General features: G+C 42.2%; 4 protein-coding genes and 1 long non-coding RNA gene across 8 annotated transcripts in view; 4 read left to right on the top strand and 1 right to left on the bottom strand.

Moving 5' to 3' along the window:
• The window catches only part of gpc5a (glypican 5a), a 118,573-nt gene extending 87,631 nt beyond the window's left edge, over positions 1 to 30,942 (top strand). For all 3 annotated transcript variants that reach the window (XM_048978398.1, XM_048978397.1, XM_048978396.1), the window contains one exon: positions 29,561 to 30,942. In XM_048978398.1, coding sequence (XP_048834355.1) covers positions 29,561 to 29,712 — 152 coding nt within the window. In that variant the 3' untranslated portion in view covers positions 29,713 to 30,942. The remainder of the gene's footprint in view (positions 1 to 29,560) is intronic.
• A 9,416-nt stretch (positions 30,943 to 40,358) lies between these two features.
• LOC125709708 (uncharacterized) lies at positions 40,359 to 52,400 on the top strand. Its single transcript, XR_007382814.1, has 4 exons — positions 40,359 to 40,402; positions 41,575 to 41,685; positions 51,144 to 51,188; positions 52,134 to 52,400. It is a non-coding gene; the product is annotated as an uncharacterized LOC125709708 (long non-coding RNA).
• Positions 52,401 to 77,234: 24,834 nt separating this feature from the next.
• LOC125709706 (glypican-6-like) lies at positions 77,235 to 262,163 on the top strand. Its single transcript, XM_048978401.1, is given in 11 exon segments — positions 77,235 to 77,764; positions 117,580 to 117,738; positions 165,171 to 165,562; positions 191,438 to 191,603; positions 220,658 to 220,788; positions 222,990 to 223,133; positions 250,654 to 250,790; positions 253,154 to 253,329; positions 259,420 to 259,454; positions 259,456 to 259,563; positions 259,565 to 262,163. Coding segments are annotated over 11 exon segments (1,677 nt in total). The 5' UTR covers positions 77,235 to 77,613; the 3' UTR covers positions 259,643 to 262,163.
• Positions 262,164 to 262,708: 545 nt separating this feature from the next.
• Positions 262,709 to 267,124, bottom strand: dct (dopachrome tautomerase). Its single transcript, XM_048978402.1, is given in 9 exon segments — positions 262,709 to 263,395; positions 263,685 to 263,886; positions 264,069 to 264,204; positions 264,445 to 264,621; positions 264,749 to 264,915; positions 265,519 to 265,619; positions 265,924 to 266,223; positions 266,521 to 266,602; positions 266,605 to 267,124. Coding segments are annotated over 9 exon segments (1,548 nt in total). The 5' UTR covers positions 266,812 to 267,124; the 3' UTR covers positions 262,709 to 263,219.
• Positions 267,125 to 271,522: 4,398 nt separating this feature from the next.
• On the top strand, positions 271,523 to 277,843 carry LOC125710081 (integral membrane protein GPR180-like). Of its 2 annotated transcripts, XM_048979287.1 has the most exons (9): positions 271,523 to 271,748; positions 272,804 to 272,944; positions 274,317 to 274,517; positions 274,610 to 274,790; positions 275,273 to 275,322; positions 275,465 to 275,619; positions 275,805 to 275,996; positions 276,581 to 276,658; positions 276,750 to 277,843. In XM_048979287.1, the coding sequence occupies exons 1-9, from the start codon at positions 271,607 to 271,609 to the stop codon at positions 276,900 to 276,902; spliced, it is 1,293 nt and encodes a 430-aa protein (XP_048835244.1). In that variant the 5' UTR covers positions 271,523 to 271,606; the 3' UTR covers positions 276,903 to 277,843. The 2 variants fall into 2 exon arrangements, with proteins under 2 accessions (XP_048835244.1, XP_048835245.1); XM_048979288.1 differs by lacking the exons at positions 276,581 to 276,658; positions 276,750 to 277,843 and adding an exon at positions 276,309 to 276,566.
• Positions 277,844 to 288,358: the final 10,515 nt, after the last annotated feature.

Below are 288,358 nucleotides of genomic sequence, written 5' to 3'. Positions count from 1 at the left end.
AACTTCAAAAGCTTCAAACTTTAAATTCGAGAAAATTTTGTACACACAATCACATGTATTTACATGTATGTAACAGTTTTTTACCTTGTAAATAAGCTGTACGGTTAAGTCTTTAATGCTTTTCATGTAGCTTATTTTAGGTTTATAATGGAATAGTACAAATTTACCATAAGATTTCTTGCATGAGCATCTGAAAGTGAGCATCACACCAGATGCGTGAGAGCTGGCAGCCCTGCGTGTGTTTAGCGTGTATCCCTGAGCATCACGCCAGATGCGTGAGAGCTGGCAGCCCTGCGTGTGTTTAGCGTGTATCCCTGAGCATCACGCCAGATGCGTGAGAGCTGGCTGCCCTGCGTGTGTTTAGCGTGTATCCCTGAGCGTCACGCCAGATGCGTGAGAGCTGGCAGCCCTGCGTGTGTTTAGCGTGTATCCCTGAGCGTCACGCCAGATGCGTGAGAGCTGGCAGCCCTGCGTGTGTTTAGCGTGTATCTCTGAGCGTCACGCCAGATGCGTGAGAGCTGGCAGCCCTGCGTGTGTTTAGCGTGTATCTCTGAGCGTCACGCCAGATGCGTGAGAGCTGGCAGCCCTGCGTGTGTTTAGAGTGTATCCCTGAGCGTCACGCCAGATGCGTGAGAGCTGGCAGCCCTGCGTGTGTTTAGCGTGTATCTCTGAGCGTCACGCCAGATGCGTGAGAGCTGGCAGCCCTGTGTGTGTTTAGCGTGTATCTCTGAGCGTCACACCAGATGCGTGAGAGCTGGCAGCCCTGCGTGTGTTTAGCGTGTATCCCTGAGCGTCACGCCAGATGCATGAGAGCTGACAGCCCTGCGTGTGTTTAGCGTGTATCCTTGAGCGTCACGCCAGATGTGTGAGAGCTGGCAGCGCTGCTTAAACTTCACACATGTGTATCCATACCGATCTGTATTATGATTTTTTTTTGACCGACATAATGGGAATGAAGACATGGAGCGGCCGGGGGCTTGGAATTCATCCGGCCCTCAGGCATGACTAATAAGACACACGGCGGGTCTGCACCCACCTATATGCAGCAGTGTAAATGAAAAAATACAGTCAGGCCTGTGATGTGTTAAAAGCCTTTTTCAATGAAAGGAAGCAGTGGAATTGATTTACGAATGGATACTTCCTTATAAGTAGCATCATGGTGGCACCAAAGCTACCTAAATAAAATATTGTTTTCGTAATATTTGTCCATCCTTATGTAGTTATGAATGTGAAGCTCTTTGTTCAGGAAAGATCTCATACAGTGCCTTTTAGTACATTTTAAGGAATTAATTTTTATTACTCAAAACAGACAAGAATAGTCTTTCTATAGAAATTATGTTTTATCCACGTACAAAATGGCATCTAGAAAATACTACCGTGGTTTTATAAATAAACATTTTATTGCAGTAAGGTGTTTTTTCTGCATGCATACTAAAAGTTTTCTTAAACTCTAAACTGGTGTACATAACTTGGAATAAAGGACTGTGCCAAGAAATAAAATCATTAAACAAAAAATGCACATGGAGCATCTGCTCTAGGTCACAAAGCTGTAATCCAAACTCTCTGTAGCAGAGGCAGAAATGAAGGCCTTGTAGACCAGCAAAGCGCTAAGCCTCTGAAAATGTAAAAAATATAAAATATGTAAAAAAACGTATCGGAAAATTCGAAGAAAGAGTCCAAGCATGTAAAACAATGTATCCTGTTTGTTTTAGTTTAGTATTTGTTACAATTTATACCTTTATTAACATTCATTACGAAGTTGTATGATGCAATAGGCAGCTCATTGCTGAGTGAAGCTTAATAGCCAGAAGAGATTTTTGGTTTGTCTCTGAAGAATGTGTTATCGGTGCCAGATGTTTGTTTGTTTATTTATTTGCTGTAATTGCAATGAGGAGGCAGAGCTGCACCCGGCTTCAGCCACACAGAAGCCTGTGTTTCATTCTCACTAGAACAATTGCATTGTCACGTCAAAATGAATGATAGCTGGAGCTAGTGAGCTACTGGCACAATAGCTGAAATTTTGATATTTTTCATTATTTCACATGCCCAGGTGGTATTAAATATGGGTTTGTTTGGAGGTGGTTTGGGAGAACGTGGAAGATGTTTGATTTGGTTGTCAGTTGAACTGCAGTCTACTTCTGAGTATATAAAACTGCTTTAACAATTTCAGTGTTGCCAGGATTATAAACAGAATTTGAATTTAATAGATGCTTACTGCAGATGGATAGATATAATTAAGCGTCAAATGACTATGATTGGGACCAAATAAGAATGAAGTGGAAATATGGTCAATAAATAGATTTTTTTTGTTGTTGTTTTTTTTAAAGGAGAGGGCGATGAAGGATCTTGTTGGTGCAGTGTCAGGGGACATGCGATAGCACTGAGCCAGAATTGCATTTAATTAGGAAAAATGAATGCATGCAAGAATTTCTTGTCGACCATCTGATATGCAGCTTTTGCCAGGCTTGTTACTGTAGATTCTGTGAGCGAAGTTGAGATGTATCAGTGCTTCATTGGTTCCTTTTAGAAGATTCGTGGAACCCCGATGACACATTGAATTGTACCACAAATATAACACATTCAGTCAGTAATGGATGCGACTGCGGCCTTTTAAATTACGTCGAGAGGCTACAGAACCGTCTGAATGCCCTGCCTGGGGTTATTCTGGGGCCGGACCTTTCAGTGGGAAACATGATAAGTTGCAGGAATGTAAACCAGAATTCTCGAAAAAAATCTGACAGAACAATATAAGACCTTATAATCTTCGGCGAGTTTTCCTCATAAACCCTCTGCATATTAAATATGTATGGTTCTTTTTTGTCGTGCTAAAAGGACAAATAAACAGACATCAAAATGAATAACATGATCATCCGTTTTTACCTTTTATGCAGTAAATAATGTATCCAAGCAATTTAGGTGAAATTCAAGGTGTGTTTAATATGTTTCCATCAAAACCTGAGACTTTGAGGTTGCCATCCACAAGTTTAATCATCCATCCATCCATTTTCCAAACCGCTTATCCTACTGGGTCGCGGGGGGTCCGGAGACTATCCCGGAAGCAATGGGCACGAGGCAGGGAACAACCCAGGATAGGGGGCCAGCCCATCGCAGGGCACATTCACACACCAGTCACTCACGCATGCACACCTACGGGCAATTTAGTAACTCCAATTAGCCTCAGCATGTTTTTGGACTGTGGGGGGAAACCGGAGTACCCGGAGGAAACCCCACGACGACATGGGGAGAACATGCAAACTCCACACACATGTGACCCAGGCGGAGACTCGAACCCGGGTCCCTGAGGTGTGAGTGCTAACCACTGCACCACCATGCCGCCCCAGTTTAATCATTCCACATGCAAATTAGTTGTTAATTCTTTGCACGGTAAACCTTAGATCACAATTGTGGGTTCACTCTGCTTTGTTGTTGGTGTAATGTTATCTGAAATTTATTTTTTCCTTCCTCAAAGTAGGTCAGGCATTGCAGACTGTTAAAAGATGCCGATGACCAAATGCAGTTTTCAGAACTTGCTTTGATAATTCAGAATTATCAGTTGTCACTTGGAGTCTGAGATTTGCTGACATATGTGATGAAATCTGGGAAGTCACCAGTGTGACTAACAGATCTACCAGCGTCCTCCTGCTGATGATAAATGTCAGGCTGTTAGCACAGAACGCTCTTAGAGTCGGCTTTCTCTAAAGATGGCTCATTTTCCTGGGAATATAATCCATGTCTAATAGGATGCATGTAAGACTCTGAAGCATTTCTCAAGAATCGCTTTGAAAACGACCTGAGAACTGGGGTTCATCTTCTCGTGGCAGACGTTACTCTTTACATGGCTGAGGTTGAGTAATGTGTTTTTTGCATGAATGACTTTTTAATATTTCATCTTTTTTTCCTGTAAGTGTTGTGGGTAGCTTGCTGCTTAAAGACACGGCCCAAAAGCCGAAAGCCACTGGTTTGCATCCCTGGTGGATTCCTGTTGTAACCTTGACGTATCCTGAATTGCTCCAGTAAAATAAATGGGTAACATTGTAAATCGCTTTGAGGGGGAAAAAGTGTCACCGGTCTGGTATATTAATGCTGAAATTCATCAGAGAAAAACGTTTATTCTGTGTCTTAAACACCTCTTACGAGAATTAATGATTTACATTGTTAATCTATATTCTAACTTTGTTCCCCCGTTTCGGAGGAACTGCTGTTTGACTTTAATTACTTTTAATTTAACATATCTTTTGATATATTTTTTGTGTAAAACAGCATATGCCATTGAGTAGGAAATTCTTTTTTCAGTCAGTTTAAAAATTAATTTTCAGTTTGATGAGGCCGGTGTCAGTTAATGAACGCAGCGGTAGGGCGAGCCTGCAAAGAGAAGCGTTCCTGTCAGCTTCCCGGTCTCTCCTCTCTCTATACACTCTGATTTTTCATTTTTCTACAAATGCATTTTACTTCCAATATTAAATACATAATGCATACCTTTATTTAAGAGGTTACTAGACCAGCTCAGCAGGTACTGTAACTGTCTTCACATGATCACGTGTTTAGCTGTTATGTAGTAAATAGTCCAGGCTTCGGGTGTGGAGATTCTCTCCATGCCGCATGGCTTTCCACCTGGTACTCCAGTGAACCTGCAGCGGCTCTGATTGCCATCTACGCTGCTCCTGTCCTTGTTCCCAGAGCTACCTGGCATCAGCTCTCCATCCCATGACCCAGTACTGTAGAAGTGGTCAGAAGGTGGATGAATATGGTCTAGTACAATTGCACCAAAAGATCATCCATCCATCCATCCATCCATAACATCCATTTTCCAAACCGCTTATCCTTCTGGGTTGCGGGGGGGTCCGGAGCCTATCCCGGAAGCAATGGGCACGAGGCAGGGAATAACCCAGGACAGGGGGCCACCCCACCAAAATATTATTATAAATATATTTGATAATATTTTATGTTCTAATTAAACTTAGAAGTACATTTCTGCTCTACTTCATACTGGATATCTATGTTAAAATGTAGGTGCTACAAAAATAATCCCGTCATATATTGTTAAATTTACAATTAAAGATCAGATTTTGGTTTCTAGTCCTCGTTTTTTCGTCCTTCACACTGCAGCCCACCGCTTATTTTCACACCCTCCTGCTTATTCGCCATCTTCGTAGACCATTTCTTCCATCATTACCCTGTAGAGACATTATTGCCTTCTCGGGCATTTCCCCATAGCTGTTTACTGAAGAAAACAAATGGGCCTCTACTGAGCAGAGTTCAGTGAAACATTGGGTCAAATCAACAGGTATTATTTTAACGCCACTTGTTTCCTGAGTCTTTCTGATGTTGCCGGGGCAACTGTCTCGCTCCCTCTCCCTGCTGCTACCTGTCTCTTCTTACCTCTCCCTGTCTCTCCCTGCCACTCTCTGCCTCTCCAAGTCTCTCTCTGCCTCTCGCTGTCTCTTGTTGCCTCTCCCTGCCTCTCCCTGCCTCTCTCTGCCTCTCTCTGCCTCTCCCTGCCTCTCTCTGCCTCTCCCTGCCTCTCTCTGCCTCTCCCTGCCTCTCTCTGCCTCTCCCTGCCTCTCCCTGCCGTTCCCTGTCTCTCCCTGCCTCTCCCTGCCTCTCTCTGCCTCTCTCTGCCTCTCCCTGCCTCTCTCTGCCTCTTGCTGTCTCTTGTTGTCTCTCCCTGCCGCTCCCAGCCAACCCTTAAATGCTCATTTGACAGTCAGTCACGGAGAGATTGGACTCAAGCCAATGTTTTTTTTCCCCTTTGATTTGTGTTTGAATGTCGAAAGGTAATTTTCAAGCTGTTGCTAACTTCCATGTTTATTTATATAACTGATTATTTTTTAAGGTATGGGATAATTTAAAGTTGTTTTATATAGTACAGGCATAGAAAATATATCTGAAGCCTACAGGAAATTGAAAAAGGTATGTCTTAAATGTTGGAGAAAATAAAGCATTATTATTATTATTATTATTATTTTATTTTTATTATTATTATTATTATTATTGCAATGAGGTTGTTTGCAGCTTTCCTACACAATACTATAAAATAATAAGTTAAATATTACAACAAATAGGATAAAACAGAACTTAAAGAAAGATTGTATAACTGGTCTCTCATCATCTTAATCCAGTGGTTCAAAATGAGCTGAGTAAGGCAAAGCTGCGCAGGCTTTTGATTGGTAATTAGCTTTGGATGTTAAGCACAATGTGCTTTTGTGCTTCCAAAACGCATCCAGAGCATTTCAGTATCTGTGTGATCATCAGTGTTCTTGTGGGTTTGCTGTTTTGCATCTGTTACTTATCAGGAATTTCTGATCCTATTTAATCTGGATTAAGGGGTCATTTAAGGTCATCTTTTATCAAAGCAGTTCTTATTGACTCAAGACTGACAATGTTTTAGAGAGAGACCAGATGAATTATGTTGTTACTGTTGTTAGAAGTATGTGATAATGCATTATGAAGTATATTATGTACATTATAAACCTGTTCTTCTGGTGAACTTTGGCCTTACCCATATATTCTTACCAAATTTTTTAAGTAAAACTTGAGAGAGACACAGTGATGCAGTGGAGTTTGCATGTTCTCCCCGTGACATTGCGAAGTTTTTTGGAGATACCAAATTGCCCGTAGATGTGCATGTGTGTGTGAATGGTTTGTGTGTGTGTGTGTGTGTGGTCCAGGTATACCTTACCTTGTGGGGGCCAGCTTCCTGGTCCCCATATGGTAAAACTCTATTTTATAAAAATCCGTGACTGCAATGAAAAACTAAAAATGCAAACTCTTGTATTTTGTTTGGTTACTTATGGTTATGGTTAGGGCAGGGTGGGGGTTAAGGTTGTCATAGTTAGCGTTAGCATTTTTCCCATAGAGATGAATGAACGGTGCTCAAAAAGATAGGATTACATGACTGTGTGTGTGTGTGTGTGTGTGTGTGTGTGTGTGTGTGTGTGTGTGTGTGTGTGTGTGTGTGTGTGTGTGCACATGCATGCACTCCCCCTGCGATGGGTTGGTGCCCCATCCTGGGTTGTTCCCTCAGTTGCTTCCATAGCTCTGCCCCCCCACAACTCTCAATAGGACAAATGGATACAGAGGATGGATGGATGGATGGATGGATATATTGACTGTTTTCCCATTGCAGGATTAAAAAATAAAGCTTCTGAAAAGTCATTTGTAAGTTCCGAGCTCACCAAAAGTTTAATTGAAACTGAGCAAAATTGACAGTAACTACTAATTTATTCATTGACTTAAGTGCTGAAGTTGAAGGGTAAATTCATTTTTTATGACATTCACTGTAATTATTCAGACCTCTGTTCAACACGAGAACAGCAATCAGGAGGAACAATGTGATGCTATTAAAATAGAAGAATTTTATTTGTTTTTATTATTGATTTTAATAGAATAGCAAAAGCACACTAACAACAAAATATCTGTAGGCAGTGGTGGCTTAATGGTTGGGGCAGCGCACTTGTAATCAAAAGATTGCTGGTTGAAATCCCCAACCAGCAAAAGTACCACTGAGGTACTCTGAGCAAAGTACTGCCCCCAAGCACTGCTCCCCGGGTGCTGAATTAGCTGCCCCCTGCTATGTCACATTGTCACACATGGGTTAAATGCAGAGGACACATTTCGTAGTTCTGCACTGTGTGCTGTGGTGTGTCAACAATGACAATTAATCACTAAAAAGCATTTATACTTCTGTGTCCATTATTGCTTGTTGATTATATTTCCACACACAGAAGTATGCAGTTTAAATTCTGTAAAAACAAATCATGCTGCATTAGAATTCGATGGAAGCTTCTAGAGCCGTACCTCTGTCGGTTTCTGTTTCCCTGGGGTGTGAAAGCACACAGCACCCAAGAGGGACTCAGGAGGTGGCGTCTTCAGAAATGCAGCATCTCAGTCTTCACTGACTACCAGAGTGGGCCGGATGGGTCGGTGTATGTGAAAAAATTATCCATTCATTCATTTTCATAAGCAGGTGGTTTTGATGAGCATGTATCCCTGAAAGAGCAGAGCAGGAGGCAGAAGGACATGGGATCTCAGCCCAAAACAGTCTATTAATACAGTGTCAGCCTTAGTGAAAAGAATCCGAACTACACCTTATCGCCACAGGCTCTGAAACAGGGGGCTTAGGAAACGGATATAATAGTGTATGTTTGAAGGCAACCGTTAGATAACTAACACAAAGTGTCACTTTCAATACATTCTTCAGACATACTATTAAAAAACTGCCACTGTGCATGGCCTGATGAATGCTTCAGCCGCACAGCAAACAGAAAGTATTAAATACTTAAACTTGTGTCAATTGTCTATTTTGTCTTAGTTTTCACTTTCACCTAAAGGGTTTCAGATGGCATGTTAAGAGAGAAAGAATTATGAACATTTTGGCATAAAAACCTACTTGTGTTTGCCAGGAATGCAAATCTTGGCTGAAATGGTTAACAGCACACAAATAAATCTTCTTCATTCTTCTCAAATGGTCACCTCACGCCTCAAGCTGGGTTGTGATCCAGACTCCGAAGAGGGATTCTCAGAAAGAGACCCATAAATGGAGGAAGGCAGGGCTCTCCTAGGAGAGATTAGCACATGTTTCCTCTAAGAAGGTGGAATTCTGAGAGGGAGGTGTCCTGTCAGTATGATACATCACAAGCAAGATTTCCAAAACACTGCACTGGATAAATTCAACACTCATTTTTTCATGTGGTGTTAAGGAATTATGACTTTTCAATGCGACCTGCAATTAAAATTATATATTTAACTGTGTGTGCGCAGTTGTGGGTATACAGTGCTCACAGAAAGTCTTCGAGTCCTTGCTCATTTCAGTAAAAATATTCCAAATTTATTGGTTTCATGATAGAAATCATTAGTTTACTCGGTAATGCTTTATATTAATTGCACCTTCATAATGATTTATAATGCATTCATAGAACATTCAGTGCACCTTCATAATGCATTCATAGAACATTCAGTGCACCTTCATAATGCATTCATAGAACATTCAGTGCACCTTCATAATGCATTCTTAGAACATTCAGTGCACCTTCATAATGCATTCATAGAACATTCAGTGCACCTTCATAATGCATTCATAGAACATTCAGTGCACCTTCATAATGCATTCATAGAACATTCAGTGCACCTTCATAATACATTCATAGAACATTCATAGAACATTCAGTGCACCGTCATAATGATTTATAATGCATTCATAGAACATTCATAGGCAGCATGTAAGTATACCGCATCCTGACATGCCTCAACAACTTCAATATACATTAATGACAAACTTTATATGGTTATAAAGTTTGTAATCATATGATGTTCGTTAAAAATATATATTAAAACTGTTAAGATATGTTAGGATGTTGTGGTATATTTATATGCTGCTTATGAGTATTCTATGAATCCATTATGACAGTGCAATGAATGTTCTACGAATGCATTATAAAGGCTTTATGAAGGTGTAATGTAAAGCTTTACTCTATTCATTTTAAATTCAGTGACAGGCAGTCAAATTAGGGACTTCTTAATTAGTAACACCTTTGCAACAATATAAAACACCAAACTTTTGTGTTTGGTTTCCCTTTGAGAACCAGTGTCTACAACTGCATTTAGCAGCAAAATGGCAAGAACAGAACTGAATGAAAATTATGACACTTAATAAAAAGAAAATGTCTGTGTGGAAGATGTGTGCAGATATGTTAAACATTCTTGTCAATTTATTTTTGTTATGAAACAAATTTGCCACATTTTTACTAAATTAAACAAATGTCCTAATACTCTCTGTGACTACTATATATTATTGTAATACAAATTTTAATGTATTAATAGTTTAAAGTAAACTGAAATCCATTTAGCATACTATTTACATATTTGTGTACAACTGAGCAAACGTTATGTAAATACATAAAATTAATTATTTAAAATAACTTAGCACTAGTTTTAGTGATTATATGGATATATCCATTCATCCCTCATCTATCCACTTATCCTGGTCTGACGTAAGTCCAGGCAGCACAAGGCAAAGGCTGTGTTCACACACACACACACACACACACACACATGCCGCATTATTAGGTTCCCTTGCATAGTTTGAGCTGGAGTCTGTTTTGCCTTCAGAATCATTTCTTCATGCCATGTATTCTGCTGGAATGTTACCTTGTACAGTTTGGATCCAGTATTTTTTGCTCTTATAGTCTGACTTTTAGCTTTGATGAGTCTAGCCTTTCCTTTCTGACTGCTCTCAGTAATAAGGTGCCTTCACCTTCAGAACCTCTACTGACCGGATCTTTTTCATTTATTGCACCATCCTTTCTATTCTAACGCTGTAGTGCATAAAAATCCCCGGATAGATGCTGGATAGATGCTGGAGCCTCCCTGTCTGGCCCTGATAATCACAGCTCGCCTGGGTTGCTTAGATCACGTATATTGCCACTTAAAACCTTGTCGAACAGTAACTGAACCTGTTGACTCTGTGTGCGTGCTTTATGTATCGGATCACAGGATTCTCTGTAGGAGCAGGCTGTCAGCGTTTACGTGCGCCTAATAAAGTGGTTGCTTTGTGTGTGTGTGAGAGAGAGCAGGTATACCTATCCTTATGGGGACACAATGTCCCCATAACGTGATAAATATCCGTTTTTTTTCCCTTATGTGGACCGGTTTCCTGGTCCCCATAAGGGAAAACTGTAGTGTATAAAAATCAGTGACTGCTATGAAAAAACTAAAAATGCACAAACTCTTGTATTTTGCTTGGTTACTTATGGTTATGGTTAGGGCAGGGTGGGGGTTAAGGTTGTCATAGTTACCGTTAGCATTTTTCCCATAGAAGTGAATGAGCGGGCCCCATAAGGATAGGTATGCCCTACATGTGCGTGCGTCTGTGTGCGTGCACGTGTGTGTGTGAGTGTGAGTGTGCGCGTCTGTGTGCGTGCACATGTGTGTGTGTGTGTGTGCGCGTGTGTGTGTGAGTGTGCGCGTCTGTGTGCGTGCACATGTGTGTGTGTGTGTGAGTGTGCACGCACGCGCATTCATGCCATTGTATATATATATTTGCATCTCAAAGTGAAAATGGATGAGCCTGCTATATCCACACTTTTTTAAGAGCGCAAAAGAGTAGGCAGTTTATAAAACTGTCATATACCTCACTGTGATATTTATTAAACCTCTCTATACTGGAATTTCCATATACTTTTTTTCTCCTTTGTTTCTCCAAAGGGGAACAATCTTATATTTATTTTTATTATTGTTCCAGTTTGACGTCAAAGATAAAATATGTAGTAAATTGGTTTATTGTTTGAGCATTTAGGGCTACATCCTCAGATATTAAACCATCGCTGAAATATTTGTTGTAGCACCTCAGCTTTGAATCACTAACCAATGACAGATACTTTATTCTTTCCCAGAAGACAGTCCTTAATGTTTTATAATCTTTAAAAAATTAAAGTTGCATAAATCGTCAGTGTGTTTTCTTGCCCCACCCTTGGACAGGTGCTGACTTCAGCTTGGCCTATTGATCCCTCCCCCAGCATCCACTGGGAGATTAGGGCACTGACATGGGCTGTTATTAACTCGCAGTCCTTTATAGAACTCTATTTGGTTCATTCACCAAAGACGGGCTCCCTGCAGCCTGCTGGTAGCTGGCAGCCGACATGCCAGCGACCACAGCGAGAGATTCTGCAGAGGAGGGACCAGGGTCATTAGTCTATGCAAATGAAAAGGAAGCAAACTGCCCTTCGGATTTGCTGGTATAATGCATATGTACCACATTCTAATTTAACACCAAATTAACAAATTTAATGTCTGTTTTCTAAGAAGTTCAAGATCAAGTTAAGCATCATATTCAAGTTAATTATCAAATTCGAACCATTTAGACCCGTATCTACTTTTTTCAAATGAATCCATAGAGTTCTCTGATACTGACTGAAATCGTTCACCTTTGAACACCCTTGTGCCGTCCTTGTAAAAGAAAAAAAGAGAAACAACAGCTCCTCACTTGGTTGTGATTATGTGATGGTGTCTTGGTTGGCCTGCAGCTCTGACAGAAATGTATGTGTAGAAGACGGTCTGGTGTTCTTGCTCTAAGGAACTGTTGTTCATGGGAGCAGTGAGAGACAGAGTCCGGAGTTAAAGCGCTGTGTGAAAACCTTGTCTGCGTTTTTGTATTTTGGTCTGGATTGCAGAACTGTGTCAAGATATTCATCTTAAATTGAACACTGAACAGGATGTGACACTAGTATTATATTTGCACGATTTATTTATTAGTGTTTAAAGTTTACTTGGTCAGACAAATTGAACTTGAAGAATACCATAAAAATAACTAATTCTGTGGTGATAAAAATTGGAATTATTTTGTAACAAGAAGCATAGTCAGAATCATCTTTGGATCCATGTTATCAGTACCAGTGCTGAAAGAGTCAAAGAGAGAGTTTGACCGATACACCTAATCCGCCTGCTGTTAACCAGCCTGTTTATTAATTACCGCGGTAAGGACCGTGTCCTGCAGGGCTGACATTGGAATTTAAATGCAACCAAATCGTATAACCAATGGCAAAGGCGACTTATTTAAGTCACATTATATATGAAATATAAGATTAATAACTGCTGTGTCTATTCCAGTTCATGAACGTATGTGAACTTGTGGGCCGGCTTCTAAATGAACATCGATACAGGAATTCCTCACTCACTGGCCTTGCGTGCTGGAACAGAAATGTCATAAGTCTGTCAGAGGAGGTCTGTGATAAGCCAGCAATCACTGTAACAGGGCAAAATAACTTGGTTGTGTCTGTTGTCTCTGTTGCAGGTCTGTTTTAGGTTGGAGCCTCTAGGTGACAGGGCCACGAATGCGATTTGAACTCCATTCCAAACATGCTTTTTGTAGCACTTATCTGATGTTTTTTTCTCTCTGCACTTTCCTTCAATCCACTGAATTCATTGATATTCCCGGGCAAGGTGCAGGCCTTCCGCTGAATGTTTCCTGTAACCTGCGTGGGGCCGCTCACTGAATATGCTCTTTAATTCCTCTGAGGCCCTGCAATGGTGCAAACCACCATGTCACCACTCCGTCACCTCGGGAGCTAATGCAGTCTGTGTGCCCAGTGACGTCTCCTAATCTCACACTTAGGATCTGGCCCTACGGCCATCGGACGCGGACGAGGGGGTTAAGCTGTGACAGACAGCATAGCGTTTTTTTTTCCCTCATTTATTTGAAAAATACAAATTCTCTCCTGTCCCACAATCATCTGTGTCTAATTATAATAACCATGCCTTTGATGATAAGAAGCAGATATTTTAATAAATATAGCAAATGCTTGGAATTTTTCATATTTTATATTTGAATTACTACACTGCAGTTCTGTTTTTTTTCCGCTTGTCTTTTTGCTATGAAAATGCATTTCGCAAGGTCAAAATGATCTGAAGAATATTTAATTGCTATGTGCCCAGTATTCTAGCTCATCATTGGAATCCCTGTAAAATGCTGCCAAAACATAATCATAGAATCAGATGTGTTGTCAGTATGAAAAATACAGTTTTGTGAATTGCTGAAATATTTTCTTCATTTAATTGTGTGTCTGTACGTATCTGTGGTGAGTTCTTCCAAGAACTGCTTTGATGCTTTATAGATCATCATTCTCGTGCTCGTTGCACAGTACATAACGACAGGAGGATCTCGGCTACCTCGTTAAAGCTAGTCAATGGATTACAGACTTAATCAACCGGAGCAAGTTGGCTGGGTGGATTAAGGGACCCATTGGAAGAGACTATTTAAGCATAACTAAGAACACACTGAGGCCAAATTTTTTGTATAATTAGGAAAGGACTAACTACTCTGGGGGCCCTTTGCTGACATGGGCAGGGGGCCCTAAATGGGCCATTTCAGTTAATTTTTAGATCTGAAAGAGAAACAACAGTGAACTAAAACAAAGGAAGATCAATAATATGCTAATCAAAGTATGGGGAGCCAGAGGTAAAACGTACCAATCAGCATGGCCACCGACGGCGATGGGGCAGGGAGACTGGGCCCTGGATCAAAGGGGCCAAAGAGGCCGTCTAACCTTTAAATAATCTGCTGGCATGAAAACTTTGCATAATATATGGGAATCACATAAAAGCTTGTTATCTTTTATCTTCCTAATTTTCCTTGACATCGTGGTCGCAACCAATAATGCAAAAAAAAATGGTTTGGTCTGAGCTTTTAGTGCTAATCAAACAAACTCGCGGTCTTTCCAAGAACAGCAACCACATATTTAAATTTTGAACATATTTTTGTTAAATGTACCTGAGATGCTGCAGAGGTGACAAACATGGAATAAGATCTCAAAGATTTTCAGCAGACCCAGACGGATGCAATAAGCCGCTTGCGGTGGTCAGGCAGGAGAATCAACAGCCCACTGAATACAAGTGTCCATGTATTATTTATATGTATGATTTATGTATGGTTTTTGTATGATTTATTAAAGCTAGATTTGTTTGCAGTTGTCACATTTTTTCATGTTCTGAATCAGTTTAAGGGAATTTTAAGTAAAAATGGAGCACCGAAGTAAAATTATGACTTATCATGATAATTATTGATTTCATTTGATATGAAAGGAATCATCAGAAAATATTTTACCCTATTGTCCTGCCCTAGACGGATACCAAAAATTCTAAATTGATCTACACATAATTGTTTTACCTCTTTACTATATGTCATTAGACATTGCAGCATAATGGTGTGGGGGCTTGGAAATCATTTTGTCCCTGGGCACTAGCAAGGTACATTGTGGGCCTGCTGATCAGTGTGGGTGTGGGAGTGCTGTTGGTAAAATTTGCCAAACACGGCAGGGGAGGGGGTATCGACCCGTCAGATCGATCTGCCAAATTTAAGAAACTTAACCCTTTCCTTTTTAGCTGGGGCCCTGGGCTGTAGCCTAGAATAGCCTATGCTTTACTCCGCCTCGGGGCTGAGGTTACTCTTAAATATTTGCATACGTTCATTGAATTGTGTTCCCTCCACGTCTGATCTCGGTTTGTCTACCACGCTAGCGGGAGAGTTTCAAAGATGCAGGAGATGATGTCATGTTAGTCCTGTATCTTTGTGCTGTTTTCCTCTCCTGTTAGGCTGCTTTGTGGCAGTTTGCTTGGCAGTGAAACAACTGACAGACTCCCACTGGATGGGAGGCAACTCTGTCTATCCGGAAAACTGTCTTTAAAGATGTAAATAACAGACATTTCTATAATTTAAATTATAATATTATGTTAAATCCTTAAATGTAACTTCTGGAATTCTGTTGTCATGGGGCTGCTAGTTTCTGGGGGCCCCAGACGGCTGCCTACACTGGTCTTATGGTAAATCCACCCTTGCTTATAATTGTGGGTACCAGCTCCTAGGGGTTAGTGTAGATGGAACTTATTTCAGTGCTGTTAATGGTTTGCAAAAAATACCAAAGGTTTTATTTAACCTAGGTACTCATCGTGGGTTTTATTTGATTTATTATTTCATTCAAATTTGACAGGATGTTTAGTTGAAGGCATTTTTTTAATGAATTGGGTTTATAATGTCAGGTATGGATGATAATTGCCCTTCAGGTTAAGCAGCCCTTGAGAGTATCTGACCTGTCAGGCTGCACTGACAGTGCTAATGAATCAAAATCCCTGACCTTTGACAGTCACGTTCATTCTGCATGGCTGTGGGGTTTTGTGGGCATTACAAAGTTGTCCTAGAAAGACTTGCGTGTGAAAAAGCAAGGATGGCCGCCCTGATATGTGCAAGGCTCATTTGTGCACCATTAAAAACAGACCCCTTAATGTGGTCATAATTGTTGACGAATTGAAAATGGCTTCACACATCCCTGCTGCATTACTGACATTTGACATTTAGAGCATCAAGCCATTTGAAGCCATGTGCCGATATGAGTCGGCTCTGGTCAAGCAATTTATGGGGAACCTTGAATCATGGCAATGAAGGACGCTGTTGCTTTGCCTTCTTCAACAAGTGGAGCTGCAAGGTTAATTGACTTTGCTCTAGAAAAGGTCGTTGTTGTTAAAGCCAGCCCATTTACGGCGGGCAATCTTCCTTTTGTCCCGAAACAAATGTGATTTTCAGCTTGAATTAGCATCTGAAGCGCATTTTCCCCACAAATCTCAATTTCGCATTTGGGCATCGTTAATTTCTGAAGACAGCAAGCAGTCAGTGTGGAGACGGATGCACCCTTTTGTCCATGTGCAGCTTTGGCTTGAAAATACAAATATTACAAATAATATATATGATATATATGTCCACCGCATTTTCTCCAAACTGCTGGAAGGCGCTAATACTTGTATACTTATAAAAGGGTTATTTTATTCCTTTTATAAATTGAATTGAGAAATATTATATATACCTTTTACATTTAAAAAGTCTTAATATAGTCACAAATCTTTATACATCAAGGGTGCATCAAGATCAGACCGTTCTGCATTCATTCTTTAACTGTACGCTTTATATGGCATTGAGTCGAGTACAACAACTGGTGTCTGCAGTATCCTGTACTGAACATTACGAGTCACAATCAGAGATCATCTGCAGCTCATTTAGAGCTGCCTGTTCTTTAGGTTCACCTACGGTTCTGTTCTGGAGGCCCAGGCCTACCTTGGATTCATATCTGCATCCTGATATAAGTAACTGGTCCTGTTCTCCAGTCTCTGTAATCAACAATGTTACCAAATGAAAATAATATCACTTCTGAGCTTAAAATGTGTTTTGCTTTTGAAGCTAAAATATTAATAGCCACCAAAGTGAAGTGGCATTAAGCCATTTGGTGCACAGTTATTTTTTATCAAGAACACTTTTAAATTATTATTCACATTTTATTTTTTGCAAAAGAATTTTGTAACCAGTAGTTCTGTAGTACCAGTCAAAATTTGCCGGATGCTGAATTTTTTTTTTACAGTTTTAGTGTTATTTACGCAGTTCACGTCCAGTGAATCCAGTGAAATGGTGCAAAGTTCATTCCTAGAGGTTAAAAACTCCTAGAGTTTTTTAACCTAAACGAGTTTAGGTTACCCAAAAAGTGAAAAATTATTCAAATGTTGGAGTTATAAAAAAGGCATTTTCTGGGAACAAATAATGGGTATTAGGTTAGTGTGGAGATGGAAGTAAATTAGCCTTGATGCAAAAACACCTACAGGTGTCGCAGCTTTTGTTGATTACATACAAACCCTCTGTCCACATTTGTTATGCTCTGTTACTACACCCTCTGAAACATTATTTGCATAGTATTGCACTGCAAGAAGCAGTCCATTGCTGTAATAATGATGGGGAAAGGCAATTAATAGAGGATGACAGACAAACCATTATAACCCGACTACATTTTTAAAAAGTGTATATTTAAAAGAAACAAGTATTGGGTTAACAATATGCAGGTTATGAAAAATTAAGTTAAAAAGCAGATTGTCTTTCCAATAGAACAATGGGAGCCAAGGTATCAGTGAGGTACCGTGTCCTACATCACCAAAAGGCACTTTGAAACCAAGGAAGCTCTGACAGGATGAGGAGACTGGCAACTGGCACAGAGTGACTGGCACCCTGAACTAAAAGTGGTACCAGAACGTAATTGCAGAGCCAGCCAATAGCCACTGATCTACGCCTGTTTGGTCAGGGGTTCATCCTACAGCATGATAATGACCTAACCACCTCCAGACTGTCAGAGCACAAATAACAAGGTTTCACATCATGGAATACAGAGTCTCCAGACATGAAGCCCCTCAAGCTGAATTGGGATGAACTGGACCGAAGAATGACAGCAAAGCAACATAGACGTGCAACATTGTGGGAACTTCTACTGCAGCTGTGGACCAATGTTTGACTTCTATTGTAGGAAGAATGTCAAAGGTATGTTTAGCTGTTATATCTGCAAAAGGTGCAGACTGTGAGTAAAAAAATTACATTAAATAGTGTTAAATGATTTATCTTCTTAAAAAAAAATCTACAGTTATTTGTTCTAGGCTTTAAATTCAAAGTAAACTGAGACATTGAGCTCCGTACTTTTCAATAAAACTAGACAAATTGAGGTGTTTAAAAAGTAGTGCACATATTTCATCATTCAGAATCGGGGTTGTAAGATCAAAAGCAGGGAAAATACTGTGAAAACTAAACAGGTTTGATACCTTGTGAGGGTTTTTTATGTAAAAATCACTCCTGACTACATCCAGTGATGATGTTTTTTTACAGTGTATTATTCAGGTTTGAAGGATAAAATGTGTCGAAACTGACACTGGTGAATTAAAAATGCTTATTTGTTTGTATAAACTGCTAACTGGTGTTACATACATGGCATATTGAGCAAATATATATTTATAAGCAGAAATTGAGCAGCTTTTAGTTGACAAGTACATAAGAACTTTTAAGTATGAAAGATACATGCAAATGTGCGTAATTTGATTCTGTTAAGATGGATAGAGCTGTTTCCGAAAATGCCTGGGGGTAGACAGTCCAAATGCTGTGTGACGCATCTACCACACACACTGCAAGTTAGGGCCTTGCAGTGAGGAAGGATCACTAACATTTTCCATAATCACTCATCCAGTGCTGCAGCACAGCTAGTCTGCAGTCTGTCACGTTTACTTAAACTGCATGCATATTGATGGCCAGAAAGCAGTGATCACACACAAGCGCACACACACACACCCACAGACCCACAGCTCAGGCCCAGACAATCACTAACCCACAGCCCTGAGCATCAGAACCTTTATACCATCTACAGTATAATTATGAAAAAAAGAATCTTCAGGACATACATTTAACTCTTTAAATCATATAATAATTTCTGGCATCAATAAATTTCACTTAATTTGACTTTGGTTGCTTTAGTTTTGATTACCCCAACCACGATGAGTCTGCGAAGTCTACAGCGTCCTGTTAAGATGGCAGGTTTTAGTGATGTGAAATAAAGGTAAACCGTATCAGAAATCTGTCCACCTTTAATGTGAAAATGCAACCTATACAAATAACAGAACAGAACAAAAATAAAAAACAGAAATCATTTAATGGGGAAAAAATAATTTAAAAACTTAGATCTTGCATATTCTTATAACTAAGGATGTGTTCAGAATCAACCAGTCGCAAACTATATCATATTAAACAGTAGTCGGTGTACAGCCGCCATCAATTATAGTGACTCTGATTGACTCCATGTAATGCTTAGCTGGTCCTGTAGGTGTTTTCTGACATCTTTTTGTATGTGTCCTACTGTACTGCAAAGAGTTTTCAGAGCATGAACGGGATCTCATTGCTGAAAGGTATCGATAAGAAGAGAGGTACAAAGCACATGCCTGGCTTTGGAAACACCACGAAGCGCAGCGAGGACAGTCGGGGACAAGCATAGGAAATACAGCACAACAGTGACACTACAAAGATCAGGGGATCCACCCAAGACTGAAGCAAAGGCCTGGAGAAAACTGGTCATGGAAGCTGCCAAGAGGCCAGCAGCAACACTGAAGGAACTGCAGGAATTTCTGGCGAGTGCTGGTTGCTCCCTGTATGTGACAAAAATGTCTCGCATTCTTCTTCCACATGGTGTAAACAAGCATCCAGGCCGAGCTAAATTTTGTGTCCATGTGGTAAAATATGTTGTAGTCTGAGGAGACCAAGATTGAACTTTTTGGCCATAATTCCAAAAGGAATGTTTCGCATAAAAACAACACAACACATCAGCGAAAGAATACCACACCCACAGTGAAGCATGAGGGTGGGCTGCTTTTATCCAGCCAGAACTGGGACTTTGGTTAAGGTTGAGGGACTCATGAATATCTCCAAATACCAGCTGATTTTTCATGCAAAACCTTCAGCCGTACGCTAGAAAGTCGAAGAGGAGTTTCACCCTTCAGCACGATAATACCCCGATGCACATGTTCATATTCAGCAAAGGAATGGCTTCACCAGACGAGGACCCCTGTTTTGTAATGTTCCAGCCAGAGCACAGACCTGAATGCAGCTGAAAATCTAAGGATGACCTAAAGAAGACCATGCAGAAGGTGCCCTTGCAGCTTGATGGATCTAGAAATTTTTTGCATAGAAGATCTACTTTAACAAACAGTCAAGTCAAGATGTGCCACGCTGATAGACCCTTATTCAAAAAGACTGAGTGCTTCAACAAAGTATTAGTCTAGAGGTGTACTCTTATGCAACCAACATTGTAAGTTTTTAAAATGTTTTTTTTTCCCCTAAGAGGTGTCTGATGTGTATATATAAGTTGCAGTTTCACATTAAAAGTTACAAAAGTTCTGATATAATTTGTCATTTTTTTTGTACCCTGCCATTCTAACTGGTGTATAGACCTTTTGTGTCCCCTGCATATGTGTCTGTCGACTTGTACCTTTGCATATATGTGTGAGGCTTCAAAACTCAAAATTGGTGCGGTTACTCTGTGCTGTCAATCACTGCTTGATTTAGTCCAATGGGAGCAGAAAGGTGCATCCAAAACAGATCACATCAGTGAGTGACTGAGAGCACCCAGTAATCTAACCCAATGTGGGTGTACAAAGGCTGATTTCCTACCACTGTGTGTGCCGAAATACCCCACACTAGCTAAAATTTAACTCATGCACCCTTACTGTTTTGAACAGAGGTCAAAATATGAATAATTATCTCCTTTGTTTTGTACATGTTCCAAGTTTGCCGCAGTCCACAATGTCCAACTGTGTGAGGCAGTATTCAGGTGAATAAGACACCACATCCTGTTCTGTTCCCTGACTGATTTTTGCTCATTCTGCTTAATGAATCATTTTTTCCCACTGTTTAAACAACATTATTTTACAAAAGCAGGGATGTAATTGACTTGCCTGGAGTTTAATGATCTTTTTCATCATGTCTGGAAAATTAATTGAAGTGGGAGGCTGATACAGGCTCCTGGGTGTAGGCCGCTGTTGTATCTTTGAGTCAGAGATGCGCGTCTCTCCTTAATAATGTCTCAGGTGACTCATTTCTGCACAGCCCCCCCCTCAGCTCGGTACCACAGCCGCTCTGCCAGGAAAACAGGCCTGACAAATGGCTCGGTCAGAATTCCTTTGATTAATACTTCCTGCCCATCGTTCATCTGTTTATTGCATCGTTCACATTAGACCCCGTTAACAAGACCGTTCCAGGGAGACTGAGGTTGTTTCGGGTTACATGAGGGACAGACTTTATAATCAACAGGTTGCAAGGTGCTGTTAATGTTACACTACGATTAATGTATCGCTTGCTTTATGCAAAAATACTTCAGATGACCTCTGTTTCACTTACCGTGTTTGTGCTTGACTGATGAAGGCCTGATGTGCACCTATTAGTCCTATTATGATTATTGCATTATTGTTACACTTAGTGACATTTGCAGAATGAGAATGCAGGTCCTTGTATGAGTGAAAATGAATTCTGAAGATCTTCCCCTTTTCTATTGTCTTTTCAATTTATTTCTCCATAAAACACAGTAATTTGGAGTGCTGACAAGATGATTTCATTTTCCATAAAGGTAGTTTCTCCACTCCAGGGTGAAAACAACACATCCTTAAATCTCTGCGATAACAGGCTGGTGGCTTCTCCAGGTTCTGTTTGATTGATTGATTGATTTTGTTATTACCGTAGCCGGTAGGTGTCTGAGCTTGGCTTAGGATACATGATGTGAATCAGAGACGTCCAGGTCTCTCTTCTGAGACCTAAATTGTTATCTGGGGAAACTGAGGAGAGTGTAAAGTAGAAATGGACGGGACCTGGGAACCATGCAGGGATTTTAGTGCTATATTAAAACAGATTATGGTTGCAATAACCATTAATGTAATACTTTTGATTATTAATGGATCTGCTGTATATCTATACTGATTTATATAGAAAGAATTTCAGCACTTTGTCTCTGTTAGATTTAATTACATCATTAAGTTAGTTGTTGCTGTTATATATTCGTGTTATATGATTGTAGTGTACATTTCTGTCAAATATCTATATATATCCAACATGCAGTATTAGACAGTAGCTGTTTAGTTTTCTGGCTGTTTGTTAAAGTAGTTCAGGCACCATAGACGTCTGCTGGAACTCTGGCTGTCAAGCCTTTAATTCAGTGAACTTTAATTCAGTGCTTTAATCTCGTCCCCTTCTGCACTTTTCTGAGAGGAGGAAAATGAAAGATGGATTTTCTGTACGACAGCCTGCACCCTTTTTCTTACGTGTCAATTTGTATATGATAGGGTTGCATAGCTTTGACACTTGACACTTTTCTGAAAAGCCGATTTACAGTGATGTGTTCCACAATGCAACATGCTATTTTGAATCCAAACAGAAAGCTCGTCCTTTAAGTCTCATCTTGTCAATCTCAAACTTTTCTCTTTTGACAAGCACTTCAACTAGCATCCATGGTCTTGGAATATGGATGGATGGATGGATGGATGGATGGATGTATGGATGGATTCTCTTATTTTCAGAAATACCAGTATTTTGGACATTTTTTAAAAGCTTGCAATAAGCCTTAAGACATTTATTATTCATAATTCATTCAGCTGAGCATTTCACTGTGCTTGAAAAAACATATTTCTTAAGGATTTATTGTAATTAGTCATAATGTAAGTCATTGATTATTTTATTTTTTTTTGCTTTTGGCAGTGGACCAGGGTGAGCACTGGCACTCTGACCGGTGTGCAGCTACATCGCCCCGTAGTCAGCAAGCCGCGATGCACTGTGCAATCTAGCGCCTTTCTATCGTAGCCAAGAGTAACTTTTCAGCAGTATCTGCTGCAGTGGCTCTCCTGTGGGATCGAACCAGACGGGTTAGCCTTCGCTCCCCACGCACATCAGTGAGCCTTGGGCACCCATGACCCCATCAATAGTTCACTGGTTGGCCTTTCATTTTTGTTAGGGACTGACCACTGCATACCGGATACACCCCACAAGACCTGCCGTTTTGGAGATGATCTGACAACACGTCCTGCCATCACAGTTTGGCCGTTGTCACTCAGATCCTTATTCTTGCCCATTTTTCCTGCTTCCAACACATCAACTTCAAGGACTGTTCACTTGCCTAATATACAATGGCACCCTTGACAGGTTCCATTGTAATGAGATAATCAATGTTATTCTCTTCACCTGTCAGTGGTTTTAATGTTGTGGCTGATCGGTGTATATTTTGTGAGAGCTGTTTGATTGCAAACTATTTAGGCTGCTAATTTAATCCAGTCTCAAACGAAAGTATAGTTGGAATGGAAATCAATCCCTAGATTAAGGTTCTTGCTCAGCTCGATCCCCTTGTTTTTGTGTATCAAAGCTTGTGCAATTGGGTGTGGTTTTTGTTGACCTTAAATCATTACAATGAACCTTTAATGGAGCGGCTACAAAAGGCAAAAGCGCTTCTGTGAAAACACATCACGTTAAAATGGCTGCCTGCTGGAATGGTACATGTCTTCAGAGCATCTTTTTGCTTATTTACGTTTACATTTGGTTCCATAGCAGCGCCATGCAGTTATATACTCGGTCATTACTTTGCTGCATGGCTGTAGGCCTGCCTGTAAATTAATATGCGAAATCCATGTTCCTTCTTTGATTTCTCTTTGCTAGCTGTTTTGTCCAAGACAGACAAATGTCTGTAATTGTAGTTTCATATTGCCTTAATTAGATGTTGCTTCAGCATTTTTGATAATACACTGCTCTCACATTTGCAAAATGTTTGTTCCAGTTTTGTTAAATATACAATGCGTGTATATTTGATTTGTATTTTGTGGCATGAAGGCCTGAACTGATAGCAGGTTTTCCCTGGCAGACAGTCATGTGGCTAATATAATTTTATTGTAGTAGATGCTGGTCTCGCTGCTGCTCCTGCTGATGCTGTTGTAACTGACAGGCCTGGCTGTGGCAATATAAAGAATAGCCCATGTAACTATTATGTTAACTGCTTGCTGGCAGTATCGAAAGGGAAAAATTGCAGATAAGCACCAAATGATTAGGATGGTGTGGTTAGTATCAAATTCATTGTGCATATTGCGACAGTTAGACAGAGTATTGTGAGGGTGAATAAAACTGACCGTTAGAATAAATGGTGGATCTCTTATCTCCAGTGATGAATAGATACCCTTGGCTTCTTTTGATTTTCTTCTCTTTTAATTGCAAATATAATTATGTAGAACATTCTGCGAACAAATTCGATTTTTGTTCCCTGTTTAAAGACCTTTCCTCCAATGAAATGAAAAACATCTGCTCCGATGGAATCAAGGACTAAGCACGAGAAAAGAAACTGGGGAATTAACGCAATCTACATCACTGCGAACGTCCTTAGTAGCTCGTCACTTTCCGTTACGTTTCTGCAAGCTTCCAATCAGTCATCGCTCAACAAAAGACAGAAATTGAGCAAAGTTTAAGGAGATGAGTTCATGATGACGGCAGATGATTAACAGCACCACATGTTTCGTAATGAAACTTAGAAATAAAAAAACATTTTAACCTTGCCAGGATATAAAAAAAGCCATTTAACTGTAGAGCTCTATTTTTTTCCTTAATTTGGGTCAGGCTAGATTTTGCTTTGAACATGCAATACAGCCATTTTACATTGATGGCTTCAACTGCTAGACTAGACTTTCGACTTGCAAATTTAATGGGTCAATGATCCACTTAAGCTTACAATTGATTCATTTGTATTTCGTCAATCAGATTCTTACTTAAAAGGAATCATGGTTTTGGTTGTTTGAGGACAGATTTACAGCTATTGGAAAAATGCATTGTAACTTTTTAACATAAAAAGCATAAACATATAATACTTATTTTCAAACACTAAACACATACAAACAGTACCTACAATCGCAATTGCTTGTTGTAGTAGGTTGTAAAAAATACTTTACCTATCTGTCCATCATCTAAATGCTTAACATGGTCATAAGCAGGTGAACAATGAGGAACAGAAATGATCAGTCAAATAACAGGATACATGTGTCAAGATACAAGATACAACCTTTGTCATTTTATCTATCTATCTGTCTGTCTGTCTATCTATCTATCTATCTATCTATCTATTCACTTGACCTACTTTGGAAAATGAATGTCATGGCAAATTCAATTCAGGCGCAGAAGTGGCATGAAACGCACAAGTGATTTGGTTTGGAGCATTCTGACAGGTGAAAGCTGGATATATTGATTGTGAGGTACACAGAGAGGATAGATAAAATGATCCAGAAGTGACAGAACTGTGAAATGTGCCATGGCGTAGATTCATGGAAATTATCCAGAATTTGCATGATGACTTTCTATATGAAGTGGAATAAGTGTTAGCACTTAATTTTAGTTTTCATGCTATATATGTTTTGTTAAGCAAAACAAAATCACATTTTGATTTATGATGCCCAAATACTGTGTATTTATGTTACTGTTGTCTACTTCCATAGTATTTATTATTGATGATGTCACACACAGACTCAAATTCAAACCCCCTTCTCTTACACTGTGCAGTCTTTTTGCACTTCTTAAAAAGGCTTTTCAGCCCCCATTCTTTTTATTGCTCCCTGTTTGTATGTTGTACTGCAGTCCTGGGGGAACGTTAACTTGTGTCACTGTATACCAGTATATGGGCAGTGGAACAATAAATCCAACTTCATTTAGCTTTTTTGATTAACTTCAAAGGTAATGTTACAAATATCCTTTCTGTCACCTGTTTGTGTTGGAGGACACAACAATGAAATTTGAAATTCAGGCAGTCAGGGTGAATTATCTAGTTCAGCACATTATCAAAAATCAGTGAAACTTTACTTCAAAAAAGTCAGTACTCTGCTTGGGATACCATGTATGATGTGTCAGAATACTGACATCGTGAAAACAGGGGCTCGCGTAAGAAACATTAATTTCTTTGGGGATGCTGCTCAGCTCAAATAGGATATACAGCATTGCATTCGGATTTATTTATTTGCCTGTTCGTTTATTTATTTATTTCAGAGGCTGTCGATAAGGGTCCAGCAAGGAAACTTACTCTCAAGTAGAGATTTTCGGAGAGTTGGCGAGTGAAGGGATACAGAAGCAGGTGATTAGACAATCGAAAGAATTTAACGCAAACGCAGACTTTGGCTCACAGCTTAGCTATTGAGTTTCAGTTCGACTATGAATCATTCAGAATCTCTTTAATAAATAGTGTAAAGAGTTGTGGTGCCAAAACGGGAATGGCATACCACAGGGGCAGAAAAGAAAACGCATTATGAAAGGATACATTTTATATATATAAAATCAACTTTGTCTTGGGGAACATTGTAGCTCATGAAAATTATGAAGCTGCAGATCAGTAACGGAAGTGTGATAGGAAACCTTGAACATTTTTAAAGGAATGTAAGAAACAATTATTTCATTCATGATTCATAACCCAAATGAAAGGTCTTTCTGGTCAAAGAGCTCTATATTTTAGATCTGCTTCAGTCACTTTGCCTTATAGAATTACATATGTTACAGTTTTTTTTTGTTCCGTTTCATTGATCGCATTCACATTTTATTCTTTCCCATTTTTTAATACATATTTGTTTTTGCTGCTGGATTTAGTGATCGTCACTATATAAGAGATTGTTTCACAACATTTTGTATGTGAGCTTCATGAAGTTCAGAAGTTTCCAGTGGAAAAGTCTTCAGTCCTTGTGTCCTTGGGTGCTCTGACATCTCTCATTGTTCTTGTAGCTCTGTTGTGAATTGTGTTCAATTTAACAGTAATTTTAGCAGAATAAATCTGAATTTTGTGCATCGTGCCCCAGTGCAGTAGTAACCTGGGTCTGGATATTATTACAATGTTCTAATATTACTGCCGTTTTTGTCTTGCACTAAGGAAGACTGGTGCAGTATTTGTCCTCTGAAAGCAATAATAATATATGAAGTAACGGGGAATTCATTCATATTATGTTTTTACCTAACAGACAGTTTTTTTGTGTGTAAAGAATGGACCTTTGGAATGGAGGTCGTATATTTCATTTTCAGCTTAATAAACTGAGGTTATAACATGAATAATTTCTCCTACACTGGCCCATTGAAACTGTAAAATGTTAAAATATTTACAATAAATCTATGCCAGCACGTAAGCAACATTTATCTGATTTATGGAGGTTAGCAGGAAAAGGTTAGGATCACATTTTAATTTCCAGATGAGTCTTACTGAATTGTTTGAGCTGATACTCAAAGTAATAAGTCTAATCGATGTTATAACGTTCTTTTTATCTAGGAGAAATAAACCGAGATCTCACTATAGTTTTTCTTTCCCTCTGGGATATTATGTAAATTCAAGACAAAACAACTGTAGCACAAATTACCAGTTATGCAAGTTATCATAAAAATTGACTCACTAATTATGTATGCTTTGGTCAAAAATCTTTTCAACATGCAATTATCCTTTTGATTATACTAAGGAATACGTAGGGAATCGGGGAACCGGGGATTCGTCAGGGAATCTGGGATTCGTCAGGGAATCGGGGAACCGGGGATTCGTCAGGGAATCGGGGATTCGTCAGGGAATCGGATTTAGGGGCTGCATTTAATAGATTAATCCTCACAAACAGCAGCGACGGTGTGTGTGTGTGTGTGCCTGCGTGCATGTGTGCGTGCGTGTGTGTGTGTGCCTGCGTGCGTGTGTGTGTGTGTGCCTGCGTGTGTGTGTGTGTGCCTGCGTGTGTGTGTGTGTGCCTGCATGCGTGTGTGTGTGGGTGTGTGTGCATGCCTGCATGCGTGTGTGTGTGTGTGCCTGCATGCGTGTATGTGTGCCTGCATACGTGTGTGTGTATGCGTGCATGCGTGTGTGTGTGTGTGTGTGCCTGCATGCGTGTGTGTGTGCCTACATGCGTGTGTGTGTGTGTGCCTGCATGCGTGTGTGTGTATGCGTGTGTGCGTGCGTGTGTATATGTGTGCCTGCATGCGTGTGTGTGTGCCTGCATGCGTGTGTGTGTGTGCATGTGTGCGTGCGTGTGTGTGTATGTGTGCATGCGTGTGTGCGTGTGTGCGTGCGTGTGCACACACGCATCCGCAGTACATCATTGCTTCTTACATATACAGTATATAAACACTTTTTTTTTTCAAAGACTGAAATGAATGGGAACCTCTGTGACCCACGCCTCCTGAATGCACCCTTTTTGGGGGCATGTGGACAAACAGGGGCTGATTGAGTGGACGGCGGTGCCATGCTGTCTGCTTGTAATGCACTTGGAGCCCGTAGAGAAGCAATCACTGCGGGCTCACAGATTTATATGCGCCAATCGCTCGTGTTAGCCGTCTGTTCTGCAGTGAAACAAGGGGGGAAAGAGGGAAAATAGTCGGTGAGGCCTAATGTGCTTTTAAGCTTCTTTTAAATGCACTCTGACACTTTTCTCCAAGGACCTAATTGTTATGATTGCTGTAGAAAATATTAAAGCGTTTACACTTTCAAGAAGAAAGTCTCTGATTCTGATGGGGCATAATATCATCTGAATGCATGAAGTACTGCACACACACATTGTGCATTTTTGTATGATGAATTGCAAATACTTTTCTTCTTTTTGCCATTTTCATCATTTTGCACTGATGATGGAAGCTCTGTCTAGCTGTGCAGATACAAAAACCAATAACTAATCTGGCTTGAATTAATATTAACACCATGTTTATTTTTCTTTAAATAAATATGGAATGATGTTGTTCTCAGTTTATAGATGACTTCAGTGGTAAACGGCAGCAAAACATTTTATGCTGTAAACTTTAAGTTTTTTTCCCCATTTATCAAATTATTTTGCAACATATCTTGCAACATATATAGATATATTACTAAATCCCTCCATGGCTCATTGCTTAAGTTCACAGGGGAAAAAGTTACCGAATAAAGTCTTCTGACTTTAGTGACAGTGTAATGAAGGGAAAGATTGCAAAAATAATCATTCATGTCTCCTGGAACAGGAACTCTGTGACTGAGGTTGGCAGAGGCCTTCGTATTACACTGTTTCTCTCAAGCATTTTTCAGAAAGCAGTATCACATGACACCCCAGAGAAATGAAATTCTGAAGGAATTGTTCCAACGCATGTGTACAATGAATATTTTCCTCATTGCTGAGATATAAATTTAATTAACATGGGTATTCCAACATTGTATTTATGAGATCATCTGTAATACATTTGTATGCATCTATCGTACCTGTATAGGAATTTAAAAAATTATCCACAGATGGTTGTTGGGCTGTTATCCCAAATATATTTTTCATTGCACTTAATTTATTTTTGATTAGAGTTTGTCATTGTGTGTGGTTTGGAGCTGTTCCTTTGTAAATTGTTTTGTGTTTTTAAGCCACTGGCAGTTTGTTGTTTTACAATGGTCCAGTATAAACTCATTTTTGATGGTATCAAAAAGCCAAAACAATGTTGGATGTGATCTGCAAGGAACATCTGGTAAATATTAAATCTAAGCAAATGCAACACAAACAAAACTTGGGAAAAAATCCTTAGAAAGAATTACTGAGCATATCTGGCACCAAGTGGAGGAATCTCCCGGAGATCACGTTGTGTGGTTTGGAGAGGGGAGCTTGACATCACCATGTGATGGTCCATGTGTTCCATCAGATAGCAGGGAGCCTATTCCCCTTGGTTCTGAAAGCAAACATCAGCTTTATTTCTCCTTGTTCTCCACTCCAGCACAGACTCCAGACAAGGTGAACGACCACAGAAGGAGCAGCACGCAGATGAAGACCGTCAGAGCAGATTTGGAATCGGCCAGTGGACACGAGACTAGAGCTGGTCTGCTGACCCTCAGTCTGATATTCATCATCGCCCATCTGTGTGGCTAAAGCCAGCAGGCTTTCGGTCCACCAGTGCAAAGTCCCATTTTTTCTGTTGTTAAAAGTGATACAGACGCATGACATTTTATGGGGATATAGGTGATATACAACATTGTGTAAAGCTCCCCTTTGATGACAGATTCCAGGGGATGGGTTAGTAAAAGGTCATAACAGGCATTTGTGATCATTTACAGGACAAAACACATGAGTGTTTAAATGTAGCCATGGTGAGGCTGTGGGTTTCTCTTTGTCTCATCTAGCCATAATCAGCCTTGTCTTTCCTCTACATATAAATCTGCAGAATGTTAAATGTACGTATTTTAATTAAATATTTTATAATATACTGTAAAGTACAGAGGACAGATATAAGTAATCATGGTAACACAGTGCTGCATTTATTAAACAGGTATAATTATAACCTTCACATTTTTAATACATGTAATACGATGCACTAAAAAGTTAAGATAATATCACTGCTTTTTCCCTAAAACAAGAGTAAAATGTAATTTATATCTTCATCTACCACTGTATTTATTTTCAGTGGAGTAAAAAGAATTTGGTATCTTATGCATTCAAGAGAAATACTCCAGAAATTGTCTCTCAGGGCAGGAATAATTTCATTTCTTAATTGTGTATATTTGGTTTTCCCTGGAATTTCATCCTATTCTGCTGCTTCCAGTTCTGCATCAGACTTGGCGAAGGCGACCAGCCCCCGCACCATCTCACTGAAAAGCAGCCTCTCTGGGCGTCTGTGAAGTGTCCCTTCCAAGCTGATCGCATACTTAATTACTGTAGGTTGCAAAGCACTTTTCGCTGCCAGTGTGACCCTGTATTCATGGGACAGTGGTTATGATGTCATGAGCCGTGCAATGAAATTCCGCAATTCAGTGCATCACCTACAGGGGTATCACTAGGTGGCTTGGCCCTGTTGCTCTGTGTGTAACTTTCCTTATCAGGTAGAAGAGGGTAAATTAATATGCATGTTCTTCAGTGAGGACTCATCTCATCTGTCATTCCAGGAAAGGAAAATGCATATATTTATGTTACCACTTACTGTATTTTTAAACCTAATTCCCTTTTCCTTTCTTTTTTTTAAAAGAAGTTTATTTATTTATTTATATTGATTGCTTAATTATTATTCATGTAAAATTACTGTAAACAATGCAAGTTGTTACAGATGTTTGGCCAAGAGTGTAAAAATATTGTTTTGACGGGGGAAAAATATAACCTTTAATATCAGTTGTTTTGTGTGTTTTGTTTATGTGTTTTAGGTCTCGTAGTGAAAACTCCAAAATGATGCTCAAATATAAGATCGTTAAAAACCTTCTGTGAGACGTCAATACAATTGGGATGTTGTGAAATGTACAGAATGTCATTGGACTGCTGAGTAAAGGGATTCATTTATTTATAAGTGAAGAGTCTAAGCACCAGGGCGTAGTCTAATACAATATCAACAATACAGAAAACAGATCTTAGTGAAGAAGCCAAAAGAATTGTCATTTAAATGCACACACAGAGAGTTTAGCTATGTATAAGCGATGACCGCAAACACAAAACATAATCAGATCAAAGCTGTACGAAAGATATGAATGGTAAGTGCTTCAGCGTTACCTGTAATAACTTTCAGTTATTGCATACATGCAATTATTTTTTAATACTTTTCTTATTTTAATACTTGTTTGTTATTTTTTGTAGGTTGAAATTATATATGGGGAGCATGTATGGAAAAGGTCAGTAGGGTGTGATGTTTGTCAATCATTTTGTTGTTCTGGAAAGAATTTACCCTCTGCTTGTTTAGCAGGGTTGAGAAGATCTCTATATCCACAGAAGGCATTCTGTAACTGTAGCTTTGCACTCGGCCTCTAGGCTAAATATGGGTGGAAAAAATGCACTGGGTGAAAGTTGATTGGGAGGGAGTGCAGTGAGTTTCCTGGGTGATTCAGCAATAAGAGCAGTGAGCGAGAGAGAGAGTCTTCAGTCGTACCGTTTAGCGTGGAAGGCGACTGACCGCAAACATGGCAGAAGATGTAGCTGTGACTTGATGAGTCGTATTTCAGCTGGCAGGAATATTTACACACACTGCTTGATAGCTATTCTGCAATTTATTAATAACACACAACAAAATTTTTTCACATTTAAAAATATTTTTGTGAAATAAAAACTTCTATTTGGTTTGAATATGCAGCTCTGTAGGTAATTTATACGCATTGCTTGTACGCGTTGATATTGATTATTTTGAAAATGCTAACTCTAAAATGAATGTGTACAATAAATGTCATTTTTTTGCTGTTCTGGAGAGCCTATCCTAGAAGCAATGGGCACGAGGCAGGGAACAACCCAGAATGGGGGGCAGCCCATCGCAGGGCACACTCACACACCATTCACTCACACATGCACACCTATGGGCAATTTAGGAACTCCAATTAGCCTCAGCTTGTTTTTGGACTGTGGGGGAGAACCGGAGTACCTGGAGGAAACCCCACAACGACATGGGGAGAACATGCAAACTCCACACACATGTGACCCAGGCGGAGACTCGAACCCGGGTCCCAGAGGTGTGAGGCAACAGTGCTAACCACTGCACCACCATGCCACCCCTCCTCTTATGTCATTGCAGTTTTATTTTAATATGTTTATTTGTTGGACCAATGCACCATAGAAAAACTATGCAAAATTTTTAAATATGTCATACTTGAAACTGTAGCATCTTTATGTATTTCCTGTATAAAGGTTTTGATTATATTGTGACATTTTCATTTTGACAACTAATTTTTCTTGAGTAATACTCTTTCCATCATTGTTTGACACGGACGTTATTGCGCACTGTTACCGTCTATGTATTCCCTCATATTTCAGCCTGAACCCTGTATTGCTTGGGAAGAAATCAATTAAAATAGAAGCAACGTCTCTCTATAAAAAGGGTACCTCAGTGGATTTCTTGACTATTACAATTATTAACGTTTCCCGGTAGTATTCTTTTAATCTCTAAGGATTTAGAGACACTACACTTTATATTACTGTTGAGATTAAAATGTGCTTATTTTCATTCAAATTCAATTTTGTGTGTGTGTGTGTGTGTGTGTGTATATATATATATATATATATATATATATATATATATATATATATATATATATATATCTCCACCCATCCATCCATTTTCCAAATTTTCCATTTTCCATCCTACTGGGTTGCGGGGGGTCCGGAGCCTATCCCGGAAGCAATGGGCACGAGGCAGGGAACAGCCCAGGATGGGGGTCCAGCCCATCGCAGGGCACACTCACATACCATTCACTCACACATGCACACCTACGGGGAATTTAGCAAGTCCAATTAGCCTCAGCATGTTTTTGGACTGTGGGGGGAAACCGGAGTACCCGGAGGAAACCCCACGATGACATGGGGAGAACATGCAAACTCCACACACATGTGACACAGGCGGAGAGTCGAACCTGGGACCCAGAGTGCTAACCACTGCACCACCATGCCACCCCTTATATATGTATTACATTCAGCATTTAATTTGATTGTCTATTTCCTGCTGCGACCTTCTGGCAATATTTTCGAATAATATCTTGCGTTGGGCACAGATTGCCCGTGCCGTATGTCGTCACCATGAGTGGGATTCATTTGCTTGTGATGGGGAATAAGCTGCTACCATGTAATATATAGTGCTTATTCTGACACCTATCCACGCTGCAGTCATGGCTGATGCATTGCCGTCGTCTATCTTTGCACCTAGAAAAATAACCTTTATGTCACTAGAAGAGAGGGTCAACTGTGCATGCTGACCTATAATATATTAATGCGGGCTGGAGGGTGTGAAAAATTACCCTGGAAATATTTCTCTGGATAGAAAGTGACAAATCACATGAAACGATTTGCTAAATGGAGAGGCCTGGTAGCTGGTGTTGAACACTCCTTTGTGGCATCCAGGAGGACGAAGTTAAATCTCTTCCTCGTGCAGAGCAGTATGAGGCCTCATTTGGCTCTTCTGTAGGACAGAACCTTCTCAGACCGGTTACCTACCCGTTCAGGAATCCACTAATGGATCTTCATTTAATTAATCCCGTTTGATATCTCCATGAGATTCATATATGGCAGAATTATCTGACTTGTTGGGTTATGGATTAGACAAGATGGAACCTCACTCTTTGCTTACTGCGACATTTATAAAGTAACATTATCAAGAGACAGACAGCCGATCTCTGTGGGCAAATGTTTTGCTCATTCTTTCGCAAGACATCACAGCTTTCTTAAGTTAATGAAAATAAAGGCCATTGTAATGAGAGAATGTTGATTTGTCATTAATGGAGCAGCTGGGATGTCATTTCAATGAAGATCTTGCCCCCTGTTGTGTTAAACTGCATGTGTTGAACATTTTGTTTTAATACGTTATTTATTTATATAATACATTATTATTTTCTTTCTTGGATTATGGAAATGGACACACTTTCATTCCCATCTTCTTAATCTAATCTATTCATTAAATATGCTGCAATTATATGGATTAGAATAACCACTGAAAATGTCATCTCCGTAGGAATCATCTGTTTGAGATGCTAAAATCTTTGACTCATACATCACTTACTGTACAACATTTTGATTTATTAGGCTGAAATAGAGGAATTAAATTCATATATTTGTTTTTAAATTTTCCCCACACTAATGAGAATGTCTGTTTGCTTATAATTTGATTTCCAAATATCTGGCTACAGTGATACATGAGATAACCTCTATGGAAAAGTCAGGTCGCTGTTCTCTCAAGGAGTGTAATAAGCTTAGTCATGTTCAATTTACATTTATGTTTACTTTTGTTTCGGAGTTATATTCTGTCCAAAGCGATGTATGAGTGAGGAAGATAAGCACAATACAAAGATAGACGATGTCTAGGAGTCGACCAGGCATGAGGGCAGCTAGGCTGAGCTTCCTGTGAATGCTGAGCTACAAGAGTAAACAGCATTAGAGCAGGAGCCTCACAGCATCTGCCGAACAAAGCAGGAACCTTTTAAGGCTACGATTCAATCAGCACGACGTGCAACATTAACATTCAGGGAACTTCAAGAGGCCCTGGTAAAGTGAAGGAATTCTTGGAGCATTTAGTGGAGAAGCAAATTCACTACTTATAATCAAATAGTTTCTGTTTATTTTAGAGAATCAGTATCACAAAACAATAGCATCAAGTTCATATTGCTTACATTGAAGAAATTGGTTTTGTGAATTTTATATCTTTAAAGTAAGTCAAATATTTAATCCCGAAGTGTCTGTTGGGCTGGCCCCCCATCCTGGGTTATTCCCTGCCTCGTGCCCATTGCTTCCGGGATAGGCTCCGGACCCCCCGCGACCCAGTAGGATAAGCAGTTTGGAAAATGGATGGATGGATGGATGGAAGTCTCTGTTGTCCAGAACTCCAATATTATCAAGGTGAATGAATAATTAAAGTCACTTAGATTCACAGAAATAAAAGTTTCCATGTGAGCCTTGCAGGTTGATACTCTGTCTCCCCTTAAGTGCCCTGATGAGTTGAAGGGCCTATAGGGTGATTGTGAGTCTTTACGAATCAGTCTGCCTTTAGTTGCCCTGATGATTTGAAGGGCCTATAGGGTCATTGTGAGTCTTTACCAATCAGTCTCCCATTAGTCGCCCTGATGAGTTGAAGGGCCTATAGGGTGATTGTGAGTCCTTACGAATCAGTCTCCCTTTAGTTGCCCTGATGATTTGAAGGGCCTATAGGGTCATTGTGAGTCTTTACCAATCAGTCTCCCATTAGTCGCCCTGATGAGTTGAAGGGCCTATAGGGTCATTGTGAGTCTTTACGAATCAGTCTGCCTTTAGTTGCCCTGATGAGTTGAAGGGCCTATAGGGTCATTGTGAGTCTTTACCAATCAGTCTCCCATTAGTCGCCCTGATGAGTTGAAGGGCCTATAGGGTCATTGTGAGTCTTTACGAATCAGTCTGCCTTTAGTTGCCCTGATGAGTTGAAGGGCCTATAGGGTCATTGTGAGTCTTTACAAATGAATGCTGAACTCTGCTTGACCTTATCGACTAGATGCATGTTGTCTAATTTATTCATTGATGATCTGATTTGTTTGTCCGCATATATTTTCACAGTCTGTTTACAATGATCATAATTAAAATTATCATAATTATGCATAATTTTTAGTTCTATGTTTAGATTTTGAAGGGGAAAATGATAAACTGTAGGTTCTGGCTAAAATTATGCATTCTCTTGTGTACAATTAGTTTTCAAAACAAAGAATAGAGGCTGCATCCTTTCAATTGTAATCATGACAGTAACTGCTCAGGTTGTCTCAGCACATATAAAATTGAAACTCAATCTGGGTTTATTGCTTTCATTATACAATCTGGCATCCAGCCTGAGTTGTTAAAATGCACGGGCACATCTGGGATTATACAAAAAGTGTGTCAACTTAACTTTTGCTCTCATTTCGTGTCACCCTATAATCAGAAATCTATTCAGTTTGAGTTCCTCTCTTCAGGCTATTCCCAGATCATGTGGTCATAGGAGGCTAACGGCTTTTCTGCGTACCGTAGGTTAGCTGCTGCTGTGAGTCGTCAGAAAGGATGTGGAGCTTCTGCCTGAGCCAACCTACCACACATGTGGACTCGAGGCGTTCAGTCTGCACGCTTTGTAGTTATCAAATCAGATCATCCCACCCACAATTCCAGGGTTTCAACCCAGTTGTCCACGAGTCCATTGGGCAGAACACCGCTGGAAACTGGGAATAGCTGGGATGTGGGAACTGCTGACAGGACAGAAGAGGACTCGCGTGCGGAGGATCGCTGGAGCTGAGAGACGGGGCCGATGGCAAGGAGGCCGGGAGAATGAGACCAGGAGACAAGAATCAAACAAGCAGATTATGGGACCAAAAACAAAAAGCACAAAATGAGGCTCCAACAGACAGGAATAAGAAGCCTAAACCCCAAGCTAAGCTGACTGCTCAGCGTACATATACCATGGAAACATTGGTTCCAATTAAGCATCTGAAGAGCACCCCAATCATCCACGGGTGATGCAAGACGATGACACAGTCCCTGAAAAGCACAATTAAACCCACACAATTTCTACAAAGCATGAAAATAATAAATCTGCATGAATGTCTTGTGCTTACTTTAGTTTTGCTTTCATTATGCTAAATGACAAGATTTTATGACTATATGCAACAAAGGGCCGAGAAGGAGACGTTATCACTACTGAAATCATGGGTGAGATACCTGGGGGGGGGGCAGTGTTCTAATGCACTGTTTATTTTATTTTAACCAAAACACTGAGCAGCAGTGACCTCGGTTTAGGCGGCTGCACAGATGCTCCGACGAAGCTATGCTGAGAAAATAAACATTTACAGGCCACAGAACTAGGATCCGCCCTGCAGCAAGAATCTCCAGGGAGTAAAGCTGTATATCACCATAAGACCATACGCTGCCATCTGTACGGTCAAACAGAGGAATGCTAAGTTATATCTTACGCTGCCGTAATGTTATTCATTTACATTTATCAGGAAGTAATTTTAAGAATAATTGACTCTTGATAAAACCAGCAGATTCTGTCATAAATAAAGGCTTTATTCTAACATTTAAAGTTTAAGGGCATGTAATTTTTTGCTGTGAGAAGTGAGTCGTTGAAAAGACAAATGTTGATAGTATAACAGTAGTCATTTTAGTCGATTCATGCATAGGCCTATATTAACTACAATGCTGCATGAGCATTAGTTTAAAAGATGAAGGATATAAAAGAAGACAGTTTTTACAATGGAAGACTAAGAGCTTACTTTTCTAGTGTAATTTTTTTATGTATATGTATGCCACAGATCTATTGCATTGCATGTAAATGACTTTTTTACAGTTTTCTCAGTGATATTCTGAGATCTATGGGAAACCCACTTAAAAAGCCATGAATTAGCCCTGCTAACCTCAGTCCATGTAAAGAGAACAAATGACACAGCGGTATTAAGAGGGAACCTTGCATTGTCCACCGTCACTCATGCTGCAATCGCTTTCGAGAGTACTATGAAGGATTATGGAGGAGGGCGTGGTGAAATGTCGCTGCTTTTATGTGGGCTACACATCAGTGTAGTTAAAATAATATCGAAAATGCAGCAACGCAGCCCCTGTGCTTCATGTTTTGAGGATGAATTGATCCACATTGTGGCATGATGGAGTGTCCAGAGAGCGTCTGCACTGACAGCACCTTCACTGACAGCACCTGCCCTGACAGCGTCTGCCCTGACAGCACCTGCCCTGACAGCACCTGTACTGACAGCACCTGCCCTGACAGCGTCTGCCCTGACAGCACCTGCCCTGACAGCACCTGTACTGACAGCACCTGCCCTGACAGCGTCTGCACTGACAGCACCTTCACTGACAGCACCTGCCCTGACAGCGTCTGCACTGACAGCACCTTCACTGACAGCACCTGCCCTAACAGCGTCTGCAGTGACAACGTCTGCACTGACAGCACCTGCACTGACAGTGTCTGCAGTGACACCGACTTCACTGACAGCGTCTTCACTGACAGCACCTGCCCTGACAGCATGTGCACTGACAGCATGTGCACTGACAGCGTGCGCACTGACACCGCTTTCGCTGACAGCGTCTGTACTGACCCACTTTCACCTTACTGATGGCCACTCTTTCTCCCCTGCTGTCTTCCATCACAGGTATATTTTTAATACACTCTGTACCATTGCATTTGTTATTTGCACATACATACTGTTGACCATATTCACACTTGATTTATGCTTTATATAATGCCATTTGTTATTTGTAAGTTTATAGATTCTGTTTTCTGAGTTCTAACCAGCTTTGAAGTGCTCTGGGAATCATTTCTGGTTTTCATACTAATGGTGTTTTATATTCCTTCTGGAAAATTACCGTAAATCACCCTAATGCCCTTTGTGACGAACTTGCTTGTAAAAATATATTGCCATGTGACAGCTGATTGATGGCGTGAGTGACTGAGTGATATATGAGCATACCTAGCTTCATGGATTTATTTTTTGAGGTTGCTAACTATTTTTTCCATCTGTAAACTGTTTGTGCTGCTCATGATGGCGGATGCTTCACTCCATGGGATTGCCTGTGGAATGCTAAACCTCTAATCATACCCATCTTTCTTGCCAAAAGAATTATTTCTTTTTTGGGATGGGGGGAGGGGGGGGTAGTTGTCTTTGGTGGCCATTTTTCCTTGCAATTGCAGCAACAGTTCATGCGACTCCAAATACTTGAAATCGCAAGCTGTGGCACCGTGGTTATCACCTTCCTGCAGGTGCAGTGCCGCACGTCTTTATGTGAGAAACGAATATCTGAGGCTATTTTTCCCTTTTATGCTTTTGCTTTTAAAAAAGCTAATGAAGTGTAGCTGCACAGAAATCCTGTCCTGTGCTCTTCATGCGACCAAGGCAGGTAACATTGTGCTGTTTGGTGTTTGTTTATTTTTTTTGTTGTTTTTCCTTTGCTGTGAAGCCCAGAGAAAAGCAGAATGTGGAGCTGCATTGCATCGGCTCCCGGAGCAGCTGTGCTGTCCTGGGCGGCGTTTCCATTTCCAGCCTCTTAAACCTCTCCTTTAATGAGCAGTAATACACTTTAATTATGCATGTATAATATCCATTGGACCACTCCGTCTGTAAACTCCCATAGACGATCAGCATTACCCAGAAGTGGAACGTGGACGCTGCAGAACCTGCACCCACACAGGCGACCACGTGGTAAGGGGCTTGGGTGAACAGCCTGCCTCTGAAGTGGGGGGGGGGGGGGGGGGGGGGCACGTCTGAGTAGCTGGAAGAAACCTGCTGAGAGCAGAGTACTGAGTTTGTGCAAAGACGCTGAACATGAACATCTATGAAGACCACTGGAAGTCAAGCATGTTCAAATGTGCTGCCAATGTGAGAATTGTTTGTAATAATGAAGCGCAAGGTCTTTGAATATTTTCAGGCTAAATGTGAAATTTTGGTTGTCTTCCTGAAAATTTTCCGTGCAGATTTTCAGGTTGGGAAAGGAGGCAGAAACACTGGAATGGACTTTGGATTCCAAGGTGGAAATAAATTTCTCTTAATAAACATTTACATTAAGATATTTGCTATAATGGGAGAGCTCCACAGCTGAGCGTTTAAGTGGAAATTCCACTGTCAAACAGCAAGTCCTCTTCTAGAAAATCCTCCCAGGAAATAACAGAGCGTTTCACCAGAGTTTACGGTTCTTGCCTGTAAGTCCTTAATTCTTTGATAATAAACTTTCAGCTTTTTTATGGAAATTAATAAATCCCCCACTCCCTATTTTCCTAGGCAGGGTAAAATATTGGTTTTATGGAAGGGAGAGCAGATGCCAAAGCAATTCCCGTAAACAGCAGATCCGAATCGCTCACACATGGATCCCAGCGGGCTCCGGACCTCAGGAAACTCACTGATAAAGCTACTCGACTCACTGGCATGCTAACTATTCCCGATTTTTTTATACATCTTCCTGGAAACAGTACTGCAGTGTTAGGATTTGCATTGCTCACATATTTAGGCCATTCATGAGACCTCCACAAAAGGTGCAGACTAACTGTAAGACTGACTGTAGATTTCTGCCTTTGTATGTCTGGAGACAGCAGTTCAGTGAATTAAAAAAAAAATGTATTTTTTTTTTTAAATGCAGCCTTGACCAAGAGAAGTAGTTTGAAGATGGCTGGATCAATAAGGTTTGTTTTATTGTTTTAAAATATCCAATTCATATTTCATAAGTAAATAAGTAGCTATATAATATGGTACATTATTCTGCACCATCAGTTCTGGAAGTTAGGTTTTCCATATATTTCTTATGTAAATAGTTGAATCCCCCTTTGAATATTCTTTTGAATGTGCTTTAATGCAGTAGAAGGGGGGGGGGCCTCTCAGCTTGCACACATGAACATTTCAGCAGGTTCTGGAATCAGCCTTTGTTGTGACAGACATCATTTAAATGAGGTCATTGTTTCAGAGAACGCAGTGTCCTCTGGGAAGACCCGATCGCTTTTGAAGCCCCCTCCCCCACTCAAAACTTCTCTATTTCTTTCATAAGCTGATATGTGGGACTGTCACCCTAATAAAGTTAGTAAACTCCAATGGGACTGGAAATTGAAAATGGGATTTAGATTTAATTTTATTTCAGGTCCTTATAATTTCAAGGGAATTGCTTCGTCTCCTATGCAATTATTCTATTAGTTGTAAGTCATTACAATTACAATTAGCCTGAATATTGTGCCACTTGAGATAGACCTCATGTTCTCGTCTGCGAATATCTTGGGATATTATTTGTTTTATTATTAGTCTTTTTTTATTTTTCGTCTTTCGTAATTTTCACACTTTTGCAGTATTAGTATTTTATTAATTTCTGAATGAAGAGCAAAGGAAAATATGGAGGGAGATGTTATACTATAAATGTTCATTTAAAGGTCTCATTTTGATCAGTTTTCTTTCTCGCTCCAGGCATTCCTGGAATATATGTTACAAAGACATAAATGTTGTACGTGTCACTGTTTAATTCAGTTATGTATCGGAAAGACAAGTTAACGACGATGTCACCAAAGCCTAATGGGAAGGCTGGCATTATGCTTAGCGACTGGTTTTATAACAGGCACTGGCTTTGTTGATAGATAGCATGTAAATCTACAAAGATGAGAAATCAATGAAATGTTTCACAACAATAACTGGCTAAAGCGTTTTCCTTCAAAACATTAGGCCATTCTTAACTAATTGGCTTTAGTTTCGCCGCGCTGTGTAACTGATCAATTAGATATTAAATAATATGCAGCACCTTCAGGCCATTGGGAAACCTGATGATCTAGACAGAAGGTAGAACGTTCTGGAGAAGTTTTGTCTGTATCTTTTGCAGGAGGCAACAACCTTATAAGATGCCTTTGGTCCGACAGACCAAAATATCAAGTTCTTCTTCATAGGGGAATACTCTTACTGAAGAATATTTCAAGAAATTACACTGAAAAAGGTGAGAGACACATTTGCTGTTTCATTTCAGAGTGCTAGATATTGCCTGATGTTTCAAGATGCTACATTTGTTGAGAGGTCGGTCTGCTCGCCAATATATGCTTCAGATATCACGATGGGTCAGTCACTAAGCATGTGGGGGGGGCAAATCTCACTGGCCCTTTGTACCCACGCTTTGGAACATGACAGATGCATTCCACACCTACAATAATGACAGAGATGGCAAAGTTTCAAGTAAATTGATCAGTTAATTTAGGAGTTATTGAACTCCAAATTGCACAAGATCCAAGCTGGCAAAACTCAGTGAATCTGGAAGCAGTTCTGCCTAAATTTTGGGGCCGATTACATCAAACATTCAGCACTAATATTGGTGATACACATTGTGCTGCATTATGCTTCATTCTACTGATTGAAAACTACTGCTTAATATCACCAGGTACAAGATCACAAGTAAGAAAAAAGTAACAAATTCTGCCCAAACATAATGAGAAAACATACTGCATGTACAACTGTGTGCCTCTTAAATGAAAAAAATCCACTGCTTGCATCCCAAGACCAGTGCATTCTATTTTATTTAACCTTAATTTATCATCTTATTTATTTATTACTAATAGGGTTAATTATGCTATAATTAAGGTTGGCAAACATCTGTGTTGCACTGAGGCAGGAGGGAATTTGGAGAATTTGTGTTTCCTGTCAACAGTATTCAGTGGGGATTAAACTGGGACACACGCTACCATGCAGTGCTGAGGGAATGATGCAATTGCAGTGTTATGAAAGAGCTTCCCAGCAAACCGTTTTCAACGTTGTGTATTTTTCCATTAATTAATTAAAATAAATCTATGAAAGTTTTACTATAATGACTTGCTTAGTCATACCTGCACAAACATTAGGAACATGTGACCCCTTACCTGTGTAACCCCCCTGCCGGACAACCTGGCCCTCATACGCCTGTAGCCATTGTGTAAATGACCCTCCATGCATGTAAGCTTAAACGTCCGGCCTCTGACCTTCCTGTGTTTCCCCAATATTTGTGTCTTATGCAGCAAATCAATTAACCACTTACCAATATAAATGTTTCAATGGTAAAAACTGAGGGAAACATTTTTATCCAAACACACGTGCTAGTCTGGTCATTGACGTCAGTCCTGCTTGTTGCTCTGTGCTCCCCAGCATCTTCTCCCCATATAAATCCCTCGTATCTCTGGGCTCCTGTACCTTCTTCCCCACTCCATTCCCGCACTTTGTGACAGAAGGCTACCTCCATGCTCTCATTTTCAGAATAGAAAGGTTTCTGCAGGTTTCAATTAGGTTCAAAATATAAACGAATATAAACGAGTCCATGTTTCACGTTTTGTTTTTTGTCAAAATCATTGACAAACCCCCTTTTCCTTGTTGGTAAATTAATTACACTTATTTTTGGCCACACCTTCTTTTCTGGGTTAGGTGTGGTGGGTGTGTTCACACTGATGAGGGGACAATGTGCCTTTTGGTTTTTTTTTACTCAAAAGCGTTTAACTCTTTAAGGCAGAGGTACCCAGCCATGCCGAGCTTAGGTGCAGCCCTAATTTAACACACCTGATACACATAATCAGGCACTTCAGTATCACCTCAGTATTACAGTCAGCTATGTTGAAGTTAAGCTGGTTCTCATACTGAGATATTACTGAAGGACCTGATTATCTGTATCAGGTGTGTTAAGTTAGGGCTGGACCTAAGCTCTGCAGGGTGGTAGCTCTCCAGGGGCAGGGCTGGGCAGCCCTGCTTTAAGGTCTCTTTTGACTTGAGTGCTTGATGGGGTAATTGGCTCCATAGTTTTTAATTAGCATTCATTCATGAGAAGCAAACTTACACAAGTCTATTTTGTGAATGCAACATTCAGAGTGGAGGTGTTGGTGCCTTGAAATTCAGGATTTCGTTTGCTGCAAACTTCCGTCTGAACGTGACCTCCAGACTTATTTTAGTTCTTTTGTTTGTCCTTTCCCTGGTGGTCACCTCACCCTGCATAGTCAACATCAGCATTGGAATTAGATTTTAAATCATCTGATATTTATCATGAAGTTCAAAGTCTTTTGCTGTCTTCATGGTGGGGATTGGTTTGGCACAAAGGTTATTTGGTGCTGGGACCATGCTGTATTGCAGTGCTGGAATGTAACAGTGTCATTTATTTTTTTTGTCATTTTCTGTTTTGAAGTCTAAATAATAAATACTAGTTCACAGCTGGTTCGTAAAAGAGTATATTTCTCTAAATAAGTATCGTAAGTGGAGACTCATTCACGGGGAATAAGGAAGGTCGGCGAGAAATGGTAGCTGAAGATGCAGGTTTTGCACATTCTTGTCCACTGCAGTAACTATCACTGCATTCAGCAGGCCGCCCAATTAGAAGGAATCCCTTCATACTGTAAGCCAACATAAGGCAGAGCAGATTCACTGCTCTGCTCCTTTGGCTTTTCTCGTACTGACGTCTGTCTTGCCCTTGCTGAACTGGGAGGACTTCAGCTATCATAAAAAGCCGGCAAAGAGCCACTGAAGGATGAGCTACCTTACATAAGGTGCTTAGCTAACTCCAAGAAACAGATTTTTTTTCTTGGTTGCAATGTGAATTTCATTTCCTATTTTAATATATTTAATATCCATATTGTTAAATATTTGTGCCATGTTAATAATATCAGTTTTCTTAGCCTGTCTGCTAACACACACAGTAATACAACTGTACAGTCTTGAGTTGTTAGGTAGATTTTTCAAAGCTGGAATCAATGCAGCGTATTAAGAAAATATTCCTGTTTACAACTTTTCATAATATGGATAAAACATGAAGTGGTTTAAAGTGCTGGACTGAATGTGTCTCTGAGGCATTCATCATAAACGTAGGCTGAGTCATACAACCCAAACTATATCCAGATCTGGACAATATCATCATTCATCCATTTCCTCGTTCCAGAAAGGGGAGAATATAAGTCTGCAGGCTTACTTTTATTTATTGCATAAGTGCTTTTTAAAGATTTGTTCGGGTCTTGAAAGTTAACTGTTTGTCTTTGTTGGGATAAGTGATATGAAGAAGCTCGCCTGTTCAGCGCTGTGCCCCTAGAGGTGTGGAGAAATGGCTCATTTTCAGTAAAAAGACAAATAATTGCATTTTCCCCACACGATACCCACCACCAAGCAGCGACCCAGATCACGGCGCTGGTTTAATTTGGAAAATTACTGAGTTATTGTGGTGCTGAACTATTATGCTGTTCAGCACCTCCTCATTTCATGTTAATGACAGAGGTTATATACATTTTAATGTATTGGTTTATTTTTACTCTTGTAGATTGACTTCAATTAAATGTTTTTTACTTTCTGTGCAGCATTAAAAATGTAAAAGGATTAGATCTCAGTCGATAAAATCAGCTTTTGTTTTGCACGTTATAATTAGAAAAATATATATCTAGTAAAATATTCTTAGCTGCATGACATTGCATGAGACAGAAGCGATGATTATTTTATGTAGGATGCCTGTTGCAAAGTACAATGAAGACATTCATACGGACAGCCGAGGGACAAAGGGCGTGAGTCTGTAAAATTGCAAATGGCAAGAATTGTCTTCACACCTGAGGGACCTTTTCTGGTATCCCGCTGCAGATTGCCGCTTTGTTTATTTAAGCAGATAAATAATCGTACTGACAGGCTAGCAGATGTACAATAAATAATTCTAGTTTAACGAGGGTGGGGTGGGGGTGGTATTTTATAATACTCATGTTGTGAAAGAATTCATCATGAGTCTCGCCAGTGAAGTTTTCATCTTGGAGTGAATAAATTAATCTTAAATGTCCACGTTCCTGCCGAAGCTTCACCTATTTAGTGTCCTTGCCAAAACTCATCATTAACTAATAAAATTTCAGAATACTTAAAATGATCTTTCAACAGTTTTCAGACAGCATTCCTTCTGTGTTACAAATTAGTTGAATTTTCATGTGACGGTTTGTGTGTCCTGTGTTCTTTTATCAGCTGTCACACTACATTTGAGTTTCTTAAAGACGCTAATTTGTTTTGATTGACCTATACGTAAGGAGCTGCACTTAATGAATGATTGAGGTGCTGCAGTAAAGCCCTTCAGTACATTCTTATACATTTCACTGAGTGGTGTGAATATTGAATGACTGGCTTTACATGAGAGAGGGCTCTTCTATGCAGACAAACTAATTAAACACATACAGATTCAAATTCCTTTCACTCCAAACCTTTAGCATTGAAAAATCTTCAAAAGATTTCCCTTTCAGACCAAACACAGAGAATAATTGACTTGGGCAGCTAGCCGTGATTTTTGATTTAAAAGAGAGTTTAAAAAGCAAACAGCATATATCTTTAATTTCCACTTTGTCAGTTGTGCGGCCCCCGTCAGATTAATTTCAGCTATTGAGCCACTGCTCAACCGATGCAACAACAGAAAAAATTTCACACTTAAAGACTTGTCCTTTTCCAAAGCCAGTCAGACATCCACCTGTATTTCTGACAAATCACTGTGCTTTTATAAAACACTAAAATGCACCTGCCTAGCTTTGCACAATGCTTATCACATCCTGCAGTGCAAAACGCATTTCTTCTTGAGCTGTAACATTTTAGCAAAGTAGCTATAACTGTTGCTTACTTTTAAAAGATAAAATGCTATAGAACACACACAGCGCCATTTTAAAGTGTATGTCGTGCTTGGATGGACAGGGACACAGTTATTAATTATCAATTGTTTGTCGTCTTTATGATGTTCAGTGCTGAACACATTATGCAAAGTGACAATATCATGCAAAGAACACTTCATCCAATGAACTGATTTTAGTTAAACCCAGCTGTATTTTGTACCATTTTTTATGAATGCATTATAATGCGTTATGAATGTGTTTAAAAAGTGAGCTGTATTTTGTACCATGCTTTATGAATGCATTATAATGCGTTATGAATGTGTTTAAAAATGACTAAAAAGCCCGTAAGCAAACATGAACTTTATTAATCGGTGTATATAAGCAATGTACTGTATGCAGATAGCGAAATAGAAGCCAGATTCTAAGATCATGCTGATGACCTGCTCACGCATTTCTGAACAATATATCGTTTTCTGATCCATTGTTGCTTCAGATTCAGCTTTATGTGTTTTCTGGAAAAACTTGAATTAATGTGAAAGTTCTTTAGTTTGACAGCCTTTCTTTCGTTTGCTATGTGTCTGATTTTCATCCAAGGCCTGTTAGTTTGAACAATGAGCCTTAGCCAGTGTAGGAGTGACCTGCAGGTCCCTTGAAGTGCCTTTTGACTTGTGATGATTGTATAGCTAGCTGCCAAGTAGATGCTAACAGGAGGCCACTTAGGGGAATGCTCACTTCTGACAGAGCATCAGAGACGGGTCTGCATCCCTTTGGAGGCACACAGGCATCATGATTAGCTGCTAGAACCAGCAGCTCCACTCTGACGGTGAAGGTCAAAGCTTCAGATGTATGTTGGACTGAGTTGGACCAAAGCAGACTGGACTTTTTTTGAAAAAAAAGCCGTAACTAGGATTAACTGTTATGTTTAGTTACTAGTGCGGAAAATGCTTATATTTCACAAAATGCACAAACTTTAAAGCCTTTTTTTGTCAAATTCCCTTCATACCACATACACTCACGATTCGTCATATTCAATAAGCAAAAAGTCCAAAATTTCAAATGTAATTAATAAGTATGATTAATGTTTCTTCCAGCTCCAGCGCCATCATTAGCCAGGAAAACACTGATGATAATCTATAATGAATATTGTTTATGCAGGAGGTGTTTATATAATGACACGTTTCACACATGCAATGTGTTGTCACTAATAAATCTATAAAATGAACGGCTGGTGCAGGCGAGGACTTCCCCGGTCAGCCCGTCTTCCTTCCCCAAAAGGCGAAAGAGGTGCTGGAATCATATAACACACGTGATCACTATCAACCAAATATACCAATGAGGACCCCTCAATTTGGGGCTATTTCAGCAAATTCCCGGCCTGCTCTTTGTTGCTAGATACCCCCCCCCCCCCCCCCCCCCCGAGTTGCTGTGATGGGCAGTGCTGTTTCCTCACACCTTAAAGGCTGCGGGTTTGAATCCCGCCTCTGTGCTGTGTGTGGGTTGGGGTCTGTGGGTGGGGGTGTGTGGGTGGCTGGTTCCTTTGCTTTCCTATGTTTCCTCCCACAGTCCAGAGATGTGCAGTTCAGTGAACTGGTGTCTCTAAACTCCCCACAGTGTGTGTGTGTGTGTGTGTGTGTCTGTGGCAGCTATGATAGCTTGCTGTTCTGTCCAAGGTTGTGCCCTGAGCTGTTTGGGAAGAGCTTCAGGCCCCATGACATTGTTCTGTAAAAGCGGGTGAAACACATGGAGAAAAAACAATATGACCATGAAACTTAGTAAAAAAAGGTAAATTAATCACATGGAAATCAGACACATAGCAAACGAAAGAAAGGCTGTCAAACTAAAGAACTTTCACATTAATTCAAGTTTTTCCAGAAAACACATAAAGCTGAATCTGAAGCAACAATGGATCAGAAAACGATACATTGTTCAGAAATGCGTGAGCAGGTCATCAGCATGATCTTAGACTCTGGCTTCTATTTCGCTGTCTGCATACAGTACATTGCTTATATACACCAATTAATAAAGTTCATGTTTGCTTACGGGCTTTTTAGTCATTTTTAAACACATTATAATGCATTCATAAAGCATGGTACAAAATACAGCTCACTTTTTAAACACATTCATAACGCATTATAATGCATTCATAAAGCATTATAAACATGGCTATAAATATTTATAAAAGGCATAGCATATTATAGCAATGTTTACTATGCATTATGACTGCCTTATGAAGCTCTCACCTATAATGAACTATAGATTAACCTTTATTTAACCTATTACCTAATATAGGGTCTGAATGGAATACTGAATGCAATGGCCTGTCGTGATTGATTAATGATGAACAAGCGTGGGATCAGTATGTAATTAATACTAGTTACTAGTTAATTAATGTATTAAGTAAGCGTTTAGTATTACATTATTCATGTTCCCTCAAGTAAAGTGATCTTATTCGTTATGAATGTGTTTATAAATTATTAAATACATGGCCTTAAGCAAAGTTTTACCATTCATCTCATCTCATCCTTATCTCATCCTGTCTTATCTAATCTTACCTTATCTCGTCTCATCTATCTTCTATTGCCTTGTCTTGTCGTGTCTTAAAGAATTAGTAGAACAAGGTCAGACTGCAGAACTACTGATGTTGTGGTGAGTCCCGAAACAAGCAGCTCATGCTTATGCCATAAATATTGGGTTGAAGGTTTGCACTGTGAATAGGGCTAGAGTTATACAGCGAGTGTCTGATCAATAACTGCAGGAAGCTTTTGGTCACAGGTATTCTTGCTAAAGGCAGTACATTGTGTTATTCAATATATAGGTGAGATTTCTTGGGAGCCGTGGATGTGTTTAAATATATCTACTAAAGAAGCAACAAATGTCAACACTCACAATTCAGGTAATCTGATGTGCAGAAATATAAAAAAAAAAATTGTGAGGAAAATTACTGGGGGGCTACGTTTTTGTAACAAAACTGTATTACGTCAAGTTTTCATTATTGATCCATATTCATTATCAGTATGTATTTAACAGGGATGTTACCTTTACGGCTTTTGAGTATCAGTGAAGATTATCTTGGATCCATTATTCTTCATGCCAAATGCTGGTCAGTTAGCTGAACAAACAAGCAAACAAACAAACAAACAAACACATTGAATTAATCCCAAGCCCAAAGTAAACCTGCGGAAATAACTCCAGTAGCTCCTTTTGTTCAATGGGCCATAAAATAACATTATTGTGACATTTTTTCTGGCACTTCAACAGCTCTAGAGACCAGCAAACGAAATTCCAAAGACTTAATGCAATATGCAGTAGCCTGATAAGATTCACTTTACACTATCATACACCAGTCACTTAAATTCAGGTACTTAATGAGACTTAGTCACCCACATTGATCTTTTAACTTCCTGTAAACTGGGCAATTAATAACTGGGAGCAGAGCAGTGACACGATATGAAATGTGCCCCCCCCCCGCACAACAAAACTCAACATCATTCCTCTAAGAAGCAGCCATGCAGCGCCACACCGGTGCAGTGCCAAAGGCCGGCCCAGTGATGCAGATCTTCTCCAAGGCCTGAAAGACAAATGCCAGACTGGCCTCATCTGTTCCAAGAAGCTTTTGGCTAAACGCTTTAAGCGCTTTATTCCCAGAGGGGCCCTTGCGGCAATGTTCATCTGGAAAAAGTAAGTGAAGGTCAAAAGTAGCTGCCAAAACAAAAATCCAGGGGGTCCATTAGAAACAAATTACACAAAAAGTTGCCAGGACATACCGTGGCAACAGTGAAGGCCTTGTAGCTGCTCACAGTCCAGAGGACATATCAGGAGAGCCCAGCGGACCAGCCCAGAGTCTGCTGTACAGCTAAAAGACTGCAGGCAAGTACAGCAGTGAAAGACACGGACCTGAATGTTGTTGCTTCCCGATCCAGTTGAAGTTCTGCTGAAATGTCTCAGACAAGCGAAGAGGCCATGTTCCTTGACGGATCTATAAATAGGATCAATTGTAAAGCATTTTGGAAAGAAGCAATTAAAATAATGACTTAAATCTTAAATAACAGCAACTCAGTTTATACTGTGAATTCAACAGGTGAGGTTCCCCCTCATTCTCTGATTCTCCCAATGTGAAGGAAATGGTATTTATACTGTACTTCTGGGAAATGCCTAAGCTGGAAGGCAGCAGAACATCAGTGTAATCACACTAATCTCCAAGATTAGGCATCACTATGACACTATGGGGGTATCCTGATATTAGACGTGCATGTTTTTCCTTAATAGGTATCTGAGACTGAAATGTTACGTACAGCATCAGCGAAAGTCACGCATAAGTGTAGAAGCACGATGACAGTGAGGACATGAGGTGTGGTGGCACGCCGCGCAGTGGATGGCATGCCGTGCAGCGGGTGGCATGCCGTGCAGTGGCACCTGAGAAAGCATGGCTCCACAGAGGAGAGCTGGGCTGCCTCTGTGCTGCTGGATGTTGTAGTTTATTACTAAAATCTCATTCATCTCTGTAATAAAGATCATTTCCAGTGTGATGTATCATGGGAGAAAATGGCTGCAGAAAGAGTTTGCATCATTGTATCATTTGCAGCATTAATGTGGTGCCGGTCTGTGTATTGCGCTCATGCAATATAAACCAGTGATGCTACCTGGCAAATCCAAGGGCATAAGGAATGGGCCACTAATGATTACAAGGCGTTGTGCCTTGTTCTTTAGTCACACTATCTGCCAATGGCCAAGCAGCAGCAATCCATGAAATTCAAACCTGAGTGCCTCTATATGCATATTACAGTGTAGCACCTTTAATGAATTGCCGTCTGAAATATAAACATTGGATCTCTGTTTTCAGTTTGGCAGGTATTTCAGGAGGGACGGTCACTGCCCAAACACACAGGTAATCTAATTTATACTCTCCTGTAGTTTGATGAGCTGTGAGACATGGCTCAGGAAAAACTGTAATTGCTTTCTGAAGTCAGATAGTTCGGGGCAGTGGTGGCCTGATGGTTAGGGAAGCGTACTTGTAATCAAAAGATTGCTGGTTGAAATCCCCAAGCAGCAAAAGTACCACTGAGGTACCCTGAGCAAGGTACTGCCCCCAAGCTCTGCTCCCCGGGTGCTGAATTAGCTGCTCCTTGCTATGTCACATATGGGTTAAATGCAGAGGATGCATTTCGTCGTTGTGCATTGTGTGCCGTGGTGTATCAATGATGGCAACTAATCCCTTTCACAGATACAGTTAGGTAGCATGAACTACCTGTGGTAATATAATTACACTAACATTTTGCAGATGTTCTGCATTTTGATGAATAAACAATATATGCATTTTTTTCTACAGGTATAAATTAGGATGCATGTTTTTTGTGACCAGGTATTTTAAATGAAAATTACTTTTTTAATTTGTAAAATATATATATATATATATATATATATATATATATATATATATAGTTTTCTCCGTGTAAATGACACAGAGTCTTGTACCTCAAGGCTTCAGAAACTTCAAAATGAAGATTGAGATGGGAAGCATTTCTCCGCAAGCCTGAATCTGCCAATGAGAATGTTTAACGCGCAATAAGTCATGTAATAATCCAGAATTAGGGCTTGAAGAGCAGTTTCAATACAAAACAATAAATGTAATTTCATATTGAAGCTAAGTAGTCTAAAGCTATTTATTATTTTATTGCAATTTTTTTTTTTAAATCTGACGCTGAATGGAATGAATGCCACTTGGAAAAGGGGTATAATTAGTTTTGTAGGATAACCATCTTGCCTGTTTCTGTCGCTCCGAGCCATAATCGCTTTCAGATGCTGGTATTTAACAGGATGCTCTGCTTTACAGATGCTGCAAAACACTTATGAAGCAACCAGGAAGTATTGATAAATATCCATCATCTTGATTGTCAAAACCATTTCTTTTTATTTAAAAAAATGGCAAGAAACATGAAGAAACGAACGCTGTGGTACTGAATGTTTTACTGCCTTGTTTAGTAATTTCATTGTGAAAAAATGTCATTTTTCCCCCATTGGACCAGAGTTTTATTAGTTGTAATTGAGTTCTGACTTTTAGACATGCCATGATTCACTCATCACTAACACTCGTTTGTAATTTGGCAGTCATAGTTAATTAATATGAATGGTATGTAAAAGTGACGGATGAAACAACATGTGAAAGATCAAGGCACATGGGATTAGTGTTCTGTCATCGCTGCGTGGTCCAAGCAAACGGCTTTCAATAAAAAGCTGTGTGAAAATGCTTTGGCTGCATTCAGAAATTGGCGTTAATTGCAAACCATTAAATTGTCAAAGAAAATGCATGTATGTAGATTTCGGTATTCTGCTTTCTTATATTCACTTAAACTGACTGGCATTGATTTCTAGTTGGATGAATCGACACAACACTAAACTGTAGCACATGCAATAAAGATGTATTTAGCTCTGTGCATCCTGACCCAAAATAAACTTGAACAAATTAACATTACTGTTTGGTTTTTCCAAAATTTTAATAGAATAATTAGGTACAGTACGCCTTACTATAATCTCATTTGCCTGCAGTGACATATTATGTTTAATGCATGACTCGGAACTAATGCAAATCCCCTGCTGAAGAATGTGCATTGCGCTTGTGTGAAGCTAAGATCGCCAATAGCTTTGTAAAATAAATAGCTTTGGCTCAAATCCTCTGCCATTGTTACTGAGTTATATGTATTCACATGCAGAGGAGTTCATTTTGCAAAGACATCTCTTGAAACAGGAGGGCCATTCAGACTACTAAAAATGAATCCCCCATACTGTATATATCAACAAGCACAAATGTCACAAAATGAGACCGGGAAACAGAATGTCATCTTAATAAGCAAAATTGGACTGAATCAATGTTATGCTTTAGTTCTCCTTTAATATACAGTGTGTGTGCATATAATATATATATATATATATATATATATATATATATATATATATATATATATATATAAAACTCACCAGATTTTCTTGTGTTACCTGTGTGTTACCTGTGATTAATTAGTGAACACTTGTGTAAAAATGTGATAACAAGAAATTAGTCAAATATCCTGTAAATAATGACACAAAGTTAGGGGCTTTTCCCACTGGCCGTCTCCAAACCCCTGGCTTAGATATCCAAAAATAATTGCTGAATCTCTGAGGTTACCCCACCTTCCACAAAACCTAGTGATCATATTAATCTCTCCGTCATGCTAATCTGTCCGTCATGCTAATCTGTCCAGTGATTGTACCTCCTGCATCATTTATAATATTTTCTTCCTGTAATACATCTTCTCTGGCATTTGAAAAACAGTCCCAACAAACTCTGAAATTATTTGCTATTCTGTGTATCTGCTATATACTGAGCATAGTCCTCCAATAGGAAATTGAGTTGAATCTAAAGTAAATATTGAATCATGTAATATTAACAGTAAAAACAGAGAATTTCCGCACACCACACCATGCTCTCGTCAACATCAATCCGCTGTTTGATATTTACAGATTTGGGTTTATTTCTTGTTATGCTAATATGATAAGTTGCATCCCTGTACCTTTTCCAAAGCACACACAGCACCCTTAGTTTCTGTTAGGCATTCATCACCACGTTACTGTATGTCAGACACTCAGAGACGTTCTGAGATTTTCCTGTTGATACTGTATGCTGTTAAATCACAATCAGAAGTCTGAAGTGTCTAAATCTTACTTCTGAACAAAAATTAAAGCATTTGAGTCATTTGAGCCTGTTTTTTACAAACCATAATCACCAATTTAGAAAGGATGACAGTTGTAGATTATTATAATTTAATTGTATCATATTTATGTTCTGTGTCCATCTGTCTGCATGTGTCTGTGTCTGTGTGTGTGTCACTGTCTGTGTGTGTGTGTGTGTGTGTGTGTGTGTGTGTGTGTGTGTGTGTGTGTGTGTGTGTGTGTGTGTGTGTGTGTGTGTGGCCTGCCAGGTGTAGAGATAAAGCAGGGTGGAGCTTCAGAGGATCAGCTTTTAGAGAGGCTCTCCTTAAATCGTAGCATAATATAATCTAGATGATTCTACTCACTATTTGTAGGGAATTTCGTCCGGCCAGGTACCTATTGCCTAAATATGTGGTTGTAAAAGCAGTAGACTCTGATCCCCTTTCTAGGATAAGTAGCTAGAAAACAGTTGGATGGAATATACTGCATTAATATTATGTTGATATTATGACATAAAGTGGAGCCAAAGACCGTGGCTCGTTCTTCTACAGTATAAAGACCGTGGCTCATTCTTCTATAAAGACCGTAGCTCATTCTTCTATAAAGACCGTGCCTTGTTCTTCTACAGTATAAAGACCGTGGCTCGTTCTTCTTTAAAGACCGTGGCTCATTCTTCTACAGTATAAAGACCGTGGCTCGTTCTTCTATAAAGACCGTGGCTCGTTCTTCTACAGTATAAAGACCATGGCTTGTTCTTCTACAGTATAAAGACCGTGGCTCGTTCTTCTATAAAGACCGTGGCTCGTTCTTCTACAGTATAAAGACCGTGGCTCGTTCTTCTATAAAGACCGAGGCTCGTTCTTCTACAGTATAAAGACCGTGGCTCATTCTTCTATGAAGACCGTGGCTCGTTCTTCTACAGTATAAAGACCGTGGCTCATTCTTCTATGAAGACCGTGGCTCGTTCATCTACAGTATAAAGACCGTGGCTCGTTCATCTACAGTATAAAGACCGTGGCTCATTCTTCTTTAAAGACCGTGGCTTGTTCTTCTACAGTATAAAGACCGAAGCTCATTCTTCTATAAAGACCGTGGCTCGTTCTATAAAGACCATTCTTCTATAAAGACCGTGGCTCGTTCTTCTACTGTATAAAGACCGTAGCTCATTCTTCTATAAAGACCGTGGCTCGTTCTATAAAGACCGTTCTTCTATAAAGACCATGGCTCGTACTTCTATGAAAACCGTGGCTCGTACTTCTATGAAAACCGTGGCTCGTTCTTCCATAAAGATCGTGGCTCTTCTATAAAGACAGTGGGTGATTCTTCTATAAAGATCGTTCTTCTATAAAGACCGTGGCTCGTTCTATAAAGACCATTTTTCTATAAAGACCGTGGCTCGTACTTCTATGAAGACCGTGGCTCGTTCTATAAAGACCATTTTTCTATAAAGACCGTGGCTCGTACTTCTATGAAGACCGTGGCTCGTTCTTCCATAAAGATCGTGGCTCTTCTACAAAGACCGTGGGTGATTCTTCTATAAAGACCGTTCTTCTATAAAGACCGTGGCTCGTTCTATAAAGACCGTTCTTCTATGAAGACCGTGGCTCGTACTTCTATGAAGACCGTGGCTCGTTCTTCCATAAAGATCGTGGCTCTTCTACAAAGACAGTGGGTGATTCTTCTATAAAGACCGTTCTTCTATAAAAACCATGGCTCGTTCTTCTATAGTGGAATAATGCTTCATTTTAAACTCTTTCATTTTAGCTTTAGAACTTCATGCAAAATTCATGTTTCTAATTATTAAGCCCCAAGACATCATTAATTCTCTCAAATGAGTTATTTTCATCCCAGCAAAACAAACACCTTAAACCATTTTAAATTTTTAATAAGAAAACTTAAAATAGTTCTTTCTGTAGCAGTTTGCATAAATTAACAAGTTAGAAAAAGTTCTGAAAGCCTTGTTCTACGACTTCCCAGCTGTTGGATTCCGCTTCCCACATCTGTTCTGCTCTGATGAAAAAACATATGCAACGTTATTTATGAAAGTATGTTAGCACATTTCGCAACATTAAGTATTATCATGTGTTGGAGAGTTTGCATTACAGAATCATAATGCATTGGAGACTCATACTCATTGTGGAATACTTAGCGTACAGGAAGACTAACTAACTGAGGAATCTGTGATTGATGGTGCTCTTTAAATTTGGGTTAAAAGACATCCATACAGCTCTGAACTCATCTGAACTTCGCTGAAATATTTGCTTTATAAATATGTATGGTTTGTAGTGCAATATTCCAGAATTATAAAAACTATGTAGTAATAAATAATAAAGTTAACAATTCAGTATGGAAATAACTTTGAAGATGGATGAATGCTTGGATATATGAGAGACCATTTTGGGTATTTACAAACATTTATCTTCAATATTTCATTTATTTATTTATTTATTAAAAGTAGCTTAAATTAGACTAAAAATACAGTAACAAACCAAGGCATATTGAACGTGCTAAAGTTTGAGAAGTAGGACAGGTGCAGTATAAAGACATGAGATGTGTCACAAGCCTGAGACATTCCCCAAATACATGTGAGCAAGCCCCACATGAGGTGGGCTGTGTAAACCTTCGTAGTGGAACAATCATCATAACTTTAGAGAAAAAGAATTCACATGAAGTCTCACGTAGCATGGTATCCCTCATCATGTACAGATATCTATCATGTTGGTCTTTTGGGGGGGGGGGCTCAGACTGATGGGGGGGCTAAGCCCCTGATGTCATAAGATCCCTGCAGTGGTCATGGAAGACGTTACGCTGGAAATGCTTGTGTGTTGCTGTGTTTAGTGCGAATTGGTTTTGGGGAAACATGTAATTGCTTCTGGCATTTGGAAACTTCTTACAGTACAGTCTCCCAGACACACATCTAAGGCGTTAAGATGTATTCTCATGAATGCATGATGACACACCTGGCAAGGCAAGAATTATTACAAAAAAGTTTATTAGCATTAATGTGTTACCTTCTTTTAAAACAACGCCGACATTTGGCTTCTTAATATTGGTTATTTGTGTTCTTTTTTTTTTATCTGCGACAAAGGTTAACAATAATAATTATGTTTCCGTTTGACTTTACTCATATTTTATGATAAATGACTGTCTTCCAACCATAATTACATTAAGTACCTAGGAATGCCTTCTAGCGTGCTTTGCTTAATGCATGTATTAATAAAGAAACAGATGCACGACAAAGCAGGAACGAATAGATTAAATTGTGATATCTATCACAAAGCGCCGCTATTGGCTACATTTTCCGTGGAGAATAGTCAAATCAATATGATGCACATTGACTAAACGTTGAACCATAGCAAGTCTTCCTTCAAATCAATTTCATATTACCTGGAAAGGGCACCTGTCTGCTTCGGGTCGATGCAGAAATTCAAGGTTTATTTGCAAAAATTAGTGCAGAAGCAAAATGCTGAACAAAGAACTTGAGGCAAATGCAGATTCACACTCATTAGTCTTTTATTTACTTTCTGGAACAAGAGGAAACATCTGAAGGTGTATCTGAGAGTATTATACCTCGTATTGTGTAACATCTTGGTAGGTATAGAAAATTAAAGTCTTTTAACTACATTATGGTCGGAGGTGGAGATTTCAGGTCCAGAAAGTACAAATCCAGACCAGGATTTTGTTTCAAACAACCAGTTGAGCATAAAGAGTCACAGTCACATAGTACTCAACTGGTTGGTTGAAACAAAATCCTGGTCTGGATTTGTACTTTCTGGACTTGAAATCTCCACCTCTGGTTATAGACAGGAAGTGGTTAACATCACCCCAATTTCCATTTCAGATGTAATATATTACAAGGGTGTTATTGAATGTTTATATTGAAGTTTCCATGCATATTCCCACTGCTTCTCCAGTACAGGCTAATGGGTCTGGACCCTATCCTGGGCCGCGCAGCATGCAAGGCGTTTGATTCATACTGAAACTTACCGAATGTAAGTGCGCTGCTGATCGGTGACATCAGAGCCCCGTGGCCCTAACTGAGTCACACTGCTGTTGATTGTGCATTGAATGAAAATAGAGACTCTTGTGGTTACAAAAGGTCTGAGCTTAATGTGCTTGACTTGGAATTCAAATTTTTCAAAGCACATTTCAAGGTTGGAAGATCTGCTTGCATAATTGATTCATGTATCATTGATGTTTTAACTCAAATGTCTTCAAATGCCAAGAAAAAAAAAACTCTTTCAAGATATGATTTTACTTTCTACCTGCAACGTTATGCAAGGTTATTAATAATATCATACAGTCATGGTATCAGGAAGAGGCTGTAGTTTTATTGTAGTGTCTTCTTGGTGTTGCTGTTCATGGGTGTTACCCTAGAGGGCAGAATGATTGACGGTATGAGAAATGATTGGAGGGACTGTAACACCCCCAACCAGGGCGTTTCCACCACCAAAGGAAGATATATGAGTGTGTTTCATGGGCTTTCAGTCCCTCGGTACCCAGCTTGCCGCTATGGCCAACAACAGCCGTTTGGAAAGTGATAAAAGAAAACATCTGATATGTTATGTAGGGAACGCGACAATGTTAATCAACATCCGAGGAGCTGCTAGACATTCTGGGCTCCCTGTCACATCATCACCTTGGGGCCACTGCTGCCTTTTCATTATGTCATTTTATGCATTTTAGGGCCCCTGAAAAGTGCTGGGCCCCCTGAATTTGTCAGGGTACCCCCACACCCCTCCGACGCCCACAGTCAACATACTCAGTGTTTTTCTTTTGGTGAACAGAGGCTTTATTTTTATTACGTGTGCAGTCCTGTTTCTGTGATCTTGGATCAATGAGAATTCATCTGTTTCCATGAAAAAAGAAGCAAAAGGTCTTGTCATCTTCTAAACCTACATTACACATCATTTTGATCTCATCAATGAGCATGTCCAGGCATAATAGCACACAGTATGTTCCTGCTCATTAGTACAGTATCTGTTCTAAGTTTGTTCTAACTGCAACTCTGCTGTCAGGATAAAAAAAAAAAAAGCTTCTATTAGGTAGCTTGAAAAGGTCATGAGGGTTCGCAGAGGAAACAAACACAGACGTCAAGATCAACTGAGGGTATCTAGAGCTAAATTTTTCATAGAATTTTAGTGGTGGGTATTTCTGTTAGCTGTGCTAGTTAGTGAGGCTCCCTGTGCCGCTGATCAGAAACATCCTAAGGTGAAATGTGGCTGGAAGATAAAAAAACGTCGGGCATTTGGGCACAGTGAATGTAGCCCAGGAGAACATCACGCAAAGCTGCAGGCAACACACTGCTATTAATGAATAGTAGTGGGTGGAAGCTAAGTGCTAATAACCGACTCTTGTCCTGAATAGAGCAACATGCATAGTTACCATCCTGTGACTGCGTCATACTTACACAATGACCGTAGGACCCCATGTCTCAGCTCTGAGGCTGATATTCACTCCATCCCAGTCATGACTACATATGTAATGGAAGTACTGTGCAAAAAAATCAAAGGAAGAGTTTAAAGCTATTTCCTGCGTGGAAAGGCTGTATTTCCTATTCGTCACTAGAATGCATGCAAATGGAACAGTAAAGCATAACCTGAATTTCTCCTGTTCTCTAAAAAAGAGCAAAAGAGCAGCACACTTAATTAATTAACGTAATTAGTTTAAAAAAAATGCATAATAGGGTATTAAATAGCCAAAAATGGTGTGCTAGTGAAGAAATACATGGGGATACTGAAACATGTTACTCCAGATATTGGGATTGACTTCCGGGGATGTTCAGAATTTGTTAAGCTGACACACTTTATCTGATATAATATGATACAATTTACACAAATATGAAAACCACCCATCCATCCTGTATACCCACTTGCCCTAGGCAGGCTTGCGACGGTCTGGAGCCTATCCCAGAAGCCACGGGTGCAAGGTAGGGAATAACTCAGGATGGGATGCCAACCCACCGTAGGGTACATAGTCATAGTATGTAACATTTGTCATAATGGACAACTTCACAAATCCAATACAACTTGGCATGCTTTTGGGCTGTAGTGGGGTTACCAGAGGACCTGGAGGAAACCCCAGGAGGACCCAGGGAGAACATGCAAACCGGAGCCAGGGCAGAGACTCGAATGCCAAAAGTAGCAGGCAAGGGTGGTAACCACCGAGCCACTGTGCATGTAAATACAATGTGTATTTTTGGTAAATATTCTTAGATGCATTTTTTTTACATTCTCTGTAAATATGGTGTATATGTTTCTAGCACTTTTTCACAGTTTTGTACTTTAAAATGTCAAACTACGTTTCGCTGCGTACTTGTACTTTGCGCTATGACAGTAAAGGTGAATCTAATGTAATCTGCACTTAACACCCATCACTATCACTAGCAAAAACAGCGAACCTGCTCACTGTGAGCACTGGCACGAAGCTGAGGGCATCTTAGCCGTGATGCCACCTCGCTGGATTCCTGTCCCTTGTGTTCGGTTTTGCTGGCCATCCTGTTCTCTCCGTCATTGTACTAGTCCCTAAAGTTTTTTCCCATGTTTCCTTGGGCTGTTGCATAGCTCAGTGGGTTGAGTGTGTAGTAGCAGTTGTATAACCCTGTAGTCATGGGTTCAAAGCCAACATCCCTTGCTTTGTTTTTTGGGTTTCTACTGCTTTAGTTTTGTTTATCCTATTTGTGTCCAGTTTAAATCTGTTCTGCTTGTGTTTCTGTTCCTGGTCCCTCCTAATGTCAACCTTCAGTTGTGTCTCAAAAATCCCAGTATGTACTGTTTTCTAGTTTTGGTATTTGTTAAGGTTCCATAGATTCTATGCTTGTTAATTGTTAGTTAAATTTCTTCACCTGTGGCCTGTTTCCCTGCACTGTGCTTTCTGGTTAATTGTCTTGATGAGTCACATCTGCCTTTTGTCAGTCCTCCTGATTTGTATATTTAAGTGTCTGCCTTTGCTGTACCGCTCAGGCTGCTGTTGTGAATGATATTGAGCTGTGGAAAATTACCACGAGTTCTTTGTAGTTCTGCTCCTAGTGTCGCTCTTTTCCCCTCGCTGTTACCTTTCTGATATTTCTGTAGTTTTTGTTTCCCCCGTTTGCTTTCGGCCCCGCATGGTCCTTTTGTTTTGTCGTGTACCCAGTGTGCTCAGTTTCTCCAGTAAACCCCAGTGCTGTCTTGGAGACATAAGGTGGGTCGTCACCTTTTCCCGCTGCAACACAGTCACGCACATACTACTGTATGGGTCGCTTAGCGACACCGGCTCGCTGCGGATACACAGTCACGCGCGTACTATGTGCGCCTTAGCGACACCGGCTCGCTGCGGGTACACAGTCACGCACGTACTATGTGCGCCATAGCGACACCGGCTCGATGCGGGTACACAGTCACGCGCGTGCTATGTGCGCCTTAGCGACACCGGCTCGCTGCGGGTACACAGTCACGCGCGTGCTATGTGCGCCTTAGCGACACCGGCTCGCTGCGGGTACACAGTCACGCGCGTGCTATGTGCGCCTTAGCGACACCGGCTCACTTAAGCATTTCTAAGCTATGAACATACAAAGCAACTGAACCCGGCAGGCTGAAGAAATAGCGTTTTTTTTCTTTTCCCCCTAAACCACCTGCTACTGAGTATCATTTAGATATATAATCTTTTACATTAATGCAGTTAATACATCTTTAATATACAGCATGTATAATTTTTGTCAATATTTTTCAAATAATTACCTGCGCATGAGGAGTCTGCTTCGTTTATTCTGCTATTTTGTGTCTAATAGCTTCTCATTTATCTACTTCTGTCATGAGAAAATATTGATCATAGCAATTATATGTTGAAATATCATCCTAATATATTCATCACTGGGTAGCAAATGAGTCAATTCCTTATATTACCAGCTGTTCTGCATACTCCGCTTTCTTCTGTGCATCAGTCTAATCTGAAAAAACACTATTGAATCTGTTGATGAGATATTTTGCCCGTTACACTATAAAGTGAAATGAATCAAATATGGAGACATGTTCTGAGATTCTGGCGTCTCTCCCAATGGAATTTCAGAGTGAATATAACCCACCTGCACATAACCTTAATTCCCTGCTCCCCGTAAGATACAGAGCAGTAATTCGAATTAGGAACTGAAAACATAAATTACGTTCAAATGAAATCTGTCCAGAGGGCAATGCTTGCTTGACAATATTGATTGAGGAAGAGTGGATAAATTCAACCTCTTTCAAATGATCCTATTCATTTTTAATTAATATCCTCCAGCAAATGTACCACAGCTGGGTTTAGACTAAGATGTCACTTTGTCAAAGTGGATATGGTGAACGAATGTTTTATATATTACATTATTAAGGCAAATCACTTGCATACATTTATGGACACACATGCTCAGTTTGCATGGTTATGATTTCACTCCCATTTAATGAATTGTGTTGTGTATTACAAATATATTTATCCCATATCCCAGTTCAGTGTTTTCCCCAATGCAAACATGCCATGACATTGATGATTCAGCAGTGATGCCTTTTTATTGGATTATAATGTCAGAGTGGGGGGGGGGGGGTCAACATCGTTGCCTGCAATGTAACTGTTACGATCTATTCTGTGTTCAGTGTTGTAATGAACTTCAGATAATTGGAAATCCACAGAAGCATCCTGTCTACTAAATTACTATTTGTGCTGGAGTCAATCATCTGGATTTCATTTTCTCTGAGGGTAGGGATAATTGGATTAAGGTTGAGATGTGTGATAATTTGAGCATGCATGATTTTATGAAAGCACTTGTCTCAGACCACCGGCAAACTGCTGTTCGAGAAGACATGTTACCAATAAAGGGCTGATATTTATTCCACAATGGCAGCAGACACCCCCAGCTCTGTCAGCCTCCTATCCCCTTGCTCCTTCAAAGCTCTGATTAGATTAATTTATAAAAGGCCATATAATCATAATTCTATTCTTTAGGTGGTATCCAGCTCTGTGTATCTGAGTGTATAATAATATAAACACATTTGTTATTTAGTGATTAGGAATCTCTGTGCTGTTTCTAAGGTAAATACCAGCTCGTGATGTAAGATGCTCTACCCAATGTATTGGTAATAAGCATCGCTAATAAAAACCATCAGAAGTCCTCAGCTTTTGAACTGCATAAAGGCACGTGTGATAATTCCAGTCTCTGGTTGTTATGAACCTCCTTTTGCAGTTTTGATTGTGAAGGCAGGAGATATACAGAGGACTGCGGGCAATATTATTAATATCATCCCCATTGTTGCCGAAAGGTGAACAAAACAAGTAGTGCAATAAAACGTCTGAAAAAGGAGATTATAAAGCTAAGCTATCATGATCTGCATGAGAACGGACCCATGACACACGAGAAGGGCCACTTTTTTTTGTTCCGAGATATGAGGTTGCCAAAATAGACAGGGCTGGGGTCAACACAACAAAGCAGCTGGAAGCAGATGAGGAAAAAATATAAGCATTGTTGCGGCAGAATGGAAAAAAGACAGAAATGAATGCTGGCAGGCTTTGGGAAAGTGAATGAGGAAGATATGGGTGGCAGTTTAGTAGGGGGGCAACAGAAAAGCAGAGGGAAGCATTTGAGTGATGTGTTTGCATCTTATTGAGTCAGGACCGAGTCCAACAAGGGCCTAGTCCACCTTATTGAGTTTGAGTCCGGACCGAGTCCAATAAGTACCTAGTCCATCGAGGGGCATGACCACCTTATTGCGTTTGAGTCAGGACCGAGTCCAACAAGGGGCATGACCACCTTATTGAGTTTGAGTCAGGACCGAGTCCAACGAGGGGCATGACCACCTTATTGAGTTTGAGTCAGGACTGAGTCCAAAGAGGGGCATGACCACCTTATTGAGTTTGAGTCAGGACCGAGTCCAACGAGGGGCATGACCACCTTATTGAGTTTGAGTCAGGACTGAGTCCAAAGAGGGGCATGACCACCTTATTGAGTTTGAGTCAGGACCGAATCCAACTAGGGTCAAGTCCACCTTATCAAATTCGAGTCAGTAGTGAGTCTATGAAGGGGCATCTCCACCTTATCCAGATAGTCAGGACCGATTACAATAAGAAGCGAGTCTACCTTATTGTCGAGGAAAACACAATTCTATGCTATTAATCTGAATTTGAAAATATAAATTGCAAACTAAATGTATAAATATTTATAAAAGAAAAGGTCGAGCTATTTTTCAGCTAAAATACAAATTATTTATCAAACACAATGGTAACAGAAACCCACCTCCACTGCATCATGCAGTAATTATTAAATTCGTTGTAACATAATTGTATCTTGCTGAACAAATTTGAAATTGGTTCTGGAACCAAGGAATACACATAAAGCCATGCAACGCTCCTTTAAACTTTGGCTTTTTTTATCTAATAAACATTTTTAAAACAGACACGCAACGTATGTAAAGATGCACAAAACAAGTAGTGCAATAAAACGTCTGAAAAAGGAGATACACACTATGTATCACTGACTAATGTATCTCATGTTTGGGCCTCCCCACGCTACAACACCAAGATAGTGCTTTTCAGAAAAGGACTGAGAGCATTTTATGCTTCGAATAAGGATGATGGGGTCTCATTATAATGGGGTCATATCATTTTTGCAGCTACCTAACTAGGAACTACCATCAGCACGCATAACATAATTGATTTTAAATTAGGCTCCAGTTACTTAATTTAAGCATATACTGTAGATAATTTTTAATGTATTTAGTCAGAGCACGGTATGTGACTCAGCGGGTTAAAAATTGCTGGTTTGATTTCGTTCCCAGCAAATCAATCTCAAAACCATTAGATCCTTGAGTGAGAGATCGAAGACAATTGTTCAGTAGTTTTAGGGACTTTTAACAACGTGATACTTTGGATATCCATCCATCCATCTATCCATTTTCCAAACCCCCTATCGTTCTGGGTCGCGGGGAGTCCGGAACCTATCCTGCAAGCTATGGGCACGAGGCAGGGAACAACCCAGGATGGGGGGCAGCCCATCGCAGACTTTGGATATATATTCTTCAAAATTCATTGTGGGGGACCCCCAGCTGCTAAACTTTATCACCAGGATTTAAAGAAAAAGCCTAAATACAGTATAGCACGGTATAATGTCTGGGCGTTATAAGGGTGTAAAATGTTAGGTACCACCCCAGGCTAAACTGACCCTCTGCATCAATTGTAGCAGGTCTCCCCTAAATCCTTTAACTGCAACTACTCCGGGGATGCTGACTGATTATTAAGGTTTGAGATGTGAAAAAGAAATTTTTGGAGATGGATAAAGTACAGCAATAATTATTATTATAAAACATTCAGCTAGCTAGCTGAATAGCTATCACTAGATTACTAAGTATTTTTCAGAACATTTACCCAGACATTGTTTCTTGACAAACTGAATTCACTAGCATTAGCCTATGTCATGCCATCCTCCACAATTATTGATACTTTGCAATATATGCATTTCACAGTGTGCTTGTTCTTACCTGATATATTGCACAGAAACTCCTTTTGGTTTATGTACGCAAACCGGATAACTCATGACTTGACAGACATGGGGAGGGACATTAGTGGGTGCAGGCACAATGGTCAAAAAAAATTGACGCTAACATCATAAATCGGGAGGGGGCTAAAGCCGCATACAAGTTCCAGAAATGTGCTATGGACTCAGATGGACGTGAGAAGGTTTTCCCAATCTTGAGTGTTTGAATCTGAGTCAGGACTGAGTAAAAATGTACCCAAGTGCATGATAAGTCCATTTATATGTGGACTGAAGACTGGACTTGACTGTTAGCCTGGACTCGAGTACCACAACTCTGGCATTTATATTTAATAACAAAGTTCATAGACACAATGAAACACCCCCTCTATTATCCTATAGAAAAATGTTTCCTTTGATTCAAAGAAGTTCAATCCTTTCTTTGTTTCAGTAGTTTGTGGGATACACCATCCTTCAAGGAACAAGCAACAGGAGTCTAGTTATTGAAGTGCTTCATCTAGATGCCTATCGAGGACAGTGTTTAAGTTCAAGGATCTGCTCTTCGTTAATGTTAGTTTTCACAACTAGTCTGCATGTGTTTTGTGGATTTGGAATAGGCATACAGTACAATCGTGTCCCTCGGGGGGATCTTGTGGGGGGTGTTTCAGAACATAAGAACATAAGAAGTTTACAAACGAGAGGAGGCCACTCGGCCCATCAAGCTCGTTTGGGGAGAACTTAACTAATAGCTCAGAGTCGTTAAAATCTTATATAGCTCTGATTTAAAGGAACCCAGGGTTTTAGCTTGTGCTACACTAGCAGGAAGACTATTCCATACTCGAACTACACGCTGTATATAAGACCCTTACTATCCTGCAGATAAAGAAGTATGTGGTCTGTTGCTGCAGGGCATCAGATCCCTGTATAAACGAAGAAAGAGTTTGGTTCGCATTGCCAGCAGTAACTCGGACTCGTTCCCCGTGGGTATTGGACCCTTTGTCACTGATTCTGTTCATACCTTTTATGGACAGAATTTCTAGGAGCAGTGAAAGGGTGAGGGGTGCCTTTGTTGGGTGCCTTTGCTTTTTGCAGATGATGTGTTCATTGAGCATCAGGGTGGTTTACAGCCAGGAGGGTAGTGGCCAGGATGAAGATTTACACTCTACATTGGAGGTCATGGTTCTTAACCGGAAAAGGGTGGACTGCCCCCTTCTGGATGGGAATGAGTTACTGCCTGAAGCGCAAGCGTTTAAGTCTCTTGGGGTCTTGTTTACGAGTGATGGAAGATGAGAGCGGGGGATTAACTGGTGGGTTGGTGCAACGTCAGCAGTAATGTGGATGTTGTACTATTCTGTCATGGTGCAGAGAGAACTGAGCCAGTAAGCGAAGCCTCCAATCTACTGGCCACTTTACATTCCTATCCTCACCAACGGTCATGATCTCTGGATAGCAACTGAAAGAATGTAATTGTGGATACAAGCATCTGAAATTAGTTTCCTTTGCAGGGTGTCGGGGCTCAACCTTAGAAGTAGGATGGGGAGCTCGGACATTTGGAGGCTGCTGCTCCATCACATGGAAAGGAACCAGCTGAGGTGGTCTGGGCATCTGCCTAAGGTGTCTCTTGGATGCCTTCCTGGGGAGGTGCTTTGGGTGTGTCCAAACAAGAGGAGACCTCGGGGCAGAGGCAGGATGTATTGGATGGATGGTCCACTCTTCTTACCAAAGAGTAGAACTTCTTGTACCCTATGTTTTGCATTATCCTACTGTGTTCCAGATTCTTAATATTTTTTAAAAAGTCTCGAGATATAATTCAAGGATCTGTTAAACAACTTCTCTGTATATGCATATTCATGACACCTTCATGAATTATGCAGAAGGTATACGGATCGAGACATGTAAATGAATAATGCAGAACACAGACCTGCAGGACAGGTAAGTTGGAAATTGAAAAAAAACGCTTAAATCTTTAAAACAATAATTTTGTTATTCTGGAGACATTTTAAAATCTTTTTTTGAGACTAACCACAAAGCATATTGAGTACTTTATGTTCTCGATGATACCCTAACTAGCACAGTTTAACATGGAAATAGTCTGGTCTACACTCATTTGCGATGCACTCTAGAACATATAGTTGCCTACATTGATTGGGTAGGGGTGCCAGATTAAAATGACAGAATCTTTGGGGCATCCTACAGTAGATCAGTGGACAAATGCTCTCTGAGATATATCTCATGTGGAATTTGAGCTGCAGAAAAAAGTCTGGGTCATTATGGGATTTATCACTTATAATTCAGTGTGCTATGGACAGCAGTGACTCAGAAAATGTGGTGTAATTCAGTGCAGGCAGGGGCCTAAACACAGAGACCAGTATTAGACACACTATTGATTTTTTCCCCATGTCATTTAGCATTTTAATCTGTGTTTAGCTGTTTCTTTTTAGATGAGTTTCTGACCATGGAAGTCGCTCTCTGTTGTTGTTTAAAAGCAAACGGAAAGAAATTATTTTAAAGTTTGTGTCCACCAGATAATTTAAGGTTTCAGAATACCATCTTGCAAATATATTTCGCCTTTCCCTCCCATAAGCGCCGGGTGATCCTAAGACTAGAACATTCTGGAATGTGTCCTCATGAAAAGGGATTATGGTGCATGTCAAAGGGGACATTCCATCTGAAGATAATAGTCATTGTTTTGTGCATAACTGGGCCCTTTTATGAGCATCCAATAGAAATTGTTTTGTTCAAAGTACCATAAACAGAGAACTGGTCCAGCCCATTTTCAGTATCAATGACAATATTTCTGCTCAGCTTGTGTCAATCAGTCGAACTATCTGTGTTTTTTTATTAAGAGAGAGCTGCTCACAGCACCTGCAGATTTCTGTATTTCTAGGGGGCTTCTCCTTTAAGAATATTCTCTCCCATCAGCCTAATGTATGTCTGTAATAACTGCTTAAATCTGGTAAAAGGTTTCGCCTGAGTGGGGATATAAAACAGATGGGAAATTTGCTTTGTATTATTCTTTATGTTGTATGTGAAGGAACTGCAGCATTGCTCTGCAGGCATGGTGTAATATTTACTGTGGTAATATAATGCATAATAAGCTATTAATCAGGCTTCTTACTTCATTGTAATACAAAGATCTTTAATCTACTGATACCAAATAAATTCCTATAGTGCAAAATTGCATGAACTCCACTGAACAGAAGTGACTCCCCCATTCTCTCCGAATGTGTCAGTTGCTGTATCATAGTTGCTGCCTGTTTTAACACATCCTGTTCCGCCTTATGGCATGATGCTGAACTGTAATTTGCCTCTTATTTCCCAGCAGAGTAAGGTGCATCTGAGTAAACTTAATGAATGATGTGCCTTTCGTGATCTGCGTGCAGTCAGTCCGATCATAGACGCTTCGCTAACACATTACATAGAGGCTCTGGTTCCCTGCATTGGAAGTGGAGATTTGCGGCCTGCTTTTGTTTGTCCAGCCTGTTTGGTGCACGTTCACAACCTACAGTGCAGAAACAATACGAATATCAGGGCTTTATATGTTTCCGTACCTCTGAACCAATTCAAAAGGAATCAAAAGTAGCAATTTTTAAATAAACCAAACCATTTTCTGAATTGTGAGAGAGAATAAAAAGGATGTTTGAAATGTAGTATTTATGCTGTGCACTATTAGGGTAAGTAAATTCAACACTGTAATCGATAACATTTATGGAACTGAAGATAAATGCATCGATAATGGATGGATTATAGAGGTTGATGATATTTATATTATGAACTCGTAATCACTTATTGAAACAGAGGTATAAGTTACTGTGAATTTGTTAATTATGGATATAATGAAATATTCGTCAGCGTGCTGCTTGATGATTATTTTTTTATATCCTTTCAAATTCCCATTAACATATAACTTTTGTTATACCAAGAGGTGCTAACGCAGAGTACAGCCATCCATATCTGTTATTCCCTTTGACACGTGTAAGTAATGGAAATCTCAGGGACTCAGAGATGTTGCATCTTTCAATATGTCGTCCCGAAAAGGTGATGCATAATCTGTATTTTTGATTCCCTTGAATTTGTTTGTAATCATCTTAGTATGATGTGGAGTTTTCCTGCCTGTCTAACTCGAACTGAGGTGTGGTAGCTGAAATGGAGAGTCACAGACCATTCCATCTGTTTCAGCAAAGCTACAGTCTCTCTCTGAAATGGAGAGTCACAGACCATTCCATCTGCTTCAGCAAAGCTACAGTCTCTGAAATGGAGAGTCACAGACCATTCCATCTGTTTCAGCAAAGCTACAGTCTCTCTCTTAAATAGAGAGTCACAGACCATTCCATCTGTTTCAGCAAAGCTACAGTCTCTCTCTGAAATGGAGAGTCACAGACCATTCCATCTGCTTCAGCAAAGCTACAGTCTCTCTCTGAAATGGAGAGTCACAGACCATTCCATCTGTTTCAGCAAAGCTACAGTCTCTCTCTGAAATGGAGAGTCACAGACCATTCCCTCTGCTTCAGCAAAGCTACAGTCTCTCTCTGAAATGGAGAGTCACTGACCATTCCATCTCCTTCAGCAAAGCTACAGTCTCTCTCTGAAATGAAGTCACAGACCATTCCATCTCCTTCAGCAAAGCTAGTCTCTCTCTGAAATGGAGAGTCACAGACCATTCCCTCTGCTTCAGCAAAGCTACAGTCTCTCTCTGAAATGGAGAGTCACAGACCATTCCATCTCCTTCAGCAAAGCTACAGTCTCTCTCTGAAATGGAGAGTCACAGACCATTCCATCTGCTTCAGCAAAGCTACAGTCTCTCTCTGAAATGGAGAGTCACAGACCATTCCCTCTGCTTCAGCAAAGCTACAGTCTCTCTCTGAAATGGAGAGTCACAGACCATTCCATCTGCTTCAGCAAAGCTACAGTCTCTCTCTGAAATGGAGAGTCACAGACCATTCCATCTGCTTCAGCAAAGCTACAGTCTCTCTCTGAAATGGAGAGTCACAGACCATTCCCTCTGCTTGAACAAAGCTACAGTCTTTCTCTGAAATGGAGAGTCACAGACCATTCCATCTGTTTCAGCAAAGCTACAGTCTCTCTCTGAAATGGAGAGTCACAGACCATTCCATCTCCTTCAGCAAAGCTACAGTCTCTCTCTGAAATGAAGAGTCACAGACCATTCCATCTCCTTCAGCAAAGCTAGTCTCTCTCTGAAATGGAGAGTCACAGACCATTCCATCTCCTTCAGCAAAGCTACAGTCTCTCTCTGAAATGGAGAGTCACTGACCATTCCATCTCCTTCAGCAAAGCTACAGTCTCTTTCTGAAATGAAGAGTCACAGACCATTCCATCTCCTTCAGCAAAGCTAGTCTCTCTCTGAAATGGAGAGTCACAGACCATTCCATCTCCTTCAGCAAAGCTACAGTCTCTCTCTGAAATGGAGAGTCACTGACCATTCCATCTCCTTCAGCAAAGCTAGTCTCTCTCTGAAATGGAGAGTCACAGACCATTCCATCTCCTTCAGCAAAGCTACAGTCTCTCTCTGAAATGGAGAGTCACTGACCATTCCATCTCCTTCAGCAAAGCTACAGTCTCTCTCTGAAATGAAGAGTCACAGACCATTCCATCTCCTTCAGCAAAGCTAGTCTCTCTCTGAAATGGAGAGTCACAGACCATTCCATCTCCTTCAGCAAAGCTACAGTCTCTCTCTGAAATGAAGAGTCACAGACCATTCCATCTCCTTCAGCAAAGCTAGTCTCTCTCTGAAATGGAGAGTCACAGACCATTCCATCTCCTTCAGCAAAGCTACAGTCTCTCTCTGAAATGGAGAGTCACTGACCATTCCATCTCCTTCAGCAAAGCTACAGTCTCTCTCTGAAATGAAGAGTCACAGACCATTCCATCTCCTTCAGCAAAGCTAGTCTCTCTCTGAAATGGAGAGTCACAGACCATTCCATCTGCTTCAGCAAAGCTACAGTCTCTCTCTGAAATGGAGAGTCACTGACCATTCCCTCTGCTTCAGCAAAGCTACAGTCTCTCTCTGAAATGGAGAGTCACAGACCATTCCATCTCCTTCAGCAAAGCTACAGTCTCTCTCTGAAATGGAGAGTCACAGACCATTCCCTCTGCTTCAGCAAAGCTACAGTCTCTCTCTGAAATGGAGAGTCACAGACCATTCCATCTGCTTCAGCAAAGCTACAGTCTCTCTCTGAAATGGAGAGTCACAGACCATTCCCTCTGCTTGAACAAAGCTACAGTCTTTCTCTGAAATGGAGAGTCACAGACCATTCCATCTGTTTCAGCAAAGCTACAGTCTCTCTCTGAAATGGAGAGTCACAGACCATTCCCTCTGCTTGAACAAAGCTACAGTCTTTCTCTGAAATGGAGAGTCACAGACCATTCCATCTGCTTCAGCAAAGCTACAGTCTCTCTCTGAAATGGAGAGTCACAGACCATTCCCTCTGCTTCAGCAAAGCTACAGTCTCTCTCTGAAATGGAGAGTCACAGACCATTCCATCTCCTTCAGCAAAGCTACAGTCTCTCTCTGAAATGGAGAGTCACAGACCATTCCCTCTGCTTCAGCAAAGCTACAGTCTCTCTCTGAAATGGAGAGTCACAGACCATTCCATCTGCTTCAGCAAAGCTACAGTCTCTCTCTGAAATGGAGAGTCACAGACCATTCCATCTGCTTCAGCAAAGCTACAGTCTCTCTCTGAAATGGAGAGTCACAGACCATTCCCTCTGCTTGAACAAAGCTACAGTCTTTCTCTGAAATGGAGAGTCACAAACCATTCCCTCTGCTTCAGCTAAGCTACAGTCTCTCTCTGAAATGGAGAGTCACAGACCATTCCATCTGCTTCAGCAAAGCTACAGTCTCTCTCTGAAATGGAGAGTCACAGACCATTCCCTCTGCTTCAGCAAAGCTACAGTCTTTCTCTGAAATGGAGAGTCACAGACCATTCCCTCTGCTTCAGCAAAGCCACAGCCTCTCTCTCAGTGGGTATCATTGGCAAGTTGCAATCTCCTGTTTGCACTCACAAGACCCTGAAAGTTTCTATGAAGTGATTCTACATTATGTGCAGCTTTTTATGGGGCTACGGTTCTGCATTTGTGTTGTAAGTGAAGCATACTGTGAGTAATAAGCTGAAAGCTTATAACTGCAGGACACTTCTGGTTTTCATTTTTCTTTACCTGTAAAATATCCAGAAACATGAATTTACCTGTTTTTAACCCCCCCCCCCCCCCCCCCCCCCCTCCGTCCAGTGGAGTTGGCTGGCATTCGTTGAATTAGCGGCCACGTACCAGATCAAGAGTATATGCTAATTAAAAATGCAATATTTGTATGGGAAAATCAACCACAAATTGTTGGTTTGTTTTGCCTCTCATAGCTAGAAGGGTGTAAATTAATTGGTGATTTGGCCTGTCTGTTAATGCATGTACTTGCAGAATCATGGATCCAATTGAGTGTTTAATGGTAATAAACCATTGCTGTGTGAAGTGTGTAAGATGCGAACATGCTTGCATTCTGCCTATTTTCCTTTGTTCCCAAAATATTTTAAAGGCAGAATTAGTGTAGTGGACCATATTCTAAGCTATTTTTACACGGTCCCAGAAAGACTCCCACAAATATATGTGCATATATCAGCTATACACATACTGTATATATAGAATCTGAATTAAAAATTGAAATATCTGTGAACAAGGCTGCATGCGAGTGACTGATGTGTAAATTATGATAAACACATATAAGCATTCTTTTTATGTGTGCATAAGCAGAACCTTCAGTGAAGACAGTCTCTGGAAATTGCTAGCCAGTCATGAGGAACTGTCTCCAAGGTGTTTTTTGCCAGTGGAAAGAGAAGTAAGGACATCATCACTGAGGTGGGTCAGCTCGCTGAGTGGCTTAGAAAGGCAAGAACAGAGCTTCTCCACTCCGAAAATCACCTGTGAATCCTCTGCAGAAGAATAGTCAGAAATGCCTCATAAAAACAAGCCCTATGAGTGCATATTCAGGGAGCAAAGGCATTATACATCTCAGCAGTGTAGACGGTGCAAAGTGCAAATCACCATGCTCTAAGCTAAAGCATAATTGGGCCCTGTGGTGAAACCCCGATAAATGGAACGCCCTTCCTGATTGGCTCCTGTCGGATCCATCCTTGACTGTTGTTCCCCTGCTTGACCAGCTGTTGTCGCTGGCCATCCCGTTCTGTGTTCCCCTACTGCCCCTTGTTTTAGCTCCTAATGTGTTCTCGCCAGAGCCCGGAGACCACGGTCCACTTAGCCCATTTTGCCGAGCAGCGGTCCAGGGAACAGGAAAACACATTAGGAGCTAAAACTAAGCAGCTAAGAACGGGGTAGCCAGCAACACCAAATGGCGACACAGCAGACAAGGCCAAGACAGATCCTGACAGGTTCCAATAGTGGCATATTAATGGTGTGTGATGCTCATTTGCTTTGCGTGACCTGGATCCACTTCTATTAAAGGACAGATGTAACGCACTCAGTCCCATGGTGGGAAAGGAGTATTCTAGCATAAAAATATCACGGACCACAATGCACCTCAGTCGACCACTACCCAAGGCTTTGTGGGATGCCCCTGGGTGGAGCTGACAACAGTGGTGACCTCCTCCACCGAACTGGCATAAATTACAGGCATTCATAGTGGAGGATCGGGCTCAGAATCCCAGCAGAGTCTCTTTGGACTGTGCGCTTCTGAAACACTCTCATCTGTAAACTCCTATATTCAGAAATTACATCACATTTCGCAATTTTTTCCCTCCCTTTTGTAGCAACGGCTCACCCCTTATTTCATACTGAATAATCTTTTTCATGATGGTTTATAGTTGTATATTCTTTCATTTTGGAAGTGAAACATAGATACGTATCCACAAATATTGCTGAAGTAATTCTGTATAAGGTCCCTTTCTGGGATTTGAACCGACACGCACTAGGTTACACGTATAGGTTCTTAATTACCTGCCACTGCACGCTGTTCTGCTAGCATTTCTTGTAGAGTCCTGGCAGATCAGAGGTTCTACAGACAGCAAACCCAGACCTATTTTCTCCCTTCAAAGCTAGTGTTATATGCCATAAACTGCAGTTATGCTTGGCACTGCGAGAGTGTGCCGCCTTATTGATTCTGCTGAAGGTCTTTTTTTTTTCCTCCAGTCCTTTGTTAAGGGAGCACTGACTAGCCTCTGTTCTGTATATCCAAACCACCTCAGGGGGTGCTTAGTATTTCCACGCTCGGTGTTCAATGTCTCACACTCCTCATGTGTGAGGCAGTCACACCACAGCCAGGAGTGGTGACATTCACTATAGGTTTGGCCAACCGATGCATCCACCGGGTCACACACAGCTGAGGGCCTCATCGCTAGAGTTTTGGATGGGAGTAATATGTGTGTTTGGGAACTGGGGGGGTGGGGGGGGGTGAAGTCCAATGTTATCAATAGAACACAAAGGGAAAAAAACGTAGTTTCATCTTTGCAGTAAAAGCCTGAGACCTCCTGCAAGAAAAACATCACACAGGAGTGTAATCTGTCTTGGGGAGGGACGGCTGTCTCCTGTCAGTGCCCTACAAATGAGTTCTGCTGGTGACGGGAATCCCGCCCTTCCTTTCACTCTCACACATGGCTCTTCTGCGTTTTTTTGTATTTCTCTATACTATAGCATCAGATAATACTTTACACACAATAATTCCCGTAGCCCTATAACGATACTGAACGCTACATGTAGTGATTCAGCATTTGACTGGCATGGAGATGACAAAATACTGAGTAAGAATGGAAAACAAACGGCAGTTTCCGCTGGACCTGACTTCCCAGTATGTCATGATGCTAACACTGTACCAGAACTTAAAAGCAAAACTGTAAAAATTTCTAAGTGTCAGCTCAGCTACTCTAGTAACAATTTATCTACGTGGCCCCTTCAAAGAAAAGCACGACACATGTAACAGATATTTCTTATTGAAAAACAGACGATGAAGGCTTTACTACATAATACTATTTACTAGATACTGTGGCTTGGTGTTCTGTACATTAATATGAGGAAGTCTGAATATCTTAGACAGATATTCTTTTTTTTATATGTTTATTGTAGACATATTTGACATACTTCAAGTGATCTCTGGAGGCTCGTAAGACTGACGTGAGGAGTTCAAAGGAGAATATACAGCTAAAAACATGAAATGCCATGAAATATGTGTCCCACATGAGTACATATCTTCCTGTTTTGAACATGTGATCATTACATCTTCCAACCCAGTTCCCAGGAATCAGGGCGACGTGAAATGAAAACTCCACCCAGAGAGAAAGTCCCACATGAGCATAACATTGAGGACAGAAGTGTCAAATCACGTCCCGGACGAGCACAGTGAATCTCCACTGATATATGCACACAGTGGGCAATTTATTAGGCACACCTGCTTGTTAATGCATATGGCTGCAACTGAATACACACAGCACAGATAAGCAGGGTCAAGAGATTTGCTTTGTTTGCCTAAGCATCGTATGCGTGGATGTGCATGACTGAAGCGGTTCTGAACCTGGTGTGCATTCATATGCGTGCTTGTGTGTGACCTAAGCGGTTCCGAACCTGATGCATTATCATATGCATGCATCTGTATGACCTAAGCGGTGCTGAACCTGGTCTGCTTTCATATGCATAGATGTGCGTGACCTAAGCGGTGCTGAACCTGATGCGCTTTCATATGCATGGATGTGCTTGACCGAACCGGTGCTGAACGTGATGTGCTTCTTGGTGCCAGATGTGGTCGGTTCAGCCTTCAGAAGCAGCCGCCCTCCTGAGATTTTCTCCTGCCATAATTTCTACAGTTCAATGTAATGGTGCAATAAACAAAACAATAAAAAAACAACATGCAGTCAGCAGCAGCCCTGTATGTGAAACATCTTGTTAATGAGAGAGGTCAGAGGAGAATGGCCAGGCTCGTTAATGCCAACAGGAAGGCCAAAAGTGCAAGAGTAACAGCTAGACACAGCAGCGGTGTGCAGAAAGGTTTCTGTGATTCACTTCTGGAGCAAAAAGTGGCTTCTGACTGATACTAACTCGGTGTACCTATTAAACTGGCCACTGAGTGTGTATTTCTCTATATTTCCATTGTGCAATTTGATTGGCCATGATATCAGGACACTGTTGATTTTCTCCAAAAATGACAAACCTTACAAGGTTTTGGAATCTGTTATGCCCCTGAGACAGATACAGTACATTTTTCATACTGGGTATACCAAACTCTCAATGAGACTTCTGAGTGCAGTGTTGACAGTGAACTTATTTCTGTGCAGCATCCAGTGTTTTTTTTTACCACTGATATGTCGCACTGGATGACAGCTTTAAAAGTAGTGCAATTCAGCCTCAAACGTTGTAAGCTGGTGTCCAGCTTCATGTTAGTATTTAACCTGGCGCAATAAATCTGCCGGAATAGCACAAGTAAAACAAATGATAGACAATACACTTATACATGCCCCGTGGCCATGACCAGAAAAGGCGTCTGAAAGATGGATGAATGGATGGGAATGTTTGTGTGGAGCTGAGCTGCAAATAATAATAATAATATTTAAAAAAAAAAAAAAAAACGCAGCCATCTTCTTATGATTTATGAACGTTTAGATTGCTAGAATTAAAATAGGTTCCTTGCTTCAAGATGGCCAGTTTATTTGATTATTTGAGAATAACAACGCAGTCGGTAGATTGGTGAATATTTTATGACAACACGCTGAATGATGAAGTCCGCTCCGTTTCTCCGTCAGCGAGCGGCGCTGATATCCGGACTCCGGTCCGCGTCTTGCCGAGCGCCCGGACTCGGTGCCCTGGCAATGCGCGCTGAATGTATCTGGCTCCGCTGGATCCCCGGTTTCCTCTCATAGATGTAATACAGGATCTCCGTATGTGAGAGAAGTTAACAGGACACTGCATGTAGCGGTGCCTCTCGAGTCGGATTTATATAGGTCTGTGTCGCGAAATTCCAAATTAAAGACAGGAGCCCGCTTCACTGGGGGCAAAGTAAAAAGTGTGCTTTCTGACTGACAGATATTTTCCCAGTCTGCAGAGCAAGAAAAAAGTGGAAAGGCACTGAGCTACACGGGGCTGCTCTCCTGCCCGGATTTGCTTGAACCTGGAATCGTTCGAGGACCGAAAACGGATTAATAAGTGCACAATGTGGAGAATGCGAGCCGTTTTTTACACTTTCTCGCTGCTCTGCCTGTCTGCGGGAGCAGATGTGAAAGCAGGGAGCTGCAGTGAGGTTAGACAAGCCTACGCCGCTAAAGGCTTCAGTCTCGTCAATGTTCCACACCAGGAAATATCAGGTAAGCGTAAAACGTGTACATTTACAAGGCAGCCCTCGGAATATATCCGCTACAGTCCACAGCGGCATATCTATATACATCTTTTATTTATTTTTTATTTATGTATATACATTTTTTCTGTCTCACTTCCATTATATTGATTTGTACCATTAATGTGGTTACTGGTAATGTTGAAATAAATATACCCGTTGTCATCATATACGGCTAAAGAGAATTCGTAGGGAAATTAAATACTAGCAATAATTCAAGGGCCGTTAAACTTGTCAAAACTTGACCGTAGTAGTTAAAGGGTTTTCGACACTTATATTATCCGCAAATTCCTAAGCGCAGAAATATATCTCACATCCCAACAAACGAGACTGATTTTAGCATTATATGTATATAAGCTACTCGTATTTTCATAAATGTTATTTATATGAATAGAAGGTATGGACTGTCTTCGCACTGTAGGTGTCCACCATAAAACTTGCCCACATATTGTTTTCTGAACTATTTAATATACACTTCTCCCCTAATCTAAGATAATGATTAAGGACCAGGATGAAATTATTGCAACCAACGGTAACATTTATATACTATAATCATCTGGATGTAAAGGCGAAGGACGAGACTTTGGCACGAGCGGCTCTTCCGTGGCGTGACTGCTGTTCGAAGGAGATCCGCTCCTGCTTAATTGCTTATGGATTGGGGCCATCAATGAAACTCTTGATCTGTGATAAGCTGAAAAGGTTAATTAATTTACTGTGCGGTAAAAGTATAAGATAAGACAATAAGGTTGGCCTACCGCAGAAACAAACATTGATCTTAGACTGAGCACCAAAAATCAGGAAGTCACATGTTGCTTGTGTTGCTTTTTCGATAACATTGATTGAAACATTTTTGCTGCCCACAAAGCCAACAAAGTAATATATACAGTCAGTTTACTAGAAATGATTTGTGGACATCAACAGAAATTAAAATCTTAACCATTGACTAACAGGCAAACTGTACAACTTCAACAGGTTAAAAATAAGTTTGCACAACAAATTTAAATAGTTTAAAGCTAAAATTTGAAACTATCCTCAATAACCATCTTTTTTGTCTACTAAGAAAATCTGGCAGCCTTTTCCTTTATATGCCTTTTTAAAGATTTGGGGGGGAATTAATAATATTAATAACAGTACTACTAATAATATCGTGTATAGGATTTACCCAATAACTACACAATTTAATTCCACAAGTCAGCTTCATGGTGATGAGATACAGAACAATGATCTGCTTCTGGTCTGTTATTTTATTAAAGATTTAAAAAACCAAAACGTAGTTTGCTTGTATGAAAATACAATAGCGTGAAATTGTTTAGTTTAAACGTTCAAGTATGAGTATTATTCATGAATATAAAAGGGAAATGTATATTATAATATAATACAGAGTTCGTAGTAGAATCACCTTTTCGGGAACATTTTTTTTTTTAAATCTGTCCGCCCTTCTACAAGTATGTAAGTCACTCCACGGATATCCGTCATTGTTTTAAAGCCCGAATAATCTCAATTGACCTATAGATTTATACTGATTGTAAATGATTAACATTCATACGATTAATATAAGTTCTGCCACGTTTAGGAGTCCGTTAACCGGCCGGAGTCCCGTTTTCCATGAGTCACCCGGAACGATGCTACGTGTCCGTTAGAGGGCTCTGTATCCGCGGCGAAGGGGCCGCCGTCTGCGCTCGCATGCGGAATCTGTACAAACTTACCCGTGTTAGTTTAAAAAGTTTTATTACCATTTGTGAACAAATAACAATTCTCAGACATGCATGCGCGTGCTCCATTGTGGAACTGCATGTGCGTTTAAGAGATTAATAATGAGAAACCTGGAGACCGAAACTGGTTTCTAATGCAAACTGCGCTTAATGCCGTTTTTATGTTCTAGTCCAAACGCATCACTTACAATTAAAGGAAATTGATAAACGAATAAATAAGGCAGAAATATTTCAAGTGAAAGGGGTAGCAACTGATATTTAAATTTTTATGATATATGTCTTTATATGAAGCCTCTACCTTCAAAGCAATTAGATGCATAGGTCTGCTTAGGAAAGAGGGACCAGATGCTGATTGTATTTTATCTGACATATAGCATCTTTTAGCAGCCAGTTAACAGCAGGTGCTTCCCTGCAGGTGTGATTCCTGGGTTAATTAAATAATTAGCATCCCATCATGCTTAGGGCCATCTATAAACATTCTGGAAAGAGCTATGTGCCAGTGAATGTGGGCGCAGTGGCTAAGGGATGAGATGGCAGTGTCTGTAGTGGAGTCTGAGTTTAGCTTCACATATGGCAGGGCCTCAGTGATAGACAGCTCTGGGTAATTAAGCGGTATTAATAGTCATAAGGTTTGCCTGTCAATCTGTGGGAAAGATATCAGTCGAGGCCCAAAGTGTGTACTTATAAACTGTATAACGTATGTAATGGTTCAGGATGCAAATGCTCTGAATTTGACTCCTGCAGGTATTTTGTTAGCTACAGTCTGCCACGTGTGGCCTCAGTATTGTGACTTAAGAAGTTTTGAGAGTGAACCTGTACCCAGTACTTACTGCTGGCTGATGTCTGGCAGATATTGTGCAGTTTGAGTCTAATGCCGATTTTCACTTTTACCACCACATTTAATGTAAACCATTAAGGTGAAGTCAGTAAACATACCTAAACCTGAAATGCTATATATTTATTTTTTTTTGTAAATTAATGACTTTTTTTGCCTTTGGCTGTGTAAGAGTAACACAGAGGTAATTACAGCTTCACAGCCCAGAATGCCTAAATTAGTGTCCTCCTTCTGTCATCATAATTAGTTTTCACACACCCAAAATAGATGTTAACATTTCACGCTGTGAGTTTAGTTTTTCTTTTGTATTTTAAACTCTTTACTCATGTTTCAACATGATAATGTTAGATTTATCAGCAGCATTATTTGAAAGATACATACATTTTGGCTTAATGCCTTTCAGGAAAACAAAGGTGTTTTTTTTTCTCTTGTGAAAGTAACTAACTCTACTTTCTAGTTCACTAATGGAGGTTAGGGTGGGAATCGATAGTGTCCCATGCTGAGAAAGTCAACAGACTGATGGGATCTCTGCGCTCAATATGTACCGGTGTGGTTCATTCTGCTTTAGTAGCACAGGGGAGAAGGTAGTTACACCATCAATGAAAGAGAGTCAGCCTGCTACTGATGGTATAAAGGGTACAGCACTCTACAGAGGGAAATTGCTGGAAGGTTCCGAAGCTGTTCCCATTGTGGGAAAATTACAATGACAGATATGCTGATATACAAAATAGATGTATTCAGAACATTTGGGCATTTCTGCTTAAACACTTGGTTCGCAAATAATATTTTTCTTATTAACAGAAAAATCTGTTTAATGTCATATAGCAGTATGTCATTTTTGCATGCAGTAGTCTGCTATGGAAACATGCAACGAAGGTCGGAAGGCAATCAATGCATCAGTAATAAGAATCCAGGGCACCGTTTATAAGATCTTACCTAGCTGCTGTTCATAATTCGCAGTCTGATATTCAGGAGAAGGGACTTCAAAGTATTTCCCATTTTAAATGTTCTTTAGCGCATTATGTAAAGAAAAAAATGTTAAATTATAGTGGTAGAATGAAACGGCAAATAATAAAATCTATTTATATGGCATTTGCTGTAATTGGAAAAAGCATGATAGCTGTACTGTAACTAGAAATTAAGAGCATGTAGATGTGTGCTTGATATATAAAGCATGCAAATTTACCGTGGTTGGTAGTATAAATTGGCCAAATACTGTTACTATGAAGAAAATTTCAATTGCATGGTGAGTGTACAGAGATGAGCTGTTTGCTGACCTGTGCCGAGGCCAGAGACGCCAAACCGCACGGTTACCTGGGCTGTAGAAAGGGGTGCAGCACAGCTCAGGACTGGAATACCTGAGATTAATAAGACAGAGATGAGAATCCCACTTTATGATGATCTATGCAGAGCTCAGTTGCTGTATTTTGTAGAAATGCTGGTTTTGTCTGATTTTGTACGGAATTAAAGAAACTTAAATCTCACTGTTTAACAATTTATATATTAACTTATTATAATTGTAGTGCCAGTATTACATTTTCTAAATGGTTTCTTACCCATTTTTGCTTTAATGTTTCAATGCCATTGTATATTTGCTTTTTAAATTGTTAACTTTAATTTTAAATTAAACATATAATGTGCAGGATTCTCTTGACTAGAGTTTCAATGAGCAATTGAGGAATGGATCCACTTGTATAATTCCCTATAAACCTTCGGTAATGATATCGTCGTTATATTTACAGCACTTTTTTCCTGCTGGCGTAGCTGTGAGGGAAAAGTCCTCTGTCTGCAACTGATGAAAGTGACACTGATGTGATGGTCTGTTAATATTAAGTGTAAACTCTTTCAGGGGTGATCTCAGCTTTTATTATTGTATGTGCAACTAAGTGGAAAATTGACCTTTAAAATGGCATCTGTTAAAAGTGTCCTTTAATAAATGGAAAGTCGCATTTTTAGGAGTTTATTTGACACATCCGTGTTCCTAGAGGCTGTGCAAATCTCTCACTGGTTCATTCAGTGTCCGTCTTCGATCCATCAGATGAGAAAATACGTACTCTGATAGGAGTATTGTCTTAGTACTGCAGATTTGTCTGTATTCCTACTTGTTGTGGTCTGCAATGCATCAAAAACTGCTCTGCATGAAAAAAAACTAGTCATACTTCTCAACTCTAGTTGTTCACTTTTGAGACGCTCCCTAATTTATTTTTATGTATGCGTCTATAAATGTTAGGGCCCAATCTGTTTTAATGGCAGATTTACTTTTCGGGCAATAGTTCACTCATCATTATTAGTCTAAATTTTATGTAAAGGTTATGCTAATCATAATTACCCAATATCCTGCATTCTCCCCTTGGTGCCCATAATTGCTTGATACCCTGGCAGAAACCTTGATTCTAGTCTGTCACTAGGTAGAGGACAAGGGGAGAGATGTGCTTTCAGAGTTAATGCCGATCTTTTGGTGTCAGGCATGTGGTCAACACACTGCTGTTATGTAGACCAAAGAATAGCGTAATTGTCCCTTGATGACCTTTCCCACCTCCCCTCTGTCTGTCTTGTCATTCCGCAGGTGCGCCTGGAAATTTGGCCCTCATATAAAGGCCAATTGTTTAATAGCAAGTCCACCTGTTTGCAGATTCTGCAGTTAAATGACTGAATAACCCAGATCTGTGTTTCTTTCTTTGTCTTTAATCACCCAACATAATGAAAAACTCAACCTCCTATAGTTCTAAATGTCACGGCTGAATGAAAGGCGCTTGATCATAGTTAGCAGTAGGCTGTTCTGGTTCTCCTGTACGCGAGGTAATGAATGACATCTGCCTGTATTCATTATGCAGCACAAACACATTCTGTTACATGATATCTCTTCCTGTTTATAGTATTGCATTGAACTGGTACACAAAAGCAGGTGTGTTGGTGATTATCGTTCCCTTCATCATTTTCACTTGCATTTTAATTAATTTGAAATGCAGGTAAATTGAACATGTTATTCAATGAGAAGAAGGGATGCAAAACATTACAACCACAGAAAAGGAAAAATATTATAATTAACGTGAGAGGACACATTTTTCATGCATAGGATCTGTGTGTGTGTGTGTGTGTGTGTGTATTTTTATTTTATATATTTCATACATGAAATTAACTTTCATGACTCGTTCTCATAGAGTGGCAGATGCCGGATGCCTTTAGCGTTGATTCTCAGTCATGTGATGTGTCGGCTAAGCGGCTGGGCTGTAGTTTTAGGCCACCGTCTATTTTGATGCAGCATTTTAGTAAATATAATCTCCCCATGACTCTGTGAATCACATTCCTGAGAGAAAAGGTGACCTCTTTTGTAAAAGGTTTGTTTTGTCTGTGCAAAGTATGCAATTCAAATGTGGTGAAACTAACTGACCGTTTTGATTATCCCGGCAGCTGGGCTGCCTTCCTGGGCAAACAGAGTTTCGGTGCCTCGTATTCTGTGGAACAGGTTGACCACACACCAGATTGCATAGATTTAGGAGCACCAAGTATCTTTAACCACTTGGAACTGGTCGGCTATTGCTGCTGATATTTCACCTTAGTCAACTTATTAGAAAGTCCTAGTTGTGATTTTGAAAATTATAAATGAAGATAAAAAGAACTAAATGCCCGAATTTGCTTTCGCGAGGTATTGTCTAATGCAGTCGGGCTAATGTGCTGCATTCTGTTGATGATGCAGAAAGTGAAGTTAATCACATTAGAAATGCAATTCCTCCTTCATTCAGAGCGACCCCAACACAACATCCGACATAATCCTGTCTCTCTTCTTTCCTCTGCCTTCCCGCTAAAAGGGAGGATACTGATAATGGTCAGGCAACTTATTTGAATGAGGCTGCCCTGAGAAATATATTTAAATGTTATTAGCTGTAATTCAGAGGGTATTTCCATTAAAGGAGCAGAGTAGCTAGCAGGGGCAGGCTTACCGACAGGCGGGTTTAGCTGTGTGCCGCGCATTCAAATCTTAAGCCGCTTGTGTATCTTCACTCTCTTTGGTGTGAGACATAATTGATGCAGATATGAATGAAATACGCCCAATCTTCCTAATTTACATAATATACACCACATCTTCCTGATTTACATAATATAGACCACATCTTCCTGATTTACACAATATACACCCCATCTTCCTGATTTATATAACATACATCACATCTTCCTGATTTTCATAGTATACACCACATCTTCCTGATTTACACAATATACACAACATTTCCCTGATTAACATAATGTACACCACATCTTCCTGATTTATATAACATACATCACATCTTCCTGATTTTCATAGTATACACCACATCTTCCTGATTTACACAATATACACAACATTTCCCTGATTAACATAATGTACACCACATCTTCCTGATTTATATAACATACATCACATCTTCCTGATTTTCATAGTATACACCACATCTTCCTGATTTACACAATATACACAACATTTCCCTGATTAACATAATATACACCACATCTTCCTGATTTCAGATTTACAAAGCCGAAAGTGCTTTCAGTTGGCAATAGGGTATGCAAAGCACTGAGATACAGCTCGCAGTAAGGTGCAATGCGTGGTTACTGCTATGCAGAGGTAAGGAAGGTTCGTTACACCATTTACCTTCAGTTTATTAGCCAGAGGTGAGAGTTTGGACTTTAGTGTGCTGCTCAGTCATCCTTTACCCAGAAGTTACCCTAGTTATTAAGGACATGGCTGGGCCTGATCCAGGGAAGGCCCTATTTTCAGGAGCCTTGCCCAAAGTGCGTAACAGCATAATTCCTAGCTTGGAATTCAATTAGAATTCAAGTGCCACTGGAATGCCAGACGACTATAATGTCAAGTATTGTATCATTTAAAATTCAGTGGAAAAACATTTTTGCATATCATTTAAAATATTATATATAATATAGTACCACATTATTTTATATATATATAATTCACTGTTGTATCACTTTTCAAAACTTGCAGCTGAGGATTTTACTGCTGAAGGAAATGACATGGAACGTGTCGGGGGTGCTGGGTGTACTGGGGATGACTAGGGGTATGGGGGTACTATATGGCCTGATTGTGGAAGCCATAGATTGAAAGGTAACTTACATCGAGAGGCCCTTTGCGGGACAACATGTACATACTGAGAGTTGCTAGACAAACCGAAAATGAAAGGTGGCATACATCGAGAGGCCCTTTACGGGACAGCATGTACATACTGAGAGTTGCTAGACAAACAGAAAATTAAAGGTAGCATACATCGAGCGGCCCTTTGCAAAACAGCATGTACATACGGAGAGTCGCTAGACAAACCGAAAATGAAAGGTGGCATACACTGAGTGGCCCTTTGCGGGACAGCATGTACATACGGAGAGTCGCTAGACAAACAGAAAATTAAAAGTAGCATACATCGAGAGGCCCTTTGCGGGACAGCATATACATACGGAGAGTCGCTAGACAAACCGAAAATGAAAGGTAGCATACATCGAGAGGCCCTTTGCGGGACAGCATATACATACGGAGAGTCGCTAGACAAACCGAAAATGAAAGGTAGCATACATCGAGAGGCCCTTTGCGGGACAGCATATACATACGGAGAGTCGCTAGACAAACCGAAAATGAAAGGTGGCATACCCCGAGAGACCCTTTGCGGGACAGCATGTACATACTGAGAGTCGCTAGACAAACCGAAAATGAAAGGTAGCATACATCGAGAGGCCCTTTACGGGACAGCATGTACATACTGAGAGTCGCTAGACAAACCGAAAATGAAAGGTAGCATACATAGAGAGGCCCTTTACGGGACAGCATGTACATACTGAGAGTCGCTAGACAAATTGAAAATGAAAGGTAGCATACATCGAGAGGCCCTTTACGGGACAGCATGTACATACTGAGAGTCGCTAGACAAACCGAAAATGAAAGGTAGCATACATCGAGAGGCCCTTTACGGGACAGCATGTACATACTGAGAGTCGCTAGACAAACCGAAAATGAAAGGTAGCATACATCGAGAGGCCCTTTACGGGACAGCATGTACATACTGAGAGTCGCTAGACAAATTGAAAATGAAAGGTAGCATACATCGAGAGGCCCTTTACGGGACAGCATGTACATACTGAGAGTCGCTAGACAAACAGAAAATGAAAGGTGGCATACCCTGAGAGACCCTTTGCGGGACAGCATGTACATACTCAGAGTCGCTAGACAAACCGAAAATGTAAGGTAGCATACATCGAGAGGCCCTTTACGGGACAGCATGTACATACTGAGAGTCGCTAGACAAACCGAAAATGAAAGGTAGCATACATCGAGAGGCCCTTTACAGGACAGCATGCACATACTGAGTCGCTAGACAAACAGAAAATGAAAAGAAACACAAAATGAAAGCCAAGTGTACATGTTGTTTTGCCTATTGAACAATTCTGGGTGTAGGCCTTTTTAAAATTCAGTCTCTATAATACATAATTGGGGTTTTAATGCCTTCAAATAACCTTTACATAAATACTTCAGAAAGTAGTTGTTGCCTCGGGAGGACTGTTGCGGAATGCACTCCGCTTTTACCTAATTAGCACTGGCATCTCAGAAAGTGAGGCATCGTACAGGCTCCAGACTCGACAGTTACATGAATATTTATCTTTCAATCCAATCCCACCTCTGCCCTCCTGATCATATCATGCTCAAAATTAATAAAACAAAGTGGTATTAATTACAGCCAGAATACTTTGATTTGCATAAGTTGATTATTTTGACAGCTTTGGGAGAATCCAATTTGCCCAGGTTATTAGTGGGAAGGATAGACATTTTGGACTGGGTCGGAACTGGAAGCAGGAAGGCAAATGGGTATAAAGACAGTTTTGCTCTATTTAAACTGCCCACCTTTTCTCTGCTGCTCCTTGGGTGTAGATGTTAATAAGTCCTGTTCAGACCATTCAGTTTCACTCTAGAGGTAAGGATGGTTTATTGTCTCTTTCGATCCTTTAGGAGATTCCATGACTCGCGTCTGGTCCCTGCTGGAAGTGCGGACTCGCAGTGTTGTTTTCATACTGTCTTAAGGTTCAATTTCAAATACTCCTTTTCTCAACTAATTTCATTACGGTTGTGGGTGTTTTTCATGTTTCATTGGATGCTTTTTTGATACGTTGGCATGCATTCTGACTTTCTCTAGCTTTAGCATTCATCAAATGTGTTTAACTGGTCTTTATCTGAGGATCAGACAGGTTCATATCTAAGGACTGGGTCTGCACCGTAAGTCGGCTTTCGGGGTTGTGGTATCGACAGAAATGCTGTATTAAACCCGGGCAAAGAAGTACTTTTGGCCAAGCGGGGCCTCTGCGTCCAGCCCGCAGGGGCGGGTAGACCTGCTAAGAGGCTGTCAGCGGCCTGCTGGAACATGCCGGTGAGAGCGCTAGCAGAGCAGGCCTGTCAGGCTGCAGACCTACTGGGCTTCTGGCCGAGCAGAATAGCTCCGGCTCCTGTGGCTGAGAACTGGGACCAACTGTCAAGGAGGTTATTGCATGCAGACCCACCTGCAATCATGCAGAACCCTGAGCCGGGGAACCGCACCTGTGCCGGCAGGCGCCCGGATCCCAGCCTGCCTTTCAGTAAGTGCGGGGGCCGAGGGCGCTCGATTAAGGCGGATTCGCAGGGGAACGTGCGCCGTAAGGCAGAAACGCGCCTCACCCTCTGTGCTGCCTCCTCGCTGTTAGTTTCTGGAGCCATTAAACAGTGTCAGGAGAGCGGAGGGTTTGGGTGTGAGGGGGTTTTACAGAAAGGCATCTAGCGCTCTCATGTTTTAGCAGCTATAGCTAATAGGACTTTACATGGTTAGCAAAATGTATTTATACAAGTGACATGCAATTGAAAGCAGGTTCAGACGGCCCCTGGAACAATTGGGGTTAAGGGCCTTTGTTAAGAGGCCAATGGTGACGTTTCTCTGCCAGCCCTGGGATTTGAACATACAACCTGCTGATCATGGGCATCATGTGGTGAACTGCTGATCCACGCACACCCACACAGGAGGGCCTGATGTTTCTGTGGCCAGACATAAGATGAGTCAAAGCACAAACCTTGCGTGTCTCATTTTCCAGCACTGTAGTGTCCAAAAAGGGTGGGGAGCAGAGCTGTGCTTTATCAAAGAGGGGAGATTAACTGTAATGACAGGCCAGAGTGGTAAATATTGGTTCCTGGAGCAGAGGCGCGCGGGAGGCATCTGTAGTGGACTGGGGCTGGATCTTCTGGTCCGTCTCTCTGCCAAAATGGATCCATTCGAATGCTACCTACATCTTCTCCCCATTAAGCATGGCCACGAAAGCCGAATTACTGCATGACGAGCTTTTTCAACAGACCCTTCCCTCCCTACTTTGGGCAGAAACACTACACCTCCCCCCCCCCTCCCTCGACCCGCAGAACAACACTCCGGCATCTCGCTGAGTCCAGTGAAGCAGTGCTTCATGGCAAATTAACAAACTGCGACAGATCGGGGAGCCAGGAAACCCGCGAGTCCACAGCTGTTATCAGAAAGCCGAATCCGACGAGGACTCTGCCGGTGTTTTGTCTTCCATCCCTCCAATAAAAACGCTGCTTTGGGAGATGGATCTTCATGCGTAAAGAAGTAGGCTGAACTTCACACATATCCCACTGGTCGCAGGGACCTTTCCGTTTGCTCCAAGCGTACCTCTCGATATGCTGCAAGCAGCTTCGGCAACAAGGGAACAAAGACCACATCATTATCATATTAGGTCATTGTCAGTCATTGCTTAAGCGTACACTTGGATATGGATATGTTTTAAATGTATTCTGGCAAGCATGAGGAAATGTCTGCTCTGAAGAGTCAGTGTGATACTGCTCTGCTGGTCCAAGATCACTTTCCCCGGCCCTGCATTAATAATCCTAATTTTAACTGTATGCAGAGCTAATCTTAGATCAACAGTAAATTCATGTAGATTTGTGCAGTATAATCGCTGAGGTCCACCTACTCTTCTTTGGCACCTCCATGCCAGTTTACAGGTCTCTTAATTCACTGCAATCCACCAGATTGACCATCTTCATTAAGGTATAGTTTTATATAGGAGCGTGTGAACCTTGTTTGCTTCTGGTGTGATGAATATGCAGATGTTTTGAAGTGCACATCTGGGCCATCATGGTTAAAAAACAAGAACTCGCTGAGTTTGTACAGATGGGTGTCTAGTGGACGTTTCAGTGACAAAAACCAAACAATAGCCAGTGTAACGGTGTGAAACTCTGAGTCCAGGCTGGAGCTGAAGTGCAGTGAATAATGGGCAAATCAAGGTCGATCAAAGGGAGCAGAAAGGAATTTCATAAGCTCAAAAAGTGTAGGTGTGCAGCTGTAGATATACAAAATGTCCATCCATCCATCCATCCATCCATCCATCCATCCATCCATCCATCCACTCTCGAGCTGTTTATCCATCCTAAGAATGATGACTCTAGGGCCTGTCCTGTGAATGAATGACATTCCATTACAGAGAGTTCACCTTGAGTGTTGGCGGGGTTTGAGTGTCGATTGTATAAAAAAAAACTACACAAACTCAGGTGTCCACTTCCAGGAGATTGCAGCTGTTCTCTGCCCTTCCCATCCACATGCCCGGAACATATAACACACCCTGGAGAGAAAAGACACACTCATGGATTCATGAGTACAGCTGTGACAGAATGTTAAGGTGCAATGTGCGGTTTAATCAGGTTGCACTGAAAGTCCGAGGGATTTCTAGCAAATACATTCTGCAGGTCAGAATCATTCAGAAAGCCTAAGTCGGGATGTCAGTATTCCATGGCGTATAGCTGTGCAATGTGCCTCATTTAACTATGGAAATGCACACAAGGAAGAAAGTCAGATGAATGTTGCTCGGAGACCTGAGACTAAAGAAACATCTGCAGGCTTTGGAAAGCTGAAATCTGGGGTGACAAATTCTAAATTATTCGTGCGTCTTTTTAAAATTTAAACCAAAATACTTTTAAATGCTAATATAGCAGTATTTATGCTGGTTTTGTGAATTCCAGGATGTCTAAATCAAGGAATTCATCATTCATTCCCCATTCTTATACAGTACCTTCTCCTTTGTACGTTTTTTTTTTTTTTTGCTACAGCCCAGGGGAGAGAGAGAGAGAAGAGAGAAGAAAAATGGGCAACTGTTTTATAAACCTCAAAACCTCGTCTGTGGTCAAGGGCATTAGTAGATCAGCACCTGCCTGATGCTTTTATGAGGAACCGCACCTGGCAGTTTGCTGTAATGGCGTTTAAATTGGAAGTACAGAGTACTCTATAAAAAATAACTCGCATTTCCAATGCTGTTACTATTTCATATCCTATGTGGCTATATATTAAATAAATATGTCAAAGCATTTTCAAAGTTATGCATCATTTTTTCACCCCTGAAACGATGCTGCATAATCTGATTCTCTCATCATGTGAGCTGTCCGCGCCCCCATATTCCGCTTCCCGGCCTCTTCCACCTTTTGTGAAGTGGGAGTCGTTTCAGGATTACTTTCTGCTCCAGTTGGGCTTAAAGCCAATATCATTGTTTAAATATTATTCTCCTTTCATATGCATGGTGGTGGAAAGCGGACGGATATTCTTTCTACATTCATTTACGTTTGTCCTCATACTCCCGTTGGCTTTAAAAATTTAATGGCGTGTGAATTTTCCATCTGATGTGCTGCCTTTTTTTATTTCTGGGATGGTGTTTTTTTTTTTCCTCCTACTCCTTCTCCTCTGGGGGTCTGGGAAAATGTCAGTTTGCATATGCAGATGTGTCTCCCTCCCAACCTGCTTATGCGATATGCTGTACTGTTGATGGGAGAGCATGTACGATGATTTGCTGACAAATGCCGGCACTCGGCAAACAGGTAGAGCAGCTCACCTTCCGTGCGTTTGTAGGCTCTAGACGGGAGACGGGCGCCTGGTATTATTCTCTCGCAGCTGCCTCCCTTTACACAGACACAGCTCTCATTCATCCATCTGCCATCAGGGACCTGGCGTCTGTCCCAGATAGCATAGGGCATAGGGCAGGGTACACCCTGGGTCAGATATGCCAGCCCATCGCTGGGCATAGGGCAGGGTACACCCTGGGTCAGATGCCAGCCCATCGCTGGGCACAGGGCAGGGGTACACCCTGGGTCAAATGCCAGCCCATCGCTGGGCACAGGGCAGGGGTACACCCAGGACAGGATGCCAGTCCATCGCTGGGCACAGGGCAGGGGTACACCCTGGGTCAAATGCCAGCCCATCGCTGGGCACAGGGCAGGGGTACACCCAGGACAGGATGCCAGTCCATCGCTGGGCACAGGGTAGGGGTACACCCTGGGTCAGATTCCAGTCCATCGCTGGGCACAGGGCAGGGTACACCCAGGACAGGATGCCAGTCCATCGCTGGGCACAGGGCAGGGGTACACCCTGGGTCAGATGCCAGCCCATCGCTGGGCACAGGGCAGGGGTACACCCAGGACAGGATGCCAGTCCACTGCAGGCCCACTATCATACTCTACAATCAACTCACATACCAGTTAGCCGAACTTTGGACTGCAGGCAGACACCAGAATCCCATCACGACATAGACTGTATGTCACATAGACTGTATACACAGGTTGTGGAGATGGGATTTAAACCAACAACCATGGAGACCTGAGCCGACATGTCTGCCTAAATCTCATCTAAGTGTGTAACATTAAACTATAAAAGTAATCTGTGGTGATGGCAGGCATTCATATTTATAAGCAAAATAGCAACTTAGAAATTATATTTATGAAATCAGAATGTCAGTAGTTCAAGTTGTGTCTTTAATGCTAGAACTCACTCAAGATATTTTCTATAGAATTTTTTTTCTGACAACAGTTTTGACATGAAAATGTACTTATCAGTCAACATTTTCTTAAGCCCAAGTAAATCATTCCAAGTAAGAGAACGTCAAATGAACGACAGCGGGTTTAGCTTAGCTTGCTGTGGGTCATGTCAGATGCATGAGTCTCTGGCCAGAAAACCACTGAGAAAAAAATATTATTGCTGACCTCTCAAACTGTAGAGCAAATAAAAGCAGTGGCGACCGTCAACCTGTTAATGGGCCATTACTGGCTTCCATTGCTTCTCCAGTTCTAGGAAACCCCTGTACAGTGTAAGGGGAGACCCTGCGTCCAATTTGGGAGCCTTATATAAAATGGAAATAATCTACAGTGCCCAAATTTAAATGTGGAGAAATACCTAGTCTGAAAACTATTTATAAATAAAGAATTTGTTGTGGGGGCCACATGGTGACTCAGTGGAAGGCAGTGTTACCTCGTGCCGCTGGGGGAGGGGGTGGAGGTTCAGATCTTGCCTTGGCAGGTTCTCCCTGTCTTTGGTGGGTTTCCTCCTACAGTCAGAAGACATGCAGTTAGGCTAATTGGTACCTCTAAATAGCCCACGGTGTGTGTGTGCCCAGTGATGGATGGGCATCCCAGCCAGGGTTCGTCTCTGCTGCCTGGGACAGACTCCAGGCCCCTACCCGGGACCATGACTGCAATCAGCTTTTGTGTGTGTGTGTGTGTGTGTGTGAGCAGGTATACCATACCTTATGGGGACACAATGTCCCCACAACGTGATGAATACCTGTTTTCAAACTCAATTTTTAATAAAAATCCGTGACTGCAGTGAAAAAGCTAAAAATTCTTGTATTTCGTTTAGTTACTTAAGGTGCTGGGTGGGGTTAAGGTTGTCATAGTTAGCGTTAGCATTTTTTCCATAGAAATGAATGAGCGGCACCCATAAAGATATGTTTACCCAACATGTGCGTGTGTGTGTGTGTGTGTGTGTGTGTGTGTGTGAATTGAATTTGCTCAGAATGTGAATAAAGGAAACCGTGTCTTTATTTCCGCTCATGATTATTTAAATTAAGTGTATAATCACCTCATGGCACATTACGAAATATCCAACACAAACAGCTGACATTTCTGCTTACATTCTCAGATCCATCGCTAATTTTCTCTTCCCTGTTATGTTAAATTATATTGATTTATCAAAGTTGAATCCGAACACAGTCTTTGTTTCGAGGGCCGGGAATGAAAAACACACAGATTTTAAAATGAAATTAACACCTTTACTTTGTGCCATTGGTGAGAACATCACTGCCTCTTGACTAGAGTCTGAATCTCCCTCCTTCGCATCTTTGTCATTTTAAACTCGGGTGAAATTATAGTGGAAAAACGTAACATCTACTGGCTGTTAGCTCTGCAAAACGTCACTAGGTCATGCATTATTAACATTACCACCTTTGCGGTCAAGCCCACCATGAGATTAACGTCTACTGTCGCATGCATATTCGCTCCCGTATTTAAGCTGCAGTCTCTCTGTCTCTGAGACACGTTTTAATTGGGTTACTCCTGACACATTCTAAGGCACCTAGGTGACCTGAATCGTGTCAAGCTTTCACAATTTGAAGCCTCTTATGCCATCACAATATGCCAAGCAAAAGCTACAACTTTTACACCTGGGCAACTTAAAACGTTTCCATGGTAATTGCGCGTTTGTTTTGTACTGTTTACCTATTTCTGGAAACTGGTGCCTAATTTCATCAAGCACGTTATTTTCCTGTTGCGTACAGATGTTTATGGTTCCGCAGTCACAGTTAACGAGCAGCACAATTGCGCTTCTCTGGACTCCTGTACATGTACAATGCATTTATATGCACATTCTCTAATTGCATATTAATTATCTGTTACAAAAAACGATATCTAGAAGAGTACCAACATATATTTTGTCATTACTAGACCTGAGGGGAACCTGCACCTTTACCTAAACCATTAGTGGAGTGACGATGCAGCAGGTCTTTATTGTCTTTTGGTTTAGTGGTGTTACAGAGATAGCTTAGCTCTGCAGTGAACGGAATAAGCCACAGCGTTCCATCCATCCACCTGTTTATTCTGTCTAGGTCATGGTGGGCCTGTTGCTGTAAGATGTAATAAATGTGAATTTTCCTTTTCAAGCCACCCAAAAGGAGATTGCTTCCCCTTTTAATTTCTACATTATTTTTCAGTGTTTCTTTTCATTTCCGTTCAAAAGAAAATGAAAGAAATTAACTTCCACATCGCCACTTACATTTCGCTGTTCAATTGTAAAACATCCAACAAATGTTACAGTGTTGAAGGTTCCTGGAAGCGATGGGTGCCGGGTGCTGGAAGTGTGCGTTTGCTCTCACATGGTCAAACAAGCTCGTTAATTGCATTTCGTTCGAAATGCTGCACAAAATATTTTTCAGGCTGGGCATGCACACATCTTTGGGCAGATGCTGGCTACAGAGTTTATTAAAACTTATTAGTTAAGTTGGAAAATTACTGAAAGTTTGGAATTGGATTCAACAGAAGCAGAATGGTAGCAGAAGCCATCGTATTATGAAATTTTGTTAAATTTGAATAATATTATTATATGCATACAATAATATATTCCCCAGTTCATTTAGAGATACTATTCATTGGCTGCTGTCTCAGTTTTATTTTCATATAATGGAATATATAGTTAATTAAGACTGACTTTTCTGTGACGTTAACTAACGCAAGTTTTATGGTTTTCATTCTGCCTTGGTAATACTTTTTTTTAAGAACACAATTTTAAGAATTTTATTAGCTATTCTGGACCAAATGTATTTAACCTGAGATTGACATTAGCAAGTACATTAACCCGGGAACCGCAGAAGTTAATATGGGAACCACAAAAATGGTCAGACTCCGCTTTTTCCGGAAGTCAGTCCAACTCAGCCATTAGTCTCCAGTTTCCCTGGAGAAATGAATGATTTCTGAAACTGAAGAAGAAAATAGAGTGGAATCAAATGAGTGACTGAATGGGGGGCTGGGGGTGTGGTGGGGGGTGGATAATCTGATAGTAGATCAGCGATTGTCCTGGATGTGGCTGTCCTGCTCTATTCTCTGCGAGACTTTTAGAAACTCCTGACGGATGAAGCGCGCCATATGTACACGCACAGGATTACTGCATCCTTTCTTGTAAATTATTGCATGTGTTTTCAGTAGAATTGGGTAGAAAATATGTATCTTAAAGAGAATATCACATGGGTCACCAAGAAAATGCAGGAGAACAGGCTGCTGTCTTGTGGCACTTTGCAAAACTGCATTGGCCATAATGAGGCACTGAAATCCAGCACTTATCTTCTATTATAATTCCAACAGCTGGGTCACTTAGTTGAGTTCTGTTATTATGGACATTTTTCACTCATCCTGAGACCCAGACCAGGACAAACGCTTTGAAGACGGATCGATGCTTTCACTCATTTGCTAAACAATCTATTTTTCTGCTCTGTCTCTAACCTTCTATAAAATGCCACAGATTTTGCTGTAAAAACCATAATAAGTAATGATAACACTCGTATACCCAAGATTTTATTCTCAATGCGGGACGTTTGCTGGAACAGAAGCATTAAGTGTCTCCCTGCTTATTGCTGCTTCAATTGCACGTCTCTGGTTTTACTGTTATTGACAGAGCAGGACTGACAGCACGCCTCTCACGTCTCCTTTTGTAAGCGCCTGCAGAAGTCGTCCGCAGAGAGGCTGCTCTTTATTACCGCGGAGCACACGGGCACTGTCACTGTGGCTGTCTCTCCCAAGCCGGCGGCGCCGAGTTTGGGGGGGGGGGGGGGGGGGCACCAGAGGTTCCGTTATCGCTATACTCTCCTGCTAATGAAAGCAAGCACCCCCCTCGCCCCCCCCCCCCCCCGAAAGTAGGCCATAAATGACGAGCGAAAGATAATGATTAGTGAAGGCCTTGGGGGGTCTTTCTGGCTCAGACTCTCCACCAGCTGCTACCTGCCTTCCTCTGCCAGCGCTCCTGTTAGTGGGGCGGGAGTGGCGCGGTTCTCCAGGCGCGCAGGGCCCTAGCCTTTATCAAACGCTGACGACAGCTGCTCTGCTCTTCCCGCGGTCATCTTTTTCCCTCTCTCCTTTGCCTGGAGTTGAAGCCAGGCGAGATCAGGCTCCATTAGGAAGGAGTTGGGGACGGGTGCAGCCGGTGGCAGCTCGCGCGGTGCAGCCCCATCACCCGGGGCTAATGACGGATCTCAGGTGTGACGCTTAAAGGTCTTCTAGAGGCCCGGAGGCCTGGACTGTGTCCCGTTTTGACTGCCTTTGCAGGGACACGGTTTAAATAAAAAAAAATAGAGACAAAACACAGACATCGTACGGACATCCCGATGAAAGAAAAATGCCTTTTCACAGCTTCATTAAAAAATGATTAGAAATGTCACGGTTGATCTATTTTTGAATTTTGTTGGAATGAGGTTTGAAATCATTAATTGCCTCAAAATTCCCCACAAAAATGCCAGAATTGTGCATGTGTGTGTGTGTGTGTGTGTGTGAATAAGCATATGAAAGACTGCATGATTTTCTGGGTAAGACTGTGTTAGGTGACAAGGATTGATTATAAATATACCAATTATCTTTCTGGGCTTGTTTTTTTTGACACGCTTCTGTTTTCCCTTTGTTTTCGTTCTCTCTGCTGTCTGGCAGAGTTTTATCTTCTATTATTCCATGACTGTACATTGGCCCTTTTAATACAGCAGTTGCATGTATTCTGTGTGCATGAAAGCTCCCAAAGCCTCACAGGTATTAGGACTGTAACATTTTAATGGCCCTCATGACCAGCTGCTGAATGCATCCGGCAGGTTAGCTAACGTCTGAAGCCTTGGTCGACGGCTCCTTACGATACGCTCGTGCCGAGTCTGCCGGCGGAGTCTAACTTCTAATTAACGCTCAACGAGGTTTCACTGGGTATCTGAAATGACTCGCGAGGCCACCGGTTTACAATAACGAGCCTTGAATTACAGGACGGCGGAGAGCTGCGGTATAATGCGCGATGCACCTTGGGCCTGCGGTGCGATGCCTCGCAGGATGATGAGCAGAAATGCCATTTCAATTCTCACTGGCCGTAGCTCTCGTGCCTAAGATGCAGTGGACCATCATTTAAATTAGTCCAAAGTTATCTCTCTCCTCTTTTCTCTCTAAAGGTGAATTGAGGAAGCTTATGAAGCGCAAGGCCTCAGCACTGTTATCTTAATAGTCCTCTGCCATTGCTTCTGTCTAAATTCTATTTTATGTTTTGTCAATCTTAAAGTCATTACACTAGTTAGCCTAGAAACATTTTAAGTGGATTCGGTTGTTTCAGCTCCTCTTCTGAGTATCTTTTCACGCTTCAGGTGCTGACTGTTACAGCAAAGTTGTATCAAAGGAACAATTATTGAGGAAAAAAGACTGGAGTTAAAATGCATGCTATCTTGAATGTTATTATATTCTTCGTAATTACTCCCGAAAACTCATTCCGTTGTGACATAATTAATTTTCACTTGGGGTAATGCAGTATATTTGGCTTTTACGATCCTTAGATGTTGAAACGAGATGGATGTTAAAATAAGCAAAACAGTAGCTTATAATATGCCGTTGACAGCATCATTTGCAGCGGCTGTAAGGTACTTAGAGTTTGCCTTTGGCTGTGAGTGTGAGGCTCGCCCCTGGTCTGACGATAGAGGGATCCTGTATGAGCCAGTGAGGGCAGGAAGGGACGAGACACGGGCTGGGGGGATGGCAGCGGATCCGGGTGGAACACAGCAGTGGGGAGGAATGAAAACAGGACGGCGTTTTGGCATCAGCACAAGGGAAACACACCAGAAAACTAAACTGCCTGACTGAGTCCTGGCATGAGGTCTGATTGTCTGCTTTGTGGCTGAGAGGGGAAAAATAATTATTGTTATCAGATTGGTAATTAAGGTGAAGTGAATGTCTGCTCTCATCACCTGACTCACCCCAGGATGTGTAGACCCCCCCCCCCCGCCTAGCAGTGTTCTATGTACCTACTGTATGTTACAGTGTACAACGCATGATGCCGTTTAAAGGTAGTATTAATTAATAGTTGGCATGTTGCTATATTCTTTGTTTACCGGCATGTACTGTTATGGTTGCAGATGTTTTGATTCCTGTTTTCTTTGTTTCTCGTAAAAAATGGCCCCTATGGGTGAGCACATCCTGGCAATCGCTTTGAAGATCAGAGGACAGGCTCAGAATCCATCGTCCTTCAGCTAGCAGCTGATGGGCTCCGGTTGGATTGTAAGACCTTGCTGTACAAACACTCACATAAATATATATATATATATATATATAAACACACACTCACACACACGTTGGCGTACCTATCTAAATGGGGAAAACCCTAATCCCAATCACAGCACCCCTAACCCTAACCCTAACCCTTATCCCCTAACCCTACCTAGTAGGTATGTATCTTGATTGAAGTCACAGTTCGGTTCGTTTTCAGTACAGTGGAGGTAAAAGATCCAAAACATAAATTGCTTCTTTTTTCCTTCAGTGGTTTACTGAACAAAGTATGACTGTCTTTCTTAAATAAAAAAATACTGCTGCAACCTACTAATAAAAAAGTAATATTACTTATCTCAACTCAACTTCTCTCAAGTAAATAAAAATAAAATAAATACCCATTAAGGCACACATCTAGAAAATGAACAGTACCTGTACTGTTAATGCTGGTTATCTGTGTCAGACGTAAATATGCAGGCGTGTGTATTAGTGCATCTTCGTCCACCCACTGAATGTCGCTCAAGGGAAACACACAAACACACAAAGGTTCCTCTTTTCTGCATTTGTCCGGTACATTTGCGTACCGAACAGAAAGACCAGTACTGAAAATATTCAGTACAAATACATGTACCATTACACTTCTACTACCCTGATTTAACCTTAACTATAAGTAACCAAAGAAAATACAAGACTTTTGGCATTTTTAGTTCCTTTATTGCATTTTGGTCCCCAAATGCACACACACACACACAAAAGCTCACACACACACACACACACGCGCATACACATGCACACCCACACAGACACATGCTCACACACACATGCGCGCACACACAGAGAGACCCACATAGACACACACACACACACACACACTTATTAATGTCAAAGCCAATGATGGTTTTTGGGGTCATTCCAAAGTTATCCAAGTCTTAGGCTTGGGGGCGTGTGACATATGGTTGAGCAGGGCTTGGGAATTAGGCATCTAGTTTGGATTGATTTAAGTTGGTTGTTTAAGTAGGATGTTCATCATTCCAGATAGATCCCACAGGACACTGTTACGCAAGATGTTCTGGAGGTGAAATGGAAGGTGGGGAACTGATGCTGCGATATGCTGCCGTTCGTTCTTCCACTCCTGTCTGTAAATGCTGATAATGTGGAACCCAACGATAAATGAATGCCGCCGTTCTTCTGCTACTGGGAAATCATTCCAAACAGTACCTTGGGTTTTATTTGCCTAATCGTGTAAGCGGGCATATGGTGCTGCTCACAGTGTATTTATCTGCACGGTGATTGCCTTTGCCATGGCGATCACTGAACACTATGATACAAATTATATGATGGTAGTAATTATTTTGTCTTTTTCATTACTGTTAGCAGGGCTGCAATTTAATTCTGCTCATAGCACACTAGTAACACATTCTGGGGCCGAGAGATGCTCTGTGTACCTGGGATTCTTATAGAAGGTCTGGACACAAAGCCTATTAGCTTGAAGGTGTCAGATGAGCTGAAGAGAAATCATGACGTGGACACAGTGACACGCAGTGACACGCAGTGAGATCCATAACCAGGTCCATAAGCTGCTCTTGTATGTTGGAGAAGCCTTTTCGTTCTTTGGGGCTCCACTCTACTGTGCTGTGGGTCACATCAGTCTGACTGAGGTCTTCATTTGAGTGCCAGACCACAGAGTGAGAGTTGTGGCTTGTTCTACATGCTGCACGGAGAAGAGTTCTTTTCTGCTGAGGACGGGTACTGCTGTCACCTGCCTCCTCACTCTGCTGTCCGTGGTACTGAATTCGGGCTTCTTCGCAGATCAGCCTATATCCAGAGGCAGACTGCAGCAACATCCTTTTTCCTCGACCGACATCTCAGAGCAACCATAACTGCAAGGTTCCAAAACGTACTAAAGTGAGTCAATAACATTACATTTTGCTGCAATCAACCAGGGAAGATGAAAATGCAGGGAAAGTATTCCCAGGTGCCTCGCGACTCGGTCCCGGCCTGCATTTATTTGCTTAGCCCATAGATTTTTCTGAAGGATCTTCACACTTTTACCCTTTAACATGGCTGGATATCTTTACGCAGCCTGAGGAGCTGCTGCAGAGACTGAGGCCGAGGCACTGATTACATTGCAGTGGGTTTCCAAATAACCTTTTTCAGGTTACGTCCTTAACCGCCAAGCGGAGGGCGGCTCCACGAGCAGCGGCACTGCGCTGGTTGTCACGGTGTTGCTTTCATTTATCTTCCAGCACAAAGGCCTGATTATTAGTCATACGAAAAAGGTGTTGCTTTGCGACACTCTCAGCTTTCCTAACGAGCTGTGAGGTTAATTCCGCGGTAGGCGAAAGACAGAGTGAACTTTCTTTGTGGGGGAAACATCTGCCAGCTCCAGATCCGTTCCACCCATTTGGCCTGCAGTGTGAATTTTAATAAGTTAATGGAACGCATGAGCAACTGAAATCAATGGAGAGAGACAGCGCATTAGAAGCACAGGAGAACATGTTTGGGTGGTGCGTGAGTAATGCTACTCCGCATAATGAGGCTGTCGCGTCACTCTCCTGGGCTGCGTGGGGATGTGGCCCCAGCAAGGGCGTATCTGATGCCAGATCGATGTTATCAAGGGTAATTTATTCAGCCAGAGTGTCTGCTACAGCACTAACATCGAGCATGGAGGTTTGGCGTGGTGTGAAAACCTGAGTCGCGAGGTGGCACTTCTGTAATGATGGCCTCAGTTCCACTTGTATCCACTTATTTTTAGTCACAGCAGAGTGACTCTTCTGCCGGGGGTGTTTGCAGGTAGGGGGTGACCCTTCAGGAGCGGGAGGTCCACAAACGACGTCACCCACAGGACGTCCCTTCTCTGCGTGAACACTTTCCACCCTAAGCCAAAGCAGTAAAATTAATAAATAAATAGTCAACTACAACAACACTCATACACACCTGTATATATCTCAGCCATTTCTCTTGTGTTTGTTTGTTGGCATATATAGAATTAAATTTCAGAATAGCAGATTAAAATATTCGCCTTTATAAGTTTGGCCCAGGCACCAGGGCGATCTTCAGCTATCATTATAAATGTGTTGCAGACCCCAGCTGCTAGGTACACTAATGCTACAGAGAAGTAGCCCAACTTTCCTGTCCTGGATTCCTGCAGTGGTTTCCTGATATTCCCCACCTCCTCTCAATGCCTCTGGACCGTCCCGTTAAAGGTACACAGAGAAAATAAGCCATTTCACATACCAACATAGAGAACCAACAACTTATGTGACGCAGAGCGTTTGGCATCGATTCAGCTCGGTGGTGATTACAGCCCCCGTGGAGATTTTGCTGGGGCAATGGGTTTATTGTATCTACTCTTTCAGATAAGCCTTTGGATATTTAATGACCAATATGAGTCAGGACCCTGGATAAGGTCTTCAACTGAAATATGAGAATCTACTTTATCACAGTTCGTTGTCTGGAAAAAAAAACTGCCTTTTCTGAGAGCCTGTGATCCTTCAGTCATCCATTGCTCCGAGGATAATTTCCAGTTCCGAGTCTGGAATTGCCATAAAAATGTTATTTTGGAAGAAATTGATTTTTTTGAACATTAATATGCATATAAAATGCATTCGAATATAAGGATTTTGGTCTGTCAGGAACACATTAACATTTAACTGATTTTTTTTTTTTAAAGAAAGGCTACTTGGATGGTATAAATATGTTGTCTTGTTTACGCCCTGCGAATCCCATTTTATACGAAGTTACATAAACGTGAAGAATGTGTCCCATGATTTCGGCCATGATGATAATTTATAACGGAGCCCTATTCTGTGGGAGGGACAGGTCATCTGCTGAGTGCCTGCGGTATGAGTTAAGCCCCGATTTTCTGCTGGTGTTTTCCTCTACTTTGACAGAGGGATGCCGCGTATATCATGAGAACGACGGGTCTCTTTGGGCGCAAATCCGCCATAAACAAGCCAGCGCTCGCTGTCTGGCGGAGCCATCAGCCCCGCGCGCGGTGCTTAGCGCCGCACGTGCCTCCGCCGACGCGCGCCGTCCCTTCCGATCGCTACCCTGTCAGTCTTTACTGGAGGACGTCTGGGGTCCTGCGCGATGAGGTAAAATAAGATATCCGCTATTGATCCGTGGACGAAATTCGTGTGTAAAGCAGCAAGGTGCATAAAATGCACATAATACAAACGTCTAGTGCAAGACAAAGACAAAGCGCAAAGACAGTGCACACAGTGCAAGCAAGCACCCAGTGACCAAAAGGAATATACTGAAAACAGAATACCCCGCGACCCAGTAGGATAAGCGGTTTGGAAAATGGATGGATGGATGAAAACAGAATATTGTTTGCCAAATAAATAGAGATTTTTTTTAATTACGGTTGGTATATATGCACCTAAATCAGATGGTTCTGCATTAAAGATGCAACGCTTTTGTGACGTTCTTTGGTTGGGGGTGCCTCTGAGAACAGTGCACAATGTCTGGGGGAGATTCTGTTTTCCCAGCTCGTCTTTGCCCTAAACTATAGATTATCAGTCAATAAGGAGGAAAGAAGGAAATAGAAATAGTACAAATTGCCGTAAGTGAGTAGAAACGCAGGTTTCCCGTATGCGGCATACGGGAGGGTGTGGTGAGTATAAACCCCCTCCGTTATTGGGCCTGTTTGGCAGTGGTAATGCGGGAGATGTGATCCGGAGGTTCTGCCTCATGCCTAACTTAATTACAGCAATGGGACAGGCAGGAAGTAATTGCAACTCAAGAAGGCAGGTCAGGTACCTGCAGATGTAACGCTTAATAAATGCATTCTCCTCATTACTGGGCTCGGTCTCTGTATATTTTCAAGGCTTCAGCGACAAATTTGTATGCCTGGGCACGGCTGCCTGTTAACAGGCAGAGTCTTAATGCCACGTGTCCTAACCATAGCATGAACCAGCCGCAGCTTAATACCATCCACTAGTTTATTCGGATAAATTTTCAAAAAGGCCCCTGATGTCTTTAGCCTTCAGAAGACCCAGATAAAACAAGAGCGGGTTAATTTCATGAGCACCATCCGTGCATCTTCCATCGAGGATTATCTAGCACAGTGTAACAGTAAGCCCAGTAAGTCCGACTTTCCATTTTCCAACAAGATCACAAATGTCAGAGTTTGGTTATTGACCTCAATTAACTTTCCTTTTCACTGTTATATGTTCTTGTATTTTACAGCTAAGCAAACTAAACATAATTATTGTGATATACAGTGGTGTTGTATGTATTAATTCAAGTTCATAAACTTAATTAAGTGTTAAGGTTAGGGCTGCGTAGGGGTTAGAGTTGTCATTGTTAGGATTAGGGTTATACCCATATAAATGAATGGATGGTCCCCTCAAAGATATAGATAGCTGTGTGTGTGTGTGTGTGTGTGTGTGTGTGTGTGTGTGTGTGTGGGGGGGGGGGGGGGCTAAAATGAAATGAGCTTGAGTGTGTAAAATGCCAAAAACTCTGGCAGGCAACACCCTGGACGATTCATTAGTCTGTCTTGGGCCTTATTAACAGCAGACTGAATCCTCCTCCACAGAGCGTGATTCGGAACCAGCCCTATAAACACAGCCCTTAAACTTTTTTTGTTTCCCTATTATCAATTATTGTGTACCGTAAAATATAGAAAGTGATCTGTATTTTTATCAGTTATTCTTTTCCCATTTCAGTAATAAGAGCTGAAATTGCACAAATACGGCGCATGCTGAATGATGGAAGCGGTCTGATGTTTAGTTACTTGATCACCATCGGTCATGCGGAGTATGGGATTACAGCAATTTCCCTTAGCCAACTGTTATTTTTCTGCCTGTAATGGGTGTCTGCGACCCACAAGTACCACAGCAAACAACAACAGGGATGTAGGCAGCACAATCACGCTCATATTACAATTAATGAGCCTTAAGATTTAGGCACCGGAGGCTTGCATGTCTCCCTAAATGACAAGCACAGAAAAATGTATTGTTTATCTGTAAGGCGAAACCTTTTGCAGTGCACTTACAATCTCTTTTCCTTTCCTTTTCTGTTTCCTCAAATTTTGCCTAATTGAATGTCTAGATAGTACAACATTAACCTCCTAGTCTGCCCTGAATATTGAGCGACTGAGACAGATTAGGTTTGTAAAACAGCCCTTAGTAGCATTTTAAAAAGAATTTTTTTTAGTGTGGATGCCTGGAGGTGTGGAAATGTTTTGTTTTTTTACAAATAAGTTTCAAAGTCCTTCAGGAAAGGCATCCATTTTCTTCCAGATACAAGGTTCATTCAGCATGATATCCAGGCAGCACTGAATCTTTTTCTTTTGCTTTGTGTTTTGGACCATAACTACGTCAGCCGACGGGTGGATCGTCTGTCCTCCTGTAGAGTTTAAGGCTCCTTCAGTGCCGTAGCATCCATCCTCATGCAGCCAAGCGCCCTCAAACAGTGACACTATCACCAAGGTGCCTGGCAGGTGACCTGGGAACCTTACTGTGCAGTGTAGTGTGTGATTTTTCACCAAGCATAATGGCTTTTTGTCAACCACTCTCAAAGTTCCACTTGCGGGCTATAAGTGCGACTGTGTTTGAAGCGTTGGTGTTCTTCTTGGTGAGCAGTTACCTCTGCATTATAAACACGTCTGCCTTGAATCAGTGATCATTTTTTTACTTCTATAGCCTTTTTAATCACAAGGTACCCCCACACTCTATAGGGTGTGAAGAAATGTTGTTTTTTCAGTGGGAAACACAGTGACTACAGTATCAGATGGCTTACTTTTTTGTAATTATTTATTGTTTACAGCTTAATATAAAGTTTACCAAAAGATGGTGTTGCCCTGTCTTTTATCTGAAAACTTAACTTCTTACCTTTACTTTAATAGTTCATTTTATTTGCAGTATTAGCTACTTATATGCCTGAGATGATCTCTTTGCTCTTCAAAAAAAATCTCATGTATTGAAACGTAGACTTTTGTTTCAATTAAACATGAACATGAAATTTTTATTATAGATTTAAGTGAAGATTTTTATTGCTCCATCACCTTGATTTAATTTTGCTTTTCCAGTTGTTTTGTATTTGATTATATTTGTTTTTGTTTGGTAAATATGTGTTTGTTTCTGAGCCGACTGAGAATCCTAATCCTGAGAAGAGGATTATCTTCTGTCAGGTCTTTAACTGTTTAAAAAAAAATGTGTACTGATTCCCAACAGTTCCATTAAATCCAAACAAATGAATGCAAGTGCCAGATTAATCCTGTGTGGAAAACAGAGGTGCCCTGAAACCAGGATGGAATGGAAAGCGAAGAGTGACAGGCGGCCATGGATGAATGAAGGATTAGAAAACACATCAAATCTCTAGCATTGGTTGAGAATTGTGATCGATTTTAAGATTATAGTTGCAAATGTGCCTTTGCGAACAGTGAATCATTGTTATCTTTGATCAAGACTAAACGATCAACTGGCAAATCAGATCATGCTACGATGCTCTAGCATGCCTTTTGCGTGCTATAATGGCCAGGTTAGGTTCAGCTTATAAACGTGGGAATTTTGAGATTTGTTGGCATTGCAGCCATGATGGTCTTCTGAGCAGTTCCTGTATTAAAGAGCACATTAATATTACCTGCAAGCTGTGCTCTTCATAGTTTAAGTGAGAAGCGTGTTTCTTGACGGTGAGATGGCCTCACAAGCCTTTTCCGTAACGTTCACCTGCTTGCTGTGTGACACGATGTCCTGTGGAAGCCGCTAGCATCTCTCTTATTTGACTGTCCCTGCCGGCCCTTGGAGGATGGGCTCCCCCTTTGAGTCTGGTCCCTCCCAAGGTTTCTTCCCTCTTGGGAGTTTTTCCTTGCCACTGTCGCCTTTGGCTTGCTCACTGGGGGCTTTGGGTGCGGATGCTGTAAAGCGCTTTGAGACGATGTAATGTTTTGATAATGCGCTATACAAAAATAAATTTGTTGTGGTTGTTGTTGTCTGCGGGCAGAGTGCCGTCGAGGAGGGATGGGTTGACATGCGTAATGGAGAGCTGAGCTCTGCTGATCACTTGGAGGGACCGTCACGTTCCTGCCACCGTCTCCCCCGCCCCCTGTAAGGGCCAGTCCGGGGCCCTGCCCCCCAAGGCAGTGGCTTGACAGAGATGAATGGCGTGTAGCAGCACCTGGGCAGATGGAGCTCCTAGCTTTTGCTCACTGCCGCAGTGCCGTTGCCACCATTTGCCCGACACTGTGAGCAACAGGTTCCGGTTTACAGGTGTTTCTCCTCTCCCGGTTCCAAGGAGCTGGATCTTTCCGGAAATCTCCCATGTGTCCGAAAGCCAGAAGCACCGAGTAGAATGCCGAGCTCGGTCATTAGCATGAAATTTTTCATTTATCCTCTGCCGTACGGATTTTTTGTTGTTCCTGTTGTGGTTGTTGAAAATACCAGCAGTATGATGACCTTGCATGACTTTGCACCTAAAAGCAGAGAATACTTGGGGGGGGGCATCTTCCCCTGTCACCTCCAAGAAAAACCTCATTTATTTCCTCACACTTGCTTACTGTTACCAAATGCAATAAACGGCTTAATGAGAATGACTTTCAGCAGGCAGTGCTTCCAAAGCAAATCCGTTTTTAACTGATCTTACATGATAATTGAGAGAACAGGTCTGCCTGTGCTGACCTGTTTATAAAAGTGTTTTGACTGTTAAATCTGGAGAACTCTGGTATTTTGCCCTATTTCACATCGACTTCTGGCTTTCTGTATATATATCACACAGGTTGTTGTGTTGCTTTTCCTCCAAACTGAAAGTAGCATTACGAAGAGAGTTTCTTTCTGTGCTTCAAGGCTCAATGCAGGAATACAAATACCTTTTGCCTGCATGTGCATTAATTGAGTGCATTTTGTGAAGATTATGTACTTGACAGCATATAGCAAACATACTACGATTCAATTTAAATATTTAAGTAATGAGAACATTGTAATTATAAACTGAGCTGAAAAGAGGAAAATGATGGATTTATCTAATGTTAAGGAAAATTCTTGTCTAATTATAGCTGCTACTAATGACTTAAAATATACTTAGTAATGATGTTAATGTAAGTAATTTTGGTATTAACTAAGTGGACTTTGAAATATAGCAACATATGTACTTGTATTGCTTATTATGGTAATACACTCCTGGATTACATTTTTTTTTATGCAATGTTTTCCTCTGTGTCCCTGTTTTCACAGAGGATAAAAGTCATCAAATTTCGCATTTAGAGAAATGCCATTTGCTGTGCCTTGGAGATATAGCTGTTTATTTCCAGAGCAGAATGACCTCATGGGTCATTCAGATAACCTTCTGTAATGTGCCTTCCCCTCCCCAACAAGGCCTTCCTTCATCAGGCGTCTGACAATGCTGAACCTTCTATTTCCAATTGTCGCTCACGGCGTATGTAAATAAACGGATGACACTTTAAAGGCTGGAATCGTACCTCACATAGGTTTCTAGATTACAATTAGAGTTTCAGTAAGTCTGTTTAATAATATACCTCTACATACGACACAGGAAATTTATGAAATATAAAAAATTCAGATGTGTAAAAAGTTACAATGTTTTTAGTGATTTTTATATGACATTTCAAATATTCATGTATGCAAAAAATGATATTTTTAAAAAGAAATGCACTCTGAGGCATAATGGGTAAGACTGTTCACAGAAATAGTTTCACAAGACTGGTCTCTTGCAGGCATTTTGTTTGTCATTTAAAAGCAACCTGATTGAATGTGTATGTCCAGTGTGATGCACGCGTGGCCCACACACGGGGAGTATGTCCAGTGTGATGCACGCGTGGCCCACACACGGGGAGTATGTCCATTCTGATGCACGCGTGGCCCACACACGGGGAGTATGTCCAGTGTGATGCACGCGTGGCCCACACACGGGGAGTATGTCCAGTGTGATGCACGCGTGGCCCACACACGGGGAGTATGTCCAGTGTGATGCACGCGTGGCCCACACACGGGGAGTATGTCCAGTGTGATGCACGCGTGGCCCACACACGGGGAGTATGTCCAGTGTGATGCACGCGTGGCCCACACACGGGGAGTATGTCCAGTGCGATGCACGCGTGGCCCACACACGGGGAGTATGTCCAGTGTGATGCACGCGTGGCCCACACACGGGGAGTATGTCCAGTGTGATGCACGCGTGGCCCACACACGGGGAGTATGTCCAGTGTGATGCACGCGTGGCCCACACACGGGGAGTATGTCCAGTCTGATGCACGCGTGGCCCACACACGGGGAGTATGTCCAGTCTGATGCACGCGTGGCCCACACACGGGGAGTATGTCCAGTGTGATGCACGCGTGGCCCACACACGGGGAGTATGTCCATTCTGATGCACGCGTGGCCCACACACGGGGAGTATGTCCAGTCTGATGCACGCGTGGCCCACACACGGGGAGTATGTCCATTCTGATGCACGCGTGGCCCACACACGGGGAGTATGTCCAGTGTGATGCACGCGTGGCCCACACACGGGGAGTATGTCCAGTGTGATGCACGCGTGGCCCACACACGGGGAGTATGTCCAGTGTGATGCACGCGTGGCCCACACACGAGGAGTATGTCCAGTGTGATGCACGCGTGGCCCACACACGGGGAGTATGTCCAGTGTGATGCACGCGTGGCCCACACACGGGGAGTATGCCCGTGTTTTTTCACCATGAACAACTCACTCCCATGTTCATCAACCCTGTCCTCTCTGGGAGATCAGTGTTGACATGAAGGCCTTTCCCTCCAGTGAGGGAGGAGGCATGGGGTGGGGGGTTGGTGGGGGGGGTCCGTAGAGTCGTACACACAGCCAAGCCGAATATCAGAGGGAACCACTTAGCTAAGATACTCAGGCTTTGTGGTGGTGAGCAATGGTTTGTTCTGAGGAACCCACACTGGAATCGGGATTCCTGATGCCTTAATCAAAATGACTGACAGACCCGTGCCCCCCCCCCGCCCCCCGCTCTTTGTTAGAGTCCCTCCAATAACGGGGCCTCGTCCCTGTTCAGAATGATGTGCATCAAAATTATGAGCTGACAGGCAGAGCTCAGAGCCCCGAACGCAGCGGAACATTGTGCAGCTGGAAATAGCTTTGAGTCAAACATTAAGGGAGGTGGCGCCTGAAATCGCTCAAAAGGCTTCAATTTGTCGAAATCTAAAAATATAAATAATTGAGAAAAAGGATTCAGCTTTTTTGCCAGCACCAAAGGTATTTCAACTTCAAAAAGAAGGAAAAAAACATTCTGAGCTGCATTTTTCACCTGTTCATTCAGGTTGCGGGGCTTAATGCACGCGTCTCCGCAGGACGTAGATTTCATGTCATCATTGCTGCTGTTTTATGGCGCGATGGCTGTACAGCGGAACGCATCCTTTGTTTCTCTGCCACCTGATTGGTTTGTTTGATCAATCTACAGTGACTCCAATGTTCCCGTTAAGATAGTATGTGTGTCACTGAAGCTGTTCAGGGGTAGAAGCGTGTGACCCCCCTCCAGGCAAAGCAAATAGTAACTTTAAGTTGCATGGCTATGTGAAATGCATACCATGTGCTACTTTACCTCCTGTTAATTTACAGACTATTTAGACAGACACCAAGCATTTATATATTACTTAATTGTAACAATTATTCCTGAAAATTATTTGCTTCTGAATAAGTAAATCAGTTAAAAAATAAGTCTCTTTATATTACCATCCCATACTGGGGAAGTGGTGATGGATGATGGTTGGATGGATGGATGATGGTTCAATGGATGGATGGATGGATGGATGATGGTTGGATGGATAGATGGATGATGGTTAGATGGATGGATGATGGTTGGATGGATGGATGGATGATGGTTAGATGGCTGGATGACGGTTGGATGGATGGTTGGATGGATGGATGATGGTTGGATGGATGGATGATGGTTGGATGGATGATGGTTAGATGGATGGATGATGGTTGGATGGATGGATGATGGTTAGATGGATGGATGATGGTTGGATGGATGGATGATGGTTGGATGGATGGATGCCTGTGATGCAGTCTATTTACAGTGTCACAGAAAAAATATGGTGACTCTATTGTGTGGGAACAGCTGATGAAGAAAGATGTGCTGTGATCCCTCAGGAGATGAAAAGGGCAAACTTAGAAGGATAAGTGGCCTTGTGTGTTTAAATAAAATTTCTGCTTTTGATCCATATTGCACGGTGTGTGGTGTTACTTTTAATAATATATCAGGAAAGACTGAATCGAAAAACGTTCATCATAGTGATCTTTATAAATTCGGTGACTCCTAACTGTATTTTTTATATTATGCTGTGTCCGTGGACTTGTTCACACCGTATTAAATTAATTTACATACAATTTATAAAAGGAGACCTTGAAATTTATCTCTATGCTGATGCAGAGTGTTTTGTTAAAACCGGAACACGCGGGAACATTTGAAACGAGAATCAAACATGCCGTGGAGATAAATACGGGACTAAAAGGTATCATTTCATGAATGTTGGAAACATGCATAAAAATTGCGCACTGGTCTAAATTGGTCTAATGGGTTTAATGATTCGGTGCTCTCTGAAGAGGTATGATTTTCTTTATTAAAAAAAATTCACATGGCTCACTGAACTTCACTGCACTGTTGTTGAATGATGCGTGCATCCATTAAATAACCTTCTAATATAAAAACTCCATATTGGGCTTCTGCTTGTCTTCAGTAATTGTTCAGCTGTCCTTTAGCAATTCCCTGTTTCCCAGCCGTTCCGCTTCCAGAATACAAAAATGAATACAAGACTAGAGGAAAGAATCATATAATCGACCGACTAACTGAGAGTTGTCAAGCTGTATTTGAAAGTTACAGAATAGTAGTAAACTGCATTAATATTATCCTCATAACCATCTATTTATTTATGTATTGACTATTTTGTGTTTGTTAGTCTGGTGGATTGCCAAAGGATAATCATTAAACGGGTGGGTAATGATGTCTGACATTGCACCAACATTTTCTTTGATATCGCATTATCGTAATCAAAGGCCACCGCTCACCTAAGCGCCAACTCATATGTCATGTCAACGTGATCATTAGCAGAAGCACAATCTTAATGTCGAAATAAATGCGTGCAATTTGTTTGAGTGTCACTTTTTTAAAGATTACTGGCCAAAACTGGTTGCTGTTGGGGAAAACTGAGCTTGCTTGGAAGTAGCCTTTCTGAAATAGATTTTGGTTTCCTATTACAGTCGTTTACAGGAGAGCAGGTTTTCCTTTACAAGAGCATTAAAATCTCCATAGAACTATATGATCATAAATCTATGGATAAAAAGCCATGGTGTTGTCACTAAAGTAAAATGGCAAGCAGGACTACAGGGAGGAGAAAACGCAAACACCGTCAGGAAGCGGAGCCGGCGGTGCGTTCACTCTGAGAAGCCCCACCAGAGACCCCGCGTGCTTCCTGCAGGGGGAGGGATGGAGTTTGCTTGTTTATCTGTCCCACCAGTTAATTATGCACGACTTCTGAAAGGCAGTAGGGTCACTGTACCCCTCCCACACGGAACAGCAATTTTACTGAGTTAATGAAGTGGCATCATTTCTGTTTAAATTACTGTGTAGGTTTGTCCAAGTCCACGTAAATACTATAAACCGTAGATGTGAAGTGGCCATAGAGAAGAATGTTCCCTCTGATAATTAATCCGCCAGCCTTAATTCAGGGTATTCATTTATAGATTATCGTGTGATGAAATCCACAGGATTACCCTAATTACCTCATTCCCTGTATGTATTTATTTTTTTTAATTGCTTATGCAGTGTGAGATGTGTTTGCTAGATATATTGCCAACTGCTGCATGTGGATTCTTACTGGATGGATGTGTTGTTTACAGTTCTGTACACATCACTCTGCCAGATTCATCAGCTGTCAAGAATGTTTTTTTTTTTTCAGAAAGTATACGTAACGCTTAGGTTCCTAGATCTTTTTTCATAATAATTCAGTTATTCTAATAACTTATTCTGGTCAGGGAAACCCTGGGTGGGATGCCAGTCCATCACATGGCACAGGCTGGGGTACACCCTGGGCGGGATGCCAGTCCATCACAGGGCACAGACTGGGGTACACCCTGGGCGGGGTGCCAGTCCATCACAGGGCACAGGCTGGGGTACACCCTGGGCGGGGTGCCAGTCCATCACAGGGCACAGGCTGGGGTACACCCTGGGCGGGGTGCCAGTCCATCACAGGGCACAGGCTGGGGTACACCCTGGGCGGGATGCCAGTCCATCACAGGGCACAGGCTGGGGTACACCCTGGGCGGGGTGCCAGTCCATCACATGGCACAGGCTGGGGTACACCCTGGGTGGGATGCCAGTCCATCACAGGGCACAGGCTGGGGTACACCCTGGGCGGGGTGCCAGTCCATCACAGGGCACAGGCTGGGGTACACCCTGGGCGGGATGCCAGTCCATCACAGGGCACAGGCTGGGGTACACCCTGGGCGGGGTGCCAGTACATCACAGGGCACAGGCTGGGGTACACCCTGGGCGGGATGCCAGTCCATCACATGGCACAGGCTGGGGTACACCCTGGGCGGGGTGCCAGTCCATCACATGGCACAGGCTGGGGTACACCCTGGGCGGGATGCCAGTCCATCACAGGGCACAGGCTGGGGTACACCCTGGGCGAGGTGCCAGTCCATCACATGGCACAGGCTGGGGTACACCCTGGGCGGGGTGCCAGTCCATTGCAGGGTATGGGTCTGGCGTACACCCTGGGTGGGATGCCAGTCCATCACAGGGCACAGGCTGGGGTACACCCTGGGCGGGATGCCAGTCCATCACAGGGCACAGGCTGGGGTACACCCTGGGCGGGGTGCCAGTCCATCACATGGCACAGGCTGGGGTACACCCTGGGCGGGGTGCCAGTCCATTGCAGGGTATGGGTCTGGCGTACACCCTGGGTGGGATGCCAGTCCATCACAGGGCACAGGCTGGGGTACACCCTGGGCGGGATGCCAGTCCATCACAGGGCACAGGCTGGGGTACACCCTGGGCGGGGTGCCAGTCCATCACATGGCACAGGCTGGGGTACACCCTGGGCGGGGTGCCAGTCCATTGCAGGGTATGGGTCTGGCGTACACCCTGGGCGGGGTGCCAGTCTATCACAGGGCACTCACACCATTTGACCTGTATGAAGAAGCCCTTTTAATTCCGGGAAAATATGCAAACTCCATACATACTCACATTGTGGATCCAAGATTTTTTGGCCCAACTCAGGAGGTGCGAGACGAGAATGCTACCCACTGAGCCACCTCTGTTTTGCTAATAATACCTTTTCCTGCATCAGAAGCTTAGCTCTAAATGACCTGCTTTAAGCCTGAAATTTTATTCAGACAAATAAAGCATGTACAACAATCCACATCATCTGACATTTGCTGAAAAATATACAGGTGTCAATTCCTTTTTTATCAAAATGCACTTACAATATGACTGAATAAACCATTCAAAATGCATTTCGTTCAGTTAAATTGCCTGATTCTAATAATCAGTAAATAAGTCAATTCGCCGTTTCAGGTAACAAGAAATAATCCCCTGTGCAGCGAATCACGGGGAGTCGAAGGGGCATGGATACCCTGACAGATTCGGGAGGGGGGCAGCACTTTACAGGGGCCGTTGAATACATAAAACTATATAATGGGCGGGTCAAGGTGACATTTCGTCGGGGGTGGGGCATAGGTACTCCCCCGTTCATGCTCGGTTTCTTTCTTTGTGAAGGGCCGATACGGTTAATATAATTTAATCAGGAGCATCTCTGGAGATTAATGAGAAGGCGGGGGCTAAACTTTAAATAGGATCAGCCTTAGCGATGCCTTTTAATTTAAAATAAAATATATAATTACATAAAAATAGGTAAACATATAATCAATGCAAGTTGCACAATATGATACGAAGTAAAAATACAGTTTTATTAAACACAGACACCCCACCATTGATGGTAAAATGTCCACCTCCGGAAGAATCGATTGACTGTAAGGAATCATCATTTCCCTCAATACGGAAAAGATGTGGCCATCGCATTACAGCATCTCCTGCAGCAATGGCGTGCAGCTGCAGCAAAGGGACCGACCCATCATCTGGTGTGATAAGCCATGAAGGCACCGGCTCCAAGCCTAGATCCTCAAACGTTTCCTTTTAAACTGTTGCATTTGTATGCATTATGGAATTTATTGAACTGCAAAATATACAACCTATAAGTCGATGACTACTTAGGATATTTGTTTATTGGACTTCTGCAAGATGGTTTGGGAAGCTCTGGAGGGTTGGCAGATCCTGGCAAATTTTTAGAAGGATACCCGCAGAAAACTAACATTTTTGCCCGCGTCTCACCTGCCCCTGCCTACTTCTGCGTTCTGGTTTAAACCGAAGTATGATTTTGAGTTCGATCTGAACATCTTCCAAGCGAGGACACGCAAGTTGCCATGAAACGTGCTTGGTGTTTCTCGCGCCGGCGGCTGGCGCGCGCCTGACGTCACAGCAGGCGGAGTCACTGCGCTCACACTGGTCACATATGACCGATACCCGATCCGTCAAATACGTGTCTTTCGGCGCCGATACCGATCCGAATATCGGATCATCCACACTTTTTTCAGTCATCATCCAAATTCGTCTAAATTTTACCAAAAGAAAAGCGAACCTGGCAAACCTGTCCCTCAACCGACTTATATATGACACGAATGCGAGACGCAGGATTTCAGACACAGCAGCATAAGTAGTTTTTGATTTGCTCTCGTTTCATTATTAAGCGCTGGCCGGCAGTGCCGCCTAGGGCGCCGTTTCCTGGGGGAGGGCGCGGGGAAGCTTGCGCCGCTACGGAAAGCGTGTGAAGCAGCTTGGTTCTGTCTTAATAACACGTACGATCGCTGACTGCTTTTAAAATAAAAGGTGAATATTATTGACCTCTAATAACAAAGTGTGTCAGTTAGAAACCATGACTGGCAGGAACGGTACAAATTATGAAGGGGGAGTAAATAAGGCCGAACCAAACACGCTAAACAGCTGGCGGGAGTCGTTTTTTTTTTAAAAAAATCAAATTTTCTTTAGCTAATTATTCAGTATTTTCATTAGCTAAAAAATAAATTTCCTGAGGGGTCCGGTAGCCCTACCGATAGCTGACCCCCCAATCCATAGATTTTTTGCGTTATGAAGCTATTTATTTCTTATACTCTGTCGATCATCTCGTTAATACAGAAAAGTTACCATCCCTTGCCAAGTTGAAGGTAATATTAACTTTTGCCAAAATTACCCGAGAATGATGTGTTGTTTGTGTGTGTTTTCATGATTAAGGTTTGTTACCTCTGCCAGTGATCGAGCTAAAACCACGCACTGGAAAATGGCCCTGATGAGGCTCCTAACAAGGCAGTTAATCGTGGCACAAGGAAATATTTTGGTTATTTACCTAGAAACATACCGAAATCTTGAGACGAACAATTCTGACCAAAAAGCTAAACCTATGTTCTGGCTCTCTGACGAGATTTTGAGCTTTATCTTGTTTATCAATACCTGCTTTGGAATGACCTTGTTTTCTGTTGTAAAATGAGAATCCAATATCCTTTATTGGGTCTTTAGATTGCTAATTTATGAGTACTGCGTAGCACCATTAAAACCATTAAAAATACCCACCTATCAAACTCAGTCATGCACATTTTATGCCCGGACTACTACAGGGTTAGACACGGCTGTCTCACGTGTTTACCGTGATATTCAAAGGCCTCTCACCATTAAATATTGTTCTCTCCATGTATAACTGGTTGAATGCATTTAATAAGAAGACACCAATCATTTTAAAAATATCCATAGTATTCCTAATAGATACATGAGAATATTGGCTAGATCCTGTCTCCACAGATTATTCTGCAGTGATATCCATTGCCAGTACAAGCAGGATCATACATTTGTGTCACCTGAACTTTCAGGAAATAGTTGCAGATCATCTTAAAAATATTAAAGATTAGCACTGGAGATGTGATTCTCAAAGAGAGGATCGTCAGAGCTGGTTAACACATCGGTATATTGAGGAATACACTAGTTTGGCTGCCATTAAAATATCATGATGCCTTATTTTGCAGTTGAGAGACACTGACGCTGTGGGGTTCCAATCAGACCAGACTCGCTTTCGGATTCAGTTCTTTTACAAGGATTATTTTATAATGGGCTGTTAGTGGGATTTCGTGACAGTAGCTCTGCAGTGAGCAGGTAATGGTGAAGTTCTGCGCCCTGGGCTTGATTAGGTGGGTCACATGTATGAATGCGTAGGAGGGGGGCAGCAGGTCTCCATGATCCAAGTCTGCTGAATATGTGCTGAAAATTAATGAAGCAGACCTGAGTTCCTCATCCCTCTCTCTTACTGACACCCGTATCATTTTTCATGCCTTAAAGTAGTGAAGTTTATTGATTTGTCAAATATATATTCACGATTTCTTAAAAGCATGTGTCGTAAGCAGTTACTGTAAATTCTGTTGAAGAGCGAATGACAGATTTATTTAAATATCAGTTTCCTGCTATGTCTGTATATATTTTTGTGGCAGAGTCTTGCCGGTTTCCTTACCGGAGGGGACTGGGGATGGGTGTAACATCTAGCATAGGAAGTGAAAATTTATCAGGCGTGAGTGTATCTCCATGGGGACCTTATAACCGACCCGTGTGATGTTTTCACAAGCTAACGGATTCAGAGATCTAGTTTTTCTTTTTAGGTTTAGGTGGTAAATGAGGTGCAGTTCGGCAAAATGGTGAAAAAAAGTGCCCGTGTTCATGAAAGGCATGAACGGTATTAGTAAGTGCAGGACTGAGGCCATGGGAGCCGATCGCAGCGCCTGGGAATTACATGATTGTTTTTGAGGTTGCTGGGGCGAAACCAAAACATAATATAATTTATATATATTAGGGAGAACTAGTGACAGTTGGGATTAATCAAGATGCTGAAGGAATCCTTGACTTTCCCCCTTGAGAAGATTATAGCTTGGTCATCCCGCCCACATCAGGAATGCAGAATGCTTAGCGTGTCCCAGAACATCTCATTCCTGCGAACTGCAGGCTGCAGCAGCCAGAGAACAGCCTAAGAGAACAGCCTAACCTTTGTCCCACAGTTACGTTGTTTGTTTCTGGGACTCGTATTCTTTCCCTGCGTGCCATTAACGTTGGTTCCGGTGTTTTCCAGGTGAGCACCTGCGCATCTGTCCGCAGGGATATACCTGCTGCACGTCGGAGATGGAGGACAGTCTGAGTCAGCAGAGCAAGCTGGAGTTCGAGAACTTGGTGGATGAGACAAGTCACGACCTGAGGAGCACCTTTGTGTCCAGGCATAAAAAATTTGATGGTAAGGAATCGGTTTTGGTCACACATGGCCTCCCCTGTCAGCCCATAAGCAATTCAGGATAAAAAAGAGCATCTTACCAAAAGTCTGAACCCGAAACATTTCAAAGAAAGTTCTGTTGTCATTTCAAAAACGGACATCAAATTCATGGTTTAAAGCTGTTGCTTTAATTTGTAATTGTTATAAAACATTGTAACACTGATTCCTTCATTTAGCCCATTTCCTCTTTATATCATTTATGCATCCTCTGGAAGCCTTATATGTATACAATAGCAATAAACCATGCAGAGGTTGAGTGTTTAAACTTTTAGGTCATCCCCATTCCTGCTGCTTCCTGCCATGATCATGATGCTGTCGTGTGAGGCAGCATTTGATGAGGAGCAGTTATCATTAGACCTACTTTGTGTCAGACTTATTGTAGAAAGAAAAGCCTACAGAATGCAAGGCAGCTTCTCATTTTGGGTGGGGTCTCGGAGGTCACATTCCTGATTCAGATGAAACCACTATGGCGATCAGTAAGAATGCACCGATTCTGATAAATCATGCTGTACTCGTACCCATTTGCCCGCACAGGCTGTCATTGTGATGTGTTCTCATACAATATATGCTAAGTTACAAATTAGCCATCAGATGGTTTATTTGTAGAATTGTAATTATTTTTGCATTTTGTTATCAAAAGAAATGGGTTGAATTTTGACTGAAGGTTTTTACATACCAAAGAGAACCAATTCTTCTCCAAGTAAAACAGAAGTAAGGGATCTGTTTTCTTAATGATGCAGTATAATTTAGTATATTTAATAAAGCTGTTGTGGCAGGTTGTGGGGTTTATGTCTGCCAGATGGGCAAGGTAACAACTCAGGTGCTGAATTGTTAAAGAAAAAAACAACTTTATTAATAAAAAAACCTGTAAACATTGAACAGGAAAGACAGAAGATCCCGAAAACTGACAATTCTAAACAGAAAGCAACTCAGAAAGTTTTTCCAAGTATTCCCTCTCAGTATTCCACCAAGTATTCCCCCTCAGTGTTCTCCCAAGTATTCCCCCTCAGTGTTCTCCCAAGTATTCCCCCTCAGTGTTCTCCCAAGTATTCCCCCTCAGTGTTCTCCAAAGTGCTCCCCCAAATATTCCCCCTCAGTGTTCTCCAAAGTTCTCCCCCAAATTTTCCCCCTCAGTGTTCCCCCAAGTATTCCCAGTCAGCATTCCACCCAGTATTCTTCCAAGTATTCCTCCTCAGTATTGTCCCAAGTATTCCCACAAATATTCCCCCTCAGTGTTCCCCCAAGTATTCCCAGCCAGCATTCCACCCAGTATTCTTCCAAGTATTCCTCCTCAGTATTCTCCCAAGTATTCCCACAAATATTCCCCCTCAGTGTTCCCCCAAGTATTCCCCCTCAGTGTTCTCCAAAGTGCTCCCCCAAATTTTCCCCCTCAGTGTTCCCCCAAGTATTCCCAGGCAGCATTCCACCCAGTATTCTTCCAAGTATTCCTCCTCAGTATTCTCCCAAGTATTCCCATAAATATTCCCCCTCAGTGTTCCCCCTAGTATTCCCAGTCAGCAGTCCACCCAGTATTCTCCCAAGTATTTCCCCTTCAGTATTCCACCTAGTATTCTCCCAAGTATTCCCCCTCAGTATTTCCCCTAATATTCCCCCCCAAAAAATCACTGAGACACTGAGCTTCATGCTGCAGGCTTCTCCCTTTCCCCGCCAAGTTAGCTCTGCCTTTACCTGATGGGCGTCACTGTCTGTGGGCACAAGACTGGCGATCACTCTGCCCCCTGCCGGCCCACACCTATCCAAAATAAGCCCTGAAGAGTATAGAGCAGTTTGGCTCATGGTCCGGCAGAGTACTGTGAGTAATTACCCACGACAGTTTGCTGTTCATGACGATACTGGATCTTTTATATGTGCTACTTGTTCTTTGAAGCCAGATAGGCGTATGGTCTCTAATCTGTGGGTACAATTCAGTAACCTTGCTCTGTCATGGCACCCAGTGAAAGCAGCTCTCCCCATTCACACACTGACAAAACTGTATTAATAATCAAGTCATGTCTTTGTTTCAGTACAGAACTTAACTATGAGATGTATCCTATTCACACGAGGCCTTCGTTGAATTAATATATGTGGCCCATCCACTGTGCAGTGACAAAAAGGGCATCAGTCTTCTCAGGGATCTCATTTCATAATGTGGTTGTCAAAATGTCTTGATCTGTGATCACTTCTCCCCTTATATGTTTAATGTAATATCATGGTAAGGTTAATTGCCCATTTTGGCACCAGTGTACTTGCAAAATCTCTCTCTTTTTTATGAAATCTCTTTTATTTAAGCATCACTTGGCGGTGCGCTGTTATCTGAATTGACATTGTTGATTATTCCTGAAAAACATCTATCGATAAAATCTAAATATATGTTCATGAGTGAGAATACATTTATACAGCTTATCTTGCATTTCCGTTTCCCAGCAATACGTAGGTTTGTTTGTTATAAACAGTACTGTATATAATCTCCAAAATTTGGATCACATGTTTTTGTATATCGTCAGTTTCTATGTTGCAGGGCAGAGATTCCAGGCAGAACGCACGTGTAGTTACATGAAAGCCCTTTATATTGTGTGTTTTCAACTCATTACACAAATGCAAGAACTACTCAAGTCACCATTAAAGTGCTTTTCAACTTTGCTTCAGTTGAAACAGGAGCAGGAAATATTGCCCAAAGAAACAGCACAGTGGCAGTGGTCATTAATTTATAACAAATCACACAAAAACAATAAGATAGGAAGCAATGTTTCACTATGCTCTCGTTGCTTAAAGGCACGTTCACTTTGGTAAGGTTTAGACGTGTGTGCAGTGAATATGCAATGTGACCCTTCTTTTTGGGGGAGTTGGCTTCCCACAGAACTGCAGATTCCATAGCACAATTTTGATCTGGTGAAAATAGAATTAGTTGTAACTAATAATGAAAACTCTTTCCACACATTTTTCTATTATATCAATATATCTGGGGGAAAAAAATCTAAGGAAAAGGCATTATTTGAAATTATTGATTATCTTCCCAGCCTTATTAAAGATCCTCTTTGTGGATGAAACAATATGTGAAGATTTTGGTCTAGATGGCCTGGATGTGGATCCTGCTTCTGAAAAGGATTGATTGGCCCACGGGGTCTCTCAGCTTATCAGAATTTCTCAGGACTTCCCTAGGGTAAAATTTGATCGTCACAATTTTATTAACACTTGTTACAGTACTGCAAGTTTAAGACAATAAAATATATATTCCTAAGGAACTAAAGTAAACTTTTTTTTCTTGTTTCTGTTCCTGAGCTAGCAGTTTATAATTGTTTTTTTTTTATTTAAGACAGATGGTTGAAGCTATTTAAATATCATGTATATAGCATCACAGATTTATTTTATTTGACCATTTGAATCAAGTTTTTATTAACTTATTGATTTTGTATTATTTATATTTGAGACAGTCATTTCTCCTGAATGAATATGCTATGTTAGTGTCTTGACATGTACAGTAATGGATCCATTGTAAACAAGTACTTTTCTCTAAGTAACACATGCTGTGCGGCAATTAGGGTGGAAGTCAGCGCAGGATTTAAGCCCAGATTTTGGCAGCTCAGATTGCTGCATTACAGAATGCCATTTTACGTGTGGTTCTACAGAGAAAATGCTTGCCTTTGTGAGTGAGTGAGTTGTAAAACTAAGCCAAACTGACTTTCTGCTAATCAGCTTAGAAATGATTGTTTACAAAGAAGTGAAAGTGATATGACACCGTGGAGGGCATTTTGTGTTGATGCTCATTTCTCGGGTGTCGTAAATATTCCCTGTGCTGTGAGTTAGTGAAATGCTCGCTAAGTCCACAGGACACCCGAAAAGCACTAGAACATTGTCTCCTTCAGACGCTGTTGGTTTACCGTAACCCCCCTACCCTCTCCAGCACCTAATTTCCCCATAGGCTGTTTGGTGTGTTTTTAAACCAACGATCTTGTGTCCCCATTTTCCCCCAATGAAATGTAACCTTGGGTAGATTGGGTTCTTTCACACACCATCACCCAGCTGTGATGTGTTACCAGTGGCAGTTTCCTGGAACTCGTCAGAAGTCCAGCTTTGACCTGATTTAAATCGCCCTGAAATAGCTTTGCATCACCTGCATTAGATAAATATGAGAAATATGAGTGTTTGAAGTATCAGAACAAAGGCACCACAATAACTGTTAACCCTGGGCTTGACTACATCAGGCCACATTGCGAGATCAAATCAAACCAATCAAATTAAAGTTTTAATTGTGACATACACAGTCATGCATGTATAATGTAGTGAAATGCTGGTATGATTTACTCCAAGACTGGCAGCATAGGAACATAAATAATAAACATCAAGATTATAGATAACTACAGACAACTAGCAGTATGTGTAGATGAGGCAGTAAAGTGGTGTTAGTATTGAAGAGTAATGAATAGAAAAGTTCAATATTTGCATTCCAGCTGTGCAAGGAGGGAACAACGGGTTGTACGTAATTAGTGGTGTAATGTTGGCTCATGAGAGTTTTACGTAAACAAAAAATGCTCTATGGGCAAAATGAAAAATGATTGGTTGAGAGAGCGAACCATCTGCCACATGGCACATATATAGGATATGGGTCTAACCAGCTAGAGGAGGCAAGGCCTAGACATCTGATTGGTTGGTCCTGTCTTCCATAGTTGCTTGGATCCACCTTCTCTACAATATAAATGGTTATCTCTCCGAGGGGGAACCATTTTTCATTTTGCCCTCGGAACATTTTTATGTAAGTAAAACTACCACGAGTGTACTGTTAGGGGGAAGTGAACAGTCCTAGACGTTGTCTTCATTTAGGATCCGTATCGCCTGGGAGAGGAAGCTCTTCCTAACCCGTCCACTTGCTGTTGTTATCCAAAGTTAACAGGACCAATCCTTCCTCCTGGATTAAGGACGGTTACATCAAGCTGTTTCTTTACACCTGTATGCATGTTTCCTTACCAGCAAGCACCATTAAATGCACAGCAGCATAAAGAAGAGTCACAAACTCTTTCTAAACTTCTTTTCACACTGTCCAACACTGCTGCTGTAAACCAGTTCCAGTTGACTGTAAAAGTTATTCTGGTTCTTCATTCTACTTGAGCATTATGATCCCAGTTTATGCAGTACGGCAGTGAACCCGAAACTGTGGAGGGCCCTTAGTCAGTCGCTGGAAGCCTGTTCTGCTGTAATGGACTGTGGATCCACTACTGCCTACACACCTCTATGCTCCTCAGAGGCAAGAGCTTCTCAGCATAGTGGATGACCACCCCCCATAAAAGCCCACAGATATGGGTCTGCAGAGTTGACTCAGAGGAAACACTGAAAGAAGACGTTCTGAGACTTGAGAGATTTAAATAATTGAATTCTACTAATGTACTTTTCGCACTAAAAACCTCTTTTTATCTTTCTGTCTGACGTTTGAAATGTGGGCTGTGGAAAATGAATTAAATCTGGTGAATAGCCCACTTCCATCGACCGGCTGAACTGTAAAAGCATCTCTTGAACTTCTCTTTCACAGGCACATAATGCCATCTGTGTAGGCTTGTTCAGATAGTAAACAGTGCGGAAATGTAAGGTTGCGGTTTTTAAATCTTTTTTTTTTTTTTTATTGGACTCCCGTTTGGCAAGAATGACCAAAAGCATGGGCATGGATCTCAAGTCACCATATCTGCTATTTAGCCTGGTAAGGATGACAGGGTGGCATGAGCTAACGGCTCTGAGCTACTCTGCCACCCAAGACATCAGTCACTAAACAATGATTTGTGTAGTCATGGAAGATTTTCTTGTACATTAGAGGTGGTAAGGAGTGGATTGTATGTACACGGTGATATGATTCCCAGTGAATACATTTGTTTAAATTTCAGGAGTATTACTGCCGTATCCGGAAAGGGTCATAGCTCTGAAAAGTTGTAAGAATCCATCCTTCACCCATCTTCCATAACCACTTATCCAGTGCAGTGAGGCTGGATCTCATCTCAGAGAGCGCAGGGCAGCGGGCACCCAAGATGTCACGTTGTCCTTCATAAGGCATGCGTTACGGGCAAGTTTTAAAGAAACCAGACCACTTAAACCGCTTGTCCTTGGACTGCTCGGAAAATTCTTACGAACAAGGGATGAACCTGCAAACTCCCCGGACTCAGTCCTGCCAGTGCGAGGCTGTGAGTGCTAGTCACTGCTCCTCTGTGTCACTAACTACAGGAATACGCTTTGCAACTAAAGAACATTTCATAAAATGAAAGGTAAAGGTGAAATGGTTGCACAATTGTTTCCAGCATTTCATTTGTCGAATCACTGACAATGAGGCATCATAAGTGATGCTTGCTGCACAATCTGAGTGATACAAAATAGCTATTGACTTAAGAACGTAGTGATTCTCCAAGATAAAACTGGGACCATAAAAATGAAAGACTTTGACAGGGAAAAATATTAAAGTCTCCTGTCTAAGAAGCCTTCCAACTGCAGCCCCACCATAATGTTAATGATACGAAACGAAAAGGGTAGAAGAGACATAAACCAAATATCTGTTTTATCACTTCCATGCAAAGACCTTTAACCACAGTGTAAAGAATAGCAGGAGCTGCACTTGGAAGACATGCTCCCATATATTTTGTACAGTTCCTCTTGTCTGCAAAAACACAAAGATACGCTTCTTCATTCTAAAATAAAATGGCAGAGTTGCCCCCCCCCCCCCCCCAACATACTGTACAGTGCTGTAAGAACTCTGCACAATGTCCATCCCATTTGTGTCTGCTTGCATCCATTACAGTAGTAGACACCTTCCTGACAGAAAGTTCCGAATACTCCCTGTAACAATATTAAAATGTTGATTAGTGCAACTCTATGATAATGTCAAGTTTATAATTATTGACATGATTGACACTAAATGGTTAGGATTATTAAAAGAAACACCAGGAAATTATTTGATTTCCTGTGAAGGCTGTAATGCCTGTGGCGGCTCTTAAAGATATCTGGCTCTCTTCTTAGGAATCCTCTTGTGGTGTGTGTCTGGGAGTACTGGCCAGCGCGGGCCAAAGGGGAAGGCTCCCCTGAATTTGCACTGTGTGGAAAAGTCGACATTTGCCACGTGTTTCCAGTACTGCTAGTGTGTTAAAGCTTCGAAGACAATAGCCACGGGTGAAGCAGCAAAGTAACTGTCATCGGGGGTCGATTTACGTGCCCCAGAGTCATAACGCCTTGACATTAAATTGGATTCTGATGGTTCCATGATGGACCTGGGTGGTTTTGCTGGTGTGCCATCATTCCACACTTCCATCAGAAACTGATGAATGGTGAAAAGTTACCTCTCTGGTCAATGAACTACATCCCATTGATTCCAAACTCTCACGGAAAGTTGATACATGGTGAATAGTCACCATCCTGGTCAATGATCTACATCCCATTAATTCTACACTTTCATCAGAGGTTGATGCATGGTGAATAGTTACCATCCTGGTCAATGATCTACATCCCATTAATTCTGCACTTTCATCTGAAGTTGATGCACAATGAAAAGTTCGTCGTCTGGTCAATGAACTACATCCCAGGATGCATCACTTCTTTGCTGTTTTGGATAGAGGTCTTCCCGGAGAATTCTGCACTACTCCACTTTAATTTATTTATTGTCAATTGATGATTGAACGCACAGATTTGCACTTGATCCTTCGTCATCAATCCGCAAGAGCACATCGTGAGGGGCGGACTGGACACATTTAGGTGACACATTCTTTTCACCTTCATCTGTGCCTTATTAACTCTCATTTTATAAGAATGAGTTCTGTTTCCTGTCAGCCGAGAAAATGTCCAGACCTTGACTCTTGAGCCCACTCTTCACTGTAGCAGTATTAAGAAACACACATAATCTTAGACAGTAGGCCTTTGCCTGACACAGGTGTATCCACAGATTTATGTTGTGCAGATTCAATGAAGTTTTTCCTAAATACCGTAGTGGCAACTTGAACTGTTCATTGTGTTTTTACAATTTTCAATTTCTAATTTTTTTAATTAGTGCTTAACTTTTAAATGACCTTAAATATATTTCAGTGTGATGCAATGATGTCATCCTTGTGTTGCATAAATGCAAGTCTAAGCTGCTTGAATGAACTGATTTTGATATATGACTGATGCTTCAGGTGTTGATATGTGTTGATATTTCTGTACGTAATAAATAACATAGAATTACGCATGATTGTGGGCGACTTTCTGAAGCCCTCAGCAAAAAAAGCAAATGGAGCGAGTTGTCGCTATCATTGTGTGACATTCCTCTCATTCATCATTTACGCTTGATGTGACATTTCCCCCAATATCACACCTGATAATAAGCAGTACTTTAGGGAATATAGTCGGGAGCATTTTATTTATGGATACCAAACATAAACTTGCACAAAATCGTCATGTATCTTATGTATGTGCAGTTGTATCGCTTTCAAAATGAAAATTAATCAGTCAAATTCGCACATGTTGATTAAAATGTATTTTATTTCACTGCAATTAAACAGGTGGTGCCTGTTAATGCAAAGACACCCGAGAAATTTGTCTTGAAAGAGAACTTATTTGAGGAATTTCCTTTCTGTAGTTAAGTATTCAGGTATGTGGTCCGGGAATCCAGGTTTATCATTCATGAGAGTCCAGTTGTTTTATTTCTGCCTTTCAAGAGAAACATCATTTGTTGTTAACATTTCTGAGAGCAACTCATCTAAAATTCACTATGGAATCACTGGAAGTTTCTGCATTCTTCCTCTACTTGCAGATGCATTGGCATATTCCAATTGATTACATAACAAATGAAAGCAGGCTGCTGCATATCGATGAACTTGTGTGCTTTGAAACCCAACTCTCATGTCAAAATTTCAAGCTCTTTTTTCACCTGGCAAAAAAAAAAAACAAAGTAATTCCTGGAAATGTACCTAAATAAGTAAGTGTTGTTTTGATAGGCTTGTGCCGGGTGAGTGGATGGCATAAAGCAGCCTACTGCTGCAGGAAATGGGGTCTCTCCAGCACTTTAGCTCATGGCTTGCGGCAGACTGGACCTCAAGGGAAGAGCTGCCACTCTGTAATTCCATCAACGTCAGGATGGATGCTCGGCACAGGGCCTGACGCTGCAAGTTAGCGCCACCTTGGAGATTTCGGGAAATGATAAAGCCGGCCGAGGGTCTCCACAGACCTCCAGCAAAGGCCAGACAAGACTGGTTGAAGTACGATTTCATTTTTGACTGTTGGTTATCTATTTATTCGCGCACTTTTTTGACGTGAGTTAAAACCTGCAATTCCCTGAGTCCTGGCTCTAAAACAGTGAATTCCACAGATGACTGTTAAAAACTGATCCTATTTCTGCTGAAGTAGAATGCATTCCAGTAAGAACTGACTTATCACCATAATAATGGCATTTCATAGTGGTCTTTCTTCTCCGTTTAATTGTCATATTAATGCAATGCTCACTCTGTTACTATTATTAGCTGCAAATTGCCGTCTTCGAATGAGTCGTCTTCAGAAAACTTAATTGGCTTAGTAGCAGTCGTGCTCAATAGTAACTACTCAGAAGATACTAAAGTAGCTTTAATTTGTGAATCTGATCGCGCCAACCTAATTATATATATAAACTGCAATGATATATATATGTGTGTGTGTGTGTGTGTGTGTGTGTGTGTGTGTGTACACACGCATACATGCATATATATGCATGTCATCTTTATTAGTAGATGACAGAAAACCTTAAAACTATTCTTGGGCTATCAAGCATAGCATCATCACAAACAGATGAAATATATCTGAAACTGGCAACCTTTAAAAGCCTTTCAGATAAACAATAGGAATTCAATACTCTTGAGCCATCACAAATTATGCAGGCTGCCTTTAGTAGATTTTCAAAGAACTATTAGATTTGCCTTCGCAGAGATACTTAGGCTGTTGTGGAACTGATATCGGTTGCTGATATACCATAAAATATAATTACATTCCATATTGCACTGTTAGCAGTTTTTCCTTACTACGCAGGGAAACTAGATGTGTTCTTTGAAAGCTGAACGTTATTGAGATGCGATGTTGGGAAGCGAAACCCTGCAGCAACAGTGCAGCTCCAGGGACCGCAGCAATATGTCACAGTCCTGGGGAAGTCACCGTTCTCACCTTGCCAATGAGGAAATATTTAGCATCATAAATTTGTGCCATTTTAGGTTTTCAGTGCAACAACACTACCAATGTTCGGAGAAAAATATCATTAATAGTTTAATCGCATGTTGGGTTAAGAAATAAGTAAAATTGCTGTACAGTTATGAGAAAATCTTGTGAACCATTTAAAATTACCTGAATTTCTACATGCTCATAAATGTGATCCATTGTTATGCAGACCGTGGTATTTTAATTAAAGTAATGATTTTAGTGGTCAAGGAAATTGATGGAAATGTGATCCCATGTAGATATTAACCGCTGTAACTTCCTTTATTGGCCATATCCTGAACCAAAATCCTTTTGCTTGCCGGACATGTATAGCTGCTAGGAGTATGTTGGCCTATCCCTTTAGGCGTCATTTAATTATAAACCAGGGAGAAATCCACATATTTCAAGTTGTTCTTGTAATTCCATAGTTCCAGAATTTTTTTTTCTTTACTGTATATATTATGTTTATATATACTGTTTATATATACTGTATATTACTGTATATCCATTACACATGAAGGATTGTGCACGCAAGATTTAGAAACTGTATGTTTGGTTTTCATACTTTATGTACCAAAAAAAGAATTATCTCACAATAATAATACAGTCGAACCTCGTTACTACGTACCCCGGATACAACGTTTTCACCTTTTCAACGTACAGGTTTCTAATTCCCGTTTTTAGCCTATGTATTATTTAAATAACAGCCATTGTTTACAGCGTACACCCTTACAGCGTAAACTTCGATACAACATCCAAATTTCTAGAGAAAATACGAAAACTAACCATCGTTACAACGTACAGCGCTCTCCCCGCCCACCACAACTTGCGTCGCTACATCTACCTGTATCTACCTGATCTTCGCCTGAAAATGCACATTTGTCTATTGCTTTGCTTGGCGTTAAATGAGTTGCCTTGACCGATCGTTACTGGACTGCGTAGTAATGGCTTGTTAAGTGTTGTTTGCGTATTCTTTGTTTATTAAACCTTGTGAAATACCGGTCATGCCGGTAATTGTGAATTCATAATAATAATGGAAGTAAAGGATTTTATGATTTAATTTGACCAATATTTCATTAATATTTTCAGGCCAAATGCCAATTTGGATGCGAATGTTTATTTTAAAAATCCATTTTGACCAGCCGTTGTGTATTTTCGTTGCCGTTTATCGCTGGCCGGCACTAAGTAATCATGAGTAATTTAAGGAAAATTTCAAGGGTCCAAATGAGCTTTGTCGAATTATTTAACAAGTAATAATGTGTTCGTTTGTTTTGTAGTCAATTTAAGTGTCTGTTCTATTAAAGTTTTATCATTTACATGGATATTTCGTGAGTTCTTTCATCCATCTTGCACTAAGTGGTTACAACGTTCTATGCTTATAACGTGCATGTTTTTGATATCCCGTCTTGTACGTAGTAACGAGGTTCGACTGTAATAATACTAATTTGGTGATTGACAACATTATTATGATCATTTTCTTTATTATTATTTATTGTTATTAATATTATTTAGTCACATTAATTAATTAAACATTACCAGTCGAACATGAACAGAAATCTTGGGCATGTTTTGCATTTGTAAAGGAAAGCACAGTCTGTGGGATATCATGGGGCGTAATGGGTGTTTTGCAGAAAGCACCGTAAGATTTACTGCTGATATCATCTCCTAGATTTTGCAAGGTGCAGCTCCCAGGTTCCTAGGGTAAGGAATGGATCTTAACAGCCGTGCTTGTCTGCTGATATGTGTGATGTGTGTCTGGCGTCGGAGAAAAGGAACTGAGTTATATTTTTATTTCATCTCCAGCTGGGTTGCTCATCATATGGGCGTGGCTGACTTACAAGGGCCCCCTTTGAGATTCTGAAACTGTGTTCCCACTCCCTAATATTTGGGGATTCATTGTGGTTTGTCTTGAGACTTAAAGGCCAATTATTACATTTTCAGCATATAAACCATCGTACCATTTTATGTCTTTGGCGGTTGCCATTTGTGTTATGGGAATGAGTGTGTTCTGTGTCCAGTGATGAATCATCTTATGCCAACAGAGGTCATTAAGTTGCACTCTGGATGCAGTTTAAGGTCCATTTCCAGCAGTGGTTAGTCATTATGGATCTACAGACCAACATGATTTAGAGGCCATGTTTTTTTTTCCATAAATATCAGTAACCGATATCACTTCAGCTTCTTTTTAAATTCTCGCCGCTTTAAAGTAACAGTCTCTGAAGAACTGTTTGCTTCATGAGTAGCTGAAGCATGTTGCCCAAGCCCAGGAAATGCTCAGCTTGATGAATTAACCCGCATGACCCTGTGTGTAAGCTGTCATGGGGATTTCAGAGAGATCCACAGGCAAGGTCAGGATGAAGCCGGAAATGCGATGTAATGTGCCGCAAAATAACTGCATGGAGGGAGCTGAGACTCTAGTCCGAAATGGAGCTGAGCCCTGACAGGTTGTTTATTCTTGGGAAAAAATTTTCCATGTGTGTTTTCTGGCAAGGAATTCCATTCTGTGTCTAAAATACAGTTGTTTTATACTTTTAACTTTATACATTTATCTTTACTCTGTATGAAAGTTTTCATATTATTTCTCTAGCTGGCTGCAGTGCATATACCTCTTGACAACTGATGCAGGGCAGATAATACAACAAACTATTCGAGGCCAGTTCCAACAGACGAAATTTGGATGTCATGGAAAACATTTTCCCGGAGTTCAGTGGTGGAGTAAAAGGGGTCATAATGAAGGTTTTCTTGATGGGTGGAGGCTTGCACAAAGATTATTGTAACACAGGAATCTCTCGGGGCTTCCACGATCTGCAGAGTCAGTGGCTTGATACTCTGTCGATGGATGATTTGCTATGAGTTGGCGGACATCCTTTTGGCGCCCAGGAATGCTTATTGACAAAGAATAGTATTGTTCTGGTAATAGTGTAATAGAGTTGTTCTTCAACTTGCACCTTTCAATTCAAGACAGTTAATTTGATATATCTATTTTTTTAATAATGCTTTTTCAGTTTGTTATACCATTGTCTTTTTAAGTATGAGGAGATTAATAACTTCAGTAATTGCTGTAAAGCAGAGAATAGGTTGCTTTAACAGTACTCCGATGTCTTATGTGGTATTAAAACAAAGCAAAACAAACAAGTAATGGGCGACCACTCAGTTGTGAAGGTTATGTCTTTATGTTTACTGCCCTACCACCAAAGTAATATATGAAATATACGGTGACATAAATCTATAGTGTTTAGTCTTAACACGCGATCGGTGTTACTGCCATCGATTTCACCCCCCATGTCTATACATCCTTAAATAAAGTACAATGTGTTTTAAATCTTGAATATTTCATCCCCTCTTTCGCAGTTTATCTTCAATTGATTTCTCAACCAAGCTTTCTCCATTAAAAACAGACATTTATTAGTTTTCCATTATCGTCATCACTCTTCATCAGGCAGCACTTCTGGAATGCATTCAATTAAGACCGTAATTCAGTGAAAGTCTCGGCAAGAAGCACAGACTGCTGCAGTCAGGGCTGCGAGATTAGAGAGACGAGGGCCGGTGTGGTGGTTTGAGTACAGAGCGCCCTGGCAACGAGGTCAGCAGCATCCCTGAACGGTTTGATTGGGATGCGGAGTCAGACGTGAGCGAGCCGCGGGGAGGCCAAGTCTGCTCAGCGCAGGGGGGTGGGGGGGATGGGATCTGCTGTGTGGACAGGCTGCTGGGCGGCTCTGGGTTATGGGGGACAGCTGGCAGGGCTTACACTGTAGTCGATGGGAAAGTTTGAGGGCTGGGTTTTATGATAAGGGGGCCCGAGGTGTCTGGGAGGCCCTCCCTCCCTGAACCTTTTTGACCTTTCCTTCCTCACTCATTCTCAGACTTTCACCCACTTGTACGCATTGCTCTCGATTTGCACTGGATGTCGCAGTGGCTGAGGCTGAAGCTGAGACACCTGGAGGTTTTCGTACGCATTGCTCTCGATTTGCACTGGATGTCGCAGTGGCTGAGGCTGAAGCTGAGACACCTGGAGGTTTTCGTACGCATTGCTCTTGATTTGCACTGGATGTCGCAGTGGCTGAGGCTGAAGCTGAGACACCTGGAGGTTTTCGTACGCATTGCTCTCGATTTGCACTGGATGTCGCAGTGGCTGAGGCTGATGCTGAGACACCTGGAGGTTTTCGTTGGTATGATGAGACCCTGCGAGTGTGGGCAGCGATGCTCAGTGCCATTGGTATAAGCAGCGTGACTGTGTATCAGCTTCACAGGACAGCAGCAGCTGTTTCACTTCATTCTGTGGGAGTCAGGAGGCCTGTCCAGGGGGCAGTGGGGCACCATGTGACCCCATGCTACTTTTATGCAAGCTGCATGGATGGATGCATTGTGGGTCTATATTGACATATAGGCCCACATATATATATGTGTATGAATTTCTACAGTTTTAAGCAGTAATTTGCTTGAATAAGCGATGCCTCAGCTATTCCGTAAATACATAAAACCAGCCAATTCCCTGCCAGCTCTTTACCATTGGACATTAGTCAAAAGCTGTTTGTCTGAGACTGTGATACATTACAATGTTCTTCCCGAGGTTCAGAGTGAAATGAATTGTTTAAAGAATTTGAAGTTTAAGAAAGTGGCACAGTGCTGCAGCGGTTAGCACTGTTGCCTCCCACCACTGGGACCTGGGTTCGAGCCTCTGACATGTGTGTGGAGTTTGTGTGTTCTCCTATGTGGTACTGGGGTTTCCTCTGGGTACTGTAGTTTTACCTAACAGCACAAAAACAAGCTGAGGTTAATTGGAGTTACTAAAGTGTCCCTAGGTGTGAGTGTGGGTGCGCCCTGCAATGGGTTGGCGTCCTGTCCTGGGTTGTTTCCTACCTGAAGCCTCTAGGATTGGCCTTGTTCACTCTGCGACCCTGAACAGAATAAGCAGTTACAGGAAATGGGTGGAAATTTAAAAAGGTCCTTTAAGCAGTACATCTGTGTACAGCAGGCATCCGATGCACACACGTGCTGTTTGACTTCTATCGCTTAGCTATACTTAATTCACATTTTTGTCTAATTAAACTAATTAATTAAGTGAGCTGGTGGTGAGATTCCAGAAGTTTTACACCCAAAGTGGCGTTTGTCTAGCCATAGAACAAAATATCAGTTACGTTTTGGAGAACAAGAAAAATTCTTTCTCATTTTTAAATTATGTTACTGTTAATTTACATATCTTACAATGTTAAATCGTGCATATAAGGTTGGGTGTCAATATGTTGTATTTAACACTGAGATAAGCCTGTATTTTTCTTACTTCTAATATCTCCAGGTCCTCAATCAGTCGGGATGACAGTATCTAAATATGAAATATGAAACCATTTCGGTTATGGGTGACGGATCGCAGGCTGTATTTCTAGCGTGCAGCATCACGCCCGTCGTACAGAAAGACGTTCCTCACTGGGCTGTCTTACACTGGGGCTTTCGCTAGGAAGCACCTGTCTCAATCTTGCTGCGTGGCTGCCCCCATACATATTAAACACTGTGTCTCTCGCTGTGCGGGGTCCCCTGAGTCTCACAGGTAATTTGGGTTTAGAAAATTTGTACAAGATCATTAGTTATAATTTCTAAGGTGCAGCAAAGCGCAGCAATGAGATATTGTGAGGGATTAGATGGAGTCAGGAAGCATCTCTGCCTCTGTGATGCATAGATAACATGGGTAGGCGCTGATGTTAATTGCTGTTGCAATGATAAAATTAATAAGTCCAATGCAATATGTGCAAAAGAAATTATGTAATTTTGTAAAATGGAAAAATACCATATAATTATAACAAAGTATAAACATTATGTTTTATACAACAACATTAATTAACCAATATTTTTTAGGTAATTATTGTGTTGTAACGTGTTACATTAGGCAAAATGTCTATTATCAATTTTGTAAGCATACTGTAATATAGTCAAGGTAATGTTTTTGAATGGCATGTAGATGTACAATGAATTATTTATAAATTTATTTAATTTTGATACTGTTAGATGTAATCCGTGTATCGTGAAATAATCCTTGCAGGTCACATTTCCATGTACAACAGAGACAAGGCCAGAGACCATAGGTGTAGGAATTGCCTAATGATGGATTTAATTACTTCTGCTCAACTTGAAATATATCTGTAGACCACAGGCAGGAGATAATAATGCAGCACAGTCTCAGATCAGCAGACAGAGGCAAATGGGCATCAGTCAAAAGGTCTGAAGGGTAAAGAGATGACCGAGGGGCGGGACGATATCGTTTATGGAGTTGGTGAATCATCGCTCAGGAACAGACCAGCTTAAAAAGTAATGCATTGATAATAATCTTGTTTAAGCAAGCACATTGTGGATGGCAATGGCATTCAAGAAACATGCCATTTTTAGGGGTGACCTCTGTCAAAATAAAATGATGTGGCATATGAACACATCTGACTTATAACTAACAAATCTACAGACACAACAGGGATTTGTGCAGATTTACAAAAAAATGTTTTGAGAGTCAATCATACAAATGTTAGACATCTGGCCTGCATTTATATGAAAATCACCTGGGTGAAACATAGCATTGTGACGAAATTTAAAATGCATTATATTTTAATGGTATTGATTGCATTGTCTCTGACAGAGCTAGCCATGTGACCAAGGCTCAGAATGACATTCTCAGTAGCGCATTTCGGGGGTTCAGTGCATTTAAGTTGCGATATTCACGTCATGCACTTGCCATATAACACACCAACCAATAATTTATCTGAAGTTTACAAACATTTTCTCAGATTCTAATGAGGGAGGCTTCTTGCACATGGCCTGTTCCCTGTGTCTTAAAAAACTGAAAAGAGGACATGGTGCCCTTGCTATAGCATTAAACATCGGTTTTTATCTCTGTGGATACGAAGACTGACGTGACACCAACCTCTACTGCATTACTGAAGATGAAGGTACTACAGTGGATTCCAAACAGTGTGTGTGCGATTGGCCTTATTCAGTGGGGTGACCAGCTCAGGAAATCCACCTTCAAGGCCCCCTGGAGGAACTTTGAATATTTTTCCAGTGGTGGTCCAAGTAAATCATCAACTTATTAAAACATTTCGGAAGGTACAAAAAAACAGGAACATATAGTGTATGTTCTTTGCTGATACATATATTTAATTCCAAACAGATTTGTGATTTTTATGCGAATAACCTTCATTCTGACCTGTTGTACAGTTTTGCGAATTACTGTGACCTTGGACATTAGATGTACATTAAGAAGCAATTTGGATCGATTCTACAGAGTGGAGAATTTTTAAAAATCGCGTTTTAACATAAAAATCCCGGGACTGGTTGCTGTTTGTTACACATTGGATATATATGCATGTAGGTGTGTTTTCACAGATCGATGCTGATCAGTGAGAGAAACTGTGCTTTTTTTCTGTTCTCATTCCAGTGCAGTCCAGTGTTTCCCCGCTAACAGCAGTAATTTCACTGCTTTGTATTTTTTCCAAAACTAATTCAAATAAAAGTTATATATCTGTGTGTGTGGTTGTGTGTGACCAATTTATATGATATATAACTATTGATTCAAACTATCGGCTCTTAGAGTTGAACGTGGCGTCCTGAGCTATCATAATTCTTCATAATCCGTGCCCAAGTACTGATCATAAAAAATTATAGTGTTAATAGCCATATTGGCTGTTTGTCAGTGATGTTATGCACCTCACTGATTAACTGGGCATTACTGGTAAATCTTTTATTAATTGAGATGACTGAAAGAATTCAATGACATAAATGACTGTGAAACAGAGACTTAATCAGGCTTGTGGTGATGAGGTGAAATTAATTCCATCTTGCACAATATCCAGACTCTTGTGCGAGAATAATACAGTAAATTGCAGTAGAATGCTTTTTTGTGAACGTCTTGTAGAAAAGATCAAATTTACAGATTGCCATGCAACGTGTGTAACGGCTTCTTATGAAGCTATTAGTTGTATTTGGTTATCAGATAAATCCTCATTCGCCAGGGTGTTATTAAGGGTGAGCTATGTGCGGCCGCTAAGACTACAGACTGGGTCTTTGATGGAGATAGCTTTGTGTTAGCAGAAGGCTAATCTGCAGAGATGATTGGAACTCTTATTTGCGTGCAGCATTGGCCTGCATTGGTGTGGACGCTCCCTGCTCCCACCTCCGAAAGGGAGTCTTCCCGCCAGAGCCGGCCGCCGCCCACAGCACCCGCTCCCGTGGGCCACACATGCAAAGCAGCCTTTGGCGGTTTTCGAACTGGGAATTTGATTACCACGGTAACTGGTGATGGAATCGATATGTGGCGAGGGTGACTCTTTGTCAGGTCAGAGATGAAGGCGTTAAGTTTGGAGGTTATTAACAGCAAACAATGTTTAATTGCAGTCCCTAAGCCTCAGTCGATCGAGCAGCAGAATTAATCTTAACGGACAAGCTCTCCTTTTTCCCTCATATGTTTTTTTCCATGTTAATGCTTTTTGCTATTCAGCGCACACACACCTTTGGAGAATCGCACGCCCACACAGCAGTGGCGGCCATCGCTGGGCTAATCGCCGAGCCAGCTCTGCATGTGGCGTAGGCTGGCATCTTCACGGCAGTGACCAGAGCTGCCCACGCGCCAGCGAGCACAAGTCCGCAGTGTCAGGCAGGTCGGCTGTCCGTAAGCCAGGCTAAAGTTCATCCTGCTCTCATCTACACACGAATCAAACAAAATATGAATAAACAATTGTGTGTGTGTCCATGCATGTGTGTGTGGGTTGTGTATATATTATACTGTGGGGACCAAATTACTCCACAGTGTAGTAAGAACCTGTTACTTCGACATTGTACCATTTTTTTCAGTCCCCACTAGGAGAAACTGAATTTAATAAAAGTCTGTGACTGCAATCAAAAAATTAGAAATACCACAAGTCTTGTATTTTGTTTGGTTACCTACGGTCAAGGTCATCATTGTTGAGATTGGGGTTATGCCCATAGAAATGAATCGAGTCCCCACAAAGATATTAATACAAATATGTTGTTCTGAGATAGTGGTCCAGAGAAAATAACCCTTAAGTTGGACAGATGTGACCAAAACATTGAGATTGTCTGCAAAATTACCTGTACATCCATCCATCCATCTTCCGTAATGGCTTATTCCATGCAGGCCTGTAGTGATTATTCTAGTATGTCAGGTAACATTCATTGTCATTCATAATGACAAACATGAATATGAAAAAAAATGTATGGGGAATTTTCTCTTTAATATCTGTCACTGATTATTTACTGGTGTTTAACTCATTTCTGATGACATTTCGTAATAATTACATCGCTAATAGTTCAGTTTGTCTGTATTTATGTCTATATTTTACTGCATGCAGCCTGTTGCTTGTTCTAACCTGGCTACTCAAGGGGCCATGCATGTAATTTATAGCAGACATGCAGTAATAAGAGGCCACACACAGGCATGTCACAGAAGGCATGAGATCCACCTGCTTCCTGTCACGATCAGGCAGCAGGAAAAGGCCTCTGATGCAGATCGGCATCTGCTTTGAGCTTAATAAAGCTAACCCTGCATTACGTGCATTAAATGCAGTCGACTTCTTTGGCTCCTCCCCCTGATGGGCATGGCAGCAGATTAAGCTGGAGGTCGACAAATCTTCCTCCCTAATATATGACTGGGACTCTTCCTTCATGGCCCCAGAGCACTCCCAGCTGCCACTTTCTGATAGACCAGGGGTCTCTGCGCTGCGTTATCAGCCCGCAAAGGAGATAATTGGGAAATGGGCCGTCATCATGCTCTTTAGTATATTTAACACAAAAGGGTAGAGGGAGCAGAGTGGGAGACGTTTGACAGTAGTGGTTGGACCCCTGAAATTGAACTTTGATGCACGGTGTGTAACCCTAACTCGTTCCCAGTAAAATATCGTCTTTAATATAAATGGATAAAGTTTGAAATTTTGAGCCCTTACTTTGCGAAAAGTAAGTTAAAGCTAGAATTAATAACCGTTATTCGTTTAAAGCATATTTCAAAGTGTAAAAACTTCATAATATGTGTTTTTTTTTGCATGTAGCTTTTCAGATGAAGGGTTTCATGGAAGCAGAGGCATAAGAAAATGCGATCAGGGGAGCAAAAATGAAACTCAAACAAAGGTTGAGTGTGTAGCAGAAATACCATCGGAGTGGCATTTAAACGGCACCTGCCCTTTTGTTTTCTTTCATCACCTAAAGCCCTGGAATGAAAGAGGCGCTGTAAGTCAGCAGAAGTAGCCAGCGTCTTCTAGCTCTTGAAAGGTCAGTGATGATCAGTCCTTGATAGCAGACGGGGGGGTTGTTAACTGTAATAGCGATAAACGTGGTGGATGCACCCAGAGCAACTTGAAGCACGAATGGCGGCACATATATAATCTTCTAAGTGCCTGTCCTGCTCAGGACCATCTGGGGCCTAATCCAGGCAGGAAACGGGGAGAACATGCAAACTCCACAGAGTGAAGGTGGGGGTGAAACCCTCAGCCATACACACAGCATCACCCATATACACCGGCGAGCCAAATCTTTATGACCGTCCCCATGTGACAAGAATGCATGCCAAGGTCTGGGATGTAGTAGACGGTGAGGTAACATTCGGTGCTCATAGTTCACAGTGACGTTAAATGTAGAAGAAATGGGCAGCGATAAAGATCTGAGGGACTTTGGTAAGAACCAAATCATTATAGTCTGATGACTGAGTCACAGCAGCTCCGAAACGGCACGGCTTGCGGGGGACTCACTTTGTGTCACGACCCACAGTGCATGGAGCCTTGCTGCATGTATATCTATACATATTGGTCAAAAGTTTGGACACACCTATCCATAGAAAGGTTTATTTGTACTATTCTCTATATTTTACAATAATTATAAAGACATTCATCTTTATAATTGATAACTGTGGGGGGAAACTGGAGTACCCGGAGGAAACCTCATGATGACATGGAGAGAACATACAAACTCCGCACACATGTGACCCAGGCGAAGACTCGAACCTGGGACCCAAAGGTGTGAAGCAACAGTGCTAACCACTGCACCACCATGCTGCCCTTATAAAGACATCAAAATATATATGAAGTATATGCATTAAACACTAACCAAAGAAAAGCGGAAAACATGAGGCGGCCTCCCGGGCTGCTCTTCCAGCTGTCCTGATCGAGGTCCCACGTAAATGTTGAGCACTGATTGGCCGCTTTCCTATCACTCTCTGATCAAGCTCCAACAAAACCAATACTACTGTGTTTAGGTCAGGTGACCAGGTCATGTGATGCGACATCGTCGCTCGCCTTCATAGGCAGCTTGGCGTGTCCAAAATTAATGTAACCGTAACAGAAATGTTTAGCTTGACTGCAACGCTCGTGCAAAGCTGCATGAGAATGTCGCACTGTCGATTCGTGTTTTGTCATATTGTTTTTCTGCTATCAGTAATGACAAATGAGAAACATCTCCTTCCGCTGACATTACATTTACAATGAACGGTTGCTGTTTCAATTTAATTTCCAAATCCGACATGCTCAGGGGGCAGTTGGTGCATATGGAACTGTTAATTTCAGTGTTTATTTACTCATCAATGGCCCAGAAATGTAAATTCTGCTTCACCAATTTCCTTGCAATATGCAAATGTAGTTATTCTCTTTTTTGCAGCTTATAAGTAATATTGTCAGCATGTACTGTAAAAATGTCATTCAGTTTTGAATGGCATTTTTGTAAATACCAGGGAGAATGTGAAAATTGCATGTTGTTGGTTGGGGGGGGGGGGGCGTGGTGGCCACCCAGAAACAGCTGGGAGATGGATACTTTGTATCTGTAACCTTATGTTGCATTCTGAGTTGCATGATGCGTAAATGTCCACTGGATTCAGAAGCCATGGCTGGCTTGTTGCTGTGACATGGAGAGTACCTCCTTTGTTCCTCCACGACTCAAATCCTCCCACTTGGAGTGACTCACTCACCTCTGTAGCGAAGGCCTGTCCCCGTGGATTTGTTGAGATGACACCCCTGAAGTTAATTCAAACACAGCAGGATTCTCCATTTTCATAAAGTACTTTCAAGTTTGTACAACCATATACATCAGATTGTCATGGTATTTTTATGGAATGTTGTGATCTCTCTTCACTCACTGCACATATTATGATTTATGTTTTTCAGTAAAAGTTTTAAAAATGTTTGAAAAGCACTTGATGGTAAGCTGTCTTGGCACGGTGCTCTACATAACATCATAGCAGTATTGCTTTATGGAGTTAGACTTATGTCAGGAAGAGATATTGATGGGATGATAAAATCCAGTGTAGATAAGAAAAAATATCTCTAAAAGTAATGAAGCCATTTTTTTCACCTGAGAAATTGGAGCAGATCTGGGCTTGAATTCAGCTGAAACTTCCAGCGTCGCAGTCAGCATCTCATATGCGCCTTTTTCTAAAACTGAATTAAAGGCAGTTCCTGTGCAGATGTTTTCTACACTTTACATAGACCTATTTTATTTTTCTTTGGAATGACTTCCAATCATGAAGAAGTCCCACTGTCAGTATTCTTATTTGTAATTAGCGCAGTTAAATGCAGTATTTTCCTTGTCATTTTTAGGTCAATGGACCTTTATAAAAATGTACCTCTTTAAAATGTAAGGAGACTAAGCATGTGGTGTTTTTCTGTACACAATACCCTGATTTCAGGCATTCATATTTATAGGAGGAATAGCAGTATTCAAGCCACAAAAGCCAAATATAGCAAATTTATGCACTGATTAATAAGTACCCTAATTAGCCAAGATTCATGATACTGTCTGAGAGACAGGTTGTCAGATTTTTATTATGGGATAGCGATGTCAGAGCGCAGCAGATAGAAGCTTAATTGCGGTGTTGGTGGGGGGAAATAACATTATAAAATTTTTACTGACAAGCACCGTCCTTCGGAATCAGTCACTGTAGGCGTGACCAAATCAGCAAACACTGGGCAGATTCACTGCAGAGCTGGGGGCGTGGCCGTATACCTTGGGGCGCTGCCGTATACCTTGGGGCGTGGCAGTAGACCTGGGGGCGTGGCCACATAGATGGCAGTATGATGGAAAGCTGCATCAAGACATGATTTCTGTGTCTGTTCCTCTCATTTCACGACCAGAAGAACAAGGCCTTTCATGTGTTTCTGAGGAGTGCGCCAAAGCATTTGAGTCTGCAGACAGGGTATGGAAATAAATGTTCTCTTTCCGCCTCCTTTACATGTGCCCTAATTGAAGGATGACATTTTGCGTCTGCAGTACCGCATAGCAGAGGAAGCCAGTTCTCTGAGCTTCCAGGCCGTAGGCTTGAGTGCATCTCAGGAGCAGGTGAATAGACAGCATGTGACAGAACTGCCGTGTTGACAAGCATTATCTAATATCTGTAAGCCCTTCACAAAACAACATCATTCTCTGTGCGGTGGTCACCTTAGCTTTATTGTTTACATCGAGGAAAATATGTCACAATTTTGGGCTTGCATTCTTTTCTTGATCGTAATTTTATAAAATCATGCTTTTTCTATCGCCTGTGTTAAAATTCTACAGCAGACGGTCTGCAGTGGAGTGAAAACTGGAATAAATAATTACATAAGTTCCATAATATCTTCCCCTAACCTCGCTGCCTTCCAGCAGTCAACAACAAATGACCTCATCTTCAAGCAGCAACACATTTACCTGAAAAATGAAAGCTGATAAAGGGATGAAATATGTCCCCGCTACCTTTAATTCGCTCCCATCCTGGCCCAAGAAGCTGCCTTGTCCACGTATAATTAATTTTTCAAGGTCAATTATTCCAAAGCTTTAAAAAAAAAAACACAAGAGGAGAAATAAATTATTTTAGAAAGAAAACACTTTAACATTTTCTTGAAAATGTCTCTACTAATGGTCCCCATTCGAGGATGATATTAGTTCATAAATTCGACATTTCATTCTTCTATGTTTGAGCAAAGATCTATTTGACTTTAACAGTGCATTACTAACAACACAATGAGTACCAGTACTCATCTTCTTGAGAAAGACCTGACAGTAAAGGAACTGTTTTGCCTGAACTAAAGAGGATTTGTCTCGTCAAAGATGTATGTTTTTTTTTTTCTTGGAAGTTTTTCTGTGTTCGTCCTCAGATAAGGTGTTCTTCCTCACGTCAAGAAGCATTAAGTGCTCCCACAATAACGTCTCTCCTCCAGGGGGGGCAGAAAAACAAACTGACCCACTGACAGATGCAATGCACTGTGGGTACTTGCACAGAGAGAGCTGCAGGGGCGGAATCTGTCTGCATGCACTCTAGCATCAGCCATTTGGGCATGTGAATCTCATCTGTTTACTTAGTTAGGACACACAGTGAGTATCGAGGAAGAAGGTGGTCTGACCGGTTCTGAATACTGGGAAATCCAGGCAGATTTGGTTGGTCGGTGAGGCTTATTGTGCTGCTGCTGCTCTGAGGTTATGTTATTACCCGTGATTTTGCTATGAGCCTTTATAATTTCTGCTGAAAAGGAGAGTTTTTGAGGTATAATCATTCAAACATTTTATTCAAACATTCCTACAGTAAGCATCCATTTTTAAAAGTTATTTGGATTTTTATTTCACTTATTTTACTTGATATATTCAAATGTGAGATTTTGATTTGCACATATTTAAAGTTCAATCAGAAATGTATTGTGTTCTTTTTTATAAACTTTTAAATATGCCGTTAATGGCCAATGATGAAAATTTGGTTTATTCTGTGAGTTAAATTAACACATAGAGATTAGCGATTGGAGGCAAAGTGTGAAGGGGAGATCCCACCTAATGACTGCCTTGTCATTAGGGCTCTGTGCCCTGTCCTGCCATTGTCCTCTGTATAGTCACGGCTGCACATCCAGAGATCCGTCTGATAAAACGTCAAAGGATTACAGGTCCCATCATCCTGGTGTGGTCCTGCCGGCTGGTGCTAGTCAGGTTGGCCATCTCACACATTGGTATTCCAGCGCTATCCTGGAGCACCCTGCTGTCAATACCACGGGGTGTTCTAGTATAAATCTCTAAAAGCCTTACTGAAAGCATCGTCCTACATCACCGCCTGGCTCGGGTTCCCCATTTGCCCACTCTGAGGTCGCACTCATCACCGAACGTGCCGAGTAGGTGGTCAGCAGCCTCCCTCTCACTGAAAAGCTGCACATCTCCAAAGTGAGAGGCTTTACTGTAACTATTGTGGCTGGTTCCTCCCACCCAAGGAACAGTCTGCTCCAAAGGCTCACCTTACAAAACCACTGCTGGTCCATCAAGACCGAAACAAATCAGCTTTTGAACCGGCAGCGGCATCTTCCTGGTCGGGTCGGGTGCCTCCTGAATGATTACGCTCCACTCTACTCCCTGAATCCTCACATCCACTAGTTAGACTTTGCTGTCTGGATGGAATTCACTGTAGACAGATTTCATACCCATATAATATATGCGTAGTGTATACACACAGACAGACACTGGACGATATTTTGAAAAGCATACTTGATTTGTGTACGTAATACATGTTGTGTTTGGTTACTTATGGTTAAGGTTACGGCTGGGTAGGGGTTACGGTCGTCATGTTGGGATTCCTGGTTTCCTTGAACACCTAATCCCCTTTGGATTTTAGGCTGCAGGAATGGCTGTGAGGCTGAGCTCCACCCTGGGTCTGGGCGCCAAACCATCGCAGGATGCATACTGCGTCTGCATGAAACAGGCAGACCATGCAAACGCCACACACACAGAGCAAAGGTGTCGGCATCGACCACTGTGCCTGGACACTTTGTTTTGTTCGTTTTTGTTTGTTTTTGTTTCTTTATTCACTGTGGAATTGTAAACAGTTAATGTTTGTAAGATTGGGCTGCATGTCTAGTACAGGAGATTGCATTTCTTGAAAGTCCGGTTTTTATAGTACTTTATATTGGCATTTTATCAGTGCTTGAACTGGGGAAAAACAGATGCCAGCACTCCCCTTGTTATTCAGTACTGACAGATTAGAGGTGCTGGTTCTCTGAAGAGAAAAACAAAGAGGTTCTGGTATTGCATGCCAGTGAGTACCGGCTCACTTCAAGCACTGCATTTTATAGATTCACTCCCTTTCAAAGGAAAAGAGATGATATTCCTTTAACAACACTTCTGTTGAATATATGCAAATGTGGGATCTTAAATTGCCATTAAGCTTCCTCTTAAAATGTGAAAAAATTGCTCAGTCTTAGCACACGTAAACATCCTGTTGACGGGTTTGTAAGCTGCGCAGAAGTTCCCGCAGTGCAATTACAGGAATCAGACAGAGGATATTAAAATGAAACAGCGCAGATGACACCTTGAGGATCTGCATTTATTTCTTCTGTGACAAGAAAGGAAGGCCTTCGAGTACATTTATGCCGGCTATCTCCGACTAAACCTCTTATTTGAAGTCGCTATTCATTTCTGCTCGATCGACTCGCGGCCCACCCCCACGGAATAACAAATCGGCTGCTCTGTATCCGTCAAGCTGGCCGTGTCTTTGCGCCAGGCGGCCGCCACCGCCGAGGAGGCGTAAGATAAGCCCCCGTGAATATCGCGCCGTGCTCTCCGCTCGCCAGCCTTGCCCGCTAGCAGCTTAAGTGCCATGTCTGCACCTGGAAACAATTCATTCTGCGCATTGCGATGATCGGGGTGAAACGGTTCCATGTATTTCTCAGTTGTGCACGTTGATTTACAGTCGCTCAGAGCTTACACATATGACACTGTTGTACATGAGACCAAACATACAGCACATGCTTATCTTATCAGACCTGAGACAATCCATCCATACATCCCTCCATCTATTCAGCCCGTATCCTGGTCAGTATTGTGCTTTTGTTGTCCGTGCTGCATGATTTTTATACATCTAAGTTGTTAATATGTTGCCTTCTACCTGCAAGATTATGGGTTCAGATCCCACTGTGAATTGGCATGTTCCCCCTGTATTATGTGATTCTCCTCCTGTAATCCAAAGCCACACAGTGTGGTGAACTAGTGCCTCTAATCTGCTTGTACTGTTTGCTGTTGCGGTGCTGGCATCCTGTCCCGACTGTTCCATGTCCCCCATCCTGCACTAGATAATTTGTTAGATCGATATATTTCATAGATTAGGACAATTACAGTGTCCGGTCTCATGCGCTTAATGTTGATATGTGATATTTTAACAAAAAACCTCAGTGGAAAAAAAACTGTGAAATAGTTGATAGCGTTCTATAATTTAATCAGTGCAACACAGATGCTGTCTAATGGCTTATAATATTACGATGATAGGGCAGATAAGATATTTCCTCTAAAACATTTTCACCTCATTCCTATGACACCGTAACTAAACGTTGTTTTGAATGTCCTGACATTGCTAGGCAATCGACTTTCTAGTGAGTAAACAAAATGTAAAAAGTATGCGTCATAATTAATAGCCCCTTGCCAGAACACCTGTGTTTTTATGTGGTTATTCCATTTCACTTAAATAGATGCTACTTTATGAAGATAAGAGCTCCCCTCTCACCCACAAACAGCCACTTTTCCCTGTACCAAAGCAATCCAGTCAAACCCTGTCCTCCAGCTCTGCAGTACAGGATCATTTTTGTGATGAAGGGATTGGGAATTGATCAGCTAGCCGTGCCTCTCTTCCCGGGACATATTTCCCTCACACGCGTCTCGCTCCCTCTGAGATGCGTCTTCCAGCCTGATAATTTGCTGCTCTTGATAAGCGTCACCTGGATTAATGGGGGGGTCGGGTGGGAGGGGGCAGTTTGTTTTCCGACAGGCCAAAAAAAATTAAGGTTTCATCTAGAAGCATTAAAGAGAGAGCATCCATTGGTGCATGTCGAACTCGTCAAAGCCCCCCTCCCCCCACGTCTACCATGCTGAGAAACCCACTGTTAAGTGGCCCCCTCAAAGCTTCCAGAGCCAACCCCCCCGATGCACACACAGCCCTCACACACACTAGCATAGCCTGGTATGAAGCCTTATCTGAGACAAATTACTATTGTGACCTGGCTCCTTATGTTGAGAAAAATGATTTGCTCCCACGGAAAAAACGTGTCCCCTCCAGAGGAGGCAGAAGAGCAAACTGACCCGTGGACAGACTCCACCAGTGCATCATGGGTATTCAGATCGAGCTGCAGGCTCTGTCCAGCATCCATCATGAGGCACAGGGCTGTCTGAACGTCCCTCTCCTGTTTACTTAGCTAGGACTCACATGACGGCTGGTGAGGGAGATGTTTCTGGCCCTGCCTGAATTTCCAGGAGTATTTGTTTCATACATTATTGGCTAAGTTGTAGGTTGCTTAATGGATCTTAGCTGGATAGATGTCGGCTTTCACTGGTTGACCTACTGCCTCCTTTTGCATAGTGAGGCATTTGGTGGGCTGGGATCTTTTTCAAATTTTGTCCTACATTTTCACCACAAAAGGTATCTGTGCAGATTTTGAGTGATAAAATTTCAGTTCTAGTAATTGGTTTTCTAGTTTTTGTGTAACAGCTGGTAGTTCAGAGTAAATCCCAGTGATTTGTCATCACATGCTTTGCTTTTTTATACAGGACCGAGTCATCACGGGAATAATCCTGAAAAGGCCAATGTGAACGTTTTTAATAACTATCATGACATAAGCACACCAGCTGACAAGATAATCGGGAATAAAACCAGTGCCAGACTGATGCTGACGTAACATGAGCATTTATCTTTTTGAAAAACAAGACACCCACTTGTTTGAGTTGCATGTAATACAATTTGCTTTGGGCATCACACAGTGATGAATAAAACAAGCTTAAGAACATTTTCCTTGTAATTCTCCTTTAACCTACATTTGCTAAGTATGTATCTGCGTATTGTTGTAATTAAATATGCAGCATTGGCTGAGAAGTGATTTCAGGAGAAACTATATGACATGCAAAATAGACGGAGGGGGATTCGGAATTGGAATGAAAAACAGGAAGGGAAAGAGTTAAAAAGACACCATTCTTTCTCGGCTGTGTGTGTGTGTGTGTGTGTGTGTGTGTGCATATGCGTGTGTGTGTTTGCATGTGTGTGTGTGTATGTGTATATGTTAATGTGTGTGTGTATATGTGTATATGTTAATGTGTCTGTGTGTGTGTGTGTGTATGTGTATATGTTAATGTGTGTGTGTGTGTGTGTGTATGTGTCTGTGTGTGTGTGTTTGTATGTGTGTGTATGTGTCTGTGTGTATACTGTATGTGTGTGTCTTTGTATGTGTGTATGTTTGTGTCTGTGTGTGTATATATGTGTGTGTCCATGTGTGTGTCTGTGTTTGTGTGTATACTGTATGTGCATGTGTGTATGTTAATGTGTGTGTGTGTGTATATGTGTGTGTGTCTGTGTGCATATGCGTGTGTGAGTGTTTGTATGTGTGTGTATGTCTGTGTGTGTATATATGTGTATATATACTGTATGTGTATATGTGTATGTTAATGTATGTGTCTGTATGTTTCTGTGTGTATGTTTCTGTGTGTGTATGTATGTATATGTGTGTGTCTGTGTTTGTATTTGTATATGTTAATGTGTCTGTGTGTGTGCGTCTGTGTGTATGTGTGTGTGTGTATATATATCTTAATGTGTGTGTGTGTGTATGTTTATGTGTGTGTGTATATGTGTATATGTTAATGTGTGTGTATATGTTAATGTGTGTGTGTGTCTGTGTGTATATGTGTATATGTTAATGTGTGTGTGTGTGTGTGTGTGTCTGTGTGTATATGTGTATATGTTAATGTGTGTGTGTGTCTGTGTGTATATGTGTGTATGTTAATGTGTGTGTGTGTGTGTGTGTGTGTGTGTGTGTGTGTGTGTGTGTGTGTGTCTTTGTGTCTGTGTATGATCTCTGGTTAAAGGGGTTCCCCTAAATAGTGGGTCTGAGTGAAGATTATCATATAAATCAGTCCCAAACAAGCACAGCTGTGCTCTGGTTTTGTGCCTCTAAGAAGGTTGTGATGTTGCTTCTGAGAGCAGTTTGTGCTTCGGGTGCCTGCCGGTTTGCTGCAGGGAGGAGTGAGCCCCCCCTCCTCACTGGGACCGTCGCTCGGCTGCATGCGGCCTGGACCCGAACGCCCACCGCTTCGCGACAATGAACCGTCTCATAATTCTGCTCCACACGACCCTGTTTTACACATTATGAAATTAGCTGCTCCACGACAAATAAAATGGCGTCGGATATGGAAATTAAGGAAATAAACTCCAGCGCTTATGTTTTTAAGCAGCTTGGTTCCAGAGCTTCTCCTAATGAGGAGGCCTTGGCTGGAACTGTGACACATTCAGCAATTAGTAATTACAAACCCTTTTTTCAAAAACAGCTTTGTAACATATCGTGCACATTTCCCCTATTTTTTAACACCAGTAGGTTGTTGTATCATGCTTTCATAGAGCAGATGAGACGCGTCAAAGCTTTAAGCGTTGTCTCTAGCTGCAATGAGGACAAATCATTTGCGTCCGACCCAAAAAAAGCACCTCCGCCTCCGCTTTGAGGTTACGTGTTCAAGGAAAGCCTAAAAACACTCAGAGACACTCTTTGAAAGCACGAGCAGATCATGTTCACCCCTCAGAGACGACAGGCCTCAACCGTCTAACCAGGAGTAGCTGCTCGTAAGCCAGATGCTGACTACCAGTCCTTTGAAGTTATTTAGTGTGACCATCTAAGCTAACCTGGGGCCTTAATGCACCTTACTGGCCCCAGACGGTGATAAACACATATCAAAATATTGATGCTGAACTCACAGTGGGTGTTTGCTTTGCTCAGAATGTCGTGTGTTTAAACTTCCATTTATCTTCTAGTACAGGATCGCGGTGAGTCTGGCGCCTATCCCAGACAGCAGAGAGCACAAGACAGAGCTTACCCTGTACGGAATGGCAGTTTACACACACACACACAGAGTTTACTTAGCTGCGCCTCTATGGGCTGTAGGACGAAATCAACAGAACGTGGGGAGAACATGCAAATTCCATTTGGAGCAGGAGAAGGATTCAAACGCAGCACTGAACTGCCAGGTTTAAATGACGAACGCAAAGCATTACTCAGCATATTGAAATGCACGGACTGGGGCGAACGTAATGCTGGGAGTAGTTGTTAAATGACAGGTGCTAATTTTAATAGATCGTACTCAAGCAACCTGTTTAAAAACTGCTCTGAGTGTCTGGTGATTAGTGATGTAAAGTTGTGAATGAAAGTTGCTGTTAGTACTGTTGCAATTTACACGTTTAACCACTAATAGAATTAATTACTTCCTTTCCCATGGATCATTGCAGTTTTTTATTTAATGAATTAACCGTATTAGGACACATTACCTTGCAGGAAATGTATTTTTGGGAGTGAAAATATCTATAGCTTCCAGAATTTATTCCTCATGCAAAATACAGTATTTGTAATTAGAGTTTTAAAATTGCAAGTACATAGTAACTTTCTCGTTTATCGGTTTATGCCTTGCCGCAGAGACGCATGAACATTGTCTCGACAGATGTTTGTTTCATACTGCTGTGCCTTCAGGTACAAAAAAAAAATGGTCTCAAGTGCTGGACGGCAAAAGGTCTATAAAATTAGGAAAAATGTGAAAGTTAATGGCTTGTGTGTGAAATGGGCCCTTTTATTCCCCTGCTAGGGAGAACCTTCTCACATCAGTCCCTAGAAGCCTCTAGAACAGATGTTTTTAGTTTAGGAACATCGGCGGCGGGTGAAGCTCACCCCGCTCTCAATCAAAAGGCAATTAAAAATGCTGGAAGACATTAATCCATGTTTATCCATATAGTCTTTGCCTGCAGTTTGTGGGACCAGTTTGTCATAGTCATAATGTGTCCTTGGGGCACGGGACTGTGCGGCACAAAGACAAAGCCGTCACAAAGTGCAGAGAAGCAGATGGCCTTTTCACAGCTGGAAACGTCGCCGTGTCCCCTGCTTGTCAAGGCTGTCAAGGCCTTAGTGATGTAGGGAGATGCATGTGGCAGAGTTACTTTTACGAGTCCTCGTGCTTCCTCACTCCTTCGCAGGAATTATTTTGGGTTTCTGTTCCCTCCTAATATCGGAGCACCTGTAAAAGTGTCAGCTAACCCGGTTTGCGAAGTGTCTCGTCGGGGAATTTTATTTTAAAGTAGCGTTTATATTGTTACTAATACTACGTCTTTGGAAATGAATTTACAGCTGATAAATCTGCACTAGCTACCTCAGACATGCATAGTGGTCCGTTTTCGACTTCTTGTGCGAGCGCCTCCCTCCGCTAAAGGTCACTCTCTGTGGTCTAACACCATACACTCGCTTTTCCATGACAGCCTCACTGTGCAGAAGGTCAGCACCTGCTAGATTAAAGGTCGCACCAGATTGCAGTGCAGTATGTGGCATGTCTGTGACATCACTCCGCAGAACTGAGTTTTCTGTGTGTACTGTATTACCAATATTATGATTTAAATATTTTCACTGTTGCTGGGAGTGATGGTGGCTTATTGGGTAGCCCTTTTTGCGGGTACGAATTCCATCTCCATTCTGTGTGTTTGGATTTGCATGTTCTCTCCATGTTTCGTACAGGTTCACCGATTTCCTTTTGCAGCCTAAAAACATGCAGTTATGATATTTGGTGTCCCTAAATGAGTGTATATATGGCCGACGATCGACTACCATCCCATACAGCCTGTATACCAGCATTTTACCCTGTGCTGCCTGGGATAAGGGCGAACCTGACCAGGATACGAGCGACCTTGACCGGGATACGAGCGACCCCAACCGGGATAAGAACGACCTTGACCTGGATAAGGGAGACCCCGACCGGGATAAGAGCGACCTTGACCAGGATAAGGGAGACCCCGACCGGGATAAGACTGACCTTGACCTGGATAAGGGAGACCCCGACCGGGATGAGAGCGACCTTGACCGGGATAAGGGAGACCCCAACCGGGATAAGAGCGACCTTGACCGGGATAAGGGAGACCCCGACCGGGATAAGGGAGACCCCGACCGGGATAAGAGCGACCTTGACCGGGATAAGGGAGACCCCGACCGGGATAAGAGCGACCTTGACCGGGATAAGGGAGACCCCGACCGGGATAAGAGCGACCTTGACCGGGATAAGGGAGACCCCGACCGGGATAAGCAGTGAGAAGATGTGCTCTTATTGCTGCTGCTTCCGGTTACAGACTGAGTCAAGAAGCATTTCTCTTCTGTCTTGTCTTGTTTCTTTGAGTTTACGCCAAGATGGGATTCAGATCTGCCATCAGTAAATCTGTAAATCTTTAACACTACTCTTTCCAGCCTTGTTTACTTCTCCCTCTGATCCTGCCTCCATTGGAAATGCAGGTTTTAGATGTGATATTTATCCATGCATTTCATGAATAATGGTTCTGCTCTAAAAGTTCACTAAATGGGCGACGTACCTGCATGTAGCCTGGGATGTGACATTTCCGTAATGGATAAACTGTGCTGAAAGCACGCTCCTGAGAAGATGTACTAGTCTCGTCAGACCTGTATCCAGTGGCAGATCACATAGTAGGTCTGTTATAAGCTAAAAGCTATAAAAAAACACTGAAAAAGCTAGAAATAAAAACGTGTCAGTGTATATTGAAAACATCCTTAGGTATCACTCCATTCCAGGCAAGAAGGCAGAGTTTCACCTTAGCTTTTGCTACGGTCGCTCCAGGCAATCCAAATATGCACCTCACATTACTATGCAGTATATCTTCTGCTGCACAACCCTGCCTTAAGTTATTCACATCTTTTGTAGTAATTATCACTGCCTGCGAGAAAAAAGTGACTTGTTAACGATACGTAGAGTTGTCACCATTTTTCGAGTTACTTCAGTAGCTACATAAATTTGCAAATGTGTAAGCTATATCCCTGAATTTAGATTTAGCTTTTCCTAAATAGCTAAAAATAGAATTTAAAAAACAATCCCACGAATCTCACATTAAATGACTTTTTTCTTTTGTGAAATAAAAATGACTTTATGATTGCGGCTGTCAGTTCCGTCCCAAATGTTTGTAAACATCTGGTCTTTGAAATAAAAATGTTTCGCGTCTAAAAGGTTGTTATTTTTCTTTTTGTTACCAGATGCCAACAGATGCTGTAACAGCTACTACCGCTGTCCTGAAACATTTTTTTAAGCTGTGCACCTATACTATTTTGAGACTTTTTAAAAACTGTGTACCTAATAATCAAATAACATATATTATAACATACTGTAAATGACTTTTAGTTTACCCTTTGAGTCTGTGCCTAAATTGCAAGCTAATAGAACAACAAAGGTGTAAGGAAAAACCAAATCTGTCATTTCATGCAAATACATAAATCTGCACCCTGCAGTTAACGTGATACGTTCACCATTGTCCATCAATGGCTCTCGACTCATGAACACAGACACACTTGACACAGATAATCATTTCAATCAGTTTAGCCAACACCTCTGTAATCTTTTGTCTCAGGTTTGCATACTGAGAAAAAGAGCAAAGATTAGTGCTGAAGTATATCACCACAAAATGAAAGGATGTCCTAGTTCACTGGCTTTTGCAATAATGTGAGAAAACAAATTACTCTGTACAAATATTTGACCTCTCTGCCACGAGCGATATGCTGTCCCACTGGAGGGTGCGTGCGGCCTTCCATTTAATTTAGGCTTGTTGTCCCTCAGTATTGAAGTACTCTTTTCTCCCTGTCTGCCCTGGAAACTAGACAGAGCTGTCAAGCAACAATCGCACGTTGAGGGAGCTGCAGTTTTTTTCTTTTTTCCCTGTCATGTTATTATGTACGAGCTGCTGCACTGTGATTGATGGGCTCCTATGTAATCGTCTCCTGTTATCACAGTGTGTTGCGGCAGAGTGATTTAATTACTTGACCGCTGCATTGCTGCTCTCCGCTTCTGCACGATAACGCCACCTGCTTCGCCTTCGGGATAAATCCCGATCCAAATCTGTACGCTGGAGCGTTGTGGGAACGTTTTGTCCCAAGGTCCGTAGGACCTGAACCGCATTGTGTTCTGACTAAACAAAGCGGGTTACTATGAGTGTCAGTGTAACGCATCAGTCATTCCGGCGAAGGAGCTGCATCAGTCATCCCAGCCAAGGTGCCTGGCCTCTCCCCTCCTCCTAGTCGCGATGTGAAGGGACAGGGGGGGTAGGGGGCGTCTTTGCAGCGACTCCGGTGTCACCGCACGCAGTCGTCTGTCCCTTTGAAAACGACGTGTCAGCTCCATGGCGAGCGAGCCAGCTGCTTGTTGATCGGCGCGTCTTTGATGACAGCTTTGATGGCTAAGTGGTGACACTGTGTGCTTTTAGCCTCAGTGTGTATCAGAATAGCTCCCATGTAAGCTGGAGGAGGCTGCTATGCATCAATCAATGACGCTAACCATCCATCCAAAGCTACCAAACTTCGGGCCCAAGCTGTGATCATCTTCCATAACCCCTTATCCAGTACTGGAGTGCAGTTTCAGCCTGGAAATGGTGAACTGTCCCAGGAGGCCTACTGCCCCGGGCTGCCCCCCCCCCCCCCCCCCAGGACAGACTGCCAGCATAATGCTATTCTTTACTCAAATTCTGATTTTCTTTGAGATATACTGATTTGCCATGGTTTATTAAGGAATAACTTATAAAGCTATTTTAATTAACTTTATTTTTTAAAGTTATTTTATTATCTTGCATTATTTGTTTGCAAATTAGTTTAAAAAAAAGTATTTTTATTCCATATTTTTCCATCGGCTTCAGTTGAACACTTTACATTATTTCTTTATATTAATGAATGCCTCATAATCATGACTGGAATAAGCAGATAGAAGATGGATGGATGGATGGATGGATGGATGGGTGGGATAACGAACCTGTATCAGGCAGGAACACTAAGAAGGCTAAAAAGTCTGAGCCAACAAGCACGGGGCTGTTCGGCTGTCAGCTTGATGAAAAGCGGTGGGTCGCAGGGTTTGGGTTGGCGACAGCAGACCGAACAGAGAAGGGAAATGTAAAAGGCGGGGGGCGGCCTCCAGTTACAGAGCCGGGGGTAGAAAGGCGGCGTAGGGTTTCATGTGCCCAAATAGATGTAAGTGTACAGGCAGATGCCTGGGCTGCATCTGTCTGCTTGGGGTTAAAGCAGGACAAGCTGCTGGGCAGGAGGGAGACTCACAGTAGCATGTGGGCAGACATACTGGAGGTGGAGGACAAGGCTTTAAGCTAACATTCTGTTAATCACAGCTGCTGGAAAGTGCGCGTGTGTGTGTGTGTGTGTGTGTGTGTGTGTGTGTATTAATATATTCATCAGTATGGGATAATACTGCCCCAATAAATCATGCACTTCTATATTTTCACAGGATTCTATCCATCCACATGCCCTGACTGCTTATCCTGGTTAAGGTCGCGGGGTACACAGATATCTACATTTTTTTTCTAATATTTTTATTCAAACTTGTGTGTATAAACGTTGATTTGCTTGATGCGTGATTTGTTTGAAAATGCAGCTTGAAATGTTTGGTTTTATTGCGCAGTCCTGCTCTGGAATGTTAAGGATATTTGCATTTTATTCATTCATTAATGTGCTTATATTTTCTTGCAATTGATCCATTTCTCATAAGCGCTTATCTAATCAGGGTCACAGCAGCCTAGCCTGAAAAGGCGGGACACACCATCGTAGGCGGACGGGGGTTTTAAGGCGCTGGCTTCGTAGCCTGCGTTTGTAACCTTTGTGTTTCATAATGGGACCTTCAGCTATATCCCCGGGACAGGCATTTAAACCTTAGTAATTTTAACGAATACCTGGATATCTAACTGGGTGCCTTTCCTAGCGCCACCCTAGACTGGGCCCCACTGGAAAAACTGCCTTCAGCTGGTAAGAGGAACTCATTGCCCACAACCTTCAAAGCACCCCGGTTTATGTGTTTGCATGAAGTAGAGTGTGTCTTATATACTAAAGCTATATAAGGGGCCTTGAGTTATATAAATCAGAGTGTATTTTAAGTGCATATAAATGTCTATCTGTGGCAGGCCGTCATAGCTTTCACATGTGGAATAGTCTTCATGCATAAGTGGAGCACCCCGACACACATTAGGAGAGCAGACTGCGAGCGAGCTTTCTCTCTGAATCGCGTTCTTGTTTGAGAACACGTGGGTGGATAAGTGGGAGTCTGTCGCTTGTTTAAGCGGGTGATTCTCATGCAGAATGGCACACAAAAAGCTGGAAGATACAGGATTCTTCTTGCTTTGAAGACTGATCTTCTCTCCATAAACTTCCATAACAGAAAATAATTATCTTCAGTCTGGCAGTATCGGGGAACCTAGCAATGCACCTTCCCATACTACTGGATCATTGTCCTCGAATCAATGTCCTCAAGAGCTTGCAGCCTCTCATTAAGTCAGACCTCTTAATTAGTGGGATTTATTGAGCTTTTAATTGAGCTAAGCTCTAAATACGGTATTGTTAGAAGGACTTGTAGCTGGCCTGTTGGAAAATGCTAAAGCCTCTCAATGATGTCACCATCATTTCGTATAAAGTGATGTTTTATGAAGTATTGTACTAATATTTATGTTAATGATTGACTCTAAATGTTCTGAAATTAATAGGTGAGATCATCATGGCTCCAATTATAGCCAGCGGTTGGCCAATATGTATCAGCCAGGCAATCGTGATGATGCTTCTTTTTCAAAATAGCACATTGGCTGATAAACACAGTCATTGCTGGTGAGAGGGACGTTCATGTAGAATGGGCTTTTAATGGCGTGGTATCTAAGCAGTGATAGTCCCCCCCCCCCCCAATCATCAGTGGTGCCTGCAGAGGATGCACTGCAAACCTTGCATCTGCCTGAATTAATTAGTTTCCATGCTATAATGTGGCTATATTAACATTTAGTGTGATGCTGTGTAATAAAATATTGAAGTGTTTTGATGTTTAGATGTGATTCACAAATGTTAAAGTTGGTCCTGTGGCTTTGGTAACCTTACGTAAATGCTATAATTTGAATCCATTTGTTGTCTTAATAATTAATCATTATTATGGGGAACCATTTATGATTTTATGGAAGAATTAAAAATTAAACAAAGGACTTGTGGATTTCTTTTTCAAAACAATGGCTGAGGAACCTTTGCTTTTAAAAATTGCACATTGTAGTCAAAGGGAATTGTTATATAAGCGCGTGACTATTTTCATGCCGTTGAAGTTGAGTCTTACAAGTTCTGTGAGGCTCTATTTTCGCTATATTCATATATATATCCATATTCGCTATATCCAAGCCCTCATCCACTTTTCTGTTTGACTTGTCGTTCTTGATTGTCAGAGCTCATCAGGTTGCCGCATTTATTCTCACTCTCCATGCAGTATCTCCAAGAGAGAAAAAGCAGGCGAGACGTACAGCATTGTCCTTACCAGAGCTCGATTCGTTACTATAACTCGAATCCTTACCATAGCTCGATTCGTTACTATAACTCGAATCCTTACCATAGCTCGATTCGTTACTATAACTCGAATCCTTACCATAGCTCAATTCGTTACTATAACTCGAATCCTTACCATAGCTCGATTCGTTACTATAACTCGAATCCTTACCAGAGCTCGATTCGTTACTATAACTCGAATCCTTACCAGAGCTCGATTCGTTACTATAACTCGAATCCTTACCAGAGCTCGATTCGTTACTATAACTCGAATCCTTACCATAGCTCGATTCGTTACTATAACTCGAATCCTTACCATAGCTCGATTCTTTACCGTAGCTTGATTCCTTACCATAGCTCGATTCTTTACCGTAGCTTGATTCCTTACCATAGCTCGATTCTTTACCGTAGCTTGATTCCTTACCATAGCTTGATTCTTTACCGTAGCTTGATTCCTTACCATAGCTCGATTCTTTACCGTAGCTTGATTCCTTACCATAGCTCGATTCTTTACCGTAGCTTGATTCCTTACCGTAGCTCGATTCTTTACCGTAGCTTGATTCCTTACCATAGCTCGATTCTTTACCGTAGCTTGATTCCTTACCATAGCTCGATTCTTTACCGTAGCTTGATTCTTTACTGTAGCTCGATTCCTTACTATAGGTAGATTCCTTACCCGTAGCTCAATAATGACAATAAAGGCTTTCTGTTCTATTCTATTCTGTTCTATTCGATTCTATTCTATTCTAATTCCATATAGCTAGTTTCCTTACCATAGCTCATTTTCTTGCCATAGCTCGATTCCTTACTATAGCTCAAATCCTTACCATAGCTCGATTCTTTACTGTAGCTTGATTCCTTACCGTAGCTTGATTCTTTACTACAGCTAGATTCCTTACTATAGCTAGATTGCACTCACAGCAAGTTCACACCAGAGTGCTTTTCATGGTGCTTCAGAGAGATTTTGTGTTGAGACAAATTCTGGTGAACTCATTCAGGAGTGCAAATAAATATATTTTTTGAAAGCACAGTATAGCCTATTGTATTTCCAGATTTCCTTAAAACAGCACAAATCCCAACCAAATGCAACATTCAGGTCAATTGTTGTTGCTTCTCCTCATGGGAAGCCTATGTGAGTAAAGGGGAATGTTGATTTTTATAGGTGTGTAGGATGCTTTTATGAATTAGTAGACTATCCATATACGGGCGTGATTATGCCTTGGCCATGGAGCCTTGCAGTGAGATACAGCTGTCTTCAGTGACATGCACATTTGTATGGAATGTATGCAAATTGCTTTGGTAACACTTAAGGCCATGTGTTTAGTACATGGTTTTAAATATTTATAAAAAAGCATAACATATTTTAGCCGGATTTATTATGCATTATGACTGCCTCATGAAGCTCTCATCTATAATGCATTATAGGTACCTTTATAATGCAGTACAAAGCCTACAGTACCTTAATGCTTATACTGAGCATTATAATACATTAGAGGTATCTACAGTACATTATAGATGAGAGCTTCATACAGTAGTCATAATGCATAACACATATGGCTATAATGTGTTATGCCTTTTGATAAATATTTATAGCCATATGTATAATGTTTTATGAATGTGTTTATAAATTACTAAAACATGGCCTCTAGTAGAGTGTTTCCATTATTTTCTTTGCAGAGCTGAATAAATCTGTAAAGTTATCCTGTTATTGTCATTTGTTATTCTGCTCATCGCATTTCCTATTGGCTGCATTTAGGTACAATCCAATCTCAGCCTTCCATCACCCGTCAGACACCCTGCTCTCTAAATAACCTTATGGGCACTGGCCCTTGAAGAAGCCGTATCGGTCAGCCACTAGCATCGACCGAACAATACAGGAATTATTTAAATATCTGAGAAATCAAAGTCTTGAGTGAAGGAGCTCGTTGAGCAGAGCAACGCAAAAGGCATTTATTTACTCATTATTTTAAGAGGCATTGCACACACTGTTATCCACTTGGGAGTAACAAAGCCAGAAGACATAGTGCTGGTGAACAAACAAAACAATCTGAAATGTTATAAGATATAAATGTTTATAGGTCTGCGTCCTTGTGGGTGTTTTTGATTTATTTAGTTTTCCCAAACAAAAACAATGGTTTTGGACTTTTTTTCATAATAGGGGAGTATTTATACTGATGTTCTAACCGATCCTTCTGTCTGCGAGATCCTCCTGTTTGCACTAAAGAAATCCTGCACCACTCTGAGGTCAAAGGAACCGAGCCAACATCCATGTCCAGTGGATTCCAACGCACAGTACGGAACTGCAGTCCATCTGCATCACCACCGAAGGTGTTTCTCTTCCTGGTGCATCTTCATACACAAAGCTTGGAAATTGGAATGTGCATTGGGAGAATCCCAACTGCATGCATATCCTGGGGGATAAAGTCTGTTGTTCCCAGCTGCAATTGTAGGATAAAATCAACATTGTACAAGATCTTATCTGTATATAATGATAAATAAATAATGATAAATATTTGCAGTAAAAAATATTTCTGAAAATCTACGGTAAACATGGCTGCTTCCCCAGGCTTGCAGTAGCCGTGACAGACATGCACTCACGTTACTCGTGTGAGATTCTGCTCCGCAGCTTTGCTGTTTCATAAACTACGTAGTCTGTGTGTCCCTGGAAGCCGCGTTCCGAATCTCGAGTGCATTGTCCAGATGCCTCAGTATTATCAGTCAGAGCAGACAGGAGCGCTGTGCAGGACGATTATTCAATATGCAACAAGGCCTATGATGTATCCTCTGATGTAAGCTGGGGGGGGGGTGATTTTTGATGTTTTTATACATAGCTGTATGTCTTCCGTCAATGTAGGAAAACACACGTAATACCACTCAGATATTCCCCGTATTTCCTGCTGTAAGCCAGAACATTGTTAAAAGGGAAAAAAAAGATTCCATAAAGCAATTGATGCCATAAAGTATCATTATGATGCCAGACAATAATTGATAGGGTGACAAACGTTATGAAATATGCAAGGCGAGACACATTTTCCCTATAATCACAATGAGCGGGTGGCTCTCTGTCCTAAGCCGTTTGCCTGAAATGACTGAAGGCCGTCCCAGTGAATGGGTGTCATTCTTTGATGGGCTAATCAATAACCGCAACTGGCTAAATTATGACAGTGGTGTTAGTGGGCAGCCACATGGGCGCAGACCTTCAGCAGCTTCCTGAATGCTGCTGCCTTGTCAGCAAAATATCGCAGAAGACATTTATGAAGTCATTACAATAAAAGGCCTGTTGAGACTTTATTGTTTGAGGAGACAAATGACCCTGGGTTTTGCATTCCAGTGATTTATCGTCTCAAACCATAGGATCATTTTTTAAATATGTCCTGTAGTCCTTTCCAGTTGTTTTACTTTTGTTTAAGAACTTTTCTCACTTAATGATATTTTTAGATTACACGTTCAGAAATCACTCATCACTAAGCTATATCATGATTTAATTTTGTGCGGTGTGTATGTGTTACCTAGCTATGAAACTCTTCTCACATGAAGGGCTAATAAAGTACTTCAACTTACAACGTGTTAATTTGTTCCTTTACAGAGATAGCTTTAGTCGACAGTGAACCGAGTCAGGCCCTTGATATGATTACACTCCACGTGCAGGTAATGACACCCAAAATTAATTCTGTGCTCTCAATTAACCGAAGTGAAGCTCAATTAATTGTCACGGCTGAAGACGTTCACCCCTGTTACTTATTTTAAGTACCTTGGTGTAATTTTTTTCCAAGCTATTATACCTTGTGACCCACAACTTAAGATATGGATGCTTTTGGCTGGTTGAGTCATGTGTACTGAGTCATGTGTACTGACACCTGGATTCCCAGAGGAACAAGTTCCTTAATTCACCTGCAAACAAGACTGACTGCAGTTGGCATGCTTGCAAGACAACTTGTTGAAATGGTGATATATATATACACACACACACAAGCAGAACATTCTGTATTTTTGTTTTTTCAGTTCATGATGTCTTGTAACATGCATGATTCGTGTGCTTTCATTTCACAAAGGTGCATCAGTTTAGTTTTTATTGAACTGTAAGCAAAAGGTCACAGACTAAAATCACAAGTACAAAATTCTGTTTGGCTCCTTTAGATACATGTACAAGCTCCTTAGTCACTGATCATCCTTTATAAACTCTTTTTTTGCCGATTTTTTTTCTTTAAGACTATTCATTTGCAAATGTTTTGTAGATAGTTTTGCTGAAAAGAATCATGACATAATTAGAATCACGTTGAAATGCAAGATTTTAATATCCATGGTATTTTTTTCATATGTACATTTACATAAAGAATATGTAAGAAAGAAAAGTGTGAATGTTATCAATGGTTAATTATTGAGTATCCATGGACCATTCCTTCGCTTCTCTGGAGGGCCGTGTAGTAGTTTGATTAAATATTTAACGCAGCCTTTTGATTAAGACACAAGAAGCAGTTGCTTTGTCAACCTCATTTCCAGCAACTTTCAATAAATAAATAACAGGGGAAGTATGCTGTTTGCAAACTTTTTTGTATAATTTTACTGTGCATAATAACTGTGCTAGAGATTCTTTGAGTAGAATCACAGCAGGCATTGTGAAGTATGTAAGGACCAGACCGTTATTGCCTGGAAACCTACCTGCAATATTATTTTCTCAATGCAGCTTTTTATTCAAATCAATGCCTGATTATAATGGCCATAGAAATTTCACATTGCATAGAACTACATAAAATGAATTGCTTAGATTTCTCTAGATTTTGCAGCAGGGAAAACATCATGGAATTTTTTGTAACATCGAAGCTAAGGTTGGGGAGGGTTTGCATGGCCCAGTATGAAACACATGAGTTAATAAGTGATGATGTAATCACAGGCCTGTCCAATGCAGTGAAACTAGAATACGTAAGTAGGGATTTAGTACTCTTTAATGAGAACATTTGATACACTTGTTCAAATCTGGTTCAGTGCAGCTGGAAAGATCACTTTTGATAAGTAGGCTTTTTTTTGTGGGGGTGGAAGTCCAGTAAAGTGTAGCCCCTAATATTTTAATTTCAAAGGCATTGCTAAGCACTAATGAGCACTTAAAAAAAGAAATTAAAATTTAATAAGACCCCTTAGATTTGCTCCAGTAAGTCACTGAAGTGTTATATAAAACGAGTGATGCAGGGGGGCGTCATTGGGTAGTAAGTATATTCTGAAAGTGGCTGAGAAGAGTCAGATGACCTTGACAGATACCGCTTCAGACTGATAGGGAATGCGTGTTACACATGATGGCAGCAACTCAAGTCTCAGAACCACGACTTCCCTTTGATAGAGGACATACTTTTCGGCTGGGACTCGGGGGTGTGGGTCTGCTCCGACTTTGGTGCTTTGGTGACTGTACAAGGCGCTAGGAGGTGGCAGCCAGCTGAAACTGATGATTAAGTCTCCCCATTAGTGAAACGGGGGCAGACATCGAAGGAATTTCTAACAGGAACTTATTTAAGTTTAATCAGCTGCTGAACATCTCGTGTCTCTGACCCCATGAAAGGTGACCCGCCCTTCAGTGACAGCATATGGGAGAAGACATTACCACCTCATTTAAGTTACTGGTGACAGAGAGCTGGTAGACTGCCACCTGTAAATAGGGAAAGCAGGACAGAGGAGGTAAAAGGAGGAACTGAAAGGCACGAGGCTGCCATTGCCGGTCTGTTTAATGCCAGGGTTCCCCAGAACGTCTCCATAGTTGGTCTGAAGAATATGCTGCGATTACAGGTAGCTCTCTGAATCCCAACACTTTGAGTACTTTGCTGTAGAAATGCTTACATTAACTGGCCAAGGTAACAGCAGCGTCTTATGTATAAAATTTTAATATTACTGTTGCGTTTCAGTAGAAAAATTGTTTTCAGCACAGTACTGAGTTCCAAGAATGTAACAATAAACAGTTTCTTGCTTGTACATGAACGCCACTGAACATTCCTTTCATTTCTATTTATTTATTTTTTTATTTTTTTATTTTTTGGTTTTCGCCGCGCTGGAGTTCCACTTTGACATTGTCACAGTGTGGCAGACGTGTTTCCAGTCACAAAAGATGATATTCTTTGAGGTTTAACCTAGAGACAATCAATAAAAAAAAAAGGATAGCTACCAAACAAATGCTCCGTGACTGCATGGTATCATGCTGAAATCGAGGAGGACAGAGACGGATCAGCCTATCGGATCTTCCCTGTGTCCTGGAATCCCACACAGAAAATGCGATGGCATCAGTGCTGGGAATCAATCACTTTTTCTAAATTTTATTAGCCAGGAATTGGTGGCATGGAGGCGGGGAATCAGGAAGCTGTATAGTATGATCTATGTAGGTTACACATATGGCTGCACTGTACGCGGGTGTCCATTTTACTGTCATCATTACCGTAACCAGACACAGCATGTCAGTGTATTACATTTCACCAAAATGATATGTAAATTAGACCTAGCCGAATGCTCTCAAGTTAGGAAAAGTACATCGACAGTATCAACATGTCACTTTTAACAATGTATAATTCTTGTAATGGGTCATACCCATTAAATTAGGTTTTGACAGTTATGGTATGGCAGCTTGCCATGTTATTTATATTATTGTATATTATGTATATTATTTTAAAATTGTTTTGTATATTATGAAAGATTGACATAATCTGTAGCCCCAATTTACCATACATATCTACTTAATAATGTACATTTTCATGATATCACTACATTTGGAAGATAAAATTACCTTAAAGTATGCAGCAATATAGCAGTTAATTAGTTATGTGCTTATTCTTACTGCAGTTTTTCTCCCTTCTTTGTTACATAAAAACACTTTTTAGCTAGTGGTTTGTGTACATGTGTGGGCAATGGCCAGTGCTAACAACACCCTCAAAATTCCTAATAGTCTTTTATAAGAGGACTATCCCTGCTTGATCAGCCATGCTGAAGGACGATTCAACATGTCGCAAAGAGTTCTGAAAAGTAGTGTGGGATAATGGATATTTCTTGACAATATCCTGCAGACCCTTGTGATTTTTTCTTATTGCTTTCCAAAACAAATAACATTAAGCCTTTGAACACAGAGGAGAAGGTCCTCTGTGTTTCATTAAAAGGCCTGTCATTTACTTTGAGCTGTTACACGTTTGTGAACTGGCGAGGTACATCTGACAGACTCGCACAAGGGACGGATTTCCGACGCATTCACTGTTTACTCTTATTTAGAGCACTGTCAGGCGTAAAGTGTTATTTACATGACAGCACTGAAAACTCACTGTTTACACTGGGTGTCTGATGTAAATTTGTGTCATACGAAGGTGCTGACTGGTTGTAAGGACAAAGACCCAGAGGTGCAGCAAAGACGAAATCAGCTTATGCTTATGAATATGAATAACCTAAACAATTAAAAAGGTGTCAACCAAAAAAGTCACAAAATATCGCCGCAGATATTGTGTGGTTTTAGGATTAACGAACCACCAGTATGTAGCCTGTGAAAATTAATTAATGCTGAAATGTTAGTATTACCTAATGAGCTTTCAGAAATCATCGGAATTCACTGAGCTTTGGACCTGACACTTTAACTGTGTCTCCTCTTACACATTTACATTGACACACTGGGAAGTCAGGTGTTGTTAAAAGCCTCACTGCTACCATTTAGCAGAAGTGGAGAAACACACAGCTGCCCCCCCAGGGTAAATGATGTGGGTTCATCCCTCCTGCATCACCTGTGAATCATGTTAGAATGGAGCGTGAAAAAAGGATTAGTGTTCCGATACATTACACAGGATAGTCGTTTATAACAGCAGCGGTGATTAAATTCTGGTAGCGTTTTTGTTTCCCTACATGAGAACCTTTTCATTAATTATTTATGTTGGTAGTCAGGGTGTCATTATTTTGGGTAGTTAATTATTTATGGTTGTCCAAGACTGCCTGTTGGTAACGAAGTTATGTCCTGCAGCAGTGTAAAGTTGTGAAATGTTTGTTCACAGGTGAAGCCATTTCTGTCTGTCATAATCGTTGAATAAATTAATGCTTGCTTAAGATGGGTGTGGGGGGTGCAATTTTAAAGTGACAGGATGTGCCTAGTTCCCACAGTGCTTGCTAAGTAGTTTGCCCGAAATATAGAAGGACAAGAGTGACAGGTCAGTGTAGAATTACAGACACTGCAAGTCCTAAATACTTGCATCGTGAAATCCAGAAGTGAATAGCAAAACGCCGAGTGCTAGACACTGACAGCGCTGGCTTAAAAATAAATCTGCACGCTCACCACTTAATGTTAGTAACAGAATCTGATGTAAATACCATATGGACTGGCAGCAGCCTTTCGAACGCCGATAGCCAAACAGAACAACCGATCCCAAATTTTACAGTGCGGAAATATTCATAATAAATCGATCTCATTTATACCTAAATCAAAGAACTGCGTTTGGTGTTTTTAGTGGAACTCGCTCCCCTTGCTTTGTCGACAACTCAAAGCTGGTAAAAATAAAAAAGTACTTTGCAAACTTTTAAAAAATGTTTATTTCTGTATTAAGTGAAATTTTATATAAGTAAAAATGGAAGCTAATCTTAAAACAGTGGTTAGGATTAACTTCTGGCTATTATCTTTAACATGGTCTGTTTTAATGAAGTAAGTGGCGCAAAGCTTTTTAACAACAGCAGTTGTTTTTGTATTTGACTTATATTGAAATCTTGCATATTTATATATAATGATAAATTAATGTAGTACCTCTAATATGTCTGTTGTATATTTATGATAAATGATATCATATACAAATACAATATGCGCATAGTATTTTTGAGGTTCCAAAATCGATTTATCGAAAAATATTACAGTGATATTGGTGTTATCGTTGCCTTTGGAGGTACATTTCCCTCTGACAGCTGTTTTTCCATTTTCTTTTTGTTTGCCTATGAATCATTTCAATGCAGAATTTTTCCTGGAGCTCCTGGAGAACACAGAGAAGTCGCTGAACGACATGTTTGTACGGACCTACGGCAAGCTGTACATGCAGAATTCCGAGGTCTTCCAGGACCTCTTCACGGAGCTCAAGCGCTACTACACCGGTGGCAACGTCAACCTGGAGGAGATGCTGAATGACTTCTGGTCCCGGCTCCTAGAACGCATGTTCCAGCTGCTCAACTCCCAGTTTCAGTTTAGCGATGACTACCTGGAGTGCATCAGCAAGTACACGGACCAGCTGAAGCCCTTTGGGGACGTGCCCCGGAAGCTGAAGGCCCAAGTGACTCGTGCCTTTATTGCGGCACGTACCTTTGTCCAGGGCCTCATGGTTGGCCGAGAGGTGGCCAATAGAGTCTCTAAGGTAAGATCATAGCAGAAAGATCTCACGTCGGCTCTCTTACTTTCTTCACATGTCAAAATCTGATGTGACCTTATACGCAGAATCGAATCGCTGCGCTCGGGATGAACAGCTTTATGCTAGGCAAAGTGCTAATGATAGTCTGTCTTTCTCCTGCATGAAGATTAACTTAATGCCTTTGAAGTCTTTTGGAGCACATCTGCCATACAATATTAATTTGCCATCTGACTCATGAGGTGTGTCTGTGGTTTTCTTTTTGGGGAGTCCCTCGGCTAATGAAAGTGTTTTCATTTTTTCCCCCCCAACTTCAGGGTTTCTTTACGATTTCTAAGCCCGTATCAATAATAATTTGAAATTCATTTCATGCACTTTGTTCAGAGTATAGCTGTATTTCATTGGCTGGGAACAGTAGTGTGCATTAATTAAAAATGCTGTCAAGGATTTAGCTGTACTAAGTAATAAAGCTGATAAATAAGTATAGTGACAATGTTCTGGCTTATTATTAAAAACAATAAAAATAGCTTATACCTGAAATATTTAAGTAGCATTTTGCTTGTAAATAGGTAGCTTTCAGATTGCTGTATAAGAAATTACTCTATTAATATCTTGCATGGCTTTAATTGATACACAGTTGAGGCGTGAATATTGAGGCGTGAACATTGAGGCGTGAATATTGAGGTGTGAACATTGAGACGTGAATATTGAGGCGTGAACATTGAGACGTGAACATTGAGACGTGAACATTGAGACGTGAATATTGAGGCGTGAACATTGAGACGTGAATACTCAAACTAACATCACTTGCCGGCTTTACGTTTGCCTCTGCGGTACGTGTGCAGGTGCGCCTGCGGTTGCAGAGCCCTTTCACTCCTGAACCTCCACTCTATCCCCCCAGTGTATTTTTAGTGGGGAAGAGGAATCCCTTTGATTAATCTAATCGGGAAACAATTGCTCAGTGCGTGTTTTACATTTATCAGCGAGCCCATTAACCGGGACGTAAGTGAATGTGCTGCCAGCTAAACACGGTGTCCCCGTTAGTATTCTACCGCAACACATCAACCCATGTTCACTATTAGTAGCAATAAAGCTAATTTCCTTGCAGATGTGTCTGGTTCTGAATACAGGAATGGCTGCAGTATTAAGACCTCAGCCTTGTGTGATTTCTGTCCCCCTGTGCTGATACTTATGTCAGGGAAGACAGGCGTAGATGTCAGAGCGCTGTGGGCCATTTGTTCTGCTGCTTGTCTTCATTTCTGCAGCACGTCAAAGACAAAAGCCTGCAATGTCTAACCCACAAACGAGGAGGAAATTAATGGCCCACGAGCGTCATTTTTGTGACGCTTGTTGTCAGTGTCTCCATGGTCTGTCTGGGCAATTAATGTGTCAATCCCCGACTGCCTTTGTAACACTCCATGCGTCATTTAAAATTTCGGAGCTCTCTCTGAAATGTCTCGCTATTTCAGAGGTCTTCAAGGTCTTTGCATATAAAATGAAGGATGTGTGTGTCTCCACTTATACGTTGCACGTGCCTCTGAGAGAACCCGGTACAAACCGCCAACCGACATGACAGTAAGAAACAGCCTTTTGATGCATTTTCCTGTGTCGTTTTTCTCCGGGGAGATCAGAGTCGGCACAGCGAGGACGTTCGGAATTATGTGCTTTTCATAGTGAATGTATTGATCAAAGACAAACGTTCATCTGGAGCCAAACGTAAAGCTTTTTAATCATATTGTTTTCATTCTCTGCCCGCAGCAAAATTTCGACCTTTTTTTTTTCCATTTGTTGAAAGTTGCTAGTGACAGCGATGGCTCCTGCTTATCTCGGAGTATAGGGTTAGGCCTAGGGGCACCTGAGGGTGGATTACGATAAATTACCCCCTTCGGGATAAACAAAGACCTTTTGGAGTCATACTGAATTTCCTCCACTGCCTAGAAAAGCCGCATCTCAAAGCAACTTTCAGACTCAGGTGCCCATCTCACATTTTTACAGGTCATTTAGGAAAATTATTTACGTGATTGATTTTTTTTAAGGAATTCCACATGTTGTCTTAATGACTGTCAAAGTAGCACGAATGTACATTTCCAAAACAATAATGAGCTCTCAAAGAATATTGGACGTTTCTACATGTTCAAGCCTCAAAATAAATTCACAGAGAAAACACTAGCCTTCACCAGGGCAGAAAAGTTGTTTTTCAGCACGGTAAATATTTTTGAATATAAAAACCTCCCCTCTGTTTACCTGGCGTGTGATGCCAGTGTGCCAGATGTCGATGCAAGACTCAACATAAATTGTCACATATTTCAAGTTAACTGTCTTGAGTCATTAAAAAAGATTTTTTTTGAAATACATTTCAAACTTTTTAGACTATAAAAGTAGTTTTAGTATATAATAAAATGGTATTTAAAATTTTATTTATAGTATGTCTTGCCTGTTGTTGTTAAGTCAATGGAGCAGTGATTGTATATCTTAGTAAATGCAGATAGTTATCTAAAATAAATCAGCTGTTATGTTATATGTGGCAGCTCCTCCATCTGCCACAGCTAAGCACTGTCCACCCAGTGAGTTCTGCTGGTGGTGCAAATGTCCTCATACAGCTTCCGAGCCAAAATTAACCCTCACTTACCTTGAACCTTGAACCTCAAAACTCCATGTGACCGCCTTCACTTGCTTGTTTTTTGTGTAGCTTATGCCTTATGCTATATTTACAAATTAGAATTATTGCAAAATGAAATCTGTCGAGCTAGTTTGCGATCACTGAAATTATCTTTGTTTGAGTGCAGTTGATATGAAATTTGGCTGAAATACCAAGCATTCCAGAATTTAGAAAATCTGTATTATTTGCAAAAGTGTTTCTTGCATATCTCAATTGTTTCTCTTCTTTGCTTAATTGTTATTTCTGTTGTTATACATTATAATCCCTGTACTGTCTTTTCATAGTAAATATACAGCTGTAGGATGACATGAATAATGCAGTAGATGATAACATGCCTGCTTAGTTCAGCAGTCTCACGCCACTGCGCCTCCCTCACTGCCGGTGTGCAGTCTGCATGTCCTCCGCATGTCCAGGTGCTCGGCTTTCCTCTGGGAGTCCCAAAACCCAGCCACTTAGTGAGTTTATGTCTGTAAATTGCCCATAGCGTGTGGCATGTGCCCTGCAGCCTTTGGGCATCCAGGAAGGAGTGACAGGCTCACCTGGACTCTGCATGGCTGAGTGGCGAGGTCGTGTAACAAGCATATATGCGTGGCTCTATATCTTTCAGTTTCTTTTCTTGTTTTTTTTTTCATTATTTGAGATACAATTGTCACTGGAGGCAGCACGGTGGTGCAGTGGGTAGCACTGTCGCCTCACACCACTGGAGCCAGGGTCTGAGTCTCTGCCAGGGCTCCATGTGTCTGGAGTTTGCCTGCTCTCCCCGTGTTATTGTGGGGTTTCCTCTGGGTGCTCTGGTTTTCCCCCACAGTACAAAACTCATGCTGAGGCTAATTGGAGTTACCAAGTTGCACGTGTGAGTGACTGGTGTGTGAGTGTGCCCTGTGATGGGTTGGTGCCCTGTGATGGGTTGGCGCCCCATCCTGGGTTATTCCCTGTCTTGTATGAGTGAGTGACTGGTGTGTGAGTGTGCCCTGTGATGGGTTGGCACCCTGTCCTGGGTTATTCCCTGCCTTGTATGAGTGAGTGACTGGTGTGTGAGTGTGCCCTGTGATGGGTTGGCACCCTGTCCTGGGTTATTCCCTGCCTTGTACGTGTGAGTGTGCCCTGTCCTGGGTTGGCACCCCGTCCTGGGTTATTCCCTGCCTCGTACATGTGAGTGACTGGTGTGTGAGTGTGCCCTGTGATGGGTTGGCACCCTGTCCTGGGTTATTCCCTGCCTTGTACGTGTGAGTGTGCCCTGTCCTGGGTTGGCACCCTGTCCTGGGTTATTCCCTGCCTTGTACGTGTGAGTGTGCCCTGTACTGGGTTGGCACCCTGTCCTGGGTTGCTCCCTGCCCATAGGCTCTGGACCCCCCACTACCCTGGCTAGGAAAAGTGGTTATGAAAAATAAAAATGGGACAGTTGTCTTTGATCTACCACTCAGTGTAGTATTTTTGATTTGGTGGATATTGCCAAGGGCACTAATCTAAATATGGTAAGGTGTAAATTTTGGTTTTGTCACCAATATTATTTCTTTGATGGATGGACTTTTAAAATTGCGCACAATATACGGTTTTTAAGCTGCTAATTTGTCTCAGGCAGTGAGGTTATTTGTGTCTTTAGGTGAGAAGGAATATGTTGTTTTGGTTACTAAGCTTGTGTTCACAGTCACTGTATGCCAAACCGTATTGTCATCCCTTCCATGCCTTTTATTAATAGCCTGCATGTTTTACTGTAGGATTTTTTCACAGTACACAAAATCCAGTCATTGAAGCATAATTATATTATTATTAAAGACCAATCACCATCATCACACCGGTTAAAATACTAATGACGGTTCATCGGTTGACCAATACACGTCCGGACAATGTATAGATGAGCATCTTATAATGCAACAAACTAATTATATTGATTGCAGTTTTATTTTGCATTTGCACAGAAACATCTCATTATGTTGAAATGGCTTTGACATACTGCATGAAGTGTAAGTATCGTCCTGTGGCACGATATCGTTTTTTATATCCTGGTCTGATCTCGATATTGATATAAAAATTTTGTGTATCTGCCGATACCAATCCATTGTTTTCCCCCTTTATCGGCTATTAAGCATTAAATGGCACGTCTGTATGATAAACCATGCACACTGTCTGCATTTCGTGCTGTAGTGGCATCGTTTGCGTGTACTAGGTATAGGCTACGCCGCTGCCCTTCAGGAATAAATTCACAGCCAGCATGATTTACACAGGTCTGCTTCTTTGTTTTTTCCAGTAACAACTTTCACAAAAATGAAGTGCAAATTGTACAATCTGTTGCCAAATTAAGTATAACAAAGAAATCAATCATAAAAATAACACCGCATACCCAAATAACCATTTCTAGTGAAAAAGTAGACGTACGTTTCTAGTACAAAATAGCATGGATAAAACATTTAAGTAGTAATCAACCAAACTTTTGAAGGAATATAAGTCTGAAGGCATCTAGTTTGTATCTGTTTCCCTGTGTTCAGACTTAAGAAAAATCAGCATTTGCCTTGCATACATGCACTCTGCAGTTTGGCTCTTCCTTCAACGTAAAATACAGTAACGGCATTCGCACGCGGCCAGCTGGGCGGCTCCGACGCATGCGCCCTGCTGAACAGCGAGCCGTAACGGGACTCACTTCCATTCACCGCGGTAAGGCTTTGAGCATTTTCACGATTTTTCAGGTTAGATTTATCTCTGGTTGAAATTCGGTTTCTTACCCCGTACCAAACCCAATCAAGCATTTTTCTCCGGTTCTGGCAGAAATGCATGTTTCATTCTGGTGTAAAAAAGGACACTTTGTGGTTAGAGGTGATGTCGAAGAGCTGTCGTACGGGTGGAGGTTTTGGGACTTGTGGCTCATAGTCTGTAAGAATTTATATTAGGCATCAGTGCGCATTCTCTCGCTTTTCGGGGGGGAGTTAAATACAGACTCTAGTGTCTTTCAAGTGAGAAGACCATCTGTCTGGCCATCTTCTGCAGCCCCCCGGCAAAGAAATACTGACAAATGTCTGTTATCATTATGCCCCCCCTTGGGGCTTGTAGCCCAGTCCGCAGTAAGCTGGCCAGACATTCCGCAGTAAAAATGCCAGCCCTTCAGCGGTGACCTCATCCAAGCATGAATAACCAACCAAATACTAAATGGATAAAACGATACAGATTGGGATTATTTTGCTTTACGTGCTGGAATTATGATTTTATCTGCGATTAAGTTCAGAAAATCCTCAAGATTAAAATGGAAGTGCTCTTTTATATTTCTGTTCTATCTTTTATACTCAGTTCTCAAATCCTGGAATAGGTTTTAAATTACTGTTCGATGGTGGTTTACAATCTACAGCAATGTAATCTGTAGCTAAGAAGGTCATCTGAAATATATATATTTTTATTTATATATATATATATATATATATATATATATAAAAATTTTATATATACATACACACACACACTGTGCATGTATACAGTATATATATGTGTGTGTGTGTGTGTATAAGGAATCGGACTCTTCTGTATGTCAGGCCTATTGTGAGCTCATTTCCTGCTAAATGAGTCGTGTGTAATTTTAGGAGGGTTCGAAATGAAGTTCACTCCTGTCTTTGGCCTGATCTCATATCCATGCCTTTTATTTAGTGCCGCTGAAGGGGGGACGAGGGGGGGGCTGTCCCGATAGCCGCAGTGGCTGCTGTTTTCGGCCGCACACAGTAAGATGCTGATAGTGGCCAGGCCTCCAGCAGGCCGGGCGCATCTCTGTAGGTAATGAGGCGCGTTTCATTCATCCATATGCGGATGTAGGAATAGCCTTAATAAATCAGAGTGAAAACAGAAGTGAAAAATTATGCTTTTATTTTGTTTTTTAATTTCACTAAGAGGTATTTTGTTGTAAAAGGCACCCGTACATCTTAGTAGTGCATTTGATCCATTTATGCAGCAAAATATATTTTATGAGAACAGTTCCAGTTGGTTACCACCACCTGAGGCTACAAGACCTGGGCCTGTCTTTGCATTAGAAGTTTTAACCTTTTGTTTGTAATGCATGAACTGCAAAGCTTTCCCTGCTCTGATGAAGATGAGGAAAATAAGTGTTTTTTTTAGCCCCAACTCACCCCCCACCACAGCTGTCGCACCGCACAGGCATTTAGGCAGGCCGCCCGAGTGGTCTGTGGCAAGGCCCCCATCCTTCCGGGTCCTCCTCACACCACCCTGGCCCTGCTGGCCTCTGTGCTGCACAGACCGGCGTGAGCAGGTCACCGCCATCCACGCCGAGGTGGACAGATGGCTCCCGGTCCTCGCGGACTTCAGGGACACTTGACGTTTTTTCATGTGCTGCGGACAGCAGAAGCCTTTGTGGCGCCAGATGTTGTATCTCCAGCAAATTCTTACTGCCGCTGGTTTTCGTTTCATTTCTAATAAAATAAACCTTTCATTATAACCAGTACTTTCCCACCACATTCCTCTATTGCGGAATTAAACTGAATAATCCCAACATTGCAGTGATCAAGTTTGATATCTTTGTCATGCCATCAGTTATTAAATGGCCCCAGTAAAAAGGAGATAAAATAACTTACAGATTGGGATTCAAATTATGTTGCTGCATTTGTGGCATGTGGGGTTGGGGGGCGGGGGGAGTGTTAAACACATAATATAAAGAGTTCTCCACATTGTTCCTGAAAGTGTGTGGTTTTGTAAGAGCTTAAATACGGTCACTGTCAGCTTCAGTTGACATGCCTTTGTAAGGCCAGGATTGTTTATGTTCAAAAGTCAGTGGACATCAAAAGATTAAATAAGTAATTTGGGTAACACCTTCTATGAATGCCATGGATATAAGAATCTATGAACACATTCATAAACATCATAATGCATTCCTCTTGTAAACAGAAAGATACGTATTGGTGTCCTTGATGCGGTGATTTTGTGATAGCTGGATTATCAAAAGAAAATTCTTATAAGTCTTCTGTGTATGTTTCAATAGAAAGTAATAAAGTGACTCCTTACATAAACCAGTGTATATAACCTTAATATCAGCTATACAGCTATTACTTTCACAAGTTCAGAGAATATAACTATTAATTTATGGACCCAAAACTTTAGTCATTTAGTTTATATTTATATTAATTTATATTACTGCATTTGACTTTTTTTTTAAAAAAAAAAAAACAATATTAATTCTCCATAAAGTATTTAAATAGAGCTGGGAATTGTGTTTATTTTATATTACAGGATGGCTGTCCAGATTGAAGGTGACACTGATGATTGAACAGTCCAGGTATTTTTAAACAAGTGATCAATTACCTCATTAAACTTCACATAGACGACTACAACGGAGTGCCTGAAAAATGGAAAAAAAAAACAACAGGAGAAAATAATTAATAGGTCAATATTATTGCGTGTCCCAGAGGTGACATGGAAGAGTAATAGTCGCTGTTGTACCACTGGACCTAAAAATGGTCCTTGCCAGCTGTTATGTGCAATTTGAGCAGACCCGCCTCCGCCTGGGAAGATCCCCTATGACCACTTTTGATTACACTGGATGCCCACAACCCACAATGCACTCCATCCGCATTGAACTTCACTGAAGGACTTAAGTGCTGGACACTAAACGCTAGAGAGAAGAGATCTTCTCCGCAATCTTCTCCTCAATGTCCCGGGCATCATTCCAGGATCCGCATTCTCCAACGCTGCGAATTTCTGACAGTTCAGCTATTATGACATTCTATGGATTCAAAATGAGCTGATTGATAGTCTTGTGAGAGAATAATGAAACCCTCCTACATTTTGTAAATCTACATGTCAGTAACTGGTATCCAGTCCGCAGCCTTCAGTCAGGGTTTCTCCGCCGTTTATGCCGTGGTCTCACAATACACAGATTGTCTTGCATTAAGTAATTAGCTATCTTGTGGGGTTTTTTGTATCTTATTCTTAGTCCAAGGACTTCTCTAAATTCTCTGTTTTCTTTATACTATGCACTTCAGAAAAGGTCGTTATTAACCAAATGATTTTTCCATTTTCATTGGACCTTGCAGATACTTCCTATGATTTACTTTTTGTATCTTACTTAATTTGTAGGTTTGGGCTGAAGTTCACACATTTACAATATGACAATTATGGAATTTTCACTAGTCATTTTCACTTGACAGCAGTAGAATTGAATACAGGAAGATCACCAATGTTCACCAATGGTAGTATGTCTGTTCATGAAGGATAGTTTTAAAAACTAGGTGTATCCAAAATATTAATCCATTAATCTAGTATAGAGTCCCCATGAGCCTGTCATATATTACAGGAAGCACAGGAAACCCTATCAGTTCAGCACATAATCACGTACCCTGGGAATAATGGAGAATACAGTTCACTTGTATTTGGACTGCAGGGGGGTACCTGGACTAACCTGGGAGGTTAGTTTTCACAGGTGAGCACTTGCTGGTCGGCACTCCCATATAACCCTGCCTGGCTCACACAGAAATGGTCCATTACCTGCATGGTGAAACATGGGGGCCAGATGGGGAGCCATTTTGGGGGCAGGTAGGTGTGAAGGACAATGATGGTAGACAACCCTGATCCTGGAGTGCCGGTATCCAACTGTTTTTCAATCCTACCTGGTCTCTGATGAACCACAGCTCATCTCAGACAGATAGTAACTCCTCAGGTAGGATAGAAAACCTGCTGGATACCGGCACTGCAGGATCAGGGCTGCCTACCCCTAGATTAGATATTGGCAATGGGGAACATTACCTGCATGGTTGGGAAGGAGCCTGACCAATTGCAAAAGATGGAAAGGTATTGGCTCGATAGATTCAGCTTTACCTCCACACATAGTGTGGGCTCTGCAACTAGAGCTCTTGATGGGGGTGGAGTCTCTCCTACTCTGGAGTTCCCTATGGAGAATGACCTGAGCTGGGTGTAGGATACTCACGGGCTGAGGGTTCTGCAACTGGATTTTTCCCTTGTGTACCTGAGGGTGGCATCGGTGTGAGCTGCCAAGGAAAATCCTCCGTGTGTCTACTGAACGGCGTTCGGAGTACCCAGCCATCTCAGAGAAGATGGGTGAGGAACACTGCTGAGCTCCTGGGAGACCTCAGTGCTCACTTTGAGATCAATGGACATACCTGCAAGTAAGGCTGAGGACAAGGCCTCAGTCCTCGTCTGGTCATGAAATGTGGGTAATGACAAATAGTACAATTTCGTTAGTACAAGCAGCCACAGGGTCTCCCTCTCTGTGTCAGGGTCAGAATTCAGAGATGCAGAGGGACCTCAAAATAGAGCCGATGCTCCTTCAGAACAGGAGTTGTCAGCCGAGTTGGAGTGGCCGTCTTATATAAGGCTGCCACCTGGACGACCCCCAAGGAAGCTGTTCCAAGCATTGGGCTGAGGCTTCAGGGAAGACCTAGGACACGCGGGGGGGATTATATCTCCCAGCAGGCTTTGGAAGGTCTAGGGATCACCGAGAATGAGCCAGAGTCTTTGGCTCTGGAAAAAGACATCTGGTCTGACCTGCTCAGCATTGTGACCTTTACCAGGAAATGCGGAGGGAGAACGATGATCGTCATGCAGAACGTAGCCGTCTGGCAACCCTGCCACACCCCAAGGCATGAGCTTTTGTTTCCCTTTAGTCACTGACCACTTAATTAGCTGTAATTATCATGTTTTGTAGACCACAATTGTGTTTACTCGCCAGATCTCCAGCGGGTGCACTCTCCCGCCACTGTCAGTTTATTTTGTATACAAGAGAAAAGAGAATCACACTGTCCAACAAGAAAATTTCTGGAGTGGGTGTGGAGATTACATTTATTTTACAAGCCGCCTCCAGACTAGATTTTGCCCTTTCATTCTCCGATTTATCTGTGAGGGATTCGATTGCTTGATGCACGAAGTGCAATAAAAAATGAAGTTAAAAAATAGACAAGATGCTTGGCTGAGTCTGACTGGCATAAAAAAAATGCACAGTCACTAAATAAGTTATTCTTGACTTTATTTTCATCTACTGATGGTTTTGGTGCCAAGCTGAAAAAGTACACTGGTTTGATCCAGTCTATATTTTTCTCGTTTCTCTTAGGAAAAGAGGTGGGAATTCTTAATAAAGATCAAACAAGGTGAACACATTTTCATCAACCTCATTTCAGGAGCTTGTTTTTTATATCTGTTTTTTTTTTGATAACACAGAGGAACTCTTTTACTGTAGGATGTTTGCAACACAGTGAAAACCGATGATGAAATAAGCATGAAACCACAAGCAGAATCCCAGCATGCCGTAGATTTCTACACAGTTCGAAAAATATATTCGGAAAAAAACATGCCTGACACATTACATATTATGCAGTGCTTGACTTTTAAAATGGCAGAGAACATTGAACGAAGCTTAAAAATCCAATGCGGTCTCATACGAGGGTAGCTGATCGGAGTCGTACAGCTGATATTATAGCTCACTAGTCTTAAGAAGGGGATTTATAACCAGCAGGGTCAGGGACGGATTATGGGTTGTGTGGCCCCTGGGCAAAATGTTCGCGAGGCCCCCCCCCCACCACCACCAGCACAACCACCACAGTTCAAGGGCCCTTGGCAGCCAAACGCCCTCCCTATAGGTTCAGGGGCCCTTGTAGGCAGAGGATCAAAGAATGTAGGCCCTCTAAAATAGACAAATGAAAATACATTGTTGATAAGCGTTGCAAATTGTTTTGGGCTAGAGGCCCCATGGGCCCCCTGCACCCCAAGGGCCCCTGGGCAGCGGCCCCGCTGGCCCGGTCCGTAATTCGGCCCTGGCAGGGTGGTATTTGTGTAAAGAACAATTCAGACACTGAAAAAAAAATGTATAATCAGTATTTTGTGAAATATGTCTGAATATGCTGAGATGACTGCTAGACTCATGGCAGTAAGTGCTTTTATAGCCAGATTTTAAAATCACTTTCAGCAGAAGTGGGCATCGTGCTGGGCAACTTTCAGAGTCAGCTTTCTTGTGTATTTAAAATTACAATTGAAGAAAACATCTTGATAAAATGAAGAACTGAATGAAAGATGGCAGTAAAGTGCAGCGGATCAGGCATGTCCCTTACCTAAAGTGGGGAGTACATCTTATTTATACCTGCTCTCTGGGTTGGATGTTAGCATACCCATTGCCACATTCTTGGCAGCGCCAGCCTTGACGATGAACCCATGACATTTCAGATGGACCTGGGCCCCTGGGATCAAATAAAGACGCCTGTAAGCATGACATTTTTATCAAAGAAGCGTCAGGGGGAGAAGAGGTGTGGCTCAAATACGATGACGCAAGTCAGATGTGATCGCCAAAGGGCGCCTCCTGGAGGCAGGTGTCTGTTACGACAGCTTTGCTGGTGACTAGTCAATGTTTAGAGAGCCGCTGCTCATTGTAAGTCACAAAGTCTGCAGCATTACCAGACACAAACATCAGCTGCCTTGGCACAATGTTACAGGAGGATTTCAGCAAATCTCCAGAGCATCTTAACCTTAGCGACAGTTTCCTTTTTTAACTTCTTCACCTTGTGTAACGCTTCATCTTGGCCTTCATAGGGCAGTGTTACTGGTCGTACATCATTCAAGGGCTTCCGATCTTCTCTCGAATAGTGAGGAGAAGCTTGTGGCACAGGATTTGGGAAGAGAATCTCTAGTTATTGGGGTCCTGCGATGCGGCACAGGACTGCCTCAGCACCACATGTGATCAGACAGGAAACCTGCAGGAGCTGAATGACTCCGGTGAACAAGACACAGCACAACTCCAAACCTGTAACCAGGAGGCTCTGAAAATCCAAGTTAGCAGCTGAAGTAAAATAGCACCCGCCAATTTATCTCTCATCAACAGGAAAACTGCCCAGTGACCTGACCCCCACCCCCTTCAAAAATATGATTTTAGCTCATTTTGTTTCTGTGGCACACTTTCCAGCAGGCTTAGCATAACATAAAAGCTGCTAGACTGTTGTGTGCGCGTCTTGATACTCGGCCTGAAATGTATGTAAAAATGAGCAGAAAGTCCCCAGGCCGGAGGCTGTGTAATTTCCAGCACTGAGTGTCGCTTTGTTTCCCCTCCTTCTCAGGTTGCTGTTCCTTACATAAGCTTATTTGATTAAGATGCCTCCATTGAAACACGGTGTAGCAATTTGAACAGCATAATTACTGCTGCAAAACAAATTATAGGAAATAATAATAAGCAGTGAAGCATCTTTCTAAATATGGTAAATAAGGTGCTCCAAGGCAAGACAAGGCGAGACTTTATACAAGCTTATACACACTTTATGTAAGCATACAGATGCATGGTATACAAGTTAACATGTTGGTATCAGCAGCTATTTGTTAAAAACGAAGATGTCAGCATCAAACTGATGCGTCAGACTTTATCAGTATTCAAAGTTGCCAGATCTAAAGACATGATTGAGAAGTAATCGAGATGATTGCAGCTTTGGACGATCAGCAGTTCTCCGTAGTGGAGGACGAGGGATTTCATCAGTTCATTCACCACTTAGAAGAGATCTCAAAGTACTGGTCCAAGGGATGGCTCAGAACATGACATTTGTTTATTATTGAATTAATTGATTCTTCGTTTTCCACATAAAGAAAAACTATGTAGCATCATTCTGCCAATCACTGCCCCCACCCCCTCCGCCGCCTGCCTCATCCCCAAGATCTGCAGGGGGTTCAGCAGTTAGCTGGTTATCAGTATCTGCGGTATTACACAAATATCTAAAAAATATGCCGGTTATCGGTATCTGTGGTATTAGGCAAATATCTAAAAAATAGTTTGTGTGATCACCCTGTGGAGTTTGCGTGATTGCCCTTTTGAGTTTGCGTGATCCCCCTGTTGAGTTTGCATGATCCCCCTGTTGAGTTTGCGTGATTGCCCTTTTGAGTTTGCGCGAGTTTTGCTCTAAAAAACATACTAAAAGTATGACTTGGCTTCAGAAGACCTTGAATGCCTTGTCTTATCATTGTTAGGGATGCTTTCTATAAGACATGGTCAGCAAACAGTTTTGATGCTGGCATATTTAAACAGTGTCGTCCAATAAGCAAACTGTTCATCTACATTTATCAGGGTAAACACACTGAATTCGTGGAGGAAACAAAAAAAAATACCAAATGAAACAAATATCTACCAGTTGTAAGTGGTATTCCATGCAGTATTATCAGAGCAAATGCACTTATTAAGAGCAGAATCACTGAGTAATTCACATCCATACCAACCATGACATAGAATAAATTTAATTCCACTGTAACAGGCCTGGTGTTGTGTTCCGAAACTGAAACAGGAACCATGTAATATCTTTCTCCTTCTAATACAGTGGCATAGATTTTGCAGTTTACACAACACTCGTCTTCATGAAATATATTGCACTCGAATACCAGATTCCACAGGTCTCAGCACACCATGGATGATAGTAGTGTGATATTGTCTTTTTATTCCTCTGCAAATATCCTACATGTCTTAAATTAGAAATGACCCTGGCAGTTGTGTGAAGTGATGGTTGACAGTTGACACGGTGAGTCATTCTTATCTTCTGCGTCAGACCTGATTTTGCCTGTACCATTTGTCTACGGTTAGCTAAACTGACTTCAAAGACTCTGAAAACGGACTTCTATCATGCTGCTATCTACTGAAATGCTAGCAGGCAGTGTTGCCAGGTGCAATAAAAATCTCCAGCTCAAGCTCTGCTAAAAATCCGCCCAACGGAAGCTGAAACTAGCCAAATATTTGAAATCCCAGTATACTGTGTCTGAAAGAAATAAACCAGTATTTTGCACACTGATCACATTCAAATGTTCAACATTTTAACACAGTTAAACACAATGACACGTAGACAGATGTACTCTCTTTCCCTGGGTTGCCAACTTTGGTCAGCTGACTGGCATGAGATTTTCAATTCGATACGAGTCTGCACGAGGTTTTACATGTATGTAACAGTTTTATTACCTTGCAAATAGTCTGTAGAGTTTGCAAACTACCCCAACACCTTTGATGTTGTTAATTTTAGGTTTATAATGGAACAATATAGATTGACCGTAAGACTGCCTGCGTGAGAGTCTGAAAGCATGAGGGTCACGCCAGATGTGTGGGAGTTGGCCACCCTGCTTTCCTTGTGCGTCTGTCTCTGACTGTCGGTGGCTGTAGCGATTCAGTATTACTCAGGATTAGGAGCCACTTACATTCATAATAATTAATTTCTTTGTTCCCTTACAGTCCGCTGCCGCGGTACATTATGAGAGCAGCCGTGGTAGATTATGGGCGGGAAAACAGCAGACCTGGCAACTCTGCTAGCAGGAATTGCCTTTTTGCTAACACTAGCAATCTCAGTACCACTGAGAATGGAGATGTTCTGTTGAGTATTTATTTATTTTTATTTTTTTTTACTGAAAACTGGACTTGAGTTTGCTTTACTGACTATGCTAATTGTATAGTAATGTATAGAATTTTTTTCGTTGTAGCTCTTTCAGTGTTACACTAATGTCCTCTTTGACGTGTTAACACTTTATCAGAGTAGCCAGTAATGGGAAATCCATGACCCAAGATGGATCTGATACCACTGGCATTACAAAATATGTTATATTAACCAAATATTGAGGCTTGTATTAAACTACTGTGACAATGAAACCTCAGCATCGATCAGAAGCCTGTGATGGTTTTAGCATCATTTGACTTGACTGGGTTATAGGGCTGATGTGAACTTAGAGAAAGGTCTACATATACAGAGGTGGAAGCCTCGACGTCCTTTGACCGTCTTTTCCGAGTTCACATTCAAAGCCATAACAGAAAGACCTCTGCAGCCTTCCGGCCCACTAAGAACTCTCACCCGCCAACAAACCTCATAACGGCAGTAGGCTGTCAGCAACATCCAGGAAACTCTCCATTAACACAGATTTACAGAGAAGATTTGCTAGACTGTGATTATTTTCCAGCTTGAAGGTTAATCCCCTTTAAGCGATGTTTAATCACCCTTTTGAACACTACAAATCAATGACTAGTGCTCTATCCGAATGAGGATTCTCTTGACAAAAAACCTGTCATCTGTTAAATGTCCTGTATGACTGTATAGCCTGCACAGGATCACAATGTTTTGGAGATCAGTGAAGTTCTGCCTCAGCTGTATCCCGAGATCAACGGACGCAACGTCAGGCTCCCCGTAAATACGTCATACTCCCAGAGCCACTAGCTGTGCTAATTCATCTCATATATATACATTTTCCAATTTGAACAGGAAGTCATGGATCAATATCGCGGCCAATTCTGACAGGCATTTTGATCAAAATAAAAATTTTCAAAATGTTGCTTAAATAGTTTTTAACATGGACACAGACGAATCTCGTCATGCACTTGTGTGTCTGTGCTGGTCGTCATGCACTCGTGTGTCTGTGCTGGTCGTCATGCACTCGTGTGTCTGTGCTGGTCGTCATGCACTCGTGTGTCTGTGTTGGAGCTGACTGTCTGCTGTTTCCCTTTTGACTTGCTTTTTATTCATACCCTGATAAATTATTGGTTATAATTTATTTATTGTGTTCTATGGCTGCTTGTCATCAGGGTTGGTTTATGATATGAGTGCAGGTTCTTGTCACTTTGGTGTTACTGAGACGTATCTGTCCCTGGAGTTACTTTTAATATCATAGTCTATTGACGACTTTTCACCCTGCAAGCATTGTTTTGTATTGATTTGTATTTTGCAAGCTTTCGTCTATTTCAAAGTACATATGTGTACATGTGCAGCATTTTTGTTGTGTATTTCTTTCTCCAAGGATCCCTACCGTAGGAAAACATTTTATTTTTGTCATTTTTAAGGTTTACCACCAGTGTCTATGTTTGCCAGTATTTTTCTAGCAGAGAAAGATGGTGTCCTTGGTTTGTGGGAAGCAAGGTTGTCTGAATATGGGAAAAATGTTTTTTTTTTCTTTAAGGTATTTATGTAAATATTTCTCCAGTTTTATGTGGGATAAATTCAACCTCTTTTTGGGGATTTTGTAGCTGTAGATTAACTATCACGTGCTACTACTCTACCACTTATTCATCCTGTAGCCCTGTGGTCATGTGCTGTGGTGATTTTCAGGGCTGTTTGAGCCCATCTGGTTAGCTGAGAGGGTAATCGTTGGCTAACTGACTTCCATGCCCTCTGCTCAAGCACAGCAATTTGGCTCTGACTGTGCAGAGGGAAGCAGAAGGAACCCTAAAGGCTCTGGGAGAGAGTTAGTCATGATCTGGTGTCTCACGCTTTGCAGCGATGGAGCCAGGAGCTGAGCTGCTCGCCATGATGCCGCCATCATCGTTTCTTTGGTTACTCTGAGGATAGCTGAAGGCGTGTTCAATGTCACACTTATCATGCACTCAGATGCTGAGGTTAGATCTAGACATCACCGTTAGTCTTGTTTTTCTGAAATCTGTTTTATCGATTCCTGAATATGTGGGTATTCTGAAATCTGAAAAACAAATCTGGCAAACACTATATATATATATAGTGTTTTAACCATGTACAGTACTGGTCTGTTTTGTACTGTTCACATATCTGTCAGTGCTGCCATCTCCTGACTTCCCGCCTTTGGCAGCTAACGTTTGTTGCATACGGATTGAATCCTTTCTCAAGGCATCTGCCCGGAAGCCGTGGTTTTCCTGGAATCCGCGCGGAGCAGGTTGACTTCCAGTGATGGGGGTCCGCCTTGAAGTCCCTTTGGTGGTGTTTGTTCAGATATAAGAAGTGCAGATTTTTACTTTATTCATATTGCCTGTGTTTAATGATAGTTTCTGAAACATGTAAAATGAATGACCTGAGATCTTAAATGCTTTTAAAAGTCATTGCTGCTGTTGGGCTAGGAATGCTGATATATACTGAACCTAGGAAATAAGTAGGAGAAAGGTACAGGAATGCATTCTGTAAATAACCCCTTTATTAAGACACTTTATAGTTACATAAAGCAGAAACTGGCAGCACATCAGTAGACTTTAATTCCCACTTAAAGTGAAACCAGCTTTGTTAGCAAAGCCAAGAGGTCAAGATAACAGAAAAGGTTTACACTTCTCCCGAAGCTACGTAATGTTCAAGTTAGATTGTTCTTGGTTGCTAAGTGTCCATATTTTTACATAAATATATATATATATATATATATATATATATATATATATATATTTATATATCTGTATGTGTGTGTGTGTGTGTCTGTGTGTGAATGTATAGGGGTCAGTGCTCTTTCTGATCGGATTGCCGTTTTATATTTAACAAAAATGTCTTCAGGAATGATTTGCCAGATATTGCTCACTCATTTTCAGCAGAAGTTCCTCTGAAGGCACGTCTGAGTGAGGCTTAATGAATTTAATTTCTTTCCTCTTTTTTTGGATTCTCTCTCAAAGAGTTTTCAAGGCACCTACAGCATATCTGAAGCAGCCCAGCTGTCCTGTCTTTATATCAGGATATGTGAAGCTGTAAGACTTACGGCTACAAGCATGGTTTCAGGGCGAAAAAAAAATCTGAAAAGTTTGGTTGTTCCCCTAAAGCTATCGGGGTTGAAGGCGGAAATTTGAGCTTTTTAATTCTTACTGAGCTACTCTTAGCATTAAGCCTTTTTTCCAAATCTGGCACAAGTAAGTATTTTTTGCTTTTCTCTTTCAGTGTTAGTATTTGAGTCATGGCACATTTCACATATATAAGCAAATATTTACTTTTTAAAAGCAATGTTTATATTTAGTCGCATTGAGAATATTGAAAATTTTTACTGTGCCAGGTTATTTGAAACTAACTGTGATTTACCTTAATATTTGGTAATGCAACAATAATTCACTCAGGAAAACACATCCTTGACACTAGACACCCATCACTGAAGGTGAAGACTGGATTTTAAAAGGTAACTGAGTCCTTTACATTTCCAGCAGCTGCCCTGCTAATGGTGTTAATCTCCTGCAGGAGACATGGAGGGACAGTGACACTCCTTTGGGGACAGTGACACCCTTTCATTGGTGTGGAAGATTCTATCTAAACACTAAAGTTCCCAGAGTGAGGTGCGCAGAGTACTGTACTAGACTGCATATAAAAAGACCTTAAGAGTCAACATTATTCTGGGCGTGTGATGGCTATTTCCAGGGACCCACAGAGCTCACAGAAAGTCTTGGTACACTTGCTAAATTCCATAAAAATATTGCAAATTTATTGGTTGTATAACAGAAATCATTACTTCATTCATTTGTTTACAATATATATATATAAAGAAATAAATGAAGTAACGATTCATATGTGATGATATATATATATATATATATATATCTCTCATATACTGTATATATATACACACACACATACACATTTTATGCAAATGCAAATGATATGTCAGTGGTCTTTTGTTATGAAACCAGTAAATTAGAATTTTCCTAGCAGGGGGCCCCAGCGGTGGATTTTGTGGCCCCTATAAAGTGTCGGGGCCCCTGACTCTGCCATTTTATCCGTGAACCTCTGACACACCCGATTATAGCCAATAGCTGTAGCCTCTGAATGTTCCCAGTTCATCAGTTTAACAAATTATTTTTCATGGTCAGTCACCTTTATTAGCCATATATGAAGACTCCTGCCCTGAAAGCCTACCGCAGTAATTTGCAGTACTATCATATTCCTGGAGATCAAGCTGTTTCCAGCTCTTTCCTCTTCGCAAAACAGATTTGTCGCCTTCTTCATTTCACTCAGCTTCTGTTGTGGACACTGTAGTCAGTCAGACAGATGACGCATGCAATAGTGGACTCATTGTGGCCAGAATGCCTGTTGCCTGCAAAACCTAAGCTCTGATCTGATCATGTTTCCCCTTTTATCTAAAAATGTTTTCCCTCTGACCAAGATTAGCAGTTTCAAGATGGATGGGTCGTTGCACAAAAGTGTTTGTTTTTTCTTGGTTTTAGTTTATTTCTGGATGTTCTTAAGTCTCCTTGGAAATAGTGAATAAAATTGTGAAAAAAAGACTTCAGAATATCCCACAGGCAAAGCCAGCGTGTGACAATGCATAGAATTTGTGACACGTGACTCAAACTAATTCCCTCCTTAGCAAACATGAGCCGCTTTTCTAAGATGCTTTCCAGCTCTCTAATGCTCCGTGTGACTTGTTTCCAGCTGGAGCTTTTCAATGCTATACAGTGTGTTTCTCATACATTGTTTGGGCAACAAACAAAGTGCCTACTAGAATCTCATAAAAAGAAAAGCAGGCTTTATATTTGCTTTTAGGCTTTGACATTCTCCACTGCCATCCAAACTGAAAACCCTGTGTACAATGTGACCATACACACTGTACTGATCTATCAGAATTTAGACCATGACATCTGACGACACTGAGACGGCCTGTATAGGTGGTGACCTTGCCATGTCCCATCACATTCTGAATCTCTGCACATGAATGTACAGGATCCTTTCCAGCTGCTAATGACCAGTTGACATAACTTGAGGATGGGTGTCCTTAGTCCACTTGTACTAACTGGAGTCAAAGCATGACAACCTGTATGCTAGACAAAGAGGTTACAAGTAGGTTCAGAGGGGAATGCTAATGCTGAGCAGTAGGATGTAAGCAAGAGCAGTATCAGGTTATCCGGTGACATACTGTATGAATTTCATTTTGTGTGGTTTTCTGCACCATGCATGATACAACTGTTCATTATTTGTAAAGAATTGGATCTGTAGCCTGAGTGAGCCAGGATGAATCACAGCTGTGTTTTTCTTTCTTTGTTAAACATATTAATCCTGGGGAAATGTCAATGAACAGATTTGTTTTCTGCTAGAGAGCATGTCATCCCAATTTGAGGCTATCACAGAATGCCTTTGAGGTCGACATATCTTGGTGAATCAGCTTCAAGCATATTTCTTGCTCATATCATAAAAATTTTGAGGAATTAAAATTTCCCATCACGCTTAATGCAAATTGCTTCCTCAGTCTTTTGCCTTTGCTTTATTATTAATGAAGTGACTGTGTAGTTATTTGGGGTGGGGGGGGGGGTCCAGTGGTGCTCCACTCACTGTCCTCTTGCTGATTACTGGGTATTGCTGGAATTATGGCTTCAGTGACATTCTGGATTTGTCTTTGGGGCCGAAAGTTCAGAAGCAGCAGAATATATTGTCATCCTTTGGCAGAGGGAGGGTGTAAATTGGCAGGCGTATCTCAACCAACTACTGCAAGAAGCATCTCTCAGGGCTTTGAGAGTGGTAGTTGCAAGCAGTCAGAGATGCTGTCCTGGCTGAGAGCAGAAGAAGAAAGAGGATTGGTAGGAGCGCTCAAGGGAATTGTGGTACAGTAGATCATCTGCTATTTCCTGGCAGACTTTGGAGAGTTTTCAGCAAAATCTGACAGCAAACTATAAACAAGTGAAACTGTGGGGGAAGGGCTTTCAAATTAATATTCAGACATCCCCAATCTGGCATTCAGAGGCTGATAAGGCACATAGCGTGAGTAGGGGACCTTTGAGGTACAGATGCATTTTCACTTGGCCATGCCCACTGTGACGCCTCACGTCAGAGGTGTCTGTCCAAGAAGGGCACTTTCAGCAGCATGTAATTGACAAGGTTACAGTTTAGAAGTGCACAAGTGGCTGGCATTTGTCATGAAACCTAGGGTGACCGTGTTTTGGTTTTCAAAAAAGAGAACACTGGCAACGGGATGGCAGCATGGGGCAGGCAGACAGAGTGGGTGGAGGGTGGGGGCTGGGGTGGCGCTGTGTGTGGGGTGGAGGGTTTAAGTAGCTGACAAATGTGCCCACAACCATGCAATGTCACTAAACTTAAAAAACATTAATAACTTTGCAGGTCATGCCTTCTGCTTCCCACGGATCCCGACCAAGACAGAAACACCTGACTTTTTTTTCTGTAGCTTATCTGTGAATGTACATTTGCATCTGGTTTTTTGTAGCTGCTCAGGTGTGCTGCTGTCAATAAACAGCCTGCTGCTCTGACCCTTGGCTGGTGCTGTGGTGCTGAGGGTAATGACTGGGATGCAGTTCCACCAATGTTTTTGTGATGTATATGACTGACCGATGGTGGCATGCAAGAAGGAGGGGCCCAAAGAGGAAGGTAAAAAGAAATGCAAAAACACACACAAAGAATGGCGACTGTACAAATCAAAGGCCAAATCGCAGACATTTTTGGAGATTTATAAATCCTAGCTTGACGTATTCTGTCGGTCCTAAAACGTAGACATGCCCAGGAAAAAGAGAACGTATGGGCACCCTAATGAAACCACATTAATGGCTTCACGTTTGTATTCCTCTGAGTCATTCAATAACAACGGCATCATGAGATCGATTTGTTAGCTGAACCGCATGTGCTCTGTACGCCAAGCTTGTTCAGTGAAATAGTTTGTGTGAACCTGAAAGTGTCACTGCAGTATGTACATGACATTTCTTGATTACTGTTGAAACTAAACAACTTTTAAGCAATCAGGTGAAAAGCTTTAGTGTTTTATAAGGGTCTCTCATAACATGCAGCATAAGCACTTAAAAAGCCTTAAAAAGCTCAGCAAAGGTAAAGAAGATTGGAATATGCCACTGAGGGTGAAGTACCAATTTTGCTGCTAGGGTTTGGCTGAATCCCATGTATCACATTCCTGCCCATCTCCTCCCTGTCATGGTCCTAACAAGCCACGCCTATCCCCCTCGTTCCTATTGCTTGCATGTAAATCATTCCCACCTGCCTCTCTTTAGTTCCCTCATTAGTCCTGTATATACGTGCTTCCCAGTCCTGTGATCCCCAGTCCAGTCATTGACGCTGAACCGTCTTGTTGCCTGTGCCCTTTCAAAGTTCCGCTCCTCCCCTTTTTGAGCCCCCTCGATCCAGTTTATTTCCAGTCTCAGTTCTTTTGAGTTCAGTAAACCCCTTTTGTTTCCCACAACGCCTGCCCTCGAGTCCTTCATCCCTCAAGTCATGACGTTAACCTGCTGAGAGTGAAAAATGCTTGGACCTGTGCCCAGCTGAATCACACACAAACAGCCAAAGTTATTAATATCTTACTCTCTAAGGAGCAAATCAGGTGGCTTGAGTGCAAACTTTAAGGCCCAAATGGTTTCCTGGCAAAAGCATAACTATTGGCCACCCTGAAAAGTGGGATGAGATCAGAATCATAGAGCTGTTGTTTGTTTTTATTGGCAAATTGAATTATTGAACCATCTGAACGTATTGCACAGTAATTAAAATTTCTGGCACCAACGACAGGAGGCAGGTCTGAAGCATGTGGATAATAAACAAGGCCACAAACACATACACCCCCCCCCTGCCCAGACAAAGATCACAGATAAATGTGAAGGGACAATACACAAGAAGTGGTCCCTCTGAATTATGTGGAATTTCACGGGCGGTGGGGTCCTGCAACAGCTGCACAGGGCAGAGAAGCACTTGATGAACAGCAGGGCTGTGCTGTGAAACTGGGCCCAGGGACGTGCCCTGAGACACACCACGAAGCCTGCAAAGGGAGGTGGGACCTGCTAAAGCGCAATTCCAGATACAACTGAAATCATACTTATTCCGTGACCCTGGTTGTGTGTGTGTGTGTGTGTGTGTGAGTGTGTGTGTGTAAATATACACACACTGCTCACCTGCTTTGTTGGATCAACTTCCATCTGTGGCTGTGGACAGGTTCTTGGATAGACCTCATGTCTGATCTTCCTTTTTCTACAAACTCTATAATGTTTGTGTGTGTGCATATATATATATATATACTCACACACACACACACACTATTTTACACAAGCACACATAGTATACTTAAATAGATATTTTTATGATTATACATATAGGGACGGCATGTTTTATTTATGTTGCCTCACACCTCTGGGACCCGGGTTCGAGTCTCCGCCTGTGTCACATGTGTGTGGAGTTTGCAGGTTCTCCCCATGTCGTTGTGGGGTTTCCTGCGGGTACTCCGGTTTCCCCCCACAGTCCAAAGACATGCTGAGGCTAATTGGAGTTGCTAAATTGCCCGTAGGTGTGCATGTGTGAGTGAATGGTGTGTGAGTGTGCCCTGCGATGGGCTGGCCTCCCATCCTGGGTTGTTTCCTGCCTCGTGCCCATTGCTTCTGGGATAGGCTCCGGACCCCCCGCGACCCAGTAGGATAAGCGGTTTAGAAAATGGATGGATGGATGGATTGTACATATATAAAAGAATTGAATGCTGTGAAATCTTAAGTTGGTCAAACATTCATTCATTTGGATGAGATTATCTTACTGGCTTACAAGACAATTGTTTTTGGGCTCTTACGAAGTTATCTTGATTTCCAGTTTTTTCTTTCCTTTCCCTAGATTAAGCACCCAACATTCCTGTTTTCCATTTGTATGCTCTGCAGGCTTATCTGGACTACAGCCAGTATCCGTGATAAAGGGCTGTTGATTCCAAGTTAATTCTGTCTGTACCAGCTAGCATGAAGTAAGCAAAATGAAATAATATGGTTTTGTCATATTCTAAGAAAAAAATCTCACAAGTGCATTGAACACATCACAGAGGATCAAGGTGCAAGTAATTCAGTGTTTATTGTTTTTTCTCTCATGTTTGCATGACAGTCTTCATCCTCTGAGCAGAAATCTGCTCACTCCTCTGAAATGCCTTTAACTCTTGCCAAGTGGAGTCAGTAGCACTGTGACTTCAGGGATTATTTGGTTTATTGTTCATTCTCTTTACACTGTTGTTAGACGTCGAGTCGGTCACGACAACAGGTTGGCATTAGTGAACATTAGACACATGTAACCAGGTCCTGTGAAAATATATGGATCAAGTCCATTAAAGAGTGTCAAAAATATACTGTCAGTGATGAAAGCAGAGACAGTAATATAACTAATAAAGATGACAGGGAGGGACTTTGCTGCACTGTGAGAAACAGTGATACTGTATATAAGAACAGGATGTGTGTCAAGCAGAGGTGGGTAGTTCAGGTCCAGAGAGTACAAATCCAGACCAAGATTTTGTTCCAACCAGCAAGTGACTGTGACTCTTTATACTCAACTGGTTGGTCGAAATAAAATCTTGGTCTAGACTTTCACTCTAAGGACGTAAATTACTCACCTCTGATTTTAAGTTATATAATTGTATAAACATACTGTATACCCTCCATTTTTCTGCTATTTCTAGTAATATTTCAAATAATTTCTGTTATGAATTGTTTTCGTAATGACAGGTAATTTGCAATCAAATGATTCTTGTTTGGGGTATTTTCAAAATAAATTGCTGCATTTTATCATCCATTTTCCTAGAGATATCTTTAGAAAGTATTGATTGGTTATTGTCACAATTGCACTAACAGCTTTCTTTGTAAGCCATATAGCGCTCTGAGACCATTAGGAAGCAGTGGGAATAGTGATTTCCGGCGTTCTCTGCACTGTACTGCAGCTTCTGCTGTCCTTGTAGCAGCCTGTAAACATTAAAATAAGGCACTTTGTTGTGCTGCAGCCTGTCCATTTCTTTACACTCTGCTTTCTTTAAATGTAAAAAAAAGCCTGTAGGCGTTCAACTCAGTTTTGAACTTTCACAGTCCAAGGGGTCACATTATATTGTTCTCTTCGTGTGCAGTGTACACCTTTGGCTGCGAGGGATGTGGCCTGCCTACACGTGTGTGAGTGTGTGTGTGTTCCACAAATTTTATAAAAATCTGTGACTGCAATCAAAACACTAAAAATGCCAAAAGTCTTGTATTTTTTTTTTTTTTTTTTGTTATTTATGATTAAGATTAGGGCTGGGTAAAGGTTATGGTCGTCATTGTTGGGATTAGTGTTTTCTCCATAGAAATGAATGGATGGGTCCCATAAAGATATGGATAAAAATGTGTGTGTGTGTGTGTGTGTCTGTGTCTATGTCTGTGTGTGTGTGTGCGTCTGTGCATGTGCGCATGTGCGTGCATGGAAAGAGAAAAGAAAAACGATGGGCAGGACTGAGCTGTACCCAGAGTATGTTACTGAAACAGTTCTGGTAAAGGACCTCGCTTAGGGAGACAATTGGGGTGACTCGTGAGACTTGGACTGCAATCACTGTGGTCAAAAGTCAGGGACTGTAACTACCTCTCTGTCTGCAGCTCACTCTCCCCCTGTCTGCTGCGAAGAGTTTTTAACCTTCCCCTCATCTTCCAGCTTCCAGGCCACGGCGCACAGATGTCAAGCAAGATTTTTCGCATTCTTTGTCAGAACCACCTCTTACACTCTACATGCCATCGTCTCCATGTCTGTCATGTCCGCCATGTCTACTCCGCTTCATAGAGACTGTGAAGTGAGCAGCCTGGTCTTTCCCTCGCAGTAACCCTCTCCTCCGTGCTCCTATAGGTCAGTTTGATCCCAGCCTGCATCCGAGCCCTAACAAAGATGCGGTACTGCCCTTACTGCCGCGGCATGCCTCAGGAGAAGCCCTGCCGCAACTACTGCCTGAACGTCATGAAGGGTTGCCTTGCCAACCAAGCAGATCTGGACCCGGAGTGGAACCTCTTCATCGGTAAGACATCTGGTGACTTGGAAAGGCCTCTTCTATTGGATTAAAACTGAGCTGAATGTTTTTTGTTTTTTTTTTCTGCAGTTTGTTTTTGCTCGTTCTCAGCCTCTTTGACATTTATGTCGGTTGTGCAACGGCCATGAGTATTTTCTCAGTTCCTGAATGTTTGGACATCCTGGTGCACCGCTGACTATAAAGCACCGGTACCTTGTTCTTCTTACATGGCTAAGGATTGTAGCGCTATGGCTTAGGTAACATCTGCAAACCTTCCTGTTAAACACTAGGCATCAGATGTACAAATACGCCAAAATCTCTGCTAGTTTATTCAGTCTAAACAGTTACAGCATTGAGAAATCTGGGATCCGTTAAACAAACCAGCGATAATCCCATCACGGCGCGTCAGTGATTGATGCCTCAGAGGTGCCTGACAAGGCGGGCTCACTAAAAAGGAGCAGACGCGACAGTGTGGCTTCTCCCCAGAGAGCAGCCAAAAGAGGGAGCGGAACGCTTTCAGGGCTGTCTCTCAGGTGCGAGGAAATAAGCCGAGTTTCCGGATAAAACAGCCGTGTCTCGCAGCATTGCCTGCTGCAAGTGGAAGGCTGGGCGTCGACATTCATTCTCCTGTTTGAATTTTTAGCCAAAGTAACCTGGACTGTCTGAAATAAAGTAAGCTGTGGAACAGTGAGACATGCCTCTGAATGGCAGAGGAAACAGGGCCTGTGTATGACTGCGAAGGGTAAATACTACATATTTCTTCCTTGGGTTTAGGAATTAAGAAAAAAACAGAGCAGATGTCAAAATAGATCTTCGTATAATGTGTTTCATTATTAAAATGGCTCACTTTAAACGTGTGGCTTTTAACTGACAGAAAATAAACCTTGGGAATACGAAGCGATGTTTCTCCAAGCAAATGCAAGCATTTCATCAAGTATACAATGAAAGTTTTCAGCCCCGGGTCTGCTCTGCTACATAAATTTTGTCACCCATTGTTAACATGATGAATTAAATGTCATTTTCATTAGTTTTGAAGACCTGACATTTCATATTCATTTTTACCCCGAAGGATTTTCAATTAGCAAGTGGTACACCCACAAAGAAATATCGATTTTGCTTTAGGAGAGCAGTTCCTCGCTTATGAGGGTGACGGATCGAAGACCTCACTGAGACCATGTAACGTACATATTATTTGACCAGTAGCAAAAGGCCCAGTGCTTTCTAAATATTATTACATGCAAGGTTTGACTTGTATTTCCTTGTAAATGAAACAGGTGATTCCTGCCACATCATTCACTGTTAATGGGGTCGTGAAACATCCGCGTGTCAAACTGCCCCCGCAGTTTAAGCTTCGACAGATGTGTGAGTCGCACATACTTATCTATTTCTTAAAATGTTCTCACGTTGTGTGAATGTAAATTGCAATTTGGGTAGTATGAAGTCTTCTCTTCATGATCAAATGTGGTTCATGTTAAAGATTTAAGTAATATATCTACCCCAGTCTTTTCACCAAGGGTGTATGTTCAGTTTGAACGTCAGTAGGGACCAAATCAGCCTGAACCCCCCCCCTCAGATGCTGGATTTTCTCATTGGAATGGGTGGTACCCACATGCATTAGTATCCCTAGGAGTGCAGATGATTAAGCTGAAAGAGTGAATCCTAAACACCGTGAACCAAAACACCATTTAGTTACACTTCTACGGGACCCTGTTAATAGTCCCCTGCTGCTGTACAGCAGTTCTCCGTCCTCCCCATGTGTGTGTATCTTTCTTCCCGGCAATGTGCTCTTTCCGTCCTCCTCAGATGAATGACTGACTGTTTTGCCCTTGCCGTGACTCTGGCTGAGTGAGCTGATGTCATCACCCAGTGTTAGATTTAAAGTGGACTCCAGACCCTCTGCCAAGCTTAGGTGAAATGATAAAATGTTACAATGTTACAAAATGTGTGCTGCACCAACACTAAATAAAAAAAAAAATCTCTGCATCTCATACATTGTACATTGAATTCATTAGTATTCTTCATTCACTCATTGAAATTTGTTTCGTAATGACAGGTAATTTGCAATCAAATCTTCATTCACTTAATATATTAACACGTTTTGCTCTTTTTTCTTTTTTTCTTACAATGTTGCACCTAAAACTGTGTACGGACACTGCGGTTAAGAGCTTCCCTCAGCACACCGGCAGGAAGGACCCCGAGCAGAATCTGAAACTCCAGTTTCAAAGTTAGAGATCGGCTCCAGTCCCCAGGGACGTGCTCTGCAATCCTGGCCCTGGTTACACAGGCGGGTCACCTTCCTACATCATACTGGGAGGGGAGGGATAAGTGAAAAGGGAACCGTTTCTAAATGTGACAAATTTCACATAGAGCGTTTTCAGAAAAGACGAATGTGTGTGTAAACTGCATGATGCTGATATGAGTTTTTTTAATGTATTTTTTTTTTAAAGATACACATCTTAATCCGAGATCACCTAACAAGCCAGAGGCTGTTTTCTACTTTATCGGTCAAAACAGAGAAAAAATAAATAAAGGAAAGAGGAAGACATGGCGATTACCTGCCGGCACGACACCTGATCTCAGCGTGGTTATCTCTGTACGGCCCGTATTTACTGGGGGTGAGACGTGACCCAGGGGCTGCTTTAGTGAACCATCGCTGTAATTAAATCTGCTTATTCATTCCCCATTAATCTGACCCTAATTCATATTAACCAGTTTCCTAGTGCGGCTGCTTTCAACCCTCTAACGAGATTTGTTGGAGGGGGGGGACGCTGCTTGGGAATACAAAAATTCTGGGGATACTGCCGTGGCCCCCCAGAGTGGGCCGGGAATATGGCCGGCTCGTCCTCTGTGAGACTGGAGTCATTTACTGTAATTTATTGTCAGATATTTTAATCATATAATTAGGTCAATTAATGAAACTCAGTGTGGCTCAGTGGAGATCATTGTCACCGCGCACATCTCGATTTGGATTCTGAATCCCATCTGAATGTGTGTGTGAATGTGTGTGTGCGCGAGTATTTGGTTTATGTTACATTGTGCTTGACTGGTTTATGTTACATTGGGTATGACTTATGGTTAGGGTTAGGATTGGGTATGGCTTATGGTTAGGATTGGGTATGGCTTATGGTTAGGGTTAGGATTGGGTATGGCTTATGGTTAGGGTTAGGACTGGGTATGACTTATGGTTAGGGTTAGGACTGGGTATGGTTAGGGTTAGGACTGGGTATGGCTTATGGTTAGGGTTAGGATTGGGTATGGCTTATGGTTAGGGTTAGGACTGGGTATGGCTTATGGTTAGGGTTAGGACTGGTTATGGCTTATGGTTAGGACTGGGTATGGCTTATGGTTAGGACTGGGTATGGCTTATGGTTAGGGTTAGGACTGGGTATGGCTTATGGTTAGGATTGGGTATGGCTTATGGTTAGGGTTAGGACTGGGTATGGCTTATGGTTAGGGTTAGGACTGGGTATGGCTTATGGTTAGGGTTAGGACTGGGTATGGCTTATGGTTAGGGTTAGGACTGGGTATGGCTTATGGTTAGGGTTAGGACTGGGTATGGCTTATGGTTAGGGTTAGGACTGGGTATGGCTTATGGTTAGGGTTAGAACTGGGTATGGCTTATGGTTAGGGTTAGGACTGGGTATTGCTTATGGTTAGGACTGGGTATGGCTTATGGTTAGGGTTAGGACTGGGTATGGCTTATGGTTAGGGTTAGGACTGGGTATGGCTTATGGTTAGGGTTAGGACTGGGTATGGCTTATGGTTAGGACTGGGTATGGCTTATGGTTAGGGTTAGGACTGGGTATGGCTTATGGTTAGGGTTAGGACTGGGTATGGCTTATGGTTAGGGTTAGGACTGGGTATGGCTTATGGTTAGGACTGGGTATGGCTTATGGTTAGGGTTAGGACTGGGTATGGCTTATGGTTAGGGTTAGGACTGGGTATGGCTTATGGTTAGGGTTAGGACCGGGTATGGCTTATGGTTAGGACTGGGTATGGCTTATGGTTAGCATTGCTGGGGTAGGGTTATGGCCATAGAAATTAATGGATGGTCCCCATTGTGTGTCAGTATCTGAGTGTATCTGCCCTGTGCTGGACTGGCGTCTCATCCAGGCTATACCCCTGCCTTGGGCCCAGTGCTGCCTGGGATGGACCTCTTAGCCGGCCGAAACCATGACCAGGATGATGGTTAGAAAAAGGAATGGATGGATGGGTGGATGATTCTATCCAGTTCAGACATTATATGCATTTTAGTATTTTGTAACAGAACTGTGGACGTGGATTTGTTTTGCCTGCCGCTACTCTGCCATGTTTTAATCCCATTAGATATTAGTGTGATTAACATTAATGAGTTTCTAAGATCTTTATTAGATCCAGAAGGAATAAATTCTTAAAATGTATGCCGTGATTGCATGACGATTTTAAACGGTTATGGGTTAGCTTGGTTGTGGGATATGTTTTTGTGTAGTTGCTGTCTAGGCTACCGTAAAAAACAAAAAACAAAACAAAAGTGCAATTTGTTAAATATGGATTCCGTGTTGGAGCTGCATTCCGAACGGGATCAGATGCCTACAGCAGCGATGACATTCCTTCAGAAATCCAACAAGGAAACAGCATTGCAGCTCAACCACATAGGCCTCAGACAAAAGGGCAGGACGCTATGAACCTCTGCCAGGGCAAAAGACTGGGAATGGCCTGATTTACTGTCTTCTTAGCAAGTGCGGCATGTCTAGGTTCTGCCTGGTCAAGGCAATTTGTTTGTTTATCCATAACCAAATGCAGCAGCAGGCAATGCGAAGGCACTGTGACTCCAAGCTCTGCTCTTTTATTTCTTTGAAAAGCAACAAAATATATGTTGTCTTGCTTCAGGCTTGTTTTTTTTTTTTAATACTTCTATAAGAGCGACCTACAGTATGTATTATGAAGATGGGAGGGTACCTCGTGAAGGTATTGCGTTGACGTTTGGAGAGCATTGTCGTCTGCATTCTTAAAAATGTGGAGAATACATCTGAAGGTTTCCACATGTCGTCTTTATATCTGTGTTGTGACACTAAGGCAGTGGTATAAATGCCGGTCGAGTCGGCTCAAACGCTTTATGGAGAACATGCATACATGACCAGTAGTGACTAGATTGTGCCGTTATAGATAAAAGACTGTCTGGAAATATTGACACTATCCTTCATGCTGTGCATGATTATACTTCCTGAATTTTACCTGCCGCACACTATAGCCAACTCATATCTTTCAGCAATGTGATGTTAAGTGCAGTACATGTCAAGGTGTGGGATGTATTAGAGGCTAAGCCAACATTTGGTACTTATAGACAACATCTTGAATGCAGAAGAAGTGCACAGGAAACCCGAGACCTGAGTGACTTTGATAAGGGCCAAATCATAGCGGCCAGACGACTGGATCAGAGCAGCTCTGAAACGGCACGGCTTGTGGGCTCACGGTCAGCCGCGGTGAGGACCTACTGAGAGCCGTCCGAGGAGGGGAAAGTCACAAACCCTGACAGGGTGTTAGGCGGCCAGTGTGAAATGTGAACCAAGGCCGTCCTGTACATACCAACAGAAGGATTATTGTGGCTGAAATCGCACAGAATTTTAACGATGTTTACGGGAGTAATGTACCACCATGCATTGTGCTTCAAGCCCATCTTAGCTCATCGTTGTATATACAGTGCCAGTCAAAAAATTTGGACACACCTACTAAAAATCATTTATTTTTCGAACAAGATAATGACCCTAAGCGCACCTCGAGGTCAGGTTAGACGTATTATCTTGTGAACATGGAGAGAGAGAGAGTGCTGGGACAGAGTAAGAAGAAGGTAGCCAACGTCTGCCCAGAACTTGGGGAAACTCCTTCAGGACTACTAGAGAAGCATTCCAGGTGGCTACAGGACTTTTGACTTGTACTGTATGTAATTTTTTACTCATACAACTGTGACATTTACAACACATACGGTTTTGATTCCTAGGTCATCTAGTATCTTAAGAAGCAGAAAAACTTTATAGTATCAAAGTTCAGTTGTAATCCATCATCTTATTCATTTCATCATGTTTTCCTGGACGGGATATCACCCTAACCTTTCTTAGGTTCCTCGAGCAATTAATAATCTGCTTAACAGAGCGAACTACAGCCTGTTTTATCATCTTATTTTCACTGGTTCAGGCTATAAACGCTGACAAACCGACTTATTTATAATAATCAAGCCAGTTTTGTTGTCAGTGTCATGCTAATGGCACCATGGATGACAGTAATATATCGTTAATCTAAGTCCTACATAACATCTACTTCTTGTTCAAAATAGACCTGCATTTAAATACAGAGGACAAATACAAAGTCCACATTCCAAAGTCAACTGCGTATTCGAAATTAATTACTCTTTCACAGATATTGCAGACTTATATAATATAACAGTTACACAAAAAAGGTATTATTTAGTATAATATTTATACAGAATTGATTTTAAGGTTTAGGGGAAGATTATGTGACCATCATACCATGTGGTTTTGCAAATATATAAAAATATAAATAGCTTTTATAAATTCCATTTAAAGAAATTTCCGCACTGTCTGTTCACAAAAAAGGCTTAAAGTATATGATGTGTATTTTGGTGGTGACAGGCGTATCTGTCTTTCGGAGCAAATTTTCCAGCGTGATAGCTCTTGATTTAATTCTGGGACTCTTATCTCAGCTAGAAATAAAAGAGCTGATTAAAAGTTTCTAAAGTAACGCTTCTATTAAGCATAATCACATTTTCATACAATCGCATTTTGTTTAATTTGTACCTGAAAGCTACTCTGATGGTAAATTAGCTAATTAATAATAATAATAATAATGAAAGTACTTCTTATTTATCACCAGTTAATTGCATCTGCTGTTATTAAATTTGCTTTACCAGTGTGTTCTGGTAGAAAAACGGCATATAATGATAAAAAAGCATATTATCAAATGCCAAATAAGTACTGAAGTAATCAATTTTTTTGTGTGGTAACAATTTATTGTATATTTTACAAGCAATTTTGTTCCATTGTGCTTGAACAGTAATTTACAGTGATATTCCAGAAAACCAGAGATAATTTTCTGATCGCTTCCAAAAGGAGATGAAGTAGCATCTTCTGCATAAGAGTATCTGAATAATGCAGACATATAGAGCATAACAAATGTTCTGATGATTGTGGACAGCGATGGAAGGGGCAGAGGTGGACAGTTCAGGTCTGGAAGGTAAAAATTCAAACAAAGATTCTGTTTCAACCAACCAGTTCAATGAGTCATAGTCACAGAGTACTCAACTGATTGGTTGAAACACAGAGTAGTCAACTGATTGGTTGAAACAAAATCTTCATCTGGATCTTTACCTTCTAGACCTGAACTTTGTACCTCTGAGGTGAAAAGTGTAATCCAGCTACCAGGACACGACTGGAAGAAGATCAAAGCAGGAAACCGATTGTACACTAGATCTGGCTGACGCCTCAATCCATTTTCGAGACCAGGGATTCTCAAAGTCCAGATGTGGACCAAACTGCATGTTAATCCAAGTTACCCAACCGATAATGTACCTTATGAATTAATGTGTTTTGAAGTATAAAAGTACAATGTAGAACCATATAATATAGAACTTCACACTCATGTAACTCATAACTTGTCACCCCCCCCCCCCCCCCATGACAGACAGTCCTAACGATCAGCGAGCATTAAACCGGTCTTTAACTTCCCATTGTTGTTAAATATTGATGTCTATATCGAAGGTTATTCTTAATTCATTAAAGTTGCTGAAATGCTGTTTTGTTATCGAAAATTGTCCTGGACGTCTGACATTTGACGTGCACCATTGATCATATACTTTGAGAAGCCCTGCTCCAGGCCACCTGTCCAGCTTGATGATCTGTTATCTCGGGGTCATTTGGCTCCTACTGAGAGATTTATCTGAAAATAGAAAAAAGCCTAAATATTGTGCTGATAGAAGTAGAGGTCAACTAGGTGCAGTAGGAGAATAGGCCCAGTGAACTAAACTAAGAATGCATAATAAAACGATTAGAGGTAGGGGTCTATATATCCGGGAGGGAGACCAAAGGCGCTCAATAAGAAAAGTCACCATGGAATGGCTAATGGGCATAATCACATGCATCGTTAGGGTTGCGCTATCGATTACGCAGCTCACAAACAGTTCTGTAGACAGGGTACATGCTTCGCTTAACACCTCTGCCTTGGGGAGAGGTAAGGTGTATGTATTCCCTGTACACTGAAATATATCAAATTTATTATGTATTCAGTTAAAAACAGAATGAAAGAGATGAGCTGCTGTATAATTCTCTGAGAGACGAGCTCTGTGTGAAAAGATTCTGCCGGCTTTTGTTGTTTTTAAGTTGATGCTGAATTCAAATGCACCAGCTGTTTATTGCAGCATTGATTTTCTCAGTGAAAACATATTCCAGGTAAGATAGAAGATAGGGGGGTGAAAGAAAACTGAAGTATTTTGCATGCAACACATTTGTGAATTTAAATGCAATAGTTTGTGTGCAAAGACTGGGAGCTTGATAGCAAGCAGAATCATTTAAGTCCATTAATTATGTCCAGTCGGGTGTCGACCCCAGTTCTGATATTTATTTCCTTATTCTTTGAGGAGCTAAGCACATAGGCATATTAAAACCTGTAAATATATAAAGCTGAAGAACATCAAAAGATTATTGATCGCAAAGTCACTTTTAGCTGATTTGATTCCGCCGAATTCAGGTTACATCCATGGCACTGTACTTTTCCTGTAAAGATGTACTATATAAATTATATATCAGTAATCTGATTTCACAGTGATTCTTAGTTTATAAGGAGAGCTGGTTTTCTGCAGCTAAATTCTGAAAGCTCTTTATTCTGTAAAGCATGGATTCCTTTCCCCTGACTCACTGCAGGCATGAAAAGACATCGGTGAGATACAGGCGAGTTTCTGCCTGCGTGAGAGCAGTGATGAAGGGGCTGCGGGAGGAGCTCTGCAGCTCCCTGTGACCTGCAATGGACGGGGCAGCGTCTGCTTCGCTGCAGTCAGCGTTACTGGGGCTAATAGGGCCTCGCAGGGCAGTCTGCACCCCTTACACGGTGCTTCAGGGTCACCACTGGGCACTCGAATACAGAAGTGCTTAAGGACTATTGATGGACAGCTTAATGATTTTAATATTTTATACAAGAACTGGATGGTTTAATTTTTTCCTCCTTACTCTGGAGGGTTTTTTTTTCCTCTCCTCCGTCGTCTTCTGTCATTTATTCTTTCCTATTTTTTCCCCTGTATCATGAACAATTTAGTGTCCATGAACTAATGTTATGTTGCCATGTTAAGAGCTACGGAGCAACTGTTTCGTGACTGTATGAAAATAAACTGAATTTCATTTGTAGAGATTAATCCAATCACTGGCAGAATGTCAGGATCCAGCTGTTTCTCAGCTGACATAATCGGCGATCAGAGTCGTGCTTAAAAATGAACCGAATGCCGATTCTTTCACATGTAATTTATTAAAGCTATTCACAAGTATCATAGCCTCTGATATGCAGAGAGCAGATACCCACATAGAGAAAAGACCGGGGCTCTTGTAAAGGGCAAATTATTTAATTAACATACGCCAGCCATTAGGAGATTATCATCTTCATTAATATTTTAATAATCGACTTTTAATAATTATTGAAAAAGGGAAATTACACAAATGAAAACCTTTTTGTTCACAGGTCATTCTGCCCTCTAGAAGCCAAGAACTACTCTATAGAGAGCAGTTTTTACTTAAGGCCATGTTTTAGTGATTTAGAAACACATTCATAATAGCTATAAATATTTATAAAAAGGCATAGCACATTATAGCCATGTGTATTATGCATTATAACTGCTCCATGAAGCTCTCATATATAATGCACTATAGGTACCGTTATAATGCAATACAAAGCATCCTTAATGCTTATACTGACCATTATAATGCATTATAAAGGTATCTATAGTGCATTATAGATGAGAGCTTCATAAAGCATTTATAGTGCATAATACACTATATAATGTTTTAATGTTACACAATGTGTTTTGCCTTTTGATAAATATTTGTAGCCATGTTTATAAAGCTTTATGAATGCATTATTATTTGTTATGAATGTGTTTATAAATTACTAAAAACATTGCCTTAAGTAAAATGTTACCACAGTTTTTTTAAACAGCAGGTGTTCCTGAACCAACTGATTTTTGACTTATTTACATATTCAAAATATTTCTTTTTCATAAGTATATCTCTAGCAATGAAATGGCTATGAATAATTTTAAATACTTTTTTTGCAAAAGTATGTTGGCTAGGAGTTAGATATAGAGACTGTTTATGAAAAGAAACTAAAATAAGTACCTAAGTAAACAGGCACAGCGGTTTTACACTTGAAAAATGAACTCACATGACTTTGCTCTTCTGGGGCTCCGCCGCCTCTGAGAGTGCTGACATTTAAAATCGGCAAAGCGGGCGCGATACGGCACATTCACACGCGCGACGCCGGGCCGCTATCTGCACGGCTGAGTCCTGTGCAGAGATAAGTCCTCTCTCTTTCTCCCTGGTGTGCCGGCAGTGGTCTCCTGCAGCAAACACCAGGTTCTTCTTTGAAATAATAGCACGGAACTAACTTGTGTATCCGAGGACTGGACCAACCCAGAGGCAGCATGTTCTACTGACACCAAATCTGCAGCGCATGATATTTCTCTGGAAGAATTCTTTGAGGGAAACTAGGGAAAACTAAACGTAAATATAGCATTTATATTTACGTAAAAGTTATCCGCACTGGATCCAACTATATTCATTGCAGTGTAGATTTTTACAGCCTTAATGAAAAGGAAGAATCCATCTTGCTTCTGTTCTTATTATCTTTCATGCAGCTATTACACACGTTTCTAGGAACCGGAAGTCATCGTTGTATTTTTGTACTTCAAAAAAAAATTCACTTTTTACAAATGCATTTTCGCCATGTGATTAAACGCGCGCCTCATAAATGCCTGTTGCCTCAAGTAATGTCTAATATCACAAAGGGCATAAGGTTGGGTAAATTTTTAATCACCACATAATGAAGCTTTAAAATTTCTGATCATGTGACGTGTAATATATCTTTTACGTTTTTTTTGTGTTCTCCATAGATTTTAATTACCGTGAGCTGTGACGAAGTATTTAATCGTGCAACCTTTACAGCTTCATTGAATGATGTTCTTAAAGGTCGTTTAAAGAAACTATTCATCAGAGATCTAGCCTACAGAGACTCTGCGTGTAATAATATTTGTACCGATAAAACGTGACAGAACATCAGTTCCGGGATAGATGTGCCCCCCTCTGATTATGCTGACATGTCATTATCATTCTTCTTGTTGACAGCTTTTTCAGATCTTTTCAGAGGGAAGGAGGTGACCGGCTAACCTAGCTTGTGTATTCTCCTTGTGTGTCCGTGGTCAGCAAGCTAGCCTCATACAGGACTAACACGCATGTCTATGGATGACGTCTTAAAGTGTCGCTTTCCAGATTGTAAAGTTTTAATCTAGGCAGCAAAATGGCAATGAAGACCTATTTTTATTTGCATGTAAAACATGGTTTATGAAGTGTGGCCTTCAAAACAAGCAACATACTACCACACAGCAAAGGGCTTTCTTGGGAGATACCTGTCTACTTTTTATCATCCCAAAGGTTAAAATTAATGCCCTGTCTGAGTAACGGTAGGAAAATTTCACCGCTGACATTCATTTTTAGGGGAAATGTAAATGGTTTTCAAGTAGACTGGCGGAAACGCCTGTCTGCCTTCTTGCCAGTGCCGTCATTATTGCATCTAATTGAGATATAGGCCTGTGTTGTCCTTTGTTGACTCCTTTGTCACCACAGTGTAAATGATCTGTATTGATTTTGTTTGCTCATTTCTTTTTAATTGCAAGGTTTGTTTTACGGTGTAATTATACCTAACCGCAGTCTCGCGATTCACCAAAATTCAAGTCAATAATATTTCCTGCCCTGCGAGAAGACTCCCTCATGAGTGGGATATAAATAATAGCCAGCCCGAAACACCAACCCCCCCCAGGTGCCGCAATCGGTGGCTGTACCCGTGCGCTCCATCCGCCCACCCTGATGGCTCTGACCCGCCAGTGTGTTCCTTTCGCTGTCGGTCAGCAGCCAAGCAAAGAGCCGCGACCCGACACACCTGCACCAGCAGCCTTTTATAAATAAATAGCTTCTCTTAAGAGAATCCTGCTGTCCTCCGACGAACGCATCAACCCAGAAATCGGCTTTAGCTACTTAGCTTTCCCCAGCTCGACATCTCCTGTCCTACACGACTCGCACCCACTTCAGATTACCTTGCACCGCGGAAAATAGCTGATAGCTTTTATTTCCGCAATCTGAAAATTAAATCGCAGTGACGTTTCCCCTCCACTTTATTGAGCAGTTGTGACAGCCCGTCACTTCTTAGGCTCCTGTTGATCTGATGACGGGTCCGGTGATCACTGGTGGCGTAAAGCCACGGGTCACCTCAGACCAGCATACAGATGGGACCAAACGTGAATGTGGAAATATAATTTCTGTCTGCTTGTATAATTAATGTGGGAGGCATTGCGCGGGGGGAGCTAATGGTGAACACTTCCATTTCAGCTCTCAGTAGGTAAGCTAAGGTGGATATTGCTGAGCAAAGAGAAAGCAGATTCAGAGCTGACTTAGCTGTTTAAGGAGCTGCCTAGCAAAGATGCGTCTGAAGCGGCGTGTAATTTCGCTCAGAGTAATAGAGCTAGACCCTGCTGTCCTGTCGTTATTAACGCGGATAAGCAGGGCAGTACCCTCGCATCAGCCACCATCCGAGAGCTCGTCAGCGCGGTGATCGATGATCAGCACGACACAAACAGTGGTGTTCGAGAGGTCTGACGACTCGCTAAAAGCCAGCAGACCTGGGGGGTGGGGGGAGCCTTCACTGAATGGATGTTCTGTAGAGCCATAAAACATGAAAGCGACGCTGGGTGCCCACATACCTGAAAGTGTTTCACCAATATTGACTTCGAAACACAGCGGCGAAAATGGAAACAGGGCCTGCATTCTGCCGCACAAGCTAATTATCCCTGTTGCTATTCGGCCAACACAAACCGGCCAAGTGTTATGACTGGAGCCGCAGGTATCCATGAGCGAAATGATGAGCTAACACCTGCCATTTTTAAGGGGGGTCCTGAGGGACAGGGTGTGATTTCCCAGCTCTCCTCAGATCTTTATTGGCAGTCTTTCGCTTGGCCTTGTCAAGTGAGGCCACTAGACGGGTAGCGACTCAAAGTCCCAGGCCCGCATCACCAAGCTCATGTGCCACAGCTCATAATCGAGACACTCCACAATGCTCGTCGCACTTGATGACTTTCGACTGGCTTTTCAGAGTTCAGCCTCATGGTGAGTTAACCCAGGGCAACACTTCCTGGAATTGCACTGACACCACATCTGAGATACGAATTGCTTTTACACATTTTTTTCTTCTCCCTCACGACGCGCATTCAGTATTCCCTTTGAGGTCGCGAATCCCAACAAGTTTCTATATTGCTCCATCCTTCCAAATGACTGAGCGGCTGATAGTGTCAATGACAGATATGGCAGGTATGAACAAGATAACCTGTTTCTTCTTGTCAGATAGAAAGGGGGGTTACTTGTGGATGTTTGCTGGCTAACACTAACCCCTCCCCCTTGTCTCTAATCTCAGCTGGCTTGTACAATGACAAGGAGGTTCCAGCTTGCCATGTCGACCTAATTGCGCAGGTGTGGTCACTGCCTCATCGGCCTGAGTGTCTGTTAACGGCAGCGTCTCTGGTCAGGACAACCGACAGAAGTCCGTGTGACACGGGGACTAGACGGCAGGCAGCACCATCATTCAATTGTTTTCCCTTTTCTGGAATAGATGAGGACACAATGAAGGACTAGAGTAAACAGGCAGACAGACGAGACAGGTTTGTGAAGGAAAAAAACAGAGCAGGACGAGTGTGTGAATGGCGGTTATGGATCCTGCCGTTAACTTTGTGGTCCCGGTTATGGAGCCAAAAATAGAACACGCCGATATACACAAATTGTTGAAAATTAGTGTGACAGGTGGAACAAATCAATACAGGTGGTCTAGGTCACCTGACTCTCCTTCCCGATACGACCTTGCCTCCCTCACACCCTCCCACGGTGATTTTGTTTTATTACCTTGATCTAAAGTAGAGGGTAATTAAAATGTTGCCTGTACCCACTCATTAATAAGCCTGCAGTTTAGAGGAAAAATATCTCTGTTCTTAGGCTGCTTTTACCGAAAGAAATAACTCAGGTAGCACATAACTAAAATTCAAACAATTTTTAAGTGTCTTGCAGTTAAATATCAAATGCTTGAGACATTCCTCGGATCTTCTTTCAGAGTTATGTGTGACGTAGGCTGGATACCATGTCGTCATGTGACATATGCCTCAGAACAGGGTCAACGTTCAAGTCTTTGTATAACGGATCTGGTATTTTCGAGCTACTGCATTCTGCAGAACTGTTTTGTGCAGTCAAAGAAAATGTTTAAAGCTATTTATCTGGGTAGTAAGTGTTTCCTCAGGAAAAATAAACATAATTTAAGATTAGGGCTGCTTTGATTTCACTTCCAGCTTACTTAATTAATTAATCAGATAACCTGATGAGGAATTAATTAGCAGAACGAGGTGTGTTATTAATCGAGTCCACAAATGCATGACTACGTTGAATGGTCACTGCAAACATGAGCTCATCAATTAAGCATTTCGAAATCTCAGCTCACGTTAAGCTGACATGCTTTGACATAGTTGGTCATACTTTTACACCAACGTGAAGATCATTAAAAAATCATTTTCTTTGACGATATTAAGGGACGTCTGAGTAATCTGTTTTTGTTTAGTCCTTATATTATTGATTTGATTTCTGCTTCACTAAGGTACAGTACACTGTTCTGTAAGGGTTCCCAAGCCATTTACCAATAGTAGCCTTCACCTGTCTGGTTTGTTGAAAATGAAATCCCACAGGTGCTTTTAAGCTTTATTTTTTTGGCATTCATTTAAAAAGGAATCATTAAAAAATGATTCTGAACATTTTGTGAAACCAGTAAAAGGAAGCTTAAGAAAAGCAATGCTGGACATTTTTGTCTTGAGTATTGACTATTATTTCTTAAATATATATGAGAACTGACTGAAGTGTACAAGTCAATAAACTGAATTGTACTTTATACAAGAAATTGTCCACTGAGTAAAGTAAAAAGATTCAGTGGTTCATTCACTTTATATCAGCTGGCTCAGTTTATCTTTAGTATGTAACCTGCTTTCATCACAAAGGATTCAAAAGTAGGGTTTAAAAAATTGTTCAGTCGGGTTTTTATATACTCAGGTACATTGTCAAACTTCCAAGAACTGAGAGTATGAAGCTTTTAATTTCACAAACATTAAGTGACTCACCACTATTTTGTTTCCAAGTCAGATGCATCAAAGTGATAATTTTGTAGGCTGCAAACTTTTCACACCGTGTAATGGCTGGTGTGAATAGTGTGTGATTAAAAGGAATGTGCAAATGAAAATAGGAGAGCAGTAAAAGTGGATCACCTGCAAGTGGCAAAGCTAATGTTACATTAATTTAAAATCTTCACCCTTGAAACTCAGCCATAAAAACTCAAATGAAGACTCTGAATGTTCATGCAGCTATTTCCTGCTAGACCTGAAGGTGGAACAGTAACAATCAAATGGATCGTCACCTATTGTAACACATTACTTTGCTCTCCAGCTCTGCACTTCACTTCACATCAGCTGAATGTGTTTCTTTACTTTCGGCTGACACTTTAAAATGGTCTTGATACTTATTAACTGCTGTAATTTAAATCTGATGTCGCATAACTATTTGGGAAAGCTGTTCTAACAAGCAAGTAATTAAATAATTAAATACTTAGAGTAACAGATTTTATTTTCATACACATAAATAATCAAATAAGAGCATTTGATTTTTATAATAGTCATTGAGTTAAGATTAAAAAAAAAACAGCCTGCCAATTTCATAAAGTATGACATAAAGTACATGTAACATTTTGTCAAGTCTTGAACATCGAGTGAAATTTTCTGAAATTTTTACAAGCGCAACTACAAGGTGGGCATCTCCGGGACGGTTCCCGCTGACACGCAGGTTTCCGTCGGTTCAGGGAGCGGTGAAAACACCCGTGGTGGCGTTTCACTGAAAGACACTGGTGCCTGCGTTTGCAGTCATGCTCAGTTATAACGTCAATTATTTCACCTGACAGTCGTTCCTTCACATTCTCATAGGGAAAAAAGTGTAGAGCTGTTGTTCATAGACTAATTTGCACCTGCTGGGGCATTAATAAAAGCTACAATATTACAATACATCTGCAACACCCAGTGCTGACTCGGCAAATATTATCCCCAAATGCTTATGTCGACATCCAGCCTTTGAAGTGATTCCAATTCAAGGCACACTTTTCAGGTCCACCGCTGGAACCATCTGAGAAAATCGTCTGTGTCATATCAGACCGGACCGTGGCGTCTTTCACGCTGTAGCAGCTTCAGAAACCCACCGTATGTGCAGGAGAACAGCTCAGGACATTGTCGAGTAGAATAAGGAGGGTTCAGCCATTTTCTCTGCCCTCTGAACGCTGTGCTTTTCCACAGTGGTGGAACCGAAAATGATGAGCACGCAGCTGTCTAACATTATCTTAAATTTATCTTTAATGTAGATTTTCCCAACGTGTTTTACTTGTGACAACGGAAGAATCACTAATATACTTCTCGCAAATTAACAATGGGCAGTTATCAGTGTCACAGGTAAATTCAGTAAAAAATGATGGAGTGCAATTTTGGTGTGAAGTCGTAGTGGCAGCGGAGAGAAAAGGGGAAACTGTCCAAGGAGGTGAAAAATGCTGGCATCGTTCCGGGGACCCAAAATGACGTATCGCTACGAAGATTTTGGGGCAGCTCTGTAGCATGTCTGGTTGGACAGTACATCCGCTACTGAGTACATTTTTAAACACTTTAATCACACATTGAGACGATGCAGGGGATTCCAGGGAAATGCTAAGAGCAACTGGACCATGGAGCCTTTGGCCACAAGTATGAATTTGACAGATGTATCATGTAAAAGCATGTATTGCATCAGTGTTTAGAACAGCAGAGTAAATGGGCTTAAATAGCTGTTTGCTTGCGTGATATTCTCCGTGGAATGCTTCAGTACTTTGGCACATGGGGCTCAGTTAATATAAATACTAAGGCTTGCATCCCTGGTGATCCGTAAAAAGCCTCTCATGGAATCTCATGGAAGCTCTTTGTGAGAGATTTGGGGTGGCATCAAAGGTACATTAGTCTGGGATGCTGTATTCCCATTATACGTGCCATCTGCTGGGTGAACTGGGAGTATCGTTATCAATGTCAGGACAAAGACGTACCAGTCAAGCCTGTAGTGTCTCATATGCGAATAGCTGTCAGAAACATACTGCGGGTGTATTTTACGTTATTCCAGCGTAAGCGAGTGAGCCCCTGTTGTTGGAAAGGTACCTTTATTCTACCCTCAAAAGTTGCACTCTGGTATTCATAACATGAAACATTTTCTCTGTAAACATGGTGTGACTTGATTTTGAGCACGGTAATCTAATCTAAAAGTTTGTTAAAATATATTAACAGTGTTCAAGTTCAAAGAACTGTAGGTCAGTGATGTCACAGCAATAAACCAGGAATAAATTAGAAATCGATATTTTAATCAAAGAAAAAATATTTGGCCTTAAGAGTCTGATATTGATATTCTCTCCTGCTGGCAGGTTTCATTGGTGATGACTGAAGGTGAATGTTAACATCACAAAAACATCAACACTTAATATAATATAAATTCCTTTTTTATCACAAATATTCATTAGAGTTGGGTGACACAGTGCTACAGTCATTAACGCTGTTGCATCACAGCTCTGGGACCTCGGTTCAAAACGTCGTTAAGGTTCCATGTGTGTGGAGTTTGCATGTTCTCTCCGTGTCATGTTTCCTCCAGGTTCTCAAGTTCTACCCAAACAGTCCTAAAACATAGAGTTACTAAATGGAGTTACCAAACTACATGTGTGAGTGACTGGTGTGTGAGTGTGCCCTGTGATATGTTGGCGCCCCATCCTGGGTTATTCCCTGTCTTGTACGTGTGAGTGACTGGTGTGTGAGTGTGCCCTGTGATATGTTGGCGCCCCATCCTGGGTTATTCCCTGTCTTGTATGTGTGAGTGACTGGTGTGTGAGTGTGCCCTGTGATGGGTTGGCGCCCCATCCTGGGTTATTCCCTGCCTTGTATGAGTGAGTGACTGGTGTGTGAGTGTGCCCTGTGATGGGTTGGCGCCCCGTCCTGGGTTATTCCCTGCCTTGTATGTGTGAGTGACTGGTGTGTGAGTGTGCCCTGTGATGGGTTGGTGCACCATCCTGGGTTATTCCCTACCTTGCACCCATAGCCTCCAGGATTGGTTTTGCCCTAATTTGTCACAATTCATTAATGATGAACAAACATGAAATCAGTATTTCACTTCTGTTATTCATTACTAGTTCCTTCAGTAGTTCCTTCAGTAGTTCACAAAGGTTTACAGAATTAGATATAGAAACATATAGCAAATGCTTGAGATAACGTATGTGTTACGATTCATTATTGATGAATTAACATGAGATCAGTATGTAACTAAGAATTAGTTTGTGGTTAGTAATAGCACTATACTATACTATACCATACTATACTATACTATACTATACTATATTATTTGTGCACCTTCTGATGTTACAGACCATTCTTAATAGTCGGTAACAAAAAGCCATGAAAAAGTTTTTAGTGATCATCTTCTAAAATAAAGACATGATTCACCAAAACAGCAATTAATTATGCTGTTATGTTCTGCGGAGCAGTTCTCAAACACTTCGCTATTCTTCACTCTCATCATTTACCAATAACGAGCATTAACTCCCAGACCACATCTTAATGACAGGCCTCACATCCTGCCTAATTCCACCACCTTTCCAAGTCTTTCCTGTTAAATGTGACCTATTCAGTCAATGTATTCACCATTTGCCAAATGATTTTTTTCCCAAAGTTGGTTTTAAAAGGCAATTTGGGTTACATCCGGAAAGGCTTTTTATAAAATGGTAAATAGGCAACATCAGGAAGCCAAAGAATTCTCGTATTACAGTAACAAAAAAAAATGAGAAACATCTGCAAATGCAATCAGCATGTTGGTTTGTGTTTTTGTGGTGGCGACGTGTTCCAAAGTATGCAACTTTATGATATGAAAATTGCTGCTCACCGAAAGAACGGGTTTTATCAAAATATTTGTGGTATGGTTTGTTAAAGCAACCATTGCCTCCACCGACAAGAGTTTTAGTGACAGTCATTTAAAGTGTGTCTTACGTTTCCCATTTGCTATTAGTAATTATATCCTATGGAGTTTGTACTCTGCTGGCTTGCATTTTGCTCGTGGCTTCAGAAAAGGCGGTAAAATAATCTTTTCTGTTCTCGCCATTGCATCTCCTCCCAAAATAACAGATTATGTCCTGTGACTAAAACTAATTCATATCGTACATAAAAAATTCTTTCATCAAACACATTTATATGAGTCAGTGCCTTTGCACTTTATCCTTTCAATAGCGGGATATTACTGTGTTTTATTGGTGCTGTATAAGTTAAGTACATTTCACAGGGGTATAAACTGTGCATGTCCCTCCTTGGGCCTTAGTCTGCCACAGTTGGATCCCAACAAGCTCCTAAACCTCTTTGCTAACATTCTTACCAAAAGAACACATTTGAATCAGCACCAAACGGTTTCACCATGCCAGCTTAATCCCATCATCCCTAAAGCAGTGTTTCTCAGCTCAGTCCTGAGTCCACATTTTTTCTCCCTCCGTTACTGCCCGGATAGTTCATGTTTTTGCTCCCTCCCTGCTCCCTGCCAGATAGTCCATGTTTCTTCCCTCCCTGCTTCCTGCCACACAGTCCACATTTTTGCTGCCTCCTGCCAGATAGTCCACCTTTTTGCTCCCTCCCTGCTCCCAGCCAGAAATTCCACATTTTTGCTCCCTCCCTGCTTCCTGCCAGATAGTCCATGTTTTTGCTCCCTCCCTGCTCCTTGCCAGATAGTCCACCTTTTTGCTCCCTCCCTGCTCCCAGCCAGAAATTCCACATTTTTGCTCCCTCCCTGCTCCTTGCCAGATAGTCCACCTTTTTGCTCCCTCCCTGCTCCCAGCCAGAAATTCCACATTTTTGCTCCCTCCCTGCTCCTTGCCAGATAGTCCACATTTTTGCTCCCTCCCTGCTTCCTGCCACACAGTCCACCTTTTTGCTCCCTCCCTGCTCCCAGCCAGATAGTCCATGTTTTTGCTCCCTCCCTGCTCCTTGCCAGATAGTCCATGTTTTTGCTCCCTCCCTGCTCCTTGCCAGATAGTCCACCTTTTTGCTCCCTCCCTGCTCCTTGCCAGATAGTCCACCTTTTTGCTCCCTCCCTGCTCCTTGCCAGATAGTCCACCTTTTTGCTCCCTCCCTGCTCCTTGCCAGATAGTCCACCTTTTTGCTCCCTCCCTGCTCCTTGCCAGATAGCCCATGTTTTTGCTCGCTCCCAGCTCCCTTCTGACATGCGAGTATGTTCCTCTGTGAAGGTCAGCAGCAGACAGTGGAGCTCTTTGGTGTTCTAGAGCAGAGCATGTGAGACGGTTTCTGCTTATTTTCCTTACACATTTGACTGCAGTATAATCTTTACTGTTTTTGCGCCAGCTCTTATATTCTGCACTATTAAATGCCCCCCCACATGAATATATACAAGTCAATCTTTTTGTTTGTGGTATTGATGAACTGAATTAAAGGATCTATTAAGATGTCATTTATCAGATACCCTGATCTCATGAGGAGCCGTGCTTGAGGTGCTAATAAAATGGAGGTCAACATATACATACATACATACATATACACAAACACACACATTCAAATACATATATGTACTTACTCTTTTTCTAGGACATGTTCCAGGATCAGAGGAACTTCTGATGCTGAGTAGCCTTCAGGACTTGAGTGCCACTCATAGGGGTCTGTGCTGACCCAGTTTGGCCTCTCACTGATCATGGCCATCTAAGGCACTTCAAAGCAGCTGCTGCCCCAATGGGGGGCGTCATGTGGTCTCTGTCCCCCAGTACTGAGGACTAGTGTTTTATCTGCCTGGAACATTCTCCTTATGTGGCAAGGAAGACCTTTCGTCTTTCAGCCTTCCCATGCATCCTTCCCTTTTCCCACCCATGCACTGTTTAATGAGGACATTGGCAACCCATCCACACTCAGCACCAGTCTCTCAGGTAGGACCACTCTCTGAATCTTTAGGCTGATATGTAGGTCAGAGAGTACGTGTCCGTCACACACCAAACGATTAAGAGGGCAACTCTCCTGTCTTCCAATAAATCGGAAAAAAATCAATGTATACAAACAGGAGTGACTGCGGACACGTCTGTCTACACCCTGTTTTTGTGTAAAGCTTGGATGGTCTGCATTTTATCTTCCTGGGGAGGTTATTGAATTTTATGAAAGTGAATGAAAGTTGGTCTGAATTACTTGTTTGCAGCTGATTAAACTTTATGATGCATGCAGAAAATCTTATAGCCTTGATTTGAAGCCGTGTTTACAACCATCTGAGTGTAAAAATCAGCAACCATACAGGCTGTTTATCACGCTTACTATAAGTTCGGAGTTTCCTGTCCTTGAAGTGTTACTGAAGCAGAAATGGCAGTCGCCTGATAGAGTATTTTTTTCTTAATACCTTTCCCAGGTATCATTGTCACATTTTTCCAGTTTTGTCATCTGTGCAAGACTGTGAAAACAAACGAAGGTGCCTATAGTGTTAATGTACCTCTGGTTGTTAATGAAATGCTATTGCATTGCGCTAGTAAAAATTAATTAAGGCTGCTTTATATGTGATTGTTATTGTGAATTTTCCTAGAAGGTTATAAAGTTGTCTGACACTGAGGCTCTTTAAGTCGGGGTCATTACCATTAAGTGTAAGGATAAAATTAATTTTCAAAAGGTAGCTGTCTGCCGACTCTGAAACATCCACCCCCCTCCCCCTGCCCCCCCACTCCACCCAATCTGATCACTCCATGCATCTTTCTGTGTACTTCAGGCATTCTGATATAATTTGCATTTCTGCCAGTTATATTATGCTTTTCATGCTAAAAACACAGTGTCGTCATCTGTGCAAAACAGAAAGTGAATTCTTGGTAACATGCTGAAAAATCTGCTCTTGGACGGGCTAATTTGGATTACAAGGGATTAGCAAGCCTCCTGCCCATGAAGGCTGTATTTGATTTGTCTGATAGGTCCAGTGTTAGATTCTCAACACAGTTTCCAAATATCACAAGGAAAACAACAAAGAGATGAAGCTCATATGAAGACAGGCTCTGCCATTTGTAATCAAAGGTTATTTTATATATATATTAATATCCATTTTCTGTAACCACTTGTCCTACTGAGGCTCGGAGTCTATCCTTGAGGCTACAGGTGCAAGGCAGGGAACAACGCAGTAATGGTTTAAGACAGGAAGCAACAAAATATTACTACATTAATATTAGTACATTCATATTTTGATATATTAGAACATATAATACTCGCCCATTTATAGGTGGTTGATTTTCCATTAAGAATGCCACAGAGCTAATTGGAAGATATTATTTTATTTTCTTTTGAATGTAGTTTGGACATTGCATCCCAGTTTCTTCAGTTTTGCATGTTGTTTGCATGTTTTTTTCCAGATGGTTTTCAAGTAGCTCCACACAGCTGAAACGTGAAGGTGTTTATCTTTTATCTGTGAAAGAATTCCAGAGTATGAATTAGTTGTATACAACCTCTCTCATGACTTGAGAGACGAAGGACTTGAGGACAGGTGTTGGGGCAAAACCAGAAGGGTTCATTGACTGAACTGTGGAACACATGACTGGGAAGCACATAAATACGAAACTAACAAGGGAGCTAACAAGAGGCAGCTGGGGCTGATTAAAATGAGAGTTACGAACAAGAGGTAAGAAACTAGTAACAAGCGTGGCTTGTTAGGGTCACGCTAGGGAGGAGACAGGAGGATCAGGTGGATATGACAGGCAGGACATGACAACCAGTGACTTGAATGACAAGACATTTTTAGGTATTAAATGTATAGGTATTTTAGGTTTCAACCAGAATCATATCAGATATGTATTTACCTGACAGATTAATAAATAATTCTTTTAGTAATATGATTAATAGTTTTTCTATTTTTAAAAGATAAATGTAAGCTGTATTTGCCACGTCCAGTAAACAGAATGTCCTCTTATAATTGTGTTTTTTTTTTTTTATTATTAATTTTACGGCCCGTAACCCTGACCAGGGTAAGCAGCTGGATGATGCATGGTACCATTTTGTGTGTGAACAGTCCGGTCGCTCCTGTTTTTTCCTACCTTTTTTTTCCCCCTATTTGGGAGGAGGGCTTCTTCCAAAAGCATCTGTCAGGCAGAATTTTAACCAGGAGTGCGAGTATTTCTCTGAGAGCTGACCATGATTAAATCCAACCAAAACAAACAATGTAACCGAGTTCCAGCGGCCAGAGAGGCCTCTCACAAAAAGGTCATTTTGCACCTCCACAAGAATCCAGATGTCAGCGTTCCAGGCAAACTGCATCCCTGCATCGACATCGGGATCAACAGTGAGACCTTTTCACGGCTGCTAGCTTCCCCGGTATGCTACAGTGGTCAAGGTCAACAGTAAAAGAAAACACAGACATAAGAGTGAAGAAAAAAAAAGCACTAATATCCCAACTATGTCCTTTTAATATAACAAAGTCCACTGTAAGTTCATTATAAATTTAACACAATTTAATGTATTTCATATGTGCGAGGCGTGAAGAAGTTTAATAGACTAAACTGCAGTTAGGCTACTATCTAACTTTGTGTGAGAATTGCTCCCGTTTGGAAGGCAGACGTGTTACATGGTGATGGTGATGGTGTAGAATTAGGCTTTTCTCTTTGTTGGGTTGCAGTACCATGAGCAGAGATAACACTAATGCAACAGAGACACATGCAGGGAATGGCAGCCATTCTGACAAGACAACAAATACATTTACTTCCATTAAAATAGTGCTCTGACAAATTATAAAAATTATATACATTTTTCCCTTGTCCCAACCCATAAAGGAAACAAAAAAGGCACAGAAAATAGAGGGTCACATTGCTGTCTTCTGCTAATAAAGAAGGTTTCCTCCTGTTGGGTTCTGCCCTGTGAATGCGGGGTGAACGCAGGAGAGATAGACATGAAAGCTGCAGAAACACAGGTACATCAAATCCTTGGTATGCTCTTTGGGAAGATCGTGCTTACTCTCCCATTTCTCTGGTTGGATCGGCTAGAAGTGGGGGGCGGGCAGTCAAGGGGGGGAGTCGGGGGGTCAGTGTTGTCATGATGCGCTATTCAGTCGCGGGTACACAGCTGTGAGCTCTTGTGTGCTCCCTATCTTTCATCTCCGCCTGTCTTAATGCTGGAGGGAGACACTGCTGTCTGCTCACCAGCTGAGCCCCCTGGGCCAATCCAATAAATGTTAACAGTCTTATTTGCGGCCCGACCCATCGCCACTGGTAACAGCCACCCTGGGTGTCTGCGCCGTCCACAGCCTCCCCCCCCCACGAGGCTCACATGCCACATCCCCATAAGTCTAAGTGTTGTCTGGCTAAGCAAGAATTCTTGCTTGCTGTAACAGGTCCTTGGTCTTGCTAAATTACTTTGCGACTTGCCGTACTGGAACGTGGTTAAATCGGGTGTGACGTCACTCTCAGCTGTGACGTCTCACCTCCAAGGTAAATGGAAGGCAGCACTAGATATTCCGCCCCCTTCTGACCGTGACGGTCCCATCGCAGCCAGACGGGAAGCTGTAGGTCCGCCCGAGGTTTTGCGTCAGCTGGTCACTGCTGCCCTGGTACTTTTCTTTGCTTTCCTCATTAATGCACATACTGCAAAACACCAGCAGATGATGGTTTATTTATAAGGGCATTTAACATGATGATTAGATTAATTGCAATCTCCAAGGTCTAGCTAATAAATATCTGCAAGTACAAAAAGGCAGTTTTTATCTGTTTCCTATTTACATAAATGAGGTTTATGTTACAGTATGTCAAAAAAAATCATTTTTCAATTATCGAATATTTGAAATGCGGTTTTTATTTATGCGGAAATGCCAGTGTGAAGAAGCACAAATGGATTGCATATGCATTTAAACAATTATTATTAATTGTTTCCTGTAATGTTTGGATTAGTATGCGTGAAATCACAGTAGCGATGGCCTTCCCGCTGTACGGTAGACGATCTGAAGGTCCTTTGTAAATATAAGCAACGACAAGGAGACCTGGAAGGCGGATCGGGAGAGGAAACTGGACGGAAAATGCAGTAAATAAAGGAAAGTTGTTACCGCCCGCCCATTTGCGGGACTGATTCCCCCAGAAGGCTGCTAGGGTAGCATAGGCGAACAGAGCACCCATAAAGGCCGAAAAGGCGCTCGGCTGTGTGCCGACATAACAGCGATGCGCAAAAGCCGCTTGTTGCTGCGAGGGGAGGAGAAGCCGCTGGTGACGAATCGCTTTCAAGCACAGCGTTTACCCACAAGGAGAGCGACGATCCGGGTTTCTGTGTTTAAAAACGGCCCGCAGCTGCCTTGAACCATGAAAAGCGCGACGCGGTGGTGCTGTCCGTGCTGCAGCTATTAAGCCTGGATTTATGACTTTCTCTGCGCTCTCGAAGGTCCTTTTTTAACCTGTCATTGAATAAACATTCACCGCAGCACTGGGCTGACAAGAGAAATAACGGCATAGCTTGAAACCCGAGACTAGCCTCATTAATTAAAAGCATTTAGATGTAAATTTTTGAAGAAAAAAAAAAAACAAAACTAATGAAAACGCTGAAATTAAATTCAGGATACAAAGTTGGGGGTCACCGAGTAGAAATTACATTTTTTTTTAAAAGTGACTATTAGTTTGTTCTCAGAAAAAAGACAGCAGGAACTATCTAGAGGAAAAATGTTTAGTTTGAAATAATGTTGTTTTTTTTTTTAGTGAGAAAAGTGATGTTTTTTCAGCGAACGGGCTTTCTCGGTTGCTGTTAAACAAGGCGATGCTCTTTTGCATTATTCAGCCGATAAAAAGCATTTTCCAGCTGGCTGAATATGTCCCTGTTATTTTTTCTCCAAAATGTCCAAAAGAGGCATTGAAATCACTTATGCTTCAACATAAGTGAATTTGTTTCTAAAGCATATTTATTTCTGTTCATCGCTGGAGGATGCGTGTCTGTTATTCTGTAATGTATAACCAATTATAACCAACCTTTAATGACACGGCTGCACTTTAAGTTGCGGCTGCCATTTGATAATGCGCTATTGAGAGGACGCCTACTGCTATATGTATCTGAGAGGCATGCAGGACGCCGGTGCTTGTTTGCCCCTCCTGTCTGAGGTTACCGTCTGATTGATTGAAGATGGGCTAATCATTTTTTTGTGGTTCCACACCACACCGCAGCGCATTGGCTCTGTAACTGAGCCCTTGGCTGGGTTGATATGCCCGTTTCCCTTGCGAGGCCACGGTTCAGATGTCTGCCGTGTTAGTAGGTGCAATTTGAAAATACACACAGAGACCCTCCTGGTTTTATTTCACGCTGGTAGTAGCAAAAACACCCCAAGGTATGGAGCCTTCTGTGGACAGGCTGTGTATTTAGTCACATGTATATTATATGATGTTGGAGGAGGTTACACAAAAATCTTCTCATTCTTTTATCCTGTAACCAATTCTCGTATTATAACATAGTCGATTCCACTAAAAGAGCAATAGCTACGAAAGTGTTATATTATTATACAGAAATTCAGAGAGATGAAAGATAAAATATGTTGCATGTCGTAGATTTGAATATAATTCTCAGTGAGCGATACTGATCGTCGTCATGGAATCCAATTGTTTTGCCTCTGATTCTGATTGTTGATCATTGGCAGACTGACCTGAATGTGTGTATGAGACTCGTATCCATAAGTATTCTGCTGAGTATAAATCAATGTAGAGATACATGAATAGAGGATTCAGCTGCACTGGAGAGGGTACTAGTTTGTTAGATTAGGGTGGTCTTCATGCAGATTGTAACTATGCTCAAAATGAATGTGCTCATTACTATTGTTTTATATCTGACCCAGCCGGACTTTACATTTATTCACCCATTTGCCTTGTTGTTCTATCCAACATTTTTCAAAGAACCAATTTCCTGCCCATAACGGACTGACTTCATTCTGTATGAAAACTACGTCATTAAGATCCAGGTTGGCCTTTCCTGACAGCCAGAGGCCATGAATGATTATTTATTTGTTATTTATTTTGTTGGATTTTGTAGAGTTATTTCTGTTGTTTATCAATGTTTATACATGCATACATACATACATACATACATACATACATACATGTGTGTGGAGTTTGCATGGTGTCCCTGTGTCATTTTGGGGTTTCCTCTGGGTACGCTGGTTTGCCCCTCAGTCCAAAGATATGCGGAAGTTGATGGATGGATGGATGGATGGATGGATGGGTTTTTTTATATCGGTTAAATTGTTATATTAGTGTTGCTGTTTTGTTGGGTAAGTTTAGCCATTTGATACTTAAGTCTTGAAGTTTCCCGTCCTGAGCACTGCAGGTTTGCGATTTCTGGTCGGGGAGACGCAGAGTTGTATGCGAAAGGGAGCGGCCTGCTTGGGGGTTGGCACATTCCCTTTGACGGCGCTCAGCACAGGAGATGGGAAAGCCAGCAGTTACGAGGAAGACCAGGCTACATTTTATGAAAAGTGTTTCCTTTCTGTCCGCAGGGAAAGGCCTGTTTATGAGTAGATGGATTTACAGAAGGGAAAATGTGATGTTTGAAATAACTCCTGAATGGATTTGAGAGCAAATAAAATTGCTTTATTTTATTTGGATCTGAGCTTTTGGCAGTTGGGTCTTTTACAGTTTTACGGCTGGATCAGAGTCTTTTCAGAATGTTTACTGTACATTTTGCTTAGTGCATTAATGTTTTGAGTCTTTTATTACATATTGAATAAAATGTGTCATATTGTCTTAATATATGTGAAATATTTACTGTCAACGAAATTACTTGTTTTTTCTTCCAGCAGTCATAACTGAGACAGAATCGTCAGTGATTTCCTTTTTTTGCCTCTAGTTTAATTTTGGCACCAGTTTGCAAGCAGCAGGATGTGGGAAGTGAGAAAGCATGTTTAGTGTTTTAATTCTCCGCGTTATACGATAACACACCTCTTGCTGGCTCAGACCCCGGAGTGGATCCCATCTCCAGCTCTGCTTCCTTGCAGTTCACTGACGCTCTCCTCACCTCTCTAGCCCACGATGGGATGACTTTAGTCCCTTGTTAATCTCCTTCACCTCTGTGTATTGCACTAATAAGACCACTCGGGACAAAGGTTGTGCAGGATACCTGTCACAGTATCTAAACCAGCTACCAGATTGCACTTGTATTTTTAACTGAACAATAGCTACAATTAGGGATGATGCAAAGAGCATCTCCGATTGCACACACGCTTGTATTTACGTTAATCTAATAATAACTGGCAATACCAGTGATTCCTCTGTGCAGGAGTGGTGTCGTAAAAATAAAATAATATTCTCCTATTCTTCAGCTCAGTTGGATATAAGTTGTCTCTCTGGGAAGTGTCATGAAGCCTGTTTTATTTTTAAAAACTCTCCTTTTCTCATTTTTTCATGTTTACGACATTTTTTTTTCCCAGACAAACTCAGGGAGGTCATCCAGTTTTCCTGTGCCAGGGAAATGTTTTTTATAGTCTAGGATGTTAAATCAAATTTAAAAGGAGGGAAATGAGAACGAAGGCTGGTTGAAATGTCACCGTGGCAACACCAGGCTTTTCCCTGACACGCGGCTGGCGTCTGTCAGGCTGAGGTCTGCTGACCCTCGCCAGAGGAGTGCGTGCATGCGTGTGCGTGTGCGTGTGCGTGCAGGGTGCCGCTCACCTTCCTCTCTGCCTCCATTGTGTCAGATGCCCTGTTGCTGGTGGCGGACAGGCTGGAGGGACCCTTCAACATCGAGGCCGTCATGGAGCCCATCGACGTCAAGATCTCAGAGGCCATCATGAATATGCAGGACAACAGCGTGCAGGTGTCCTCCAAGGTCTGTCTGCTGACCTGTGGTTTTTGTTCTTCCTTTCATGCTTACATTGATGTATGGTTTGCCTGAACGTTTTTTTTAAGTTACCGTTGCGATATTAAATGAAGGAATCTTACATTTGTATTCTGACAGTACTGACCTACCTCTGCCTGATATACTGGCTTGAAATCCTTATATATAGCTGCACATATTGCTTAATTTTTTTATTTGGCAATTAGTTGCCGAGCAGTTTTGTTGATGAGGCTTGCTGACGTGACGATACATGTGACCGCGCCCTCTGGTCATGCCACAGCTTTCGCTAAGGTCACGGTGAAATAGGACAGTTGGTTTCTCGTAACAGAGCCGGCGCGCTTACGGCACGCCCATGTGCTCGTTCACGGTCGCCCGCCATTTCCTGAAAGTCTGCGCGACATTTATACTATGTGACTGAAGGATGCTGCACACGTCTGTAAAAGGGGGATTTCGGCAGTATGGGAATTCTAGCCTCCCCTGAGTCTATCAAATTCCTTCCTGCCAATAAGCGAATATCATAGTTTTATTACTGTCTGTGTGCATATTACTGTACCGTGTTTAAAAGAATATGAGAGAATCCAATTTTTGGGGGGTCATTTGGGACAAGTACAACTCATAAATAGCGTTTTTTATATGTGAATCTTTTAACAATACAGCACGCAGCATTTTGTGTGTATATCTGATTGATTTGTCAAGCAGTAGCAAAACTTTAAAGCCCATTTAGGTCACTTTATGTCACATGTTCCTAGAAGACTAAAAATTCTGAATTTATTATTATAATTTCTGTCTAGTGAGAAGGATAAACACAGTCTGCACATGACGAAAGTGAGCATTAATGCAGAACTGGGAAAATGGCTTCGTTCAGGATGGCAAAGTTATAAAAAGCACCTTCTGCACTATGGTGTTGACGTGCCCCTGGTTTCCGATCACGGTGGCACATAGGTGGGCACTGCTAGGTGGGACCCCTCTTGCAAAAGTCACGCATATCATTAAACCACTTCATCATCGTCTGGGCTGGAGACCAGCGGAGTTAAACTGGTGGCATCAGACCATACTGGGAGGGAAATCAGATTTGTGTCGACTAAAGGTTAAGCTCACAGACACCCCCCCGGGGGGGAGGGGGCGGCTTTTAAAGAGCTTCAGTCTCTGTCATTTAACCTTGTGCTTCCTCTCTATTCATGGGAAGAAAAAAAAAAATGAACCTCAATTTCTCAAGACTGGGACCCTTGAAATTGCAGTGCAGCAGCTCGTCACGGACACGTGTTGTTTGTGCTTTATTGAATCTTCGGTCGTGGTTCACAAACCAGAGTGAAGTGTTAGGAATTGATTTGTAAGACAGGAATGCTGGCCGTGCAGAATGGCAAAGGGTAAGTATCAGTTCAAAGGGTATTTCACGGTGTCTCTCCTCGATATTTAGAAGACTTTGAATCATGAACTCTAATATCGACCATTTTGTTGCTAAAACTGTGGGTAGGAGAGGATTTATGAGGGAGAGCACCAATATATGAATGTCATGTGAATCATCTGCAGGCAGAGATAATATCAAATCCCATAAATAAAATTGAAATCTGCAGATTCGGTGTGCTATCACAAGCCATTCTGAAACTCAGCATTTCACAGAACTGATAACTGACGCTATCTACACTCTACTCCACGGAGATTCTCTTGAATGGATGAAAGGGACCAATCACACGTTCTGTTAATTCCCATGTGACCAGCATTCATTCAGAATGGATCAGCATAGCCCCCGACTAGGTTCCAGATGAAAAGTGGATCTTGTCTCCCGAGTTTTTCTTGTACGTTTGTTTTGAAGCATTCGTCTGGAGGTAGAATGTTTCTTTCGGCAGGAGGTGTGTGCGTTTTGGTGATTGATTAATTTCAGTCAGTTTAAAGGGATGTTATTGATATAAACATGATCGCACACAGATGAATAGGTAAAGCGTTGATCAAGACTTTTAGTTCTTTTCCTTTTTTTTTTTAAATTTATGACCTGTGTTTGAGGCCCGAATTATATTGAAAACATTCCTCAACCTCAAAACAAGGAAACATGCCGAACGGTGCCGTTGCGGGTGGCAGCATGCTTCCCCCCTCCCTGGGCTGTGCTGCTTGGCTCTGCTGATATATGTTTGCAGAGGCAAAGTCACGTCTCCCCACTGCTTAGCAACTGCTTCTGCTTCTTCCTCTAATTGCAGGTTTTTCAAGGATGTGGGCAGCCAAAGCCTGCAGTGAATGGCCGCTCGAGCCGCGGCATCTCGGACGTGTTCAACGCCCGCTTTAGACCTTACAGCCCGGAGGAGAGGCCCACCACAGCGGCCGGCACAAGCCTGGACAGACTGGTAAGAGAGCAGCCCCCCCACCCCTTCAGTGCTCCCGCGACATCTGTGCAGAGCTGGCTGTGCGTCCCTGGTGACCAGCGTGAGCAGATTTTCCTGATTAGATTCGCCGGATCGCCGTCTTATCCTTCTGGAAACCTGGAAATGAATCCTTTGTAGCAGTCACCTGGTCACGGTCTCTATTGATTTTGCAGACATTGGGGTACATTGGTTATACCTTGGGGTGCAATGCTGTGTGTCAATAATTTTCCATCCATTGTTGTTCTTTTATATTTGTGTACATAGAGCGTCTCTTCGTGAGGGAAGGTCATAAGTAAACAGGAGCTGGGTAATGAATTTCCTTTATTGCAGTTTCAATTCTGACACTCTAAAGGAACTGATGTTTTATTCACTGTCCTCCAGTCATTTGACGAACAAAAGGAAAATATTTTAGAGGCATGAATGTTTAAAAGGTGCTTTAATGCATTCATTTGTTCTTTTGATGCGTTACGAAAGCTCAGCCCATAAAGGAAGCGCTGAGGGAGGTCACCTGACTGCTTTTCAATGGAGCGTACATCGTCTGTAATATCTCAGTTTCCTCTCTATCATGGATCCCTTAAAGCATCCTTTCACTGTGAGTCAGGTTTGCACATTAGCAGAAAGCTCTTCTTTCCCTTAGCAGTGTTACTAATTTTCTCCTGCTGAAGAAACTCGCTCGAGGATACAGCAAACATCTTCTTTGGACTCAAACAATAAGTTCTCAGCTAACCTGCAGTTTCATAACCCCTGTTCTCAAGTAAGACAATACATATTGCCCTGCAGTATAAAATAAACACCCATTTCATTTTTTTTTCATAAGTTATGAGTGAAAGGGTATGTTTGGTCTGGAATATCTGACACAGCTATGGTTTGGACCAGATTAATGTGCTTATGTGCATCTCGGGACTTCTCTGCATCCTTATGAAGATCATTTATCACCTTAGATAAACTGCTGTCCCGTAACGCTGTAGCATTCAAAGGGCCACGTGACATCTGTAAGTAATAAAAATGTTTGTGATCCAACCTGAGAGTAAGGCAGTGCTTGTAAGGTAAATGTCACCCTCCAAGGACCTTTCCAGCGTAAAATGGCAGTCTCAGCTCTCTGTGTTCATTATATATCTTTTTTTTTGGGGGGGAAATTCTTTGTTCTCACCAAAACATTCACCTCAAATTAAACTGATGAATCCTATCAGCTTGCTTTTGCTGCATATGTCACCCTGGGTATTCCAATCAACATGCAGAGGTGTTTCACCTATACCACTCGTAACAAATCTGCACTGGGCTGTTTTTCTTATTACTATGAAAGACAGCGATGAAATGTCAGCAACTATACCGCTTGCAGTTCAAACTAGGGAATCCATATGGGAGACCAACTCGGAAAGCTGGGTTGCTGCTGGAAGAGGTATTGATGTTGCCGACAGGTTAGCCCATCCTGTGGTCAGTGTAGACCCCAGTGCCCCAGTGCAGTGACGGGACAGTGTGGCCAACAGCTTAGCCCGTCCTGTGCTCAGTGTGGACCCCAGTGCAGTGATGGGGACAGTGTGGCCAACAGGTTAGCCCATCCTGTGGTCAGTGTGGGCCCCAGTGCAGTGGCGGGGACAGTGTGGCCAACAGATTAGCCCATCCTGTGGTCAGTGTGGACCTCAGTGCCCCAGTGCAGTGACGGGGACAGTGTGGCCAACAGGTTAGCCCATCCTGTGCTCATTGTGGACCCCAATGCCCCAGTGCAGTGACGGGGACAGTGTGGCCAACATATTAGCCCATCCTGTGGTCAGTGTGGACCCCAGTGCCCCAGTGCAGTGACGGGGACAGTGTGGCCAACAGGTTAGCCCATCCTGTGCTCAGTGTGGACCCCAGTGTCCCAGTGCAGTGACGGGGACGCTGTGCTGTAAAAATGGTGCTGTGCTTTATATTAGAACTGAAATCCTGATTCTCTGGGGTCATTAAAGATCCCTGGGCAACTTTGGAAAGAGTAGGGGTGGTACCCCGATGTCCTGGCTAAACTGCCCACTGTGACCCATTCAGATCTGGCCTCCTAATCATCCCCTATCCCTAACTGGTAAATCCTTTCCTGCCCCTTCACCACCTTAGCTACTCTGTGGTGAGCGTACTGGTGCAGACTGGCCGCCATAGCATCATCCAGCTGGGTGGAGTGACTCCTTATTGGCTTGTAAAGTGCTTTGGGTTTCATGAAAAGTGTAACATTCATTCCTAAATATCTATACCAAAAAAGATAGCACAGACTCAGAATTGCACTTAAAAGCTGCATTACTTGGAGCCATTTTCTGTTTCACCAATCCGGTGGATAGTGGGGGCGGTACAGGAAGTCCCTTCTTAGAGATCGACCAATAATCTCCACTTTTGGATTGAGTGACAGCAGCACAAACCAATGCTCAACAGGCCCTTATGATTGTGGGTGAGATGCACATGTACTACATTGTACCCCAAGGAAGCAATGGGGTAGAAATCATTACGTCCTGTTTCCTTTCCTAATGCATATATGTCGTATTCCTGTCCAGGTATGTTTCCCCCCCCTTTCACTGACTGATGCGTCTTCTTTTTTTAACTAAATCTTCCCTTCTTCTTTTCCTTCTTTTTCACTGCTTACCAGAGGATGGTCTGGACTACAATGCAACACAGCGTAAGATCCTCCTTCCGTTTTATCGCGTAACGGTCCCATTGCGCTCCTCGTTCATCCTCGCTTTGTCCTGCACCCCTTTCGGCTCTCCTTCCCACACTTAGCGAGCAGTGCTGCTACCGTGATTTTTATTGCTGCAGTTTAATATTTAGGAAGCAGAGAAGCTGTTCGGAGAAATAGAAAAGTCCAGCTGGTCAATTTTTAGCCTCAGTATTAGTGGAACATCACAGACATCTGGTGAATATTATCAGATGTTCTTGTTTGCTAATTACAGCACTAAGCTTTCGGTATCATGGTGCAGCAAAACATCTCTGCGGACTGGGTTCAGTGTGGTTAATTGCTGAATCTCAGACATTTGTTTTCCATTAAGAAACACTTGGTTTGTTAGAATGTTATTTATAGTTTGGCCCCTTCTGGTACATTCTTTTACAAATCTCTGCGGCCCGTTTAATTAGTTTGTAAACAAAGTCAGCTATATGTGGTGCCTGGTCTCCTCTGTGAACCTGGGGCCTCATCCCATAATGTGTATCAGAGTCTCCCACAGTTAGCAAGGATGACAGACTCAGCTGACAGGGGCAGGGGGCCCCCTGTGCCGCAGCGACAGCGGCCAGTTGGGGCAGTGGGCAGGGATGTCCCACTGGGAGATTGGTGAGGGACGTGACTGAGTGACAGAAGGTTCCAGAAGAAAAAGAGGGCTCCAGACATAAAGACACCATTAGTCACGCACAGATGAGTGATTTGGATATCATCCATTTACATCCACACATATTAGATCCACACATTTTTAATAAAAATAAAGCTTTAAAAAAATTTGCTAAGCAGCTTTAGTTATCTGTTTCTAATATTTCTTTATAGAAATGCTATTATACAGGGTTGTGAGGATTAGGAGACTAAGACCATCCGTGCAGTGGCTATAGTGTGCGCTGTGTGTGATTATCATAGGACAGGGGAAGCCACGCCTTTCATTGAAGCTATAGTGTGTGCTGTGTGTGATTATCATAGGACAGGGGAAGCCATGCCTTTCATTGAAGGTATAGTGTGCGCTGTGTGTGATTATCATAGGACAGGGGAAGCCACGCCTTTCATTGAAGCTATAGTGTGCGCTGTGTGTGATTATCATAGGACAGGGGAAGCCACGCCTTTCATTGAAGCTATAGTGTACGCTGTGTGTGATTATCATAGGACAGGGGAAGCCACGTCTTTCATTGAAGCTATAGTGTACGCTGTGTGTGATTATCATAGGACAGGGGAAGCCACGCCTTTCATTGAAGCTATAGTGTGCGCTGTGTGTGATTATCGTAGGACAGGGGAAGCCATGCCTTTCATTGAAGCTATAGTGTGCGCTGTGTGTGATTATCATAGGACAGGGGAAGCCACGCCTTTCATTGAAGCTATAGTGTGCGCTGTGTGTGATTATCATAGGACAGGGGAAGCCACGCCTTTCATTGAAGGTATAGTGTGCGCTGTGTGTGATTATCATAGGACAGGGGAAGCCACGCCTTTCATTGAAGGTATAGTGTGCGCTGTGTGTGATTATCATAGGACAGGGGAAGCCACGCCTTTCATTGAAGCTATAGTGTGTGCTGTGTGTGATTATCATAGGACAGGGGAAGCCACGCCTTTCATTGAAGCTATAGTGTGCGCTGTGTGTGATTATCGTAGGACAGGGGAAGCCACGCCTTTCATTGAAGGTATAGTGTACGCTGTGTGTGATTATCATAGGACAGGGGAAGCCACGCCTTTCATTGAAGCTATAGTGTGCGCTGTGTGTGATTATCGTAGGACAGGGGAAGCCACGCCTTTCATTGAATTTATCTTGAAACTGGATGTTTCACTGCAGTTTTGAAGCAGTTCCCCTTGCTTGGGATGTTACGCTCTGGGAAATGTTGGAATGGTGTTAAACCATTGTTCTGTCATTTTTGCATAACATGTCCTGTTAGAAGAAAAATTTGCATACCAGTTAGATGTAGAGAAAAGCACACAGTCGTATCACTTTTTTTTCTTTACATTTCAAATGGATTAACTTTCCTTGGTTACCCTGCTGGAGCCGTTTTGACCAAATATCTTTCTCCAGGATACTGGGCAGGAAGCACTGCCTCAGCTTACGTCTCCATGTCCTGTAACAGTCCAAAAGAAGCACATCTTCAGATATTAATTCCATAGAGGGAATTAATGTTGATTGATGCTAATTTTCCCTCTTAGTTGCGTATCTGATGCCTCAGTCCAAGGCGATTTAAGCTGATCCTTTTTCAGTGGAGGAACTCTGCCTGAATAGTTTGCCTTCCGACGCTCTGGAACGGCTCCATCATGTCACTTATATATAGTACGTGCTTAAAGAAAAAAAATTAACCTGCTAATGGAAGAAATCAATGCAGGCATATGGAGAATTACGGGTGAAAAATTACTATATTTTGGCACACAGGAGCATGAGGTTTGTGGTCCCTTAAAGGGTGTTCAGTCAGTGGTAAAAACACCAATAAGAAACACTCTTAACATTTAGGGATCATTTGTTTTGTAGGGGTGATTTCAAAACGCAGCACTTTCATCTCGCCAGTTGTGACATCCTTGTGACAGTCCTTCTTGAAGGGTGTTTGGTAAAAACACCAATAAGAAACACTCTTAACATTCAGGGATCATTTGCTTCTGCGGGGGCGATTTCAGAAACACAGCACTTTCCTCTCGCCAGGTGTGACAGTCCTTGTTTAGTATTTTTGCCCCAAAATGTAAATCACATTTGCCAAAGCTATATCTAATCAAGCTTATACGCTCCCTTGAAGAAAGTAATCTGCTTGACAGTCAAGATTATCAGTTCTTAAATACTTGTAGTAGAGTAGAAGATGTCATGGCTAGTAAGTTGTTTGCATGATATGAGCATACATGGTATTTGGTAACACTTTACTTGAGGAGGCACAAAAAACATAGTAACTCGGTTACTACTCAAGTATAAACCATGCAGTGTTAACTGCATGAAAAGCATGATCTATTATTAGTGATTAATGATGAACAAACATAGGATTAGTAAGTAGCACTTTGTTTCTGGTTAATGAATACATTAAGTAAGAGTGTAATACTACATATTTGCTCCCACTGAAGTAAAGTGTAACCAGGTATTTGTTATGTAAATTATTATTTTCCCTCTCTTAGCCACAGAGGGTGTCCTGTAGGTAGTCAGTCATTGTTAACAGTTCCAGATCTTCAAACCTCATTTAGGGACACCATAGATACGACCTAAAGGGTCTGGCTGTGTTCTTCTGGCTTGGCTTTTTCTTAGCCAGATCTGAGTGTGTGAGAATCCCAGCGTTGGCCTCCTAACCCCTTCATGCTACAGTACAGCATCATTATCCAGGTGGGAAAATCTGAGATGGCAGGCAAAATTCTGTGCTACCTAATGCATTAAGTTCTGCTCATTTTTTGTGATGAACCATTGAATCTAACCAGCGCTGAAAGCATATAAAACCCTGTAGTTATGCTTCCCCTAGATGCGCTGTTCCCAGTGGTGGGACTGGAATCTGACGAGCTTGATATGTGCCCAGTATATCCACAGACTAATAAGCAGAGATCCCCGGTGGCTTTTCTGCTTATGGGACTGAGGGTTTGTCCAGGAGTTCACTTCTAAATCTCCTAAGGCGAACCTTTGCTCTTCGGCAAGACGCCCCCGTACCTTCGGTGAATTCCTGGCTGTACGGTTGCAGTAGCGTGAGGTCAGAAGGTGGCTGGATCAGGGATCCACACTTGGAGAAAAATGTGATAAAAGCCACTGGATGTCATAATCTAAACATGAGCACTCGGGATATTGAAGTATATCTAAGAGGGCAGTACTCAACACCTCCGACCGCTGACACCTGCCCCCACCTATATTAGCATCCAAATTTCATAAAGCTACCCATTGTTCATAAAACTCTCTGGGTCCCTTCTTCAAATATCTGCACAGATGCCAGCACTCGGAGTGGGAAGTGGCATGTAGGTTACCGGGCCTGTTCTTCCCACTTTCATTCCCAATGTTTGTGCAGCAACAGCTGAATTATTCAATGGAATTATGCGGAGAGTAAGCGCAAAGTAACACTGCTGTAGTGAGGGGTTGGTGCAGTGGCTGAACCAGCGGGGGCTAGGGTACGTTTGATCACAAGCGTGTCAGTGTTCATCACTGCCTCTGCTTTTGGGGAGGGTCCGCGTGGGCCCACTTTGCCTTCTGTCATAAGCTGTATGTATATCTTTAATTTTCTGGTATATAACAACCAACCTTCACACTATGTGAGGTTCGCTTTCAAAAAAACATGGAAAAAAAAATAACCCTCTGTTATGGGTGAGGTGAGAAGGACGAGTGGAAGAACATCAGGCAGCCGCTGCTGTTATTTCATACAAGGGTTTGTCTTCCACATGAATGTTTCAGGTTCCCACATGGCAGAACTAATAACATGGGCCATTATGTCTCTCACTGCACTCTTCAGCTCACTGGAAATGCAAACAAGACTGGCAGAGATATAACAATGGGTGTTGGGTAACTCATGGATCTAACAGGACATGACTGACAACGTTCCATAGGAAATCTGAACCCTCCATTATGGGTGGAGAAGCCATTGCTGCTGGAACGCCTGCTGGCCTTCCACAAACGCCTGCTGGAGTAGTCACACCCAAAGGGCAGCTTCAAATTTACTCTCCTCGAACTTTGCAGTGGGAATGTTAATCCTAGGAAAGCACCTCCTCAGTGGTTTTGGGCTCCTGCATCACACTGTCAGAGAGCCCTGGCCTTCTAATGGAAGTAATGGGCCTGAGTTATGCCAGAAGCTCAAACCAGCATGAAACGAGAAGAAAGATTCCATCGTGATGGCAGCCACAAGCGCCGTGGTCCTTCAGCATCTCACCCTCGCAGCATTCCTGCCCCCCCCCCCCCCCCCCCCCCCATTCACATCTTCATTTTCAGGAAATTCTTAATCACGATGCTGTAACTCCCATAGTAATCAAAACCAGCCAATGTAACCCCCTGCACCCCATTAAATGAGTGGAGACCTCAACCGCCCCCCCCCCCCCCCCCCCAACGACGCTAGCCCTACAGTTATGCCCTTGCTTTCAAAGCTACATTTTTGCTTAAAATTCCCTTAGGATTCCTCGTAAACAGTTTCAGAACATGAAAAATAGCCTCACATTGAATGGACTGCATGCTGAAATCTAATTCAAATAAATAAATGATACAAAAATAACACCAGAAAATGCTAACAGTACAGTTTGTCACTGGGGTTTCTCCTCTGACTGAAACTTGCTGTTCGATCCAGGCGACGGGCTTGACGTTGCAGGTGCAACTGTAAGCGCTTGCATTGTGAATGTTCCACTGGATGGCAGTGCTTCAGGTGCTGAAATGAGTTTACAGTATTTCCAGTTTTGGTTGACAGTGCTTACAATACACTGCACAGGTGTGTTGCGTGTCGGACTTTAAATTGCCGAAGTACCACAGCGCCATAAGGTCTTTTTACCTTTTTTATCCACAATATCTCCTTTATTAAAAGATGTCGTTTCTGCTGAGCTGAGGCCTTCTTCACTGCCGCTTGAAGATTCCTCCAAAAGAGATCTCACCTCTTCCATGACTAACGTGTTTCACCAAAACTCCTCCATGTGATGTGCATTGTTTTGGTATAGATTGTACCGTATGATTGGTTGGAATTGCATTCATTTCTCTGAAGTGATTGGCTATTATGTGCCGTCAAGCAATGTTCCTTATTGACAGTTTATTAAAGTTTCTCGTTTTCTCATCGTTTATGTTTCATTTGACGATAAGCGTGTGCATAGTTTATATCATCCAGCCCTAATACAAGTATCAACCATTTTCCCATATTGTATGTGCTACATGTACATCAGGTATAAGTATCAGCCTTTTGTATATATGTATGGTGTTTAGTTTGTTAACCCCTCGGTCAGGTAGCACATTTTCTTATAAATGTAACGTATTGACATCATATTGTTCGCACAGTATCTAAAGAATACATGATTCACCGTGAATGATTTTCCTGTCAAAGTAGTGTATTATAAAAGTTTATCTTCAACTGAATAGGAATTTTAAAGGTAGCATATGGGTTATTATTTAAGACTTGCTAATGTGAATTTTTATGTAATAAAATTATCAACAGCTTCTATTCAGTCCTATTTCAGCACAGTAATTTTTTCTTCGAATTACATTAAGGAATTAAAATGAAGTTTTTTTTCTATGGATGCGCTTGTTATTCACAGGAAAAGCAATTAAATAGCTCTCAGATCTATTTGGTACGAGGAAATATGGCCCTTTTGTCTTACAGAAGCTTCGGCAGGTAAATTTATTTTTCTTGCTACCCCAATGTTTTAAGTTTGTTGGCTGGTTAAGAAAATAATTGGACTGACATTTAACAAGGAACGTGCCCCCTACTGTCAACATAAATGTGGTTTAAATGGATGGGGTGGGCTTTTTCATGGAGGGGCTGCCCACAGCTTTCCAGCGCAACCTTTCTGCCACACGACGGGGACTGTGCCGTCCGATGACGGTTTGCTGAGCACCGCCCTCCCAGAATGCCACTGCAGACTTGCCATGATGATGAAAAAGCCATGCAGTGTTTTCATAAACAAAACAATTATGTTTAATGACGTTGTGTGTAAACGGCAAATTTTATTCATTTTTTTTACCACAATCTGTATCAACAACAGAACACACAATGGTACTTATGCCATATGTAAATAATTATGGTATTTGGCATATAGTTCCATTAATTTTACATATACAGCAATAATAGAGACAGTATAGATGACTTTCTTCGCCATTAAGGTTCCCATATGCCATCCTGACATAAACTTGTTTGTGAGCTACTGCTCAGATTTTAATTATTGGTAAATTATAGCGAGACCCAGTTCATTTTCATCAGGATGTGAAGGATGTGGTGGTCAGGCACACACAGGAAGTGGAAAGCGAATGTCTGCTCCATTTCCTGTCTTGGCCTGAACCGTTGGTTGTAACCACCTAGTAAAGCTGAGAATCTTATTTAAGTCACTCAGTGTCCTTTTATTGGTTTATGTTGCAGTGTAATGGCACTCAGATATTATCCTGCATGTGGTTCTTTACACATTCCCGCCTGCTGTAGTGCACACGTAGTCCGCCAACAGGAATATAACCAAACTAGCTGTTTATTCCCTGATGTGCGACTACACTATTAAAAATACTGGGCTAACAATGTTGCATATTTCTCTGAGAACCAAAACTGCATTTTCAGAAGAATAAGAAATGAAACAGTGGCATTGTGTTTAATCTGTACCCTTGGCAATACTAAAGATGCAAGAGCTTTCCTCTGTAGCACCATAATTACTTCTGCAAAAAAAACGAAAAAGGAAAAAGTAAACACGTATAATTAAGGGTGTAACCTATTTCCTCTGTACACAAACAACGCGGAATTGCAGGGCAAACCGCTAAACTCCTTCTGCACTCTCAGGAAGGCGAACGCGCGTAACCAAAGTCAAACTCCGAGGAAGACAGGAAACGGGCGAAAGGTAAATATAGTTCATCAGTGAACTGGATGCTTCTCTAGCCCAGTAATCGATCCTAATGTGAGGGACTGTTAGGAGAATAAAGGTTTGTTTTGCAGCAGGGGTCGGTGTGGTTTAGCTGTACGGAGATAATCCCTGTTTATACTGTCAAATGACCATGCAGACAGCAGATGCTGACCCCCTTTTACAATATTTTAACCCCCCAAGGTTAATTGCCTGTGGGCTCTTCCGACATGCTAATTTCGAGCCTGTTTTCTTCTTCCCACAGAGGGTATTGGAGTGTGTCTTCATATTGTGTTATGACCCCTCTTCCTGTAATGTTACGGCACCTGCACCGGTCTTGCAGGGGGTTGTGTAGTTGATTAATGGGGGATATTAATCAGGTTGTGCCCAGAATCTGCACCGAACAGAGAAAGAATTGTAATCACAGTGGTGAACTTCGGAGTGTGTCGCCACCCGCTCCTCACACAGCCGCGCACAGCCGATGCAGGCCTGGCAGGGGCGTCGCGTACTCCGCCTCATATGGCCACATTAATGTAGCTTCTGCTGTCGGTCAAAGCAGAAATAATTAAATCCAGCTGAACCATGAGGCTCTTGGTGTCACCAGAACCTTCTCCCATCCCCCGAGTTCACCTTAGATCAGGCCGCTTTGGGGAACGGCCATTTTTAACTCGCCAACCCACTAACTGTCTCCACTCACCACCTTGTGGGCAGAACCCCCTCCCTCCCCGATTCCCCACCCAGTGCCCATTAAATGGGCAACCTCGTAAATGTTTTTTTTATACTTTTCTTTTTTCTTATGCTTCCTGCATGTTTACCTCATCTGTTACAGTCATGTTTGCTTTTAATCTCCTGGGGCCTGAAACATGGTTTATCTCACTTTCTAGCACATTCTGGGTCTCCATGAAAGAGATTGTCGAGCAGTGGGCTGAATCTCAATGCTTGGCTGATAACGTTGGTAGAAATTGCGTATTTGTTTCTTTATTGCTTTCAGGCTATGTCTTTAGACTTACAGTGGACTTACAGTGGACTTACAGACTTACAGTTACAGTGATGTTGAAATACATTTTGGTGACGTTAAAGTACTTTACAATGATTTCCCCGCTTCTTTACCCAACTGTATGTGTTCTTGGTTGAAGTTCTGAATAATTGCTGTGTGTGTAGCCAGGGAGAGTTAACAAGGGCAGTGGCGTTTAGTGTATCTGCTAGACGGGAGTTCTCTTCATCTGCCACCAGGCAGCTCATTGGCTTATTTTTGTTCTGTCATTTATACTTCAGTTAATATATTTTATATTTATGAAACGTTTGTTTGTATTTGTATCAGGTGACTATTGCAGTCTACATCCAGTCGATATTCTCTTCTTATTTTTAATGACTTTCTACATATTTTGCACCCTTCTGTAAAAATGCCCACATAAATTAGTTATCATTTTTAACATTTAATCTTCTACAAAGGGAAACTTTAGACAAGACCAAAGGGTAGCTTTATGTCTCGATTGAACTACAGAAGAGTATTTGGATCAATGTGTGATCTTGAAATTCTTCAAAATGCGTTTCTAGAAGCGAGTGAGCGTGAGCAGGCAGCTGTAGGTACAGCCGTCCTGGGGCGTCATGGAGAGCAGCCACCCTGGATTCCTGCAGTGACAGTAAACATCTACAGCCACACATAAGACATGCGGCTCGCTGGGCGCATGTGCCACCCATTGACACGATTTACAGACCAAATTTCCAAAAAATTTGGACTCAGCTGAGACTCTACATCGCTAAGATGTTAGTCTTTCTCCACAGCTGAACATTCAGGAGGCCTTGCTGCAAGCTAATCTCGCCTTGCCATCGTCCTGATCGAGAGATTTTTCCTCTGCTTAGTGAAAAACCCCCGGGTTTCCCGGCTCTCTCAAAATATCTGCAAGCTGTGCATCATGACGACAAACCAGGATTTTCCTTCATGTAATACTGCTGTGTTTGATTGCTAGGAAACAAACCTGTACCCACCTCTTAAAAGTTGTTTTTTTTTCTCTCAAATGTATATCAAGTTGCTTATTGTGGTTTCGTGCTCATTATTTTATGTTAAGAATTTATTTTTATATGGAGATTCATGGCACCCTTTTATAAAAAATATTGATGGTTTGTCCCTTGCTTGATTTGGCATCGATGTTTGTTTGCACCCCCCTCCCCCCCCCTGCCCACTGTGACCAAAATCACCGTTTCCTCTTTACAATCATGCAAACTGCCAAACCAGAAGAGCATTTTATATAATAGTTATGCAAAAATGGTTGAGTAAACATACAGGATTGACAGAGGTATTCAAAGAATGAATGAGACCCCGGATTCAGCTATTGGTCCCACGGTTTTTCTTGCTGCGACTGTCTTCTGTCAGGCGAAATGCAGACAAGCAAACGCAGGGCTAAATCCATCTGTTTTCTTTGGTGTACGCCACTGCACTCAGATACACTGCAATTACACAGAACTCTTATAACACAAGTTGCATTTTTCTAAACTTCGGTTTACTTTTCTCTTTAGCTCCATTTGTCTTGAGTGGTAATGCCACAAATTCCATGGACCTTTTTTTAAACAGTAAGAACACAGAATTTTGCAGCAAAACGTGCATGTGAACGTCATATACCACCTTATTATAAGAGCTTTCAAAATAGCTCCTGGGGAGGTTCCACATACTGTTAATTTGGTGCGTTGAAAAGGTACCGTTAATTTGGTGCGTCTTTAATGCTGAAAAGTTAACGTTAATTTGGCATATTTTTAACGGTTCACTTTGGGAACCCAGGCCCCGGAACAGAAAGTGCACGTTTTCTGTTATGGATCGCAAAGCTGTATGTCAACGTTTTACAAAGTAAAGTCTCCAGATAACTAATTATGTCCCCTGGAAGATCTTCATTTAGCTGTAACAAATTTAACTGTGAGTTACAACCAACCCGTTTCCAGATCATAAAAACATGTAACATGTCATAACAAAAAGAAAACTAAGGCTTTTACCTTTTTACTCTTTTTGATTGGTCATGGTTAATAGTGGCGTTTTTAAACGCCAAATTAAATTAAAACCTTGAATTTCTTTTATTCGATTGGCCCTTTCTGTGTTTTTCTTAGAGGACCAGCGGAGTGGCTTTACTCAGACTCTCTGTCCGTGTCTTAAACAAACAGCCCAGTCAGCGGTGATGCAGAGCCCAATCCGACACGCTGTTAAATCCCAGTGAGGCAGTTATCGAGGCAGTGGGGTGATCCAGTGCTGTTCTGCTCCCTGTAAAGGACCCATGTTTCGGCTCTGGCAGCTAGGCCCAGCCGGCCGACAGCGGAGGTAGCTGCCCCCCTGAAAACGGATGGGCAATCATTCAGATTAATATTTCAGTGGTGGCCTGTTTTCCCCAGTATTACACCTGCATTTAGGTCCCATTAACTCCAAACCACATCCCTTTAACTCCATCCAGTGTTGTTATACTTGCCATTGGAGTATTCATTATTTTTTTATTTCGGCATAGTTTTGGAGTATTTTACACATATCTGTGTGTAATTGATATTTGAAAAAGATTTATTTTCCCGTGCGGAGGCCATCTGTGTGCTTGGTAATGGTAATTTCACAGAGGGGAACCCAGCTCCGAGTTGGCTTGCTCCTCTTCCGTTCGATCGCCCTGTTGAGGAATTCAGGAGTACGGGGCACGTGGGTTCGGCCTGGGCAGCCGGCAGGTTGCGGGTGACAGAGATGGACAGCTGGGAAAAAAATAACTGCGGCTTGGCTTGGTTAACAACGGCGCCGACCGTAGAGTTGTTGTGTTGGGCAGGCGTGGACTCGCCGCAGGGGGTGCAGTAATGTCAAGGTATGGCTTCCAGACGCTTGGCGAATATCAATCATCACGGCGCGCGCTATATTTGTGCAGCGCAGTGGCCTAGTTTACAAGTCGAAACGGCGGCTTCCCAACTGCATATTCCCACAAAGTGACACATGGCTGTGTGTTGCCGGCATCTGTAAATCATCGCAGATTTAGGCCACCGTCATCCGTCCGCCTTTCTGTAGCCTTGCCGTGCTTGAGGTTGTCGCCCAAATCTTCAGAATGTAAAATGGCTTTTTATAGATATCGGCAGTTACTTAGTACGTCCACCCCTTCCTCCATATCACTTTATCCAGTACAGTGTACTGGGGACACCTTGGACGGGATGCCAGGCCATCCTCCACATGTAAGGACAGGGATTGCAGTTTATCCAGCTGCCTCTTTCTGGCAGAATGTGCCCACGCTGCTCACACAGCTGGGGACAAGAATCAAACCCCAGTCCAGGATGTCCGAAGCTGCTTTCCCACACCGTTATTTAAAGGGGTGTCTTCAAAATTAAATAGCCACAAGTTCTGGTTCAGTATGACAGAGCAGAATCCAGGGTGGCCAACTCCCTCCCATCATTCAGACTATCACGCTCACGCAAGAAATCTTACGGCAAATCTGTATTATTCCATTACACACCTAAAATTAACGACATCAGAATTGTTGGGGTACTTTGCAAACCCTATAGACTATTTGCAAGGTAATAACGCTGTTACATACATGTAAATGTGTGGGCATGTGTGTGCAAAAAATCTCACTCCAGCCAGACGACCAGAGTTGGCAACCCTGAGCTTTTGCCTTAAAGACTTCATCCCAATTCGAAATTCATTTCGGTGTCTGAGAGTCGATTTAGGTGCTAATTTTGCTGTTCACTGAGGAGCCTGAGTGACTGGTGGTCTGCCCCAGAAGATAGGACCAACAGTAAGAGACAGAGCTCCTCATGAGATGGGCATTGATAGAATAGAATAGAATAGAATAGAATAGAATAGAATAGAATAGAATAGAATAGAATAGAATTGATCTTTATTGTCATTGTTTTTAAAAAACAATGAAACACTGTTTAACAGCTCTAGGATTGTCAGCATAGAAAATGGCATAACAAATGTATACATAAGTATGAACAAACATAAATAACAACACAGTGAGGTAGTAACCAAAGTACTGCTAGAAAATGATCACCTGAGGCTTTCCTGCTGGACTTCAAGTGAAATGTTTAAAGTGTTCCGGTCACATATACAAGATTTAAAAAAAAAAAAAAACAGTGATATAATATAATGAGAGGTAAAAATTTTTGAGGTCTTGAGCTGCACCAGTCCCCCCTGTCACTGAGGTGTGGCACTGAGGTCCTTTGGTTGGGGACAGGTGACAGGACACTGCGTAGGACCACCTGCTTCTTTGCTGGGCAGAGATCACTGCTCAGCTTAGTGCCTGGGCAATCTGCCGACCAGCAAGCCCATCTAGCTGGTTTATTATAGTTTATGGACATGGAATTGGATGTATAAGTATAATGAAGAACCTTACTCTGATATCTTTTAGTAGGATACTTAACAGGATTTCTGTGAGAATATTTAGTGAGGATAGTGAGAAAGTGGGAATGTTTAACTACATAAACAAAAGTGTGAGACAGTCTGAAAGATGGAATCAATGAATGTAATAATAATAATAATAAGTATTATCATCATTCCTCTCCTATTGGTCTGTCCTTACCTTATTTTTAAAGGAAACAGCTGTACAGTGAGCTTCTGCTGTTTTTGTAGCTGCCGTTATATATTCCCTGCCGACTAAGCATTCGCTCACGGGGTTGATCTTCTTGCAGCAGCCGCAGTCCCGGGCCGAGGCCCATGGAGTGTGAAGTCAGAGATCACGTCCCCATGATGTGTGACACTGTTTGCAGCTCCCAGGAAGATTCATTAGCGCTCCCAGGGGTGCGGAAGTGACAACCTGGGCGGCTCTGTCAGGGTCATGCTGATGTCGCCCTTCACCCACGCTCTTGCAGTGCTGTCTTTGAGGGTGTATATACCCTCCTCTTAGCAACCTGGGCAGCTGTGTCGGGGAGGTGCTGATGCTGACCTGCACCCACGCTCCTGCAGTGCTGTCTTTGAGGGTGTATATACCCTCCTCTTAGCAACCTGGGCAGCTGTGTCGGGGAGGTGCTGATGCCGACCTGCACCCACGGTCCTGCAGTGCTGTCTTTGAGGGTGTATATACCCTCCTCTTAGCAACCTGGGCGGCTCTGACAGGGAGGTGCTGATGCTGACCTGCACCCACGGTCCTGCAGTGCTGTCTTTGAGGGTGTATATACCCTCCTCTTAGCAACCTGGGCGGCTCTGATGGGGAGGTGCTGATGCTGACCTGCACCCACGGCCCTGCAGTGCTGTCTTTGAGGGTGTATATACCCTCCTCTTAGCAACCTGGGCGGCTCTGACGGGGAGGTGCTGATGCCGACCTGCACCCACGGTCCTGCAGTGCTGTCTTTGAGGGTGTATATACCCTCCTCTTAGCAACCTGGGCGGCTGTGTTGGGGAGGTGCTGATGCAGACCTGCACCCACGGCCCTGCAGTGCTGTCTTTGAGGGTGTATATACCCTCCTCTTAGCAGTCAGTCGATTGTAATTGACAGATTGATCACCAAGACACCCATAATCGATGGTGACACTCTTACCTCTCCCTGCCCCCATGAGGCCGATATATCTCAGATATATCAAGGAGGGGTTACCCCCCATCCCCCCCCCCCCCCCCCCCCAATTATCAAAACATAATGTTACGAGTCAGTAGCTGACATTGTGAAAGAGGTAGGACACTGACCTGGGATCAGTGTCACTTTTTAGTCCACAATCTAAATTCCTTATTATTTTTTTGGGGCATTATTTCAGTCCATTCTTATTGAGAATAAAGAACTATTATTGTCGGTACGTATCCTCCGAAATGCACCTTTAGCATCCTTAGCTGTCACAGCATCTTTCAGCCTTTAGAATTTCTTTGATCATTTCATGTTGTGTGATTTTATTCAGTGTGATATCTGGGGATTTACTGCCTGCTTATGTGTCTTTCCATCTTTCCATCTCTGGAAAGGCTACAGACCTTCCATAAAGACCTTTTTACAGGACTAATAAGCTATCAGTCCCGGCTGTACAGTGTGTCTACCTCTGGGTCTCAAACTGTCACCTGGGAATGTCCAAACAAGCCCGTACCTGCTTCCTCACCGAAGATGAGTGCAGAGAAGAGGCCGATAGCCCACAAACAGCCAGACTATGGCGTTACACTGTTGTCCTCCAGGATCACTGCTGCGAGGCGTAAGAGCAGCTGATACCTGGAGGTAATTTCCCCACAAGTACCATGCCATGAAACTGGCAAATTGCAACCCTTTGAGCAGTCTCCAGCAGGGCGGCGCTCTCCAGCTCCCCTGCTTTGTCCCTCCTCCCCACTTTGCCAAGCTCTCACCTACAGGGACATCTGGGAGCAGAAAGTGTGGAAATATGAACCGTATCTTCAGGGCCCTGTTTAAATGATCCCTGCTCAAACTATATCTAGACTACGGTCGCTTTCGGAGTCCGTTTAAAACGGAAAGGTGGTTTTTAGAGCCTCAGCCAGCAGGAGGACAGAGTTTATAGTCTGTAAATCTCACTCCTCCAGTATAACAGCGGCATTTTGCTGTAATACATTCAACAGCAGAAGAAGTATGTGTCCAACACCCTATTAAGTACTTAATTAGTCACTTAACTGTAGCAAGCTGAAGCCCAGGTGTCGCATTACATTGATGTCATGCTTTGATGTCTCTTACGTCAATATCTCTCACTCACCATTGGCTGGCTCCATTCCTTAGTCCACTATGACTGTTAGTGGTTGTAACGTAAAGTCCATTGGCTTTTTTAATGAGGACTGAAATAGGAAGAGTAATAAGCCCGCAGTTGAAGAGCTTTCGGTATTAATTAGATGAATATTTTTTTTTTAGGTAGAGAAATATGGTGCCAAGGCAGAATCCTTGGAAATGGTTCTTAAATCATCCGTTAGCATATTTACCTACAAAGAAATAAAGCGTGAGAGTCTGATGTGTGAATATGCTGGTGCTGCTGTGATTTTAGAGAAAAAAAAAGAGGGAAAATAATCCAAATAAAGCGTAATGTATTAATGCCCTCTTCTGTGTGGGCAGCTGGCCGCTATGAGAGACAGGCCTTTTGAAGATGGAGCTGCACGCTCGCTGAGCTTTTGTGTTCCTGCGTTCCTGTAAATCCCGTTTCGGTGTGGCGGAAACCTGAGGGAGAAATTAACCTTTTCCTTCCATCCTGAGGTCAAGCGGAAGAGATGGGAACATCCCGTCAGACTGCACTGCAGTGGCCCCGCGGCTGTACTTGCAGTCTCACATTTCCAGGGCTGACAGTCCAAAGCCCACAATCCATTGGTTCTGTGTTTGTAGAGCTGATTTCACCGTGCAGTTCCGTTTCCTAACACAGAGCAAAAGCATGCAGTTAGGTGAATTGGTGTGTCCCTGATGTGTATGTGTGTCTCCTGCCACATATCCTGTGCTTCCCCGAATAGTCTGTGGGCTCTCTCTCTCTTTCCCTGCACGGGGGAAGTGGTCACGTAAGATGGATGGATTTTGTAACGTGAATTGTATTTCATACACGAGTCTATAGATTTTGTGGTGGAGACTGCTACAGGGAAGCCATCCAGTGAATAACGTTCCTTTAAAATCCAAGTGAATCAGTGAAAGGTTGAAGGTCTTACCACTGCTTCGGGACACTCATGCAGTGGAGTTTGACTCGAAATGTCAGGTTCAGCTTCCTGTGGTTCTCATTGTCTTCTGCTGCTTTTCTGGGAAGCTGTCCTGCATTTCACGAGTTAGGATCGCTTCGATTTCAGATTGGAACATAGAAGATACATGCCACACAGGGCTGACTCGGATTTAAACATTCTTGTTGCAGTCCTGTGTAACAGCTGGCCAAACTCATATGAGTTCCGTTCAAAGAAAAATACAAAAGACAGTATTTGTGTTTGTGTTGTGTTTGTCACAACATGTTTCCCATAAGGAATGGATATATGATTTAGGGAAGAGGAAGGAACAACGTGACCAGACCTGAGTTTTGGGATGTTTCCGTGGTAGTTATGGAGGATGGGTGTGTCTGTTGCTACAGGTATTGCTAACTATGTCATCGTTTTCTGGTTTTAAATTAAGTTCTCTTAGACTCTGGTTTTTCATAAGTAAAGATTACCCAAAATGGCCTGCGTGTTAAAAAGTCAGGACTAATCTGATAAGGATTGAATGACACTGCCATTTTTGTTTAACATGCCGATCTATCTAGTGGACTGTTTCTGAACAGCGCCTGAGGACACTTACGGCCTGCTTCGCCGTGTGTTTTCATTTATTCCCGTTTAAGTGCCTGACAGGCATGTTTATAGAAGGTGAGGTACGTAGCTTTCGTCGGTACCAGCTCACGGAGGTTTCTTCTGTTTAGGTATGACACTCCTTGGGCATGCGTGTTACCGCAGTGCTGCATCAAGGCAGCACCACTTCAGAAAACAGTGGTTTTCATTTTAAATGAATGTACGTTTCTCTGCCTACCTTCTCTGGGATCTGGACTGGGTGAGGAAAAATATTCACTTTAGGGTCTTTCAGCTTTTAAACTTTTAGCAACAATGCGACTCCTGTCCAAAAAACAGTGACTCAGCCTGTTGAGTCTTTGACTCGGTGGAGCCACGCAGAAGCTCCTGCTTCTCAAAGCCCCACAGATCTCCTGGAACTCTGCTCAGCAGCATCAGGTAGGTGGGGCTCAGAGCTTTGTGACGATGCCAGCAAACAGTGATATAAAGGCTGACAGTTTTCGTGTGGGATCCAGTGCTGCTGCAGTGAGGACGCCAAGTTGGTAAAGTTTCTTTTGCTCTGTTCATGCTATTTCACTGCGTTTCAAGGTCTTGGCCTGCTATTTTTATTCAAGGTCAACCAAGTTGTAGATGAAAGAGTTTGTGTTTTAATCATATGTTCCTGTTCAGTATATAAAACAGTTACCAGTTAGGAAATAGCATTTAAATAAGGGAAATTACACTGACCTTCATACGCAGGTGTCCTGTGGTGGACTGGCATCATCTACAGGCTATATTCTGCCTTGTGTCTTGTGGTTTGTGGAATAGGCTGCTGCTTCACTGCTATCCAGTAACAGATAAGCATTTACTTGTATTTATTTATCAGATGCTTTTATACAAATCGATGTATATTTGAGAATGCAGGGGCAACCGGTGCCAGGAGCAACTGAGGTTAAGGGCCTCGCTCAGGGGCCCAACAGTGAACTCAGTCTGCTGACCAGGGGATTTGAACCGGCAAGCTTTCAATCACGGGTACGGTCCTAACTCACTAGCCATGCCCCCCCTCCCCACGTAGATGTGTTTGGGAAATGGATGGAGTAGAATCTGCAAGATAAGAGTCAGTTTGTTCCAGTTTGGCAGGTCATACAACTAAATTTACAAATAGCAATTTCCCTGACAGAAGCTCTCTCCCATAAGGTTGTGGAACGGTACAGTAACTACTTGTTATTCAATGAGTCATTCCATTTATTTTTCATTAATTTCTGTATAAAGCACATAAGCGTACCAGAGGTTTCTTACAGAGCAATATGTCACAAAATCAAGTCAAGTAAAATGTGCAGAAAGGGAAAATATGAATATTATCCTGGCGCCTTGGTAATTCATGAGTAACCTCACCAAGTGAAATTCTGGAATACTAAAATGCACCAAAATTTAAGTTAAGTGACTAAAATGCATTAATCATTACCAACCCTTGAAAATGACATAAAGGTACAATGCAGTGTTCCTGTTGGCCATCCAGGATACTTCTATAGGACTATAGCTGCAGTAGATTTGTTCCAAAATCCATCTTCTAAACCTTCTCAACACATATCCAGCACCAGGTATCAGGGAGACCCGCACAGAGCAAGAACCACAGCATCATCATAGACTGTCTTTTATGGTTATTTTAAAACCAGAATTTGAATCTGAATGCAAGTCCATGTCCTTAACCCTATAGTACCTGCTGCCCTCGATCTGCTAGCCCATATTTCACGTCCCCCGCCACATCCTCAGGAGAGTGGCGAAGGCAGTGGGGCGGCCAGGATGAGCTCGCCGGAGAGGCCCGTGGACGGGGAATACTGGCTTTGCTGGCGCTCGTGAACACTGATGCCGTTCTGGACGGGTAACCCTGGAGCAAATATAGGGAACGAGACAAACTTCATTGATGCATTGTAGGTGACATGGTTACACCGGGAAGCCAGCATTTAAATGGGCCTCGGCAAGCCTGTTGGTAAGCCCCTGGAGGTGATGGCATAGCCACGTGCCGTGCCCGTGCTCGGAGCTCTCCCCGGGCCACAGAGCTCCCAGTGCATCATGGAGCTGCTGCCCGAGACGCTCATCTACAAAAGGAGCTCCCAGTCCCCACGGTGACAGCCCCATGGTAGCTGCTGGAGGTCCCAAACAGTCAAGACAATCGGAGAGAACAAAAATGAGGCCACTGGGAAGCAAGGAAATAAATCTGCTCTGAATAAAATTAAAAGAGACGTGCGGCAGACAAATAGAACCAGGCCCAGCCACGGCAGAGATAAACGGACAGCGAGTAAGGAGAGATTGCCCTGAATGCGAGTGACGGTGGGGGCCCTTAAAGCAGCCCCAACGCCACGGAACTAACCATTAACAGTCCACAGAAAGTGAACCAGTCTGCTTTTAAAATAACCTTCTGTGAAGAAGGCTGTGTGGTTTAAAAAAAAAAAAAGCATGCAAACGATGCAGTGAGAATTCCCAAAAGCAGTGAAACTATGCTAATTAAGAGGCAACCTGCGTACATGTGTACTGGATCACGACCACAGGTGAAGCAGCTCGATGCATTTAACAGAGGATGGCTGCAGTTCGCAGCTGTGTGCGTAATGCAGGATTATCCCACGTAACAACCGTCATATTCCCTCGTTTTAGCACAAGGATCTGTTTAGGGTTGTATGCTGTTTCATATTGTGCTTTTTTGATTTATGCTTTTTAAAGAAAAAGATGGATATTTTGGTTATACATCACAGAGGGCATTATGTTAATAAAATAACGTCATATGCAAAATCTCCAGCGAACAACACGCTGTGTGTTTGATGAAGATGATTAGATTTAGTTACGCTTCTTCAAACATGGCAGCCGCTCACTTTGGTGGGCAAAGATAAAAAGGTAAACTGATGAATGAGGAATCTGTGTTTGTTTGTGCTTTTTGGAATAAGTGAGGATGTGCCAGGATGTATGTCAAAGTGCCCTTATAATTTTTGCTATAAAGATGATCCGGAATTTAATTGTGATGGTGTGACGCTCTTTTAAAGTTCATACCCAAAAGGCTTCTTGTACCAATAAAATAAGGGTTTATTTGTGGTGTGAACCTCCATAGCTGCTCACACTTCCTTGCTAACAAGGCCAACACATTGCGCTTTCGGAGTCTCAGTCTCAGTCATCATACATCTATTATTACCTGCAGGGAACGAGGCAGACTTTTGAAAGGAGTGTCAAAAAAAATAAATAAACTGTCATCTTCATAAAAGCTGATTTGATAGCTACTGAAATGGCATCTGAATTGTACTGGGCCATTTTGGATTCGCTGCAGATGTTGCTTCAGGCCTTCAAGCGTTATGGTCACCAAGGAGCCCCTTGTTGCATCACCTGGGACACAGTCCGCCCCTGTGGTCCATCTGATACCCGTTGCTTCATTACAGAAATCACGACCCATGCCAGACAACCTCCTAGGTCCTGACACCCGGAACATACACACAGTGCATCAAACAGCGGCCTCTTTCATTGTGGAAACCAGCAGACATGACTCTGGAAATAGATTGCTTGTGTCTCTTTCCTGCTTTCATCAGCTTCTTGAGTCTGCTCTCTCAGGGGTATGGTTGAAGTGTCTATCACACTGTCTGTGATGTTCATTATATTTCCTTCCTGAAATACTTCTTGGCCAACTCTAGTCCTTGCAAATATTTCTTGATTTTTTTTTTGTGACCTACTAATTTTATGTTGCATCCACAAGTCTTCTCAATGACATAGACTGTGTTTATGACTCCTGCATGATGAATAGAGCTCACACCAAGTTCTACGCTCTTGTCAACTTTATTCCACTTGCCATCAACTCCTATCCTGGGGTATGTGACCCCCCAACTCCACAGGTATTCACAGCTACCACCCACAACAATGAAATCCCGTACATAACATTTTCCTGGCCTAATGAATTTTGTCAGTATGTTCATAGATTGCCTTTGGCCATTGATTAGTCACAGTACACTTTCAGTAAAGTGAAACATTTTCTGGTCCCAATGAACAACGAGGCTGGAAAGTTTGTGGGAATGTTGTACGACGCCAAAATGTTTACGTGTCTCATATATGAATGTGTGCTTTTTGCAGTGTGTTCCTTTGGTGTATCTGTAATTTCATCAGTATGTTCAAAGAGTGCATTTGGCCGTCGGAGGTCACAGTACACTTTCGGCAAAGTGAAAGTTAAGGAGTTGCCAATATCACATGTAAAGATCACAAATGACCTGAAACACCATTCAGTTGTAAAAAACTGTGATAATAGTCAACGATGAACTCCTGGCACCAGCTAAAACAAAAATATACAGGCACTACACAGACCATGCAGGATTTTCTATCCAAGAAGCTCATCCAATATTTATGGTTCCTTCTTAATGATGTTTACTACAAGAGTGTTTCACACCATTGCATCTGACTGCAATTAGACAGACCTCAAGGTTTCCCACAGGTATCCTTGCCCCCTCTCCACCCCACCCCCAGCCCACCCTCGGTGCACACACTGCAGTCATCACTGCAGCCACTGCAGTGGCCTGAGAGAAGATATATTAGACCTACTGTTTAAGTGCTTGAGTTTATGCCACTTTTCTTCAGTGGCGCACAATGTACGCCTCGCTGTAACATCCCTCTTATTAAAGGATTAGCCTGTGGCCTCTTTTTAATTTTTATTTATAATTACTTTTGACGTTATTAGCCGTTAGTGTCTTACAGTAATCACAGCTGAGCTGTAAGTAGGGGGACTTACCAAATCCATACACAAAAACAACATCCACTCTTTAAAGAAATGTCATGTGGTAGAGCACATAATGGGCCGGTGTATTAAACAGCGTATAAGGGACCTAGCGTGATGTGGGTTTGCACTGGATCGAGGGTCGGAAGTGCTTTGTAGTTTGAGGCTCTAGGGAAGAGGAAGTCTATAGGCAGATAGCTCTTTAGTTAAGTGCTAATATCACTTCTCGAGCCACGGTACCCTTCGCCAAGCATTAACGCTGAAGAGTAATGGACGAGATTATGAAATTACTGTTATTATTGTATTGAAATGGAAACTTGCATCACCGATTCGTGGTACCAAACCACAAAGTCTTTCATTAGTTGGCCTCGAGCCGCTCTGACCTGAGCTTAACCTAATTGCAAAAAAGCGAAACACCCTTATTCATTCATTCCATGCATTTAAACATTTTTTGTTTAACTTGCGCAGCCTCAAACGCAGCCTCAGACTTGGCTTTGATTGAAATTTAATCTGCCTCTTTTCATCATCAGACCCTTCAAATGAATAAATGCCGCAGTGTTCCACTTTATTGTTGGTCTTTGGGGAATTCCTGACAATCCAGTGAAGTCACCCCATTCTTGTAAAACCATTTAATGTTCTCTGGAAGCTTCCATGAGATTATGACATTTTAATGGTTGTTATTGCCACAGCTGATTAAAACCGTACTGTGGATTGCATCCATACTGCTGCTTTTCTGGTTTGATTCGTAAATTTGGGTCCCTAGTATTCCGCTATGTTTGCTAACTCCAGTGAACTTTCTTCTCGGCACGGAATGACCCCAGCGGCGGTCAGGGCAGACCCCGGGTTAATGCCGGGCCCTGTGTAGCTTGACGGACCCATGGCGTCTTCCTCCATTCAAGCACACCTGCTGCAAAGCCTCCTTTTAAAATTTTAATGTTAATTGCTTGCAGTTTCTGATAGTAAGACATGAACTACCGGCTTCTCTATGCATGACAGTATGTCTCCTGCACTTTTCTCTCTTTGCTCACACTCTCCTTTATCATTTTCTGTTTTGTGCCTTTATTTCCCAGCTCTCCCATCCTTCCCTCTCTTCTATTCATTTTTTCTCCATCTATCTCTTTTTCTATCCTGATCTCCTCCCCTCTCTTGTCTATTATCTTTCTATCACTTTCTTTTCTTTTCCTATCATCCTTCCTCGCTTTGTGCTTTTTTTTTTACCATCGTTTCTCCTCTCTATGCCTCATGACAGTATTCTCGTAGTGGTGTAGTGCCATCTATTGGCCGTAGAAAGTGAAATGCTTGCACAAATTTTTAAGTCAGGTCATTAATTAAACATAAAATAAAGAATTTTTAAAACGACTATTATGGTATTGAGTGGAACAGTAATTCAGTGTCTAGCACTGTACCGTTATTCCTCTAGGGAATACGGATGTTGCATGTTCTTAACATGTTCAAGCAGATCTCGTGCAAGTGCGATTATAGAAAACAAATGGATGTTATCTTGTTATTCTGCTTGCAACGCCTGTATATAAAACACATGGATGCAGCTCCATCTGTCCATATGCATGCTGGATCAGAGGCTTAAAGTCCTTGTTTGTTCTCCTTACTAATCTTGGTCTCCGCGAGCACACGGCCCCAATCAAGCGTTATACCAGGGTCATAATAAAAGACCGTAGAAAGTGAAAAGACCGTTTCCTTACCTTTGAAAAAAAAAAAAAAAAGTTATGACATGATTAACTTGGATGCCACCGAGTATTTTGTAGGGTTTAGGGTTATGGTTGGGGGTGGATACACACACACACACACACACACACACACACACCCTGAACCTGCTCTATCCACGTGGAGGTCAGTGATTCTGGGATCCTGTGAGCTGAGGTGTCTGTGATGGGATTTACTGCATCACACTCATGGAATGAAAAAGCTCAAGCAAAGGACATTCTGTGGATCACCATTCATGCAGTACCAATCACACACAGCACCACAAACCTTTACGCTTTACTTAAAATATTCGGTTTTAAATGCAGCGAGATACACAGAAAACCGCCCATGTTTTAATCCTCCTGGTCTGAATTGTGGTTCCCTTGCTGTTTTACACCCATTCGAGGTCCACTTTTGAGAGTGACTTCACTCTCATTGTTATTATGTTCTTAATCCCCCCCATTTCTACCCCATAGACGGCTGCTTGAAGTCCAGCTACTGCCGCGATCTCCGTCCCTGGGCTCAGTCTGGCATTTCACGCATATTGTTGTATTCAATGGCCGCCGCCGCCGCTTGCGGTAATCAGGCGGCGCTGGGGTCGCGGTGTGTCGCTACGGCGCTAGTTCGGCCCCGGGCCGCCCAGTCTGGCAGCCTCCGAAGGCAGCGCGGCGTCTGCACTGTCCGTCAGCGCGTCTGGAGCCCGGAGACAGTCGGCAGCCTCTAATCTGACAGCCCGATCGGCCGTGTAACGGATCGCCACGCAGGGAGCTCCCTGGCCGCCGCAGCACTGATAACCATCGGCTCTGTTCTGCACTTGATTAATATCAATTAGCACTGCTGTGAAATCCAATGATAAACAAACACGGCTTTCGCCTGCAATGTGACAACTTGTGTCCGCAAAACGGTTTTATCGGGCACGAACTTCCTTATCAGATTAAAGGGATGTGAATAAGCGCCATGTGATCCGAGAATCACATCGCGGGATATTGCATTGCTAGTGCCGTTAATCTTCCCGGACATTAATGTAGAGATAATCTTTCAGAATCGGCTCTTTTCATCTTCGGAATATAAGGGTCGTTCCTCAGACTGTCAAGCACCTTCTTGAGAGCATCTTAAGTCCTCGGCAGTATTCATTGCTTTATTTAGTGTTTCATTACGTAATTTGCATGAATACTTTTTGTCAATATCAAAGCACGTCTGTTAACGCGATAAATAAAAATATCATCTAGATGTGTCGATTAATTGAAGTCATTAAATAAAGTCAAAATAACGACACAAGAGGGCGGCAAAATGCATGCGGTAGACACGGAAATTAGTGAATAAAATTTACAAAGTGAAACAGCGTAGCGGTAGTGATGGTAAATTAGTAAGCTGTGTGGTAAATAATAGATTCGTTTTTAAAAAGTGTCAGCGCTTCCTCTTAAGGGACAGAAAACAGCGCCGTTCTTAGGGTCGTCCTTGTCTCCACACTTGAGTAATGATATCCTGCTTAGCTAGATGTTAATACAATATTCATGAGTGGGAATCTGATCGTTCCCGCGGCCACAATGTCAGCAGCTGCAGGCAAATGCTAATTGCTAATAAAAAAGCGCAAACTCTGCTGGCTAACGCCGCGTTTAGCGTCCGGGGCTCCTTCACCGCGGGCCCCCGTCAGGAGAAGTCTGTAGCCGTTACATTGGGTCCCCTTACGCGTTGGTCCCCATACTGTGATGATCAAAGTGCATATGAAAACCATTTTTAAAATTCCTTTCCAGCATTATAACAATTCCACGGCCTCCCGTTGTAAGCATCCCGATGTCGCGCGTCTTCACAGGTGACTGACGTTAAGGAGAAGCTGAAGGAGTCCAAGAAGTTCTGGTCCACCTTGCCTGATGGCATCTGCAAGGAGGCGGGAGTGACAGCTGGCGTGGCCGATGACGACCAGTGCTGGAATGGGCACACGAAGGGCAGGTAAGGCTGCTACGGGCCATGGGGTCTCCCACAACCCCGACTCATGGCACTGCGTAAAGGGGAACTTGCAGAAACACAAAACTGCAGCATCGCAAAGGAAAACAAAATTCCCAACATTTCCTTGTTCCTCCTCTCAAGCATATAGTTGCACTGAACTAAATATAGGTCTTTCATCCCCAGAGAGGAAGTTTGCTGTTTATTTGATTTTTTTTTCCTTCTATTTTTTTAAGAGACATTGCAGACTGGGGCTAATTGCATTAGCAGTGGAAAATATTGGGCAAACGAGTTTAAATGCGGTTGCAATCCATAAGGGACAGGCAAATTACACTGATTAAATTTCCAAATCCATTATTCCGTCTTTTGGAGGAAAAATATTTAGAACTCTGCTTATTTAGAAGCAAGATAAAGATATCATCCAAATCTCCGTGGAGTCATTGAATTTCTTTTCAAGCAAGCAGATGCATTCTGTTAACTGGTACATTGTGCGTGTTTGCTGCATTTTTCATTGTTACACAGTCAGGTTTGTCATCTGCTACATGTTGTTTTTAAATACATTTCAATTCAGTATCCAGAGCTATGAAGTAACAAGTCAGGGAGGTATTACATTGTTTTTCCATACGGGCAGATTCAGGTTTATAGTCGGTCATTTTTTTAAATAAGCTAAGCACAGTCTCTCAGTATCCTGTTTTTAAACATCCATCAGTGAATGTTTATTAATGCACAGTTTGCATCATGTGTGTATTAGGTCACCCTGTGCGCTATCAGGGAACCTGATCATTTAATGTTTTGGAATCCAGTCAGACTATAGTATACAGTTCTGGGTGCGACATCCCCGCGATAAGCCGCACCCAGGGCCCAGCGTGGGGGCCTGCATGGGGACCCACTTACTCCCCCATGGAGATCACTTTCTGTCAGGGAAAAGTGCAATTCGTTTACGTGTGGCGCAGAAGATGGCCCTCGCTTCTGGGTCTTCCTCCCCAGCGTTAGTTATGAACCAGAAACCATTGTAAGAATGATATTGTTCCCCATAGTATAACCCTTCATGCAGTTTTAATATCAGCAGATGGTGTAATAAAAGACTGCTTCATCTGCGCCATGTTAGCTTAAGTTCCTTCAGTTTGGTGTGAAAAATAAGCATTTGGTATGTTATACCGCCTTGAGGTGTGAAATTGAGAATTAATTTAAGGTAGACCTGGATTCTGTCACAGTGTTCTCTTATGTAGGGTAATATAAACAGCCGATTCAAGCCACGTCAAATGGATGGGTGCACTGGACACGTGTCACACTGCAGTGGCCTTTTTAAATAATAATAGCAGTAATTGTTCAATTATTGAGCAAATTCTCACATAACAAATGACGACATTTAATCTATTGCATTTGCGTATTGAATGAGTGCATTGAATTAGTAGCTGTCAGACATCTCACCTTGGGTGTATAGATCCTGGGGAGACCCTGGAGGAGAGGTGCTGTCGGTAAGATTGGGGGGGGGGGGGGCTGCCCCTCTTATGAACATTTTCTTTATAAAACTCTCTGTGGATCTGTGATGCACATCGTTTGTTGGTGTCAAGGAGCTGCTGTCAGTTTGTGGGATTCTCCCGGAACTTCCGGGAAGGTGCGATATCTGGCTTGCTGACCTTCTTAAACCCAAAAGTATTCCAAAGTAATTATAAAGTCTGATTTTAACAGTAAGTACTTAGCTATACAGTAGAGTGACACCCCTTTTGTCACTTTTCTCTAATAGTGCCCAGAATTTGATTTAAGTGCCCAGAACACTGCTGCAGTAAATTCCACCCCTAAGGGCACCTCGGGATGAGCTCACTTGATCCTTTCTCTCCCCAGAACTAGGTGACTTTTTGGGAGACTTCCCCCAACAAATCTGGCGCGCGGGAGAGCACCTTACGTTTTATTGAGTCTGTCGGGTTTTATTACCAAGAGTGACTTTGTACCTATTGGGAGCAGATAGGCAAGTTTTTCAGATGTTCTTCATGAATTGTTTCGCTAACGGCTTAATGAATTGTTGTTTGCCTTGCCATACGTAAATCTGTGATGTTTAATAACCTGGACCATCAGCTGTGTGTGTTCACTGAAGTACTTATTTGGTCTGAGCGGAAGAAACCGTTTCCATTATCGTTTCATTACCTTCAACTGTCAAGTTCATTTCTTGGCAGAGCTGGGCAGTTTCACAGCAATCTTTGTTGTACCTGTTTCTCATCGTACAGTTAGCGGCAAGCATGGACGCTGCGGCGGAACCCAACTTACGACCATCAAGTTTTAGGTTTATAGGCCGACTCTGTTTTATGACGATCAGTCATGTGACCATAGCTGTCCCTCCCAATGAGCACCCGGACTGCTGCCGCCCGCAGGTATTTCCCCGAGGTGTCCAAAGATGGTTTGACCAACCAGATAAACAACCCCGAGGTGGAGGTGGACATCACACGGCCGGACACTTTCATCCGCCAGCAGATCATGGCTCTGCGAGTGATGACCAACAAGCTGAAGAATGCATATAACGGCAATGACATCTACTTCCAAGATTCCAGTGAGTCTCCTGTTCCACTGGTCATGTATTGGACCCCAGTATTTGTTAGTGGGGGGGGGCATTCTCCCCATATCAGTGTTCTGAATACGCAGAACTGTTTGCATGTAGAGTTAACGAAACACCCTCACACTAAAATCTGGTGATATACGGTGATAGCCTTGTCCAGTTATTTTATGTGAAAAACATCGCTGATTGGTGAAATATAATTAGTTTTTTTTTTTATTTAATTGAAATCTACTAAGCATTCATTACGACTGCAGAATTAGCAGACATGCAGACTTCACAATTTGCTAGTTAATTACAATTTGCTACTTAAATAAATTAGATGTAGCATTTCATTAAACTGCGAACTAAGGAATTTCTTTTTCTTAATTGAAAAGGACTTGCTGTTTGCTCCATTTCGGTCATGTGTCTTTTCCCCTCTTTAATGCCAATCTCATCCTGCAGTACTTGGTCAGCAGGAAAAGTGCATGTTTAATAGCTATGCATAAAATAATAATTAATAATAATTAATTAATAAGGAACTCGCCGCCCTCTGATAGCTGTTGCTTACGGGAACTCGCCGCCCTCTGATAGCTGTTGCTTGTGGGAACTCGCCGCCCTCTGATAGCTGTTGCTTACGGGAACTCGCCGCCCTCTGATTGCTGTTGCTTGCAGGAACTTGCAGCCCTCTGATAGCCGCTGCTACTGATCCTGCAGCGGAGCAGGTGTTTTCCTAACACTGCTGTGCTGTGCCTTCAGTCAGTGAAATGCTGCTCTGGGGAAGGCCGCCCTCTGATAGCTGTTGCTTACGGGAACTCGCCGCCCTCTGATAGCTGTTGCTTACGGGAACTTGCCGCCCTCTGATAGCTGTTGCTTACGGGAACTCGCCGCCCTCTGATAGCTGTTGCTTGTGGGAACTCGCCGCCCTCTGATAGCTGTTGCTTGTGGGAACTCGCCGCCCTCTGATAGCTGTTGCTTGAAGGAACTCGCCACCCTCTGATAGCCGCTGCTTGCAGGAACTCGCCACCCTCTGATAGCCGCTGCTTGCAGGAACTCGCCACCCTCTGATAGCCGCTGCTTGCAGGAACTCGCCTCCCTCTGATAGCCGCTGCTTGCAGGAACTCGCCGTCCTCTGATAGCTGCTGCTTGTGGGAACTCGCCTCCCTCTGATAGCCGCTGCTTGCAGGAACTCGCCATCCTCTGATAGCCGTTGCTTGTGGGAACTCGCCATCCTCTGATAGCCGTTGCTTGTGGGAACTCGCCTCCCTCTGATAGCCGCTGCTTGCAGGAACTCGCCGCCCTCTGATAGCTGTTGCTTACGGGAACTCGCCGCCCTCTGATAGCTGTTGCTTACGGGAACTCGCCGCCCTCTGATAGCTGTTGCTTGTGGGAACTCGCCGCCCTCTGATAGCTGTTGCTTACGGGAACTCGCCGCCCTCTGATAGCTGTTGCTTGTGGGAACTCGCCGCCCTCTGATAGCTGTTGCTTGTGGGAACTCGCCTCCCTCTGATAGCCGCTGCTTGCAGGAACTCGCCTCCCTCTGATAGCCGCTGTTTGCGGGAACTCGCCACCCTCTGATAGCTGCTGCTTGCAGGAACTCGCCGTCCTCTGATAGCTGTTGCTTGCGGGAACTCGCCACCCTCTGATAGCTGTTGCTTGCGGGAACTCGCCGCCCTCTGATAGCTGCTGCTAACAGGAACTCGCCGCCCTCTCATAGCTGTTGCTCGCAGGAACTCGCCGCCCTCTAATAGCTGTTGCTTGCGGGAACTCGCCCCCCTGTAGTAGCTGCTGTTTACGGGAACTTGCCACCCTCTGATTGCTGTTGCTTGCAGGAACTTGCAGCCCTCTGATAGCTGTTACTTGCATCTTTTTCTCCCCATTCCTTTAAACGAATATTTGAATATACATATACTCACCATTAAAGACAAGATTGTATACTGCGAGTGGCATGAAGCCTGCAGACTTGTGTGGAAGTTCTCAGTGTCACTGTTGCCTCATACTGTAACTCTGGGGTTTGGGGTTTAAATCCCTCCTCTGTGTGTTTGGTGTTTTCATGCTTTTGCACAGGATTCCTTCTGCAGCCCAAAGACGTGCAGTGAGGATATCTGCCCATGGTGTGTGAGTGTGTTTGTGTGTGCGATGTGAAGGCCGGATAGCCAGGGTGTTTCTCAATACCAAGAATGCAGAGATCGTACTTGTGGTCTTGGCAAGACAGTCAAGAACAACCTTTGTGGCGCCATGAATCATGGGATTTAAAATTTCTTTTTGCCAATGATGCAGCCTGTGTATCCTTCATATTTGGGGGCGAGGCAAGAACGACACCTGGGGATTTTTGCCATCTTCTGTGCTTCTATACTTGAGTATTGCACCTGGTCTTTGGCAATGGAAGCTGACATAAAACCGGGTACAGGAGACCACGAGGACGGCCACGTACGCATAGTGAGAAACACCCCCAGCCTAGAGTGTACAGTCTTTGATGGGTGTCAGGCCCCCTCATTAGACTGTGATGGATAAAAGATGGACTAATTGATAGTTTGGTCACAGAAATCTGTGGTCTAGATGCCATTTTGTGATTAGGCCTCATCTGGAGTCGCTGTAAACATCCACAGTGACAAAATGACAGCTCTGTGTGAGGCACCGAGACGGCCTTCTCAGGGCAGGATTTGCGACCTTCAGACTCCCTCTCAGATACACTAATCCAGCTGTGGGGAAGGGGGAAGTAAATCCCGTATTAACCAGAAATTAAAGAGTGTGAAGAGATCAGCCAAGAAAAGCCACATATCATGAACCCTCAGCCTGTTTTCTCTTATAATTTCTTTTTGGATCAGAATGTAAGTCTACAGATATTTCAGAGTATTTGAAGGATAAACTCCCGCGATTCTGTAACACACTTACAGTTGCTTCCAGCTGAATAATCTTTATTATTGCTCTTTACTGGGGGAGTTTACTTTGTAATATCAAGTTTAGTATTATTCAGGATTTGACAGCATCTGAAGTACGTCAGTGTTAAATAAGAGGTCTTACAATGGGAGAACAGACTCTTTTGTTTAATCGCAGAACAACCTAACCCACAGCCTAATATGAGAAATCGCTTGTCAAAAAGTAGACTGTAGAAAAACTGACATTACAGATATCTGCAGGACACCCGGGAAAAAGGTGTAGAAAAAGGCCTGTATGTCACGCTGTGGAATGCAGCTCTGGCTTTTATTCACCGAGGATTTCGCGAATTCAGTTTTAACTAGTTAAATGCCAATTTATGATGTCAGGAATTTAGTTTTCGTTAGTCAAAATGACTACTGTTGATATCAGAAATAAAATTTTTAACTAGTTGAAAATCCATTGTCTGGTATCAGGAATTCATTTGTAGCTAATTATTTTAATTATAATGTTACAGTTGAATTCCTGATATCTGAAATTTCAATTTTAACTAGTTAGAATTGGATTATAACTAGTTACAATTGAATTCCTGATATCAGAAATTGGTATTTTAATTAGTTAAATTGAATTGAAATGAATGAGACAAAACGTTTTGATTCTCACTAGCTAAAATAGTTTCCAGTATTAAAATTTAACGTTATAACTAATTAAATAAAATTTCTGATACCAAGAATTTGCATTATAACTAGTTAGAATTCACTTTGTGATAGAAATGACAATGATATAAATGATAAAAATGATATGCCACACATATACTTACCTCTTCCACATGTATACTCACCGCTTCCACACGTATACTCACCGCTTCCACATGTATACTTACCTCTTCCACACGTATACTCACCGCTTCCACACGTATACTCACCGCTTCCACACGTATACTCACCGCTTCCACATGTATACTTACCTCTTCCACACGTATACTCACCGCTTCCACACATATACTTACCACTTCCACACGTATACTCACCGCTTCCACACTTATACTTACCTCTTCCACACGTATACTCACCGCTTCCACACGTATACTCACCTCTCCCACACATATACTTACCGCTTCTACACGTATACTCGCCGCTTCCACACGTATACTCACCGCTTACACACGTATACTCACCGCTTCCACACATATACTCACCGCTTCCACACGTATACTCACCGCTTCCACACATATACTTACCTCTTCCACACGTATACTCACCGCTTCCACACGTATACTCACCGCTTCCACATGTATACTCACCTCTCCCACATGTATACTTACCGCTTCTACACGTATAGTCACCGCTTCCACACGTATACTCACCACTTCCACACGTATACTCACCGCTTCCACACATATACTTACCTCTTCCACACGTATACTCACCGCTTCCACACGTATACTCACCGCTTCCACGCGTATACTTACCTCTTCCACACGTATACTCACCGCTTCCACACGTATACTCACCGCTTCCACACGTATACTCACCGCTTCCACACGTATACTCACCGCTTCCACGCGTATACTTACCTCTTCCACACGTATACTCACCGCTTCCACACATATACTCACCGCTTCCACACGTATACTCACCGCTTCCACACGTATACTTACCTCTTCCACATGTATACTCACCGCTTCCACACGTATACTCACCTCTCCCACACGTATACTTACCGCTTCCACACGTATACTCACCGCTTCCACACGTATACTCACCGCTTCCACACGTATACTTACCGCTTCCACACGTATACTCACCACTTCCACACATATACTTACCACTTCCACACGTATACTCACCGCTTCCACACGTATACTCACCTCTTCCACACGTATACTCACCGCTTCCACACGTATACTCACTGCTTCCACACGTATACTTACCTCTTCCACACGTATACTCACTGTTTCCACACGTATACTTACCGCTTCCACACGTATACTCACCGCTTCCACACGTATACTTACCACTTCCACACGTATACTCACCGCTTCCACACGTATACTCACCTCTTCCACACGTATACTCACCGCTTCCACACGTATACTCACCGCTTCCACACATATACTCACCTCTTCCACACGTATACTCACCGCTTCCACACGTATACTCACCGCTTCCACACGTATACTCACCGCTTCCACACGTATACTCACCGCTTCCGCACGTATACTCACCGCTTCCACACGTATACTCACCTCTCCCACATGTATACTCACCTCTCCCACACGTATACTCACCTCTCCCACACGTATACTCACCGCTTCCACACGTATACTCACCGCTTCCACACGTATACTTACCTCTTCCACACGTATACTCACCGCTTCCACACATATACTCACCGCTTCCACACGTATACTCACCTCTTCCACACGTATACTTACCTCTTCCACACGTATACTCACCGCTTCCACACGTATACTCACCGCTTCCACATGTATACTCACCTCTCCCACATGTATACTTACCGCTTCTACACGTATACTCGCCGCTTCCACACATATACTCACCTCTTCCACACGTATACTTACCTCTTCCACACGTATACTCACCGCTTCCACACGTATACTCACCGCTTCCACACATATACTTACCGCTTCTACACGTATACTCGCCGCTTCCACACATATACTCACCTCTTCCACACGTATACTTACCTCTTCCACACGTATACTCACCGCTTCCACACGTATACTCACCGCTTCCACACATATACTCACCGCTTCCACACATATACTTACCTCTTCCACACATATACTCACCGCTTCCACACGTATACTCACCTCTTCCACACGTATACTCACCTCTTCCACACGTATACTCATTGCTTCCACACATATACTTACCACTTCCACACGTATACTCACCTCTTCCACACGTATACTCATTGCTTCCACACATATACTTACCACTTCCACACGTATACTCACCGCTTCCATCATTAGGAAAATAAGTAGCAGTTACTGTAAGGTGCCACATTGTATCAGAAAATCACAACGCAGGCCGCAGCTACACTGCCTAACATCCTGCTGCCTTGTTCATTTCCTGCTTATAATTCCTCGGTTTTGTCTTTCGCACTGGATGTGATACAGTGTGGGCTGTCTAAGGGCTTTTGGGAAGACGAGTGTGTGGGCGGGCCGGCCGGCTCTCAGCACGTCTTGTCCTGTTACCCCTGCAGGCGACGAGGGCAGCGGTTTCGGGCGCAGCGGCAGCGGGCTGCACAGAGGCATGCGTGACGGAGCTGCAGCTGGTCAGCACCAGGCCCCTGTGGCGGATGACGACGGGGAGCGCGGAGCAAGCAGCGGGAAACACCAGCACCGCCTGCACACTCAGCCCCCTCCCTGGCTCTGGCCGCTGGCTTCGCCCTCACGGCTCTGGCCCTGCAGAGGCAGTGGAGATAATGGCAGTTGGACTGCTGCCTCGGACAGCAGGGATTTGCTGTTACGCTCCCCAACAACCAGGATGACAACCCTGGAGATCAGTTAGAAGAATTGGTACAGGAGGGTTCAGACCTGCTTCTTGCTTTTCCTTGTTTTTTCCTCCCCAAAGAGCATTGGAGCTCCACGGACGTCCTCTGACAGGCCACCTTCCATGACTGCGCAGAGATGCTCTCCGGGACAGCGTAGCGTTTCAAAACGTTTTTGTGAGAATTAAATAGGTAAATTCTTTTCTTTCTGCACCAGAGGAGATACCAGAGGTCTTACGGAGAAGCACGGGGCGCCCAGCACCCCCCAGCGCACTCCGAACCTAACACAGAAACGTGAGGGGGAAAAAAATCATACGCAACACTGTGAGAATGAACAGGGACGTCATCAGGTAAAACCTGCAGTGATATGAGCTCAATACTAGTCCTTTTAAATCCTTTAAGTTAAAACCAGACAAAAGATCATTTAAAGAGCTGAACAAGATACAAAAGTACATGCCTGTTTCTGCAAAAAAAAATATATTTAGAATTCAAAGCAGGCGAGCATTCTGATTATGTATTTTTCTAAATTTGCACAGATTTGATGAAGTACATAGATTCATATATTTTAGATGCTATGAAAGATTACACATCTTTTAGTAAATGGGAGCTCATATCTGATCAGGTCTTTACTAATGACTACTTTGTGCTCCTTTAAATGCAGACGCTGATTGGTTTTCTACCTTAAAAAAATATGATTTGTGATGTTCTCGTTCCCTGAGCAGTAAAGAGCACCATCAGAGTAAAGCATGGTAAAAAGGCAGGTCCATCATGAGGCTGCTTTTTGGTCTGGATGTATTATGAATCGAGGCAGAGGAAGTGTGATCTCCCATAATGCACCTGGCTGAAGCGTTTTACAATAAATGCTGCGGGGTGTTTAAACTCTTCTGCTAATGTCATCGTGAAGGAAGCATGCTGATTCTGTCCTCCTCCCTGCTCTATCCTCTTCCTGCCGACATGAACATGCCCAAAGCAGTGGTCCACATGGCAAACACAATGGCCGTTTAATATGTGTATTTTTTTAAAGAGGAAATATCCGTGCTGAGAATCTGAAGAGGCCTCAGTCTGTCACTGAACAGGAGCAGAAAATGTGTTTCTCCCTTTCGGTCTGGTATTTTATCATCTATTTTTATAATCACAGATTTTAACTTATATCTATTAGCTCAGGGTTGACATGTCTGTAAACATGCAAGGTGTATTGTCAACCTTTTCGTTTGGTCATTGCCATTTTTGTGTTTGTCTGGATTAGTTTTGTTTGGTTTGTTGATCATCTGCTAAACTGGCCTTCATGCCGAGGCTCACCAGCTTTTCCAGACGTGTTGAAGGCTTTGCTCACCCTTCCTGGCCCTGACTGCAGGCGGGCAGTAATGCTACTGAATGGGGGGCCGTTTCTATCTCTGTCTCTGTGCATGACCACAAGAACTTTACAAAAAACAAAACTTGCCTTTTTTTTGTGGACTACGTTATAAGAAGTTTCTATTAAAAAAAATAAAGTTAAGCTCTTTATGTAAGATCAATTTTTTAGGAAGACACGTTATTTAGAATGGAATTGAAATGGTACGAAGGGGAAAAAGAAAATAATTTTAATAAAATGAACTATATATGAAATGTATGAAGTACCACAACAAGTGATGATTTCATGGTATTTTTGCAGTATTAATTATTCATTCTCCATTGTGTTTAAGTTTAATGTATGAAGCTTTTATAAATGCGATTTTGTCGCCAAAACTAATTAAGAAATAGATATTTCTTTTAAGTCTTTTAAATTTTTAAATATATCTTTGAACTGAGAACATGTGTACTGGTAAGTGCTTACTGTCTCTATGGAAACAGCATCTCTTGAAGATAAGGATGTTTTTGTCAGGAGGAGGTTAACAAGATTAGATTTTTTATCAGGTTTGTTACAGCTGCTTTTCTGGGTCAAATTACCAAATTATTGCCGAAAACATGACGACAATTCCAAGACGTATGAAAGAGACACTGCAGCAGATCCTGCTGAGGGCAGTGGTGTGCTGGGAAAGTCAAAAATTACACAGAAATGCAGGATTGGTGGCTGTAGATCCCCTCCTTCTTAAGCTCCCCCCACCAACTCACATTGTCCTTCCAAGGAGGAAAGAGGGGGCCCTTAGTCGGCCCTTAGTCGGCCCTTAGTCGCTTTTGAAAATGAGAAAATTCCTGTTGCAGCGCAGATTGGCTTCAGTGAGTGACCAGCCATGGGTTCCTTGACTATAGAATGTCGTGAATTACTGAAGAAGGCTTTTTCTTTAATCTTATTCCTCCATTGAAAGCCAGTCGGGAAACTGAAATATCAAGTGACTGCATTCTTCATACAGACACACGTAAAGCACCTGACATTATCACGCACCCTCCTATCTATATGTCTCTATGGCTAAAGCCCCCCCAAAAAAAAAGGTTCATCGTATGTGTTGTACAAGCTTGCTTTGTAACTCATTTCAGCCCCCCCCCCCCCCCCCCCCATTGTCTGAATGTAAGACATATTATAAGTCATACAGAGGAATATTACATGTTTAATCATAAGAGATTTTATTCAAGTCCACTTGCATTGCGACAGTGGGTGTGATGCTGCCTCTTTAAACAGCTTTCTATAGAAAATTTTAATGTAACGATGACTTGAGATGCCTTTACCTTTTACTTTCTATCACTGCACTTTGTTTTAGATTGCTAACTTTTTGTCTTGTAAAAAAAGAAAAAAAATGTAATTTTTATGTATGTCAGCAAAAAACAGCCATGCAAAGCCATTCCAGTAACTTTGTTGAAATTAGATGATGAGATCCATTTGACCATATATTACTGGAAAAAAAATCTATTAAATCTATAGTATCACTATCTGGAGATTTAAAATATACCTAAAAATGCCAGTTGTGGTTTTAAATAAGAGTACGAGTGGCACCAAACGAATCTGCCTTACAGTTTTTTAAAAATGATTTACATGGTTTGCTTTCGGGTTTTCTTACTCTTGTATACAGAAAAAAATAAGAACGTGTGCAAATAAACATTTATTAAAAATAACCAAACTGTTTCCAGCAACTTACATCCTTTACCAAAAGAAAACTCAGGCATTTCCAACTCGCACCCGACTGTCAATCACCACTGATTTTCATCACCATTTTTGAACCCACTTGAATATAAGATGAACTGACATTTAGTTCAAACTAAATATGTAGCTAATCAGTCATACATATTTACCCTTGAGTAACTACTGCAAAGAACTCATTAAATGCCCGCTTAATTGCTTTGTACTTAATAGTCTTGTACTTAAAATTGACTACAATTTGAAGTTACAATCTCACTACACGAGTGTTCGACCCAAGATTAGTTCTTATTGTTTTATTAATTAAATGGCATCTCCTGTTTATGGTGTCGGGTGAAATACCTGTAATCGACTGACACATAAGACAAAAGCTACGGATAATGCTACAGTGCAGTTTCGTCAGAAATATCAGCGTAATTTTCATCTTGGTAGCTACGCCATTCGCCTGCACAGTCTAAACACATTATGCCTCCTCGGTGTACTTGGGGTTGGAGAACTCGGCTTTCATCAGCGGCTCGCGGTCCTGGCTCCTCCTGCGGTGGAGGTAAACCCCCAGCAGGAGGAGCAGCAGAGCGAGACCCAGAAACATGCCACCGAACATGGAGCCCAGAACCACAGCTGAGGGGCTGCTGGGCTTGTCTGTGGGACAGAGAGGAGGACATCCAGTCAGACCAGTGCATGCTTATGCTCTACAGTCTCTTTCTTCAATAAGGGATCTTTAACATTCTATTCCAATTCTTACAAGCAAAGGGTCTGTATGGGAATAGAGAAGCATTTCATTCATTATAAAGGATCATGTTTTCGACAAACCATAACAGAGGAGTTAAACAGAAGAATTACAGCTATAACAATTCAGTCAGGAATTAATCTAAAGGACCGACTTCATGTGGGGGGTTTTAAATGAGGAAGCTGAACTAGTTTAGCAGACCTGCGAAGTCTACAGCGTAGGAATATCCGAGCTGCTCAGACGGGAGGAAGACAGCCTCGTTGGTGACAGGCGGAAAGAAAGGAACCATGTTATATTCTTTGTTATGACCGATAGGGGCCATTTCCACCGGGAGGCTGGAGTCGGAGGGGACAGAACGCTTCATCCACTCGTTGAAGATGGCATCAGTGAAGGTGTGCAGCACCTAGACACACAGGCCAGACGTGCATGACGGTCAAGCTTTTCATGCTTCACCATTAAAATTAAGGATTCTGTGCGATATGGAGTTCTGGACCATTCGACGTAAGAGATTCATACTTTATTAAAAGAAACCACTGCAAAGTAAAACAGGCACTTTTGATGGCTGACCATGTGGATTCCTCATACCAAGAAGATGGGGTCGTTGGCTGCGGAGTGAGGCAGGGCGCTGGTCCCATTCAACAGCGAGTGAACGAGGTTGTGAAGGTTGGAGACCGTGGAATCCACCATAGCGTTAGGTTTGCCATAACCCTCCAGAGTATTCCTAAATGGAGCAGGAAAAATATTTCCTCCGATTCCTTTAGAATTTCCACACGCATAGTAAACCATGATATTATCTCTGCTTTCAGAACATTTTCAAGGCGCAGTATCGCATCTTGCCACTAGGTGGCAGCAGCAATTAACGCTAAACTCACAGCTATGCATTTAGATTTTGAATGTTGATGCATTTTGTTTGTTTTCTTCTAATGAAATTAAACTGTACACCTGAGATGAGGCACGTCACCTGAAGCTGGATGTGGAGTTAGTGAAGTAGGGGGGGCTGTCAAAGTTTTTCACGTTGAGGCAGCTCCGGACGTCGTCCATGCTAGGCAGGGTGACATTATTCCACGGCAAACCCCTCTGCAAGGAGCCCTCATTGGTCCCATTACAGAGGGTCACCCGCCGATTGTAGTCTTCCAAGCTACAAAGTAACATTAGTACTAATATCTTCCAAGTTTAAATACTCATAATTACAAATTTGAATGCATTGTTTTAGCATTGGGGTAAAGAGAATCGGCTTTTGTCCTGTTAGTGACACCCTAACATACCTGTTGCAAATGACTCCCCACTTGGAAAACCTGGACTGCGCATTGATGAGGGAGGGGTTGTCAGCACTGGTCCCCCCCAGCAGGGAATCAGTGCACACGTCACACTCGTTGCGCCCCGTCGCAAAGTTCCAGTACGGCAACGCAAAGTTCTCATTGGCCGTGAGTTTCTGTGAGGGGAATGCAGAACATATAACATTCCGTGCAGAATTTGGACATTGTAAATAAACCGAAATTAAAGAAACCTAACAATAATGACCACTGCAATCTCATCAAGGCTGTTGGCCTGCTGTGCACCCTATTCTGTCTGTGATAATGCATTATATACAGCACATAAATATACATCTAGCGATGCTCTCCATCAGCACCATACTCTCCATCAGGATCACCACGAGCGGCACAGCAAACCCCCGTAGCACAGCAGCACCTCGTACCGCTGAAATACCGGCATTGATTTCGTGTTCTTCACTAGCTCTCTGAATACACTGTCTAACTGCAGAAGTCACTGACATAAGCACTGCTACTTATTTACACCCTTTCCCCTGCTGTTACTATCCTTCTAGTAAAAACGTTCTATGAGGATCTGAAGCTTTCAACTGTGTTAACATTGTGCTTCGAGGGAATCTATGAACAGCAAAACACTGGCCTTCGCCCTGGGTCACTGATAGAAATCTGTAGCGTACCATCTTGGTTTACAGCAAACTCTGTCTATGACCGGGTCTCCTTCTCCAGTATAGCAGCCACAGGTCATATGGTACCTGTAGGTCTCATACCTGTAGGTCTCTCTCCAGAGACAGCAGATGGTATCTGTGCCAGGTGATAAACGCAGGCCCTTTGTGGGAAAAGTCGATGGCTTTAAACGGACGTCCCGGCCCTGCGGAGTCAAAGCAGGATGGAACATTTTCACCCAGTGATTATTATAGCATTTCCTCTAACTTTCCTGTGCTATCAAGAGTAAATGGAAATAGCATGGAAGCCAATGTTAAACCTCCTAAACCAGTGTTTCTCAGTTCAATCCTCATGGGCCCCCAGATATTCCGCATTTTTGCCCCCTCCCACCTCCCTACGAGACAGTGGCTAGGGGTCCACTGTTCTAAACATTATTATATCAAAGGTTGCTGTTCATCTAACCTAATAGACACTGTTTCCCCAAAGCTTGTTTCCTCCTCAATGTTCACCTAGAAGTGTGTCTCTGACGGAGTAGTAATGCTGCCACACAAAGTAGTCGTAGATGGAGACGTTGGTGAACTGCGGTTCCGTGCCGTTGGGCCCCAGGAGGCCCAGCCAGTGCTGGGTGGCGATCACGAAGTCCGGGTGTGTGGTGTTCTTGGCCAGGTCCAGCGCGTCCAAGAACTCCTGGCGCTCGGCGGGGCTCAGCGAGTGGATGTTCTTACGCACCACAGGGATCTTTGGCTGTTGGCAGTTGGGACCCGTCCAGCCGAACTTACACTCTCCACAGTTAGGACCCGCAAAGTTTCCTTTGGGGGGGGGGGGGGGGGGGGGGGGGGGGAGAGAGAGAGATAGGTGGAGGAGGTTTCCACTTATATCATTCAGCCCTTAAAATAACCTTGTCTCATTTTCAGCTTCTCTCACTTTCGTAACACCAGGTAATTAATCCGGAAAAGATTGTACACTTTCTGATAAACGCTACTTTCGCTGCTGAACAGTTACCCAATTTGTCCCCAATGGTTCCCACACAGTGAAAATCATTCATATTAACAGAGTTAATAGACCAGTGTCAAAACAAAACGTGAGACACCCTCATCCCTACTCACCAAAGCACATGCAGGTACGGTTGAAGAACTTAAGGGGCCACCATTCACGGTCGTCAACGTTTTTCAGGTTGTAGGGACCCCCCCCCACGGCTTGTTCACCACCCGCACGTTGCTGCACACTCCGCGACCCGACAGCACGCCGCACATGTCGGCCGGGTTGGACCCAAACGCGGGACAGCACTCTTTGGAGAGGATGCCCTCAACTGTGCTGCAGGCTCTGGGAAACTGGGCCCCAGTCCAGTCTGGCCTCCCCCAGAGACACAGCAGAAGCAGCACCACTGAGCTCTTCATCACCGCTGCTTCTTCCTCCAACCCAGAAAACGGCGTTCGCAGAGATTTCTGGGAATGACTCAGCTGATCGGTTCCTCCAATAAGGCGAAAGGGCTGATGTTACGTTACATGCAGCATCAGAGCATTTTCCTCAGGACATCTAGAGAGAGACGGACCAGCGCTTCTGTCTGAGGATCAGGCAACAAGGGCCCCAATTTATACGGGTCTCCCAGTGGTGGGAGGATTAGGCTGTGGGTCTTGTGATAATCAGCTGACAGAGTTACTCTGAACCATGTGCCTGGCTACAGCGAGGCTTGGCAGAAAAAAACGCAAAAATACACCTTCACCCAAATTCTGTGCAAAGCTGCATCAAGTTCCTCAGTCTCAATGAATTTAATCAAATTCCTTCAATTTACTCTTGAAACTATTCCAATTACAAACTACAAAAAAAAATGATAATGTCCGTCATTTTAAAAGCTAAATGCACTATTATTTTGTTCCCTGCTTTGCACTCATTGCTTGCAAGATCCGACCCAAACCCCCCAGCCAAGCGGTTACAGGAAATGGATGGATGAGAGGATGGATGGATGTTGCGTCATGTTAAAGCAAAACAAAGAGACGCTCGTCTGCAGTTTCACTGTAAATCCTGCTTTAGCACTATTATGTGCTATTCAGGTTAAGCACCTTGCACAAGAGAACAATAGCAGCCCTTAAGTAGAACCTGAGCAGACGAATTTCATGTCCTTCGCTCCCGTTGCTTTGTCGTAATATCAGTGCTGTATGCTTCTGTAATCACACTTTAACAATGATTTCCCATCTCCCAGCCTGCCTGCCACCCGCTGCTCACTGACAGGCATGTATTGGCGTATTGGCATTGATGGATTCAGGCTGTTAGACGTGGCCTTTGTGGCATGTGAATACTGTAAGCTTATTTCCATGACTACGACGGACATGTGATTGCACATGATCACTGATAAGCTGATATGATTTCCCAGTGCTTCAGGCACTAGCACTGATGTCCGGCATGTGGAGTTTGCGGATTTTGCCCATGTCACATTTCTTCTAGGTTCTCTGCCTTCTTCCAGTCCACAAATATGCAGTCAGGCTGCCCATAATTGCCCACAGTGAAAGAATAGACGCTTTCACACCGAAGTCCATGGTTCATTGCTATGGTGTGAACTGGGAACTTTTATAACTCCTGCCTACTTTTGTGTGTCGCTTTCATACTGCAAAACTGGAACTGAGACCTTTATGCCAAATAAGCTTTAGAGACACAAAAATGTCAAAGGCTAAACTTCACACTCAATTTCGTACAAAACTACACCATCACAGCAAAACAATGGAGAATAAATAATTTGCTTTGTTAGTTATTGGGGGGAATCAGTCACAATGGAAACGGAACACAGCCTTTTAGTTACATTTGATTTATATGAACCGCGACATGTTCGTGATTTTTATTAAATCAGGCCGACAGATTGATCTTTTGGTTCCTGGTAAGTACTGGCACTAGTGATCATATACGGAGACACAAGCAAAAAAAAATGTATTAATTGATGCATTCAGTGTAATTGGGCTACAAAAATAGTTCCATCTGCTCAATTTTTACTCTGCTACATGTTTTGACCAATCAGCAAGCTATCGCTGTAAGCGCCTTCCCAGTAGTTCGTGTTCGAAGGTAGAGTACTGAGTCTGGAGTCGGGTTCTGCAGCTGCCTCGGAGGAACTACAATCAGCCAGCATTCTGCAGTGTGAATGCAGCAAAAGTCCCTGGTTCCACAAAAAGTTTCTGCTTCCAGAAAGAAGTTCCTGTGTATGTGAAATCGGCCTATTGAGTATGATTGTGTTTATGGTTCCTGCGATAGACTGGCCCCCCAACCAGGACGTGCCACAGGCTTGTGCTCCCACTAACCCCCACAGAACTATCAAAAAAAACAGTTGGAAGGTGGATGGACCTGCTTGATTACAATGCAAACTTTTACTCTCTCCCAAAATGTACATGTGAGCTGGGTCTCCATTGGCTTTCATGAATAGGACAGACGTTTCTGTCCCAACGAATAGAATCTGCTGGAACACGGTAAGACTGTTCTCTCAGGAAGACGAGCGTAAGAAAACAATGTTGTGAAGTACATCTATGACCGAAGGCGATTTGCTATGGCGTCTGAAGGCCTGGGCCCCGAGGTGGGGGTGATCACTTATCACCGTGTGACTGATATGGTCACCAGTCTCACCACACTCATCGTTTAACAGCATAAGAACAGGACCTAATGAAGGGGGTTGTGAGACACAAAATATATGAATGTCTTCTCTCACTTACCGTGTCATTAACATCATACGAGTCAACATATCATTGCCTTTGTGGTAATAATACATTACAGCTTCATAACACATTATAACATACATACGTTTTGCAGCCTACAGTATATATAGATGGCAAATGGACATCATGTAACAAATTATGTTCAGTTTTTAGTTCTAACGTCATCTTGTTCTGAAATGCTTCTTGAATTCTTGTGTTTAAATCCTTCGGTTGTTTGCAGTAATTGGTTAGTGAACCGCTTGGCTCTGAGACGGATGAGCATTTAGACGACAGGTTGACGAACAAAAACAAAGTATCTTCACTAGTTCTGAAATAAAGAATACGTCATTTTTGTGTAAACATGTACAAAAAGTTAAGATCAACATGGAAATTGTAGTAAAATATATACTGGCAGAAAGAAGTTGTATGTTTTGTATTGTTTTTATAAAAATGGGCTTGAAATATTAGTACAAATAACACATTTAAATAACTTACTGATTGACTAGAATCAAAATGCTTAGCATAATTACTGTATATTCTCTACTTAACGATTCTCTTAATACTGTCAAAAAATATATGAAATCACAGGCAGAAAACACCAGCAGGCCTCCTTCAGGAATTAGGAGCATTACGAGCCATTCTCATGGTCTGCCAGAATTCCTAAAACATGCCCAGCAAAAGGGATTAAGGATCTTAGTGAATCGACCAAATAAGTTTATCATTGGTCAACGAATTGTGAAAGGAAAGGCTGTAACTGTAATAATCCTAGGCCTGTATTCTGTAATTGCAGAACTTACATATTGTACAAGAAACTGCATCATTAAGCACAACTTTTTCCTAAACAAAGTAAAAAGCCAGGCCTCTTTTTACCTATGACATCACCATGACATCACCATGACATCATGACACTGCTCCTTTCTGACCTAGATTATCATTCAAAGAAATTCAAATATTAATCACAATTATACTATGCAGTACAGATCTAGGCCATCATTGATCAAACAATTGATTGTATGGATGGATGGATGGATCTTACTTAACTTTTCATTCCATAATACTGTCCATACGTTATGCCACGATAGGCCTGTATGGAATTTTGGCTGGATTTTGATTTTCCAAAGCAACAGTATTCATTTACTGGGGCTGGGGGGGTGGAGTCCCATAATGCAGACTGCCAGTGAAATGTAAATGTCCCCACACTGCTTTTCAGCTTTGCTGTATTGCTGCATTCTTCTTATAATTTACATGGACCTCCTTGCTGCCTAGAGTTTCCGCCATTTTTTTCCGAGCTCAATTAATATTTTAAGAATCCATCCATCCATCCATCCATTTTCCAAACTGCTTATCCTACTGGATCGTGGGGGGTCCGGAGCCTATCCCGGAAGCAATGGGCACGAGGCAGGGAACAGCCCAGGATGGGGGGCCAGCCCATCGCAGGGCACACTCACACACCATTCACACACACATAGGCACACCTACGGGCAATTTAGCAACTCCAATTAGCCTCAGCATGTTTTTGGACTGTGGGGGGAAACCGGAGTACCTGGAGGAAACCCCACGACGACATGGGGAGAACATGCAAACTCCACACACATGTGACCCAGGCGGAGACTAGAACCCGGGTCCCAGAGGTGTGAGGCAACAGTGCTAACCACTGCACCACCATGCCACCCCTATTTTAAGAATTTACATTTAAATTACATTTTTGGCCAAAATGTGATATTGAGGTTAATTAAGAGTTTTTCTTATGCAGATTCACCACATCATCTAGCATTTCTGTCTCTCTCTCAGATATTTTGTGTTGAGAAATATATGTCTTCAGTACCCAATAATTTGTATAAAATGTGTTACATTGGACATTATTTAGTTCATAGCAAGTCATGAGTTCATTACTATCAGACTAACAAAAGAAAACAATAAATTGAACCTTCAAACCAGGACTCCAGGATTTCAGTTACTGTTCTATGCATGTTATATTTACATGGAACAAAGATAATGCACACGACACGGCAAACACAGGACGGACTGCGTTCCATGTTGCTGTGTACACCGGGCTTGTCTTTGGGTCGTTTTTTCCACAATTTATATAACAGGATCCAGAAATCAATCGGATTTTGACAATGGCCAGATGTTCGGTATAAAAGCATGTTCCTTATCCTTATCACTGCAGACCACTATTTCATCTGTAAATAATTAAACGGTGCTGTTAAATGAATTTTACTTGCAGAACTACAAAAACGTTCGGCTTTACCAATCGACTTCAGCCTTTTCGACAATGAGTGTGTTTTACGGCAGTCCCGACACGTGTCCCCGTGCAAGCCACCGCACTGCGTCACTCTGCCTTGCAAGATTTTTATTGGTTTGGAATATTTATAGGGCCAGGAACGGCCCATTGTGATTGGTCAAGAAAAAAGTCAATTCTGAGAATGATATCTAGGTTTTCCATAATTGTCATACCAAAGCTGAGCCGCTGCAACATGCAATAATAATAATAATAATAGTTTTATTAATTAGTGAAATTATGTATTTGAATGCTGTGATTGTGTTGTTTTTCTATTCGAATTTTTATTCCATGGCGAGCGGAAAAACGGTGACCGGAGTGTTCCGAAGTGATGCGGCAAGAGAACACAACGGACAGTACATAACAAAATTTCTGTTTCATGGTAGGTGCATATCAACCAAAATGTTTACCATACCTGGCATAACTAGCCAGTGACCTAACTAGTGCTATACAACGTATAACAATGAGTCAGTCCTTGTGTGGACAAAAAAAAAGAAAAAAAGAATGTATTGCTTAATTCAGTTTATTAGAAATGTACCATGTTGAACTGGACATCTCAAGAAAATCCACAGTACTATCATAGTACTACATATTTATCTACGATGAAAAAAATCTATATCAATTTATAATCCTGTATATGATATATAAGATTCTAAAACTGTCATTTGCCAAGAAGTAATCAGGTTATCCGCACCGCAATTAAATATTAAATTAGAAATGGCCCGTTTATTTCAGGTTACTTTAACAGAAAACCACGAGTATTACCAGAAGGACAGATTCCCTTAATTCACTTAACTCATATATTGATGTCACATTAATCGCGGTATTTTCAAATATCTAGAATCAGTGAGTCCTTTTAGGTAATCTTAATTAGTCTTATTAATCTGTTTCAACCTGAATGCATGTTGCAGTAAACAAATGCCTGTTATATCCAGAAAACGTTATATGTGAGCATATATTAAATTAAAATCTGTATCGGAGGTTTTACCTGTATAGATTAGATTACCAGAAAATAGTAAAACCTGCTCAGTTTAGTATGAAAGAAAAAAACACAGAACACTCTGATATTCATGCTGATGTGTTGAATGTAGTTTTTGGTGTGAGAGCGCGTGGCACAGTGACCTTCCCCAAATGCCACTGGATCCTTCCAGGGCTTCGAAGCTACCGCATTGCAGAGCGCTCGAGTAAAGTAGTAAAAACGCCAGTGTGAAATTCCTAAAGTGAAACACAAGGTGGCACTAAATAGCCGCATTGGGTTTTGTTAGTTTGAATTCGAAGTTGGGAGAATTATTTTGATTTATTATTATTTAGCTATTAAGGCATCGGAGAAAGCGATTAAAATGTTATGCATTGTGTAGAAATACTGATTAAGACTAAACACAACGGTGGATGGGTTGCATGGTGAAAAGCTTAATATTCTTGTCCCAAAATCTGCAGGCGACAATGCCCTTATGGTCTACAGGCTGGAGGATGTGAGCACAGCCGTGCAGAAAGAGGCCAGGCTGCTCCTCTTCCAGAACCTCGAGGGTCTGGACAGCCTGAGCTGCGCAGAATACATCTCCAGTGCCAAAATCTCCAGTGAGCACCGAAAAGCACCCAATCACCTGCAATCTGCCTTTACTTTTTACTGTCACCATTATCGCACCACTGGATTGCCTTTTGTAGGAAGTTAACACCGACACTGATTTTAATGTATTTGTTTTTATTTTGTACTAGAGTAACTACAGTACGAATCATCGAAATAAACCGATATGCAGCATCACAGAAGAGCTCAAACTGTATAACTAACAAGAACTATTAGGTAATAAGTCCGTACAGATAATTAAACGTTCAGTGTACAGTTTTATATATCTGTCCATCATCTACCCGTCACTACCTACCATTTGTTGTAAGTATGTTGTTACTAAACACCGTGGCTGCCAATTTAAGCCCCCACCTCCCTGTAATTATATTATGCAATTTTTCCTTCTCTCGCTTTGATTTCGCCGTAAGTGACTGAGCTGCGCCTGCATGTAAACCGGAGCGCCATTAATTTTTGGATGTCTAATTGCGGCGCGTGGCGCAATCCGTACCCCCCTTTGTGGCGAAAACAATGCCGCGCGAGCTTGTTAAGAGCGCGCAACGTGCGTCTCCGTGCACGTGCCATTGTCTGGCCAAATGGGAAGTGGGAGCGAAAGGGCGGCATGGCGGGGGGGAGGGAGGGGCCGCTCGGGAACACGCGGCCCTCCCCGGCTCCTCTTAATAGCATTTCAAAGGGTTTTGCGCATATGAAGGTGACGCCTAATTTGCGAAATGATCTGCCGGCTAGGGCGCTGAATGCCCCCCTCCCTTTCTTAATGGCTACCTGAATACTCTTTAAATTGCATTTTGTCTCCGTGCCACATTTCCGTGGGTGTAGCGTATTGTTAAGAAGAAAGACACGTATAAAATGTTTTTTGCTTAATTAACCATAAAGGGTGCTGATAAGTCCAGAACTTAAGAAGTGTACTAACTGGATGGTATCTTTAAAAGCCCTTTCGCTTAAATCTGCACATCACGGATGTTTGACCCTTTCGCTGAATACTGTACGTGCTTGCTGTTCCCAACCCAATCTAGCAATAACTGTCAAAGCCTCCGGGGCATGTTGGCCAACAAAGCTGATAAAATATTCACTGAGTGACATGGGCTTTGATTACCTCCTTTCCACAACGGAGGATTGACCTTAAAGTCACTTTGCAGGTGGACCAGGGAATGTTAACTGGCTATATTTATACAAATTTATATACATGAAGTATGTCCTTTAAAATACTGTGTGAAAGATATGAGTTAAATATTGTATAATAAATGTCAGTGCATGTAAAAATGACATTTTTACAAGAGCAGCTGTGTAAACTTTGTCAGAGACCGATACAGAGAGAGTGTGTGTGTGTGTTTTCCTGCAATGAGAACACCTGTATCACCGCTTTTGCAGTTACACTCAGTGCAGAGGAGCATAACCAGACCATTCCAACGACGGCTGCCCCCCCACGGCTGTGGCACATCGTATACGCCGATCGCGATACCTGCCAGGAGGGTGACGGCAGTGGTGGGGGGGATCTTCGCTTCCAGATCGTGCTCCTCAACCCGGATTCCGAGGGCAATCCGCTGGACCACTTCAGCGCCGAGCAAGCAGGTGAGTGGGCCCCCGTTAGCCCACTGCCGTCGGCCTCCCTGGTGTCTGCCATTCCGTCGCTCGAGGTCGTCCTTGACCGTTGATTCCTGCAGGCCTGCTGGGTTTCTACCTGGCCGTGGTGCTGGCGTACTTGGCAGCGGCCTGCATCTACGCCCGCCCACTGTGGCAGGCCTTGCTCCGCGGAGGTCCGATGCTCGCCGTGCTCAAGGTTCTGTCCCTGGCTGTGATGCTGCAGGCTGGCTCGGCGCTGTCCAATTACGTTCACCTGTCGAGGTGGGAAACTGGCAGGGGGTCAGGCCCAGTACAGGTTTACAGCTCCTTCTGTACTGTTAGCGGCCTCTTATATCACCATTTGTGCTGTGACTTTGTAACAAAGAATTCCTATATAAGTAATCATATAAAGCTTATTGAAATATAGTCCTTTAGGTCCAAAATCATACTTATTTCATGTCTAATTCACTTTCATTGTCACATGTGTTCTGATGAAATTCTTGTGTCACACTTGCAAGGGGGGTGAGGGGACAATAGGACCAGAATCGGTGCAATAAAGGACTAAACTGCAGCGTCATAACCTTGCTGACTGGGATAAAGTTAAATTTGGAATTAATTTTATGTACAGTTTGTACCAGCTCGTTTCCGTGTGTTTCCGTGGTTTGGCTCGCCCAGGGGTCCCTCGTCTGGGTACCTTAAGCAGCAGTAGGGTGCCTAGGTCTGATTCCAGGTGCTGCTAACAGGCCTCTCCTGTTATTCCTCAGATTTGCGGGGGATGGCTTGGGGATGCCGTGGATGGGCAGCCTGGCTGAAAGTAGGTGCCTCTTTGCTGGCTTCTATGACGCCGCCATCGCACTGCCGTCTCACCCCAACCCCTCACCCCCTCTCCCCACACCCTAGCCCCCTCTCCCCGCGCGCTCGCTCCCTCGCTCACACCTGTCTGTTGGCGACTGCAGTCTGCGACGCTGCATCCCAGGTGCAGATGCTGTCCATGCTGCTCAGTCTGTGCGCTGGCTGGACCCTGAGCAAGACCAGGAAGCCCCAGAAGCCTCTGCAGTGGGACGCCTCGCCCGCCTCCACTGCGCTCGCCCTGGGAGGGGGGGCTGTGCAGGTCGACCCACCGAAGCATCTCTGATACCCTGCTTTGGTTGGGGTCAAGATGCAGTTGATACTTGAAATGTACATTTTGTTAAGCAGTTAGTAAGTAAAATAATAGTAATAAGTACTCCTATATAAGCTGTGCTTTGCTGGTGGTGCGCCGGATTTTTTCGGATGATTTTTCCATTTTGCCTGCAGGGGGCGCTGTTGCTGTGGGAGCAGTTTGAGGATACGGACCATCACAGTTTCCACACACATCGCAGTGTGGCTGGCGTGCTCCTGCTGGCCCTGCGTGTCGGCCTGGCTCTGCTGCTCGCCTCCATCCTTTACCAGATGATCGCAGGCGAGCGCAGTACCATCAGGAGGGACTTCTACCTGGGCTTTGCGAAGGTGCAGGCTGACGTTCCCCCTAATGTCGCCCTTTCTGCTGAATCATTCATGCTGCTGTTTTATGATTATATTTATAGACAAATGCAGGCATAAGAATGAAACGTTTGTGGCAATTAAGCACTACAAAAAAATTTGCAGAAGACATTTTTTTTTTCTTTTACAAAACACTTGAAAAACTTCAAAGTATTTACTGGATGGTATGGAGCTGAGTTGGGGATCTCTGCTCATGTCCAGAAGGTTATGGGTTTGAATCCCGTGTCTGGCTGATTACTCATATTATCACTAAGGTCCTTAAATCATATGGGTCCACAGGCGCTGGATGCCAACTGACCCTGTGCTTTGATTGTGTCACTTTGGAAAAAATCATCTACTAAAGGAAACACAAAATCATTTCTCCGCCTGATAAATGGACCTATTTTTAAAGGACGCTGGTGAGATATCCCCAGTTAAAATCCTGAGTTTTGTTCAGATATCGCGCTACATTTATATGACTATGAAACTCCTGTTCTTAAATGCTTATTCTGCTGCATAATCGCATGTGAAGCCTGATTTCCGCTGCTGACGGTTTGTTCCGATCCGTACAGGGCTCTGTCCTGTGGTTCCTGTGTCACCCAGTCCTTGTGCTTCTCTCTGCAATTTTCAACGAGCATCAGAGAGAAAAGGTGAGAACGGCGAACCCATGGGCCGCCTGTCACGTGTTCCTGTCCGTCTACCCTTAACACACCATGTTCTTTATTCGTTTGTGAACCTCAGGTCGTGACCGTGGGCGTCATCCTCTGCCAGTCCATCTCGGTGGTCATTCTCTACCAGCTGTTCCTGTGTCGCAATTTTTACTGGGAGGTCTCGGCCCTGTCTTCCATCTCGCTACCGCTCACCATGTCCCGGGGGCTCCAGAGCTCTCATTAACCAGGTGGGGAGGGTAGGGCTGGCAGTGCAGGTGGGTGGACACTTCAGCCAGGGGCATCCAGGTTGGTCTTCGCTTATGCTGGGGGGGGGGAGAGGGGGGTCTATGGAAGCATCGCTTGTGGGGAAATACGGCATCAGCAGGGAGCCGCACTGCACTGGGATGGGGAGCAGACAGCCGTCGTCGGCTCCTTCATCGCTGAGAACTTGGCAGCCTGACTGCTGGACTCTTATCACTGCAGGACTGAAGCACTGGAGTTTGCGAGGGGGAAGCACCTGCGGGAATGCAGGCGGAAGTGGGGAATTTCACCCGAAACTGTAAAGATATTCTTCCGCTTTATGGAATTTGTTTAATGTAGCTGCATTACTCAAATGTAAAATGGAGAGTTTGTGTGGTGTGGATGTCCGTCCACGGTGTATGTGGATATTCAGCAGACAACACTGGTCGTTGCAAATTTCAGGCCTGGGGAAGAAGAAGTTTGAGGAAAAGCAGGCGAGGCTGGAGAGCGGCTGGATTTGTGTGTGTCTGTCTCTACACCGGCTGCCCGTGAATGATGCTTCCGAAAATACATCCGTGATAAACAGGACCTTGACTGGGTAAATCACAGAAAAGCGATGAGCGTATTATAACTTAATGAACCCGATTATTAGTTGGCATAGTAAGGGAGGGAAATGTTGCTCAGAGGACAATATGGGGGTGTTCTGTTACAGAATATCTTTCATGTAATAATGCTGCCCATGAAGAATTAATTAAAAGAGGTCATGCTTACGCAGTCATAAGAGGTATTGTTCAGATGAACGTTTGCCGGAATAGGTGCCCGTTAGTAATGGATACATGGATACCTTATTACCATGGCAAAAGAAGTATTGTAGTTAAACAAAAAAACCTGAGTCTACTACTTTACTGTGAAATATTTATGAAATTAAAACCAAAATATAAAACATTTTGTTCAGGTGTGTTGATTTTTTGTGTAAATGTTATGTTTATAGATATATTCATATTTGCACACATTACTGAATATCATTGTACATTGACTGGTAAAATCCGCCTTTCTTGATTATAATTATACAGTAGCAAACAACCTCCATTTGTCACATACTGCATTTTGATACCGGCTAGTACAAGCTGCCAATTTTTAATTAGTTCATCAGCCAATAGGAGTCACTCATGTTGAATGCAGTTGTAGATCTGCCTTTAGATTCTGCTCATGTAGGGTCATGACATTTGAAGGGATTTTGATCAGAACCTCTGCTGTGTTCTGACATATGGAAAGTAAAATTACTTATCGATTGATGGATTTTGGGGGGGTTATAAACTGGAAGTGGCTATAAAATAGTTGTACAAGACGCATCTATGAAATAACGGCACCCAATTTTGCTTACTTTTAATACTCTCTTAATAATTCTAACTATTTTAGTACTCGGGGGCTGTGAATGCAAGCTGTCAAAATTCGCACAGCATGGTCTCGCCACAGAAACTTAAGAGGAGCGTGGCAGATGTTGGTCTGGAACTGGCTATGGTGAGCTAATCGGGGGGTATGTAAGGTATGTGGGTATAATGGGCAGGGGGTGATGTACTGGGTGGTCTCTTGGTGTCCCGTGAAAACCGCGGCTGCATGTGGGCATGAAAGACACGGATGTCACTGGAAATAAAGCAGGAGGCCTTGTGTGTACAGAGCGAAAATGTGCGCTGCCAAGCACAGCCAAGGAAAATTCTCGGTAAAAAGAATTAAATCCGAGTCTCACAACATACATCTCTGGAGGATATATCAGCATTCAAATTAAATTGATGTTCCAATTTGAAGGTGAAAAATCCTAATTTGTACTCCAACCTACTCTAAATGTTCACTGGAAAACGAGATTACCGCTTTGACTTGTAAAACGCTCAAGGTTACTTATTTTTGAAATGTAAATTGTGTTATCTTCAGATTTCCGTGCCAACTGACGGCGATTGGCAGGGACCCGCTCTGGCGAGATGCAGCGTTTTACCTCGCAGAGGATTCTATAGATCGTATCCGCGTTGGAAGGAGACAGGCACGTGCAGGACACCCGTGTTACGGCGGCTAGGGAACACAGCGCTTCATTTTTACACAGAAAAAGCAATTAAAATGTACATAAAATACCAGAAGCATCACCTAATTAGAATTCATCAACACTGTCAATGTGACGATGGCACTTTAGCAGTATCTGTGACCATGTGACCATGTCACCATGAACCTTCCGGAGTAAATATTGTGCCCCATCTTACGGCCACTTGTCTAGCCACAAAGGACATATAGACACAGACATTGCTGTTCTACTGACTCAGAGAACAAAATGGGTGCCCCCCCCCCCATCCCGTGCCCAAATCGGCGTGCTGGATTGACGGCTGGCCCCCCACCCCCTTGCGATTCCCGCCCACTACCCTGGCAGCTTACCGATTTACATTCCGGCATAATGCCTGCCTTAGAAAAGGCACAAGGCATCCCTGATAAGTTACAAACTGCCACAGGGGGTAAACTTCACAAGAGAGGTTTTGGAGCTATTTACAGCATTCAAATCCTTCAAGTGCTGGTGGCTCGGAGGAGAGATCAGGGCTTCACTGTCGATGCTCCCCGCACAAAACCAGCACAATGCACGTGGGCCGCTCGCCTCCTAATTGCCAGATGACATGAGCTGTAAACGGGCCGGATCCTGCTGCACGCGGGGATCCGAACAGGGATCCGGGCGCCCTGTGCCCGGCAGACGCGCTGGGGAGTGCCACTCTGTCAAGGCGGACCATGTGAGGACACAAGAAGAATACACCTCGAAAACGATCAAAATATAACATTTTATTCCCCCTTTAAAACTGCTTCACAATCCTGTCTTAAGAATAATGCATCACCAGCATTTATTTAAATTGCATTTCAACCCAGGTGTTAAACATTTTTTTATTTCTGTCTGCCTGGATTAATAGTGTCCTAGACTCATACTAGACCTTTATATGGCATGGAGGCGGAACTTCCTGGATCTGCACCTGCTTCTTCCTGCTCACCCAGCTGAACCTTATCACAGTCCCACATGCCTGTAGCATGTGGCCCTGGTACGAGGAGAGCAGTAGAAGCCACAGCGCCCCCTATCCACTGGCATGGTGCGTGGCAGCAGGACATTAACGCTTGCCAGCGTCCCGAGTCGGTCTATCGACATTGTGGGCTAGAGCAGTTGGAGGACTAGGTGGCGTGGGACCTCTCGATCCGTCGCCATGGGGGGGCCATTCCAGCAAGCCCACCTCAGGCACGTGCCCCCCCCCCCCCCCACGGGCTCCTGGGAGGCATGCGAAGTTGTCACAAGAAAGTGCACCCTTCAAACTTTCCAGCACTGCTGGGAATTCTATTTTCCCCCAACAAAGAGTTATACATATTTATACAGGCCCAAATGCATATATGAAATGTGGGGGGGTATTTTTTTTTTTTGGATTTGCAGAGGTAAACTATATGTAAATGCCACAAAGTAATAGACTTGTAGTGCAAATCACACCATTTTATCTTTCATTTTGCTCTCGTACCCCTGCTCCCTCCCCCCAAAAAAAAAGAAAAAAACATGCACCCCTCCTCTTTCCTCTGGCTTAAAGGTGCATCAGAGATATGCATTTAAGCATATTCAGAACACGGGGCGTGAAATTAAATGTGTGGCAGAGTGAGAAAAATATACAGACGCCCGAGATGCCTTAAAAATAGTCATTTATGCAGATGGAGAACAGTGAAATCATTTGCAATGGGATGACCCCCCTCTCCAAGCACTCCCCCACTGTTCTTCGCTAATCTCACGCTGTATCTTCGTTTTTCATTGAACTCGCCAGTTTGCCGCTAAGCAGCCTTGTAGATAAGTGCTAAAAGGAGGCGACGGTGGGATCTCCCTGTGCCCGTTTCTATTGCACTCTCACCCAAGGCAATGGGCAGAATTTAACGGATTCCTTCCAACATATGTTTTTGCCAGATAAGTAAACAGTGTGTGTCGGAAATGAAAAAAAAAAAAAAAAGCATTTGCAATTTAATGACATTACAGCTCCCAGCTTAGCGGTCCGTGCTGCGAGGCGGAGAGCAGGAGGACGGGGGGGAGCGCGAGAATGGAACCGGGTGTCATCAGTGGTGCTTTTTTTTGTCTCCTTCTTTTTGCTCGCAAGGAGCACTACCGGATTCTCCCCTTTTCTTTTCATCCGCCCTCCTCCTGCAGCCCCTTTCCATCCTTCCGTCCTCCCTGCCGCTGCCTTTAGTTTTTCACCGCTTTTGTCAGGACAAATTCATCCATTATTTTATGCTGAGAGGAGAAAAAACCTCGCCTTTGTCCCACCGCCTGTCCTACTGCCCTGCCATCAGATTTCCGCCTCCCCTAAAGACCCTGCCTTGCTCCCAGCCCCCCCCCCCCCCCACTCACTCAGCCGCTATCTGCCCTTAGAGCTCAGAATAATGAACTAATGCTTCACTGTTGCCATAACACTCAGCATTAACTCCCGGCTGCCATCTCAGAAAGTGTCTAAACAAAAAAAACATTTCCCTTTACGTGTGAGAATAAGTGGAGATCCATCCGCTTGTAATTCTTCGAATGATTCTGCTCTTCCTTTCTGGTCGCTGACAGCTGCCTTATTATTGTGGACTAATTGTGCAGGAAAGCAGATTACGGGGACGTAGGGGTGTACTCCTTGACCATGTGCTAATGTGATGACAAGTTTGGGGCCCGCTTAGCGACAAGCGCTTCATGCCAGAGAACTTTTGGCAGCGGTTTTAATCTGCCTTTGGTATTAACTCAGTAAACCGGCTTGTTTGAATGCGGATCAATCGGCTCGCCCATTATTTTTACAAGGGAGTATTATATAGGAGACCATCCCCGCCGTTGATCTCTCATTAGCTGTGCGACGTAAACGCACCGACAGCCCCCCTGTAAGTGATAAGGGGGTCCTCCCCCGGATGGGCTCTCCCCCATGTTCCGCTTTTCCCATGCACACCCTGCCCTTCCTCTGGTCCCCTCGCCGCTCCTGTCTACCCCGGTCGATGTTCTGCCCTGAACCCCAGCCCCCGAAGCTGTCCAGCGCATCAGGGGAGACAAAGGGTCCCCGTCCTGGGAGCCAAATCCGACGACTGGTGGAGTCTCTGGCTGCAATGTGCACACGCTCCATTTGTGCTCAATCTGGCCGTAGTTCAGGGCCAAACATGGAGGGGACTTTGCCGGGCTGCAGAGGACGGACGGCCGGGCCAGATAACTGTCAGACGCTGGAGCGTCATTGAGTATCGTCGCCGTGGAGAGGGAGGTGAAAGGTCACGTTAAAAATCGATGGCAAAAGACGAAAGGTGTTTCTTCTGAAATACATATTACCTACTGAAGTACATTAAAATTATATATGTGTGTGTGTGTGTGTGTGTGTGTGTGTGTGCCTATGTGTGATGTGTCACTTTGAGTGCTTGAACTGAAAACTTGCTTTATTGTTAACTTGCTCTGAGTGCTTCGGACGCCATGACATTCAGATAAGTATCCTGCATATTTCAGCAGCTACAAAGCTGAGAATCCTTCTGACGGTGAGTGGATCAAACGGCAGGGACTGTTTAAAAAAGTCTCCCAGCTCACCTAATCACTGCTCACTAACCTGCCTGTTTCTGCGCACAGAAAACTGTCTACATTCTAATACATGGTAATATTTATCTGTTTGTTTGGAGATCAGTTTAAGGCACACGTGCTCATGCATGGTGAATGATGTCAGGGTGAATTCAACCTGACAACATCATCTAGTGACTTTGCATTTCTGAAGTGTCCTACATACATAAATCCATGTCTCATTAAAGTGGATGCATATGAGGTATGCATATTTTTAAACATGCCACTCTTAATGAAAAATCGAACACTAAAATCTCACTGTCTTCAACGAAAGGGAAAAGTTTTCGCACATACAAATTGTTGTTTTAAAAGTTGCAGTGCACGTTCAGGTCCTGACCCATAAACTCCACTGGGAATGTGTTTTCACCTGCCCCATTTTAGGTAATCAAAGGCAGCCAGAAGAGTCATTTTCACGAGCCACAAGGATGCGTTAACAAAGTCACACCCTGCACCCTATTAAAGGCAAAGATAAGTAACCAGCCTTCTCTCTGCACTTCACTGATTTTTTTTGCACTAGTCAAATGGCAGCCTGCTCTACCCTAACATGTGACAGAGTGTCTCAAATCCTGGTAACACAAATTTTTTTCCCCGAAGAGAACTGAGGTTATTGGAAAAATAAATTTAGTAAATATATCTTTAATGCTTGTAGCATTTCTCTCCCCCTACCCGATTCCACAAATATTTAAGTGATGCATCAGTTCACTGGCTTCCTAGTGGGTGGCCGGCAATCCCAGAAGGATGCGGATCTTCACTGCGCGTTGTAGACAAATATTTTTTACCATTTTAAAAATCCACTGGAAAAACACAGACCTTCGGCAAACCAGCATCCTTATTACTTAATGACTAAGAAAATCAGTTCAAACAAAATGATTTTAAATGAATGAAAAAAACAAAAAGGCACAAGGCATCCCCCAACAAAATTGAAGGAATTTCCCATATTTAATTCTATGCTGAATTTATCTTCTGCAATATAACAAAAAAGCCCAGTGAAAAATTACATTAATCATTTCTAATTAAATATTATAATTAGTGATAATTAGTTAATTGATAACATCATTCCCTTCATATATAATACCGACCATATTGTATTACACATGACAGAATGTGAATTTTTTTTCTTAATATACAAGTGAATAAAACATAATAATATAAAGCATATCTGATAGAAAGTCTGACATTTATAAAAATAAAAAAATTGCAGAAATAAGAATAGAAAATAATTCAGCAAGCAAATAGGTTTTCGGACGATTTTATGTGCTGCCGTTTATACAGAAATACTGTATAATTCCAGACGAGGTCTTTAAAAATAAAACTTAATTCTGTGTTAATTATAAAACTGAGCTATTTTACACACAGCACATAATAATGAGCGATTCAATGCAGCGGAGAACTCAGTTCACAGGAATGAATCTTCCGGTGTGTATTGGTGTGCAGGCACATGTGTGCATTTGTGTGTTTTAATCTAAGGGTCACACAAATGATTTTAAATAACACCCTAAGGACGACTCAGGCGCGTTCGGCTGAGCATGTACAACCTAATTAATTTATTAAATCAATTAGCAGATTTATATCAAGAGCACTTATAAGTTTAACATACCGGGATGCCTCTGGAGTCCATCGTTCAAGCCAAATACAACTAACTTCATAAATTAAAGGAAAGACTTATATAGTCTTACATAATATAAATTAAATAAAAATGTAATAGAGAAATCAGATAAATCATGAGACCGGATTCTGACACCTGGAGACATCAAAGTTTGTTATTAACCTCTTCAGTAAAAAATGTCCCGTTAAGTCATTAATTAAAGAAAAACAACTAAAATGGATTTTTATTTTCCATTCATGAAGATCACTGTTCCACCCTCAGCAGAGCAGCCGTTCACAAAGGCGAAAGCCTAGTTTCCTGTACTCCACAGTGGAGGCTGGATCCTTTTTTAGGACATGGGGATTAAGGGGGGAACGACACAGCATTTGGCTATGATCTCCTTTGCTGCCGTTGTTAATTAAAGCAAGTATGGAGAATTTTGTGTGCAAAGCCACGATATCACTACGTAGTGAGTGAATCCCAAATAAGGCTTTGCATAAAATAATCCCATCCAAATGTGAATAAATAAAGCATGTGAATTAATGTAGGCAAGTTTTTCATTTAATAAACGCTGCAAGAAACAGAGGGGGGGGGGGGGGGGGGGAGCTTTACATCTCACTTATTTTGAGTGGAGTCAAGAGTGTGATCGATTCATTCTTTCCCGTTAAAGGTGCAATCTAGAACCCTCCAGATATGCAACGTAATAACCACCAAAATAATCTCCTTTATTGATAGGCACATGTAGAGGAGTTTGGGCCAATTTCCAGGTACTTATCTATTGCCTGTATCCTGTCTCGTTGAAGGATATAATTCTTTGTGACTGTTCTTCAGGGCACCAGCACTTGAAGTTCATTAGTTCTATTTCTGATAGATATATTTTGCCCTAAAAACCAGGGAATTTAATATGAAAGCGGCGACAATCTCCGCCAGGGGATATTTGACGCTGGAACAAAGCGCAGTGCCGAAGTTGGGAGTTCTTTACAGACATACACCAACATTTGCATTTCTCTATAATGCAGGACTAGTACAGTGAATTGTCGTGCTATGTACTGCACACCCAGGGCCTTTTTTGGTGGAAACCAAACACCCAGAATTTGCTAAAGTGAAACTGCCTATAATTCCAGTCATTAAAAATCTAATTCAGCCAATCGTAGTGATGTAATTACACTGTGAAATACAATGAAGCGGATGGTGCCTCAATGTTGACTTCAGACATGTAGAGCAGTGTTTCCTAACCCGATCCTTGGAGAGCCACAGACGGTTCGAATTTGCACCATCCCAGCTGCCTGCCAGACAGTCCACATTTTTGCTGCCTCCCAGTTCCCTGCCAGACAATCCACATTTTTGCTGCCTCCCAGCTCCCTGCCAGACAGTCCACATTTTTGCTCCATCCCAGCTCCCTGCCAGACAGTCCACATTTTTGCTCTTTCCCAAGTCCTGGTAGCAGAAACGTGGCCTGTCTGCCACTGGTTTAGAAGAAGTGTCTGGGCTTCCAGTCCCCTGTTTCAGCTCTGGCATTTGCAGACCTGCCTTTCACGCCAACACAGTGATCTGATCATCGTAATAAAACCTGTGTGGGAGGAGAACCACCTTAATCCATTTTTAGCATCAAATAAACACCTGAAACATCAAATGCTTCGAGCCAAGGACAGCTAGCAAACTCGCTAAGGCCCCCATAAAGGGGGAGAAGTGGGTGATTCCAGGGGTCCCTGTCATTCGGGGGCCCTAATCAGGAGCATAATTGGATTGGTCTGGGTTGGGGGCCCAATGTGAAATGCTTTCAAGGGGACCAAAATCCCTAACAGCGCCCCAGATCCTCACTGCTTTTTATGGTGATCCAATGCTCCATAGCTGGATTGCTTGTCTTGCAGTACAAATCAAGAACAATATTACAGTCCTACTCATTCTGTTAGATATTCCTTTAAAACAAAACTCACACATTTAATCTAATAAGCACGCCATCGTCAGTCCTGCACAAAAGATTCATGAGTACAATACAAAACTGCAGAGATCTTCTTCTGGGTTGTACATATATACTGTGCACCAGACCCTTAGGTATCGTGTCATTTCAGTTTGCTGCTGGTCTCTCATTATTGCCTGCTGGTAGGGTTTTAATGGGAAAAAAATTAGGAACCCAGAAACCAAACATGTAACCGTTGAGATATGGTTGATTGTAGGAAATGATACAATGATATTTGACTCTGAACATTTCAGTAATGGATGCACACGGAGCCTGCATCGGCCAAAGGACGCACATTTCAAGGCCCATATTGACCACAAAAATCTCACCCAGCAGCAAAGAGCAAAGGCAAGATCTAAGAATATCACCTGTCACAGCATAAGAATTATCAGGCCCTAACATATCTGTCAACAGTTAATACATTTTTTTAATCTTTTTTTTCCCTGACATCAAGTGCTGCCTGTATGTTTTACGGTGAGTTAATTATGGAACCGCCTTTCAGGCAACAGAAGGCGCTTATGCTGTCAGATAGAGAACAGAGCATGTTTGCGTCGGTCTGGTTTCTCACAGCCAAAATGCTGTGTGCCATGAGATCACTGTAATATCAAACCAGAATAACCCAGTAAAACCACAAGCGGTCGTGGACCCCAATATAACATTCCTATGTTTAATCTGAGAACGCTGCGGTGTAAACCGGCCATGTTTATTCAAAAGCACGTCATGATATTTCTCAGGTCTAACCCTCCTTTAACCCTCTTTCTGTCATTTACATTGAATTTCACAATCCCTGCGTATATAGTGACCCCACTTCAGATTTGTACAGAGTGAAGAAAATTCTTCTTCTATGTAAGGGCACCTGCTTCCAGATGGGTGGCAGAGGTACATCTGATGCATAGATCTCAAGGGAATCCCTGCGACATTACAGCTCGATATGGGCTGTAAACAACTTTGCACTGGTCCCTGGGGCTAAAATAAGTAATAAATTAGGATATCAAAGTAAATCCCCACAATCATTTCAATGGAAATATAACTCTTCAATTATTGCCATTCATGGCATGTATGTGTGTGTGTGTGTATATATATATACACACACAGAATGTGATATATTGGAGATCTCAGAGTGGGTGGTGTCTGTGTGTGTGTCTGCGTGTGTATGTGTGTGTCTGCCTGTGTGTGTGTGTGTTCATGTATATATAGGCTTTTTAATTTAATCTGAGAACCCTGAGGAATGCGACATATATGGTTTTAAGGCTCTGATTTGCCACGTTTAGGTGTCGGGGTAAAGGTGCAATGTGAGATAATTTAGGTGTATCTCCTTCCCGCGAGCCTACAGAAATAGGAAAATGTAGCAGGACCCTTTTCTGAAAATTACAGGTACTACGGTACACAGAAGTCATAAACATTCGCGATACACACCTATGATGCAGCGATTGCTTCAGGAGTGGTTTTATACACTTCGATTATCCCAAAATGAAATGGGGAGGGTGGGGGAGGGTGCCTTTGAGGGTCCTCACAGAGAAAGCAGCGCTCGTGACGGAGCCCGACCCGCCGTGCTGATGCTCCGCTGCTGATGGTCGCTCCAGAAGCAACACTTAAAAGAACGCGGCCGCAAGGCCTCGCTGCTCCGCGCTCTGTCCCAAGTGCTGCTGCGTCACGCGCGGGGCTAAATGTTCGCCGAGTCTCCTAACTGCTCCTTCAGGCCAATTAGCCAAAAAAAAAAACATTTATAGTGCTTAATTAATTGTCCCATTTTCTTAAATTGTCCTCTTATTTTTGTTTTTTATTTCAACATTTGGTTACCTCATGCCTTGCCATGTTTTTCTGTTCCTTGTGAAAAATTCAAGAGCGGCATGATGCCTAGTCGCGATTCCAGGTTAGGAAAAGCAGAGATCCGGCGCAGACTGCAGCGCTGCAAGCTTGGATCGAAAATAGTTGTGGCGGAGCTTGGAGCGACAAGATAAAATAGTATAATTATATTTAAACTGTATACGGTGTATTTATTGACAGCACCACTAAAGTAAATCATAAATATATCAAAGAAGCACAGGATAATTAAACAGATTCTAATTATTAATTAGAAATTATTTTAATGTTTTTAAAGGACTAACAGTTTTGTAGGAATGTGTAGCTTTCGTGCTGTTTATGGAATTGTTCATGACCATCTATTTCAAACTGTTGCTTGAGTTTACAGAATTCAAATACATGTAAAGACCAGCTACCCCCCCCCCCCCACACACACACACTCACTCACACACTGTTATTTCACCTAAATTTTCAGAATGATTACAGCAGAATAATACTTATTATGAC

The sequence above is a fragment of the Brienomyrus brachyistius genome, chromosome 16, assembly GCF_023856365.1.
Source record: "Brienomyrus brachyistius isolate T26 chromosome 16, BBRACH_0.4, whole genome shotgun sequence".
Classification (NCBI taxonomy): Eukaryota; Metazoa; Chordata; class Actinopteri; order Osteoglossiformes; family Mormyridae; genus Brienomyrus; species Brienomyrus brachyistius.
Note: the sequence above shows the minus strand (reverse complement) of the source record. Positions and strands in the feature narration are given on the sequence as shown.

Coding starts and splice junctions, on each gene's coding strand:
- LOC125710081 (XM_048979287.1), top strand. CDS start 271,607: ATGTATTTGAATGCTGTGATTGTGTTGTTTTTCTATTCGAATTTTTAT. Junction 274,791..275,272: donor AATTACGTTCACCTGTCGAG/GTGGGAAACTGG, acceptor GTTATTCCTCAG/ATTTGCGGGGGATGGCTTGG. Junction 275,997..276,580: donor TCTACCTGGGCTTTGCGAAG/GTGCAGGCTGAC, acceptor CGATCCGTACAG/GGCTCTGTCCTGTGGTTCCT.